The sequence below is a fragment of the Pholcus phalangioides genome, unplaced genomic scaffold, assembly GCF_987345545.1.
Source record: "Pholcus phalangioides strain wild (caught in Gottingen) unplaced genomic scaffold, Ppha-v1.0 ptg000015l_1, whole genome shotgun sequence".
Taxonomy (NCBI): Eukaryota; Metazoa; Arthropoda; class Arachnida; order Araneae; family Pholcidae; genus Pholcus; species Pholcus phalangioides.
In genome coordinates this window covers 10,980,547-11,268,904 of record NW_028301608.1, presented here as the reverse complement: position 1 = coordinate 11,268,904, position 288,358 = coordinate 10,980,547, and the positions used below count along the sequence as shown (strand labels likewise).

Genomic DNA, 288,358 nt, shown 5'->3' with positions numbered 1-288,358 from the left:
AGAGGAAAAGAATCTGAATCTATTCCAACAGAAAAAAACGTGCAAGTTCTGATCTTACATATTCTTTTATAAAGAGCTGATACTGACCTTGGAACTAAAATAATAATAAAATCTTAATGCAACTTCCTGCTGAGACAAGAAACGGAGTTCTGTTTCTTCTACTTTTCTTATTTTTCTTCTTCCTTTCTTTTGAATGAACCGAACCAAAAGCTTTCGATTAAGCTTTGGTTGCAGTAACAGAAAAACAAAATCAACGTTAAAAAAACGAAAAAATGATCACATTGTTACAATTTAACATCCGTTTACAATCGAACTCAAGTATTCATGGCATTGAACTTTTACTGGTATTTTTACTAGTTTTTTGACTTGCCCGAGGTCAGATTTTTTTTAGAAATAGAAATTTGATTCAATTTCGAGCTGCAAAATGAAAAGACGTGCGAGTTTTTCATTTCGAAATTTTTTGGAAAGTTCACCTGATAACCGTGTTAACAGAATCAAGTAGGATCATGCTTTGAACAAAACAAGAAGATATACAATACAATATTATTGTTTTACATAAGAAAGTTTATTCTAAAAATGGTGTTTTGAGACATCATAGCATTGTGCAGTGAGCCACAAATCCGTAAATAGTTTGAAAATCTGTAAAATTAAAAGATTCTGTATATTCGAACGCGGATTGGGAAAAAGTTCACATTTTTGTCGATAGAAAGCGCTACTTGAAAGCAAATCACTGGAATATTGCAAATCAGACTCCTATTAAAATGCAGGGCGTACGATTATAACAGCTCATTTCTGAATTTTTCTGTTACTGGTACTAACATAAGGTTTCCATTGTGATTTTGACATTGGTGGATGCACTATTGATGAAATGCTTTATCTAAGAATTACCAGCTAAAGCTTTACGAAAGTTTCGGACGCTAAGTTACCAATTATGGTGAAAAAAAAAATAGTCACAGAAAAGTAAAGTTAATATAGACAAAAAAATTGTCAAATTCAAATAAAGTTGCTAATTATAGCCAAAATAACTGTCAAGGGAAAATAAAATTGCTAATTATAGCCAAAATAACTGTCAAGGGAAAATAAAATTGCTAATTATAGCCAAAATAACTGTCAAGGGAAAATAAAATTGCTAATTATAGTCAAAGAACAGTAAAGTTGCCAACTATCGTTAAAATTGCTGAAAAATCACCAACGATGATCTACTGAAATTCACTTGAGAAATATAAATTCACCAAAAATCACAAAAACCACATAAATCTTTGACAAACATGTGAAACATATATATACATCTGACTAATCATTTATGATAATTAGAGTGATAATTATCATTATATAATTTATAATCTCGATGCTTGATTTCATTAAAAAACATATATTCAAGTAAGATTCGTTGAAAAAAAAATAAGGAAAAATGGGACATATTTTATAGAAAAGTCGGGACGGCCGAAATAACGGAAATGTCCCGTAAAATACGGGTCACATGATCTTTTTTATATTCCAGTTTCTGTCCCGCGAGCGGCAAAAATGCCACGGATTGAAAAAGTTGTGCCCTCCTGCTCTAGTGTATGATGAAAGGCATGGAAATCAGGGCTTCCCGGTGTAGCTGTAAGAATCCACAAAATAAAGGAACACGTGTTCTCGGGCCTTTCAAGTATCAAATTCCAGTTACCACTCACTCGACAGTTATCAATTTCACACAGAGAAACAATACCCATTAACGTCCATGCGAATTCCACAGCTTATATTATGTTATGTATTTTTCCTCTCTCGTTCGTCAAGCCCTCGACGGACGGTCGGATGGCAAAAAACCTCTCCTCGCAGTGAAATACGAGTGTGCGAAAGAAAAAACCTCCATGGTTAAGTTCTTTCCTTCCACGTCATACATCTTCCAGGCACATAACGAACATCCCCGTCAGAATGAAATCTCGCAATTTAGCGCTACACTGAGCGCGTCGTAAAGCTTACTTCCCATTCAAAAAAGAAGCCAGAGGCGGGAAATAACACACACAAAAAGATGTATAAATAAATGTGTGCATATAAAATAAAGATTCTCTCTCTCTCTCTTCATTTACCACATCCTCCCGAGTCCAATGATTATAACGGAACGGTTTCCTCAAGAGCCAAAGCAGCAGCGGCCGTTGAGGTATTTTTAAAAGCCGCATAAACAAGACAGAAGGCAAAAAATAGAATAAGCTTTGCCAACAGGAAACTATTACATCTCTTGGGTTTTGGAGTCGACCAACTTGTAGTTTGAGACACGTGAAATGATAAGAAATTCCGTGGATTCACTTAGGACAAAACAATACCTTGAAATCATGGGATTAGCCTACTCCCTTTCCTGTTTCGAGAATAATCCTGAGATGATCTCGCATAAAAACGAAGCTTATCTTTTGCCGGTTCTCAAAGTGTGCATCGTGGAACTTTGCCAAGGGCTTCAGGCTGAGCTGAGGATATTGATATGCACCTACTCACTGATTAGAAATAATTGGACTTATCGATTATTTACACGGTTACTGTCATGAGAGTGCCACGGATATATAACTGCTGTAAGGGTGACGTGAGTAAATGATCACTCCGGTGAGGCACTCATGGATAAATAATCGCTAAATCAAGGGAGCCGTGGATGTCAAAAGAGTTACCGTATTAGGCGTATGGTGATTCCAGTAATCAAATGCTGTAGAGTTGATAAAAAATAATTAACAATCCTAGTGCAGCCTTCAAAACTGCACGTTGATAATGTAGTTTTTTCACATGAGATAGTAGTCGGTCAGGATGGGCTGCTGAAAACTGACGAGTCATTCGGGGAGTTTTGAATCCAGCAATCTTCTCCCCCTTCCATCAAAGTTGTCCAAACACTCTGGGCCTTATTTGAGAGAAAAACTTTTGGGCTGCGGGAAGAAAACATTTTGTTTTAAACCGTAGGGAGGAAAACTGTTTTGGGTCCATACTCTCTTGCTAAGATAGTACTGAAAATTTATTTATTTTAAAATTTCTTACAGGACCTTATTAAGAACTGTTTTGGACAGCATATTTTATCCTGCACATCCAGTCTCCTCATCGTTTAAAAGTATTCTTTTTCAGCATGTGATCAAAAAATGCGGGATCATTCTGGACTGCATCAAGAACCCCCTAAAGCAGCGGTTCTCAACCGGTGCTCCGAGGAGCCCTTGGGGCTCCTTGTGCACTCTCCAGGGGCTCCGCGGCCGCTCGAGGAAATTAAAAAAAAAAAAACCAGTAAAATTTAAAAAATAGTTATAAATATTTTTAAATAGTAAAAATAAATCAGTAACTTTAATGAATAATTAAAAAATGCGCCTACGGGGCTCCGCCATAGAATTTTTTTTACTAAAAAGGGCTCCGCGAGTCAAAAAAGGTTAAGAACCGCTGCCCTAAAGCAAAGTTTAAAAAAATCGGGAAAATCACTGTAGGTGCCAAGCCAAACTTTTTAGGAGCCAAGCATATTTTTCGTTCTCCAGGAAAATGGCAAGAAACCATTTTTTTTTTAATTTTTTGGAGCTTATCTATAATCACACACACACACAAAGAAAGTTTTAGGTACCAGTTCCAATCTTAAATGTAGACATGGTGTGACCACAGGCATTTTAAGTCCTCCACTAAAATAAGGTATCAATGATTCAATTAACGGTGTTTCGGGTTATCCGATGTACCTTTCATAAATTCATTTTAAAAATCAGGTGCATTAAAATGCGTGCAAGACGCCTTGCGTCGTGACAAACAGGTTCACAGAATGCCGCAGCGTGTAACGAGAGGGGCTGCGATGCAAGGGGATTGGTAGAAGTGCCAGAGACACCGACATGAACATTGGGGGTGGAGCTGAAAGTTGCTGGCCGTCCCGTATATACGGGACTACAGCACATACGCAGCAGAGGGAAGGTGTAATGCATTGCATATTCATTAATTATTGGGGGGGGGGGCTCAAATGGTCTCAGCTCCCAGGTTCCTGCACCTATGGAAGCTGCAGATAGATAATGGGATTTTATGGGTTGACTTAGCTAAGGAAGAGATATAAATTTATTTTTTCTAAGGTCAATGAGAAAAATGAGAGTTTAAAATACTTTTGACTTGGCAAACACTTTGAACTGTTGCTCATGAGCACCATGCTGCTCCCCGAAGCATTTAAGAGTGTTCAATGACAGAAACATTGAAAGAGTATTTTTAAAAGCACTGTGTATATATGTGATATCTTCTGAATATTGCAAACTGTAAATAAATTACAGTATTTCATGTAACTTTATACTCTAGTCTAGTGATTCCCAACGTGGGCGATGTAATGTTCCAGGGGGGCGGTTAAAGCTACGGGTATAACATAGGATCCTATGGGTTAAATTGCGTTGGGGGAGGTGGGAGAAAAAAATTTCTGAAGAAGGGGGCGATGGGACAAAAAAGGTTGGGAAACTATGCTCTAGTCACTTGATCTTTTCATTACATTGTACAGAAATTAAAAAGAACTTTAGTGTTAATGAAGTTTCCACCATTTATGACTTTATTTCAGTAGCCTGTAAGACCCGTATTACCAGAGGTAAGTAGTCTACATATCCTCAGATAATCAGGGTCTCACTGTAGATTTCTTTAATGGGGTGTACATGCGGTCCGTGTGTTGGGCATCCCCTACCTCACATCACCTCTCATGAAGACCATAATGTTAAGCAATGAAAAATATGAGGTAGCAGGTATATCCTGAACATTACCACTTCATTACAGAAAAATCACTCATTATCGTTTCTCGGCATCGCAAAAAAATCTAGAATCTCCTCTCTGATCCCACTTTAACACACTCAGTATAATGTTTTGAATTTCTGTAAAAGATGAAAGATGTCAGCAGCAAGCCCAAAGGAATGTGTGTTGACACATTCCCTCGAAGTTTTGAAGAGAGGATAGGATTTTTCTCTTCAATTTTCAATACAATCCACAGGAGAAAAAAAAAAGAGAAACACCTCTTCAAGAAAACATCAGCCGTCAGTTGTGATAAATGAAGGCGTGTACATGTTACTTTGTGTTCCGTGAGTAAGTAGAACTCGCCAAAAAAATGGTTGAATAACGTGTTACCAAGTAATGTGTGTATTCTGAATTAAGAGTGGGGGGGGGGGGCAATAAGAAAAACATAAGCCAAATCTCAGTAGGCAACTGTATATCCCTAAGGGAAAGAGAAACACGGATAAAAACGCACAGAAGTGAATGAGTCATGTAACTGAAAAAAGACTCCATTTGAGATGACGACAACCTTAGGGAATGACTCCTCTTTTCCCACTGAACGGTAACATTTTTCTAATGAATCACGAAAATGAGCGGATTTCGGGCCATTGATTTGGATGAAGTTCTTGCTCGAGTCGCGCTCACGACGAAATTGAAAAAGACGCAAAATTCCTCAATGAATGAAAATTGATTTTAAAAATTGTTAATTCTTTATCTGTTCTTGTTCATTTCAGTGTCCTTGGGTGTTCAGTCGATCTTGAATTGTGATATTGGATATTGAGCAGAGTCAACTTAGTAAGTAGGACTAGATAAATTTTAAAATGTCCTCCAAACCCAATTTATGTTCCAAAATATTGTATTTGCGTATAGTTAACAGGCGGACATGGAAAGACGAATCCGTTTAATACGAATCAAATATATATATTTTTTAAATTGACAATTTCATTATGGTAATTTAAAAAAAAATCGCATTCAGTTAGCACGAAATTTCTTCGGAATTTATCGACCTCAATGAGGCCCAAATGCTCAGATTGGACAATACTCTGTCCGAATGTTCAAAAGAAATTAAACTGCTCAAAAGGTCAGATGGAATAAAAAATACCCGAATGCTCTCAGATTGAATGGGCCTAAATCTTCAGGTGGAACCCGTTCTTTCAAGAAATAAAACCGAATGCTTAGAAAGAATGATAGGGCGCCAGAATGCTCAGATTACGGTACTTCGACTGGGCAGAATCATCGTCCTCCATCTTATAGCGGCAAAACCAGTATTTTTGTATAAAGTGCGTATATATAATCCATGTGAAGGGGAACAGCGACTGGCTGTTGTGATAATACAGACGTCACACTTCATACAAACATGGCGAATAAATCAGTCTGGGTTTCCAGATTGGGTAGCTGGCGCAGAATTTATACCATGCCCGATTGCTCAGATTGGACAAAACCGTGCCCGAATGTTCAAACTAGATAAAACATCAAAATGTTCACCATGAGAGTGTAAAGTTTTTAGAGCCCCATATCTCGAACATTTCCCAATTAAATAGGCCATACAGATTACATAAACTAAGTTTTTACTGAGTTGAATACAAATTAATACAGTGAGTTATTCCCTATTCAGAGATCCTACCCGTCGATAAAAACTCTGAACATTCATTAAAATCATCACGTACTCGCAGACTCTCACGAGAAGTTTTTCTTCCCAACTCAACTTCCGTACAAATTTGGTGTGTGTGTCGCTCTCACCAATTGTCCTAAATCCATTAAGAGATTCATTAGCACAGACATCTTTATAGTCAAATCATTCACCTCGTTTACAGACAAACCCCAAAGGAGTTTTATTATTAGACATACCGAGATGGTCAACGCTGTATAAGAAACATTATAATTGAAACACTAGAGAGTTTTAGGACTGGGACACTTCCGCTGTGGAAATATGTCTTTCGTCGAAGGAATTTCGGCGAATATAAGAAAAATATAGTTTCAGGAGACACGAAGACCGAGTTGTAGACATTTATCGGAAACGGACATTTCCGTCCGTTACTCGTATGAATGTAAAATAATAGAAAAAGACAAAAAAAAATTATTCGTTTAAAATTACTCAAATTACTCGTCACCGAAAAGACACATTTCATGGGTTTTTTTAAAGAAATTCTTATAAATTTCAAGTACAAGGATTAGTAAAGAAAGTATCAACGCGCCAATCTCCTCTTACAAGTGTATTGCTCCCTTATCCGGCAGACTTTACCGGAAGTATATTAGAAAACACGTTGGTCATTTCCGTCTACAAGAACGGAAAATAATATTCAAAACTTTTATGGAAATGTATTATGTAGTTTAGTTCTAAACCTCATCATATCGAAATAATAACTCGTTTTCTACCGAGCTTTCAACCATCATTCGTATATTGTGGTACCGCAGACGAGACCATAGCAGCTCATACCCCCCCCCCCCCCATCATCATCGCTCTGCCAATTAAATGCAGCAGTGCATCGAAACCATAGTTGGTATAAGAGAACAGAGATGATGACAATTTAAGAGTAATCTCGTAATATCTCTAAGATTCCAAACATTTTTGAAAAGAAATGTGGCTGGAGAAGTACATCTTCACCCCGGGAGTAACCGACTACCACCACAGGTACTAATGGATAACGTATTTGATGTGGCTGGTGATATTTTTAAATTCATTCCACGAATAAGGACATTATTCTCAAAGAACACATAACTTTGTTTTCAATAACCTTATCACTCACAATAGCATGAAAGTAGTTAATTCTTACATAATAGGTTAAAATGGTACTCTGGCTATGTCTAAAAAAACAATTTGGTAAGTCTAATCGTGAAATGGATTAGAATCTGCTAAACTACTAATCAATATGGTTGCCGAAACGTGTAAACGAATCCAAAATCCGTGTATTGTTCATACTTTTCATATAAAAAATTGAACAAGTTACAATTTCATAGCACAAAATATGTCATTCATGCAATGATAGTAAATAAAAATTATCCCGGGGACCCCTTTATAAAGTACTCACGGACCCGCAGGTGTCCGCAGACCATAGGTTGAAGAACACTGGTCTACATAAAACATTATTGCTGTCACTTGACGGAAAGAAACGTGCGTCATCAGAATGAGTTCGACAGAAGCTGCCATCCAAAATTGCTGCAACAGCAAAACTTTTCAGTGACTTATACGTACAGCAGAAAGAAATGTAAAATAAGAGTTTGTAGCCTACAATAATTAAACTTTTAAAGTAAGAAAATAAAGCCAACATGGCTGAATAGAACTTTCAAAGAAATATGGAGTAATATACATGTTACGATAAACGCGATAAATTACGGTTATTATGCATACTTACAAATCGTCTTTGTGGATTTGGTAAATTTATCACTTTTACCGGTGAATATGTATAATACCCAAGCGTCGTTGATAAACTTGATAAATACTGAAAATATTATCACTTTTACCGACGATTATGCACAAGAGAACCATGCGTCGTTGGAAAATTCTAGTTTATCTCCTTTATCTGTGCTTATGCATAAAACCCTAGTATAATTGGTGAATTTGGTATTTGTACTTATTAATTTACAAACGACACTTGGGTAAACTATGCATAATCGACGGTAAAAGTGATTAATTTAGGGAAATTTATCAAACTTACCAAAGTTCTCGGTGATTATGCATAATAACCGGATTTATCACAAATACCGTAACAAACGTACTATAGAACTTATGTTAGAGTGTTCAGTGAAGAAAATGGGTTCTGTATCTCCCTTCAAGAATAAAGCTGGTAAGACCTTTTATCTCTTCGTTGAGACAGAGCGGTAGGCCATAATGAAATTAAATATTGAAAAATGATCTTTAACCACTTCACATACAAAGTTTTAGCGAAAATTGGATTATATCTACTTAACAAATCAGCGATAAATCTGGTAATCTTGTGCTAAACTAACCGCCAGAAAAAGCAACGAAAAAGAACTAACCGAACCTTAGATAAAGGAAGAAGGGGAGAAAGGAAATAATATATAAAAGGAAAAAGTATAATAGATTGAGGTAGAGTTTTTTTTAATACTCTCTTCACCCTCACCCTACATGTTCTCCTTCGCTCTTACATGTAGTAGAAAAATACATCATATAAAAGAGGGGGAAGAAGAGGCAACTTTCGTAGATAATAGGGTTGCTATAAAGCTTCGCGATGGTGAAAAGAGAGAGGGGAACCAAAGAACTTGTTTGAATTTATTTACTGGTGGTTGGACGCAAGATTACTCCCGGTTACAGGATTTCAAAAATCAGCACAAAACAAAACCTTCGATGAATCAATCGAGACCTCTCGGAAAACAAAATACTCAAACAGAATATTCTCTAAATAAAAATTGTTGATATAAGACAAGTGTTTCTCGACCTATGGTCCGCAAACCATCTCTGGTCCGTGACGAAGGCGGGTCATTTGTCGCCCCCCCCCTTTTGTAGGTCCATAGGCAGACTTAATAACTTAATTACAATTAATTATAGGCAGTCTGCAGGCAGACTTGATAAAATTATTCACTCGCTGTAATTGATATCAGTAATAAGGTGTAATTTTATTTGAACCCATATGGGTATATTTTGGGTTCAAATAAAATTACTAATTATGGCATAACTTATGCTATAATTATCGTAATATGATTTATATTATGAAAATGCAGTGTTTGTGTGTGCGCTTGAGTAAACTTTACAAATTCAAATAAGTATCGTTGAAAAAACAGGACAAATGTATAAAAAAAATCTAAACAACGAAAATTATAGGAATGTCCCGCAAAGTGATCCGTCAAATTATTTCAGACATTTTACTGGTCCTTGTCTTCAGAAATGTCAAGAAACACTGATATAAGATGATTATGGTAAAAATATATATATATATTTCGTTTCAATGTCTCAGGTAATGAAAAATGAATTGTACTTCATAATACAAACAAAAAATTGGTAATTTTTTCCCTATTATTTTATTCTAAAAATATTCCTGATTATTATTCTCAGAATTAATTCTCCTCGCATCTTTTATCTCTCCTAAGAAAATGTTTCAAAGAACGTTGTTGTACCAAGTGAATTTTTCAAAAAAAAAAAGGGATTACTAATTTAAAATCACTACTTATTGGATTTTCGAATGAATTTCCTCCGAAAAAAACAACTGTTTTCTCCTATACAAATTGTACTTTCTATCCAACCGGTAGAAAGTTATCCAAGGAAAATGTGTCAACTCGTTTTTCCTCTCTTGCTCTAGATCCCTTTAGTCACTAGACCTGTTTATTTTCAATCCAACATGGAAAAAAAGTTATATCCTCGTATATATGTAAATGCTATTATAATTACCATATTGAATACATAATTATTTTATGATAATAATTTTAACCCTGGACAAGGTCGTAATCATAATAATACATTATTACTATTCCAATTATCTAGCTCATTGATATAATATCCATTAGAAACAATCCCTACATTGAACGGCATTTTCTCGTAGGAAAATAAGTTGGTATATATGTATAAAAATCACGTTGCAACAAGATCACATCCGTGATATATCAATGGTTAGAAACTAATCCTGGTATGAAGAGAGAGAAATTGAGGAATGTGTGGGTCAAGAAAATTAGCCTAGAATGTGAGAAGGTTAGGCACAACCACAAATCCGACTCTGTTTAGAGAGTAAGGGATAGGGTGATCGATCGAAAGAGTGACCCAGAGAGTGTGTAAGCATGTAAGCAACCGAAATAGTAACCTTGAGAATCAGGAACTAGATCAAAGTGTGAGCAAAATAGTGACCAAAAAAAGTGTACAAGTGTGTGTAAATGTGACCAAGACAGCTAGAGGCTAGGTCAGTGAGTGGCTAAGAAAGTAACCTAAAGAATGTAACCGTGGCAGTAACCAAAAGAGTGACTTAGAGACAAAGGCATGTTTACGGGGAGGGATACTGCCCAGGACGGAAAATTTTACGAATGAGTGGTCAAGAAAACGAGATTGAAATGTAGAAAGGCGACGAAATCACAAATAAGATTCCACCTAGACAGCGAGGGTATATGTGAGCGTCCAAAAGAGTGGCCCAGAAAGTGTACAAGTATACATACAACCAAAAGATTGACCTTGAGAAAGAGGGACTAGGTCAGTGTGTTATCAAAAGAGTGACGTAAAGAGTGTGCAAGAATGTGAATGACCAAAATTAGGGTGTGAATATATAGGATAGGAAAAAAACAAATATTCAAGATAGAATCAATTACACAAGTTCACTGACTGAAGGATGTACCCAGGGCCACAACTACATGCTTTGTCAGTCGGGGCAAGCACACATTTTGGCACCCCTATATAGTGTTGAAGGAGAGGATAAAGATGAAATTTGCGCCCCCCTCCGGTTCACTGCCCGGCGCACTAGACCAACACCTTCTAGAGCAAGAAGGTTCTGCTTTAGAAGGTATTGACTAGACCCGCCTGCTCCTCCCCCTTAGTTGTGACCCTAGATGTTCCTAGACAAGATATGTACTAAAGAAGCATCTAAAGAAGTAAAATAACTATTACATTTTATGATGCATTGCTAGTTGAGAGTGATATTTTCTTTATTAGATGTGTAATGAGTGTTGAAAAAATATATATCTTCTATAAATACATATTAAAATACAATGTATCATCGTTTAATTTGATCGTCAGTATCATGGCAGTAAAAATCTTTTAATGAACAGTTTTTTTAAATATTTATTCAAATACTGTATTGCACAATTAAAATTCAATATCAATGATCTAAAATTACCAATAATTTTATTTTCAATTAAGAGCGCAACACCAATTTTATTTATAATTGTGATGGGTTTTAAGAAAATTGATATTCGGCCAAATCACCATTCGTCCATAGCCCACTAAACAATTATAAGTCTAGTCGGCCGTGATTCGTCCCACCCCTACTTAGAGACAGAAGAACATGGCAAATTTGAGATAATTTAGATACAAGGGACGGGAGGTTCCAAGAAATTAGACTAGACAGACTTCGGTAAAGGGCGGCAAAACCACAAATCCGCCTCTAGAGATAATCTCAATCATGATATGGCTTGACCTCCATAGATGCTATTAATGGCAATCCGATAAAAAAAAATGGCGACCGTTATTAAAAGACAGGAATGTAAGAGCAAAATCTTCACATGTATCGAAATTTGGACTCTCTTCGAAGGTCAAGAAGACGTTATAACCGGCACATCTAGGCCTATCCGAAAAAGGTCAAGACGGGGCTGAACTCTGATACGGAGGCGAGAGAGCCCTCTTCATGATGACGTCAAAGGACATTAATTCCAACATAAACACGTGTGTGTGTGTCTGCTTCTACCCTCAACCCCAGACTTACTCTCTCTTAAGCATCAATATTACATAAGAGGGAATTACCAAAAAAAGAAATAATAAACTAGGCCAGCAGAATTTTTATCTTATTAAAAAAAAATTCTGTTTAGGTCTCGTATCGGGATTTCACTCGGCACTTCCACCATGGCGAGGGGACCCCGTAAACCCAGAGGCTATAAAGAGGATCCGATTACGGGCGAGTCCTCTTTTTTGGTTTTTTCTCTCTCTCTCGTCATCCATCTTTTTTTTCTGGAACATGCCATTGCATTACATTATAGAAGAAATGTTGGGGGGGGGGGGGTCATGGTTCCTCTGTAACGGCAATTTCTGTATAACGAATGATTAATAATTGCATATCGATAAAATGATTTCACAACAGTCCTCTTCTGGGTAGGATGGGAAAAGGATCGAAACGAAGTAGCGACTTTTCAGTCAAATTGGTTTCAGGAGCACCGACAGATAAGAATTTTTTTTTTACCTTATAAATACAAAATGTTGCAATTGAAACCAATTTCTCAACGGATGGTTAGATGTGGTTGGCGCGAGTTCCCGTCGTTTTGCCATCCTATAAATAGGATTTTAACATGGGGGTTTAGGTCATTGGGTAAGATCACAATTACGTCATTAAAATGCGAGTTGAAAAGACGGGATTTTAAAAATGTGTTTGCATGATTACAGTTATACCCCCAACCATGATGTCACCCCGCTGCTTCCAATAGGTGGCAGCTCATTCGATTAAAGCAGGAGAAAAATAGTACTGATTATTGTTATCTGTTGGTTGATTTTGTCACCTACTATATCTAAATGAACATTCTCGCCAAGTATTCTACTATCAAATGTTGTTTGACAGAGCAAAAAGTATAACAATTATATCAAAAATCAAATACGTCCAAGACTTATGCCGATATACGTCTGTCACGTACGCATATATATTTTTCATAATTTCTCTATTCTCTGACAGGTTTGCTTGAACATGGGAGGGTTTAATTACTAGCGTGTAGGTTCGAACCCAGATTTTTGCGTTTGTATCACCCTTTTTTTTCGATTGTATTGAATTTGCAACGTCTCACTTTGAGATTGCTATCTATCTTTCGCAAAAGAAAACTGAACAAAAAGACCGCTCCCGCAGTCAGAAGCATTTTTCTAACTATTCCTTTAGCCAAATGGTAAAAGGAAAAAAAAAAGATCTATAAGTTGTGAGTAATGCCAGAGTGAAAAATAAAAATTACAAACAAGAATATAATGACCTTTTTTTCTAAATTTAAATGCCACTGATTCCACTAGGGGCCGTTCAAGTATTACGTCGTCATCGAGGGGGGGGGGTACGATTTGCTGACTTTTGATGACAAGGGGGGGCGGGGGTTTGGATAATGCTTACGTCATCAACCACCCTTTATGAAAATATGAGTTGGATTCAGAGGGGCAGAGCTGATGACGAAATTTTGCTGACAAGGGGGGGGGAGGGGGGGGAGGGGGGGTCAACATTTTGCTGATTTTTGCTGACAACGGGGGAGGGGGGTCAAAAATGGCTAAAAATTTGCTTACGTAATACTTGAACGGCCCCCTATCAGTGAATACAATCGTCTATGAAGAGTAGCTCTGTATATGAACACCTTTCAAAAACTCAGTCTCTTCAGCCGCTCCTATCAGTGACGTAATTGCAATCTTAGCCTATGAGCGTAACCCCATATCAAAATCCACTGTATAGGATGGCAAAACGCTTTCGGGAACAAGCCTCACATACTTGTTTCATCTCAAACTAATTCGACGTATAATTCAGACATTTTCAATCTGTTGCCCGCGAGCATCTCCGCGCTTACTCTGATTGAACACCACGTCCACCTTAACCTTCCTAATGTTTATAGATTGAATAGTTCTTGAATGTGTTTTCCCTGAAATTTTCCCTGATTTTCAAATACAGTCGGATCCGCTTATAACGAGCCCGGTCTTAGCGTGAGTCTGGATTTAAAGAGCAAATTAAATCATTTGGTTTGGTACAATGCTAATTGTATGCATAGAAATTCTGTTGCTTTTAGAGAGCGGGTTTTTTTACGGTAGCTTGGATTTAACGAGGTATTTAAAGAAAAACCTGGAAGAAATGAAAACAAAAATGTAAGAAAATGAATAGTAAATGCAAGAAGAACCAAAAGTAATGTTTGACTTTATTTCACCACTCTCATAATTTGTAATTTAGGTCTGTTGCCAAAATGTTGCAGCATGAACAGCAACACTCCGTATGCCATCGTATAGAAGCAAAACTAACGATTCTTAATGTAACTTTGTCTAGAAGGGAGGAAAATGAAGATCAGAAACTGACCAGGCAGAATTTTAAGAAATGGTCAATTCAGTCCTTGCTTAGCTACTATTACACACTCCATGTATTCAGCTGATGTTCCCCCATTAGCCGAATTTTTTGATCCCCGAAGTTTTCACCGAATAGAAATCATTAAGTTACAACAAAAAAAAGTGGGGGATATTTTGCCTAAGACCAGGATTACACTGTAAAAGTTTGATAAAAGTTCTTTTATAAAACTTCAAAATGCAACCAATAAGCGCATCGGTTACATCCGAGTGAATGTTGCCAATAAGATTATTCATTCCTTTTTTTTCAAGTTTTGTAAAAGAGCTTTTATTACCATAGTGTAATCCCGGCCTAACATCGATATAATCTCATTTTTAATGTCTCACATTTAAATATCGATATAATCTCATAGGCTCACCATAAGCACTTTAATTTCCGAAATTTCATTTTTTTTAAACTGGAAAACAGATTTAACGAATGACCGGATTTAACGAGCATTTTGTCTTAAAACGAGATCCTCGTTGTAAGGCCCGACTGTGTTTGCATATTTCCCTGCCTTTTGTCAAATATTTTAAATTTCCCTGACTTTACAGGTAGAATGGAAACCGTGGCTGGACAATCGAAAAAAAATTTACATGCCCAGTCGGTCATGCAACTAAATATAATAAATACATTGCCAAAATCAATATTCTATGTGCCAGCGATGTGCATGTTGCCACGAAAACTGCATGTTCGGTCGAAATTTTTACATTCTCCGGGCATGTGGGAGAGGGGAGGGGGGGGGGCAATAAATTTTTTTTGCCCAGCGCTGTTTGGGAACCCTGTGACCAGGAAATCAATGAAATTAAGCCTTGGGTGGAACCAGCAAAGAGAATCGTAGCCCAAGTCGGAACAATGCCAACAACAGATTGAAATACGTAATTTTTAGTGATTAATATTATTTTGTATGAGGTGACTGCGTCAATACACAAACTTATATATTTCAACATATTCTTACGAAACAAGGGCATGATATTTACGTAAGTACACTTTTTTTTTTTTTAAAGGGGAACTTGTAACTCGAGTTTGTCTGGATTTGTTTTTGGTCCGTTTCCTGACATTAATAATGAGGAAAAGAAAGAATAAAAAAAACTTGTCCCATGTTGAGAAGAGAAACTTCACCTGTCTTTATATAAGAAGCTAAAAGCGCAGTTGATATAAGAGTGAAAAAAAATTATTATGGAGGCTCGACGAGCTGAATAGTAAGTAGGGTTCAGCTCGTGTTTTGCAATTAAGGAAGCCGGTAGCTATAAACGTACGATTTATTGAACAGGACTTACTGATAAGAAAAAAAAAGAACACCAGTTTTTTTATATTTATTTTTTCTTGTTGGAATTATACATTGGTTTCCTGCCTCAGATTTTGAAGCTCTGTCCTTGCCAAAGAAAGCTCTGAGCTAATTTGGTTTAAGAAGAGAAAAAAAACCTCGCGATGTTGACACTGTATGTTAATTTCGGACCAAAATAGTGTTCGATGTGGGGAAAGGGAAAATTGCGCTTAAAATGCATTTTCGAGTAAAATTTCAACGACGTAGATGCTTAAAACATTGGAAATTGTTATGGTTTTTTTTTTCTTCTTATCAGTGATGAGAAGTAAAACTTCGCTGCAACGATACTCGATATAACGATAAATTCCTCTACATCGATATGTTTTCAAGTCTTGTTTTTAAATGTCTATGCTTTAATGCAGTGATTCCCAACATGGGCGTTAACGCCCCTTGGGGACGATGGAATGTTCCAGGGATCGGTAGAAGCTACGGGTATGACATAGGATCCTATGGGATAGATTGCGTTGGGGGGCGATGGGAGAAAGAAATTTCTGAAGAAGAGGGCGATGGGACAAAAAAAGTTGGGCACCTATGATTTAATGTTACTCTTCTGCCTCTCGATAAAACTGATACTTTTTCTACAACGATATTTTTACGTGGCCCGCTGTCTATTGTTATATCGAGATTTCGCTGTAGATATTTTGAGTCCTTTTCTCTTGCTAAGCTTGAGAAATTCCAAGCACCAAATCACAATAGCGATTAAAAAAAATTGTTAGGTGGCAATGTTGATAAATGATAAATTATCAAAAATATGGCTAATAATTTCTGTATTGATGATAATAACTAAAATTATTTTAAACTAATAATGATTATAACTGAATTTCTGAGACAAGCGCAAAATTATCGAAAATTATGTCAGCTACCATGTGGATATGGTTCCTTATTACCGAACAAATTAAACATCACCATGGATCCTGCTAAAAACGTTCCCATTCAGCACAACTTACCTATATTCATGGTCCCACACAACTTTTACTTTCTTTCTTTCAAACCGAGATCAACTCCGTTCTATCGCCGTGGTCAATTTACTACCGAATGGGTTGTACCGAATGATTAACCTACCTAGCATTCTGAATGGGTATCCAGTGTTCTGTATGTGTTTTTCAGTACTGCCATCTATTTTCAGACTATGAATGAAGTGAAGAGATTGAATATTTGCACAGTTGTAGTTCAAATTCTGACTGATACCTGACACCACCCGTTTAAAGTGTTTTCCCGCTTACAGCGGTTTTTTTTTTTTAATGTTACAGGCGGGATCTGCCGTACATTATTCTGGACCGATTTTATTGAATTGGGGAGAATGCTTTCCACCAGTGAAATTTGGCTGGCTCAATTTTTTTTTTTCGATTTGTCAATCCCTTTTCTCATGGGCGGGGATACGCAGTGTTGAAGTCTCGAGTTTTAAGTTACGGGCACGTTTTAAGAAAGACAGACGAATGTTGGAAATGAGATTGACTCTACACATGATATCCAACGCAACTAATGAAGCATAAGTACTTTGTCCACCTGAAGCTGCAACAACTTCTACATCACCTCGGAATCAATTCATTATTGGAGAAGTTCTCCATATTTTTTTCGAAGACGCGTCACGGGATGGGCTTATCGATAGATACGATCATTTCAACAGATGGCTACTTCCAGTGAACCAAGAGACTACTGTTGCTGTCATGCAACTTTTAGATAGAGAAATGCTGGAACTTGAACTTTGCAAGACCAGCTATTCAAAGTCTTCATAGTCCCTAAATATCGTGGATGTTGAGAGATACGGGATTTTAGTACCTATACAGTCTTTTTTTTTCTTTTGCGAATATATGCGAAATTTCCGATTCTGGAAATCTTTTATTTGCGAAATTTACATATCTGTGCAGATAATTTAGTCAAGGACCACAGGTTCAATTTGAACATGAACGCGTTTCAATTTAAATAAATTATACAAATTGATATAAAACAGTCAAAAGTTTCCGAAAAAATTACTTCAATTATCAAGAATTGATCACCGATAAGACGATAGAACGTGTTCTTATTCATTCCGTGAGATAAGCTACATTTCCCAGAAGGATATTCTAGACTTCAAGAAACTTGAATTTTTAAATTATGATAAAAACAATCCCATCCAGCAAAGTGAGTTTTTAATCTATATAGTAATAATTTTTACATTAATAATAAGAGGAGGTTGTTGCGTTCGTATTGGAGTTAACCTAATGTCAAGAATCATTTCAATCATCACCGCATGGGCAAGTAAGCATTCATCCATAATTTCGAAGGAGCTCCCAATAATTTAAACATATATTCACTAACAAACCTAACATCCTTGATCCTTGTCGCGGATTCTACACAAATGCTTATTTTCCCAAGGATTCCTCAAGTCCACTTTGAGCCCTCGATTATCAGATTATACTTCAGAGATTATCGTGAGTGGATGATAGCGATATATATCCTGAGATTACAATCCTTGTACACCGCAGAAAACTTGGATTTCTTCAATAATCTGATTTCAAAAGAGTGTAATTAAGCATTAAAATCATAAAAATATCCTGAATTTACAATCCTCGGATACCTTTTGGAACAGATAGTTTACAACTTCTTCAGTCTACGGATATGAAAGATGACCATTGCCTTCTATAGGCCTACTCATCATGTTGCGTACATCGATAAGCTTTCAGGAAAGCATTTCGAAGGCCCGGAAAAACCGTGGCCCGTATAAGCCAAAGCCAGTTTACTTTCTTAGAGCTTACCCGATTCGATAATCTTTCAAAAAATGTTATTAGAAGTGATAGCAATCCCCTGGAATTACGATCGTCCGCTATCTTTGAACTTGAATTCATTCGATAATCGGATTTAAAGGAATATTATAAGTAAATACATAGTGCGCTAGCTGAGATTATAATCTTCGTTTTATATTAGAACTTGCATTCATTTAATAACAGTCCTTTGATATCATAGAGTTTTGATAATGATGTTCAAAAGAAAATTATTAGCAATTGATAGCGCAGTCATAGGATTGTAATACTGTAAACCTCGGATATTTAGAATTTTGATTCATTTCTTAATGAGATTTAAAATAATATTGTTGCGAGTATAAATAGTACTATCTGCGATCAAAGATAGAGAGAACTTGTACGTTTAATACAGTAAAACCTCTTTTTTGCGGACACCGGTGGGACGAAAAATATAATCCGTAAAAGGGGAAGTGACCGTTAATCAGGGGTTTGAAATGCACACTTTTATAAAACAAAGAGAAATTATTATTTCGCCGTAAAAGAAGAGTTTTACTGTAATTAAAACTTCGGATAATCAGGAAAAAAACTGATATTTTCTCAAAATACCTCGGATATTCAAAATTAAATGAATTCAGAACTTTTTTAGATTAATTTAATAGTATTGTAGCTATCTTCAGATAACTTAAATAATAGATTTTTATTTAACTATCCTAAGATTTTCAACAGAATTTGTATTCACTTGATAATCGGGCGCCAAATCCTGGGATTATTAATTACAATAATCGGATTTCAGTATAAGACGCAAATTCTGTAAACCTCGTTTTGCTTCAGATTTCTCGTTTCTTCGAAGAAATAGCTAAAAAAAAAAAAGGTGCCATCCACGGATAGGCGAAATAATTATCTGATGCGTACGCGATTGGGAAAAAAAAAAAAGTCAAAAACTCACCATTTTCTCTTAAAAGGTCGATCCCTCGGATCATGATGCGAAGGGAGAAGTCCATAATAAAACAAGATTTCATCTCTCGTGTAAATAATCTCTCGCATGGGGATGAAAGATCTCTTAAAATAATGTAATAAAATAAAATAACAAAAAAAAAAATTGGTAGGGGGAAAAAAAAAAAATCTTCACGTGATAACAACAACGTGCCAACACCATTACCAAAATGTTCGCAGGACAAGAAGAAGCGCTACTTTTGAGATCCACTTCCCAAATGCGAATCGCTTTACGCGCGTGATTCTGACGGGACGTCATGGTTAATCCGTGACGTCACGACTAACAAGAGCCAATCATAAGTCATTAGGCGTATATCGCACTTACTTTTTTTTCGGACTCGTCTCTGCCAACTTTGGCCGTTTATTGCTTTTAAGGCAATGAATTGCATTTGTCTTTATTTTTCGTGGTTTGACGTCAATAGCAATCAGCTGATAGAGATGCAAAAAAAAAAAAAAAAAAAATGGTGGTAGAGAAAGAAGGAAGGAAAACGTCAAAAGAGAGAGCGAGTGAATCTCCGTGGGCCCCCCCCCCCAACTTCGGCCAAAAAAAAATTTTGTACTGGTCATACATTGAATTTTTACTAAAAATTTAAACACAGTGTTTTTTTCAACCAATAAAAAGCTCTGTCCGACCGGGCGATAGTGAATTGAATTGGCCAAAGATTCAATACGTTTCACTGAGGCTTTGAATTGAAATTAACATAAAATGGTTTTTTATAAGTGATTGAATTGGCAAGGCCACATTTAGATATGTGCAAAATTTTATGAATTGGATATCCATTCCCATAGAATTGAACGAGCCTAAATGCAGGGGCAGAACTAAGGAGAGGGCAACTGCCCCGGGCGGTGGTAAAATAATGTGTCCTGGGTGGCAAAAATATCCTAGTTACGGTCTTGCCTAAAGGTACGGGAAAAAACAAAAATAGTCGAAAAATTTAAATCCTAATGAATTTAACAAGACCCGTCGCTGGTATACAGGTATGAGCTAGAGCCCCTTGAAACCCCCAGGCTGACTCATCTCCCTTTGAGCGGAAGTATGACATCAGTATCATCACTATAGACCGTAGTTTCCCAACTGTTTTTGTCCCATCGCCCCTTCTTCAGAAATTTTTTTCTCCCATCGCCCCCCAACGCAATCTAACCCGTAGGATCCTATGTTATACCCGTAACTTCTACCGCCCCACTGAAACATTCCATCACCCCTCAGCCGCCCCCGTTGGGAATCACTGCTATATACAATCGCTGTTCCCTATCCTCGATTTTTCCAACAATTTGACATCAATTGAAGCGGCAAACAAGTACAAATCAATATTGCTAGCTCCTCGGAGCCAGGACATACACTTTGAGGAGCACTGCTATAAATTTATAAAACTAATCACTATAATTTCCGGCGTATAATCCGCATATGCTAATTTCCATCACCAATAATGAAAATAATAAGGAATGGAATTGGTCGTGTTTTCTCAGAAAAATTTTCGATTTTTCATCGATACGACCCCCCCCCCCCCCCCATCTTTAAAAAATATATACTTTTTACATATTGATCTTCTCAAAACTATGTTTATTTCTAGTAAACTAGATATTAGTTCTAATAAAAGAAAAGTAGTTGGAAATAATACGTAACGGTGTATAATCCACGCTAAAAATGTTTTTTTAACGTATAAAAGAACAGATTATACAGGGAATCACGGTAATCATTTATTTAGCTTTATAACATGAGGAATTAATTTCAAGTTCGATCCTTGCATATTGTACAACGAATGCAATTTTATAGTAAACCAATGCAAATTTTTTTCCCTATCTTTTCCAGTCGATGAAAAAATATAATTAACTTCTTCATCCTCATCACTTAAAACTGACACGAACAAATCACTTGCATGCTTTAGCAGCACTTTTGCTAAGCCATAGGTCAATCGCCTGATTTACAGTTCATTTTCAGAAGATAAAAAATTAATACAGCGATCTTGATGTAAGAAACTGCTGAATATTGCAAGATGGAAGTTGTTATACGTGATGTGTGTGTGAGGGATCACCATAAAATAGCCAAAACAGCTCAACTGCAAATTATAACAGATATAGAGGTACAAATAATAATAAAATAATAAAATGGGTTGGGCTATAGAAAAAGAAAGATTAAAGTAAAAAAATATATATCTTGACAGCAAAAAAAGCATCTAAGGATTCAAGAGACAAAAAAACCATCTAATAAGTTGCTTGAAATTGTTGAGAGCTTTGAAGAGAAACAGCTGTCCGAATAGAATGTCTTTTCTTTTCGCCTTTGTAGAGGAATCACTGTTTGTAAAAGGACGTCATTTCCCGTCCCCGTGAGGGCAAATGTGTTGTTGACTAAGAAATAAAGCTTTATATATGTAGTTTAAATCTTTACAATTTTTCAGTGCTCCAACAATTCAAATATCTGCCATCATGGCCCGATTTTCACATGGGCCCAGACATAGGCGGAGATGGACTTGGAAGTCTGGGAAGCACGATGATGATGATGATGTCAATTCATAGATACATATATACATTAGATCAGTCGACACCACCTCCCCCACCCGTATCTCCGCCCATGGGCCCGGAGAACTCATATTTTAAGGGGTTCCCCCCAAATTCATAAAATATATATTTTGGTGAATTTTTTATAAACTTTATTTGGTAAAATTTTGGAAAATAAAGAATTTTCCCTAAATCATGTCATACTATTTCCAAAGTGCTCATCATTAGCAAACTATTAAATATCTATTTTAATATAATATCAATCAGTAATAAACTTTGCACAGCATGTATAATGCACCTATTCTAATATTAATTCCACGACAAAAATATGTTTCACTGTGTCACATTCTTTTGTTCGATTCCTCAATTTCACATCTTTTTGACCGTAAAATGTTTTATGAAATGGTTACAAGAAAGTTTGTGCGTTTGATCAATATGAAATCCTCAAATCTTCATGAAGATTCTATATATTTAAAATGCGAAACTTTATGCATATGATCTTGCAAACACTTTTGCAGACAAACTGCGACAATTTTCATCCTTGGTTCAGATTGATGACATAATGCCACAAATGTTGAATAACGCTAGTGGGGTTTAGAAGAGACGTTTCCAAATGTTGAGGCATCATTGCAACTTCACCAATATCAAACTGTTCCAGAGAAAGATCATTTTTTTATTAAAAAGGATGAAATTGTCACAGTTCGTTCAAGTCTTTTACAGGAAAAAACTGCCATTCTTAGCTTTATTGTATATTGAAGCTGAGATGTGAGTCAAAAATTAGATTTTCATGGTATTATCAATGCTTTTGCTCATATGAGAGTGCATAAAAAGCTTTTATTGTAAGGTATTTCGTAGAAAATTTTACATTACATTTCCTCATTTAAAATAGTGCATATCCCCTAGTGCTATAGTATATATAGTGTTTACAAACAACATAAACTTGCTAACGTACCAAACCTCTTCTACCACAGTCGGGGAGGGGGGGGGGGGGGTGCAATAATTCTTTTGCCCAGCGCCCCATCAAGTCTAAATCGGGCCCTGACTGCTATATTATTCTTATTAAAGACCTATATAATGTAATTTTAGTAATTAAATAGGGCGCATAGAAACGCCTTTTAACTAAAATGACTTGCGGTTGGAGAGAGCCATAGCTATGCAAGTTAGATAATGATCTAATTTTGCACCTCTAAAGACTACGCTTTTATGAGATGCAAAAAAAAATGTCACTTTAAATAATATTTGGGGGATATAAAAATTAAAATTTATGTACGGTCTGGAATTTATAATTCTCACAATATTTTACATTCCCGAAAAATATTATATATATATATATATCACTGGATTTACTTACTTTAAAAATATTTAAAAACAAATTGATTTTATTTGCATAAAAATTATCGAAAGTGATATATTTTTTTTAATGGAAATTTTGAAAGAAATACGAAAATTCAAAAGGAAAGTGGTCACCAATTAAGAAAATTGGTCAATCCGGCAGTCATAATTTTCCGCACTGTCGGCGTCGGAAAAGGAGTCGCCAGCAAGTTAAAATTGCCCTCGCTTATAGAATCATCGTCGATTTACGGTAAGGGACCGGACGGCCGGTGCGAGCCTGGGAGAGAGTGACCAGATCGTGCGGCTGAGAAACCGAGAAAAATCTCTATAAAAACCAGGGAATATCGAAAAATAAAATGCAAAAAGCATTCTTGTGTTGAATTTGTAAGGCAATGGCTAAATTCACCTATTGGCACTAAAGGGGAGAGAGAGACTGGGCCTCTCTCTTGTCCCATTTATATACTTTATTTATATATACATAGTTCAACGTTTTTCAACCTTTTTTCTTATTGTAGACCACTGAAATTAAGTGCAAATTTTCGTGAAACCGACATAAATGAGGGAAATAATTTGCAAACCGGTAAGGAAAAAATTTTGGAAGTAAATTTTCTAACCTTTTCTCACTTTGCTATCATAAATATGAGAAACCGCTTCAAGCTGGGGCCCCTGCTGTCACCTATTAAGTAAAATCAAAAGCTATCTGTTATAATTTTCAAAATGGTTGTTGGTTATGAACCGATGTGTAGATTGAAAATGATCAACATGTGGTTGAGACTATAATTTTTTGTTTTTATTCTGCTACCGTGTAAATTTTATTCGCCAAAATACTGTTTACTTGATACTTGCAAAGAGCAATGGAGTGTAAAGCAAAAACATAATAACCGGTATTTTGGCGCATAAAATTTATACTGTATTCAGGATAAAAACAAATAATATATAGTACTAGCTATAATATCTGGATCTGCCCGGGCTTTCTTCAATTGTTGAGACGATTGGAAAAGTTACAAACCATTACAAAGGCATAAACTATTATACATATAGTTCATACAGGATTAAAGAAGTGACAAACCATTGTAAAGTTATATGCACGTCCGAAATGCATTGCTGGAGAACCACGGTAACCAAAGTAAACATTCTGAAAGTGATTGTTGAGGCCTAGGAATCATTTTTGCTAGAGTTTTTTTTTTGCCCATTTCGGGCATTTGCCCAACTCCGACAAACTTTTAAAGTAGCCTATCGTTTAAGTCGGGTCCCATTTGGTATACATGCAAAATTTGGCAACGATTGGGCTAAAATTGTAGATTTGTATTGAGAATACAGAGAAAATTAATTTTATATACACTCATTGCCATAAAAATTTGCGCACCCAGAAGAAGTCGCCAAAATGAAAGGAAATTTTACACATGTAAGTACTACGTTGGTATAAGTAAGTGATTAGAAAATCCAAGGAAATGGATAATTTATTGCAGAAAAAAGTGCAGATGAACAGAAGTTTTAGTACTCTGTTGGACCCCCTCTAGCGCGAATGCACGATGCGATACGAGCGGGCATTGAGGCTTACAAGTTCCGTATGATGTCCTGAGACATCTCGTTCCACAGTTGCTGTAAATGCGCCTCTAGTTCGACCAACCTCGTAGGGTGTCCAACTTGCCGTCCCAAATGATCCCAGATATGCTCGAGTGGAGACAAATCTGGGGATAGAGCAGGCCAGGGAAGGGTGGTAATGTGGCGGAGGCAGTCTTGTGACATCCTTGCTGTGTGTGGCCTAGCATTGTCTTGTTGAAAAATGGCTCCTGGGAGCCCTGCCATGAGTGGCAACACATGTGGCTGAAGGATGTTATGGACGTACCGCTGGGCTGTCATTGTGCCATGGATCAATATTAGGGGTGACCGTGTATCGTAAGCAATAGCACCCCCATACCATGACACCAGCTGTGGGAGCGGTGTGTCGCTGTAAAGCGAAGGCAGGATTGAAGCGTTCACCACGGGGCCTCCACACACGAACACGATTGTCATCACTGCTCAAGTTGAATCTCTATTCGTCGCTGAAGACGACCTGGTTCCATTCCGTTGCAGTCCAATCCCGTCGTGCTCGACACCACTCCAAACGGAGGCGTTGGTGGGTGGGTGTCATTGGCAGCACACGTAATGGGCGCCGCGATACCAGATGTCCTTCAGCCAGGCGCCTTGCGATGGTTCGGGAAGACACGGGGGCCCGTAGTGAAGCTGCTGCCTGTGTCTGGATAGCGGCCAATGAGGCAGTTGGCTCTACGCGTGCGTTTCGGATGATGTGACGGTCTTCTCGACGACTGGTCTGTCGAGGGCGTCCAGAACCTGATCGCCGTGTAAATGACGTCTCTTCTGTCCACTGGTCCCAACACCTCCTCACAGTAAAATCAGAACGGCATAGTTGACGAGCTACTCGCCGAGCTGACCACCCAGCTTCCATCATCCCGATGATTCTTCCCCTATCGAACTCTGACAACTGCTCATATGGTCTTCGACGGCGGCATAACGGCATGTCAACCTCAGCATTTCCTTTGCAAACGATTAAATACACTCCAGCAAGCTCTGCTTACCTGTTTTATACTCCAAGGAGAACGAAGTTCAACGCCCTCTAGTGGCATTACGCAATGCGCAATCACGCTGCATTTCTAATCATTTGCATATCTGCCCGACATGTACCTTCAGGCCAATTTTCGTTTCGATCCCACAATTATTTCTTGGTGCGCAAATTTTTATGGCAATGAGTGTATATACTGGGGGGGGGGGGGGGTTCGGCAGCCAACACCCCCCCCCCCCCGCTCACTTCTCTTCACAACATATCTTGTATATTTCGTCCCACTTCATCAGCGTGCTATGGAAAGGGACGTGTGAAAGCACCAGCATACTGAAGAAGCGAATTTTGCAATAATAAAGCGACAAAAACAAATGTAATTCATCAAGTATCCCCAGAAAACTTGTCCATGGGGTCACCAGACTCCAATTCGCTGAATTTTAGTGGGGGCCCCGATTAGTGGGGGACAGGATTTATCTCAGGCTACCGATGTGTTGCAAATTTTACAATGTTAAACAACAAAAATCAATGAGATTCATCAAGGGACACCCAAAATGAAACCTGTCAACATTTCCATGGGGCCCCGGCCTGGAGGCTTGTCGGACATCTCCCCGGTGAGGGGCAACGAAAATTTAAATTTTTATCAATTTTACAACGAATGAAATGCAGGGCCCCCATCTAGTAGCGGCGACCCAATACTCAGATTTTTAGTGGGGAATCCACACTGGATTTATCTCGGTATTCCGCTGTTGCAAATTCTACAACAGAAAAGAATGAGATTCATCCAGGGCCCCCAAAATGAAAGCTGTAAACATGGGGCCCCCGACTTGGAAGCTTGTCGGTCATCGCCCGCTGCGAGTGCCATGAAAAATTTTCACTTGTATTCGTTTTACCAACGAATAAAATCCAGGGCCCCCAACCAATTACCCGGGACACCAATTCGCATAATTTTAGTGGGGACCTAGACTGGCTTTCTATCGGGCTTCCGCTGTTGCAAATTCTACAACAGAAAAGAATGAGATTCATCCAGGGACCCCAAAATGAAACCTGTAAACATGGGGCCCCGACACGGAAGCTTGTCGGTCACCCCCCCCCCTTCCCCGCTGCGAGTGCCATGAAAATTTTTTATTTTTATTCGTTTTACCAACGAATAAAATCCAGGCCCACCCATGCAACTACCCATGACCAAATTCGCAAATTTTATGGGGGCCCCCAGACTGGATATATCTTGGGCTTCCACTATCGCAAATTTTTCAACGTTAAAGCAGCAAGAAAAGAATGAGATTCATACCAAGGGCACTTGGAAATGAAAACTTTTAACTTCCCCATGAAGGTATACGTGCAATCCCCCCCGGGTACCCAGACTCTGTGTGTTGGGAGCACTAGTGTTATATGTATATTACACATATACATACCTCTCGGCATGACCCCCCACAAGGGCAAGGCTGACAGGGGCCACAACAATTCTTATCACTTTTTGATTTTTCACACTATAAATTAACCACAGAGGGGGCCCCTGAAAAGCTGGTTTGGGGGCTTGCCATCTAAATTCCAGCCTAAGGGCCCTGCTGTAGGATGTGGGAGCCTCTCGGTACATGCACATAACATGGTCCCGATATATGCTAGAGTTAAATGAATACTTGACCCAAAATCGTAACCGACTTCCGTAACAGATTTCCGTCACTCAAAAACGTAACAGATTTCCGTCACCCATTTCCGTAACATAAAATCGTCACTAATTTCGGTCGCTTAGAAACAGACCCTTTTCGAGTTTGTGATTTTATATTATAGAGTAGATAGATTATGACACATTTCGTTCGTTTTAATGCTCCATACCAGTTTAAAACTAAGAACTAACTTTACTTAAACAATTATAGCAGATAGTTTCGTTTTTACTCGATAGGTGGCAGCAGAAGCTCCATGTTTTTGCGATGGATATATTTATTTATTTTTTTTCGATACTTTTATATATAAAACAGGAATGCGGACATATAAATCTTTTTCTACAATTTTTAGAATCAATCGCAGAATTTTTATTCCTTTCGGACATTTTATATACTGAATAATAGGGCCCGGGAGGATTTTAATATTTTTTTTGTTTTTTTCACGCTATTAATTCATCATAAAGGGGGCCCCGTGAAAGTCTGGTCAGGGGGCCCGTAAAAGATCCCAGCCTAGGGGCCCTGCTTCAGGATGTGTGGGGCCATGACTGTATTACATGCAAGAACTAAGAAATCTTTTCTTTCATCTTTTCCATGAATATCATTATAATGTACAATACTATTTTGCTGGAAGTGAGGTTTCCAGAACAGCCCAGTTCGTCAGCGGGCAACGAGCCCATAACCACTGATATATTAAGCTCGTGAAAATATATCAAAACAGGTTGACTACGTGGCTGCCAGAGAAACACTAGAGATCCCAACTGGGGGGAAGTCTGGTGTTCCGTACGCTGGACGAAAGGGGGCACCGATTTCACCCTGCACTATTTACATTACTCGAGGACGCCAAAATGAGTTCCTACCCGGCTGTCAAAATATCTAGTTGCGGTCCTGAGAGTAGTAACACTAGCAACATCCTCGATAAAAAAAAATTATACGCGAAAAAATGTTCAAAATTGCTGTTTTGAAGTTTTTGCCAAAGTCGCCAAAAAAATACATGTCCGATTAAAATTTTTGCATACCTCAGGCAATAGATTTGTACAGGGCTAGCATGGGCGTAGATACGGGGGGGGGGGAGGCATGGGCCCCACCCCCAGAGTCAAATGTGATGACTGATATAATGTATATGTGTGTATATGAATTGGCATCATCGTGCACCCCCAGACTTTCAATTCTATCTCCGCCCATGAGCGTAAGAAGTGGGAAAAAATTAAGAATTTGTACAACTGACATCTCTCGGCGAATTTTCATTCAAAATATTATACCGGGAAAGTTTCTTTCGATATTGCTTAATAAAGGGAGGCGGGGAATTTGATATTTGGAAATTCATTTTTTTAAATGGGAGCCGTGTAAAGTTTTAATTTTTATATTTTCCTCTAGTTATAAGTTTAAACGTAGCTATTTGTTGTATCTGATCGAGTGTAGTCGCTTTATTATACCGTTATCTGATTACCACGTATCCCTCTCTCTCCGTTCACAAATTGTTCCGTGTGTGAACTTTCCAAAACAACCTGCATATATGTATAAGTTTCACGATTTCTAAAACTAAAATCCATGGCACATACTTCTTTTACAGCTATTAATTTGACAGCGACTGCTGGTCATCTTTTGTTTCTGTGTATACAAACTCCCTCCCTCCGTCCAATTTCTCGATTAACCCTGTTATATAGATTTTCTATGGTCATTTCAACTTTGATACTTCTGGTATATCCTAGGCAAACCATCCTAAATCTCCAGAAGACTCGACCGTTCCCTTAAAATAAAACCAATTTCGCTTCTGACTTTTGCTTTATATAAATACAGCTCCTTTCCTCATACTATTGGTGAATGGAACAAACTCCCCCCACTATCACTAGTTTTTTTCCAATATCAAACAATATTTTTGTCACTTTCAATCGCATCCTCTTGTATAGGCCCCTGGGCAACCAATATTGTATAAATAAGTAAATAAAAAAAATAAACTTAAGGTATACAGGGCACATCCATAATTAAAATACCCTATTTTAAAGTAGCCTACAGGCGAAACCAGTCAAATTTTGTGGAGGACCTCATGAAGTGATGGGAATTTGTCTCGGGGGGAAAAATTAGTTGCAAGTGTCGCCATCAGAAAGCGTTTGATTAAGAAATGACACATTTAGGCGAATGTTTACAATTTTAACAATCGTTAAATACTGTTACTGCAACAAAACATGTTCCACATGATGGCCATCATTTTCAGATACCATGTGAAATCGCAAGATGGCATATTCCACAACTGACTGAAGTGTGTGCGGGGAAATGTTCAGCACGTGGCGTGAAATGCTGCCTTTAAGGTCAGGTAAAGTTCTTGGATTGTCACGACTTACCAGAGGTAGGTTTCAAATGCCCCCAAAGCCAAAAATCGCATGGATTAAGGTCCGAGGAGGCCATAGATTAGGGAAGTGCCACCCGATGACACTTTCTTCTGTAAAATGTGTTTTAAGAACATTCTTAACACACACTGCAATGGGTGAAGGAGCTCCGTCTTGCATAAAGATTGTGTCTGCAAGGTAGTGACGTGCTTGCAGAGCTGGACGAAGGAAGCGTGATCTCGCAAACTTATCGCCATTGTGAGCAGCAAACAAATTGAGAAACAAGATCTCACAAATGTGTCTAGATTTTATAACAGCTGCTGCGTGACATGACATAAATTTACATTTTTACTATAAAGTGTTCAAAGTGAAACGCCCTCTGGTGGTGACATGTGCAATTAATCTCCCCCCCCCCCAAAACAAATTCCCATCACTTCATGAAGAATCCACAAAAATTTGCATCTGCTTAATGGGATAAAGATTAGGGTTCCAAAGCGAGCTGCAAAAATTGTTTCCCACTGAAAATTTCGTATTTCTTTATAACTGGATTTTTGTGGTACAATTGATTAGTTTCTACCCTGGGAAAAAACAATCGTGAAAATTCTGGAACAAGTAGAAATGTGGCCGTCAAGAATGTCAATGTACTTGTAGCCAATCATAACGTGTGCATCCGAGTGGCAAGGTGCTTGTCTTCCACTATGAAGGTTACCGTCAATGCCCACGGGTTCGAATCTGGGCAGAAAACATCAGAAACAAGTTCTTTACCTACCGAGCCTGAGGCAACCATCAAAGATGTCGAATTCATTCCCACTGGTTAAAAATGGTCGCATGGCGATTTATGACTGGAGTTGGTGTGTGTAAAGTAGTCATGATAACGTAACATTGAGGCACAAATGCACAGAGAGAAAGAGAAGATGATCCCCAAAGTCTCTCTCCAGAGAACAGGCAAATCTTCAACACAATTTTACCTGCATGAAAATTCAATTTAACATCTTCACTCCAAAATATATGGAAGATGGCAGCACCACTAAAACACAAACATTCATAACCCAGAGAACATAAATGTGTTAGGGCCACACAATCCAGCATTTACCAATTTGTTAGAAGTCTTACAGAGGAATGTATGTGCAGTTAAGTAATAGTCACTGTAGCATGAGCAAACACTAGTGGTACGAGACTGCACTACCACTTAGATTAATGCAGTTGACAGGATACTTATTAGAATCGGGATAATGTTTTATTTATTCAGATATTACTTTTGCAAAAAATGGAATGAATCAAAATTACTACGTAGGGAAAAAAAATTACTTGACATTATCAGTGACTTAATCTCAATTTTTTTGTGTCTAGTTTTTTTGCATATCCAGAGAAGCTAAGGTTTAACTTTTCTTTCCCTCTAAGTTATCATTATCAGGCTGCAAGACTGATGATGACTATATGAGAGAGAAGAGGCTAGATGGTGTTTTCTCCCTCTTCCCCTTGACAAGCATTTCCATACTTTGTGATTGGTCTGCAGTATTCGTTGTGATCTATATGTGGAGCTGCTCTTTTGCAGTGGCCTTCGTATAGTGAAGGCAAATTTGTACGATATCAAAAAAAATCCCTTGCTTTCACTTTTGATCAGCTTTTTTCAGTTCACCAGATTTTTTTCCCTCCCGAAAGACTTTTTCATGGGATCTATGAAATGCATTTTAAAAAATATAATTTATGACATACATTAGACACAGTTCCATTCTAATACCTCACAATATGGCTGAACAATAAAAATGCAGGATTTTTGCTCAGAGAAAAGTCCTGTTATAGAATAGAATAATAAAAAAACTGATTTGAACATTTTGCAACAAATGTAAAAATAAGAGCTGTCCCGTTTCACCAATATACATTTTCCATACGTCTCATTCGGCCAAACAGGACTTTTTTTGGATATAGTTCATTAGATTATTTTGATATATAAACACCCCCCCCCCCAAGTCCCAATGTGGTTGTATTATGCGACACGGACTGTACTAACTGCAACCAATAGATGTATATAGACCGGATAATTATTTGTAGGTTGTATGTATATATAAGCATATTTATCCTAAAGTGTAACACTTTGAAACTTCAGTAGGTCATGTTTTACAATCTCATAGGACATGAAAATATAACATTTTTATTCATAACTACACCTATTATATACTCAAGCATGAATGTCAATTCTGTTGATGCGAGCCAGAATGAAAATACAGTGGTACGGAAACTTCAGCTTATTTATTCATCTTTATGTTACACTTTCTCGATGAATATACAAAATTTGCTATTCATAAATTTATTCATCTGGCTGCATAAGTTTAATAATCATTTATTTCATTATATTTTCTGCGTCGGCAGCCAGATGACTAAACAAAATTTATATTTCCTCAGTGCAACACCTCAAATAAAATGACATGCACACTGACATACGGAAACTTTACTCAAAATATTACATTTATATATATATTATATATATAATTATATATATTTCTATTTTTTTTTTATGCCAACCGTGCTGACTGAGCACTTCATTCAACACTGTATAAACTCAGATAGGAAACAAAACAAGGAATTTTCAATCTTACGAAGTCCATTATTGCAGATTGTTAAAAAATACTAATACGGGTACAAAAAAAAAAAGCAGCCAAAGAACTTGGCTTAAGATCCAATAAAGAAAAAAAAAACATATATAAACATTCATGCAAAACTTAATGGATAAGATATCACTTTTAACAAATATACGGGAGGTGTGGCACGAAGGACCAAAAATAAAAAGGGGTATAGAGAAGAAAAGGGGAAAAAAACGCAAAGACCCCCCACCCGATTCCAAGAAAACAAAAATGTGACATTTCTTGCAGAAAAATATATGTATATATATTTCACTCGAATCTTGAATCATTTAGCGGCGAGAAGGACCCCAAGCAACCGGTTTGCTTGGCATCTCTCCTGATGCACCGAAGGACGGGAATTCTTCTGTATTGGTGGTATCTGGAGCAGATTTTTTCTTGTCCCATGGGGCTCCCATGACGACAAACTCTTTCGGGTGCCAGTTATCATTTTCATTAGAGTTGTTGTAACGGCTTGGAGGATGAGTATATGTCTTCATATACTCCTGTTCGCTTATGTCCTGAATCTAAGGAAAATATCAAAAAATTATATATAAATTAGTAACATCATAACGGTGAGCATTAAAAACATACAATTGCAGATAAATCATTATTTGAAACACAAATCTGTCAGTACACAAGGCAATTTTCCACTGCAGTTAATGCTTATAAATGGCTGGGTTTCCAGAAGTTGTGTTGGTGTAATTTTATTCATCCAGTAAAGCATCTACACTACAGGTTCTCAAAAAGGGGTTAGCATCAGAATAACAATCAAGCCAGTGATACAAGATGTCCTCTGGTAAATGCTAACTGAAAAATACAGATCTGCAAAGTCAAATGTAAATGAATGATTTGTTGTTAATTGGCTTTTCTAAATAAAAGAAATATTGAGATGGAAATTAATGGCTGAGCAGCAAATTATTAAACATTTAACTAGTCAAAAGAAGTTACAGGGATTTCATATTTTTCACTTAAAAAAATAAGATGGACTGACTACGAGTTTCTTTGCTTAAATACCATGAAGGGAACATTTTTTGGACAAATTCCCGAAAAACAATTATTAAAATAATTTTTTTCAAGCCTCTACTAAAATATATACAGGGTGATTATAAAACAACTATCCCGACATATGGGCTCCTAACTATCATACCATTCACAGAAACTGAATGAAATTTTGGCATAAGGTATTTTGATGTATGCGCTCAAGAATGATATGGAAAACAAGTGTCACTAACAGTTACGGTTACAGTGAGAAAATTTCGAAAATATCAAATGGCAACACTAAGTTTTTTGTATTGCAATGTGATCTCCATTGTGAAAAACCCTAAATAGCGTTCGAACGGGAACTGCAGCATGAAAATCACCGGCGGTAGATAGGCTAAAAGTGAGGACAACCAATAAGGACAGAAACTTAACCATAAGGACAGACTTAAATAAAGCATTTTATTGTGTTTCACAAATTTTCCACATGACCTTGTGGAGGACTAATCAGGCTGGGATCTCAGCCGAAGAAACAGTGTGATGAATGAAACGAACATTAATGCTCTGGTGCACGGTAAAGTCCTTTTTAATTTTTCCTTGCTAAGCTCCGGGGATTTTCGTGCTACAGGTGCCATTCCAACGCTATTTAGTGTTTTTCAGTATGGAGATCGCATTCCAATACAAAAAACTTGGTGTTGCCATTTGATATTTTCGAAATTTTCTCACTGTAACCGTAACTGTTAGAGTGACACTTGTTTTCCATATCATTCTTGAGCGCATACCTCAAAATATCTTATGCCAAAATTTCATTCAGTTTCTGTGAATGGTATGATAGTTAGGGGCCCATATGTCGGGATAGTTTTTTTATAATCACCCCATATATATATATATATATGTGGTATTTAAAAAAAAAATGCGTAGTGTATTTATATTAAGATATAGACACGTAGACACTCAGCAGAGCAATTCCATAACATCAAGAATAATGAGAATTTATTTAAAGTGGTGAGAGCAGATGAGAGCTGCTGCCACCCTTTGCAAAAGACAAACCTCAACTGATGCGAGTACATGGGCTTCTTCTATACACTCCCACGCAGACAGCGTGACCCCCAGACAGCATGACCTATATTTACATTACCATTCTCAAGCACATTCCAAGAATCCGAAAACATGGGGGGTACACCAGCACCTAGTACATGAGGGAACGTTTCTTTCTACGTAGAAATACAACATATACTCCCCCAATAACAAGAGTGAAACTCTGCACTTAAAGGGAGGGTGGCTGGGAATACATAATAATAATATAAAAATATATAAGAGCCACATATGAGAATGGCATTGCAAAACTAAGAAAAATATCACAAAAATACAAACTCATAATTTCTAGAGTAAAATAAAAACAATACACGATTGAATGTGCTTTTGGTTATGTACAAGTCTTCTGACATGACTGGCTTGAGAGTTTATCAGCATATTCAGTAACATTGACGAAACATGATTTCACATCAATATTAATAATTGAAGATATTTTCTCGATGATTGTAACATTCTCTATATGACACAAAACCATAAATTTTACATACAGCATTACGCACACATATGAAATAGGAAGAAATAACAATAGCAATAATAAGAAATGAAATGGAATTTTCCGAATACAAAATATTAATAATTTTATGCAAGCGTTACCAATATCTGAAAATGAACATTCTGAATTACTAACAGCATAGACATGTTGATTTTCAACTGATTTGTGCTCAATCGATGAACTGCTCAAAGAATTTGACGGTATAAATTCTGGAGCGAATGGAGATAAATCAGATTGAATTTGTTCTAATTTAAGAGTTCGCTCATTATCAAAAAATGGTAATTCACTAAAATAACATGATTTTTCAACAATGCTATCATCGTTTTCATTTTGAACATCACAATAATATGGTTTTAACTTATTCACGTGTATAACTTCACTATTCCTTCGTGTGGGTTGGTTCGGTCTGTCTATTTCAACATTTTGTGGACTTAATATTGATATTATAGTGTAAGGTCCAGTGTAAGCTGGACACAACTTTCCGTTATCTGGATGAGGAAACACCTTAACCATGACCTTATCACCTGGTTGAAAATTATGTGGTGGATGTTTCTTATCGTGGAGAGCAGCGCTCTTTTCATGTTGTTTTTGAGATCTAGAATACGCTAAACGTCTAGCTTCTTCCAGAGGTGGATATGGGTTTACATGCTCTGTCAAATCGGAAGAAAGATCTCCAAATATGAGATACTGAGGTGGGAATCCTGTAATTGTATGAGGAGTTGAATTGTATTGCTCCAAGACCGTTTTTATATGCTTTATCCAAGAGTTTTTTTGATTCTCAAAATACAATATTCTCAACCTTTCAGTTAAAGTTCTATTTAACTTTTCATTTAAACCATTTGTAGATGGGTTGGCGCTTGATGTCAAAATATGTTTTATCCCTTGTTTACTTAAATACTTCCGAAATCTGGGACTCGTAAATGAAGGTGCTCTGTCTGTTAATAATAATTTTGGTTTTCCAGTTTCAAAAACCTTATTAAGGCATTGGATATACGCATTGATGGAAGTAGATTTGGAAGGAAAACCCCATGCAAATCTAGAATGATGATCCACAACCACGTGAAGATAAGATTTCGTACTTCCGTACTTGGTCAAACCTCCAATTGTATCCATAGCAAGTAAATCAAAGGGTACTTTGGCTTCCGGTAAATTTCCTAAAACCCCTAATGTTGGTCCTACAGGTTTTTTTACAGTCTGACAAGTTGTACAAGACTTAATGAAATTTTTTATGTCTCTAATTATGTAGGGCCAATAATATTGAGGAGAAAGCAATTTAATAGTTTGAGTAATACCAGTATGGCCATGTTTTGTATGCGCTCTGAGAATGAGTTCTTTTCTTAAGGATTCCGGTACGAAAACCTTTCGAATGCCTTTTCTCTGAATATAAATGACATCATCTTTATCTTTGAAATATCTTTTGTCAGACAGAATTGTATCATCTTGTGAATTAATAATTTCTGTAGGTGACAAAAATTGAACCATGGGAAGACGTGATAACATGTCTGCTTCAACATTGGAATTTCCCTTGATATGCTTTACAGTGAAGTCGTATTGTGAAAGACGCAATGACCATCGGAATAACCTACCCGTGGGATTTTTTATGTTTTGAAGATATTGAAGAGCTGAGTGATCAGTATAGACAGTAAAATGACGTCCGTGAAGATACACATGAAATTTTTGGATTGCATCTAAAATTGCAATGCATTCTTTTTCACTAATAGTCCAATTGAGCTCATATTTTCTAAGTGCACGACTGAAATATCCAACCGGATGCATTTCACCATTTGGATATTGCTGTTTGAGAACCGCAGCAATTCCTGTGGAACTCGCATCACAATACAGATAACAAGGTAATTGAGGGTTATACATCCTCAAAATGGGTTTTGACATTATCGCATTTTTTAACTGTTCAAATGCCTGTTGACAATCATCATTCCATATAAAGGGAACCCCTTTCTTCAAAAGTTGATTTAACGGATGTCTAATATTCGCGAAATTCGGTATAAACCTTTGATATACAGTTACACTTCCTAAAAATGATTGTAAATGCTTAACATTTTTTGGGACTGACAACGATTTAATCACTTCGATGTTTGATATAGATGGAGAATAATGCCCTGGGGTTATATCAAATCCCAAATAATTAATTTTCTCCTTGAGAAATTGACATTTTGAGTATTTAATTTTGAGTCCCTCTTTTTGACAAATTTCAAAAAACTTTCGGATATGTGATATATGGTCATCAACATTGTTTGAAAAAATAATTATGTCATCAAAGTAGTGGACCAAGAAAGGAAGTTCATATTTCTGCAAGATTGTATTTAATACTCTCTCAAATATTGAGGGGGAATTTGCTAAACCAAAGGGCAACCTTTTCCATTTGTACTGCCCTTCTTGGGTGACAATAGATACTATTTCTTGATCTTTAGGATGGAGAGGGATATGCCAAAAAGCCGAAGCGATATCAATTGATGAAAATATTTTTGCGCATACCAATTTATCTAATACATCGTCTATTCTAGGGATTGGATGATGTTCAGATCTCATGACGATATTAAGTTTTCTAAAATCACATACTAATCTTGTTTTAGACGTAGTTTCATCATCTTTTTTCTTTACCAGAGAAACTGGAAAAGCCCACGGTGATGCACAAGGCTCAATGATTTGATTTTTCACCAAGTCCGAAATTTGTTTCCTAATTTCTGATGAATCAGAAAAGGTCGGTCTATAAGGGTGAAGGTGAATCGGTGTTTTGTCTTTCAAAATTAATCTAGGGGGATCAATATTTAAAGGTGGAACATCATATTTTGATTTTGCAAAGATATTATGATATTGTTTAACCAATGACTCAATGTGTTGTTCCTTTGCTTCTAATTTAGAGCAGTCCTTCTTTTCAACTCTAGTAGAAATAGGAATCATAGGAGAAATATAGAAACTTCTATCGATACCGATATTATGATTACTATTTGAAATAGAAATAACCTTATCAAACTGCAAAACACAGAAATTTACAAAATCAATTTTTAAGACAAATTTCCGAAATTCTTTTAAAGATAATAACGCAAAATTTTGAGGAACGTCTAAGACAAAAAATTTCAGATACCTTGAAATAGTTCCAATTCTGATCAGCAAATTGACGGAACCGATACTATTAATGTCGCCACCGAATGTAGAAACAGTTACATTGTCCTTGCCGTTGATATCGGGACGGTTGTGAAAGTTCGCTAGTAAGTGCAGAGGAATGACATTTATGCTGGCACCTGTGTCTGGAAAAATTGGTATAGTCTCTTGATCCCTTGATATACCTTCGATCAATAGCTGTCAGAATCCTTGCTTTGGTTTCGTGCTCTCTCCACTGTCGCAGTTGCACTTATTCGGTTGGCTTGGCTGACATCCATGGGTAGCTTGTGATGAGCACGCCATATTATTGTTATGTGGATTATTCTTGCGATACTGGTCCCTTGGAAGATGGCAATCGGACAGCCAATGATAATGACGCTGATTTTTCTGCTGGAGATGTCTTGGACAAGGTTCTTTAGGCATTTTTGATGAAATTAACATTTGCCGCTCAGGAGAAGGTACATGAAAAGGCATCTTGACTCTCGTTTGAATTCCGGGTTTTGGATCTGATGTGTGTGATGGAGACGAGTGCATCTTTTCCGCAACGTTTATCAATTTGTAAACAATTTGATACCACTCTTCGGTTGTATTTGGCTCATTAACTATAATTAGTCGTTGAATATTAGGAGGTAATCCATGGGTGAGTCCTTCTATGATTTGCTTATCTTCTAGTTTCGCGAGTTTCCCGTATTTGCACTTGGTAGCATAGTAGTTGTCAAGTCCATCAGGAAGGTCGAACACCTTGGTCTCATTGAAGAGTGTGAAATACTTCAACGGTTTTGTGGGGATGATGCTCTTCAAAATTTCAGATGCTGTGGACCATGACATATGAACGTCATATTGAGTCAAGAAAGAATCCAGCACGCGACCTCCAAGAAACTGAGGAAGAAGAATTACCAGTGCCGCATCTTCAAGTCCGATAATCTTACCCATTGATGAGTAGAGTTTCAAATAATCCTCCACTGCCATGGTCGAGTTTTCATCGAATATAGGTGGTTTGAATTTCAGCGATGGTGGTAGATTTGATACAGGAACGGATGGCATAGGGAATAAAAATGATGATGACGATGGAAGAGGTTGAGATCTTCTTCTTCTTGGCATCTTTTTCCTTGATATCTTGCCTTGACAATTCCACTGAGTTAATATCCTACCGACTTATTTGTGGTATTTAAAAAAAAAATGCGTAGTGTATTTATATTAAGATATAGACACGTAGACACTCAGCAGAGCAATTCCATAACATCAAGAATAATGAGAATTTATTTAAAGTGGTGAGAGCAGATGAGAGCTGCTGCCACCCTTTGCAAAAGACAAACCTCAACTGATGCGAGTACATGGGCTTCTTCTATACACTCCCACGCAGACAGCGTGACCCCCAGACAGCATGACCTATATTTACATTACCATTCTCAAGCACATTCCAAGAATCCGAAAACATGGGGGGTACACCAGCACCTAGTACATGAGGGAACGTTTCTTTCTACGTAGAAATACAACATATATATATATATATATTGAACAAGTACTGAAGTACTGTGTCTATGTCACCAAACTAGAACTACTTGACAATCCAAGCTGACTTATCAACCACCTTTCAGCAAAGTGTGACATCAGTATTATTACTATAGTCACTGTTCCATATCCCCCTTTTTTTTAATGATGAGACATCACTTTGAACTGAGATTTTGTCACTCCAACATGAAGGAGGATAAGTCGGCCTGGTTATATAGGTGCCTCAAAACCAAACCCTAAGAAATTTTTTCAAACCCTCACTTCCATTGGGATATATATTGTTCCGGATAATTTTCCACAAGACTTCGAGATTACAAAACAAGAAATGGTTCAACCGACAGACAGATTTATTTACAGAACAGTAATTTACATGTATTTACATCCTAATCAGAGAGCTAACAACCTTCTCGCAAAGTTAAATCACAACTAACTTTTCATCCAGTCTTTATTTCGAGGCTGGCATTCTCATTTTACCTACTATTTATAGGTCTGATCAAAGCTTCGAGAAAAAGAATATTCCACAAATTTCTATTTCATAGTACCAGGTGCGGAGCCAGTAGAGAAACAGGCTTTATAAGCGCGCGTAAGTTAAGACGCATTTAGTTTGCTAGCACACCTCAGCGAATTTCTTGGTGTTATTTTGCAGCAATTGGTTAATTTCAAATTGTAACAGTAAAAATGAGTAACCACCAACGTTTAGATGATGGAATGAGGTGGCGAATTGTGGGGAGGCTAGAAGCAGGCCAATCTCAAGCCCAGACTTGTAGAGAGTTCAATTTAACGCCCAGCGTCGTGTGTAACTTATGGAAACAGTTCCAGGATACCGGATCCATCGAGAGAAAGCCTGGGCAAGGTCGTCCAAGAGCCACGACGGCCAGAGAAGATCACCATTTGTCGATTATAGCGAGGCATAACAGGAGTGCTACAGCTTCTCAGCTCTCTCGTGACTTGTATGCAGCCACAGGAACCCGTGTATCAAGGGTGACTGTTTCCAAACGACTTCATGAGAGCGGGTTGTTTGCAAAAAGACCTGCTGTTTGCGTCCCGCTCACTTCTACGGCAGGGGAATCCGTTTATCATGGTGCAGAGAGCATAGAGATTGTAGTATGGATCAATGGGCGACCGTTCTCTTCACTGATGAGTCCCGGTTCAGTCTAAGCACCGATTCTCGACGTACGTTCATATGGAGAGAACCAGGGACCCGCTACCTACCCTCCAATGCCGCGAAATCGACCTCTCCATGTCTTTGAAAGAGGCACTGTGACTGGTGTGAGATATAGGGATGAAGTCTTGGATCCTTATGTTCACCTTTTCAGGGGTGCAGTTGGCCCCGAGTTCATTTTAATGGACGATAACGCGAGACCGCATAGAGCTCTTCTGCTCGACGATTTTCTAGTGAGTGAGGATATCCGCCGGATGGATTGGCCAGACAGATCTCCAGACCTTAACCCTATAGAGCATGTCTGGGATGCTCTGGGTAAGGCAACCCCACTCCGGGAACCATCCAGGGAATGAAAACAGCGTTGCTGAACGAGTGGGACCAATTGCCACAGGAAATGATAAACTGCCTTATTTCAAGTATGAAATCACGCTGCAAAACCTGTATATCTGTAAGAGGGGACCATACCATCTATTAACCCATCTTTTTGTTTATTCTGCAGCCACTGTTTCATACCTTCCAACTCCAACGAGTGTTACGCACGATCATGCATGTGTATTACAATTATTAAATGGTTATTTGTTTTGTATTGTATCAATGTATGTACATATCAAATTTCATTAAAATCGGTACAGTAGTTCTAAAGATAATAGACCAAATCTGCAAATGCCCTTAATTTCTTACACCAGTGTACATTAATTAGAAATAGTATTTCCCTGAAATCATACTATACAAAACTATCAAATAAAACATATCAATGGTTCTTAACCAGAAAAAAGGGCATCTTCAAGGAGATACGAGAATCAAGGGATGCGAGCTGGGAAATATAAAAAGATTTAAGGTGGAGATGAAAATGCAAATTGAAGATCATGGAGTGGGGGATGAAACTCCAGCAAAAAGGTTAAGAAGCACTGCCATAAAGCCTGAATAAAAACAAACTTCTTGTATCTATCGATATGTATTTGTATTAATTCATACTTACACATTCTTCTTCCAAGTTCAGGAGGTGATCTTTAGCATCGAGAACATCGTCCTCGTTCCCACTGATGACGACCAAATCTTTCTCTGTATCATTTGCTCTTGGAAATCTTATTTCAACATGGTAATCTGACATTATTTTAGAAATGTTGCGACCCTTTGCGCCAATAATTCTTGGGTGAGCTCTTGGATCGATTCTCACTTCTTCCCTAAACATCTCTTCCTGCATTATACAATGAAACATAAAATATTAAGGAGAAATGATGGAATACTACCGTTTTGAGAATAAAATAAGACACCTGATTTTACTGAAATAGAATTTTAATTTTTCATAGATTCTAAATTGCCTTCAAGAAAAAAAAAACGGAGTTTATTGCAGTAAACTCAGTAATATGGTTGCATAAGGGAAAGTGGTGTAAAACCGTGTAAAAAATATTAGTCCACATTATTCTGAAACTTGAAAAGAAAATTACACAAAAACTTTGTCATATAGCTCCAATGAATACAGCTCTTCAACTACCTAATTTTTTTCTTTTAATTTTCTTTTTTCTGAAAAAGGGAAAAATACCTGGTTTTGTCCCCATGGGTGGGGCAAAATTGGGTACTCATTGAAGTAAAAAAATGTAATCATCAAAAAGTTCATTTTAAAAAAGTGAAAAATTTACATTTGTCTTTCAAGTTGTATATTTCACTTCAAAAAATAAGACCCTCCTCCTTTTATAACCAATTAAAAAAAATTTTTTTTTTAATTTTAAACTTACAATTATTGAAAAACAAGTTATTTTTCTCATCTTAATTGCAAAAATCACATAAAATTGTACCTCTGTATTCAAGCGTATTTCGCAAGCCTAGTCTATACAAAAATGCAGCACTGGAACCATTCTTGTCTTCATTTGAACTGTGCATCGTATTGAGATATAGTAACATTGTATAACGGCCTAATAACTTTCTTACTGCTGTTTCTGAAGCAAGGAACTGTTTGAACTTTCTTAAATTTTGTCCCCCAAAGCTGATTGTTAGAATATTGAGATTTAAACTACAACCAGGTAATACCCGGTTTTGTCCCACACTGGCATTCATGGGAAAAAATGCCACGATTTTGTACTGTGATGTTTTCAATTTTCTTTCGATGTGTTTAAATTTTACTTGAAAAATAATGAATACACACACCCAAGAACTTACAATTATAATTCTTTAATAATTTAGCTGAGTATGGCAGCTAATAGAAATATTTCAATTTTTTTGCTTTATATCTAAAAACTTAAAATTTTTTTAAAAATCGCACAGTAACCATCCACTTCCTAATCTTAGTTCAAATTTCTTCAAGGGCTACAGTTACCCAAGGGAGCAATAATTTACGTTTTCAGGTGGATCACAGCCCTAGATTTCACTTACGCCCCACTCTCCACCAACCAGTTGAGTCCTACTATCTGCCAGTTCATTATTTAGGGGGGACATTCAAATATTACGTCAGCAGATTTTTAGCCATTTATGACCCCCGTCAGCAAAATTTCATCAGCAGCTTAGAATATTTCATATCTTCAAAAAGGGTGGTTGTTGACGCAAACAACCTTCATACTCCCTCCCCTTACCAAAAGTCAGCAATTCCAAAACCCCTCCCCCTCGATGCTGACATAATACTTAAATGACCTTTTTATAACATGAAAGATAACACAACTCGCTTATAATATAGAATATGGCTGCCCCACTAGAACAAAAAAATTTACAGCTTAGAATGACATGAATATGTTAGGGCTACACATATGCACGTGGTATTTAATACGCAATATTTTAATTAAGATAATGATACATAGACTCAGCAACATTCTTCTAAACACTCCCACGCATAGACAGCACGATCTATATTTACACTTCATTCCCAATCACATTCCAAGAATAGGAAAACCATAGGGGTGCATCAGAGAATGCTTTATATGTACAATATACAACATACATTACAAAAAACATTTCAGCATGCACCAATTCATTAGAAGTTTCACAAAATAATGTTTATTACGTGAATGTATGGTTAAGTGTTGTTTCCCCCCTGTTCAGTATATTGGTTTTTCCTGGAGGGCTCTCTTTGAGCATGAAACAAGAAAACATGTCACTACATGTCTATGCATAGATTATGCTATTTAAATGGGATTTTTTCACTATCTTCTAGTAATATGGAACAACCCTGGTCCCATGTGTGAATCACTGAAAGTCTACTATACTTTCTAAATGATTATACGCATAAGCGGTTCCAAAAGCTGTGCATTAGCAATGTCATGATCGTACTCCCCCTATGATGAAACAACACTTCATACATTAATACATCAGGAGAAAAGGCGTCTAGGTCTTTCTTTTCCTGCATTAGGAATTCTTATGATGCACCCTTTTTTAAATATATATATGTGCAATTTTTACAACGCACCTGGGTTTCTGTTATCACCTGAGAGAAAGTTTTATTTTTTTTTTTTTAATATAATCAAATAACGTATAAAACTTATGTTGCCTGAACTGAACTCTGGCATCACTGTCAAGGGATAACAACCAACAGGTTTTGTCTTGAATGAAAAATCCTATAAAGACACTTGCCTGTTCTTGTACAATCTTTAGAATATCAGCTTTAGCAGCTTGAACAGACTGCTGATAACCAATCACTGTTATGTTGCTACGATTCCCATCTGTATCACGATCAGGAAAATTTATCACTACTTTATGTTCATTTTTGATTTTCATGATAACAGCACCTCCACGACCAATGATCTTCGGATGGTATTGCGGATCAACATCAAATGTCTCTTGGTAGCTGCGAAGCAACTATGAGGGGAAAATATATCAATTATCATAAACTATATTTTTCCCACTTAAGTCAGTCATGTAAAACCGAAAATAATCATAACTCACTCTATCTTGCTTTTCTGACTCCAGTTCTTCAATTCTCTCCTTAAGAGCTTCAATTGCTGACTGAACACTGGATGGTGTTCCAGTGATCTTGATGATGTCAGATTTTTCACTCTGGGGAGGAATGGATATGTTCACGTCATGTCTCTCCATCATTTGGCGAACATCCTTGCCTTTCTGGCCAATGATGAAACGATGGAAATCGAATGGAACCACAAACTCTTCCGTGACTGGAACCAGATTCTAATGAGGTGTGAAAAACATGAAGACAAAATTAAGTGTTTGTTTCTAATCCAACTTTTTTTTAAAGGAGCAAACAGATTTTTTACTAATCATGAAGCAATATGTTTCAATATATACCATTTACATATGCTACTTAATTTTTCAGTACAAGACAGGGTTGGTAAAAAAAACCTTTTTTTTGTTTTAAATATTAACATTAAAAACAATAAAAAATTCTGAAAAATCATTCAAACTTCTAATTAAAATAAAATGTTTATTAATGTAATTAACACTATTTCCATATTAATTAATATTTCTTATATTAATTAATAAATATTTCTTACATTTTAACAAAAGCCTACTTTTGCAATTTAATTATTTTTTGCTTAACTCAATGGATTACTTCGTGTTTGAAAATTCTTTTAATGTTATTATTAATCATATAATATAAAGACGTTTTCTTTAGTTACTTTCAGCATGCTTAATTAGAAAGCTATTTTGCAAAAATTATAATAAAAATTAGGTGAATATAATGTATTTAATGAAGCACAAATAATGCAGATTAATTAGCAATGATTTACGATATAAGTGATACAGTGATTATAACTAAGGTTCTGATTTCAAGACACTAAAAAAAGAACGATTATCAGAATAACGAAAATTGACATGAATATTTCTAAAGAAATGGAATTTTAAGTAAAGGGGGAAAAATAATTAAAAACGTAAAATTAAACATTCAACATGTGGGAAATTTGCTCACAGAATGGAAACAATAGCCAGTCATGGCAAAATGATAACTTAATTATAGCATTACACGATTTCATAATTCATGGAAACATCACAAAAAAGTGAAATAATTGAACAAATAACTATTACTTACTCAAGAAATGTTAAATATGTTGTCCACCGTGTTCAGGCTATGAGGTGAAAGCATAAAAATTCTTGTTCAACAACAGATCAGAGTATGTCATGGTCATGATGTGGATGCGCTTGCAATTCACCTTTATTGAACCAAATGCGCCCCCCACCATTAATACTCCTCAGGAACTTCTAACATGCGCTGAAACTTGCAATTCACCAAAGTTTGTAATCCAACCACTGTTCATAACATTTTAAGGTAACCCCCACAGCCAGAAGTTGCAAGGGTTAAGGCCAAGTGAACTGACAGCAAGTTTCATGTCATCCTGTTATTGTAAAAATGGGTCTTCAGCAGCTGCTTTGCTGGTATTACAGCGTACATCTTGATAGAAGTTGTTCTATCCTCACACTGCTGCTGTGGAAGTGCCAAAATGATGTGGTTGCTCACAGTAGATTATACTGCTGGCCAAGTAAGCATCATCTACTTGCACTTTTTTCTTTTGCGAAAGAAATTTCCATTGCTTCAGGAGTATCCATGCAAATTTTTCAAGTCATTCTGACCAGTACTTATTATATAGTTTTGAAATCAAAACTTTAATTATAATCACCCTGTACATAGCTGATCATTTTTCATAAATCTGTTACTACTACTATACAGTAGAACCCTGATTAACTGGGCCTAACAGTGGAAGTATAAAAAAAACTATTGCATATTAAGACTGGGAAATATAGTGAGAGATGTGCTACTTATGAGGAAAGGAAATGAAAATGTCTGAGGTAATGTAACTACTATTACACTAGTCTTTGTCCTTTAAGGACAGCTGGTGTCTTTATTGGATTATAGGACCACCTGCCCCTAGCATGATATCACTACTGTTGCTGCTTCTTTGTGACAGGAAAAAGAAACCCTGTGATATAATACACCACTACATTTAGATGTGTGATGCAACCCTTATTCATGAATTTGCTTAAGATAGAGCATCAGAATGTAGCCAAAGGCTAGAAAATGTGGTACGAATGAGAAATTTTGGCTTCTGTATATAACTAAATAACTAAGATACTTGATACTTCATATGAAAAAATATATATTCAGGCCACTTTTATGAGACTTTTTGAAAAAAAACCACTTATGCCATTTAAAAATATACCATCAGAATGTACCGCAAGAATATAAAACGTGGTAAAAATGAAAAATTTTGGCTAATAATGAACCAATATGATATTTTTCGAGCAAAAAATAATATTTAGGCCACTTTTATTAGATTTTTTGAAAGAAACAGTAAACTTTCCCCCATCTTCTTATCGGTCATAGGTCCTCGGCCGTACTTCTACGATTTGGGGATGAAATAACTGGGTTCAAGACATCCAAAAGAAAAAACTTTAATTCATTTGTTATCCAACATCCCCCAATGAAACCATCATGTCTCTTCGGTACAAACTTTCACACCTTACCCTCACTTTTCCGAATGTCTCATTTCGTTCCCTTTCCTTTCTCTCGAGACTCCTGTCTCTCCCAGGCCTTCTTCTCACTCTCTTCTCCTGAACCTTACAGAAACCAAACTGGTTTTTTTTTAAAAAAAAACCCACTTGGTTAAAACCAAGGTTTAAACCAAACAACCCTGGTACAAGACCTATTGGTAATCTAAGCTATTGTTGCTTGATTTATAAAAAAAATGTTAACTACCATTCAAAAAACAATGTAATTTAAAAATATCTTAAAATCAAGGTTGATAGCAAGGTGATATTGGATAAAATAAATTTTACTGCTGTAACTAGGGCCACAACCAGGGGAGGGTATGGTTGTCTGGTGCCCTGAGTGCCGGATCAGGAAGTGCACTAAGTTTACTGTTTTTCCATTCAAAATTATGGGGAGAAAGGCATCAAAAAATAGACGGGGCCCTAGGTGACAGTAAATTTTCATTTCTAGTTGCAACCCTGACTCAAACTTACTGAAACAAGGAAGATAAAAATCTATAAGAATGAAACAAAGAAAGCACCTCACTTTTGATAACAACTTGGAATAGTGGAAATTTCTTCATGACCATTATTTTCATTAACAGGAGAATTTTTTTATTCAACTACAATTTCCTTATCATGAAGGAAAAAAGAATTCCCGAATTCCCAAGTAAACATATTGATTAACAGCATTTGAAATAACAGTACCTAATTGTCTGGGGAAAATATGTAATAATTTTGTATGTTTTTTTTTTCTTTTTTGACAAAATCAAGTGTTCCAGACTCTGCCACGAAGCTAAGCTGGAAGAGATCTTGGCAACGAGATAAGTCAAGTGGCAAAGTCCTGCCATTCATTCATTCAAGCACTTGAAATAAATAAGGGTTTCACAAAATTTGAGAAGTTGTAAAATTTATAGATTAGGACTGACTAACAAATTAAGGAGGAAATTGAATTCTGATTTGTACTGCATAGTTAAGAAAGAGAATATTACCAGTAAGGCATCTTTAGCTGCATTGCAATTCTCTTCTCTACCAGTTATCAGAATGATGTCACATTTCTTTGCTTTGGTATAATCACCATCTTCATGACAATCTCCATTCATTGAATATTCTTCAGCATCAGCTTCTATTAAAATTAAAATATATCAAAATTAATTTCACTTGAAATTTATACAAAAATTCAGTGATGTTTTAATAATTGATATCATTGAATCAGAATATCATTAATTATGATCCTCTAAATTAGTGATTTCACAATAATTGGCATAAAATCAAATTTCTGAAAACTACAAAAGAAAGTTTAAATTATAAATTCTTGAAAAACCAAAGGCGAGATTCAAAGAAATAAAATATTAGGAAAACACATTTTCTGGATATTATGCCGAGGTAAACTATGAAAGAAAAATCAACCTTGGCATGATATCAAGGAAACATTTTCTAGATATCTTGGACAGAGAAAAAAAATATATCTCAAATTAAAACATTGTTCCAAATAATAAAGTGAGTGAAAAATATTTACTGTAGGAAATAAAACATGCATATTCTCAATGAAAATATCTAAAATGCTAAAAGAAGGTACATTTGTTAAAATGTTTGCAACAAGAAAATTTAATACCTTCAGCAGTCTCTTTGTCTGGAAATTTAATATTGACATTGTACTTCTGTTCCAGTTCTTGTACTTTTGATCCTCTGGCACCCATCATGGTTCTGTGGTGTTTGCGTGCAATGGGCAGTTCTGTTTCAATCCTTTGCTCCTAATAGAAAAACAAAAATATTTGTATCTAAATTTTCTGATCTCCAACATGAAAGCAATCTGTGAATGGTGAGTATCCCTTACTTCAGAGTGTAGAAAAAACATAACACAACATGTTTTCTAATCAATATGTAATAACATGGAACAGGTGGTGTGGACTTAGAGGAAGGATACAAATGCTAGATAAACTCACTACTTATAACTAGAGTAAATATACCCAATTACGTGAATGTTACTTACTAGATCTTCAACAATTTCCAAAATACGTTTCTTAGCTCCTTCTACTTGATGTTCATCATGACCTTTCAAGCTTACTTCATGGCTGTTGGAGTTGATTTTAGGGAAACTGATTGTAAGACCTCCAAATTCATCAGCGATACGTTTGACGACTTCTCCACTGCTCTTTACAAAATGACGATGGTGTCTTGGATCAACAGATACTTTTCTTTCCACTGTGTTGTCCTGCATAAACAGATTAATTAGATTAATTATTCAGAATACGGGATCAAACGCATGAATTCTGAAACAATTTATAAAAATAAATGGATATAAACTGATTTTACCAATTCTTTGATTGTACTCAACAACTCTTCTTTAGCAGCTAGAACATCTTCCTTTCTTCCAATAATTGTGATTGTGTCCTTATCTACATCATTTGGATTTGGGAATATGATTCGTGCCCCAGTTCTCTCTCGTACCTAAAATAAAAATAAATGTTTTATAAATTTAAAATTAACAAGAAAGTCCTACCAAGTTCATTCAAGTACAAAGTGATTCCACAACAGGTAAATTTTCCAATGGGCAATAGTCCAGGGCAGCAGATACTGGTGGTCAAGAACATTAAATTAGTTCAAGCGGGTGCCCACAAACTTTGAATAGTCTGTAGGTGAGGTTAAGTCATGAATCTGATGGGTTCAATCTGAGACCTTTATTCTTGTTAAAATTACTTATATACAGTAAAACCTTGATAAGTCGTCACCTCAAGTTATCGAAAAATTATGACGGCTTAACCGGAGTGACGACTTAAGCAGAATTCCATCAGTTTTAATGTGCGATGTTATGAAAATTGTATAAATTGAAAGTAATATGATATTTATTAAAGTATAAATCAAAATAACATTAATAAAATTTATAGATTGCAATAAAAAAAAAAAAAAAAAAAAAAAAAAGTAAAAAGTGCTATTATTTTTTCTATCTCTTATTTACTTATTGTGGTAAAATGTGCTGGTACACTTTGATTTATACTAGTAATTTTTAATTTAGACTAACAGAGCAACTGTTAGAATAGGTAGCTTTTCTTCATAACAGAACTCTATATTGCACATTAATGCTACATGTACATCAAATTTAAAATTTTAGTGTTTTAATTCTTCATCAGTAGTTCATAATACAACTACAGGGTAATCTCTAACACTTTTGACGTGAGGGGGACACTTTGCAGGGAAAAGTAAAAAGAAGACCTGTGAAAGAATGATTTTTTTCAACAAAGATATTGTTGAAATTTGAAGGCCTAAATTATTAGAGCCCATGCTTTCTATGATTATTTATTATCCGTGCCTGTGTGTGTTACACCCTGACTTTAACTTGATTAACTTGATTCTTCAATTTACATAATTTTTTATTTTCTTGCACTATATGTAATCTTTGACATATCAATAAATTTTGGTTTTGCTGGAGATGCGGGGGGGGGGGGGGGGGGGAAGACTTATGTTGCTTCTTGCAACAGAGCTTGGGTGTCTCGCAGTTTGTCTAGTTACTCCAATGATCCAATGAAACCCATGCAGTAATGAGATCTAGCTTGAACAGTTCCCAACGTTCCAAAAACTTTAGTCGGCAAATGAACTTCCCCAGCGCAACTTTCATTACGTAAACTGTTCCGTTTGGGTATATATTATTTTATGGTGACTCAAGCATATGGCAATGCTGTTAACAAGCTTTTTTTTAAATGGGAGCCATAAAAATAGTTTGTTCCTCTTTCTCAAACTTTTTCATAGTGACGACTTAACCGAAATTAGCAACGAGTAAACGAGGGTTTAATAACATTGTGGTCTATGAGAGCTGGAAGGGTCTGAAGAAAAATAACGACTTATCAGGGTGACGACTTAACGAGGTTTTACTGTATATTATATTTCTGAGAGAACAACATCTTCAGATGTTCATAATATATATAATACTAGCTATAATACCCGGCGCTGCCCGGGTTTTCTTCAATGAGGCTTTTTTGGATCACGTGATATCTCTCTCTCTTTTTCTTGAGGGACATACAAACCGTGTCCAAGTTAACCAATATGGCGACCTGCGCGATTCATGAAATAAACAAATCTAGATTTACACAGAAACGTAGAAATGAATATATTTTTTTCTTTTTTTAAGGGGCGCTAGGTATTTCGATCCCCCCCCCCCCCCTGAACTTCAAGTTATCCATCTGTCTGTTCCAGCTTCCAAAAATCCTTAGTTAAAGCTGTGGAATTTTTTCGATGCACTTTTCACGGGCTCATAACTAATTTTAAAATATCCAAACCCACATGAATTTATGCAAATAAATATCAAAACAGACAATATGGAGACATTAATTTTCATACTTGAGAAGATATAAATGAAATCAATGATATTGCTCGAATATCCAACTCAAAAGTATAGGTTTGGCTAATTACTTCATATTTAATCTCCTGGGCTCCGTATATCTCTAAGCGAACTGAATATTTCAAAAATCGAGAATTCAATACAATTTTTTAAATTATTGATGGGGCGGAAAATCCCATTAATTTCCGCATTTCTACAGTAAAATCAACAATTTTAACATTGATTTCTATGAGGATCACCCTTTTCCTGACTCTCAAAGCGATGCTGATGATGATTATGACGTCTATTCAAAAAGCCTCATTACTGAGAGTATATTGAAAATGTGGCAAACCATTATAAAGGCATAAACTATCATACATATACTAACAGGATTAAAGAAGTGACAAACCGTTGTAAAGGCATATACACGTCTGAAACGCATTGCTAGGGAACCACGGTAACCAAAGTAAACGTTCGGAAAGTGATTGTTGAGGCCCAAAAACCATTGTTGCCGGACAGTTTTTTGCCCATTTGGGGCATTTGCCCTGATCTGACGAAATTTTAAAGTATCCTATCGTTCAAGTCGGGTCCCATTTGGTATATATGCAAAATTTGGCGACGATCGATCTAAAATTGTAGATTTGTATAGAGAACATACACACACACACACACACACACACACACACACAGAAAATCAATTTTATATATATAGATTGAAATCAGCCAAAAATTTACTATACATGCATATTTAACAATACCTTCTTGATGTTAACTCCATTCTTGCCAATCAAGAATTTGTGCTGATCAGCTTTTGCTTTGATTTCTTCAATATAGCCAGTCAATTGCTAAAACAGTAAAAATTATACAGATATTGATCTCTATGTAATTACATTGGAAACAAATTAAAATTCAATTTTTAGTTAATCAGACTATGAAAACCATACAGAGATATTCATTAAAATATAAAAGATGTACCTTAAGTGTTTTGTTTAATTTTTCTGTGAATGACAAGTATTGAAGAATTCCTTTACTTCATACTAATGATCCAGTTCAAAGGGCAACTCAAAATTCTATGCTGGATATATCAGCATTTTACAGATTCCCTTTGTATGGAACTGAATAGGAAATAACTGATTTAATTACAGTAAGGAGCATATAGGCAGAGTTAGAAGTTGTTGCTATTTTGTAACAGATATTTTCTATGGTACTCATGTGGTGTACGTAACTCACCACAGTACTGCAATGGTGGGTTGGTAAGATATGGAGTCAGAGATTAGAAGAGTTCAGGGTACATGGGTTCAAACCCACCCACCTCCAAATAATTACTTGCCGCTGTGGTGGTCGAGTGGTTATAGTGACGGACTCGCGATGCGAGGATCCGGGTTCGAACCCCACAGTGGTGGTCGGCTGAAGTTGGTTTTCTGTGGTTCCCAACTTCAAGGCGCAAATGCGAGCCGATCTCCCCGTTAAAAAGTCTCGCCACAGAGAGCAACAGTCCTACAACGATAAATCATTCATTCAATCATAACACTTCACTCATAGTTAGAAAATCTGGTGGCAGATGGCAGCACTACACACAACAAGCATTACAGAGAAACAAAAAACTTCACGTCAGGTTTCACTACACGTACACGCACATTCCCGCATGTACCAATTCGTTGGGGGTTCATGTGTGGTGTAGCAGTAGTAGGTAGGGCCTCCAAAAAATGGCTCGGGGATCCATGATGTTCTTAAGTCAGCCACCTCATTGGGCAATTTGCCTGTTTGGCGTTGTATTTGTATATCATTCTTGCAGATAATTATTATTCTTCAAAAACACAATTTTCCGAGTTGCTTTTGTGAACTGGGCCATCAATATATTTAAAAAGAAATGTAGACAAATAAAACACTGAAAAATGAATCAATCAAATATAAATCTCTAAATATTTGTTTCATATGCAAACAGGGAAACATTCGCATGCGACTTTTAGTCTTAAATGTTAAATCAAATGAATATTAGTCTTTCTCACAGACATGCAAACATGCTAACACATTCATTTGTATACGAAAACAATGTTAAACTTTTTATGGAAAATATTTTACAAATAATTTCATAAACAAAACTGCTATCAAACTATCAACTGAAATTATAGCAAAGAAATAAAACACTAATCATCATATCGTATTCCCCTGCATTAGCTGGCCTGCCAGGAATACCCATATTTTCCGGCATGCTGGCAAATTAGAGTCACAGATACCCGAAACTTGTCAAATATCTAGACTCATGGAACCGATTGAATTGACTGATTTGATCTTGTTTGTTCTCAGCATTTTAAGATCCTGTTCTACGAACCACTTTAGAAAAAGCAAAATCACACCTAAAATTCGAACTAACACAGATCTTGGTTTATTGCACATGTTGGATATTAAGTACATTCATTCTCATAGATTAGATGAGTTAAATGGAAAAAGTAGAAGACTGAAAAGTATTTCTGTTTATTTTGATCATGTTTACGAGATTTAACTTAGATCAAAAAACTAGAGAATCGCACTGCAAAAATGATAAAGTATGTTTCTGTGAAAAACACAGTACCTGTAATTCATATCAGGCTAGTGATAATTAGATTGGAACAATAAGTAAATGCTTAATTTTCATTAACGTTACCAAATTTTTGGACAAAAAGTGTTTGCTCCAAGTGAAAACACTTTTTCCTGACTTGCGTATTTATTCCGTATTTAGTAGATTGATGTCAATCTTTTCAATGTATATCATGTGATTCCCATTGAACCTTCCTTTTCCTGGCATGCCAGGAATGGACAAGACTCCAAAATTCAAAAAACTGGTGTGCCTAGACTTTTACAGCATGTCAGCTAACGCAAGGGAATACTGTAGTATAATCAATATATGAAAATATTGAATGAAAGATTTACAACAAAATTATTCTAATCATAGAAAATTTGTCACCTTTTCATTGGACAACTCAAGCAACATCTTCTTGGCTTTTTGAACATCTTCCTTATCACCACGAATGGTAACTTTATCACTGCCTGTGTTCTCTGTTGGAAACCTTATTTGGACACCTCCACAATCATCTGCAATAGAACGCACCAAACGACCTTTTGAGCCAATAATAGCATTGTGCAGCTTTGCTGGAATCATGATCTCCGTTTCTACAACATTGTCCTATAAAAAACCAAGAATACAGCTTTTTTTTATTGTAGTTCTTACACGTGAAAAATTGATAATCTTTCAAATAAAAATACTTACCAGCCCTTGTTGAATGGCCAAAATCAAATCCCGAGCTTTCATGGCATCTTCTTTTCTTCCAGTAATGTTAATTATGTCTGTGCTACTGCTACCATTTTCAACAATATCAATTTTCGTTTCAGTATCATTTTTTATCTACAAAGTGCAAAAAACAAGCATATGATTATAATACTGATTAATACAAAAAAAAAAACCAAGTAGTCTTCGCTGTATATGGTGATACAGCTACATCAATAAGCATAAAAAAATTACCAATACTAATAAATTTTTATTGTGCAATAGAAAGGGAAAAAAATGACTTTTTCAAATATAATTCTACAAATGGAAGAGGGACTACATCAGCATTGATGGGGGGGGGGGGGGGGTTGGATGATGCTTATGTCGACCACCCTTTATGAAATATTCTTAATGGCATCTTATATGGTGTGCCAAAAATTAAAAAAATTTTTGATAGTTATTGGGCACCTGAACTAACATTCTCTACTATTGATAAGTCCCCTACAGAGCCCCCACTTTAGTGATCTCTAAATGTTTCACGGATTCTTCGAGTGTTCTGGAAATATGTCCTGGCCATTTAAGTGCTCTGGAACTGTCACGCATCACTTAAGTAATCTGGGAATATTCCACGGGTAACTTGAGTGATGTAGAACAGCACTGGGGGGGCCACTTAAATGATCTAAAATTGTGCCACATGTCACTCAAGGGATCTCTAAACGGGCCACAGATCATTTAAGTATTCTGAACTTTGTCACGGGCAGGGCCATCTTAAGAGCATCACGGGCCCCCGGGCCAAGTAGTTTTTCTGAGGCCCTACCAGGTAAATTCTAGAAAATTTCAACCAAATCTCATTTTTGTGAGGCCCCTTTTCTCTTTAGGTGCCCGGGTGGGCCCATGTGTTAAGATGGCACTGGTCACGGGTTACTTAAATGATCTTTGAATGTGAAAGTGATCTTTGAGGACTACTTCAGTGATCTGAAAATGTGCCATGGGCCACTTAAATCATTTTTACAAAATTATGTTTGGGGGGGGGGGGGGGACAAGCCACATCAGATAACCTTCAGGGCCACATTTGGTCTGCAGGTCAAGGGTTTACCATATATGGCATACAGGGTGGGTCGCAATGAATTTCTTAAAGAGAAATAGAGTTCTTACCCTTCAAATAACATTGAAATTAACAGAAATTTATTATAACATGTGAAGGTATTTTTTTTCAAAATTTAAAAAAACAAAATTTGGCATTTAAAAAAAAATAATTTCCTGTCGAGGGGGGGGGGGGGACACACAAGCCCCTACGCCCCCTCCAGCATAGGTTTCGTATCCCACCAATATACATTTGGAGGTGGGGCAGTGCTGACGAAATTTTGCTAACAAGGGGGGGGTGGGGTCAAAAATAGATAAAAATTTGCTAACGTAACACTTGAATGGCCCCATAACCCACAAAAATAATAGAAATATAAGTAGCTTATGTTGTTATCTTTAATACTGTTTGATACTTTTAAAACTTTATGCTTGATACTTTTAGAAATTTATGATTTAACAAACATCCACCCTGTTAATTAACAAAATTGATAATAATAAGTTCATAAACTACTAAGGTAGCTAGATCAGCTACCTGCAAAATGGCGACAAACTCTAGAATCAGTCATTAAAAACCGGGTCATAACACAGAATCCTGTTATAAAACTCCAGAACAAAACCTGGACATTTGGTCGGAATTTCAGTGTAAAATTGCCACCTTACAATGTGATACAAAAATATTATCAAGCTAATTCTGCACAGTGGTGACAAAACAAGCAAAACATCAGGATTGGACGATGATTGCCAGATGTCCCACATATACGGGATCAAAGAATCTATGCCATGGGGGGAGGACTCAAGTATTCCGGAGTCCTATGGCCATTGCGTTCATACTCCTTTTCCTAAAATAATTTCCCTGACTTTTCCAGTCACATTTTTAAAAAACTGGTGGCAGATGGCAGCACTACACATAACAAGCATTACACAGAAACAAACTTTAAGTCAGGTTTCACTACACGTACACACACATTCCCGCATGTACCAATTCGTTAGAGGTTCCGTAGAGGAATATGAACGAGGTACATGTGTGGTTTAATAGTAATAGTCACATTTTCAAAAAATTCCAGGTTTTTTTAAATCAAAAATATTATAAAACTAGTTATAATACCCGGCTCTGCCCGGGTTTTCTTCTTTGAACCTTTTTTGGATCACGTGATATCTCCCTCTCTTTTTCTTGAGGGGCATGCAAACCGTGTGCAAGTTAACCAATATAGCAACTTCGCGATTCATGAAATAATTAAATCTAGATTTACAGAAATGTAGAAACGAATATATATTTTTCCTTTTTTGAAGGGGCGCTAGGTATTTCGATAAACCTCCACCCCCCTGAACTTCAAGTTACCCATCTGCCTATTTGAGCTTTCAAAAAATGCTTAATTAAAGCTGTGGAGTTTTTTCGATCCACTTTTTACAGGCTCATAATTAATTTTAAAATATCCTAACCTACATGAATTCATGAAAATAAATATCAAAAGACAATACGGAGACATTAATTTTCATGCTTGAGAAGATATAAATAAAAAGTTTAAATCAATGTTATTGCATGGATATCCAAATCAAAAGTAGGTTTCACTTCATATTTAATCTCCTGGGCTTCGTATATCTCTAAGCGAACTCAATATTTCAAAAAATCGAGGATTAAATACAACTTTTAAAATTATTGATGGGGCAGAAAACCCCACCAAATTTCCGCATTTCTACAGCAAAATCGGCAATTTTAACACTGATTTCTATGGGAATCATCCTTTGCCTGACCCTCAAACTGATGCTGATGTCTATTCAAAAAGCCTCATTACTGGGAGGATTGAGAAAGTGGCAAACCATTATAAAGGCATAAACTATCATACATATACTAACAGGATTAAAGAAGTGACAAACCATTGTAAAGGCATATACACGTCTTATACGCATTGCTAGGGAACCACGGTAACCAAAGTAAACATTCGGAAAGTGATTGTTGAGGCCCAAAAACCATTGTTGCCCGACAGTTTTTTGCCCATTTGGGGCACTTGCCCTGCTCTGACGAAATTTTAAAGTAGCCTATCGTTCAAGTCGGGTCCCGTTTGGTATATATGCAAAATTTGGCGACGATCGATCTAAAATTGTAGATTTGTATAGAGAACATATATACACAGACAGAAAATCAATTTTATATATATAGATTAACAATGTCAATTAAAATTTCATAACGACATTTCATAATTGTAGATTATTTTCTTTTACACACATTTATGTTTTTTAAATATGCCTGATGAAAAAATGAAACAGAATTAAGGAATGAACGATTTCCTTTTTCTGCAATGCCCACAAGATTAAAGCCTTTACTGTTTCTTTTGCGACATAATTAGTCAAAGATATAGTTTGTTTCACTGCATCAGTATTCTTTACAGTTGGCTTGTACTCATGTAAGCACTAGAACCAAGAAGTTTAGCAATCAGAGGTTGTTCATTGAACTCCGATTGTATATGCTTGGCATTGTTCTGAATAACTTACCTGCCCATGTTGAGCAAGTTGAGAGTTTTGCTGCAAAGCTGACACCATGCTTTATATGGGTCATTTTTGACTGCTTTGATCCAATCAGCCTACTGAAGATTCAGGTTTTTATCCGCCCACACAAAATTGAAAATAATTTTCTTACAAATCATTTGTTTTCAAATAAAAATACCACGTGGAAATCAATATACACATATGTCATCCACCATTGCTAACTGAAGTTAACTTACAAAATTATTGGAATTCCACCAGGGAAATTCTTCTCTTTATTTTTTTTATCAATCGTGTTTTTTGATCAGACGACAATCGTGACGATTTTCCAGGTCGTCTGAAATTTCCAGGTTATAGAACAAAAATGGGCTACTTTCCCAGACTTCTCTTAGTAAAAATCTTTTTCCTGGACCAACATCTGTACTTCCACTTATTTAATTACAGTGAAACCTTGCTAAAATGACACTTTTATATCATTAGTTATAATTTAATTCAGCATCATATTCATTCACTTTTAGTATCACATTCTAGTTCTTTTACACTGCTGTCACTTTTACATTTATGCTTCTGAAACCAGTTTTTTCTTAACAATGGAAATATGATTTTCTATTATGAGTTCATAAATGTGGTTTTGAAAATTATACAAATAGTTTTTATTTAACATTTGTTGTCATTTTTTTGCCTTTAAATAGTCGTTTTATCTTAGGTAAAAATGAAAATGCATTTCTTTGTGATATTACCAAATTGGCAACAAACCTAGCAAAGTTTGGCAACATCATGGCACCAAGCAATAAGGCTGGATAGTCCAAGATTCTGATTTATAATTTTGGATAAAGAAACTTATAACTGAAATTCTGGCCAAAATATGTAAGTTAAAAGTTTGACTGGAAATAGCATGAAAAAATTCATTCCAAAATTCATGTAAAATTATATTTGTATAGTACATGGAACTTATACCCATTATCTAGCGAGTTGTAACATCAAAAGTTGATGGAGACTTGAGTTATCGTCAAAATTGTTTCTTTTTTGTAACACTATATACCTTGAGACAGCACAGGTTCTACCCACAAGACGTTCCCAATTAAAAAGCGTGCACATAGTTTTAGATTGAAGAATTATATAGTTCTGTATAAAAAAAAGATATTGAAAATAATTCTATTCCGTTGATTTTCGATTGTGCAAGGAAAAACCAGGACAAACAGGTATTCCAATATTCCTTTTTTGGGGCAATGAATTGGGTAGTGGAAAAATGGAACATCTGGCCACCCTATGTACAAGCAACATAACTTTGATATGTTATTTCTTTCATATTTTATCGAGTGCCAAAGTTTTAAAAATTTTATACACCATGTGTAATTGAAATGTGATTAAAGTACAATTCAGAAACTACTCCATAACATCAATACTATATTAAAAAAATGTATATCACCTTCTTTATATTGGCACCACCTTTGCCAATTATAAACCTGAGATGCTTCTTTGGAATAGGAACTTCAACAATATAATTAACAATTTTCAGTTTGTTATAGAACTCCATCAGGTACTTTCCACAGGCACTCACATCCTGCTTTGGACCTCTTAATACCACTTTGTCACTACGAAGACCAGCTTCTGGAAATGCTATGTTCACCTGGATAAGAAAAAGTCATGTTTTTTTTGAGAGACCAAAGATGACTAGAAAAAAAAATTAAGATTGATCAGACCCTCTAATAATGAAGCAAAGCAATTTGAAAAAATTTTTCTCTGACAATTTATAAAACAAATATTTAAAGGCTGCTTTTTATTAACTTTTTTTGTGTATGTTACAATAAATATGATAAACTGGTTATTATGCATCCTTACCAATCGCCTTGGTAAACTTGACAAATTTATCACTTACTGATATTGAAGAATTGTATAGTTCTGTCTACATAATACCAAAGCATTGTTGGTACGATTGATAAATACTTGAAATTTGTCATCTTTATCTGATTATGCATAATACCCTAGTGTAATTGGTGAATCTGATAAATAAGAAAAAAATATTCTGAATGAGTCCAGCATGCCCAAAAGCAGAATGTTTTGCATTGTTCTACAACAACTTGACTGGAGATGTTCTGAGAAAATTCCTATAATGTGTTTTCCACATTTTTCTTGAAATTTTTCCGCATTGTCCTGAAGTAGACACTGATTGCTGCTGCGTAAATCACAGATTTCAGCATACTCTGCTTTAGGGCTAGCATGTGCTGAACCCCAATATAATGCAACACATGTATGAATTTACCATGTATATTATATATTACTATTTATTATGTTTACTAATGATACAATATTTAGGTATTATGCATAATTGCTGGTAAAAATGATAGATTTAGGAAAATTTATCAAACTTAAACCAAAATACTTAAGTAATTTATTATTAAGCAATGGCAATTATGCATATTAACCAGTTATGTAAAATAACCAGATTGATCACATTTACTATAACATACTACTACTAAACCACACATGCACTTTATCCATATTCCTCTGCAAAACTTCTAATGAATTGGTACATGTTGGAATGTGCGTGTTGTGAACCTATCGTGAAGCTTGTGTGTAATGCTTGTTATGTTTAGTGCTGCCATCAATTTCTCTAACTACGCGTGGAGTGTAATGATTGAATACTTGTATCCTTATAGGTCTGTTGCTCTCTGTGGTGACACTTTAACAGGGAGAGCGGCTCGCATTGCACCTTGAAGTTGGGAACCACAGAAAACCAACTTCAGCCAATCACCATGGCGACGGTGGGGGGTTCAAACCTGGGTCTTCATAAATGAGAGTGTCACTATGACTACTTGACCACCATAGCTAATATATATATATTACAAATTCGATCTGCACATACCCACAGCGAGTTGCATTTTTAAGTTTACTCTTAAAATATCTTGTAGGATTGATCTCAAAGATACCATAACTTGTCATGGCACCACCTGTCTCAGTTGGTGCCATGACCACAGATAAAACAATCATTCGTAATTTGAAATCATTAACATACTACTGATTTAAATAATCACTATCCCAGACTCTCTTTGCAAGTTTATATTTTCATCTCCTAGATTGACGTCTACATTAAATTCTCCAACTACTGTGAAATTTACTGATCATACAGCCATTTCTTGCTATCTTCTAACCATAGTTTTAATTCATGTTCAAATGACCCGGGTAAGGCATTTGATGATTTTATTCTACCCCTGGAAACATTTGTTAATAATCATTCCCGTTGTCACTTGGTCAATTCGCATAGGATTCTTAATAAATGGTTTACAAAAAATCTTCACGTACTGATTAAAATCAAGCAAAAGCTGTGTTAAATAAACAAAAATATCCATTTGATAATTTGATCTCATTTGCATACAAAAGTACAGTTTCTCATGTTAAATTAAAAAATTGCCAAACAAAATTATTATTCTCAGCAATTTAACAGATGCAATAAACCCAGATAAGAAAAGGAAATTTATCAATAAATTATCGGGTACTAAAGATAAACATGGAAATTGCTTTCTGAAAAATAAACCTCTCTACTAGCTAATAATTTTAATTCACATTTCATAAATACATCTCATTCTAATTGTGTTATCCCTTTTGATTTCAAGTTCTTTCCCGTAATCCAAATTCCATTTTTTCCCTTCCTACTTAACCCTCACGAAATCCTTCAAATTATTTGAAAATTACCTACTTCTGTTTCCTCTGGTATTCTAAACTCTATTTTAAAAATTCTCCCTTTTTGCACAGTCTTCACAATGTCTACTCTTATCAATTCTTGTATTTCAGGTGGTGTTTTCCTGGATAGTTTGAAAATTGCATCAGTTATTCCAATTTATAAATCCGGTGATTAACGACCTCAATAACTACAGACCTATTTCAATCATTAATTCTGTTTTCAAGCTGTTTGAAAACCATAATAAAATCTCGACTTTTCTCTTTTCCACTTAATCTTTTTCTTTCCCAAACATGGATTTCTAGCTAACAAAAACATAGAATCTACTCTTCTAGATTTTACTTCAACTGTCTAATTGATAGTTGATCCTATGTTGATAAATCTTACAAAACAGTTGCTATTTTCCTAGATATTAGAAAGCTTTTGATAGCGTCTCCGATGAAATCTTGATTGAAAAACTTAGTTTCTGTGGTATAAGGTGTGTTCCTTTTAAACTTTTACGATCTTACCTTCGTAGTAGATACCAATTTGTTAAATTTGGTGATAAATACAGCAATATTATGAAAACTATCAATGCCGCCCCCTCATGGCCCTTTATTATTCCTCATTTTCATTAATGACTTTAGTAACATTAACATTGTTGGTAACATAACATTTGCTGATACAATCATTATATATAGTGCTAAAGACAACCAAACTTTGACTAACACAATTAATCAAGACTTAATTAAAGTGTGCAACTGGTTTTTAGCTAATAAATTAACTATTAATGTATCAAACTAAATTTATCTATTTTTTCATTAACCCGCTACATAATGTTTTCCCTGACTAACTGCTCTCTTAACGATTGTCATTGTAATCCTCTTGAACAAGTACGTTCTATCAAATATCTTGGTGTTTATGTTGACTCTAAACCTCAAGTGGAATATTTTGGTATCACAAAACTTCACAGCAAACTTCATTTGTTGAACAAATTTTGTTACCTCAAATTTCGTCAATTCCTCTTACTTTTGTATATACTACTAATTTTTTCACACTCACAACTACTCTATGGTTTATCCACCTGAGACAGTGACTATGTTACTAACTTATATCCTTTGATCACTTTACACTAAATAATTAGACTGATAACTAATGATTATTTTGTACTCCCCCACTACAACTTTTCCATTGTTTAAATATATTACCACTTTGACATCTCTATTTCTTCAAATCAATAGTTATTTTATTTAAAAAAACATTCTTTACCTCAAAACACCTTTTGTTCTTCTGCAAGAATTAACTCCACCTACTTACTCCCTAGAATCTAAAATGATTGGTAAGAAACATTTTTCATACCTTGTCTCTAAATTCTATAACTCTCTGCCTAATCAACTCCTTAACAATACTTTATTATTAGCCTTAAAAAAATTAAAATGCTACCTGCTTTCAATAATATTGAAGAGTTTTTTTAGGATAAATTTCCCACCTATAACTTCCTTCTTTTACCTTGTTACATTTGGACCTACTTTACATTTTATAAATTAACTTTCTTTTTTTTCCTACAATCGAAATATTACCACATGCCTCCAGTCACCATGAATAAACTTTCCCCCGACTTCTTATCGGTCGTAGGTCCTCTGCTGTACCTCTACTACGATTTCAGGACGAAATAACTGGGTTCTAGACTCCCAAAAGAAGAAAAACACTTTATTTCATTTATTATCCAACACCTCCAATGAAACCATCCTGTCTCTTTGGTACAAACTTTTACACTCCCCTCTCTTTTTCGAATGTCTTCAATTGTTTTCTTTCTCTCGCGACTCCTGTTTTCTCCCAGGCCTTCTTTCCACTCTTTTCTCCTGAACCTTACACCATGACCTATCAAGTTATATTGTATTTAGTTTTTTTTTACTTTCTGTTCTCACACACATTGTGTTAATTTATCTATTTATTTATATGCTTACATGATTCATACCACATTGTAATTTGTGATTGACAGTAAGGGCCATTTGGCTCCTTGATAATATTTTTTCCCTCCCCTTTCTCTGTATTCCACATTTCTCACTAATAGAGTATTGCAATATATTGTAAACTTTGGAAATTGTTTCATGCTTTCTCCACGATAAAAATCCATAATAACTGTCGTTATTTTTTATTTCAGTTCACTACAAACAGAGGAATCTGCCATTTTGGACTTCCTGAATCCCATTAGAAGGATAAAAATAATTTCTTGTGACCACAATAGGATAATAAAAACTATTTTGCACAAGAATGGTGTTACAATGAATAGCTGATTTTAAGCACTCTGAGACTTAATTTAAAATTTTAAGTATAAAAAGAAAAAACAACAAAGACCTATGGTATCCTAGTTGGTGAGAAAAAGTAATTTAAATTTATAGTATTAAAGTTAAAAAACATTACAGTAAAAAAAAATTGGGCCACTACAATATCTGTTCTGGGCTGCATGAGCTAAAAAGAAGAGCGAGAAAACCACTCTTTAAACTTTGTATTTCACTTAACTCTAAGGACCAAGCTTAATTGATTATGCGATTGAAATGCTTACCATTTATTTTTCAAAAATTTCTTGGTCTAGGGTTATGGGGAAAGTTATAGAATAACTTCAATGAATATGGCAGGGGGTTGTTTGTTGATCAAAAAAATATCACTCCTTATATCTATCATAAATTTAAATTTCAGAAATGTAGTTTGCATCTCTGTGTACAGAATCATCTGATGTGTCTGCTTCCAACACCCCACGAAAGAATTTTTGTTCCTTCCCCTACAGTCTTATAATATCCATGAGAATATTTTCAACATCTAACAAGAATATTCCAGAACCATTTTAATTTGTTTTTCCAAGTAAATCTTGGCATAGGAAATAAGGAAATATAAGCAGCTCTGGGAATTGTAATTTCTTTTATCTATGAAACATATTTAGAGATTACAGATCTAATTTTTACAAAGGAATCAAATTTTTGCAACTGAACATACCTGATTGAAACGTTCTCTTATCTTACTAATATTGTCTCCCTTGGCACCAATAATATTACGATGGAAGCGCTGTTCGATAGTTAATTCTTTGCTGACTTCATTTTCCTGAGATAAAAATATTTCTTTATTTTAAAAAAAAACAGATACATGTAAAAAGGCAATCAGAACAAAAATCTCTCAACTGCTAAAATTAAAAATGATCAAATTTTATAAAGCCCTATAAATTTTGTAAACGTAAAACTAATATTTTTAATATAATTATCGGTTTATATAGGTTTCATTGTATAACTTAGTTTTTCCTGAAGGAACAAATTATTGTTGCATAGATATATTTTGGCAGAAAATGTTATTGCAATATATGTACATAAAAAAGCCTAATTCTGTAAGAAATTATTTTCATTTCTTATACAAAGGTGAAAAAAGTTTCAAATACTTACAATTTTTTCAGCTATTTCAAGAAGTTCTTTTTTTGCTTTTGCAACACCCTCGTGGCTTCCCTCAATACGAATACAAGCATTCTCATTATCAGTTGGAATCTGGATTTGAACATCTGTTTCTTGTTTTATCCTCTTGACTGGAAATTAAACAAATTAGAAATTAATTGAATGGGGAAAATCAATTGCTTGTCAAACATTAAATCAAATTAAACATCCATTCTCAGTTTAAGATTCACCCATCCAGAGAGCTCATCCATTACAATTTTCCAAAGTTTGCTTAAGAATTGAAATAATTCTCAGTGTTACTCGTTGACTTTTAATCAAACCTTTTTGGAACAGAATCCTGGTTTTAAATTGATAAAGGTAATTTTTTCTCGTTATACTTTTTACCTCAATGAGGGAGATTAAACAGTAGGCTTTATAGTTTATAGCAGATTCTGGACATTTTTTCTTCCATGTCTTGTTAGGAAATTTGCGGGATAACAGCATATTCTGTGGGGGACTACTTGCAATAATTATATGCTCTTTTGTTGGTCATCTTGATGCAATATCTTTCTGAAGTGAAAATAGTACCTCTATGTCACAAAATATTGACAAGAAATTATATACATGGTAGATCCTCTATCTAAAACTCCATATTTAAAATAGTGAATCAATATATTTTAACCTGTCTCAAAGCCTTTTCTTTGAAAAACTATCCCAAATGTCTAATCGACAATTGATAATCAAATAAAGCAATGGAGTCATGACAGGTCCAAAATTTAACATATTTCACATGAATATTTCTAGTTGTAAATTCTATCATGAAAAGTTCTTAATTTCTTGCAGTATCCTTTGAACAATAACACTACTAAGAAAAATAATAATGTTCTTAAATTTTTTAATGGTTTTAGGGTATATTGTTACTGCTGATTCCGAATCTGGCATTGGTTTTGTCAGATTGGCTCTAGTTTGAGATAATGTGAAAATTAAATTTCATTAGCAGCATACACAAATCACATTGAGAGTATGCATTTTCAAAAACTAGAGCCAATCTGACAAAACCAATGCCAGATTCAAAATCAGCGCCCAAAAATCATCCTAAAATCACTGAAATATCTTAGAACAAAATCAGTCTTATGCAGTATAAGAGAAAAAATATGTTAATAGAACTATGATTTTAACACATTGTACGCAAGTTTTTAAGGAAAGCTCACTCATCACACCCATCTTATACAAGTATAAAAACAAGTCATGACCAGTGAGCAATGTGTTAAAAAAAAAACAAAGGAGAAAGAAATTATCTTTTTTGTTGATACAATATGGAAATCTGGCTGTGTGAAGATATACTGATGTTTGTGGAAAAGAAAATTCATCTCTGCTCTCACTGGGACAAACCCCAGTCTCGTATATTACCTGATGAGTGCTCTACCATTAAGGTGAAAGAAGATTCCCCACCAGAGTGGAATGGCTCAGTGCAATGGATGGTGGTAACGTTCCACTAATAGCTCACAAATGGTATCAAGGTCAGCAGATGGCAACACATTTGTAGAGAAAGACATACTCTGTCACTTAATACTATAAGAGAGACCCAAAAACCAGACGTGCCTCCACATTAATATTCCTAGGGAACTTCTAACATATAGGAGTCGTGCATTATATGAGACACCGGGTATCAAGTTCCCGTGAGGACAGATTTCCTTCCCTAAAAATCAGTATCATACAGCCAGTTTTCCTCATGTATTGTAAAAGCAGAAAATTTAATCTTCTAGGAGGAAATGAATCTTAAAATGTATGTGGTGAAACATGGTACTTCAGCATTCTCAATCAAAATTCATTCGTAAGTACTGTAGATATAAACAGATCATAATTTTTCTTTTCCCCCCTTAAAACTCTAAATCTTAGAAGAAAAACATTGCTCCCGGAGAAATATCAATAAAAACAATTCCACCCTGTTTGTACCACAATTAAAATTGCATCATGAAGCATAATTCATTGAACAATACATATAAGAGAACTAGACAATAAAGTATGCATCTTGAAAAATAAATATTTCTATATGAAATATGTTTCATAGAAATATTCACTTACTTTGTTTTATTCAATGTAAATGATATTCATAAAAAAAATTATAGTGCAACTTACTGTTAGCTCCACTTTTTCCAATTATGTGAGGATGGCAACTTGGATTAACTTGAATTTCCTCAAAGGTCAAACGATCCAGCAAATCCTGAATGGTCTGCTTCAGAGTCTTCGAAACCTTCATTGCCTCTGCAGGAGGTCCTTCCACTTTTATTTTATCTTGACCATCAGCAAATTCAACATGCACCTGGAAATACCAAATAACTTATAAAGCACTTGGTTTTTTTTTTAAATTATACATAATTTTTTTAAATCATTAATGGGGGAAATTGTCATTGAAAGCAAAAAGTATCTTCAACATCTTGTTGAAGATGCATTGCAAATCCCTCATAAAAAGATACCCATTACACAATACTTTCACTATAAATGAAATAATCTTTTTTTGAGAAACACAAAAACCTCAGCAGCAAAACTTTATTTCTTGTATAAACTGAAAATGTATGTTACGGTCCATGTCTGAAGGCAAGCGCTTTCACAAAATGAGGTGTCCCAGATGTGAACAATTTACCAAGTGGCTGGTCACTTTATGAAGGTATTAAACTTCAGACTAAATTGTAACATACAGGGGTCAGTGAGTAAAGTTCCCCCTTTAGAGTGCTGTGAAATACATTCTACTCCAAACGAGATAAAATTTTAACTACAAATATTTCAAATTATACACATGCCCATAGAATTCTATGTTATAACTGTAGCTTCTATTCCCCCCAGGACCATTCCATCGCCAACTTTGGGAAACACTGAAGTAGACCATACATCATTTTCACAGGACATGAGCATTCTCTGTTCTTGTAAAATATTGTTTAGCTGTCCTGATGATGGTAAAAAGAAAACACAGAAATTTCTTTTCTGTTGTGCAAATCTTTCCTTTTTTTATGGAGATAGAAGAGACTGATAACAAAGGATTTGTGATAGTATTAAAACCCATTATAACTATGAATCTTGTCAATCAGGCGGAAACTATGATTGAGGAGGGTTGGGCAGTTCACACACTTAATCTCAGCCACCTCGTTGGGCGTTTTGCCTGTTGTGGCATTGTATTTGTTTTTAACAAATGAAAAAACAAATCTATAAATAGGTTGGTTCTGGAGGTATACATATAAATATTGAATGTGCTTACACGTATAAATGTTTAATATGTAGTACTAAAACTGCTCAATACATCCATCTCCCCTTCGTTTTGAAAAATGAGCTCTTATCATACAGGATAGTTTTATGTTCTCGATATTTTGACAGACTCACTATGTTGAGCTGCGGAAAATACGGTTTTGTGATTAGAAAATATTGTTCAAACTGAGAGGAACATATTGAGCAGTTTTAGTGCTGTATATTAAACATTTATATGTGTACGCATATTCAATATTTATGATTCCTCAGTGCCACCTATTGACAGATTTTTGTATTATTTTCTTATTTAATAAATAGCAAAAGAATCATTTGAACTATCTATAGTTTAAACTTTGTCTCATTTGGAACAGTAGAATACATGCTAGAGCTCTCTGAAGTGGGGTAACATTTTTTGCTAACCCTGAACATAAATACACTCAACTTTCTTTACAACAATTAAAATCTGGAACAAAAAATAGAAAATATAATTTGTGACAGGTTAAAAAAAAAGAAAAGAATTTTATTAACTGATGAATATTAGAAACAAAATCTTGAAATATATATGAAGTACAATAGCTATAGAAAAATCTTGTCAAATCCAAATTATCTTTTGATGAACTGAAATTTTAAACTTTACTGAACAAAAATGCTCACCTCTTTGTAATTCTGCATGATTTGCTGGATATTGGCACCTTTTTTCCCTATGATATATTTATGAAGCCAGCTTGGAGCATCGACGTGATCAGTTTTCACACTACTAGCCTATTTATGATAATGTTTTTCATGAATAAAAAGACCAGACAAATACAAGATTTACAACAGAATTCGTAACATTTGAAAATATTTCCAGAGCAAATATTTAATGTTAAAAACTTTGTTTCACTACTTCTTTCAAGCATAAAAAAATAAAGAACTTCTGATGCAAGTTCAGCGAATTATGCACTAAAACTTCATTAAGTTGTCACTCGCATTACCAAGAAATTATGACGACTTGAGCAAAGTACCACTATTTTCAATGTGTAATATTGTGAAAATTGTATATATATAATATTATAAAGTAATATACAATTTATTAAAAATATAAATTAAATTTATATTAAAAAAAATTATAGATTACAAAAGAAAAACTAAATTTTTACTTTTTTTAAGCTTTTACTTTTTTTAAGCGTTTACTATTTTACGTAATACTGGTACACTTATCAGTAACTTGTGATACAAACACAAGGTCAAATTTCGACTTGAGGTGGTCGTGGGCAGGGTAAAGCAAACATTAGAAGGCCTCAACTAGGGAAAAAGTGTTTTGTTTTTCACAAAGATATTTTATTCAAATTTGAAGTCCTAAATTGGTGAGGGCTCACAAAAAAAAAATTACATTCAGTTCAAACAGACCCTAAAAATTTTAGAATTTTGGTTGTTTTAAATCAACAAATGGCACTTCCTCTGTGTAGCTTTCGTTACTTCAGCCAAGCAAATTTTTGCAAATGCTCCCAGTATCGTCTGATGACTTAAAATATTTCTATGTCAATAAGACTAAAAAATAGAATTTTTTTTGTTAAAGAGGTTGAAAGGTTTTTTTTTTACAGTGGTGGATTCTATTTTTATGAATGCCAACAATGTGTATATTTTCATGTTTTTTCTTTAATTAATGCACAATTTTTTTCAAACATACCTTTTCATAAACAAGCGTTAGGGCAGGACCCAGTTTATCCTGTTCACCTCGAAGTGTAATGGTGTCAGAATCTTTATCAAGTGGTGGCACCTCTACAGAAACACCAGTTTCTTCAAGAATTTCTTGGATAGTCTGACCGCGAGTTCCAATGATGAATTTATGCTGGTATTTAGGCACTTCTACAGAAACTACTTGGGTGTTCTTAAGCTGAAAATGTTTAAAGCATTGAATTACAAAAAAAATAATTGAAATCTGATTTCCTTACTGACTGAGCAAATTGATAAAAAAAAGTTTTTATAAATTGTGAATAGATTCCAGTGAAAATTACAGTAACCTATCATTTGGCTATATTGTAGATATTGCGAGCCAAAGAGAAAAAGCATGATACAACAGATGACTATCTTGGTTCTAATGTTGGATAAAATTGACAAAAAAGATTGTAACAAAAGTCATGAAGCATATAAACTGCAGGGGGGGGGGGGGATTCCAACTGATCATGACATTAAGATAACTTCTGCACTAATGTTATTTTTAGATATAAAAATATGAAAAATCACTCATCCATCAAAGTGATTGCAAACAATAATGAAATTCAGAAACTGTCCGTGCAAAAATATGAATCACATTCAACCATATGTGTGACAATCACCCAAATTTAAAAAAAAACCTTATGGGGAGTACAATAAACTGATATTAACAATAATAATATGGCTATAATTTGAGGATGAATGACTTCCCAATTTTAATTTTTGTTGAAAATGTTTTTGGCTACACTCAAAATGCAAATGATGTCCAATAATAGAGATTTGGTTTTTTAAACTGTTATCAATCTATTTTTTAATGTTCCAAGTAAAAAACAATGATCGAAGCTGTCATTCTTTACTGTTTTTAGAGGCAAAAATACTTAAAATCTAGTTGAAACCGTATTATAATTTTTATGTAAGTTTGAAAAGCCACATGCTGGGCTGCATTAATATAAAGTCTGGTCCACATTCAGCTCTTTGGTCAGATACTACTCCACTGGACACAACAGTGTTACAATCAGTGAATATAGAAGGTAGGATATTCCATGTTATATATGTGGATATTCCACAGCTTGCTTATACCGAAATCAATTTATTGTGAGGAAAGGGGCATCTACGATACCTTTATTGAAAAACTGCATTGATGGGAATAAAATATCTTGTGGCCTGCGTAGGAAAATATTTCAAAAATCTTACAGCTCTCAGAAAACAATTTCAAGGAATTTATGCCCATGTTACTTTTCTCACAGAAATAAAAAATAACTAGGTTTGGAGCATTATGTATATTCAAAAGGATAAGTTCAAGAATGTAACCTTCATTTCATTTCTATATTGTTTTTGTCAAATAAGCAAGATGTTTTATAAAGTTATGTATATATTTTCAGCTTACCTTATCTTCATAAATTTGAAGAACTCTTTGTTTGGCGAGGGCAACAGCTTCTTTTTCACCGGCTATTGTAAGTTCAGGTTTATCCACAGAAGGAGGGGGAACATTGATTCTCGCACCAGTTTCCGCAATTATTTGATTCAAAACTTCAGAAAAAGGTCCGACAATAAATGGATGAAAATGTTTCGGAATATTCAAGCGTTCAAAAGCTAGTTTAGCCTAAAAAAAAAAAAAGTTCGAAATGACTATGGTTACTGATCAATTTAATAACATTTCAATTACAGTGGTTCTTAACATTCAACAAACATTTTCCAACAAATGGCTCTACCTCGGGCTGAGATAGTAGCAGTAGTAATAAGTAGTTAATTGATATTGGTAATAATTTTGCAACTGCTATACCTTCTACTAAGTATAGAGAAATTATTACAATAGAATATTATCATACTCTAAATGAAAAAATTAATTTCTCACTTGTTCATCGGAAATAAGTTGAATTTCATGTTTAGCTTTGTCGATGCCCTCTTTTGTGCCAGCAATTTTAATCATGTCCGAATTTTCTTCTGGGCGCGGTACAGTGATCTTGGTGGCAGTGCTAAGTTCTAGTTCTTGTAATTTCTTTCCAGCTTTACCAAAAATATAACGATGGTGTTCTTTTGGTATAGGAATCGTGATAGTAGCCTGGACAAGTATATTTACGTACACATTTAATTTGATGTAAATCAATGGTAAAATCAAAATATAAATTCTGTTAACCACGTAATGCTATAGGCTTAATAGACACAAGTTCATGAATAATATACATCACAGCTGTAAAATAAGAGACATACCTGTGTCTGCAATTCCTTTACAATCAAGCGACGAGCTCTAAGCACTGCCTCCTCCTTTCCAGTGACCAAAATCGTGAGGCTCTGATCCTTAGATGAACTGATTTCTATATGAGCACCTGTTTTACTCATGATATCTGCACATATTTTAGCCTGTTCACCTTGCTCACCAAAACGTTGACTGTTCATGTCACGAAATTTACGTTCTTCAACCGGAACATGGAAAACCTGTTCAATAAACAAATTTCGGTATTCACATTTTAAACTCTTGAAGAATTCAACAGAATATTTTATTGATAACTCCACGATAAGAAATAATCCTTTATAACAAAAGTAAAGTGCTAGGGTTATGCAATTTATTACCTGTATACTAATGACCCTGTCTGCTTGTGAGCAAGAAGCCAAACAAAACAAACCCTTACAATGACTATCATCAACAAGGTTGCTTCACTTCAAATTCAGTTAGATATCAAATTTTTTTTTGGAGATTTCTTTTTTGCGCAACATCATTTATGCTCTCAACAAGGTAATAGAATTCAGAGAAATCTCCAATCAAAAGCAAAAAATTTTGAAAAAAAAAACACTTCCATATTCACCATAATTCTGTATTTTATGGTAGAAAATCTTAGTAGTAGGCAAGTATGTAATTAAAAATAAATCCATTTTTTCTTCCAACGTAACCAAGAAAAAAGAAAACATATCAAATCTTCCTACAAATTACTGAAGCGATAAAACCAACCTGGTGATAAAACCAGTTGTACCTGGGTTATAACTGATGTTTTCAATTTCATTTTCTGGTTCCATTGTCCCATGTCCGGAGCAGGTGCCTCCAACCTCAATTCATTTTCAGGCAAAGAAGGGAACAGCTCATCATAGCTGTAAGCAGCCTCATAAGATATGTTGTTCTCTTCCAGCATGGTTTCTGTGTGGACAGGCATCATGCTTTGGTCCACAGTGAAGGAATTACTCATCTGAATCGCGTCCAGATTCATTATCGATTACCCGAGCCAAGTCGTACAGTACACTGAAAATGAACAGGACAAATTGCAAAATACACCAGCAATACACATGAATCATTCTATAACTTTCATTAGCACTGCCATAAAAAATTTAGCATTAGAACTAGATGAAGACTGTCACACTTTTAACATAAAACCGGTTTTTTTTTTTTTTGGCTCCTGATAATATGCACGATATAATGAGAGGCTACTGCAATTGATACTATAGGATTGGGCTTGACAAGTGCCAGGTCACCATAGTCAGGGCTGCAACTAGATATTTTTTCACCTGGGACAAGCCGGCATTTTGACGGCCCTTGTAAAAGAAGCAGTTAAAGGGTGAATTCGGCAACCCCTTCTGGTTCAGCGCCCAGGGCACCAGACCCACCTGCTCCCCCCCTAGTAGCAGCCCTTGCCATGGTGACTATAAGATCAGATCACCACCTAAAAAATTTCCATATGTAATGGTTGAATGAGTCTTCCAACATGAAAAACAGGTAGTTTCTGAAAAGTAAAAATACATCATTTAGGACTGCTTTGTCTGGTGCCTACAGTTTTTTTGTTCGATTGGTCAAACCAAGTTATCCCTATTGATCCCAAATTTTGAAAAGATAATTTTTTTGCTGTATTTTTTGAACTGCACAATTAATACACGTGTATTAATTATGAAAATCATTTCATAAAATTTCTACTAAAAAAAATGAAAAATTCAAAACTTGAAAAATATTTGACCAGTTTTCTTCTATATAAATTGGAGTAATAACAATAAAATTGTTTTAATTCCCGGAAACTAAAAAATTTCGTAATCGGCAATAAACTTCATTCCATAAATTCAAGAGACATTTTAAGAGCGAGGGCTGCACTGCTTTTAAAAAAATATTAAGGCCAATTTAAATAACTCATGAATGCTCCATAACTTTAATGAACTCTTAAAATTTATTTTTAATTCCATACTACTGTTTACAGATAATGAATAATTGCATCAATCGAGAGGGCAGCTCAAATTTGTTGATCAAAAAAGAAAACTGAACACCCGAAAAATCAACCCATTGCCAAATAATAACCACGGAAGCATATTTTGAGCACAAAAATATATTATTTTGATAGACTTCATAAAGCTTGCAACAACTTTCTCATTGCAAGTCAGAAATAAAAGATAAGACAAATAACATTCTATAAATGGATAACCCTAAAATAGAATGTTCTGTGACGTACATAACAATTTTTGGTACAATCAATGCTGTTATGGCAAAGCAATCTCGGAAAGAAAAGAAGAAAACTCTTGCATGTAGAAAACATTATCATGGGAATTTTTGCAGCAGAACATTTTCTGTCAACTGAGGACTTGTTGCAGAATAAAGCTAAAGATTCTACTTTGGGATGGATATGAATTTTTCTACTGGTTTTCTCCTCTACTTGCTTACACAAAAGATGTAGAATGCTTTATTTGTATGTGTGGATTTAAAATATAATGCAAAATAAACAAATTTGATGAAGCAATTTCACTGTATTTTGCATGATTTAAGTTGATAAAAAAAACCACTTGAACAAATTTTTTTGGCCACGTAACAACTCGATTCCTTACTCATTCCATACAAAAATTATCACAAATGATTAGTTTGTTGATTTGAATGACAATGAAGATTTAACAAGAATGAGATTAGAAATATAAAGCACACTCGTTTAGGCACAAGGAATCTCGCAGCCCTGTTTATATCTGCAATATTGTGGTAGCATTGGGAGTTCTTTCCCCCCATAGAGGAAGGGGAAATATTTACTCTTATGAGAAATTTTGAGCAGTGCACATAACCCTTTTTCATTGTTTTTTCCTCACTGTGAAGTAAAGGAAACCAGATTTTGCATTTCTCATGTAAATGGGGGTTAGTGTAAGCTAAATTAACTAACATTCACTAAAAAAAATATATTACTCTTGAACAGACAAACTTACATCTGTTATACCAGCAATTTCATTTTTGTAATACAATACAAATTTTACTGTATGAATTTGCAATAAAAACTTATTTCAATAAATTTATTTGATTACAACAAACCAAGTAGGTAATATACTGTTCCCGATATAGAAACTGTGGTCAGAGAGCTACAGCATTTCAATAATAATACAGTAAAACTTCAGATTACAAGTAACTTGGTTTACGAGCGTTTTGCAATACGAGCAGAAGTTCAGAAAGGTTTTACAGATTTTTACTTAATAAACTAGAAATTTCTCACAATATGAGTATTTGAATTCAATTTCAGCAGTAGATATAATTAAGCCTTCCTTATAGATGAGGACTAGTCTTCCTTTTAGATGAGAAGCTTTGCATATTAACACTGTCTGTCCAGTGTTACATGATCACAACTGTCTTAACAAGTTCAAGGGCTAGGCCAAAGCATTCTCTAAGACTGCTTTCATTATTTAATGAAATACCAAATTAACAAATATTGTAATTATATGCATATTAATGTGAAATTTTAGTTTTGTTTCTTGACCAACAGATCACTGCTACGGCAGTGAAAAATGCGGAAGATCAGGAATATGTCATGTGGGCAAAGCGTGTAGTGTGTTGGGAGAGATGGTTTTATTCTGTCATGTTTTTGTTTCTGCATGTTTAGTCATATTTTGCCTTTTGTGCGCAAAATGAAAAATGTGGAAGTACACATGTATTTTCTGTGGAATCAGCTTTTGTTAAAAATCTGATAACAGAAGAGGCAAGAAAGGATGTGCTTGCCTTTCCCTTTGAGATAGTTATACGATTAAGTGTACAGCATAAAGAACAGAAAAAATGATTGTTCTTCCCCTCTTTCTTGTTTTTATTATTTTGAGTTTGGGAGGAGCATTTATCAGAACTCACCCATTCCAGAAAAAAATTCTTGAAAATAGGTGGCAATTTCTAGGTTCTGTGATTTTTGCAATGGCAGTAATAATGCGGATCAGGAAAATTAAAAAAAATTGTTTAAAGGGTTAAGATGTCACTAAGGACAGGAATTGAATTTTTTAAATAAATTTATGAAAAAGTACCTTGGGGATAACCTGAAACTCAGTTAATCAAGGCTTGAATAATTGAGGTGCTACTGTATCTAGCTTTTCCTCGTAGATAGTTTTTTTAATAATTTATAAATAAATCAATAGAGCATAAAACTTCCTATTAAGAAATTACCAACGAATAAGGCAAATACACAAAAAAAATATGTTTGCCTTATTCGTTGGCAACTTCTTAATATTCTTGGACAAAACTGATCTACTCTTCCATAAAACTTCCCGCTTCAGAGCCATATTTCATCCAGAATCACTCTTGCAGGATGAATGAGAATTGAATTACGTTGAGGACCAAATATGATGAAAAATATGGCAAAATTATGATCATGCTCATTGCGATTGTTATTTTCTTCATAATTGAAGTGTCTGGAAGAAAGGCACGTGTTACAATTTTTAAATATTACAGAACATTTTGAGGTTGCAATTACTGTGGAAATCACGTATGCTTTTTCTTATACTTTCCATTTTCCAAAAGTGCAGGTAGTCTCGTGGTAGTTTTGGACACTAAAACCATTGCAGAGGAGTTTGTATTGCCAAATTTTAATCCAACATATGCTAATGAAAAAGCAAAATTTTTGGTTTAAATATGTACATAAGTTTGTTTCCCAGATCCCACTCTTAATAGACTGACTTCAGGATGTTGCAGCCCTAGGCACTATTAATTTTGCCATCCCTTTGCTCTTATATGTATTTTGTTTAATTTTTTTTAAATCATGCTTATCCCCCTACCTCCAGCTCCCAATTTTCAAAATGAAAGCCATGTGTTTATTGTCTCATACAAACATTCATAACGTAAATGAGATGGCGTAAAAATTTAAAACTGTCAGACTTAGGGATGCGAGGTGAGAATATTCTCCTGGATGTAAAAATTAGAGAATTAAGAATATTCATTTTTCTTTTAAATAATTTCAATTTTTTTACTAATTTTGTTTATATTGTGAAATATAAATCAGTTTTCATTGCCTGAAACATTTTCAACAAAATTTTTTTTTTTGGTATAATCGCCCCCAATGACAACTTTTAGTTCTAGAATATTCTCTAGGGCATGAGAGGTTTTAAAAGTTTGGTTATAAAGATTTTAGAAACCTTTTAGAAACCTCCTCAAAAAATTATTTTAAAATTAGATAAATTTTCAGAAATAGGTTCATAATAAAAGAAATTAAACCAAAGTTGGTTGATAAAGGAAGCTATTCTTATATAATAACCTTCATTCTAAGATACAGAACTTGGTTTTCTTCACAATGCACATACACTAAAATTCTTTATCACTTGCATTTCAAACTTTAATATACATACAAACTTTAATTTTCCCATCTTCTTGACGGGAAAAGTGACAAGGACAGAAATATTCTTGAGAATATTCTCTCAAAGGACTACTATTAAAAATTACTAGAAAATAAATGTATTCTTATCAAAAATAATTATTATTCTCAAGTTATTTATAGAGATTATTTATTGTGTAATTACATATATTCTTGATAATACTCTATAGAAAGATTTTGCGGTAACTGAAGAATATTCTCTGGAAGGACTATTAATAACTTCAGAATAATTCTTATTTTCTATAAGAATAATATTCCCCAGTGATTTATGAAAGCAATCTTTCCAGATAATATTCTCAAGGATATTATATGTAACTATTATAAACAGGAGAATATTCTCAAGTTATTTATAATAGTAGTCCTTGATGAAAATATTCTCCGAAAGATTATTCTCAAGAATTTTACATCTCTAGTTAGACTTCGTGACAATTTGTAACTAGGATCGATTTCATCTATTATGCTTGTTGTGTTACTCAGTTAATTGTGTTGCAGAATTACAATCAAAAGCTATGATGCAACATGTAAATCTCATCTCAATTGTTGGAGATACTTTATTTAAGTGGGTGCCATGACCAATAAAGTTTATTTTTCAACGATTTAAAAAAAAAAATTTCATTCAATAAAAAAATCAAATGCAAAAAATTTTGTGTCAATCAAATTAATTTTGTTTTCTTTTCAAAATAAAATTAAAAATTAATGAATTATATTTTAAATGCAAACACGAAAAAAAAAACTTTGAACACGATTTTCATAAACTGCAATGTTTGAGTTTAAGATATGAAAAAAACCTACAACACCAAAAATTCTGAAATTTTATAGAAATATTTATATGACATGTTTTAATAAGATGAACCTCGAACTTCAATATCTGATCATCCATTAGAATTTTATAAAATTTTGAAAGAATTTTAAAGTTTGAAAAAAATGTATAAATTTCAAAAATCTGAGAACTCAACATTGGTTTTAAAAAAATACTTGTAATAACTTCTAAATCTGAGGTTCATTTTACTAACGCATGGCGAGTAACACATTTGAGAGAAATTTCTCATGGATGAACTCAAAAACTGCAATCTTAGAAAATCATAACAATTAACAATGGCATAAAAATTTGAAAAGTACACACCCACACACACATACAACAAAAGAAAGGAAAAAAAACTGGTCTTAGGGTTATCTCTCTCATTGTTCTGTTTAAAAAATTCCAAGTTGAACGTTTGGTGTACGTTCAGTGAATTTGGCAGGATTTTGAAGTAAGGTTATCAATTTTTAAAGCATTATAACTCCTTAATTATGGGTCAAATCAAAAAACTGAAAACACTTTTTCATCAGTTTTTCACAAGGAATCACATGTGTAATTATTGGGCGGTTGATAGTTACCACCCTGTATACTGGTCAGTTTTTGAAGGAAAAAATTCAGCCCAAGTTATATCAATCAACCTCAACCCCTCATAGCAAAGTGGACTAATTCTGGCCTACAAGTGGACCCCTGAAGTCCAGACAACACCCGGGCTCTGTCCCTTGAGGGATATAAGGTGGACCCCTGCAACTCAGCCTACAAAACAAAGCCATAACCATGAAATACATCGAAATCCCCTACAAAATGGACACAATTTATGGTAATTGCAAAATCATTTAAGACCCCCCTCCTCCCATGTACCAAGAGGCAGTGCCCAGATGAACCCCTGAATTAGGACGGTCATACGTCTCAAGGGAGTTTACAAAAAGTATCAATCGAAACAGCATGATAATTATAACTGTTTGTGGCCTGCAAAAAGGTTGCCATCTTTCATATCCAGCCAGCAGACTGAACATTTTGTACAACCATGCTTTCGCCAATGCTGTATCCAATGATACAATAGAAAAATGTTTTAATGCTGTCTCGTAAAGTGAAAAGTGAGTAAAGGGGAAAATATTTGGAAGATTTTAATCATTTTTCATAGTATAACTTCATCTTCGAAGAAAAATACATTTTTCCTTAAAAATCAGTCAAATTATTCAAGATTGGCTTGTACACAGATTTCTAATTTTATATTGTTTTGGTGATCAAGTTGGAAAAAGGGCTCGGCTTATACATAAATGAGCTTATGCACGAGTATATACTGGTACTACTACACCACACATGCACCTCATACACATTCCTCTGTGGAATTTCTAACAAACTGGTTCATTACAATTAAATTTAAGAGTGAGTTTTTTGGCCGACACTAAATAGTTTTTGTCTTCTGACATTTTGTTTGCACGAGTGGCAAACATTTTCAAGAATTTGCCACTCGTGCGAACAAAACGTCGGAAGACAAAAACTATATTTGACGTAGGACAAAAAACTCAAAACTCTTCAATTTAATTCTAATTTACACGATGGCCATGAAAGTCTTTGTTTCTTTAAACTGGTTCACGTTTGAATGTGTATGTATGTGTTGTGAACTTAATGTGAAGTTTGTTACTGTGTAACGCTTGTTATATGTAATGCTGCCATCAATTTTCCCAACTATCAGTGAATAATTGTACTGTTGTAGACCTGTTACTCTGTGACGAGCCATTTTAAAGGGGAGATCATTTGTGCCACGAAGATGAGTATATACTTTCAATACAAGTTAAAACAAATCTGACTGAAAATGCAGACTCAAAGCTAAATGCTTTCGAATCTAAACTCAGATTCTCTGTTGAAGTTTTAGAACAAATTTAGCTGATTTTTTCACAATAGATCAATTAACATAAGAGAACATGTTTGATGATATGGTACCTGCATGTTATTGAGAAATCACAGATAATGCTATCTGGGCATTGCTATCACTTTTGCATAATATGGAATGGACCACCTATATAACATGGGAAAAATTTTGTTACTGGTTATCAGGATTTTGGTTTATCAATTTTTTCTTCAGCCAAAAAAGCTGAAGTTATACCAGACTTTTTCTCTGTTGATTAAAATTTTCCATACTCCTCCGTGACCCATGTATGTCTGGCGCAACATGTACAGTATTATGGCATCATGAGTTTTATTTTAAAAAGACTAAAATAAGGAGTTTCACAGCTTATTAGATTTAGTCCAATAGTTGCAAACGAATGATGCTAATCCTTTCAGCCTCACTGGATGTTAAGCATTACAATATAGCTTAGGAATATGCTGTTATTTTGAGACCAGACTCGTCCTTAACAGATCATTATAAAAAACAGTTTATGGCCATTGCCATTAAAGACACACGAGTTGGAAGATATGGCTAATACTGCTTTTTCTATTTCACTATTTGAAAAATTTACAGCGCAATTAACTTTACATTATACCAGAGCACTTTTATCTATATAACACTATAACAGGTATCTTCAACAATAAAAAAAAATCATGAACACTGATCTCATGCTCCTGAATTCTTAATCTTCCCATTTAAGTATTCAAATTACACTTGTTATCATTTTAGCATACGTCAGAATTCCAACATCCTATAGGTGCTCTTTCTGTGATGCTGGGCATAAACGACGCTCATGATTCAAATCAAAATCTATGAAGATTTTTGTGTCAAAGATTTGCCTAACAGTATAAGAGGTCAACTCTTTCCAAGTTTGGCGCACATTTAAAAATGCACATTCATTGATGTGTTCCAAAATCTGCGTCTTCAAATTTTGCTATAATTGCCAAGGAAATTTCAACTACATCAAACATTATAATCTAGCCCGTCTAGTAATTTGGAGTTTCTAGGCAAGCTTCTTGCAACCACGGAAGAGGAAAACATCTCTGAATATAAATAAGAAATATTTAAACAATATATTTTTGATTAACTCATTACCCCTAATATAGTCCAGCACTTACCAATCTGGTACAACCTTGATTGGTAAGTGCTGGAATATAACGTGAATATAACCTTTCTCTTTTATAGAATGTGATTATATTACATTCTAAGTTAACAAAGAACTATGCATTGATGGAGATAGAACCCTATAATGAACTAGTGATACCTCAGCTAATGAAGATAATTTGTAATAAGTAATAGAATCACATTTGTAAGCCATATCTTTCATCAGCTGAAACGAGACCTTCAATAGGTTTCTATGGGAAAGCATTAAATTCATTCAAGAAACAGCCAAGAACCGTTAAACTGACCCCTAAACATGAACAGTTTTAAAATTTAAAAAAAAACGAGAATTTATAGGATAATTAGATACTGAAAATCTTTTTATTTTACATTTTGTACACAACAAAAACAAGCTTTAGCCTATTAAAGACCCAGTCTACTTGGCATAATCCAATTTAGACTAGGTTTCTCCATCCATTTGCGATTTGACCAGATCATTTCTGTATCTGCTATATGCAATTGGAAAAGATAAGCTTTTAGAATGTCCATACTGGTTCAGCTTGATGCTAAGAATCTTGCACTGAAAGAACGCCCCCATTCTAAAAAACAAGCTCTTCCCCCCCCCCCCAATTTATTTTCTATTAGCTGAACCTTCCATTTTACATGATATGGTTTAAAACTTTCAGAAAGAGAAGTGGATGTACACCTGGGAAAATGATTCGGAGGTGAATACAAGTTGACTGGGCTCGAGTGATTGTAATTCTTATGATAATTGAAGCTGAAATTCAGCTCGCGATGCTAGCTCATGCATTCATATCAATGATGCATGATTCATCAGTTAAGGTATCACAATACTTGGATAATGTACTCACTTTCAGCCAAGTCAATCGATTTCCTACCAATTCTATAATATAAAAAACTGAATTCTTAAACATCCAAGACACTTACTTCGTTCATATTCATATACAATGGTTTTTCGCCAACTACTACCGACTTGAATTTCAACTCTATAAAATGATTTTCAAACAGACCCCAAAAACATTATTTTGAGGATTTTTCATAAATCTCCTGAATTAAAGAATACAGTGTACTCTCTCTAATCCGGCACATGTCAGACCAGGGTGTGTTAGATTATCCAAATCACCGGGCTATTAGAAGTCAATTGAAAAAGCTTTTCATTTAAATATTATAAACTTCTGTGCGCAGACATACAGTGTCACGTTTTTCTCTTCTATACTCGAAGAAAACTGCCTAAAAAATACTCAATTATTGAGATCTACTGTAATATCATTGTACGGAAGTTCTACTGTATAATAGAATAAATGTCTCTTGTATTGAAAGACAAGACAGACAAATCAATCACAAGTAAATATGATAAATCAATGAAATTCACTCAAATTTATCGAAACTACACATAAATCTAAAATAAATTTGACACGAGGAAAAAGAACAACATTAAAAGACTGATCCTAATACAAAGGCTGCAACAGACAAATTGCCTGAGGTAGCTCGAACCCATAAAAATATGGATGCCAAATATAAAAAAAAAAATTATATGGAATATCGTTCTAGCAATGTTTCACTGTACATACAAGATTTTCATAACATGGTGGTTTTCCCACATAACAGAAGAACACAATGATCAGTGTTTAACACTTGCTTGAAAATATGAAACTTGCGAGATAAAAAAAAAATTAATAATAGAAAAAAGGGTTGACTGTTATAAGCAACGTCCATTATAATGAGGTTTGACTGTATTCAGGCAACAAATTACCTAAAAACAATGTTATAAACATAGACGTTAACTATGTATCTTAAGTAGGGTTCTGTCTAGACACTTTGTGTAGGGTCCTATTTATGTGAAAAGGGTCATTAATTTCCTGAACTTAAGTAGTTTTATGGGAAGCGGAATAATCTAGGAAATTGACACAAAAGAAATAAAATGTCAAATTTATAGTTTTTCCTTTTAATTTTGTGAAGGGTGTTTATTGGACACACAATTTCGTGAAGGGTCCAGAAAACTGACCCAAATTTTGACTGGTCAGACAGGGCCATCTTAAGAGCATCATGCGTCCCCGGACCAATTGATTTTTCTGAGGCCCTACCACACAAATTCTTGAAAATTCAACCAGATCTTTTTGCGAGGCCTTTTTCGCTTGAGGCCCTGCCCAGGTAGGCCCATCCTTAAGACCGCCCTGTGGTCAGTCTGTTAAGGTCAGGCTATTTCACACAAACAATATCTTCCAAGTATAAAAACATCTCAGCATTCACAACATGAAAGATTCAATTTCCATAGATTAAAGCAATGTCCTTCATTACATTAAAAACAATGAGATATGGGTAGAAGTTTCAAGTTGGCCCTATATCAATCCCTGTAAGGTCATTTTCAAAAAGCAATGTGCCTTTGATCATTTCTCCCTCCCCCATATGGGCACATCACATTATTTGATCACTTCAACAGGACAAATTAATATGGTAGTATGTGCCTACACAGAATCTTTTGTATTGTTTCGCAACAAGATTGCAAATGCAACAAGCCCTCAGATATCACTTTTTTTTTCACCTTTACAGCACGTCAACTCTGGCTACGTATCACCACATGGAATGGTGACACAACTCCAACTAATGGAGTTGGGTAGTAAATGAAAATACCATCTATCGGTGGCCACCCCATGCTCAGTAGGTAAAGAACTTGTTTATAATGTTCTTGCTCAGATTCAAACCCATGAACCTTGACAGGAACTTCTACAGACTAGCACCTTACCACTAGGCCACTCAGGTGCAAGCCTTTGGCTAACGTTCTGCAGTAAAAATTCTCGTAACTGTTTTTTACACTTTTCTTCCGTAATGATCTGTAACAGAACCGATTGTTCCGTAACGTACATCACAGATTTTAACATAGTCTGCTTTGGGGATGGTGTGGGAAGAAACCATTACTTGCATCGAACAGGAAGCCCATACATCCACAATTTAATAAAAAAAAAATAGCAGTACCAACAACTTTTGGTAACAGATTGACCAGACAAAATATCAATGCTATTAGATGCCTTCGAAAGAACAAAAACTGGTGACAAATTTAAAAATATATAGGAGATTTCTAATATTACAATTCTTAACCGTGTTCATTATAAACTACGTCCATTATAATGACGCTCTACCTTATTTCGCGAGAACAACAATTTACATAAAAAACAACATTACACAGCAATAGTCACAGATGCTTTTTAATTGTCTTTCCCCCGAACCAGTCCAAGCAAAAAAAAGTTATTGTTAACCAAGTCTATTTTAAGATCGGGCAATTTCAGACAAACAAGATCTTCCAAATATAATCGAGATCATAACATAGATCAAATTTTGAAGGGGAAAAAAAAATATTCTCACACATATTAAACAATACTAGTGAGATATGGGGGGGGGCAACTTTTCTCAACCATATCCTCAATCAAGCCCCACGAGGAGGAGGTCCATTTAAAGATCCAACATATATATAAATACATCCATCTCCCCCTTCCCCATATGGGCTCATCACATCATTTAATCCCTTCTACATCATGACATAGTCACATGAATTAACATGGTCGTAGATGTGTGTGTGGGGGGGGGGGGTCATCCATCACATGCGAACAGGAAGCCCATAATTATACAATCCACATTAAAAAAAAAAAAAGAACCAGCAACAACTAGGAAAGGAGGAGAAGAAAAAAACCGTCGACGTGTCACGATAGCACTGCGGGGTCAGAGATTCGAGCAACTTACCGTACTGCGTCCGGGAGAGCCGTCCTAATAGCGAGGAAGTGCGCTCTTGTTTCTAGCCAGTTTCCTGGACAGTTATCTACGGGAAAAAAGAAAAAAAATAGAGAGAGACGGGATAACAATCATTTGCGAGGATAACGCGGTGGACAACTCGCTACGCCATTGTTTCAAATAACGCTTCAAAAGAAATTTAGATCAAGCGTCGACGTCGGAATTAAAAGCACAAGCCACTCACCTGCACGACAGATAACTTAAAAGTGGGATAAACGCCGTGTCGACGTTTCACCATATAACAAAATAGCAACACACTCCATCGAGGAGGAGGGGGAGGGGGGGAAACAGCCGTGGAGAAGAAGAGGAGATGGGGTGTGGGGGGAGGTGATGGAAACGAGCCGTCCTATTGGATGAGAAGTAAACCACATGACTGTTTCCGTCGAATCGACGACTTGTGTGGATGGCGACAATCCAAAACAATCCGAACACACGGACAATTGAATGAATATGTTGTTAATTCCTAAATACGTCATTCACTGAGATTCTCGAATCACAGTCACGCTTTTAAAAAATTACTCTTTATTTGTCGAACTCAAGTCTATTTTGATTGGCTCATATTCCTGAGGCTGTGTGGAAGGGTTCTCCTGACTTTTTTTCCCAAATACCAGGGCATGACACCCCCCTCCACATCGTAGATCCAGGGCCCCCCCAGGCTGAAATCTTTGATCGCCCATTACCCCTCTTTATAGTCCCCCCGTCGTGTACTTGTAGTGTAAAAAAATAAATAATCCGATTTTTCCTGGGTTCCAGTGCTGAGGTGCCCTGTCAGGCGTAAGCTTGTATTCGGCCCATGAGTCCGAACCCCAGTGCATCTAAACGCATGAGTTCACCCGGCCACGACCCGGACCCTCAAGTACAGAGGTTGCCTCCTGAAAATGAGATCTGTTTAAAATTTTCGAGTGTAAGCATGTAAGTTGGAAGGCACAAGTTTATAACCACGTAGAGAGATCAGAAAAGTAACCTCCTGGAAAGACCGTAGCCGGGGGGGGGGGGGGGTCTGGTCCCCAATAAACCAAGAAATGTGAGAAAATGACAGAAAAAGGTAAAAAGATGACCAAATCTATTATTCTATCACTTTGCCCCAGGAGCTAGGGCCAAAGATCTTCGGTTAGTAAGTGAAAATATGTTATTTAAACTTTGGGCCCCTCAAATTATGAGGCAATAGGCGGCCTCATAATTTGAGATAATGCTTATGCGGGAATAGACCCTGATCAAATCATAAAGCCATTCGTGTCCCAAATTCATAAGCACTCGGAACGGATACAGAGCCGAATCTGGGTAATATCTTTAGATTGTATAAGCTGGCAGTTATACACGGTGTATCCCAAACCTTTTGTTTTTTTGATGTCGCGGACCCCTTGTAGTGAAAGTTAATGCACCGTGGATCCTTTGTAGGTCAAGGCTCCACGGACCCCCCCCCCCCCGCTTCCCCTATAGCGTCAGTAGGTCAATTTCAATGCCAGGGCGGAAACTAAGGGGAGCAGGTGGACGCTGAACAAAGGAGGGTGCCAATTTAACCCTTTAACCTCTCTTTCAGAATTACGAGGGGGGCGCCTAAGTGTGTACTTGCCCCGGCTGACCAAGTATCTAGTTGCGGCCCTGTTCAATGCTACCCTCCCATGAAATCAAAAATGTATTGCTTTTTTTTAAAATTTTAATTCGCATACTAAATTATATTTGAATGCAAAATTCGAATTAATTACAATTTCGCAGCACAGAATGTGTCATTTATGTAATGGAAGAAAATGAAAATGATCCCGCGGACCGCTTACACAGTACTGGTTCCTAACCAGCTACTGGAGCAGTGACTGACGAAATTTCGATAGCTATGCAATGACATCGGAGGCCCCCATGCATGAAGAAGCCCGTGCCTGGATAAAACTATATATAAAGATGGCCCACCACCATGGCCCCCACATCCTAGACCAGGGCCCCTAGGATGGGATCTTTTCTGTCCCCCCCCCCACGACCACACTTTCACGGGCCCCCTGCCCCTTATGATGAATGTATAGCGTGAAAAAGCAAAAAAATGGTGAAAATCGTCCTGGGCCCCAGGGCTGGAGCCTTGTTAGCCCACCCCTTGTGGGGGCCATGCCCATCACTAATGGCTATGTGTATATCTATGACACACAGAAGGTGGTAACAGTTGCGCAAATGGGTCGGTTGAACTCTACTACCACGAGTTGGTTGAACTCTACTATTACTACTACTAGTTGATTTCTACTGACCACGAAATAGACGATAGCACATAGGGCAGAGATACCTGGTTGGGGGGGGGGGGGGGGTCATAAGGGGTAACAACTCTCTCCAGGTCTACCAGGTATATATATCCAACTCAATCCAACTCAAAAGTAGGTCCGTCTAATCACTTCGTATTTAATTTTCTGGGCTTCGTATCTCTAAGCGAACTCAATTTTTCAAAAATTGAGAATTCAATACACTTTTTAAAATTATTGATGTAGTGGAAAACCCGACTAAATTTCCGCATTTCTACAGTAAAATCGGCAATTTTAACACTGATTTCTATGAGGATCACCCTTTTCCTGACCCTCAAAGCGATGCTGATAATGATTATCGACTATCGTTATCAAGGCCTTATGAATGATCATCCCTTCTTTCGTGACATGTTCAGCACTCAGACGATAAAAGCCATTATTGCTTCTCTTCCTGGTCGATCATCTCCGGGTCCTGACGGAATACCCAGTTGTTTCTACAAACGTCTTTCAGACCCGATATCTTCTCTGCTTAGCTCCATCTTCACATCCTTCTATGACTACGGGTCTATCCCATGCTCTTGGAAATCTGCAGTTATTAGTCCAATTTATAAGAATAAAGGCTCCAGGGCAGATCAGAATAATTATCGCCCGAGATCGTTAACCGATATATCCTGCAAAATTTGCGAGAGATGCATCGTCAATCAGTTACTTCCATTTGCCGACGAGATGGGCTTAATCCTTAGTCCCCTCAGTTCAGTTTGGCTTCATTCCTGGCCGCTCCTTACCAGTGCAGCAGTTGATTTGTCATGATATATGGGAAAGTGCTATAGACTCTGGACAAGAGATTGATGTAATTTACGTCGATTTCCAAAAGGCATTTGATAAAGTAGACAGATTGCTACTACTGAGGAAGCTAGCTTGCATGGGGGTTCCGGATAAAGTTGTGAGGATAATTCAAGAACTGCTGTCAGACAGAGTTCATCAGGTTCGCGTAGCCAGCGTGATGTCTAGAGAATGTCAGGTGCCAAGCGGAGTTGTCCAGGGATCGGTGTTAGGCCCGATCTTATTTACTTTGTACACTTACGATATTACTCAGGCTGTGTCACCCATCTCTCTATTGCAATTCGCTGATGACGTGAAGGTATTCTCTCCAGTGGAAAATACTAGGGGCTTAAGAATTGCATGCCAACAACTTTTCCAGTGGAGTTGTCAGTATAAGCTACCTATTTCATCATCAAAAAGTGGATCAATGCATTTAGGTAGACGCACCGATCCTGAATATTACCAACTAGGTAATGAAACGTTACAGCAATTGGATACATGCGTGGATTTAGGTATTGCAATGAGCCGCATTCTGGATTTCACTGATCATTATCATGGCATAGTCTGCAAAGCCAATAGAATTTCATATATGTTACGTACGGCATACCGTAAGTGTGATGCGCATACGTTGTCATATGCTTTCTGTGTGTACGTTCGCCCGACCCTGGAGTTCTGTTCGCAAGTATGGAGCCCTTACAAAATCAAGGACATACAGCTCCTCGAAAAGCCACAGAGGTCGTTTACTAAACGAATACCTGGCATGAGCGGTCTATCTTATTGCCAGAGACTTCAATTTCTGGGTTTACACTAGCTGGAATGGCGTAGAATCGCTGCAGATCTGAAGATGTGCTACAAACTAGTCCACCAAATTGTTTATCTACCATCGAGAGAGCCTTTCTTTGAGATCATAGACAGGCGAGTTAACCTACGTAGGCATCGCTTCCAAATAAGAATACCAATGGCTAGAAGGGATTGCTTTTTCCACGGATATAGATGCCGTGTGGCAAGAATATGGAACAGTCTTACATCAGAACTTGTATGCGCCTCCTACGCAAGATTTGCTTCCACTATTGGGGATTTTGACCTGGCTCCGTATGCGAAGTGCTTCCCGTGCTAACTATTATTATTATTTTTTTTTTTTTTTTTTCTTCCAGTATAAGTGCATTTCATGCCTTCTGGGGTTATTGTAAATAAATAAATAAATATTTGAATTATGACGTCATTCAAAAAACCTTATTACTGGGAGAATTGAAAATGTGGCAAACCATTATAAAGGCATAAATATTATACATATATTGACAGCGTTGAAGAAGTGGCAAGCCATTGTAAAGGCATAAACACGTCTGAAACGCATTGCTAGGGAACCACGGTAACCAATGTAAACGTTCGGAAAGTGATTGTTGAGGCCGAAAAACCATTGTTGCCCGACAGTTTTTTGCCCATTTGGGGCACTTGCCTTGCTCTGATGAAATTTTAAAGTAGCCTATCGTTCCAGCCGGGTCCCATTTGGTATATATGCAAAATTTGGTGACGATCGATCTAAAATTGTAGATTTGTATAGAGAACATACACACACACAGAGACAGAAAATCAATTTTATATATATAGATGTTTCTTCAGCCTATAATCTCACGATAGAGAGGCCCATAAAAAAAATATCTGTACTGGGACCCATCAAAGATCGCAACCGGGAGGGGGGGGGGGAAGCTTACTGAAAGAGATTTGAGGGACCATTTCTAAAATTTATATGTACGCAGGGCACTACAATGGAAGGGCTGTCAGGACTAGACGACTGATCATCTTCCCAGAGCAACAATGAGTTACTCTTTCGGCCGCGACAAGTATGCACATTTCACCCCTCCTCCTATTCCCCTGTGTAGTTTTAAATACGTCGTTGAAGGGAAAATGTTATTACATTGCTCACCTTCACTTTGAGAAACTACTCTATACCTTGCGGATACCTCTCAAACTTGGATAGATTTTAGGTGTCTTAACTTAGATAGGTTTTACCGTATGATGTTCCATGTGATATGCCTGTTGTGTTGGTGTCGATGACTCTGGGTTTCGCGAACCACTCAGGAAAGTTTTACGCACTGTCGACGTTCACTCGACCTCGGCTTATAAAGTGCTTACGACTTGTCCGGGTGTGACCATAGAGTGACGAATTAATGCCCTACCGATTTCCGTGAAACTACGCCGAGTAAGTGAGTCTGCAACTTGACCCGTTCGTCCACTACTCCCCGTAAACATCCCGTACAGAAAATAGTACAGGACAGAGATGGCTACCGGGCGGTACCGCCGAAGCGATAATCGAACCCATAATGGTGAATACTACGAGTTTTGAGGACTACTCCGAGAAGATTTACGTAATGAATGACGTTCACTCGACCCCGGCTTATAAGGCTTAATAAGACGTTTAATGTGTCCAGGTGTAGGTACCGATGCATAAATAGTGGAATTTCTCACTACGCCAAGTGAGTCTGCCACTTGTCCCATTTTTTCGTTCGCTACTTCCCTGTGCAGGACTATCCTGGAATTCCTGAGAGTGGTTATCCGTGTGTCTCAAGTAATTGTGTAACGCTTACTGTCAGTGCAGAGAATGCCGAAAAGGAAAAAAGCACCATAACCTCCTCACGCCGTTATCGTGAGGAGGTTATGGTGCTTTTTTCCTTTTCGACATTCTCTGCACTGACAGTAAGCGTTACACAATTACACTGCTGGCCACCCAAATTGCAACACCAAGAAAGACAAGAGATATCGCAACAATATTTATTTTGTAGATAACATGTTGACCAAGTATCAAATGATTAAATTTATAGACTTCTGTGAAGTGTGGTTCCTGCCAAAATCAGTAGCCAGAGCAGCCGCCATTGTTGGAGATCACCGCTGCCACACGCCTCGGCATTGATTCAAAGAGACTTTGGATGTGTTCTTGGGGTACAGCAGACCAAGCAGCTTCCACGCGTTGCCAAAGTTGATCTGGTGTGGCAGCTGGGGATGTAATCTGGGTCAATCGCTGAGCAACCATGGACCACATGTTTTCTATCGGTGAAAGATCCGGAGAGCGAGCTGGCCAGGGAAGCAATTCAATCTGGCGATTGACGAAGAACCTTTGGACAATGCGTGCCACGTGTGGTCGCGCATTATCCTGTTGAAATATGGCTGTGGGCAAGCCCTGAAGGTAAGGAAGGACAACTGGCTCCAACACCTCGGAGATGTAGCGCTGGCTTTTTAAAGTACCGGCAATGCGTACTAGAGGAGTGCGAGAGTGATATCCAATACCGCCCCATACCATAATACCCGGTGCAGGACCAGTGTGGTGGTGCATAACGCAGCTGTTCAGCATCCTCTCTCCACGGTGTCTCCAGACTCGAATCCGACCATCGTGGTGTTGCAGACAGAAGCGTGACTCGTCAGTAAAGACAATTTCATTCCATTGTGCCGTCCACATCCTTCTTTCATCGCACCATTGGCGGCGGAGACGTCTGTGGTTCTGCGTCAAGGGTAGACGAAGCAATGGACGTCTTGCGGACAGACCACTCTGCTGTAAACGGCGTTGAATGGTACGCGCAGACACTGGATGATGCGGTACAGACTGAATGTGCTGTGCTATGGTTCGTGATGTGGCTGAGCGATCCGTCACTGCCATACGCACAATACGCCTGTCATCACGTGAAGTGGTGCACTGAGGTGGATGCGATCCAACACGTCGGTCCGTCGTACCCTCCTGCATCCAACGATCACATATCCGCATTACAGTTGTTTGGTTTCGTCCAACACGACTACCGATTTCCCTGAAAGATAATCCACAATCTCGGTAGGCCACTATCCTTCCTCTGTCGAACTCGGATACTTGATCAAAAGATGATCGCTGTTTTCTACGAGGCATAATTGATCGTTTTTTTGAAAAAACCACAAGAAAAACACAATTGCCGTACTTCAAATCGTCGAAATCTCCAAGGCTTAAATAGCGCTTTGAAGTGGCGCCACAGGCGCGCGTGATGTGCGTCTGCGCTGAAATTCTAATCATTTGCATATCTCACCTCCGCTAATGCATGTTGTAAATTTCATATTATTTGCATGCTTCCTTCAGGGTGTTGCATTTACGGTGGCCAGCAGTGTACTTGAGACACACGGATAGTTTTAACGGAAAGTTTCGATTCTCACGATAACGGGTCCGTTATCGTGAGAATCGAAACTTTCCGTTAACAGGTCGTATCTGCTGCTAAGGAGTGAAATATGTTAAAAGCTATATGACACGATATTCGGAAAAAATGTTTGTCCATGAACGTGTGACGGTAACCGCTAATGGAAGTATCTGTTATTGGAAGTATCCACTGCATCGTTTTTTCCAGATACTTAACATTTATTTAATATTTTCACGATGTTGATTATAACTCCCCCAACAGCGGATATTTCTCGAACAGGGAATTTCTCGGTTGCTTGGCGACCCGTTATCACGAGGTTCTACCCCATTATACTGTCAGACCTGTCTATATAACGTCAACCATGGAACTTCCTAGGACTTTATAAGCGGAGTTACTTAAAAACTATCATTCTGCAGGGACCTTCAAAAAGCTGACAGTATACGCAGGGTGGCGTTAAAAATGATATAGGTCACAAAAATGATATCGAGGTCTTACTGTAAATATATTATGAGTTTGTTTAGAACTAATTTTTCTAACCTCCTTCTTTGGCTATAATTCTCATAATCGGGGATGGAGGGGTGGGGGGGGGGGGGGTCAACGCCCAGGTGGCAATTTCTTCCTTCCTTCTTCATAAATTTAGCCTGAAAATCGACTACGATTATGGGGACCCTATTAGTATGTAGGGCAGGGGCGGATCTAGAGTTCGCTGTTGAGAGGGGTGATTTTACAAATTACTAAAAAATTCGTCTCAGCCGCGGGTGACTATATGACTCGCGACAGTTCCCCCCCCCCCCCCCCACCCAGTGATTCCTTCAGCGCTTCTGGTTGATAGGGCTCTATTCTGGAAGCCCGGGGATCGATGTCCTTTCACAGGATCCCCACGATTTTTATCCGACTATATTCATGAATATAGTTTTAAGTTCTTAAATCTATCCAAGGGTCACACAAAATTCTTGTCCTTTATGAGCCCGTTGAAAACCCTTCCCTAACAAACCCCCAAAAATTACCAGCCTTTACGGGGTTCGTAAAAAATCCTTTCTTAAGAAGGCCCCCGAAAAATTTCTGGTTTTTATGAGCCCGTGGAAAATACGTACCTAAGAGAGGCCGGTGAAAAATTGTTAGCCTCTATGGGCTCGTAAAAAATCATTTCCTAAGTGGGCTCAGCTCCTACCCTTTAGAAGCCGTGAAAAATCCTGTTCTGAAGGTGCCCCGCTTCAGGATGTGGAGACTCCGGACTGAAGTATAGTCTCAAAAACATAACCCGCTTCTAATAATTAAATAGCCTCTTCGATCATTACGTGAGGATTTCAAGTTGACCAGATAAACATCGATCATTACGGGAGGATTTCAAGTTGACCAGATAATTGACTGATTGATTTTTAATAATATTGCTCGATCATTCATTTAGATTTCACTCTAATTATATTGTGAGAACTCTTAGTGATATTCGGCTTCGTGGATACTGAAATATGGGATATACTGAAATTATGGGACTATGCTTACGGTCGTTATTTGACGAATTAAAATAATTTATAATTTAGCATTGATGAATTCATAATTATTTTTGAAATAATTATTGAAGAAAACGAGATGAAGTTTAGGTTGGTGACACTGTTAAAATTAATTTAAATAAGGTTACAGACAGGGCCGTAGCTTGCTCTCTTGCCCCCCCCCCCCCCCGAAAGAGTTATACTAAAAAAAGAAGGGGGTTTGGTGCACTGGCTCGGGGGCAAGGGTCATTGTGTGCCCCAGTTGATCCAGCCTAGTTACGGGCCTGGTTACAGAATAATTAATTGAAAGTGAATATAGAAATGAAAAACAGACCCTTTTCTCCGGATCGGGGATCGTCTTCGATCGCCGATGGGCGTCCAGTAGACAGTGCATATTCCCATAATTTCAGTGGAAGACTGAAGAAAGACATTGTCGAATTCATATTATAAGGCGATTTCAATAATGATTTCGAATTATGAATCTCCGCAAGAATGGGAGTGAGCATTTCTTGAGTATTCGTGAATGAAATATAATCGAACGCACCAACAGTCGAAAAAGTTTTAACATACAGTTATATGTAGAGTAGGATTAATTAGCATTCATATATTCAATGATTTTGACATTGCAGCTGAAACTCGTTAAGTGTTCTTAACCTTATCAGGCACTTTAAGCATGGCCCGCGGGCCACATTTGACTCTTGGAGCTTTTTGTCATGGATAGCTCGCCCATCATTTTCAGAAAATGGTTGAAAACATTGAGAAAAGATAAATAATAGAGATAGAATAAATGAAAGAAATAATTTTTGAATTTTTTAAACAAAATAATTTCAGAGAATTAGTGAAAAAAATATCTTATGAATCAATGAGGAAATAATTTCGCAATTTCTGATAGAAATCATTTCACAATCAATAAAAGAATAATTGCATAATTATTAAGAGGAAAGGATTATAATATATAATTATTTATTATAATCATATAAGACAGGGGTTCTCAACCGGTGCTCCGCGGCCGCTCCAGTAAAATAAATAAACAAACAGTAAATTTGAAAAAAATATATAAATATTTTAAATAATAAAAATAAATAAGTAACTGATGAATAAATAAAAAAATATTCCTATGGGGCTCCGCCATTGAAATTATACATCAGAAAGGGCTCCGCGAGTCAAAAAAGGTTGAGAACCACTGCTATAAGATATTTCATACAATTATAAATATATTGAGAAAGAAAATAATTTTTTTTAGAATTACCGAAATAAATAATTAAAGAATCATTTAAAGTAATTTCAGATTAAAATTAATCTGGTTTTACCAGAATTGAGAATTAATTAATTTAACCGGCAATTAATACAAATTTTTTTTTTCTTAATTAGTGGAAAAGAACTGTTTAAAAAGATAAACAAAGTTGATAATTAATAAAAGAAATAATTTCAGAATAAATAAAAGTCTTCAATTATTTTTGACTCTGTTTAACCCGGGGCCCTATTAGACTCTTGTATTAAGATGTCACTGAATTTGTATGAGTTGGTGACTCGCAGGCTTCGTTAGAAATTTAAATTTGGCCCGCCGTGTCTCTGAAAGGTTGAATACCTCTGCACATTCCTCTGAGGAATTCCTCACAAATTAAATCCATGCAGAAACTTGTTGTGTGCATATGCATGGGGCCCTAATGTATTACATTTGTCAGCTGTGTTCTTGCATCAGCTAACACGAAACAAGCGCAACTCTGACAACACAGTACTCGGACTAACATATACAAATACAAATACAACGCCACAACAGGCAAAATGCCCAACGAGGTGGCTGAGAAAAAGATGCCCGTAACAAATATGGATGTCATATATTTCTAAAATACAGCAACCCAATTAAAAACACAATCAAAAAATTATAAACAATATAAACCCATTAAAAATACTATACAATGCCCATAATGTATTTATGGTTGTCTTATTTGCGTTAGGGCCGCACGTATACACACAACAGGTAACTGCATGGATCCAATTCGTTAGGAATTCCGCAGAGGAATGTGTACGAGGTCTGGCCGCAGAGAGCAACAGGCCTACAATGATACAAATATTCAATCGTTACACTTCACTCTCACAGTTAAAAAAATTTATAACAGATAGTAGCTCTACATAATACAAGCAGTACGCAGAAACAAACTTCACGTTAGGTTCACTACACATACCGAGACATTCCAACACGTTCCAATTCATTAGAAATTCTGCAGAGAAATATGGACTGGTTGCGTGTGTGGTTTATTAGTCGTAATAGGTGACGGGAACTTTCGTCGGACACTGTTGATCTGACAGGTATGGCGTGGCTATTTTTACAAATCACCCCACCGCATTAGAATTTGTTCGACTAGATTCATGGCAAATACTGTTTATGGTTTTTTTCCTATATTGCCACTCCTAATAATGATGTTCGTGACGTGGCAGTTGTAGCCCGAACTCAGTGATCAACATTGCGCCAAACGGAACTTCAAGTTACCTTTAGCTCCAAAGATGACCTTAACTGCGATAGGGATGGAACTTGATTCCAACTTTAGGGAATTATTTTTCGTGTCTGTGGCAAATAATAAGTGAAAAAGAAAAGAAGGTAAACATTTAAAATATAAGACCATAGTGAAAGAGAAAAAAAAAATAATACAGCTGTTTTCTTTTTCACATCAATGTCTCTTCCGACAGCCCTTATTGTTGATTCGGAAAAGTTCAACGTGCTTCTTGGTATTTATTTATGTTGTTCCTTTATTTATTCATTCCGCTTTCATTAGCAACAATCGTTATTAGAAATATTACAACATAATACACGAGTTCTTCGAACGTGTATCTTGAATAATATAGCTTGAATATTCGATTTATGACATTTCACGAATGTTACGTAAGTATGTTGTAAGTTGCAATGCACAAAAGAAGTACACTATGTATTAAAAAAGTGGAATTTTTATAGGAGAAAAGAAGAAAAAAAATATATATATATATATAAATGGAGTTCTCGCTCTTTTTCTGAAAATCACAAAAAAGGAGAGCAGAAACATAAACATGTCTTCGTTTCATAGCTGGACGTCTGGATTTTATTTGAAAATACAAGATGGGATGTATGTCTCATCTGTATTAGAGATAGTATCTCTAGTGTGATACTAGAATAGCTGCAATAAACTTTCGTACTTTTCCATATATAATAGAGCTGCTTATAATCTGGGCCCGATTTCAGCACGGGTTATTGCTTAGTCTGTGCTTAGTCTTGTTCAAAAGCTGTGTTATAGCCATGGGCATAGTCCCTATTTTCTACTTAAAACAATGCGCCCTCTCCCGTCTCTTCCTGAAAGACTCCCAACCAGAAGCAATAGTGAAACCTCCTAGAGTGAAAAATCCCAAGCCGGGACAATTGGTGTGCCTTCAAACTAAGAATTTTAACGGGCTGGATCTGCTCAGTTCGTTAGTATTCCAGCAACGAGTTAGAATACTCAACTGCTCTCCATGTCAATTTTCCAATATATTTACAATATAAAAGATAATCCAATAATGTCGATTCCGAGCCCCCAGGATAAAAACTGTTAGCCTATCATTTGTCTAACAAGAGTCTCTCTGGAGAGAGCAGACAAACCGCCAACTTGATACTTACACAAGAAGAAATATTCACGTATCCGCCATTTTCACTTCAAAATATGGAAAACAAGACAGATGGTACAAGCAGTATTATACGGAGGGCGGATGACTCTGAGAACACAAACACGTTTAGGGGCAGTTGTTCTCAAACTTGCCACCCCGGCTTCCTTGCCATTACAACGTTAATCAATAGCTTCTCAAAATAGTCTAAAAAAACCGCTTCATAGCACTGAATGGGCAATCATTCGACGTAAATAGCTCACCGGCGCATGTACGGTTAAGTAGCAGTAGTAGCCTTTCCAATGTAGTAATGAATCGGGCAAGGATTGGTATTTTCCTGATAAAATGTAAGGAAGGTGTATCAGAGAATTTCCTCTTCTATGACAAACAAGTACCGTATATTCGAGCTACTTTGTCCCCGGAATGTCACTTTATCCCGAAGGTTCGCATAGTAGCTGGCGATTCTGCCAGGCCATAGCACTAGTTAGGCAAGCCCACCTTCAAAGGAGTTCTACTATTCACCGCTATCTTGCAGCAGTGCTGTATTCCTGTATTCATTACACTGTTAAATACATGTTTTGTTGTTATCAAACTTTCGTTTGTGCAAGAAATCCAATACATGTTTTAGTTTAGGTCGGTACCAAAATTTAAAGCCAATATCATCCTTATTAAGAATACCGTATACAAAATACTTTTGTTGAACTATCAAGGTCTTTTGGTAAAATGCATAGATCAAAAAATATAGTACCAGTACCTCCCTATAACGGATTACTTTGTCCCCAAATACAAAGTGGGCAAAAGTTAAGGAAAATGTTTGAGCCAACTCCATGAACCGGTAGTAGTAAAACTAGCAAGTCTGTTGAAGAAAATGTGCCATTGGAATCAACTCCTCAAACTGCGGAAACCCAATCTCTAAAGAACACTTTGGAAATTGTAAATATTGCAGTACAATACAGTTATAGTGGCTTGGAAAAAGGAAAACATATATTATTTCTCAGGACTGGTTTATGAGTGTATCAAAAACTGGAACGGACAGAGCCTACAAAAAAAGCTTTGAAGAGGCCAACAGAAAAAGACACCCTTTTCTACAAATGATCTAATATAACGTTAACACAAGTGATCAAGTGCCTCCAAAATTATTGAAAAAAAACACCTTTTTCTTTGAATATTGTATAGCCAAGAATTGAAAGTGGTTTTTGAATCACTTTCCCAAACTTATGGGCCACTTTGACCCAAAATAAAGATAAATAAATTTTATAAAAGCGTTATAGAAAGTGAACTTGTTATCAGAAATCTTGTTGTCACAGTAATTTAAAGAAAGGTTGAACTATTTAAAAATTACTTAAAACTTCAGATTATAAATAACTTTTTTTTTCATAAAAGTAGGTCAAAGTAAAACCCGTGTTTACGGTACGTAATCTCCAACGTTTGTTTACCGATCATTACTTTCAAATCAAAGATATTTTTAATTAAAAACATTGATCTCTTCATTCATTATGATTCATGTGCAACTTTGAGTTTTCATCATAATGATTGATCATTAAAAGAGTTCTCAGTGAAACATTTTCATTTCAGACCAATGCAAATAGTTTATTATTGAATATCTTAATACTCCTCATATAATGAAAGATATTTTAAGGGAAAAAAATGGAATTTATATAATGAGATCGACTGAATTCGTAAATATGTCAGCAACTAGTTGGAAGATTGCATTTGCTAATTATATCCGCACGGACATGATAATTGACCTCGTTAATGATGATGCTCTTTTTCGAATTGACGATTATTTTCCACGAAAAAAACGTTCTTCCTCAGTTCACTTAATACATTGTCAACGAATGTCGCAAAGGAATAACAGAAATTGAAGCTTATTCGAATAACAGAGCATACCTTTTAGAGAACGTTTGCATATGTACTCGGTAAACTTTTTATCGGGTCGCGTCAGGAGCGGAGGATTAATAGTAAGCCCTGAATTAATGCCAACCGCAAACAACTCAATAGCACCGCCTCCATTTAAACAACATCAGGATCCAATTTTAGGGTATCGGATGTAAAAAAAAATAAGTAAATTATATGATGGATAGTAAGTATTGGCTGCCGGAATCCAATTCATAATTACCGGACTGTTTGAGTTTATCTTTTATTTCAGTTGAAGTTGGTAGAATCTAGATAGATAGAGTAGAATCGTTAGTGGAACCTAGGTAGGACTATGACATTACATGTTGGGGGAGGGGGAACATATATTTCTACACTTTTTAACGGACAGAAGTCTTTTATGCGAACCATTCTGAGTAAAAATATGCTCACACACGTTTCCACTTTTCATTAAATTAAAGATACAACATACGTGCTCAACCCAAGGCCCGTTAGCCAAATTAGGCCCTCGGAGTAATCTGACGTGGCCCGCGATCACAACCCTAATTTTGTAAAAATGAACTAAACGAGCATATTCATAGATCACTTGAGTAACTCACGGCGCATTTCCAGATTACTTAAGTGACTCACGGCCCATTTCCAGATTACTTAAGTGACTCGCGACACATTTAGAGATCTATAAATGCGGCACATCTAGAGATCTATAAACGCGGCATGTTCCCAGGTCACTTAAGTGACTGACTCGGCTCAGTTCCAGAGCACTTGAGCGGCCCACGACACATTCCCACATGACTTAAGTGACCTGCGGCATATTACCTTAAGTGGTAATATGCCGCACTTAAGTGGTCCGTGACACGTCTTCAAGCAAATGAAGTGGCCCTCTCTCTCTCCTAAATGTTGAGAGCTCCCTTGCTCTACAACCCTGTTTCCCAACGTGGGGCCCATGCGTCACAAGGGAGCAATTTGATTTTTAGGGCGGGGGGAGGGGGCAATTTGAATTTTTCAATGAGGACTTGGAACCTTCTGAACTCCCTTAATTTTTTTATCAGTTCAAATTTTTCAACAATTTCTTGATGACTTCTCTTTTATATTTTTCTCTTTCAGTGGAAGGGGTTTAATTAGGAATTCTTAATGCTTTTTGTGTCCCACGAAAAATTTGAGCCAATAAAGGTCCACGGATCCCCTGTCACAGGGCCGCAACTAGGGGGGGGGGGAGCAGACGGGTCTCGTGCCCTTGGCGCTGTACCCGAGGGGGCACAAATCATTTTATTCTGAAACCTCTCCTTCAACGTTACAAGGGGACGCCAAAATGCACGCTTGCTCCGGGTGACCAAGCATCTAGTTGCGTCCCTGCCCCTATGCGAGGAACCCTGATTAAAAGAGAGAGAGAGCGAGTGAACCACTACTTTTGACTAAGTAAAAGTAGACAGAAATGGTTAGGGGGGCCAACACCCCTAGTTTCAAAATATAAGGAAGCAAAGCAAAAAACTAATTGTCCTACATTAAAAAAAAATTGTGAAACAATTAAGTTTCAACGGTGAAGGGGGGACCCCTAGAAAAATTACGGGGTGGAACATCTGGATTTCTGATATGTTTTGGTGGGGCATGGTCTAAAAAGGTTGGGAAACGCTGCTCTACAGCATTTGCATGCTTATGAATGTTTAAAACTACAGGGTGTTTCAAAAAGAATCACCCGATTTGAAATGCGTATATTACGAAAAATATTGAACACACATAGACACTTAAGATTACTTTTATATTACATGGCTAATCATAAAGTTTTTTACAAACCAAATTAAAGGTGCTCAATATGCCCACCTTGGGATGCACGGCATATGTTTATACGGTAGTCAAATTCCTCCCAAACTTTTGCGAACATGTTTGCATCCATTGCTACTACGGCTGCTGTTATGCGTATCTTCAGTTCGGCAAATGTAGCTGGAAGGGGAGACACATACATATATAAACGTAGTATTTATAAACCCCTACAAGAAGAAATCGCACACTGTGATGTCCGGCGATCTTGGAGGCCAGTGATGTTTAACTGAATCGTACGGCCGATCCATCGTTTAGGAATGCGATTGCTCAAAAATTCTCGAACGCTCAAGCTCCTGTTTGATATTGTAATATAAACTTCTTTCACCTTGCATACGTCGTCAAATGCTAATTTTTATTTAAATAAATTAACTCCATTCTCCTGTGTTGTCATTATATTTGCCATCATTTATATTTCAAATATATATATATATTTGTGAAATATGAATGATGACAAATATATATATATATATATTAAAATTAAATTATATTAAAATCAAAATTTAATAATTATATTACAATTATAATTTAGTAATTATAATTTTAGTTATTCAATCAAAACACAGACAAAAAGCATTTTGGGACTAAGCTAGCATGTAAATACCGAAAAATGATAATTGTAAAATGTAAGTCGGTACAAAAAAATAATGAGTGGAAAAAAAGAAAAGAAACCCACATAGCATGTAAATATCGATTTTTACATGCCATCGATTAATTTTAATATAATTATTAAATTATATTAAAATAAATAAAATCTATCTTTCTAAAAAAACCGAAGCACCTTCAAATATTATGTAACATTATCATTTTTTGACACTATTGAACGCTTTTGAAAATGTCTTAGATGTTTACGGCAGGGGGTTGCTAACGTAAAACTTCTCACGGTGCCTATGATTGTTATAAGGCTGGTCTGCGGAACGCTCCATGATAGTGAGGCATATTTTGTCTATATTTTGTAAACTTATTTTCCAATCAATCTGGGAAAAATGGTGCCTTTCTTAGTGACTTTTGTCAATAACCAATACACGGCTAAAAGTAAAATTTTACCAGCAAAAATGTTCCTTCTAATTTTTTCTCGAAACTCGATTTATGAACAAACAAATTTGTGAATTTTTATTCATAAATCGAGAATTTATCATACTCAACGGTGATCATGTATAATCCTAAGCTCGCATTGGTAAATATGATAATCTGTCAATTAATTATTTGATTAATTGAACTTATCTATGGTCCAGGATGCTGATTCCGAATGGTAATGTTGATTTTGTTTGCCTATGTATATACGTGTGAAGAAAGCCAACATAACTGATAATCAAGGCAACACTTATTTTCCGGATATTATGCTGAGGTGAACTCGAAAAGAAAAGTCATCACGTGTCCGCCGGGACTCGAACCCAGGCCACATTCTGAAATTATTTCTTTCATAAATTCTGAAATTATTTCTTTCATAAATTCTGAAATTATTTGTTTCATAAATTTTGAAATTATTTGTTTCATAAATTTTGAAATTATTTCTTTCATAAATTCTGAAATTATTTCTTTCATAAATTCTGAAATTATTTCTTTCATAAATTCTGAAATTATTTGTTTCATAAATTTTGAAATTATTTGTTTCATAAATTTTGAAATTATTTCTTTCATAAATTCTGAAATTATTTCTTTCATAAATTCTGAAATTATTTGTTTCATAAATTTTGAAATTATTTGTTTCATAAATTCTGAAATTATTTCTTTCATAAATTCTGAAATTATTTCTTTCATAAATTCTGAAATTATTTCTTTCATAAATTCTGAAATTATTTCTTTCATAAATTCTGAAATTATTTCTTTCATAAATTCTGAATCTAATCATTTTTGGAATTCTGAATCTAATCATTTTTGGAATTCTGAATTTTCATCAATGCCAAAATTCTGATTATCATCAATTATGGAATTATTTCTTTCATTTATCCTGAATGTTTATGATTTTCATTTTCTGAATTTTCGATTTCTCTCTCCGAGAATATATGAAATCGGGACTACGGAGCACCGAAATTATTGAGACGTCTGGGGCGCCTCCTCTATTATTGTGACGCCTGGGGCGCCTCCTCTATTATTTTTTCACCGGGCCCGCATCTGGTAAAATCGGTGCTGAATGTAATATCATTGTCTAGGGAACTTCGTCTCTCTCTCTCTCTCTCTCTCACTGCCATTCATTACTATCTACAGCTGAACCCTTGGCTATGTCTTAGCGAACCCCGGTCGAAAAACGCTGTTATTAAGAATCCAATAAAAAATTAATTTTTATTTGAGGATGAATTTCATATTCAAAAATGATAATGCAGTTGTTAGAAAATGTTATTTTAAAAAAGCATATTTCTCTCCTGATTCCCTCAATTCGATATCTGAATAAATTCATCAAGGATTTTTTTTTCTATTTAATCAATTTTTTTGAAAACTTCAGTTTTATTTCCCATAAACTATGAAGAACATCAATAGAGAAGGGAAAGGCTTAGTTTGAAGACGCGCTTTATCTGTCTCACACTATCTGCAAGGGTAAATTGTGATATCACCGCAGCAGATTGCTTTTCTCATCAACGAAAACCTTCCTATAAAAGATCTTTCTCTAGATTTAAAAGAAGAAGAAGAAAAAAATAACATCATGATATCTGCTGTTTTGAAACCAATCGTGTCCATACAAGTAGTTTCTTGCATAATTTGCAAAGATTTCTTTTTATCTTAACTAATGCAATTAGTAAGCAAAAATATTGTTTTATGCTAATGTCTTATTTTTTTGCTCCACACAAGCTGATTGAATCCTTCAGTTGATCAAAATCACTTTTTGTGCCTCCGACAAAGTAAACGTAGTATGTATTCAAGTAAATTTGGGATAATTATTTGAGCTATTGGTTCTCATACAGCAGATTATTTATATTCATTATTTCTTGTGACAAAAATAGTTTACGATTGCTCCGGGTAATGTCTCACAATCACTCGGGATGGTAAAGCACGAAGCAATTTCAAGGACAACGCATATTTATTTTACAGAGCAGCTATTTACACGTATTCACAAGTAGCAATTTGACAACACGCTAAACAGAGAGAATATCTGTGTGAATTTATTGGACTTGGAAACGTGGAATTTCTCTTCTTGGCATCAGGAGAGACAGAACAACTGCTTTCTAATTGGAAGTTAGAGCAAGGGGGACCGTTTAAAATTTAGATTTTTTATTATGTTACACACTGTGTATTTTCACTCTCGAAACTGGTACCGGATAATTGTGTAAATAATTTTCGCCTGTTGAGCAATTTTCTAAATTGGAATCAGGCCTCTACGACGGACAGTTGATGAGATAAAGGCCGTGCTGGCACTTACAGGACACCCCTGTATAAATATTACGGTTTTCTGGATACTCGTTTTGTGCCTGATAATTTTGTTATTTTATCCAGCTATTGCTCCGTACTCTGTAAACGCATAGGTAAATTGCATGACATAGAGATCTATGAGAAAGTTTATTGCAACTTAACCCTTTATATACCCGATTATGAAAAGTGAAATAACGAAAATGGTGATGAATATAAATGAAAATATATATGTATTGATTATAATAAGCAGTTATCATATAAATTATTTGGTTGGCCATTTTAGTTCTAATTAAAGATTAAAAAAATAAAATAAATACTGGTTTTTTTTTTTCATATACAATTAGTAAGAACATAACAAATTACAGCATGTACTTACGTACCTTTAAAGTACAGTCAGTAAATAAACGGTGAAATGGGGCAAATAAATTATATTATTCACGGCCACAGCCCGAAATCGGCCAGTTGACCCGGCCGAATTACGTGGAGTTGCCCGAAATTTTGTGGAATTTCGATCATTGCCCGGAAGTGCGTATGTGGCTGGAGATCCCTATTATACTGATATCGTGACCGTATGTGTCCAATTGACTGTATGAGTGATTGACCATATGAGTAACCGAGTAATTGTGCGAATCACCATATTAATGATTCTATGAATGACCAGGTGAGTGTCGGTATGAGTATCCAAGTGAGTGACTGAGTGATAAGCGTATGAGTGACCAAGGGGATGACTAAGTAATTGACCGTATGAGTGACCGTAATAATGACCAAGTCAGTGACCACGTGAGTGACTAAGTGAATGATCGTATGAGTGACCAAGCGAGTGACCATAATAATGACCAAGTGAGTGACCATAATAATGACCAAGTGAGTGACCATAATAATGACCAAGTGAGTGACCGAATGATTGACCTGAGACTCACTCATTAACACTCACTCATTGTTAATGAGTGAGTGTCTGCAAAGATGATAACTTTCTTCATTCCCCTCCCCCCTTATAGGTGGTTATGTAGTACTTTAACGGGCCCTAAGAATTTGGAATTTACACGCTCACACACACACACACACACACACACACACACACACACACACACACAGTGAAGCATAAAATAATTTTTTCCAAATTTACGTTGCAGCGAAATTTTTCAAGCTGGAGTATAACACTCCTGAAGAAAAACATTAAAATCCCCCAAACTACCCCCCCCCCCCCCACAACACTTCCTACTTACGTAGTCTCTCACTTGGTCGCTTATATGGTCAGGGTAGGCAAAATTTCAGGGGCGAAATATCCAGAGCGAAATGTCAGGGGTGAAATTTCCGGGGGCCAAATGTACCGGGGAAGAAACATGCTAGGGCGAGATGTCGGGCGCAAAGATTCCTTGAAATATATATATATATAATATTTGGCGCTTAAAAAAAGTTATTCAATGTAACATGCCAATATTCAAAAACAAAAAAAAGGCAAATAAACCAAAAAAATTACAAATTATACACAAACACGAAACACGTATAATACAAAATGTAGTCTGATTTTGAATATCAAGGTAAAGTGAATCAAGAATAAAAACAAAAACAGAAAAAAAGAGGAAAAAAAAAGGATTAATTCAAATTTCGTAAGGCCGGGATTACACTATAAAAGTTTTGTAAAAGCTCTTTGATAAAACACGAGAAATTCGACCAATAAGATCACCGGTTGAATTTTCTCGAATGTAACCGATGCGTTTATTGGTTGAATTTTTTCAGTTTTATAAAAGATCTTTTATCAAAATTTTATAGTGTAATCCCGGCCTAATACATGTTGGTGGCGAACAGAAGTGTCAGATCGTGGTGTAACTAAATATTTTCAGTCATCCAGGCGCTTATTTTAAGAGAAATAAAAAAAAAACAACATAGAAAAGGTAGCGAATTAATTCCCTGGTTTTCGTAGCAATTTTCCATATCAAATATTGAGAGTACAAACTTTTTCAAAGATTTTTTAAAAGTACACCCATTTTGAATGCTTTGCAGATTTACTGGTAAACTATTGTATTGTTTAGGGGCTAGGTAAATGAAACTTTTGCATCAAATGTTTTTATGAAGTTTGGGATTCACTAATATCTGGTTTAGTCCCCTTTTATCAACCACTGTACGTTTTTCATACAAGTTAAAATTTCGATAAACAGTCAGACATACTTTATAGACATATAAGTGTCTGATTGGTAAAATGTTTAAATTGTTATAATGAGTCAAGTTAACGCTTTCAGTCTGATTTGAAATTTTTTTTATAAATTTGTTTTGGGTCCGGGTTATTTCACTCTAATGTAAGTTAAATAATCTCCTCCATATGCTGCTACAAGGCCGTAATTTATGTGCGATTGGATCCATGCGTAATAGAGTGTCAATAGAAATCTGTGATTTACTTTATATTTTAGGTGATAAAATTTGCTATGGTGATTGAAATTTTAAATTTTAATTATGGTGATTGAAACTTTTTTTTAATTAAAATTAGTTAATTTTATTTTCAGCTTTAATTTTGCACTATAATGTCTGAAAAATTCGATAGATATGGACATTAATTTTGACATAAGTTTTGAGGCACGTAGAAAAAGGAATTCGTCGAGGTAGATGGTAAATGAGTAGCACTGACGAAGCATTTCGCTGTTCTACATCTACAGTCATAAATTCGATGTTGAAGCCGCTGTATTCGACAGCTGAGAAAACTTTGGCTAACTACTATTTTTTTCTGGCTTTTCCATTTGTCTCTCTTACTTTCTACATATCTTACCTCGCAGAAATGCGAGCATGAATAAAACTTGGACATTAATAATAATAATTTGCATATTTTTTGAATAAATCCGTTCTAAATCTCTTTCTTTAACTACTTTCTTACGAAATATATGTATGAATTTTTTTTTCCTTCCAAAAATTATTCAGTCTTTTTTAATGATAATATTTCAAAAAGGCATGATACGAACAGTCTGATTTCAGAACACTCCGTCTGCCATACTGTTATAAAATTGGCAAAATTAAAAAAAGAAAATGAAAATTTTTTTATCAATTAGAAATGAGGGAAAAAAATAAACCTCAATTATATATAATTAAAATTAAGAATTTTTTTGTTAAAACACCTTTGATTCTAGTGTCGATACTATCTTTGACCACAATCACAAAAAGCCAAGGAGGGCTGACCAGGGCTGCAACTAGATGCTTGGTTGTCTGGGGCTAGTGCGCATTTTGGCGCCCCCTGTAATGTTGAAGGAGAGTTTGAGAATAAAATTTGCGCTCCCCCCTCTGGTGCAGCGCCCGGGGCACGAGACCCGCCTGCTCCCCTCCCCCCAGTTGCGGCCCTGGGGCTGACTTCTAGGGGGTTTTACTTATGTTATTTTACAATATACATTATTATTATACATTATACACATTACACATATATAATATGTGTAATGTGTTAATTTAATTCTAACGTATATAATATACACATTATACATTATTTTACAACAAGATGGTAACAAAAAACAAGCAACAATTGTTGAATTTTCGTGGCAAACTTGATAATTTATTTTATTTTATTGCTTAGAACACATCTTTTAATATCTTACGATATTGTTTTTTTTCATGCGGCACATTAATTGAAAACCGGGCACCAATTGCAATCGAAAAATTTTAACAGTTGTGTTTGTTATTTGATAGGTGACGGCAGGAGTTCCAACTAAATTATGTGTTTCCTACATGCAATATAATACTGTACTGTATTGTAATTTTCTCTCAATTGTTTCTAGAAGGCACATTTCCTCAGATAAATTTTTATTTTTACCCGTTTAGTGAAAATCCTTAATGAACAAAATAATAAGGGAAGGTACAAAATGTGGACGTTTAGAGTCTGAGTACGACTGAGAATGCTTCCGTACACATAGAGTTTTTGCTACGCAGAAAAAAATTCCCAATATAGTATAAGGTAGTGTGCTATTTTTTCATTCCGCACAGATATCTAAATTTTGTGCGCAGTGATAACAGGTCTGTGCAGGTGAAACAAAGGAGAATGCGCCCCCTATCTGGGGAAAAAAACAATCATTGGTACCACCGGAAGAAAAAAATTTATTCAGCTCATCGGGGTTATCTAAGCAGGAATGGTTTGTGGAATTATATTTTTCAATTATTTTTAATTGATCAATTCTAAAATTTTCATTAGTTTCGCGAATCGTTTCTCTCACTAGTTTAAAATTATCTTCAGTACTGAAATTTTCATCAATTTCTGTGATAATTTACATTTAATTATGTGTTAAAATTTTTTTTGTATGGTTATTTCTCAACATTCCTCTATATTCTAAAATAATAGATGTCGATTCCGCCTCCCCCCCACAAAATATATAAAATCGGGGCAAAGGAGTCCTAAACATTTTTGGTGGCTGGTCCCCCAATAAAACTGAAGCTGGCTTCTAGTCCGCAAGTTATCAAACCCATTGGCTCACCAATAAGGTGTTAAGCGAGATGACTCGCTCCGATGGATATTTTATATTTCGCAATAAGATTCTCATTTCGTGTAAGACAACAGATGAGATGGTATTGGGGTCCCCTCCAATTGCTTTTAAAATATACCTCCATCCTAACATGCGTACATTCATCCGTCGCAGGGGCGTAGCCAGAAATTTCGTTCGGGGGGGGACCAAAGTGACAGAACAATGGATTTGGCCATCTTTTTCCCTTTTTTCGGTCATTTTCTCACATTTCGGGGGGGGGGGGACCAGACCCCCAAGCCCCCCCCCCCCCCCGGCTACGCCCTTGATCCGTCGTAACGAAACCCAGAAACTTTCCTTCAACTCTCGACCCCCATCTCGTCTGTAATCACCACAAAAGTTGTTAATCGCGACAGTACCAAATTGTCCGGGGACAATATGCTGTGAAAATTTTGTATGTTATGTGGTTTTTCTTTTCTTATTTTTTTTCACACAAAATAAAGTGTTCCGGACTCTGCCACGAAGCTGGGCTGGAAGAGATCTCAGCAACGGGATGTAAGTCCAGTGGCAAAGCTCAGGCGTTCATTCATTCATTCATTGGTGCTTGGTCCCACTATTATTTTCGCACCAGGATCCGCGTCTGGTAAGGGGCGGCCTTGCTTGTACTATAAATCTAACTGTATCATACAAATTTACTTCTGAAATTAGGTTAATTTAAATCTTTGTTTTATCATCAAGTTGAACAACCTTGGTATACACATTAGCATACAGTGGTGTCGATAATAAGACTCCAGAGACGTACATATCGATTTGATCTTCTGTGAACTAACGTGTCTCCCCCCCCCCCCCTAATTGTCTCTTCGAAGCAATAACGTTATCTTGGTGTTAAAAGTCTGAGATTAGCGCTTTTAAAAGACGGATAAAGTTCTCGTAATCTTGTGTAATGAGTGGAGGCGCGTAAGTCAGACAGACTTGAGAGAAGGAAAAAAAAAGCAAAAAAACCCATATTGAGATCAAATTCCATCATCTTTTTCCCCTTCAAGTGGCTGCAAAAATACAGTCGAACCTCGTTTATACGTCGCTCATTTATACGACTTTCTTACTTATACGACGTTAGCTTAAATGGTTGCCATTAGTTCCTAGAGGTGCATTTTAATGTTAAAATAACTCGTTCATTTATTCGACGGTTTCACTTTGGCTCGAGAACTACAAATCTATTTCGAAAAGCATCATTCGTATCCACCAAATGCAATTTCTGTGGACCAAGGGTTTTCAACCTTTATGAGAGTACGGGCCACCTCATTGACTTGAAATGTGTCGCGGGTCACTCAATTAAGTGATCTGGACCAGCGCCGCGGATCACTTAAGTGATTTGTAAATGTGCCTCCAGTCATTCAAGGTTCAAAGCTCAGGACTGATTAACTAGAAACTTTGAACTAGCCCGGGCTGATTTGTAAATATGCTGCCGGTCACTAAATTACCTTTAAATGTATCACGGTTTGCTTAAGTGCTCTAAAACTGTCCAAATAGCTCGCGGGTCACTCCAGTGATCGGGAAATGTGGCGCGAGATCACTTAAGTAATCTTTAAATGTGTCACGCTTAGCTTTACTGCTCTGGAAGTGTGCCGCGGTGATCTGTACATGGGTCACTTCAGTGATCTGGAACTGTGACGCGAGTCGCTTAAGTACCCTGGAACTGCCGCAGTTCACTCAAGTGATCTGTTAATATGCCGTGAGTCACCTAAGTGATTTTGAAATGTGCAGCGGGACACTGTGATGTGAAACTGCTCTGCTGGTCACTTACGTGATCTGGAAATGTGTTACCTAGTTTATTGGTACAAAATTGAGTTTGAGATTACGGGCCACATTAGATGACTCCGAGAGCCAGTCCATCCCATTCCATGCACCTGCCAGGTTCTATCGACAATTGCCAGTTTTAGCCATTGCCCCCGATGGGGGACTGGTCAGTGTCAGGTGCTTTATTATGCATGTATAAATGTATTACATAATGCACAGGAATAAAATAAAGTTAAAAAAAGTTACAAATTTTTAAATTTGTAACATTTACACTTCAATGAAGTGGTCCGCAGCACATTTCCAGATCACTTAAGGGACCCACGATGCATTTACAAATCACTTAAGTAGCCCGCGACACATTTTCAAGCTGATGAAGTGGCCTGAGCTCTCCAAAAGGTTGAACACCCATGCTGGTGTAGACCACGGTTTCCCAACCTTTTTTGTCCCATCGCCCCTTCTTCTAACCCGTAGAATCCTAGTAGCGTCCCCGTAGCGTCTACCGCACCCCCCCCCCCACTCCTGGAACATTCCATCGTCCCCCAGGGGGCGTTAACGCCCACGTTGGGAATCACTGCTGTAGACCATATCTTCCCAAACATTTTTGTTCCATCGCCCACTTCTTCAGAAATTTTTCTCTCATCGCCCCCCCCCCCCAACTCAAGAGAACCATAGGATCCTATGTTATACCCGTAGCTTCTATCGCCCGCCAAGGGGCGATATTGCCCACTTTACGAGACACTGCTGTAGACAGTGAAAACACAACAGATGCAATTAAACAATTTATTTTAATATTTTAAAGATAAATTCAATGGTTGTTTTGCATGTCTGTTGGGCAGGGGGGGGGGGAGGGGGGAGACATTCAAGTATTACGCCAGCAACGATGGAGTCGAGAGCCTCTTAAGTGCTCTGAAACTGTGACACTTGTCAATCAAGTGCTCCGTTATTATGCCGTGGATCACTTAGGTTATCTGGGAATGTGCCGATGATAATTGCGTGATGTGGAACTGCACTGGGGGCCCCACTTAAGTACTCTAAAACTGCGCCACAAGTCACTCAAGGGATCTCTAAATGTGCCACGGACAGCTTAAGTGTTCTGGAACTGTGTCGCGTGTCACTTGAGTGATCTGAAAATGGCCTACTTGAGTGAATGTGCCACGAGCGTATTTGAGTGAATGTGCCATGGGCTTACTTGAGTGATCGGGAAAATGTGCCGCGGGCCGCTTGAATGCTCTGGAATTATGCCACGGGTCACTTAAGCTATCTGTAAATCTGCAGTTTAGTTCTTTTTTACAAAATCATTTTTGAGGTGGCGGGCCACATCAGACAACCCCGAGGGCCACATTTGTTCCGCTGCCCATAAGCATAAATATATATCCTCCCCTTGCGTACGTCTCTGATTCTAATATGCGTTAGGAGACAGAGCTAACGATATTTTGCTGACAAGGGGAGGGGGGGGGGGCGAAAATTGATAAAAATCTGCTGGCGTAATACTTGAACGGCCCCTTGGGAATGGAAGAGCCTTTTTTTTTTGGAAGGAGTCTCAGTTATGCGTGCGACGTACGCATTTTTATACGAAAGGTTCGACGGCTTTTCGAACGTCGTATAAACGAGGTTCCCACTGTAATAAAAGAAGCAAGATTTCACTCAGACCAAAAATGTTCTTCTTAATTTCATTTTCATTTTCCTCGTCGTGTCTTCGAAATGTCGCGACGAGAAAGATTAATAGTCTCTCTTTTTTCAGTTCTCGTTTTCCCATGTGTTGAGAAAGTGAAGAAAAAAAGGGAATATTTGTGCCCACAACCACCACAGAAATAGGGCAGACGTGGTCAGGCAAGGGAAAAAGAAATAAATGAAAAAGTTAAAAACAATAAACAGCAGCATCTTCTTCGCTTCAGCGGACCAACGAGTCGCCGCAACGAGCAGAAACCAAGTGGCTATTGAAGATTTGCACCAAGATTTTACTTTGTGCTAAGGACAATCACCGCTGAATTCAGGGGGGGGAAAGGAAAATCTTATTCAGTCATTTCCGGTCAGTCAGATATGGAACTTCCCTAATTTGTGAGCCGTAATTCCGAATTTGCTGGTTTCGACCCGGCTTTAATGATTTATTTTCTGGTTGTGCTGCAGGGGCGTAGCCAGAAATTTCGTTCGTCGGGGGGGGGGGGGGACTAAAGTGATGGAACAGTAGATTTAGCCATCTTTTTCCCTTTTTTCGGTCATTTTCTCACATTTCGGGGGTGGGGGCAAGACCCCCAAAACGCCCTTGTTGTGCTGTAATACTCTGGCTGTAAATTTCCCCTCCAGCACGTTTCTTACCTGGCGCATTTCGCTTGCCTTGACCGTATGAGTGATAAAACGAGAGGATGAGTTACTATATGAGTGACCAAGTGAATGCGTGAGTCACCCTATGAGTGAACAAGTGAGTGGGTGAGCGACTGTACGAGAGTAAATGATCATATGAGTTACCAAATGTGTGACCGTATTAGTGATCAAGTTAATGACCGTATGTGTGACCGTATACGTGATCAAGTTAGTGACCGTATTAGTGATCAAGTTAGTGACCGTATTAGTGATCAAGTTAATGACCGTATGTGTGACCGTATGTGTGATCAAGTTAGTGACCGTATGAGCGACCAAGTTAGTGACCGTATGAGCGACCAAGTTAGTGACCGTATAAGCGACCAAGTTAGTGACCGTATGAGCGACCAAGTGATTGTATGAGTGACTGAGTGAGTGCGACATTTCGCTTCTTGTATAAATATAATGAGTAGGTTGCAAAAATCTGAATAATACAGTCAGCGCTCGTTATAACGATCCCCCATCGTTCTGTCGAAAACGGACGTTATATTGGGTGGTTGTTATACCGAAAGGAAAACTCGTTGGAAAAATCGTTATATGAAAGAATTTAGGACTTACCTCATCGGTCGTTGTAATAGAATTGTTTCTATAACGTGAAGTCGTTATAACGAGCATCGACTGTACGTGGATTTTTTAAATACAGTGAAATCACGATATAATGACATTTTATCGATTATAAAATATAACGATATAACACGATATAACGATATCATACTGTCACTCACTTGGCCACTAACACGACAATCACCCACTCACTTGGCTACTCATAGTCACTCACCCACTCACTTGGTGCTGTTTTGACTAAGGAACCCACCTGTTAAGACGTCACGCCCTCTAGACTAGAGAAGGAGCCCATCCTGCTCCTTCCTCTTCCAGAGCAATCCATAGATATTGTAGAGCAGTGGTTCTCTTGTGGTACTGGGATACTTTAAGGGGGCCACGGAAGAAAATGGAGAAAGGGGCCATGACAGGTGGTTAGGAAAGCTGAGAAGAAAAATTAAGGTGTGAAGAAATAAAGATTTTATATGTGACTAACACTTACAGTGAGAGAGAGAATCCAACAAAACCACCCATAAAACCAGGGCCTTCTTTAGGGCATGGACCCACACAGGCCTCACCGCCTACATTTTGTAACAAGTTTCCTAGGATGGGGTTTTTCTCAAGTCCCCGGTTAAATTTTTCAGACCCCCTTCTCTATATGAAATTTATTGTATGAAAAACAAAAAAAATGATGAAAACCATATTAGGCCACGGGCTGTAGCTCTGTCAGTCCCAGTCTTGTGAGGGGTCATGCCCATAAGTGACTCCACCTTATGATATTTTGTATAGTACAATATTAATTTTGAAAATACGTAGGAAATATGTAGGCTGTTTATTTCCAGCTAAAGTATGGGACTACCATAGCATCACTTTGCCTAAGGAGGGGGCTCCCATGATATTGAGACGGTCCTGATAGAACTCGGACTAGCGGGGAGATCAATAAATTCTAGGCTAGTGGTCTGGAGGCCAATTTTCTTTGCAAAATTTTCGTTCAGTACAAATTCACTGAAAAAAATCATTTCAATAAGTATAAAGTGTCTTGCTTCTAGATGAGAGTTGAAAACTCTGGGTAGGACAGGGGAGCCACGAGAAAAAAATATGGTTCAAAGGGGGCCACGGGCAAATAAAGGTTAAGAAACACTGTTGTAGAGTCTACAACGTAAACTGTAGAAGAGGGTCGCGAAATCTCTAAGCCCGACAGATTTTTGTGTTGTCCCGAAAAAACGTGATAATTTAATTTGGTGAGAATCGACTTAATTCGGGGGGGGGGGGGCAACACTTTGGCTGTGCGAACATACGGTCACAAGTGGCACCGCTGAAGGAATAGCATAAAATCAGGGGTAAGAGGAAGCAATAACTGCAGAAAAATTTTATGACATTGGTTTTTTGGATGGACTAATTTGCAAACAAACTAATTTTCACACGTACGCATGACGCATACAAATTTTCCAGTTTTCTGGGCCATTTTACTGGTGTGGCTTATATGACCATAAGAGTGCGGAAAAGATGTCACGCACACGGCTGAGAGAATTTTGTCTCCAGCCTTCCTCGGCTGAATATCTCTCACAACCTTTTCATTGAAATCTGCTCACATTAGCTATAATTAACCCCCATAATCTTATCAACGATAAACAACAAAATCATCAACATTCCCCTGGTGTTTATTTTTCAGAATAAATGTTCAACCGGTGCAAATTTTTTCACGTTTTTTTGCCACAAAAAACAAGAGAAAAGATCTAGAAAAATGTCTGGCCGACAGACAACAGACAGCAATATACTTGCATACCTCACACAATGCCACCAGCTAGTTTGTTCAGGTGCCCTAGAAAATGGGATACCAAGGGGAAAAAAAGAGAAGAAACCACTCACGATTTCGTACGTGACGGAGATTTTTGACGTAATACAGCAGCATGATTTGTCTTCTAACAGTAGAGAAACGAAGATCCGTTAATAGGTTTCAGGCCTTAGCAACAAGCTGCGTATGTTGCGTATGAAGCCCGCTGCTATACGAGGAAGCAAATACAGTATCAAGACTCGATGGAATATCATTAAACTCGTTAAAAAACATTCTTTTTTTTTTACATACCAAAGTATCGTTCGTTGTATGTAAACTTTTTCCGCCTCAAACACCAAGTTACAGCCAAATTCTTGAATGTGATTTATATAATGCACGGCTTTATTCTCTTATAAACTACGGTATAATTATCTAGGGAAGAATTTATAATCTATAGCAGTGTATAATCTATAGCAACTTCTTTCTGTTCGCGGGCCAACATGAGGGTCAGCTATAGCGTCGCGGGCCGCATCAGTGGTGCAACTTCGGTGTATAAGCCCCTCCATTATTAATTGAATTAATTTCGTCACTAGAAATAAGAAGTTTGTAAGCAGTTTGTTAATCAAGAAATATCTGCTGTTGGAACCGATAGTTCAAATAATGATCACGTATTTAATTTTTTCGAGTACCTTTTACCTTGTCGTGGCCGCATGCGGCCCGCGGGCCAGCTGTTGGCCACTCCTGATCTATAGTGTCCATTCAAAATAGATATTTTAGAACCGTGAATAATGTTAGTCTTCCTCATATTCCAATAAAACAGAACATTATACCTTTTCGATATAATGTTTCAGTATATACCGAATTCTTCTCATTGTTAACCTGAATAAATCAATATGTGCTGTAAATGATAGTACAGTAAATTTTCTCGGGTAAGTCGTTACCATAATAAGTAGTCACTCCAATTAAGGGGCCGTTCAAGTATTACATCAAATTTTTTGCCATTTTTAATCCCCTTGTCAGCAAAAGTCAGCGAAACTCGGACCCTCCCCCCATTGTCAGCAAAATTTCGTCAGCTCTGCCCGCTACATCCCAACGCATATTGGTGGGATCAGAGACGTACGTGTGTCGCCCCCCCCCCCCACACAAACGATCAAAAATTTATTTTTTAATGCAAAAATTATTTTTAAAAAAATGAAATTTCGAAAGAAGATAGTTTTATATATTACTATGTTACTATGTATGCCTCTAGGGGCGGGACAGCAATATATATGATTGATATTACTATGTATAATCAATTTCTGTTAATTTCAATGGTATTTGAAGGCTAAGAACTAAGAATTTATTTTTAAGAAATTCAATGCGACCAACAATCTAAGCCATGTATGGTAAACCCTTGGCCCACGGGACAAATGTGACCCTGGGGGTTATGATGTGTCTTGTACCCCCCTCAAACCTAATTTTGTAAATTTCGGTTAACTCGTTACTGAAAAAGTTTGTGAGAGAGGAACAGATGATCGCTCACTTTAAAAAAAGAGCTTGATAACAGCATTTCCATATGTCCAAAAGTGATCATAAAAGCCTTATGTACCAAAACCGAACAGCTGAAGTGACGAAAGTTACACGGAGGAAGCTCATTTGACTAACAAAACAGAAGTTCTTAAAGCTATAAAGCCGGGATTTCCTAGGAGTAGAAATTCTGCGTTGTGTGCAGCGTGAAAATTCTGATTGGTTAAAAACCCGAAATTCAGGTTTTTCGACCAATCAGCGTTTTCACGCTGCAGTTCGAGCTGGACGTAATTTCTGCGTGGGCCCCTCACTAATTTAGGGCTTCAAATTCAAACGAAATATCTTTGTTGAAAAACTAGGCATTTTTTTCCTAAGTTGAAGGCTAGTGCCCAGGATCGCCTCCAGTCAAAATTAGCCCTCCCCCCCCCCCCGCATGCTGGAGTTTACCTTGTATTAAAAACTGATAAAAAGTAAAATTTTCGTTGTTTTTTTTCAGTTGTAATCTATAAATTTTGTGTTTGTATTGTAATTTTAATTCAAAAATTTTAATAAGTTTTATATTGCTTAAAAAAAATTGTCCGATTTTCGCAATATTGCACATTGAAACTGGAGGCACTTCACTTAAGTCGTCACTCCGATTAAACCATCATATTTTCCCAATAACGTGAGTGACGACTTAACGAGGTTTTACGTGACGACCAACAGAAATTTTTATTATACCGCTCTGCGAAAAGAAATTTTTCAGAAACATTTGTAGTACACACAGTACTTAGCTTACAACACATACCTTTTAATTGCCTTCAGAAATACAAAATGTACCTACCTTCACAACATTCACGAACGCCATCTTCAAATTAATTTTATCAATAGACGATATTGACTTGCATCATATCCAATTGCGAAATTGTTTATTATTTTTGCGCTTGCATTTGCCATAAGTTAATCTAATTCGGTGTATCACATAATGAAATTCATATGAATGCGTATACAACAGATGTGTATTTGTAACTGTATGTAATAATACACATATTTTATGTGCGCATATCCACACATAATTTTTATTGATTTGATGTTCAGTCGGCCCCCTGTATTCGCGGTTTCCATATTCGTGGTTATTTTTTTTCCTTTTTTTATTGGATTTATTTTTTTTTTGCATCACTCAGAAATATCGTCATTTATGTGTTTTGTTCATAAAATTTGAGTTGTGCATGTTTAGGATATGGCTCGCTAATGATATTAGTGTCATCACTATAGCCGTGGCAGCTCCCAAGAGATAAACAGTCACCTCGGGTTGAATTAGGCCACAGACTTTTGGCCACAATGTGCTCAAATCAGTGTTTCTTAACCTTCTTTTGCCCGTGGCCCCCTTTGAACCATTTTTTTTCCTTATGGCTGCCCTGTCTTACTCTGAGTCTTCAACTCTCATCTAGAAGCAAGATCCTTTATACTTATTGAAATGGTTTTTTCTAATTTTCTCAGTGAATTTATACTGAACGAAAATTTGCAAAGAAAATTGGCCTCCAGACCACTGGCCTAGAATTTATTGATCTCCCCGCTAGTCCGAGTTCTATCAGGACCGTCTCAATGTCATGCCCCCATAGGCAAAGTGATGCTATGGTAGTCCTATACTTAGTTGGAAATAAACAGCCTATAAATATTTCCTACTTATTTTCAAAAAAAAAATTTTATTGTACTATACAAATATAATAAGGTCCTCACCTTATGGACATAAGGCCCCCGGGCATGATCCCTCACAAGAGTGGGGCTGTCAGAGCTGCAGCCTGGGGCCTGATATGGTTTCCATCATTTTTTGTTTTTCACACTATAATTTAATATAGAGAAGCGGTCTATGAAAAATCTAGCTGGGGACCTGCGAGAAACCCCCACCCTAGGGAACTTGTTGCAAAATGTAGGCGGTGAGGCCCGGGTGGGTTCATGCTCTAAGACGGCCCTGGTTTTATGGGTGGTTTTGTTGGATTCTGTAAGTGTGTAGTCACTCTAATATAAAAGCTTTATTTCTTCACACCTTAATTTTTCTTCTCAGCTCTCTGCAACCCTCCAAACCACCTGTAATGGCCCCTTTTTCCATTTTCTTCCGTGGCCCCCCTTGAGGTATCCCAGTACCACTGCTCTAAAGGAAACAACCATTTCTACAGAGACTATAAAAGACATTGTCACGCGTTAGCAAAACACTAAGATGGGAGATGGGTTCAATGATATGGATATAGAAGTCTAGCAGCTAATTAATAGCAATTCAGAGGTATTGGCCGAGGAGGAATTAATGCAGGTTGACTGCTCCTGAAACTGAAGCGCTACCAGATGAAGAAGATCAAGGTAAAGAAGTAGAAGACAAATTTTTTCACCATGAGTAACATAGCCGAAGGGCTTCGCACGTTCAAATCAGCAATAGATTATTTTCATGACATAGATCACTCTATAGTACGCTCTTCACACGTGGAAAAATTAGTAGAGAAAGCCTTGTCATCACATATTCCAACATACTTGATGATATGAAGAAGAAACGGCAAACAGAAATCACGATGTTCTTTCAGAAAACATCGACAACAATCGCTGCACCCTCGTTTACATTCCCTTATACCTCTGCGTTACCCCGCTCTTCTCATGCTGTTCAATAAACGCGATATGCAAGAAAAAAAACGTTGGTTTCGGTTATTCACGGTCACCCCCAGAACGTAACCATCGCGAATACGGGGGGGGGGGGGCGACTGTATATTATACAGGGTGATTCAAAAGTCAAACTAAAAACTTTTAGGGGAGGTAGAAAACATAATGATGAGATTGTTTGCTGATGATGTGATCATCATGACAAACCACGTAAAAGGTGCCAAATGCCTCAAAAATCTTCAAGAATAAGTTGAAGATGTTGAGGGATGGTGTGAGGAAAATGACATCAAACTGAATGATCAAAAATGTAAATACATTTTGTTCACTAGAAGATATAAATTTCCAAGAAATTCAATATACATTGCAAACTCTGTGTTAAGGAGAAGCGACACTGTTAAATGCCTTGGGTGCATATTAGATAAGTCTCTCTCTCTTTCGCTCCACAATTAACCTATGTAAGAAATAAGGCATCACAAACTGTAGGAATGCTTTCACGAATCACGTTTCCTCAAGCAAGACTTTCACTGCAGAACAAGGCCATCTTGTTTAAGACCATTTTGACATATACTGCCCCGGCATGGGCATATACCAGTAGCAGAAACATTGGGAATCTGCAAAGGCAAGAAAATATTATAGTACGACAATTAGCCAAAGCGCTATGGTACGTGAGAGGAAAGAATACCAGAAAAGATCTGGATGTATCATTAATCTTGGACTTCATCAAAGAACTCGCAACTGCGCATTTCGTAAGGCTTCGATCATCGGAGCATCCTCACTTACGTGAGATCGTCGAATATGACCATCGAGTTCCCACAACGCATCCCAGACCTATGGATGTGTTAGATGTCACCTGGACAATGAACTAGCTTTGAAGTTAAAAGAAAAAATCTGCGTTATATTTTTACCATCTCAGTACTCTGTTGAAATATAACTCGCATTTATTCTCATGTATACTCATGTTACCCGCATATATATTCCATACATTCTCATTTATTCCTTTTCGCAAACTTATAAGATACAACACTTATTTTTATTTTGTGGATTGTGATCAAAGTTGTGTATTACAATTGTTATAATTTTTTTATTTTTTGGAAATTACAGTTGGTTTTTGATACTCATTATGTTAACGGCATTAGTCTTGCTTGTATAGTTATGAATGTATACGTAAAGTATTACAAGGTCTGCAACCCATAAGAGGGTTGACTACTGAGAGGTGTTCACAGATAGAGATGAAAAGTGTATAATTATTTTTTGTACTATTTAATGAATGAACGATATTTTGAAAAAAATTGTTCATGTTCTGTAAAAATAAATCTCTGATTAGCATCTCTCAATTATGTCACATAATCCGTGAGGGTTTTTGGGTAACACAACATCAACTACTTGTTCCTTCAGAATTTAGTAAATATTTCCCGTGATGAGTGCTCTGAATTCAGAGATCTATAAATTATACCCACTTGGATTGACATTAAAATTTTTATTTCTCTAAACATACACTCACTACACTACTGACACGCAAGCACAACAACAAAGGTCGGAAGACAGCCTGCAAAGGCTCAGAATAGACGAAAACGTTCAATTCTGGTTTAATACAACAAACAGTTGCGCTTCCTGCAACTTATTACGTGGACCTCTTACAACCCCTTGCGGATCTGCGGACTATCTTTTGAAAATCACTGTCTTACGCGACAGAAGCTGATCCTTAGCTAAGGCTCTCTCCAGACAATCCCCGATTTAAACCAAGGCCACATTGCTCACCAAAATAGGGTTAGGGCGAGACGACTCGACCTGGCAGTTATATATATGTATATAAATGTGTGTATTTCTCTTTCCTCCATTCAAGTTGTTCATGCATTTCATGTCCACAACACACGTGCGTACTCATATTATGTACGTCGCCGTATGTCTTCTTTTTTTTGACACAAAATAAAGTGTTCCAGACTCTGCCACGAAGCTGGGCTGGAAGAGATCTCGGCAACGGGATAATGTATGTCGGATTCATGTTGCTCACCGAATAAGGTGCTAAGCGAGATGGCACGGGTGATCCCTAATTGTATATATTCCCCCACACAATACTTCTATTTTGTATATTTTCATTAAATCCGCCGGAACGAGTGAACTCAATACAATAAAACTGATGCTGGCTTCTAGTCGTAACTTATCAAACCCAAAAAAAAACGACACTTGGTTATTATGCATATTTTCGCCGGTAAAAAGAGTTTTCATCAAATTTGCCAAGACGATTGATAAGTATGCATAATAACCTGGTATTATGTATAATCACGTTTACCGTAACATATGCATAGTAACTCTTGTGAGCAACAGAGATTTTGAAAACATTCGTTAAGAATCATTTTTGCTCCCTTAGAAAAACCTGAAGAGTCGTGTGTGCGTATATGCATATATAACCTGCCCCAATATACATCCATGCATACGTATAGCCTGTATAATATGAAGACGCGTATGATTCCGCGGTTATCCACCTTTTGTCGAAGAGGTCATCATCATCATCGCCTCTTTTCTCAAAAGAAAAACCTGCCCCCGGTCTCAAGTTTTGACGAAAAAAAAAGGCCGTATTCTTGAAGGCCGTTCGTTGCACTGCTTCCAACAACTAGTTTCGACCATCTTCGTAGCCATAACGTATTAAAAAAAAGAAGAAGAGGGAAGAGATCAGCCAAACATCATTTCAACTCAGCGATTAAAATAAAAATAATTAGCAACAACGATGCAGATGAAATTCGTGTGTTTGCGCGATTCTAAAAGAATTAGTATGACTTATTCTGGATTTACTACGTCTACCTTCCACATCCCTGAGCCAGGACCTTTTAGACGTCTCTGTATTGCTTTTCTAGTAAACATGCACCTCGTCCACATTTCTCTGAGGAACTTCTCACAGTAAATTTACACTGAGAGGGAAAAATTGTTCCGAAAAAAGTCGATTCTTGAGGGCCCCGGTCCAGCAGAACCGTTATCGAGTTCGAATTCCACCGTCGTTACGTGGTGGTTGGCTGAAGTTGGTTTTTTTGTTGTTTCCAAGTTCGAGGGGCAAATACAAGCCGATCTTCCCATTAAAAATAGAGCAACTAGCCTACAACGGTACAACTTTTCAATCATTACATTTCACTGATAGATAAGAAAAACTGTTGAGGCTGAACTACACATAACCGGCATAGAAACAAACTTCACGTTACATTCACAACACGTATATGCCAGAGGCGTAGCCAGAAATTTCGTTCGGGGGGGGGGGGTGGAAGGGGAGAACCAAAGTGATAGAACAATAGATTTGGCCATCTTTATCCCTTTTTTCGCTCATTTTCTCACATTTCCTGGGGAAGGGGGGCAGATCCCCAAGTCCCCCTCGCTACGCCCTTGGTACATGCACACATGCTGGCATTAGAAATTCCATAGAGGAATGTTCACGAGACGCATATACGGTTTAGTAGTGGTAGCACTGTTATTGTGGTTCCAGACTTTGAGGCACGAATGCAAGTCGATCTTCATTTTAGAAAGTATCGCCACAGAGAGCAAAAGGCCCAGAACGATGCAAAATATTCAATCACTTCACTCATATTTCGAAAAATAGATGACAGTACAAAAACGAGCATTACACAGAAAAGACTGTTTGGTTCACTACTCATACACGCACATTCCAACATGTGCTCATTCGTTAGGAATTCTGTAGAGGAATATGGACAAGGTACATGTGTGGTTTAGTAGTACCGTTACCGCTGGTCATAAATTAGGCCTTTATTTTTTGAAAATTTTGCATACTCATACTCAAAAATCTTAATTTGCCAAATTTCATTGGCACTTGAGGCCCACGGGCCATGCATACGATCATATTCTATGAATAGAATGTGCTGATGTATGTTTTCCCTGGTATAAGGCCTTCTTAGGCCACCAGGACCGTCTTAACAGAATAACAGGTCCTCAGACAAAGTGATTTTTCTGCCCCCCCCCCGGCTATAAATACCCGCTACCCAATTTACATATACTCGCTGTCGAAAATCTGACCAGACATAATTTCATAAGGTCATTTTTGCACTTGAGGCCCCCGAGTGGGCCTTTATGTGTTATGACGGCACTATTACTTGTGCTACTAAACCACACATACGCCCTGTTCACATTCCTCTGCAGCGTTGAGACGGCACTGGGTCAATTAACGCTCAGGTGATTTGAAATCGTAACATCACGTAAAAAAAAAGGGGGAACTTACAAAAAGCAAAATGTGATATCAGGAGTTTAAAACACAAGGGGTATAAAATACATATCTATAGGAAACATTGTACTTATACCCCCCCCCCTTTTGTGCGTTAGACCCTATATACATACAGGGTGGGTTAAAAGTATGTTGTGGTTTTGTTGTTCTAGAGCTGTTTTTCAGACTGTCTTTTCCATTTTACACACAAACTTCTCCAAATTCCTCACAAATTTAGTTTTAATTGAAAAATTTAGCAAAAAAGAAAAAACTACTAAGAACACAACTTTTCAATACAAACATTTCATTTTGTCCGTTTCAATCTACATAATACATACATTTTTGTAAAATGTACAGATATATTTACAGAATTTTTTCTTTTACACTACAGTGCATAGAGCACCCAATTAAATCATTAAAAAAAAATTAAATACAGTCACTCATCCTTACAAACTGTTTGAAAAAAAGAATCTCCCTCAAAGTATGAATCTTTTCTTCTGTGGGAGGAACAGAAATAGAGGAAGGAAAACACAAGAAAGTTGTTTCAAGCAAATAAATAACATGAAGAACACAAAAAATATAATATAATTAACAATTAAACACGATACCCATTCAGGAGTCTTTGAATAGAGCATGTGGAAATATTGAGAAAAAAATGTGGATTTCAAAAATTAACCTGTTTAATATGTGCATCGGATACAGCTAAAACAATAAATGTCTACATGGTGGAAGACTTAAGAACTTTCAATGAAATAGAATAGAAAAATCACAACCTTCTCTGCAAATTTAGTCACTTAATATTTCAATACGTTAACACAAGTATTACAGACAAACTAATCACATGCAAATCAAATTATGAACTCATATGATATGCTAACTGATAAGGTTCATATTACAATATAGAAATTTTAACTAAGCTCGCTAAATAGCTTAGATCAAGGTCAATCAATACAACATTAGGCCCACATGCCTAATTTAGCACACCAAAGGGGGGTCTCATCTAACCTGTGCAAGGCATTCCTAAAAAAGTATCAATACACACAAGTTTTTGGACCTCAAGTGGTAATCCTATTGCAAATCTGATCTGTGGATTAATACTACTAAACCAGACTGCAAAGATGCACCCCTGGCTAGCCTCTCAATATTCATGGTGAAAGTTTAAAGGATGTGCAGTAAAATTTTGATTATCCAGGCTAATGGTGTGGAAGAGGGAACACGGATAACCAAAATACCACGGTTAAACCGCTGTGAAAAATTATTTTAAAATAACATTGTAAAAAAAGAAGGTATTTATTTTCAGTGGTTAAAATGACTGTCCAGTGTATATATCATATTATCCATGCGGAAAAATCTATTAAATAAAATTTCACTTATTCCCATGGTCGCCACAATACTGTTATATTGGGCTTCCTGATGGCAGAATTCTTGTGCTTTGTCTTTGCAGTTGTTAAAAAAACAATGCATTTCGAACACCTCCTCCTATACATGAGAATTTTCCAGGCATAGACTGTAATTCGCTGATCATTTTAAGTGGATCGCCCCAGGGCAATGTTTGGTTCCTGTATGTGCATATGGGAGTTACCGTTTCAACACATTGGAGGTCTGTAAAAGAATGAAGAAATCCAGTTCTACGAAATGGAAATGTTTGTTTTCATTACTAAAACATTTACAAAATCTTACTTTATGAATGAAAAAATAAAACACAGCAACAACACGGATAGGGAGAAGAGCTTAACATGAAATTAAAATTCCCATACACAGTTAATTTGCACCCGGATAATCGAGGTTCTACTGTAGATAGTGAATATTATAGCATCAGAAAAAGTAATTAACCATAAGTACATTAGGAGTTATTTACCAAGGGCCACAAAAAATTCATTATAACAAAATTGTCCCTTGATAATGAGCAGCTGAAATTGAAAAATCAATTAAAAAATGTATGGTTTTTAAATATATTTTCATCTATCACATTGCAAACATTTAAATGACAAAACATTCATTCAAGGGAAAAGCTATTCTATTACCTAAAGGTATCATTTCAATGGAATATTAAAAATAAATGCATACATTTTGCGCAGGAATCATGTACGCCAGTGTTTTTCCAAGTTGGCAAGACCTTTGGTATATAGAAAAGCTATGGATACAATATATAGTAATACAATACGAATATTGAGAGTTCTCAAGAACAGGGGCCCTGAGAAGTTTTTAGTGAAAAAAGAAAGAGGGTTGACAAATAGGTTTGGGAAGCTCAGATGTACGCTTATCAATCAAAAGAAACATGATTGCATGATAATAATAAAAAACACAACATGACTAGGGTGCAACTATATCAATCAAATAAAAAACAGACGATAACGCAACAAAACCAAGTCATTTACTGATGCCAAAATACACACACATACTTCATATGATCCCTCACTAATTATTGAATCATGCATACAATAGTGTTGTAGTACTCATATATATCTTTCATGATGGTATTTTTTTTTCATTTACCATATATTCCAATGGCATGTAAGAATGTTGATACAAAAATGTACTGCTCATAGACAACCACATATGCTACAACGTTCAAAAAATTTAATAATACAGATAGAACCGTATACAGAGGTGCAAGTGCCCCTCATCCATTTCGGAGCAGCAAATTTCATTTTTGGAGCAGAAATTTTGAAAATGGAGCAGAACTAAACACGAACTATATCTGCAATACAAGGAGTAATTTTTCTGTGAAATGTGAAAAGTTTTGCCACAAATGGTTGAAACAAATAATTCTAAATAAATTCCATTCACAAATTAAAAGCCATTTAAATTTTTTCTGAATTATCTTATCTGTCATTAATAAAACGTGTATTACTGAAATGACGAATACAAATTATTACTCTTTTCAACATGCATACTGAAAACCTAGGCAGCAAGAATTTCTGCTGCTTGAACACCAAAATCTTATTCCTCCTGATATAGCAAAAAAAGTGCGTGCAGAATATAATAAGAGTTTCCGTGAAAAAAAAAAATTGGCTTCTCACAGAATTTAAAGGAATTATTAAATTTAAAAGCAAAATGCAGAAAACGAGAAAAATATAAATACCTTATTTACTTAAACAATTTCTCAACCTAATAGCATGTTAATAGATTACAAATCACGATTCGCTTTCAGAAGTACAGCATCTCAATGAATATTTTTTTCCAATTTTTTATGCCCTTGAACATAAGATTTTGTATGTCTTATTCCATTAAACATTAAAGCATTGCATGGACAGATTTTTCAATGTCCGAACAGACTTTTATTTATTTGTTAACAATGAACTCTTTTTCACTGTCTGTGTTACCATGTGCTGAAGATAAAGTCTTCACCAAAACTGGCAAAATTTTGAACTTTGGGCAGCTTTCAAAGTTACAAAGTTTGAATATGTCTGCCCAATATCTATCTATTCTCTGAACTGATTTCACTTCTTGTAATTGTTTGGATTGTAGTGCAACCCATTCATCACACATAATCAATACTTCTGTTGGTGATACAATGTTAAACAACATCCCAGCAATACGTGAGGGAGTAATGTACCATCCCAGCAATGCACGAGAGGGAGTGCGAAAAACAAGAAAGGGTGCAAATATTTCATTCTCTCCAACAACATGTTTTGGAAAAGTAGGACATTAATATATATTAGGTATCTCACAGAAGTTATGTAAAATGAGCATGCTCCTAATACAAACTCCTTCCTCTGACTATTGTTAAGAGCATGCCCCTCCCCCACCAATGCAGTGGCGGACCGTGCGGCCATATTGGGCGCCGCTCAAGAAGGGGTGCCAAATGGAGTTGAAAGGGTGAAAAAGGTTTGTCGACCAACAAAAACGTGGTCAGTAGCGCCAAAAAAAAGGTTCTGCATGGGTAGAGATTTTTTTCCCTCGAGCCGGCCCCGTTCGCCAAATCCGGATTTTCGCGATGTGAAATTGTTACGATCGGCAACCGCCGACGATAACCACATGACCGCACACTGGCTAGATGACAAAACTATGAATATTTTAGATGGAGTTTTTACAGATTCTATTTTTTCCCAACGATCTCCGAAAAATTTCGGTAATTTAAACGAGTAAACCAATCCTCTTTTCGATGCATGCCGTCTTAGAACGCAGGTTGGCAGCCGCGAAATTACCGTTATTTTCAGTATATAACCTATAACCAGCAGGAGAAAAAACGGTCTCCGAAATCGGAAAATTCGGCATATTTATTCAGGGACTTTGATAGCTCGCCAGTTATACCAATAACAGTACAGGACTTTATACTTCAAGGTAGTATAACTACTTTCCAAGGTCACGAGATAACGCGATTGTGGTAGATGGTGGGAAGTGAAAATTCCCCCCCCCCCGTATCTTTTTCCGTGTCTCGGAAAGAACGCGTCCCGTGAACAACATTTTCATGCGAATTTTTGCTTAATTAAGGGTATTTGACGTACTACAGTGCATTAGCGGTACCTCCGCGAACCACAAACAAGAATTGGCGCAAATGCGCAGGGATTCGGCGCCTTGGCGCACCATGTAGCAAGAGAACCGTTTCGGCGCAGTTTAGCGCAATTGGCGCAGCTCTTGCACCCCTGCGTATATTAGGTGTTGCCTTCGCTACTTTATGCAATTACGCATTTCTGCTATTTTTACACAAAAATTTTACAAAAAAACACAAAATAAACAGGTTTTACCTGCACTCATTCTTCCATAATAAAATATGTTCTGGAACTTTTTAACCTAGAAGTGTAACTAAAACAAATACGTTTTAAAATGCTGATTACCCACTTCATGACTCTTAATTGATGGCTTTTAATGCACGAAAAAAGAATTTGTGACCTTTGCACTACGCAACTAATTACTGATGAAAAGATGTACATGATAATACAATGAATAAAACACAATATATTGCATTCGACACTTCATACCGCAGCAGCTTAAGAGACCCAAGTTATAATTAATGCTCACTTAAAAATGCAAGCATATAAAGCAGAAAAAAAGAAAGAGAAGCCTATTAGGACTCAAAATGACAACAATATTTTCTTTAATTTCGATCTAAAAATATCCAAGTTTAAGAAAAAGTTCAACCCTGCACAATGAAGGATATGTCACTCCCCACTACTCATACAAGGGTTTAGACAATTCAATTTTGTATATAAGCCAGTGTTCAACCCTAATGTAGATTTTAACTTGAAACTTTTTTCATTGGTATTTTCTTCCCTATACCCAACACTAAACACTCGTAAACATGTGTCTGCAAATGTACACTATTGATTAACTGTAATAACACAACTCTTTGCAACTGATGTTTAATTCAACTGATTATTAAGCGCATTTACCTTTCAAATAATAATACAAAAACTCTTAACATACAGTAAGGCACTGTTTATACATCTTTGAAGAAACTGATTAAGAAAATTGAGGAAAGCCAGACAGAAATGACTGTAATAACTAAAAAATAAGACAGCTCAAATATTTTAAAATAAAAGTTTGGGTTCTCATGGCTTAAATTAAGGTGGTGCAATAACTTTTCGTCAATGGCTGCTCCAGGAAAAAGTTTTATTTTTACCTACATAATTTTAATTGATGCAACGAATCACATGTCAGAAGAATGGCTACAATAAATTTAATTATATTTATAGCCTTGTAAATAAGTGTACAAGGATTGTCCAATGTTTTTCATTTTGGAAATTTATGATAAATGAACAAGTACCATACCCTTGGATTACATTCATAATCAGTATTAAATAAACTGGAGAAGAGGAACTCGTCTGTGTTCTTCTGAAACTATGTGACAAAATATTCAAGCATGAGATCAATTGTAATTTGGCCGAACAACATTTACTACTACTACTTAAATGCACATGTACCTCAAACATTCTTCTGGGAAATTTATGATCAATTGGTAGCCAGAGTAAGTGTTTTGAGCCTATGCTGCCGGAGTTATGCTTGTTTCATGTTGTACCTTCTTTCATACCAAGCACAACACTGGTCTATCCCCATGGACAATTCACTACTGATTGAGTTGTGCTGGAAATGAGAGTGTATATAGTGTTGTGTGTAAATTTTTAGTGTTGAGGATTTGTTCTTGAAAATTTCTTTGTACTTATCCATATTTATTTCCATCAAGGATAATCAAGGATGTTTTATAAACTGTTGAATGATTAAAAAATTTAGGAAAGTCTAGTAATACATGTTATTAGTAGGTTTTACTATTTTTAAGTTCATTCATTACTGTCACATTGGTCACATCAATGTCATTTTCTACACACTGAGGCGCTGACTCAGATCTACAGTTCATTATTTATTCCAAATATCAAATCAAATGCATTTTCTCCACATGTTTAGCCAAGAGGTTGGTGTACCAACTCATCAGTAAAGGGAGACCACAATGACAACTTTTTTGGGTAGCAATGTACTTTGCAGTCATCTTGCCAAAGTTTCATTAATTTCACAATACCAAAACAAAAGTTTTATTTCATCCACTGATTTCTCTGAGCAAAACTTATTTTTTGGAAATTAAGAGTCCTTAAAAAGAAAGCAATAAACTAATGCCAATCAAAGGATTTCAATCTAGTTTAAATTTTTTTGTTTTCAAATTGCTTTTGGAATGAAAATAAAAATTCATGTGCATCTTTTCAACAAGGGTTGAACATTCTTTCAAAGTTGCTCTGAATGATTCTAAGTTGAAGTAATACTAAACTGTATGCATTTGTCAAAGAGTGTGAAGATTTAGCTAATTTTTGTCCCCCTTTGGTGTTAAAAATGGCAGAACGGAGGAACATATTAAATCAATTAGAAATAAGAAATGTAAATAATCTGTTGAAGTTTGCGATTAGAACCAATAACTGAAATAATGATAAAAAATTCAATTTAATGCACAGTATTTTTTACCTAGTCTGGGAGGGGTGTGTGCACAAAATAGTGACCTTAAAAACCAGCTGTTGGCTACCCGACATGTAGCATAAAGTCAAGTCTAATCCTTCAATACATGAATTTTTATTTCATATTTAAAATGTACCATGGTCATTTATTCTATCCATTTTCTACACAGTGATCCAAAAGTTATACACAACCTGTTACAAAATAATTAATTTCTCAAATTCTACTAATTGCAAATGCAAAAGTTTTTCACAGACAGCAAAAAACTATCCAGTTCAATGGAAAGCCTTTTTTTTTTTAAATTTCCCATGCTCCGATACCCTCAGTGGCTCTTTATTTGCTGTATGATCAAGATGGGTTTTAGCTAGAAGCAAAGAATTTTTATGATCAAACAACATTTTCCAACTAATTTGTTCTAAGCCATTATTCTGGCAGTCAAAAATGAATTCCCAAATGATTTTGTGCCAACAAAATCTTCTGATTGGTGTCCCGTTTTCAAGAAACTGGAAATGTTGAAGACCAGAGGCAAAGTGGGCCTCTACTGATCCAGCATGGAATGTGTGAACTAAAGGGCAAAACTCACCCTCAAACACACACAGTGTAAGAAAGATCAGATCCTTCATTGAAGAAAATCGTGTGTATAATCTTGGTTCTGTGTTCTTTACAGATGAAGCCTGGTTCCATCTAACAAGTTATGTTAGCAGCTAAAACAGAACTTTCTGCCCAGAGAATCTGCACGTCTATCATGAAAGGCTTCTGCATTTCATCGAAATCAGTGAAAATCAATTTCATGCCGTGAGTCCATTTTTTTAAAGAAGCAAAAAAACAGTGGATGGCAAATTGTACAGGGATATTATCTTCAAATTCATCACAATGTCGGATAAAAATGAACCTTTTTGCTTTCTTGCAACGGAAAGGAGCAACCTGCCATATGTCAAATGAGACAGTGACATTTCTTCATGAATTTTTCGAAGACAGCCCTATTTGAAAAGGGTTGTGGGGGCCCAAGATCACTGGATCTGTCACCCCTGATTTTTTCCCTGCAGGGACACCTGAAGGCAAATTTGTACAAAAATTGATGAACTAAAAAAAACCATACAGAGATTGAAAAAGTGCACTCACCCTGAGAGAAGTGACCAGAAGTTTGTCAAGACATGGCAAAAGTAATACCAGCTTGCCTTCATGCAAAAAGCCCATATTTTGAACACATTATGTGACCTGTTGAAACAAACTTTGTTTTTGTATCCATAAATGTTGTTTCATTAGAACAAATAGTTTTTTGATTTATTTCTTGATACCATTTTCAAAATAAAATATTTTAGAATAGGTTGCATGACTTTTGGATCAACCTGTAATATTTTTATAACATAAAGTTTACCCTTAGTTTCTGAAGGCTAGAAAAAAAAAAATTGACAAATTAAATAGAGCAATTGAATGTACTTTTCAGCTACATTTTGTAATGAAGGGTTCAAATTGCATAGAACCAAACTAAGAAATGTGACATGCTAATAAGAAAGAAAAAAAAAATACATGCCAAAGTATAAAATAACAAATCAAGCATAGAAAATGTGTGTACCACAGAATCATTTCAAAAAATCAAACTCAGATGTAAGAAAATCAGCGCAAATGAAAAATCACATGATAAAAAAATGGAGCTTTTTAAAAAAGTCTCAATTACAACATCCACCTCATCAAAAAACCCCACTTATACTTGTAACAAAGTAAGCAATCAACTCATGTAAATTAAGAACAGCACTATCATAAAATCAAGCACTACACAAAAAAGAAGATAAAAAGAATAAGCTAAAAGGTAAGCCATCATCAAAGCCATACAACACAAATCAGAAAAAGGAAAGTATAAGACAAATCACAACCAACATTTTGATAAGGAAAGTGAAACATTTTTAGGCATAAAAAAATTCTTTTATAATAGTTAAATGAGAAAATAAAGAAATAATCACAGCAAGAACTTGATGTATATCATAGTGGTTATGTTACACATGCATAAATAACAATATCATAAAAAGTTTCACAAGTTATTTTATTATTAAAGCTACCTTTTATCACTTTGGGCATTCATTACAAACACTTGGTCTCACAAGCATTAAACAAGACTTCATATTAAATTTTGGTGTAAGTTAAAAAAAACCATAAAGCATGAATTGAAATAAAATGTAAGAATGGAAATTTAAACCATAATTGAAATTACAGACACAGACATCAAGAAATATTAATTTAAAATGTAAACAGAACAGATAATTAAGGGTTTATAATACACAGGTTCATAATAAATTATAAAAACTGCAAGGAACCAAATGAAAATGACATAATTGGTGACAAGATAAAAAAAAGAGATATCAGTTCTACTTCATCTGAATGATATATATTGAATCTCTCAGCTGGAGAAAGTGGCAATTATCCTTTTCTCACATTTTGGAACATGAGGAAAAGCATACTCATTTGAAATTAATCTGGTATACTGCAACCATCCGCCCTTCATATTTTAAGTGAAAGAGGCAGATGCCTAAATTTTTGTGTTATGTAAGTACCATGTGGAAAGTATGCCTGTTTTGAGGGAGAAATGTTGCAATAGGACATTATTCGGCCATTTAGTTGATATAGAAATTTTGTAGCATCCTGGAAATGATGTACATGTAGCATGGGCAAAATATTTCAAAGCAGCTGTGCACAAAGTAAAAAAAAAACCTAGAAGCTATTTAAAAAAAATTGACTTTCATAGTAGGTGGATTGATATAAACACAATCATACAAATGATCACATTACACAAAAACAGTAAAAGTTTACACACATTTCACCGGGACTGAAGAGAAAATTTAATAAATAGCAAAATATTGTGCTCATATGTTTCTTGAAATATAATTAATACTTTCTTCAAGCTAATCATGGCAGAAAATGATTGACTTCAGTAAAAAAAAGAGGGAATATATCATACATTTATATAATATGCAAGAGGAATACACATAATTTTAAAAATTTTGATTGATAACGTAGTTCTTTTAAAGCAAGAGAAAATTTTACCACACTGTCCTAATGCAATAAGTAGCTTTACAGAACCTTCCGTTTCAAGTTGGTGTGATTTTTATTTATTTGCAACGAGAAAAACGCAGTATTTGAAGAAAAAAAGTAAGCTCTTAATGCTGACTGTCAGCACAATGAGAGATAATGTCAAAGAACAATGAATTATGTGTGAGCCACATAATTTAACCTTGGAGGAGTTATAACTGCAGAAGCATATGGGGAAGAGGGAGGGCACAGAGTTCATGTACCACAAGCTGACCAAAAATTATAAAAAAATTTAATGTTTATGAAAAATTAAAATATAAATATGCCTTTCATTTTGTACTTCAACCAATTTATGTTAGTTTTAAATGCTTTGTGAAGGGTGGTGTAATATATATAATATAACTACAAATTTCTCAAAAAATTTTTTTTTGCCCCCTCCAAAGGTTGATCCTTCCTAACTGAAGTTGAACATAAAATATTTTATTTACCAGTTGCAGTATTATTACGAGTTATTTTTTCTTTGTGTTTACGCATAAATTCAGAAACAGACAAAAAAAAAAAATTCAGTTGGCAATTCTTTCCACAGAATTTAGAGAAGATAGTAAAATGTGCAGCAAATAATTTTAAAAAGAAATGCTCACAAACACATGTTTTTATGCTATAGGTTTCAAAGAGAAGGAAACTGGCAACTCTCCCTAACAACCCATACATTTCCTTTTAAAAGTATACAATCATGATTGATGTTCCCTTAAAGCATCTGCACACACAAAATTTTCCCATACATCATCAGCATATATGGTATATCATCAACATTGTTATATCTCATAAGAGGTAGAAAAAAGTGTCATTATAGTTTTGTCAAAATTATTATATATATAGTAATGACAATTTTTTTTCTATTTCTGTGTACCAATGTCAAATATTTTTGGAATAAACATGTGGATTTTGTTTTCCTTCTTCGAACATTACAGGATATAAACTTACACAATGTACAGTGAAACCCGTGTAAGACAGACACAGCACGAGATGGAAACTTGTCAAGATCGGAATTGAAAGGCATTCCCATCAATGTGTGTTTTACGCTAGAATACTAACTCTAAGTCTCAGAGACGTAGAGGTATAAGCAGTTAAACATGCAGTTTTTACCAGTTCTTGTTTAGTTAGATTCTAGTGTTAATGCCTTGATGTGCACCTACTAAATGCTACCTATAAAACTATTACTAAACCACACATGTACCTTGTTCATACTTCTTTGCGGAGCCTCTTATGAATCGATACATGTTGGAATGTGTGAGTGTACGTGTTGTGTTTAAACCTAAACATGAAGTTTGTTTCCGTGCAATGCTTGTTATAATGATGCAATCTGCCATCTATTTTTCAAATTATGAGTAAGATGTAATGATTGAATATTTGTATTCTGGCGAGACTTTTAAAACACCATTATAAATGGAATAATATTTCAATCTCTTGATGTTCTGTTTCATACAGGTTCCACCCTATAATTATTTAAAAATAATTTATATTTTGAATTAGCATGGTCCAACTTAGCCGTATTTCATTTTTTATCTCACCTACTCCTTTTATCAAGTTTAAATTATATATAAAGTTTTATTTGGTTATATGTGATGCCATAATCTTTGATGAAAAATTAATTAATGCTCTTACTAAATGAGCAATAGAGGCCATTCTAGTAAAATGAAACAAGAAAGATAGAAGATAACACATATGCTGAGTAATGAGAAAAATACATTATAAAAATAAAAAGGAATGCACTAATTTTGTGAATGACTAGTTTACTACCTTTGTAATTAAAATATTGTCAGCAATTTCACAGGCACATGGCCCATACATTTCATAAATTTTTTAATTAATTTGAATTATTCAGTTATGAAAGACAAAAAAAAAAAACGTAGTTTTTGACTTTCTGATAGCAAAACCAAATTTTTTTTGCACCAAAAACTAACTAAAATGACCAACTATCACAATAATATGTTTGAAGCAAATACAAAACATTATCATTTCACTAGAAATCATGAAAACAACATACCAAATAAGAAAGTACTTTGGTGATTTATTTTTTGAATATCTTTAATTTCAATTCAGAAATAAATTGAAAAATTTTATACATTTTTTTTAAATAGCAAATTGACACTTATTTAGAACTATGCCACTTTTAATAAGTTAAAAAACATTAAAAATGAATTATAATTTATGATGCACAATACTGCGCCAAGATATAATGGGCTTACAGGTGAAAGAAAAAAACAAAAAACACACAAAAGAAATTTTCAACGGAAGTCAAACATTTCCAAATCAAAATTTATGACTACAAAACAACCCTATAATCTTTGGAAACCAAAAAAAAAAATTTGATTTTTTAAAAAGAAAATTAATGGTCATACTAATAAAAAAAATCACTGAGAAACAAAAGATACAAACTGCAAATTCTACAATATCTGCATTGCATAATTTATTCATGTTACAATGAGAAAAAAAATTCACGTCAGTTAAAAACTGATGTTTTAATCTTGAGTGTTTGTTTTGTACAATTCCAATAAGCTCAAAAAAAGTCAAACATCAACATATTACAAAACTGATGAATTTCAACATTATGTTTAACCAATTAAAAACCCTTTAAAATTAACATTCTGAAAATTTACAATGCTCTTTTTTTCTCTAATGCGCGCAGAGTTTGTACACAAAGAACACACACGAATATGAAGATCTGATGACTATTTTACAAGATTGTATTGATAAAACACAGCACGAATGCTAGTGATGTTGCAATCCCTCACACAAAGGGAGGGAATCAAACAACTCAACAATTATTTACATTTTTTTTTTCACAACACTCAAAGAAAGGTGTTTGATATCCTTTAAAATGGCATTGGATATCTCAGGAGAAAACTTTACATTGAAGACATTAACGACAAAGACCATTGCATAACTCTAATGTATGCAAAGAATTTATCATCTCCAGATTTCTTCATGTGCGAGCATTACGCAGGTAGCACAAAAAGGGGATAATTTTTAAAATTATTTCTGATCATAGTCCCCCTTCTTTTTTCTGTCAAAACGGCAGTAGATTTAAAATGTGAAGTTGTTTTCTTCAACCTGTAGAAAGAAAATATACATCTTTTTACTTTTTGAAACACAATCAAATTAACTGCTTTTTTTTCCCAATGGAACTTGAAAGTAAAAAGTGGGAAAGAATCATTTTTAAATAGAGGATTAACAGCAATTGAGTTAAAAAAATTTCTAGGCTTTAAATTTTTTTTTAACTTTTGGCCTAAAAGAAAAATACAATTAATATAACAATTCAGTTTCTGGGTAATTTTCAAAATTAGATCAGCTCTTACTGTAAATCTACACATAACAAATCTCGATAAACAAAGTCTATATCTTTCTATCTGGCATACGAAAAGAAGTTATAAATTTGACAGTAATGCTAAAAGGGTACATACACCCTCACATAAAAAATATATATCGGAAATGAGAATACACAGTGAATTCCAGACTTGTGGTCTAAATTACTAAATATAAGTAACCTTATATTAGTAACTTATACTCTTAATTTTAGACCTATTGCAATCACTTCCTCTTGCTGCAAGCTGTTTGAGCACATTTAACTGCCAAAGAGATCCGTACTCACAGACTCTATTTTTTCTTTCCTTACCAACACGGATTTAGATCATTGTTATCTGTATCTATCTATAAGGGTTGTTTGGTTTAAACCATGGTTTTACCCAAGTGTTTTTTTTTTCAAAAAAATTCATGGAAGTGGCCCGAATATAAATTTTCTTTCATTTTAACTATCACAGTTGCTGAAAATTATATACAGTATCAAAATTTCTCATTCTTACTGCATTTTCTAACTTCGCACTACAGTCTGATGGTCTATCTTAAGCAAATTCACGAATGGGAATTGCATCGCATATATGTGGTGTATTATCTCACAAGCTTCCCCCCCCCCTTTCACAAAGAAGCAGCAACAGTAGTGACTTCACTTTCATGCTAAGGGCAGCTTATAATCCAAAAAGAGACCAGCTGCTCGAAGACCAGTGTACTATTAGTACAGTCAAACCTCATTAGTGCGTCACCCGGTTAACACGTCACTCCTCTTATCAGATCACTTTTTGGAAGACCCTATTATCTTCAGGCAGGAAATGGCACAGCTATGGCTTACTCCGTTTAATGAGCCACTCCGCATATCAAGTCATATTTTTGCTCTCCCAAGAGTGGCTCATTAACAAGGTTTGACTGTAGTTATATTGCCTTACAGACATTCATTTTCTTTTCATAGGAAGCAACACATCACATATCGCTACCAGGCTTAATATTGAATTATTTTTTTACATACTTTCAACATTACTCCCAGTTAATCAAGGTTCTACTGTACAATAGTAAAGGCCAGAAATTGGCCAGTTTGTGAAGTGGTCGGTGATCCCTATCCAAATAATTTAGAAATTCCTTGGATTATGGACTGTGTCACTGTTTGGTTAGGATGCACAGCAGTAAGTGATTTATGAAAAATAATCGGCTGTATACAGGGTGATTACAATTAAGAAGTTCTATATATGACTATGGTCAATATATGACCATAGTTGGAAATTTTTAACCATGAAGTTGGGTGGAAATGAAGGTGCCATCTATTGGTGGTCACCCCAGGTCAGGATGGTAAAGAACTTGCTTCTGATGTTCTTGTTGGTTGGATTCAAACCCGTGGACTTTGACAGCAACCTTAATAGTGGAAGGCGAGCATCGTACCACTGCGCCACTCGGGTGCTGAATAACAGGACTGGACAAATTCCAGATGCCGGGGGGGGGGGGGGGTGTACTAGAAAATCGGTTTTGGCACCTGAAATTTTTTATATGCATCATTGCTGCACGAGACAATTTTTCTTTGATTTCATAATAATGTGTTTTCCAACATGAGAATGGGTCATAAAATCTTGGAAAAGTAAAAAAACACATTACTCAGGACTGTTTTTTTGGGGAGAAATATGCTTCGCTCTTGTCAAATTTGGCTGGCACCTAATTTTTTTTTCGATTTGTCCAGCCCTGGTGGATAGCACAACTTTTATCAAAATACACAATGCAACAACAGTGAAGCAGCTTCTGAAGAACCATTTTGACAATAACATCATGATACAACACTTGGCAGCCATGTGCACCTGACAAGTAAATGCTACTATAACCTTTGCAACTTTTGACTTTGGGGATACCCCAGAATATTATGTGCAGTGGTCAGATTGCAAACTTTGCTGAATTGAAAGCACATTCGCATCATTACCATGACATACTCTGATCTGTTGTTGAACAAGTACTTTTGTTCTTCCATCTCACAGCCAGAACACGGTGGACAACATATTTAACATTTCTTGTGTAAGTTGTAGTTGTTTAAATGTCTTCATTTTTGTGGTTTCCATAAATTATGAAATTGTGAGATGCTAATCTTTGGGTAAGAGCAAAAATGTCGACGTTGTTTACCTTGATTTCCAGAAGGCATTCGATCGGGTCCAACATGGCAAACTCTTGAAGCGTTTACACGAGATTGGAATAGGGGGCAACTTGCTGAATTGGATAGAATCGTGGTTAAGAGATAGGTCGCAACGAGTTATGGTGAACGGGGAATTCTCTGGTTGGACAGACGTCACAAGTGGAGTTCCTCAGGGAAGTGTCCTTGGCCCCATACTTTTTTCACTTTTTATCGACAAACTCGATCAGGGTATCGATGGAATTACTAGCAAATTCGCAGATGATGTGAAGCTAATGGGGGTAATCGGAAATGAAAGCGATAGGGAGTTGCTCCAGACCAACTTAAACAAGATTGCAGCATGGGCAAATGAATGGAGCATGACGTTTAGCGTAGATAAGTGCATTATCGCTCATTTTGGTTCGAACAACCCACGGTTCTCTTACGAGTTGAATGGTGTCACTATCCCGGATGCAACTAGAGTCACCGATTTGGGAATTCTCATTGACGAGCGACTTAAGTTTTCTGAACATTGTTCAGCGGTTGTCAAAAAATCGAATAGAATGCTTGGTCTCATTTTCAAAAAGGTCTCTTCGCGTTCTCCTAAAATCATTCTTCCGCTTTTTCGAGGCTTAGTTCGTCCTGGACTGGAGTATGCTGTAAGGTTTTGGAGACCATACCTACAGAGGGACATAGACTTGGTTGAAGGGGTGCAGAGAAGAGCTACGCGTGTCCTTATTGGCACACAGGGCTTGAGTTATGAAGAAAGACTTCATTTTTTGAATATGTTTACATTGGATGAACGCAGGTGTCGAGGAGATATGATCGAAGTGTTCAAAATTTTCAATGGGATGGATAGGATGGACCATGAACTTTTAGTACACCGCCAATCGACTGCTTTTACAAGGGGACACCAGTATCGATTGGTGAGGGACAATGCAAGGTTATGGTGTCGCAGGGAATTTTTCTCTAATGGGGTTGTTAATAAATGGAATAGCTTACCCCCGGAGGTAGTAAATTGTAACACAATTGACACGTTTAAAAAGAAATACGATAAACATGTTGGGGTAAATCGAGAAGCTATCCATTCTTAGAATAAGACAACCATAAGTATTCTTTATGGGCATTGTATAATATTTTATCATGTGTATATATTGTTTATAATTTGTGTTAATTGCATTTTTAATGGGGTTGCTGTATTTTTGAAACATATGACATCCATATTTTTATGGGCATCTTTTTATCAGCCACCTCGTTGGGCATTTTGCCTGTTGTGGCGTTGTATTTGTATATTTGTATAATCAAGTCATCATTTTGCCCCGACTGGCTATCGTTTCCATTCTGTGAGTGAATTTTCCCATGCACAGGACGAAGAGTATTTTACATTTTAAAGTATTTTTTCCCTTTTCACAATACAAAATTGCATTGATTCAGGGATATTCATGCAAATTTTCAAGTCATTCTAATCAGTGGTATTTTACTACAGTGTTTTGAAATAAGAACTTCAGTTATAATTACCTTGTGTATCGTAAACCATTGCTAATTAATGTGCATTAATTATACTTCATTAAACACATTGTATTTATATAGTTTTTATCAGTTTTTGCAAAATAGCATCCTAATTAAGCGTATTAAAAGTAACTGGAGAAAACATCTTTATTATAGGGTTAATAATAACATTAAGAATTCTCAAACAAAATATTTCCTTGAGTTGGTTCTTATTAAAATGTAAGAAATATTTATACATTAATTAACATGGGAATTGTGTTAATTACACTAATAACCATTTTATTTTAATCAATTATTAGAAGTTTAAATGATTTTTCAGAAATTTTATTGTTTTTAATTTAATGTAAATGATATTAAAACTGGTTTAAAGCAAAAAGCCCATTTTTTATTTTTTTCAAAAACAAAACAAAAAAAAACTTTTTTTTAGCAACCCTGGGGATGTACCACCTTCTGATTCTTAATAAGAATCCGCTTCTTAACTATGGATTTGCTCTTTAGTTAAGAATCAAGAGAGAACTTTGCTACCACATTCTTAACTAAGAATCGTTTTTGTTCCATAGTTAAGAATCGAGTTAAGAACCAAGGCTTCCACTTAGCTTGATTCTTAGTAAACAATTTTTTTCTTCTATGCGAGATAACTTAAATTCTTTCTTTAATAGAAATTTTTTTATGATTCATATTTTAAAAAATGGGGAAAAAAATTAACAATGCATTTTTATTTCCAAATAAGGAAGTCGCCAGACTTTTTAAGTTATCGAAAAGTTATCTGAAGGTTGTGTGGGAGAGTTGAAAACAGTGTTAGAGTCTATATACAGCATATATATGTTGATAATAGTGATAAAATATCGGATAATTTCAATAAAGTTTGATAAACTTTGCTACATTTATCACATTTACCAGTGATTATGCATAATTCTCAAATTTTCAATCCATAAATATCATGATTGATGAGTCGTAAATACAATTTTTTTCATATTATGGGAACTTGTAGATTTGAAATCTTTTATTAGTTTAAAACTTCAGAGAAAATCGAATTTTGCCCACAAAATATGCGAGATAAAGCTCTAATCGGCCGAAATATAATATGTAATTTTAATTGTACTACATAAATTAAAAATCATTAACCTGCTGCTGCGTTTGTTTTTTTCACATGCTTTGGTGTACGTGAAAAAGCCAACATTACAGAAGCGATGACTATTTTTAATACTGATGTATTATCTGATCACTATTATTGTTATTTGACCATGAAGCAGCTATGCAATACATGTGCATCACCACGTTCAATTCACCATGACAATTAATTTAAAGAAACACGAAGCATATAATAATAATTATTGTTAGTCTTGTAATGTAAGCTTCACTTACATACATAATGTAAACACAACGATGACATTTATCGCATTACCATGGTTTGTCAATTATGCATAAGACCTACAAATGTGATAGATTCACGGTATATGAGCAAAATTTATCACACTTACCGAAATGGCCGGTGATTATTTATATAATAACAGCTCTTTATCACTTTCACCATAACATATATAGCATAGCCCCTCTTCATGGAGGGTGGCAGGGATCCATCCCAGTGAATGTGGGATGAATTTTTGATTCGAATCACATCGGATGATTAAGTATGGATATGTTTGTTTTTTAGTGCAACATGTCAAAAAAATATTATGTATTTATCATTTCTCTCAACCGTATTCACATTAGCTGAAATAATCTCCACCATTTTTTCAGGCTAGCGTCGCTCTAAAATTTCTTTTCCTCTCCATCTTGTCAACAACAAGTTGTTAATTTTTAGCTGGGCGCTGATTGGCCAATGGCGAAATTCCCCAAAAGGGAAATTTATCGGCCTGTCCATCGTCACGTGACCTTAAGAATAACTTTTAACAATCACACAGTGGTTGCATTCGGAGCTCGATTCTTAATGTGAATCTTACATATGGATGATTGGTTATTAAGAATCAGAAAGTGGTACACCCCCTGGTATCAACCCAGTTAACACTTGTCATACATGACTTAACAGACACAATTGACAAAACCTTCAATCCGATATTATTTTCCTAGACTTTTTCTAAAGCATTTAAAACGGGTGCCCCATAATGAACTTCTACTAAAGCTTTCAAACCTTGGTCTAAATGTTCAACTGCTTAAATGGGTAGAGGCCTTCCTCATTAACTGCAGCCAGTTTCCTATTTCAGGCCAGAACTCCCTATTTCTTCATGTCAAGTCTAGCACACTCTAGGGTTCAGTCTTCTCGCCATTACTATTTCTAATTTATATAAATGATCTACCCAACTCCATAGACTGCTGTATCAGACTCTTTGCAGATGATTGTGACATTTACAAAACAGTGAAACCAAGAATCTCAAACACAACCTTAACATTATTTCCGAATGGTCTCAACCTGGGAATTGCCCCTCAACAAGAGTTTTTATGAAAGTTACCCATAAAATAATTCCCCATGATTTCCCTTACTCCATAAACAATTCTTTGATCTCTGAGGTTTCCTGTTATAAACACCGGCATTATAATCTCTTCCGATCTCTGCTGGAATCTTCACGTTCATTATATTTCTAATAAATGTTTCCAAAAACTCTTTCCTTCTCCATAACCTTAAAAAAACTACCCATCGTGTCTGTCACCTGTGCTACCAGACATATATCCTCTCTGCTCTCTATGCCTGTGAAGCCTGGGACCCCAATACCCAAACCAACATAGACAAATTAGAATCTATCCAAAATAAGTTCACTCGCTTCATTTTTAACTGTTTGCTTTGATCTGCCTCCATTTTGGAGCTCAAGTGCCAACTCAATATCCAACCACTTTCCTCTCTTGGACTTTTCTTTAACTTTTTCTTTTCAAAACCCTCCATGGGTATTTTAATATCAACACTTCCAACATTATAATTAAACCCTCACATTTCTCCGTTAGACTCAACCATTCCCAAAAATTATAGCCCATCTTCACTTCTTCACCAATTTAGCTTCTTCTTAAGAACTATTATTGACTGGAACAATCTCCCACCAAATATTGTAGATTGTACTGCGATTTCCGAATTTTACTGTATCATCAATAGTCATACATAACTTCAGCATCCTCTTGTATGGCCTCTTCCGCAATACTGAATAAATAAATAAGAGGTACATACTCTGGGTATCTCACCGTCCTGTATATTCACTAGAATCCAACATACACTCCCCAAAATCAAAACTGTTCGTCAGGATCTGTGATAACTTCGCATTGAAGAAAAACAAGGTACTTCTTCAGCTCAAGAACAAGGGAGTGCATTATATTTCTAAACGGAATTTTGAATTCATGTGACAATCATTGCAATGATTCCACAAGAAAAATATTAAAATGTGATTTTCAACAACAGCAGAGCTAAGAATTGCTTTCGTGATTTCACAACTTTGAGGCATAAATATGATCTGGCTTTGCATTAACCTGTTATAACAGGTTTCTTGAATGAAACAAAGACACACCCTATTAATATGCTAAAATACTTGAGCAGTTGTGATATTAAAGACTTTTTATTTTACAAAAAAAAAAAAATAATAATAATAAAAATAAATATTGAGGTCTTAATTTTTTCACAGTATAAGGTAGTTATTTTACTGCAAGATATGAAATGATACAGTATTTGTTTATTGATTCAAATTTCCTTAGCAAACAACTTAATTTTACTAATATCATCTCATGTTCTCTCATATGGGTTAATCTGACTTAAGAATCTTAAGATACAGTTGACTGCAAATGGCTATAAATACAGGAGAGAAAAGTGTTAAAATAAAAATACCTTGCTATTTCTACATGCCATGTAAATGTAAGTTACGACTAAGAACTGATCTTGCATCACTTGTAAACCTCAGTGCATCCAACATTGGAAGTAAGTTCAACAGAGCAGTGTCACTTGCATCTGAAAACCAGGATTTGATTGGGATCGCATTATCTGAAATATAAGATTTTAAACTTGAAACAAAAAAAAATGATAACATTGCACATGTTTACAAATGAAAAATTGGCAAATCTGAGCATTAAAGCATAACAATTTGGGTAAACTACAAATTAAAGTGTAATGCAGTAAACCTTTTTGCAGGAGTGCAGGTAGGTGGCGGCAAAACATCTAACTGAATTCTATCAATCAACTACTGAATTATAGTTTTTAACAGCAAATAAATACTAATGAGCGAATTTTCTAGTAGTATACAATACATGTATACAAATACAACGCCAGTATCAACGACATTGATTCAGAGGTCAACAATAGCATGAATTAAATGGCATGTAATGATAATGCTGCCTCTCATTAATACTGCAGTATAATCCCTAACCCCAAAATGATATTTTTTCCTTAGTCCATAAAGTAACATTATACAGTGATACTACATTTAACAGAGCGGATTCGTTTCGGAATCAACGTTTGACAGCCAAAATCTTCATTAGCCGAAACATGATTTCGCTGGAAAATCTTTGATTTGTTCCAGGTTCTGCCCAAAATTTGAAGATAAGTTTTATAAAACGACAAGGAATGCTATAAGAAAGACAAAAACCGATTGAAGGATAAAATGAACAGCTTCAAAATAGGATAAATGAGAATCTACAAGAAAATAAGAAGTATAAAAATATAAAAGATTTTTTACATTAACCCACACACACTCTCACTCTCTGTATCCAGTTAAGTTTGTAGATGTTTCCATTCATTTGTGATTAATTCAGCCCATTTCCGTGTCTAATACATGCAGATAGAATAGATAAGCTCCTAGAATATCCAGACTTTCTAGTTTGATGCTCAGAGTCTTGCACTGAACGAAAGCGCTTTCTGAAAACATTTTTCCTCAATGCATTTTATATCAGCTGAATGTTTCATTTTACATGAAATGATTAAAAAAATTTTTGAAAGAGATATAAACTGAAGAGCCAAAAAAACTGGTACAGGCATGCGCATGCAAATAAAGAGATATGGAACCAATCAGAGTACGGCGCTGCGGTTGGCAATGCCTATATAACACAACAAGTGTCTGGCATAGTTGTTAGATCGGTTACGGCTGCTACAATGGCAGGTTATCAAGATTTAAGTGAGTTTGAAAGTGGTGTTATAGTTGGCGCACGAGAGATGGGACATAGCATCTCTGAGGTAGTCATGAAATTTGGATTTTCACGTACGACCATTTCACGAGTGTACTGTGAATAGGCCTATCGGGAATCCGGTAAAAAATTAAATCTACGACATTGCTGTGGCCGGAAAAAAGATCATGCAAGAACGGGACCAACGACCGCTGACGAGAATCATTAAACGTGACAGATGTGCAACCCTTCTGCAAATTGCTGCAGATTTCAATTCTGGGCCATCAACAAGTGTCAGCTTGCGAACCATTCAACGAAACATCATCAATATGGGCTTTTGGAGCCGAAGGCCCACTCGTGTACCCTTGATGACTGCACGACACAAAGCTTTACGCCTCGCCTGGGCCCAACAACACAGACATTGGACTGTTGAGGACTGGAAACACGTTGCTTGGTCTGATTCACACGAGTCTCGGTTCCAATTGCTTCGAGCTGATGGACGTGTACGGGTATGGAGACAACCTCATGAATCCAACAGGGGACTGTTCAAGCTGGTGGAGGCTCTGTGATGGTATGGGGCATGTGCAGTTGGCGTTATATGGGACCCCTGATACGCCTAGATACGACTCTGACAGGTACGTAAGCATCCTGTCTGATCACCTGCACCCATTCATGTCCATTGTGCATTCCGACGGACTCGGACAATTTCAGCAGGACAATGCGACACCCCCACACATCCAGCATTGCTACAAAGTGGCTCCAGGAACACTCTTCTGACTTTAGACACTTCCACTGGCCACCAAAATCCCCAGACATGAACATTATTGAACATATCTGGGATGTTTTGCAACGTGCTGTTCAGAAGAGATCTCCACCTCCTCTTACTCCTATGGATTTATGGACAGCCCGGCAGGGTTCATGGTGTCAATTACCTCCAGCACTACTTCACACATTAGTCGAGTCCATGCCACGTCGTGTTGCGGCACTTCTGCGTGCTCGCGGGGACCCTACACGATATTAGGCAGTTATTTGGCTCTTCAGTGTATGTACACATGCAAAAAGATTCTGAGGAGAACAAGAAATAATCGGGCTCGAGTGACAGTAATTTTGATATAATAGCTGCTGTGGGGGTCGGCTGAAGTTGGTTTTCTGTGGTTTCAAACTTCAAGGCGTGAATGTGAATCGATCTTCTTGTTAAAAAGTCTCATCACAGAGAGCAACAGGCCTACAAATGGTACAATATTCAATCATTACACTTCAGTCCTTTCACTACTGAAATACAGATGGCAGCACTGAAAAATCAGACAACACTAGATACACACTCAGACTGTTAGGTATACACACTTACACTTCTGGCACAACTCACTAGGTCAGGGGTTCTCAAACTGTATGCCTCCAACCTTTGCCAGGGGCAGAGTGGAGCAGTGACCCCGACAAAGGGTTTTCAAAATATTCTTCGTTAAACAGCTTTAGGGAGCCAGCATATGAATAGGGGAATGGATGCACACTGAATAGGGGAAAAAGAGATCCTTGGGTGGAAAAGGTTTGAGAACTCCTGTACTAGGTAGTAAATTACCTGTGGTAATAGACCTGAGTTGCGCTCCGTTTGAAAGAAAATAAGTAATTCCGATAACAATTGGCACTAAAATTCAGCTCGTGACATGACTGTTTTATATTAGTGTGTCCATATGTTTTAACGAAAATGCCCATTAGCCAAATCAGTTGTAAATCAGTCAGGATTTACTGTATTTAAAAATTGGAAAAAAGTATGAAAAATATTTTATTTGAAAAATATTACACAAATCATAAAACAATGTTTACAGTAGAAAAAAATTTAGTGGTATTTTTCACACAAATGGAAGTCAGAATTTCCATATCATCATAGTGTAAATAATACCAAGTTGAACGAGCAAATAACTTACCCGGGTATGCTCGATACGCTCCTGGAGAGTTGTCTAAAATGAATATACTGGATAGATCTTGCGTGATGGCAGAAAGGTCTTTGTTGAAGCTTCCATAACGCAAACAACAATGCTACATAAAAAGCAGAAGCAAATGATTAAAAATAAATAACTTTAATAATATTATCATAATAATATAATAAATAATATTATCAGCACTTACTATTATTAATAAGTTTTTTAGCAGAGTTCAAAATTGGAATAAATTATTCGTATTGACAACATTTATAAGAACATGATAACATGTTATTTTTATCAATATTTCATGAACCATCATTCTACACTATGGAAGTAATGAAATAGGATTACTCACACACACACACACAGAGACATGTTTAGAAGAAGCATTTGGGGGGGGGGGGGTATAATATTGGCGGTAGCTCGTTTGAATATCAATATTTCAATTATAGCTACCTATTTACGTTATTACTGTAATGATTTTGTAACTGACCCTAGCAAATGAAGGGTACAGACATGTTCATGTTAAAATTAACTTTAATAGAATAACATTGTTTGTGCTCAAGACTTTCCAAAAATTAACCAAATAAAGTTACATATATAGTCAGACCTGTTTATACTGAGTCTGGACTTACAAGCAAATTATTGCATTTTGTTTGGTACAATATTAATTATATAATTCTGTCTGTTTTTTTTGGTAGCTCAGATTTAACAAGATTTCAAAAGGGGTAATCTTGAAAAAATGGAACAAAAACAAAAATGAGAGAAAATGAAAGTAAATGCAAAAAGAACCACAAAAATGTTTTAGTTTATTTAACCGCTCTGAAAATAAGGAGATAATAGAGATGTATTTTTAGGAGAAGTGATTGTCAATCAAATGGTTTAACAAAATGCTTATCACTCCTTTAGGTTAATTTTCAATGGCACGGAACTAACTGCACTTTTGTTTGGACGTATAATCTATGCTATGAAATGGAAATACATTCCATTAAGTATTCGCTTTATAGAGGAGTGCAAAATCCAACAGAGTTTTTGTATGATTAATTATCATCATTTCTAATCATTAATTATAATGTAATAAAACCTTCATTTATGAATTATAAAATAATAGAAACCTATTAATGAATTATGATTATTAATTAACAAGTATCAGGTTCATGTTGGCTACTCCATTAATTAAACAAACAATATTTTACTGTTTGGAGCAAATCAATTTATTTGTTTGTGGTTAATCACACACACACAATTCATTGGTTAATTATCAAATTATAGTAATCAAGTAATTATAACTAGCAGGAAACTAGAGGGATGGAATTAACTGCACTTTAGTATTGATGCTATCCACTATAAAACAGATATTTTAACTTTAAATATAAGTGCAAAGTATTTAAATTAGTGTTCACTTGGTACATAAAACACAATCTGAATTCAAGAGCACTAAATATTAACACGTTTTCAATATGCAAGAACAGCAACACTTCCTCTAGAAGAGGAACGAGCATAGAAAATGAAGATAAAAAACTGACCAATCAGAGTTTTTAAGAAAATGTCTGAACCAGCCTTTGCTCAACTTCCAATACCTACCCCATGTGTTTGAGTGTTTTTTTTTTTTACTTGAAAGATTTAGCAACTGATCAGATTTAACTAGCATTTCTGTGGAAAACTAGATCCTTGCTGAGCAGGTCTGACAGTATATTATTCTATCAACCCTAATGGTGGTAATATAGAATGCAGACGTGCCAACTTTTTAAATCCAGAAATTCTCCTGAGGGGGGACACCCCCCCCCCCCCGACACTCATAGACTCGATCAAAAAAAAAGTTCATAAAAAAAAATTGAATTTTTTTTTTCTAGTAAATTAAGAAAAAGTTAAATTCTCTCCCCCCCCCCCCAAGGCAGGTTCTGCATTGCCACTGAAAAGAATTTAATTGCAAGTCAGTCTTTCCATGCAGAATAGAGAAATCACATCTACTTAATGTTCATAAAGTATAAGTGTTTCCTTTCGTGGATGCTATCAGTGATTGATAATCTTGGGTATATGAATTCTTAAAAGCTTTATATATTTAGCTGTATATAGCTTTTATTTTTTCTTCCCGAAGATGTTTAATCAGAAGAAACGATTAAAAAAAAATTCAAATTACACAGCTGCGGACGAAAAAACGTGTTTACCGCACGGCTGTTAATGGAATAGAATAACGATTATACAGGAATTTTCTCAACCAAGGTCATGCCCCTGATAAATGATTGCCGATAAACGCTACGAAAACGAAGTCACGTCTTTGCCAGTTGCCTAAATGCGGTCACAAAGACTTTTTTACGGCTGATCGATGGAAATGACTACGGCTGTCCTCTATGGATGTATTCCCTAACGACGACGGTAATCATTGACACCACGACAACGTGAAAGCTAGCGTAAAATCTAATTTTCTGTCAAAATCCGGAGAAATTTTAACAAATCCGGAGAGTGGGAGGAAGGATGAAAAATCCGAGTCTCTCGCCTAAATCGGGAGAGTTGGCAGGTCTGAGAATGGGAATAAATGTTGATAATACTGTGTTTTCTTCAGACTACAATCCAACAGTTACAAAAGAATTTTCAGTGCTTATTATATTTCTTCACACAGGGACCAAAAACCTGGAAATTTCTTAGTCTCATTCCAAGTTGTTTTTGCTAAAAAATTTAAATATTTTCTGCAATCAGTAATTGAGTTTCCTGAATCAGATCGGAGTTCTTTAATATCATTAAAACTGAAAGATGCTCATAATTTACATTACCTGTCGAAAATACCTCTTCCTCAGGATTCCTCTGTTGTTATCCAGCTTATCAGCAACAGCAGCACCATATATTTCCATGCTTGCAGTAAATATAACCAACTCATACCATTGGCTGACCTGCATAAATTGTATGATTAGTATGACATTTTAGTTGAGTACCAAATAGAAATATCAGGCTACATATCATAAGAAAAATCATTTCTGAACAAACATTTTAATAAACTTTAACAATAACAGGAAGATTATTTTTATTTTTTTATTAATTTAACAATACACAAATATACATATGAAATTGAGCACTGAGGGCGCGCACACACAAACAATAAAGACATCTGTGTCGCCCCAAGGGACAATTGTCCTTCCAGGAAGCCTATAAGAATAATGTCTTATCCGTTTACACAAGCAAAATAAGAGATGAAAAAAAAATTAAATTAAATAAGAAATAAAAAGACAAAATAATTATAAAAGTAATACAATGAGTAATACATTATATATATATATATATATATATATATATATATATTTTTTTTTTTTTTCTCTCTCTTCCTTTGAATATTTCTATTTGTTTAGCTGCCAATTTGAACCAAAGTACATTACAATGCAATTAGGTTTTCTATTTGCATGAAGACATAAAGCAATGGGATAAAATTTATCAGAGAAAAAAATGTAAAATAGACGATTGCAACTTCACAATTGTGAAGGTTTTGCAAAAAATTCGAGAATTATATATATTGTAGGTGATTCAGTGTACATAATTTATGTAATAGTGTCTAGATATGCTATTGGCAGGACATGTGAAAATGAAATAGAGCAATCAAAACATTTCATAATGCTAGGAAAATATCATTTTCATTATTTCAGACGTTTTTACATATTGATATATTTCATACTTTTTGTTAGTGTTGTTAGTTGTTTGGTGCTCCGATTGGAAAAAATTCATTATTTCAGGTGCATTGAAAGAGAAACTTTTCTAGAAGAGATGTTTTTTAGTTTATTATTGTTTCCACGATATGTGTCCATTATCATACTTCTTATTTTATTATACATATTGCTTAGTTTTTCAATGTTGGTTTGGTATGCACCTCCCCAAGCACATAAGCCATAAGTTATTATCGAGAAAACCCAAGCATGGAAAATATCTTTTAGAAAGTCTGCATCTATTAGGTACTTCAATCTATATATCAGGACTGTGTGTAATCTAAGTTTTTTGACAAGTTTGTTGCAATGAGCACTCCATTTTAGGTCATCTTGAATGATTATTCCTAGATATTCATACTCGTAAACTCTTTCTATGAGTTCACAATTACAGTTATGTTGTTCCTGTGGGTGACAGCTATGGATTTTAACGTGAATTTCAGTGTCATGATGAATACTTCGTGGTTTTATGCATTGATATTTTATACAAATACAAATACAAATACAACGCCACAACAGGCAAAATGCCCAACGAGGTGGCTGATAAAAAGATGCCCATAAAAATATGGATGTCATATGTTTCAAAAATACAGCAACCCCATTAAAAATGCAATTAACACAAATTATAAACAATATATACACATGATAAAATATTATACAATGCCCATAAAGAATACTTATGGTTGTCTTATTCTAAGAATGGATAGCTTCTCGATTTACCCCAACATGTTTATCGTATTTCTTTTTAAACGTGTCAATTGTGTTACAATTTACTACCTCCGAGGGTAAGCTATTCCATTTATTAACAACCCTATTAGAGAAAAATTCCCTGCGACACCATAACCTTGCATTGTCCCTCACCAATCGATACTGGTGTCCCCTTGTAAAAGCAGTTGATTGGCGGTGTACTAAAAGTTCATGGTCCATCCTATCCATCCCATTGAAAATTTTGAACACTTCGATCATATCTCCTCGACACCTGCGTTCATCCAATGTAAACATATTCAAAAAATGAAGTCTCTCTTCATAACTCAAGCCCTGTGTGCCAATAAGGACACGCGTAGCTCTTCTCTGCACCCCCTCAATCAAGTCTATGTCCCTCTGTAGGTATGGTCTCCAAAACCTTACAGCATACTCCAGTCCAGGACGAACTAAGCCTCGAAAAAGCGGAAGAATGACTTTAGGAGAACGCGAAGAGACTTTTTTGAAAATGAGACCAAGCATTCTATTCGCTTTTTTGACAACCGCTGAACAATGTTCAGAAAACTTAAGTCGCTCGTCAATGAGAATTCCCAAATCGGTGACTCTAGTTGCATCCGGGATAGTGACACCATTCAACTCGTAAGATAACCATGGGTTGTTCGAACCAAAATGAGCGACCATGCACTTATCTACGCTAAACGTCATGCCCCATTCATTTGCCCATGCTGCAATCTTGTTTAAGTTGGTCTGGAGCAACTCCCTATCGCTTTCATTCCCGATTACCCCCATTAGCTTCACATCATCTGCGAATTTGCTAGTAATTCCATCGATACCCTGATCGAGTTTGTCGATAAAAAGTGAAAACAGTATGGGGCCAAGGACACTTCCCTGAGGAACTCCACTTGTGACGTCTGTCCAACCAGAGAATTCCCCGTTCACCATAACTCGTTGCGACCTATCTCTTAACCACGATTCTATCCAATTCAGCAAGTTGCCCCCTATTCCAATCTCGTGTAAACGCTTCAAGAGTTTGCCATGTTGGACCCGATCGAATGCCTTCTTGAAATCAAGGTAAACAACGTCGACATTTTTGCTCTTACCCAAAGCCTTAGTCACGTAATCATAGAAGCAAAGGAGGTTAGTTACACATGACTTCCCCTTCCTGAACCCATGCTGATTATCCGACAATACATTATTCTCGTCTATCCACTTCACAAACTGCCTTTTGATGATAATTTCCAAAATTTTCGAGAGGGAGCTCGTCAAACTCACTGGACGATAATTAGACACCACTTCTCTACTACCCTTCTTAAATATCGGAACAACGTTAGCCAGTTTCCAATCTCTCGGGACGATACCCTCAGCAACACTACTCCTGAATATCTGTGCGACTGGCCCCAACAATTCATTAGCACCTTCCCTGAGAACCCTGGGATAGATATCATCTGGTCCAGGTGCTTTGCTTGCACATACATTTCTTAGAAGATTTAGGACCTCCACGTCTTCTACTTGAATATCGTTGAGGGTTTTATTACCCCATGCAACACCCGTACATCGAATATCATTATCTCCATTAAAAACAGACGCGAAAAAGTCATTGAAAGCACTACACATGCCTACATTGCTCTCTACCTTAGAGCCTCCTATCGAGAGGGGGCCAACTGTCCCCTTACATCCATTATTGACGTATCGAAAAAATGATTTTGGGTCAGAGCCAATGTTATCTGCCAACCTAGATTCAACTTCCTTTTTACTATCCCTTATCGCTTTCTTCAACAGTCTTCTTTTATCAGTAAACAATGATAGGTCACCACGTCCACTTTTATACTCTCTGAATGCTCTTTTCTTTTCAAGATAAAGGTTCCGCACGCTATCCGTGAACCATAGAGGGTGTGATGTACAAACACGCTTTTTTCGAACAAAGGGTATGACGTCGTGCAAAACAGAGGACAGCTTCGTACTAAATTCTTCCCATTGACTTACCACCCCTACTGATTCCAACCAGTCTTTGAAAACTTCCGCTAACCTTCTTCTCAAAACATCAAAGTTAGTTCTCCGAAAACAAGGAACCAGTCTTTTGTTATCAACCTTACCCGAGGAAAAGTTACAGTGAAATCTGACGATACGATGATCACTGGAAGAAAACTCTTCCCCCACCGAAACATGTTCAACTAGATCCTCAGAACTAGTAAGAACTAAATCCAAAATAGCAGTACCCCTAGTGGCTTCTGATACATGCTGATACAAAAAATTTTCGAGCACCAACTTAAGAAAGTCTCTTTCATACTGATTTCCAGATGAAAGGTTCTCCCAATCAATACCCGGGTAATTGAAATCCCCTAGTATGAGAACCCTCTTTCGCTTACACATGTAGGAAATTTCATCATGCATTTTGGCAATGTAGTTTTGATCCCTATTCGGTGGAATGTAACAAACCCCAACAATAAGCTTATGACGTCTTTTGCTCTCAAGTTCAACCCATATGGTTTCAATATCACTTCTCTGCACGTTACACTCTCTAGCCTTCAAACAGGATTTCACGTATATCAACACTCCACCCCCTTTCCTATCAGATCTATTTCTCAAAAAAGTATCGTATCCTGAGATGTGTAAGAAAGATTCATCCCCATCCTTTGCCCAAGATTCTGTAATGGCTATAAGATCCAAGCCCTCCACAACTATCATAGTTTCTAAAAAATCTTTCTTATTACCCAAGCTCCTGGCATTTATTAACACACATTTTAATTTGCCGGGTGGTTTGTTGTCAATCGAGAAGCCATCCAAGTCAGAGGTGGGTAATTTCAAGTCAGTACTGTTGTGATTATCATTAACTAACCCGCATTCCCGACTACGTGGTCTGGGAGTAAAAAACCTGACCTAAGACTATCGTAAACCTCCCAGACCCCTCTCTTATTTAGATGGATCCCATCCGAACGAAGCCACCTATCGGTAAATGCGGGAAGCTCCAAGAACGTGACCCCAAGTGAGGAGCAAATGTCCTTCAGGCCTATATTGAATTGGTGGATCCTACTCCTATATCCCCTACTACCCCTTGGCAGCACTGGAATCACTGCCACATCTGAACCCCCCTCCCTAGCGGATAATAGTAAATCCCGGTATTCTGACAGAGACTCACTAATATTCGCTCCTACCTGATTTGTTCCCACCCACAGAATCACCCGCAAGGGCAACTTTCGGCGATGAAAAACGTTTCGAATGTTGTCAATCTTCCCCCCAGGAAGACAACAGCGCTCGAAACCCCGAAAATCCCTACACACTCGGTTCCCAAGTTCCCTAACCATAGAATCGCCGATGATTAAACCCCTATCACTATCCCCCCCTACCTCATCCACGACCACCCATTCGCCCTCTAAAATGTCGTTGTTCGTGGAGATTGCTTCTTCATCAACAGGTGGCTCGACGACCAGAGGCTCCGTTATAACCGGGCCCTCTAGCACCCTAACTTTTTCCCGTAAAGCTTCGACCTCGAGTTCCAGCCTTTTCCTAACCAAGCACCCTTTACAATTGAAACTATCAGCTACTATACCCCTAGACCAGGGAAACCTCCCGTCGCAAGCTCTACACAACACTAGTCGAGGTCGAGGCATACTAACACTATTGCTAAAGCTAGATAATAATAATAATACTTAAAAATAGGAAAATGAGAAACGTTAACTGGAATTTAAAATAATGTAAAATACATTACTATGCAAAATATACGCAAGAGATTATACGAAAAAATTACGTAAAGTAGAATGCTCAGCACTAAATCAAGAAGAATAAAATAAATATGTATATAAAGAATACAACACCCTCTAAAAAAAGTATTAAGCTACGAAGTACAATTTATACTTATTAGAATTAGCTAACTATCTCATCACACTTACACTACAACAATACGCCCAAAAAAAAGGAAAACAAAGTTATTGAGAGTACCCGGGAAAAAGTATACACTGTTTGCTAACACTAACGTCCAAAAACCTACGAACTTATATCAAAGAAGCGAGCGAACCTGGCGAAAAAACAACGAAAATGAAATGCGAACGAGAAAAATAAATTAAAGTCGATCGAAAATACACAACGAAAATTTAAAAAAAATGAGAGCAATATAATAAAAAAAAAACACTTATCTCACAATCCAACGTGCGCTGAAAAAAAGAAAATCACCGCAGAATATGACCCAAAAATAAACAACACGCTAAGTAAAACTCACGAGAACGAAGAAAAACACAAAGAAAGACACAAAATGGCGCACTGGCGTGACGGTAATCCTTCGATAATCCCCCGGCAACGGTTTCGGATAAAACTTCTTCTATTGATCGATGAGCGGAGCGCGATAATAGCACGTCCGTTCCCAACGACGGCGAAGACGAGAAAAAAAAAAAAAATTGTTTTACTAATGTTTAGTTTAAGTTTATTTTTTGTCATCCACTGATTGATATTTCTAAGGTCATTTTCAGTTTTTATTAAAAGATTTGTTATATCGTCATCTTCCATATATAATGCTGTATCGTCTGAAAATGAGATTAGCTGTCTGTTCAGGTGCATTTTGCAAAAGTCATTTATATAAATTAAGAATAATGTGGGACCCAACACTGATCCCTGGGGAAAACCTTTTTTGGTTTTGTGGTAATCACTAATTTCCTTATTCATAGTAACAGCTTGGTGTCTATGTAAATAATAAGTTTTGAACCATTCAAGTACATGTCCCCTGACTCCAGCCTTATGTAATTTTATTGTTAATATATTTAAGTCTACATTATCAAATGCTTGCTTTAAATCCAGATAGACTATTATGCAATATTTGTTATTATTGTAACCATTATTCAGATAATTACAGACTTTTAGTATAGCCATTTCAGTATTTTTGTTTTGCTGGAATCCATACGGATTACATGCAATAAAGTTGTTATGGTTTAAGAAGCTAATTAGTTGTCCATTCATATGTTTTTCAATAACTTTTGAAAATATTGGAAGAACTGAGATTGGTCTGTAGTTAGCCATATTGTTAGGATCTCCTTTTTTGTAGATTGGATGTACAAGGGAGAACTTAAGTTCATCGTAAAAATTACTTTTACTTACTGAAAAATCAATTAGGTGTTTTAAGATATCAATGTGGTATAGTGCAATAATTTTCAACATTTTTGGTGTTAGCCCATCATACCCATTTGATTTATGTTCATTTAAATCATTAATTAATTTTTTTAAAGTGGGTATTTCTATTTCCATGCTGACCATTGAATTTGAAACACAGTCATTGCCATCTTCATACATGTGTTCATTATCTTCTCTATCCAGGTTTCTTGTAATAAAGTCTATGTTAAGTTGATTTGCCAATGTTATTGAGTCTTGGTGATTTGGAAGAATTTTATTTGAATTATTTTTGTTGAGTACAAAGTTGTTTATATATTTCCATTGTTTTCTTTTGTCTTTATGACATTCAAAAAATTTGTTTTTTTGATATTCACATTTGGCTTGCTAAATTTGGTTTTTCAGTGTCTTATCATAGTTTTTGTATTCCATTTCACATGTAATTATACCTGGACACTTTTTGTATTTTTTATATAATTTTTCTTTGATGTTTATTTTTTTTATGAGCTCTTTTGTAATCCATTTATTTTTACCTGTTGATCTTTTTGCCTTTTTTTTTAGTCCACAGGTTTGAGTTAAGTGTTATAATATCTAGGAAGCGTTTATATTTTTGATGAACCAACTTCTCATCACAGACGTTTTTAAAAGAGATATTTGATATAAAGTTTTCAAATTTACTATAATCAATTATGGTTTTGGTACATTCAATATTATTTGTTACTTTTCCTATATCTTGAAAATCAATGTATCCTAATGTTGGATAATGGTCTGTTAGTTGAGTTTTGAACACATTAAATTTTTGTGTAGTATTTTTCTTCATTCTATAAAAAACATGATCAATACATGTGCCTCCTACTTAAGTTTCTCTAGTAATAGATTCCTGTAAGGACACAAAGCCGCCAACAGCCATTATATCTAAGTAATTAGAGATTTCGTTATTGTTATCAAGTATATTTATATCACCAACAATTAGCATATTTTGTCTTGTGCTTTGAATAAGTATCTTAAGCTCATCATTAAATTGGGATATGGTGAAAGAATGTGATCTATAGAGTAATAACACTTCAACATCATGATCTGGGAAGTTTATCCATACGCTTTCTGCAGTTTTGAATTTGCTAGATTTTTTAGTACTTCTAAGGGCTTTATTTACATACATAATGACTCCGCCTGATTTGTTGTATGTTCTACAGTCAGAATATGAATAGTAGTCAGTAATGCATTCATAATTAATAATGTTATAGTTGAACAGTTCATCCTCCTTCACCCATATTTCTGAAAGACATATTATATCTATTTGAACTTGTAGAGATCTCAAGAATACAAGGAAAGTATCAAAGTTAGATTTTAAACTTTGTATATTTACAATTAGGAAATTTATATGCTGGTTAGAATTTTGAGAGTAATTAAAAAACTTATCTACATCAGTGAATTCCTCCAGAAAACCTTCGTTCTGCTCCAGTTCAATATAATTTATATATTCATTGTTCGTCATTTCTGTTCAACTTCCTGAGGTCTTCCTCATCTCTAATTCTCCATACATGGCTGTTTTCAGTTTTCCCCTCTTTTGTCCAAGCATAATTATAATCATAGGTCTTTTTAAACTCTAAAGGTAAATAGATGCTTGCTCTCTTGGGAAAGATGCTCATTTACATATACCCTGTGAGGTTTGAAGTTGGGATCAATTTTGTCAGCTTTAACTTAATTCTATTTTGCCTTCTGTATCCACAGTCTTTTGGAATCTCACAAATATGGGCTTGCTTTTGGCTGAATTTCTGGTAGGCACTCTGTGTAAGTTTTTTATTGGCGTGTCTTCCTGTATGCCAATCTCCTGTTTTAGAGCATTGACAATTTCTATAACACTTTCTTGGGCTGTTTCAGGAACACTGTTGATCTCAATATTATTTTTCCTGCTCCTATTTTCCAAGTCGTTTACTCTTACTTCCAGCTCCTTCATTTCATCCTTCAAGTTTTTATTTTCTAGTTTTATCTCCTTATTTTCTTTGTCAATTCGCTCTATATATATTTTCATGTCATTAATTTTTTTTCCAAGTTCTTCCTTGCATTCTGAGTTGTAGGTTATGGCTTTTACTAGTCCACTGGTTTCTTTGCTTGTCTCATATTTTCCCTTTAGATCTTTGATGGATTTATTAAATGAAGCTTTCATTTCTTGTCGAAGATCTTGAATAATTTTTTGTATTTTATCCAAAGAGGGGCTGGAATCAGCACTATCCGGGTTGGTCTCCTTCACACACTCAAAACACAGAAACGCCTCCTTTTTTGTCCTCGATATTTTTCTAAAGGCTCCCCCTCAGTTGTTCCCACACAGACAGCATGTATATATCGCGAACATTTTTTACGTTTGAAAAATTCTGATTCATCCACAATGAAATCCCTGCATTTCATACACTCCATGTTTACTATGGTTTTCACTTTCAGATTTCTGCACTAGATGTCGACACTATCGTTCTTTGTTATTATCGCATGTGATTATACTTTATGTCACATATATTAATTGTAACACATGTTTTTCTAATAATTAACGCTTATTTAGGTACTTGTTTGGTTCATTCGTCCAAAAATTCTCACCTTTCATACATTTTCTGGTAAATATAAATCCAAAATAAAATTAATTACAGAGAACACTTTTTAGCGTGTTTGTTTACATTGGCGGCGTTGCCAACTTTTCTAATTTAATATATTTCTTATATTCATTTGCATGAACATGTATATTTTTGTAAAAAAAAATAATGGTCTCTTATGTTGAACATTGCTGAACATTGTTCAGCGGTTGTCAAAAAATCGAATAGAATGCTTGGTCTCATTTTCAAAAAGGTCTCTTCGCGTTCTCCTAAAGTCATTCTTCCGCTTTTTCGAGGCTTAGTTCGTCCTGGACTGGAGTATGCTGTAAGGTTTTGGAGACCATACCTACAGAGGGACATAGACTTGGTTGAAGGGGTGCAGAGAAGAGCTACGCGTGTCCTTATTGGCACACGGGGCTTGAGGTATGAAGAGAGACTTCATTTTTTGAATATGTTTACATTGGATGAACGCAGGTGTCGAGGAGATATGATCGAAGTGTTCAAAATTTTCAATGGGATGGATAGGATGGACCATGAACTTTTAGTACACCGCCAATCAACTGCTTTTACAAGGGGACACCAGTATCGATTGGTGAGGGACAATGCAAGGTTATGGTGTCGCAGGGAATTTTTCTCCAATAGGGTTGTTAATAAATGGAATAGCTTACCCCCGGAGGTAGTAAATTGTAACACAATTGACACGTTTAAAAAGAAATACGATAAACATGTTGGGGTAAATCGAGAAGCTATCCATTCTTAGAATAAGACAACCATAAGTATTCTTTATGGGCATTGTATAATATTTTATCATGTGTATATATTGTTTGTAATTTGTGTTAATTGCATTTTTAATTGGGTTGCTGTATTTTTGAAACACATGACAACCATATTTTTATGGGCATCTTTTTATCAGCCACCTCGTTGGGCATTTTGCCTGTTGTGGCGTTGTATTTGTATTTGTATTTATTTATGCTACTGCAAAACCCCCTAAGAATGTTTTTTCATTAATGTGGTGTAAATAATAAGATTTATGCAAAACAAATTTCCTGCATTGGCAAGAATATGTTACATTATAAATGCAATAGCATGGTACAAATAAAAGTACAATTATCATACTTACAACATCTAAAAAGAAATCCACATGTGGCCGTTTATGAACAAAGAAGCGAACAGGATGTCGATCAATAGTAACCTAATGGAAGAAATCAGATCAACAGACACATGAATAACCAGAACTACAATGACATGTGAAATTGCAGCATTTATTGAACCCGACATATATTATATCTCATCGAGAAAATATTTTCTCACAGACAGCAATGCCAAACACACTAAGATAATAAATACCAAGTTATTTCAACACTTAATAAGCTATAAAAATACTTGTGTTTTTCACGCAAACCTCTTCCATGAACACCCAAAAATATTTAAACACTTGATGCATTAAAATAATCAGATCAATAAGAATCACTCACTTTAAGGACAAAATCGGGAGGAGTACCTGGCTTCACCATTTGTCGTATCACCCCATCATGATGGGAGTGTATAAGGGTTTCATCCAAATCCAAGACTAGGATTTTTCTCTTCACTATACCTAAAATAAAATTTCCAAGTTCAAAATGGTGAGAAATTCTATTTATAGTTTAACAATTCATAAAACAGTGACAGGAAAACTTGAAAGAACTATCAAGCATCAACTGGTAGGGCAAACTCCAGGTTGTGGTGCTGCAGGGAATTTTTTTTCCTAATATGGTTGCGAATATATGTAATAATTATATCAGTAATGAATTCTAACACAATTGACAAATTTAAAAAGAAACACGATAAACATATTGGAATAAATCAAGAAGCTATCCATACTTGATAAGGCAACCATAAATATTTTTATGGGCAGTGTCATGTTTTATCATGTATATACAGTTTTTATAATTGCACTTTCAATTGGATTGCTGTATTTTAGAAATACATGACATTTATTATGGCCATCTTTTTTTTTCCACCCACCTCATTGGGCATTTTGTCTGTTGTGGCCTTGTATTTGTTAGTTATACCTAACTACATGCCTCACATTTGGTCTTGAAATGCCAATCTTTTTCTTGCGCCAATCATAATCATGGTGGAGCCCAGATACCCACGATTGTAATTTTAGCCAGTAAAAAAAAAACAATTTTGTACAAACCACTGGTCAAAAATGGTTTTAACTGACCAAAAGTGGCAAAAACTGATGCAGTGGTAATTTCAACAGTTTTTTTTCGCATTAAATTTTAAATTAAAACCAGTCTTTACTATTAAAACCAGTCTTTAACCTAAAACTGATATTTGAAAACTGAAACGAGTAGCCTGTTTTGACTGTCCTGATCGATACCAGTTGATCATTTCCAGTAGTTTACCATATATGTCTTCAAAATGGTCAAAACAAACAGCAACCAATTTTTCTATTATTTAACTTTTTTTAATCTCATCCCCAAAGCAGAATATGCCGAAATGTGCGACGTACGTCGAACCAGTGCTGTTGCAGAACAATCTAGAAGAATTTTAAGAAAAGTGTAGAAAAACGCTATTATGTATATGTGAATTTTTACTGCAGAACATCGCAAAACATTCTGCTTTGGGGAATCTCATAGTATTTCTCCCCAAAGCAGAATGTTTTGCATTGTTTTGCAATGAGCCCTCAACTGACTGGAAATGTTCTGCAGTTCCCATAATAGTGTTTTCTACATTTTTCTTAAAATTCTTCCGATTGTTCTGCGACGTACGTTGCAAACTTCGGCATATTCTGATTTGGGGGAATTTTTTTATCTGTTTATATTCTAATTTCATGCCACATTTTCAGGTATGGTTACGAGATGGAAGTTTTGGACAAGAGGGCTTGACAAATCGAAAAATATCTGCATACTAAATTACTTGAATTCAAGTTTATCTTCAGTTTTTGCTCAAGAAAAACAGGCCTAGATAATGTTTTTCAACTCTTCCAGGATTTGATTACACCTTTCAACATGAAAAGGAGTTACACAATGAATTCAGCAAATTTTGTGTCATCTTTAGACTCAAATCTAGCAATCGCATATAGAACATTTTAGGCACCACAGGGCCGTCATTTCAACTTTTTCCGGGGGGGGGGGGAAGCACATGTACTCAATGTATGCATATATATATTTATATATATGTATATACCTATATGTTATATAAATATATATATGTATATGCCTATATACCCATGTATATTATTATTATATATATATATACCTCTAAATGATGGGCCTGAGGCAACAACAAAAATTTTCTAGTCACCATGGCGAGCTGGCACCTAGGATTTATCAAGCCCTATTGTACAGCATGGTTAAAAACATAGTAAATATATATACTCTGGATTTTACTGTTATGTCTAAAACCTTGCCAACCCTGATTTGTATTGATTACTGTTTGATGTTTTGTTTTGTGGTTTGATTTGCCGCTGTGGTGGTAGAGTGGTTATAGTGATGGACTCGCGATGTGAGGATCCGGTGCGAGGATTCGAACCCCACAGTGGTGGTCGGCTGAAGTTGGTTTTCTGTGGTTCCCAACTTCAAGGCGTAAATGCGAGCCAATCTCCCTGTTAAAAAGTCTCGCCACAGAGAGCAACAGTCCTACAGCGATGAATCATTCAATCATAACACTTCACTCATAGTTAGAAAAAATGGTGGCAGATGGCAGCATTACACATAACAAGCATTACAGAGGGAAAAAAAAAAAACACAACTTCACGTGCCAGGTTTCACTACACGTACAATCCCGCATGTACCGATTCGTTGGGGGTTCCGCGTGGGTGGGTGGGGGGGGGGGGGGTGCATGTGTGGTATAGCAGTAGGAGGTAGGGCCTCCAAAAATAACTCGGGGATCCATGACGTTCTTAAGTCAGCCACATCGTTGGGCAATTTGCCTGTTGTGGCGTTGTATTTGTATTTTGATTTCAATTTTATACAGTACATATTCTCAATGGAAAAAATTGCAGGAAAAATATAGGGAGCTAAACTTAGATATAACTGCACTAAGTAGGTATTTGTAACACACTATTACTATGTAGTACTAGGCTTTCCCTAATAAAAAAACCGAAAAATTAGTTTTTGTATAAAGCCTTGAATTCCATGCCATAATTTGCTGATTTAAAATAATAAAAAATGATGTTGTACCAAGGTAAATACTGTGGGACTTGAAATTTTAATACAAAAAGTAAAAATGTCTCTCTCTCTCTCAGGAGTTATTTTTTTTTACAAAAACTCATGAAATTTGCAAAAGAATACAAATGCATAAATTATTGAGCAACATCATATGCAAGTCATCATAATGAATCCACCAACTGCACAAGAAACAATTTTGTCAATAGAATATGTTTGTCATTTAGTTGATGTTGAAAGACCCTTTGGCCATACATCAAGTGAATCGAGAAACCTGCACCATATGTGATACTGAGTCGCCACTAGGCATTTACTTTGAAGGGTAAGGGAGCTATCATAAATAAAAGCACTCTACAAGGAAAATGTTTATTCATGAAGTTAATCCAGACTTTTCATGTTGATTTTTTTTATACAATTTTTTTTTCATTCTATATCAACATCAAGTGATAGCACATGGAGATGTGCTTCAAACTATAAAAAGTTTTCATCAATCATTAAAATTTAAAATGAAAAAAAAATTAAGCTAATTTGTCCACTGTGTTATGTCTTCTAAAAACTCATGCAATGCTAACAGAATGGAAGCTATGATTTAAAGTAAATGTTTCTTAGTTAAAAGGTTTTGAAGGTTTAAATTGAATTTAATAAGTTCTCTATTCAATTTAAACCCTTTACTACGTTCTCTATCATGATATTTTTTCAGTAAAATACGAAAGTAATACAGATCGTTCAAATCACTGCCAGGCACAGATCCAGAGAGATGTGTCATAAGGGTCATTTTAGTGAGTGAAGGTCCTTATATGACAATACATTCTGTATTTTATGGGACAGAACCCTCCCTATATATTTGTTTCCAGGCCCAATTCGTCCCCCTCCCAAGTCCACTCTGGATCACTAATGTGAGAGGCATAAACATGAGATTTATACCAACATCAAATTACTATTCAATTTCAACAAAAGAACTTTGAAATAAAGGAAAAATCATTCTGATAATATAATATTTCGTTATTTTTCAGTAAAATACAAAAGTAATACAGATCGTTCAAATCACTGCCAGGCACAGATCCAGAGAGATGTGTCATAAGGGTAATTTTAGAGAGTGAAGGTCCTTATATACAATCTGATAATATGATATAAAGCTGAGTAGTCCAGTGTGACTAAATTCTAACAATTTTACCAGACCCAAATTCAAATTACGAGGGATGGGGGTGCATGTTTTTTAGAATTTGGTCATGGAGTAGACATTTTTCAAAGGCTATAAGAGGAGTTTCTGGGTCACCTATCACATTTCGTATGTAATTTTTGGAGAAAAAGTGTTTGTATAGCCTATTTAGAATATTTGAAATATCTTTCTCTCAGTTAAACATTTCTGTGCTTTCTGTTACAATGATGTCCACTCTGTTACAGGAAGCATTTTTGCAGTTTACAGGCAAAAAAATTTTAAGAACACTTCAAACTAAGATGTTAAATTATAAATTAACAACCAATTATCTGCCAAAAATAAAAAGTTTGGATTTTAAGTAGCCGAATATTTGTAAAACATTTAACTTTTCCATGTGCTAGCTTGAAAAATCACGAAAAACTCAAAACAGAAAAAAAAATTTAAAAATTTTAAACTGTCTTTTTTTAGTATATGCGTAAGAAATAAGATGATTTCATTATTTTAAGAGATAAAAACAGCAGAAATAATTCTTTCAGAGCATTATTTGTTTTTGTAACAGAGTGGACAAAATCCATGATTTTCAGTCATAAAACCCAAAAAATAAAATATTACGAAATAGAAGTGAAAAATATTTATGAAATATTAAACTTCAAGTCATTGGCTATAATTTGAGATTTTGAGATCAATAATGTGAAATGTACACTTTTTTGGGAATGATCCACACAATTACACACATTTCAATCATATGAAGATGGATCAGCATACCCAAATAACCATGGCAACAAAAGAAATTACAATTAGTGATAAAAATTTCCCTATGTACGGTAACTGAATTTGAGCCTGAACAAAATTGTGTGAATGGGAAATTTGAAAAGACATTGTTCATTATATATCTATACCTTCATTATCGCTGAGTTTGAAATGTTCACTATAGTGTGCCAACTGTATAATTAACCCTTAACTGGGGCATTATGAAAATTCTGTGCATAACTGGCGGCGTGGTGCCATTTTTGACTCCAGAAAATATTAATGCGATTACAAAATAAACAAAAGAAATTTTCATAAAAGCAATGAGTTTTTTACATGACTTCATCAACCAATTCATTAAATAATTTTTCAAATTTTTCAAATTATTTTTTCAAAAATGGTCAAAAATTTATCAAGACAAGCATTTGAAAAAAAATAGAGGGATGCACAACAATAATTAATATTACAAATTAAAATAATATTTACTATATTCTCACAAGCACCAAAATTAGTCTTATTCTAAATCGGTAACACAGCACTTGCAAACATCATCATGACATGTTGATCACACAGATCTTACGTAAAATCCACTAACACTATCCTCATGCTCAACCTCGGATAGCCAATATTTCATGATTAATCTGAAACCATTATCGAGAAAACTGTCGCTCTTTCAAGACTCCATTTCGATCAGAACACTGCAGCCATCAGACATAAAAGCCTTACGCAAGTGGTGTGATGGGGTCATTTTGGCCACACAGAACTATGATCAATGATATAGAGGGAGGAAAAAGTAGAAAAACGTCATAAATTTGTCAAACATGTGTAAACATCTAGCCTGAAAGGTACTGAAAATAAGATGGTCCACATGAATTTCTTTCTCAAGGGTTGGCAAGATTAACAATGCGTGGGGTCAAGATGACCCCACCATGCCAGTTAAGGGTTAGTTAAGCAGCTGGGTTTGAGAATTATTTTTAAATTTAGCACAATGCACATAATTTTAAACACATTAAACTAATACAATACCGAGAATAAACAAATTTTAAAATCACTCACTCAGACGATGTTTTGATAATGGCGATAGCGGGCAGATATCATATTTAATTGTCTGGTGCTGTACGACCTAGAAATGATGGAATAGTCAAAGTCAGCAGTAAACAAAATATTACATTAATTGTTATTGGAGCACAACAAATATGATCTAACATCACATAATTAAGGAATACAATATGTGGTTTTTTAGAATTCAGGTCATTCTGGTTGAAAGTCTTTTATTTTTGGCAATTTTGGCACTCTAGGTCAACGCATATACACTATATACAGTAAAACCGTAAAAATAATTATAAATTAAAAAATGAAATACACAATTTAATTAATTAATTTATTTATTAAATGTAAGCTCATTTACATTTTTTTTGCATGCAATAAATTTCTTTCCTTGAATAATATTCCGAACTTTCCGCATCAACCAGGGTTTAAGCTAGATAAAAATTCCTTTAGCAAAATGTAAATGGGGGGGGGGGGGGGAAGAAAGCTTTAGGAAAATGCTATAATACTAATGATTGATGGTTAGATGTCTACTTATTTCGTACCTCTGTACGCATTTTTGCAAAAGTGGCTACCATTATTTTTCGCAAAATTCGACCATAGCCTAAACCCTAGCATCAATGTTGTCATGAGCGCAATTCTTACCTTAAAATATTCAAATTAAAAGTTAAATACTTGAGAATAGTATAGTCATTTAAAATATATTAATCAGAGAAAAATTAGAATATTCCTAAATTCTTTCCCACAAATCTCAACTGCGAGGCAATCATTTTTGCTTGTAGATAATATAAATTGTCATGGCACAAGAACGGAATTAGCATTTGTATCCACAACATTTTCACATATTTTTTGCTTTTAATTTTGGGACCTATCACAGGACTGGACAAACTCAGGCGTCAGGTCACCATGGCAACTAAAAAACTGTTATTGGCCCCTACAATTTTCTGCTTGTGGTTACTAAATTGCAGGCTGAGAGTAGCACACAAAATGTTTGGAATTTGCAGCAGCATATCTGCGAGCATGAGTGGGGGGCACTGTCCCGAAAAAGTCAAAAGCGGAATTATTTTAAACCATTTTCTTCTGGTAAAAATTTTGTTGTCACTGAAAATGTTTTCCTGATTTGTCCAGCTCCGACCAATCATATTGGATTCTAGTCATGTGCCGCCATTACTCAGAATATATGTGGGGGGGGGGGGGAAACAAAAAAACCTGAAGATGTGATAAACAGAGAGACCCCAAAGCAGAATGTTTAGCACTGTTCTGCGACTAGCCATCCTGACTGGAAATGTTCTGCGGTAAAAATTTCCATACATGTAATAGTGTTTTATTGCACTTTTTCTTAAATTCTTCCAAATTGTTCTGCGACGTACGTCACAGATTTTGGCACATTCTGCTTTGGGGCAGAGAGATTCACATACACCTTTTCAGGGTTTCAAGAAAGAATGTAGTTTTTTGTGAGCAGAAAGGCGCTAAAGTGAAGTTAGCCCTTTCGGATAACAGATGTAGAAATGGCAATAGTGGGAAGTCCAAGTCCTGTTTAATTGCTTTTATGCTTTATTATTCAATTCATTCAATGGGGGTGAGCGAGTTTTGCTTTATTATGTGATGAATATTTGCTAAATTTTCTTTAAAAAATATGCTTTGACTTAATTATGATGAGAATATTGAATTTTAACATTTTTATTTCGATTTGATGTCTAATTGAGTTGAAAATGACTGGTAATATATTTTTTCGGCCACAATCTCTGAAATATGTTGTGACTCGATATTATTCTTTGGATTGACGCCAATATGCACAGATGTCACAAAATAGTTCATTGCAAACCAAGCAACGAGCACTAGTTGAATTTTTCACTTTGATGGATCAAATCGTAGTTGGCACAACAAACGAGACTTGTGCGTCTCTAGGAATTATTATTGTGAAAGGCTGATACGTATGGCGCTGCAGTCACAACTGGAACTTGGTGTCTGAGGAAAAAATAAAAGCAAAAGTTTGGTGCAGTTATTTATTCGCCGTGCATATGTATACAGAGCAGGACATTTATTTGGTGGGCAGAACAAAAAGTGACATTTCTGTGTGTCGATTATAAAAGCAAATGCACATTAGTGACAAGTAGATGTTCAAGAATTGATAAATAAGCCTTTAACATATTAATTGCTGGGGTTTTTGGCCCACCAGTCTTTCCATTTGGCTCACCAGCGAAGAAAAAAATTTTCATTCCAGGGCAACACCCTATTTTTTGTCAATAAATATGCTGCTCCAGCCACAATTTTGAATGCCCTTTCTTCAAAGTGGCTCATCAGTTTAAATTTCGGAACAGCTGTCGTATGGTCCGCCACTTGGTGATTATTTGGTGCCACACATGTCTGATGGCCCGACGAAGATTCGCCAAAGCCGTCAGACACTACGGACGTCGAAAAAAAACATCAGCGTGCGAAACACAATAGAAACCACCAAGCATAAAAATCGAAAAAAATATCAGTTAAAAAAAATTACACCTGGCCCATATTTTTAATAATAAAAAGATCGGGGCATAAGGAATTCCGGGCATAAATATTCTATGTATTAAAACTAAAACCCGGACCCTTTTTTTTAAATAAACGGATCCGGGCATGAAAAATTCTGTAGGTTCATTTTAAATAATAAACCGATAAAACGGAAGGCATGACAATGGATGAATAAAATCCTTTTTATTATTAAAAATATGAGCCAGGTGTAATTTTTTTTAATTGATATTTTTTTCGATTTTTATGCTTGGTGGTTTCTATTATGTTTTGCACGCTGATGTTTTTTTTCAGCGTCCGTAGTGTCTGACAGCTTTGGCGACTCTTCGTTGGGCCATCAGACATGTGTGGCACCAAATAATCGCCAAGTGGCGGACCATATGACAGCTGTTCCAAATAGGAACATCAACAATTTTAAAAATTGTATTGAATTCTAAATTTTTGAAATATTGAGTTCGATTCGAGATATATACGAAGCCCAGAAAATTAAATATGAAGTAATTAGCTGGACCTACTTTTGAGTTTGATATCCATACAATAACATTGATGTCAGACTTTTTATTTACATCTTCTCAAGTATGAAAATTAATGTCTTCGTATTGTCTTTTAATATCAACTGCATAAATTTATATAGTTTAGGATGTTTTAAAATTAATTACGGGCCCGTAAAAAGTACATCATATCGAAAAAATTCCACAGCTTTAATTAAGTTCAAAGGGGGGGGGGGGGAAATCGAAATACATAGCACCCCTTAAAAAAGGGAAAAAATATTCATTTCTACGTTTCTTTAAATCTAGATGTTTCTTTCACAAGTCGCGCTGGAAGTCCTCATATTGGTTACCTTCGACACGGTTTGTATGTCGCTCAAAGAAAGAGGGAGATATCACGTGATTGAAAAAGACTCATTGAAGAAAACCCGGACAGTGCTGGATATTTTAGCTACAGTCAAATCTCATTTTAACGAATACCGTTATAGCAAAAATCTCATTTTAACTAAAATTTTTTTTAATCCTCCAGATAAGTTTACATAGGAACAATGCAAAGACTTGGAATTATTTTATAACAGAATTTTTTTTGTTTTAACAAAGTGATTTCTCCGGTCTCTTGGAGTTTATTATAACTGGATTTGACTGGTTACTTATATTCAGAGGTGAAGGGTTATAATGTACTTGCTGCGTGGGGTGGTGATCAGTGAGTGAAGCATGCCCACTGGCCGACAAAACAAAAGCGAAATCGCAATCATGCTAATTGTAATAGATGTGATAATTATTTTTCTTTTATTATTTTCAAAAGATACGGGAAACTGGTGAGGTGACTCAATCAGATTTATTGTAAATCAATAAATAAATGTCTGGTATCATGTGTCTCTAAAAAATTTGGCAAGCAGCATGGCATCACTGGGGTGTACTGCTGTACACCACATAAATATCCAGTTCCGTATGTGTATCCTCCACTTTACTTATCTCAGTCAAAGTCAGCATGAGCAAGTAGATGCACTCTTATATAATGATGCTCAAGAGAACAGAATAAAGTGTATTTGTGGAATATATTGAACAGGTAAATTCTCCTAGTAGGCTATACAGTGTACCATTGTTTAGCTGTTAGTTTATTTCATCACCAGAAATGATTTAGTGCTATTTGCTGGGGTTACATGCGGGATGATAGAAACCACACAAAACAATGTTTTTGTGTCAGTGAGAAATATGGTGAAATATCAGTTTTGAAGCAATCAAATACTTGGGAATGTATACCTTATATAGGGAATTATTAAATGGGAATAATGCCAGGACCATCCAGTACTATCATGCAGGATTATCGCTGTATAATTTTGGTTATAGATATTTGTAATCGAAATTGTTACCAATAGTTCTCGATTGATTGCCCCAAAAATTCGTGCGCTCAAATGCCCCATCTCAAACAGAAAGAATGAGCTAATGACTAGAACATGATCCCCCACACATGTAATTATACGAATTCTCACTCTTATACAACGAAACTCAGACTTGTTAATTAACAGAAATTAAAATATCAGTGGAAGAAATCTCACCCTTGCAACTAGCACTAAAACCAATGTGTATTATTTTATATATTAGTGACTGCATATAAATAGGTACATATAATTAGCATTGCTCTTTAAGGGGGAGGGGACAATTAGTTTAATATTTAGGGGCTGATTGTTGTGTTTGTGTGTGTAAATGTAATAAGGCTTACCGTTCTAACCTGTTTACGAATAACGTAACATATAAAACTCCATATCTTTGATGCCACCAAAAGAAAAGCACGAATGCCCATTTGTAACTGTTTCCACATTTGTAACGAAGAACAAGGATGTGTGAATAAATTAAAAAATATATAATATATATAACAATGATAATTATGAAATGTGGAAACACCGTTCCCCGTTAAATATATATTTACAAACAAACTACAGCACTAGCTGACATGGAGAGAGAGAGAGCGCCGGAGAGTCGCCGCCATTGCTGAAGCCTCATCAAATGGTGCCACTCGTGCACTTTGCTATATTTATCTTCTCGGGATATTTTTAACTTTGACCAATCTCCTTCCAAGCTGCGACCTACCTGACGAGAGATCGGAAAAATTGACGAATCAAAAAAACGGTTTTAAATATTTGTCTATCGCCTGGTGATAAAATTTTGTTGATTTGAGAATACGTTGAAGAGAGCTCTGCGCGTTGTAGTACTTACTTGACCATATTTTCTCGACAAAAACATGGTTTACGAACGTCTTGGTTTGCGAACAATGGGAAAGATTCGGTTTACGAACACATCTCAAGAGAAAGAAGTCTTTGCTCACGTAGTTATTTTTTTTTATTATTTGGGAGACGAGTTAGTTGATTTTATCTGAGTAACGTTCACGTCCACAAATACGACTACTACTATCCATTCCGAGGTAATGAGCAGGTCATTTTAAACCTCAACAAGCATCAGAGAAATTCTTCAAACATAATTTACAATAGTTTTTGGCATAAAACTATCACTCTCTCAATGACTTCTCGGAACATTGTTTTAATATTCTATATTGCAAATTGCGTATTGAATTTACCAGAGGCGCATTTATGATTTTTCCACCTGTGGCCTACACAAATTTTTTCGCTCTTCTGCTATACCAGTCTAATTTTCCCCTCAAATTCCTCAAATTTACCGCCCTAGGCTATAACCTACTCAGTTCCCATCGCTACCCCTATAAATATGCCTGTCTCTAAGTCCCTCTTTTTGTTACTCACATGCTTGCACACTTTCTTGATCAATCTTTTAAGCCAGGGGCGGCGCTAGCGAGGGTGCAAGGGGTGCGGCAGCTTAAGCTTTAGTTAGACACAAACATTTCTGAAAATTTCTACACCAGAATCAAGAATGTACTCTGGAGCGTCAGAAACGAATTTCAAATTAATTTCTTAATCAAAGTTGCCTCGTTATGCTTCTTCTTTAGGGTATGCGTGTAAGTAATGATCAGGGCCGCAACTACGGTAGGGCAGAAGGATCTGGTGCCCCGGACGGCGGACGCTGAACCACGAAGGGTGAAAGTTTATTTTTTCCCGTTAAAAATTACGAGGAAAAGGCGGTCAAAATTGATACTGACCCAGGGTGACAGAGTCGATTTTTCTTGCTGGTTGCGGCCCTGACAATGATCATGACTAGAGCCCGGATTATATGCACTGAAAAAGTGGCAAAATATGCTCTAAATATATGGAAATGCTTGCACAGTTTTTGTTGATCGCATGCTTATACTCTGTTTTAGTTGATCACATGCTCGCTCTAGGCGATTCTTACGATCACTCACGGGCCTGATCCCACACTATTTTTATCCGATAATCCGCTCTTCCGATATTCCGGTCACTCTTTTACGCACTCACATGCCTGCACACTATTTTCGTCATAAAATCCCGAGGTCACGCATTTGCCTGCTCAGTGACATGGTCCCTGGTTCTCTAGGTCGCTCTTTTGGTCACTTACATGCTTGAAAATTTCCTAGGTAACTCGTTTGGTCACCCGCTGACCTAATCCCTCGTTCCTTAGCCGGGGCAGATTTACTCATGGTTTTATCTAACTTTGAACAACAGCTGAATCCACCCACTGGCAGTTGATTGACAGGATTGGGGGGGGGGGCATGTTATTATCAGGCAAAGCTCTCTACAGAGCTAGCTGGGCGCTAGGGATTGGAAATGAGTTTTAAGAAGACAAGATATCTCTCTCCCTCTCTATCTCTCCCTCGGGATTGTCGCTGTGAGGATTAAACTTTTCCTGAAGTGAAAAAAGGTTATAAATGCCCAGGGCGGCCATAAATCTTGCTTTTCTGGGACAGTTCCGGGTTCTTTCTGTTTTTCTGGCCGTTTCGACTTTTTTGCAAAAATGTTCCGGTTTTTCCCATTTTTTAGTCGGAGTTTTCTTGAATTTGTTATTTTTAATCAAAAACGGTGATATGGGAAATTTTCATAACTCAATAATTATGAGTTGACGTGCTGACATTATTTTTCAAGCTGTACGTGTATAAGCCATAAGCAATCAACTGTAAATGCATATTTCAACAAAAGTAGTTCGAAATAAAAGGAGAGAAAAAGGTAAATTTTTATATAATCCCCCCCCCCCATTTATCTATTCTATAGTCCAAACAATTATATTTTTATAATTAACTATTATACGTTTATAAAAACAAGAATGCCCGACCGATGATTTTCCCTCTGACTGTGAATTGTAGTTGCAACGGACTTTTTTTTTCACTGTATGTTTGCATCAGTCAGTATTTCATTCTTTTATAAAAGTGACACTTTGGTGCAGGGTTACTCCACGCCCATAACGCGCCCGCGATACTGGTGTTATACAAATTTAAACTTTTTTTTTTTTTTGAGAGGAGTGATTTTACTCCTTTCAAAATTTTTAAGGGGTATTTTTCTGAAAAGAGTAGTACATTTTTTATCAGTGAGAAATAATTATTAAAGAACAAATTACCTAAGATTTGAAGAATTACCTGAAATATTTTCACTCCTCAACAAAATTTGGAGGCGTAAAATTGAATTTTGATGCTTGAATCACACATCTTGATGAGTATTCATGAACACTGGGTTGAAGACCGCTGGTCTACAGACTTGGAATGTTTTCGGTAGGAACTAAATAAATGACTCATAAGGGTGACGATGATCACATTTCCTCGAGAAAAATACGGGCCATCGTCAGTTGTCGCCAACTGACGATGTCCCGTCACCCAGTGACGGCGCCCTGTCAAGTCGCCCAGTGACGGCGATATTTCCATTTATTACGCAAAACTAACCAAAATTTTCTAAAATACCACGAAAATATCTGTTTTCAATCCTCAGGATTTAAAAAAATTTTCAGAGTAAATTAGTTTGTGGTGATTCGAAAATTCCGAGTATTTTGTTTCTCATTAATCGGTTTAAATTTATTTTTTCATCCCCTACCCAACCTTTTTCTTGAAGTGAAGGAAAAAGACTGCTACCAGAACATTTTCTCATGCTTGTTTAGTTTCACTTTGTGCTCTCTCCAGCAAAATGTGTTTGTTCTGCAAAATATACAATAAAAAAAACCGTATACACTCTTATCGCATAACATGTCAAATAAAATATATTGAATGAATTAGAACTTGTTCACAGCTACCTGTTTAATGCGAAAAGCAACAAGAGCTTTTCACAAAAAAATAACCCAATTCTTTTGCATACTCTGTATGGTTTATGTAATGCTGAGAAATACTGCCTCACTTTATACTTTAAAACATTTCAAAATCCTTCAACTAACTTCAGATAACTCAAGTGTTGCAAATATGTGCAATGTTTTGGAGAAAATACCACTGGAAATAAATGTCAATTCCTTAAATCATAGTTATATTGAGTTATGAAAATTACCTGCGCCAACGATTTTGATGAAAATAAAATTTTTCAAGTATTAAAGTAAACTTTGTTTGTAAGATGGTAAAAATCGGGACATTTTTGTAAAAATTTGCGAAAAAACTGGGATTGCAAACCCTGAGAAAAAAAGGGATGTATGGTTACTATATCGATGACCGATTAAATGCTGTGATTTGTTTTTGTAACTATTGTGACAATGGCTCATCAATGCTTTAAAGTACAATTTTTGATTAAAGAAAGCAAAAACGGGATTTATCTTTTACATTAGCGTGTTAACGTTTGATGAATTCTCAGAAATACGTACTGCCCTCTATTGACATGTAAGAAAAGTTGTAGTGTCTTGATCCGTCGTTGGATGGCAGCACAAGTTACAATGTGTTTTTATTAGAAATTACCTTGTTTCATAGGTTTTGTGAAGACAAATATGGGAAACAGGGTTTCGAAATATGGGAAAATACGGGACAATGCCAATTATTGCCAAAAATGGTGCCGAAAGTAAGCAAAGTTGCCAACTTGTGGGTAAATCCATGGAGGAAAGAATAATAATAATCTCCTTGGGGTAAATCGCAGAAAAGTCACCAATTGCGGGAAATGAAGCGCCACTTCAAATTGCAATCAATTAAAAAAAAACATGACAAATATGCGAGATGAATATTCGTATTTGTAGTCGTAATTATCGAAATGTAATGTCTGAGTTGGGAAGATAATTTTAATCGCTGATTTGAAGAATAAAAAGTCAAGTTGTCTTCGCTGGAAATACCTGAAAAACGAGGACATTTTTGTGTAAAAGTCGGGATAACTAAAACAACAAAAAAACCGGAACTGTCCCGGGAAATACCGGGTGTATGGCCGCCCTATTGTTTCATAAAATATTCATACTCATTTTGTGAACTTAATGAAGGGGAAAACTTTCCACTTTTTACGTTATTTTTAAATAAATTTTCAAATCTTCTCTTCATAAACAGGGAATTGATAGTGTGGAATCAGAGTAATTTTGAAAATTTATTTATTTATTTATTGTGGCCATATTTTATTTCCTAACTAAAATACTCTGTATAATAAAGTAGGCCAAGCGAAGAGTCAAGCTGTAGAAAATTTTTAACATCTTCCTCTCTCATCAGGACAGATTTGAATAAATTTCAATTCGTTATTTGTTTCATAAATCGATTTGATTCCTTTGCTGCACTCAGTCCGATGCAGTGGTGGCTAAGCTGCTTTTTGTTAAAAGACAAAATCTTAAATAAATTGGTTTGTAAAATTATCATAGGTATAATGTTTAACCTTTTTAAGATAACGGGTGTAATATTACGTCCAAAGTAGAATAAATCCAAACAAGTTCTCTGTGTTTTCTTTCCTCTCTCATCACCATCGTGAATCATTATATACATAGCAACCCTTGTTTTTTCTTTTCCTTATTTCTCTGACTTCTTTATTTCTACTGCATTTTCTACATATATAATATATCGTTCTATACACGAAAGAGTGAAAAAACACACGTAGGGCTATTGTGTAAAGGGGAATCTAAACGAAAAATATCCTCTTATCTACCTTATCTATTATAATTTTTCCTTTTATATATTTGTTCCCTCTCCTTATTCGTTTTTCTAACGTATGGTTAGGTTAGAACAAGGTTATCAGATTTATCACCGATTCGTCAAATAGAGATAATCTAAATTTCTTGCCAAAACATTGTACGTGAAGTGGTTAAATATCAAAGAATAAAATTTAATTTCCCCTCTTCCGAAGCGGTTTATAGAAGGAATTTAGCAAGCTAATACCACTGATTTATTATTATATATTTATTATTATCTATTGCCTACTATCTGAAGATTTCACCTTCTTCACTTGAAAATATGGAAGCAGATGGCATTACCGGCAAAGATATGAAACAAGCACAACTTGGACAACATGAATATGTTAGGGGGACCATACGGGGGTTATCAGATTTTGGAACTAAAAAAAAAGGGGGGGGGGACACATGTGCGCACCCTCTTAACAACGTCATATAACCACCTATGTTCGCAACAGATGAAGCCACTATACCAACAAAGAACACCAATTGCTTTTTACAAATAAAATGAGAAACTCTTTTAATGTGAACACTATATTGTTTTAGGTGACGCTTTTCAACAGACGGTATTTATTAAGAAATCAAACACTGAGCGTGTTTCATCCATTTTATTCATTTTTGAATGGAAGAAGTAAGAGATCCATTTAACCCAGGTCATTTTTCAACATATGCGCCCACACTAGAACTGCCTTGGTTCTTCATGTACCTGATATTGAAATCTAGTGCTATGATTTCGGAAAGTATTTATATTAATGGGTTGGTATTTTCTGCGCAGCCAATTAGATGGGGGCCAAAGGAATATAATTCCGTCTGGAGGCAAATGAAAATCCATCTCCCAAATCTGCGTAATCTCTTCCCTCCCACTGATTATTGATCATTTTTGTCACACCACTGACATTTCCTGCACCTAAGGGCTAATTTGACCGGGACCTACAATTTTTTGCCCATTCCGACGGCAATCTTTTATTTCTCGCCGAGAGGTTAGTGCTCTAACCCCTCTGTGTTGGATTCCCTGAGGTCGCAATCTTTTTCTTTGGTCTGTTGTACCCTAACGACCGAAAACTTTCTGACAAGTTCGAATCGGGTATAGAACTCGCGACACCTCTAAACATCCTTTGGTACTTCAGGCGAATATCTCATCCACCTGGGCTACCACGCCCTCTTCCCGTCCAACGCTTGACGTTAGCCGGCATCGGTTTTTCACGCTAAAAATTTACTGTACTGGGGCCCGCGAAAAGTCTGGCACGGGGCCCCTGCCAGAGGTCCCATTCTAGGGGACCTGTTGCAGGATGTAGGGCCATGCTGATAACCCTAGAACACATGCACTCAGAACACACATTTCGTCACTTACCGATTCGTTAGAAATTCTGTAAAGGAATGTGTACGAGGTGTGCATGTTCGGTTAAGTAGTAATGTTGAGCAAGCATTTTGCAATTAGCAAATATAAGTATTTTATTAAAAAAATTGTTTAGCATTCGAAACGAAGGAATTTTCCTGAACATTCAGTACTCAAGTAGATTTGCACGCCAGAAAGAAAATTTTCAACGAAATTATATTGAACGAAATGTTTTTATTTATTTATTTCACAACTCAACGCACGTAGCAACGATTTTCATTTCAGTTATCATAAATGCAGCGATCTGTGAGGCGATCTCATAAACTTCGATTTACAGTTCAAATGCTTCAATCCCCAGTCATCATTTCCATAAATTCTGTTAAAATGGGACAAAAAAAAAATGATTATTTTTATGAATTTTTCGAAATTATTTTGAAAGCATCATCATTATAAAAAGGAATAATAAATCCACGTTGTGAGAAATAATATGTAGATAGTCATTTTAATTAAAAATTTGATTAAAACATGTTCAACTACATAACAGAGTAATGCGAGTTTCATTACATCATTTAAATGTAATGTTAACAGATTTTCATCGGGGAACGAAGATTCTCGTCTTGCGAAAGACGTGCGCTTTCCTGATAAATTCGTAGATAATGGATTATATACGTATGTATTTACAGTGGTATATATTTTGTTAGTGCATATATTTACTTACATTATATTTCATTTGAAATTTCGCACCATAAAATATATTAATTGCAAAAATAATTATGACAATTTTAATACACATTTATGTTGAAATATCTTTATATTACTAAAATATCCCGATTTATATGGACGTTTTCGGAAAAAAAGCCCGATGCGAGTATGTTAAGTACAGAAAACAGAAAAATAATGATAGGTTATATAGTCAGGTGTATATAGTCTTCAGTTTTTATGATTGCAGTTTTAATTGGGTTGCTATATTTTTTTAAATATATGACACCAATATTTGTTATGGGCATCTTTTTCTCAGCCACCTCGTTGCGCATTTTGCCTGTTGTGGTCTTGTATTTGTATGAGAGCCCGGAAGTTGAGACAAACTGCCTTTTTTTACCTATTTTAATACTATTTTTTTGTTATAAAAATACTTTTTTTTGAATTTTTCCTGCTGTAAATTCGTATTTCGACGTTGTTTTATGTTTACGCGTGAATTTTAGAGCTCATATTCGGTGGAATTCAGATGTTTTTAGCATTGAGAATTTCAAAAAGAATTATTATTGTCTTTTAATTTTCAATCCTTAGATTCAAGGTATATTGGCCGAATACACAGAACGTGCGAATAGGGGTTGAACGTGCCACGTATTAAGTTTATTGCCTCCAGTCTGCTTTACCGCACACAGGCCATATATTCCCATACGGCAATTTTCAACCAAAGGAGTTGAGTGGGAAATGAAGGGTCCATCCATCGGTGGTCGCCCCAGGTCCGGTAGGTCAACTCGCTTCTAACGTTCCATGCCCGGATTCAAACCCATGGACCTTGATGGTAACCTTCATAGTGGAAGACGAGCACCTTACCACGGCGCTACTCGGGAAGTACTTGCCTTCAGTCTGGTTTTCTTCATTGCAGGTGATGGTGAAATGGTGGGGGATTTGAAACTCAAATATGTTAGTTTAGTAACCAGAATCATATGTACCTTGGTTAAGAGATCGAAAAGGAACAATGAAAAATTTATTGATTCAACTGCACTGCCAGAAATAAAAAGTTTTATTAGCGTCCTATACTGTTGCATTAAAGCATTAATTTTTGAATTAATGCGTATTATATGAATATATTTATCACTTTTTTTTTAGAAAAAATCGTATTCAAATTATAATATTGATAAAATTATGGCAGTTAAATTTAAATATAGAAAAATTCGATGTAATCAAGTATCAGTTGATATAATCTTAGGACATCTACCATTGGATATGAATACAATCTAATTCTTCAGCTTTCAACTCCTGTCATCTCATAACTTTCTTCGGGCCGAGCAGCACAGGGTCAGCTTCACAGAGTCAGTGAATTTGTCATGACTGCCTTTAACTACAAAGACTGTATGTGCACTATGCCTGGACATTTGCAAAGCTTTCGACAAAATGAATCATACCACGCTCATTGCTAAATTAATTGATGTAAACCTACCCGATCATTTTTCTCAACAGTTACCTCTCAAAAAGAAAGTTCCAAGTAAAGAACGGCAGCTGCCTCTCTTCAGTCAGACTGATAAGAGTGTCGGTTCCACGGGATCTGTCCTGGGGCCGCTGCTATTCACTCTATACATTAATGATTTTCCAGCCCCCTTCCCAGCGTGGTATGCTGGAATTGTTTACTGATGACGCGATCACCATGACAAACCACGTAAAAGGAGCCAAATTCCCCAAAACTCTTCAAGAATAAATTTAAGTTGTCGAGGAATGGTGTGAGAAAAATGACATCAAGCTAAATCATCAAAAATGTAAATACATTTTGTTCACTAGAAGATATAAATTTCCAAAGAACTCAATATCCATTGGAAACTCTGTGTTGAGGAGAAGCGACACTGTTAAATACCTTGCGTGCATATTAGATAACTCTCTCCTTTGCTCCACAACTAACCTATGTAAGAAATAAGGCATCACAAACTGCAGGAATGCTTTCACGAATCACGTTTCCTAAAGCAAGACTTTCACTACAGAACGAGGTCATCTTGTTTATGACCCCATCATCAGACCCATTTTGACATATGCTGCCCCAGTGTGGGCATATGAAGAAAGTAGGGCCCAGTAGAAGAAACATGAAGAGTCTACAAAGGCAACAACGAAATATTATACTACGACGATTCGCCAAAGCGCCATGGTACGTGAGAGGAAAGATTATCAGAAAAGATCTGGATGTATCATTATATCATCAAAGAACTCGTAACTGCGCATTTCGAATGGCTTAGATCATCGGAACATCGTCGAATATGACCATAGATCTCCCACAACGCATCCCAGACCTGAACAATGAACTAGCTTTGAATACTAAGAAAAAAAAAATCGATGTATATATTTTTTAATCATTTCAGTAATCTGTTGAAATATGGTAACCCGCATTTATTTGAATATGTACTCGCATTTATTCCCATGTATATTCATGTTAACCGCATATATTCGCATACATTCTCATTTATTCCTTTTCGCAAACTTATAAGCTACACCACTTATTTTTATTTAGTGTACATTTGTGGATTGTGATCAAAGTTGTGTATTGCAATTATTAAAATTTTCTTATTTTTGGAAATTGCGGTGTTGGTTTTTGATATTCATTATGTTAACAGCATTAGTCTCACTTGTATAGTTATGCATGTAAAGTGTTGCAAGGTTTGCAATTTAGTAACAACCCATAATAGGGGCTACTACTGAGGGGTGTTCACAGATAGCGCAACCATGAAAAGTGTATAATTATTTACTATTTAATGAATGAACGATATTAAAAAAAATTACTTATGCTCTGTAAACATAAACCTCTGATTAGCATCTCTCAATTCATAAATTTTCTATATATATAGTCTATACTTTTCTTTCTTTCAAACCGAGCGCAATTCCGGTCTATCGTCATGGGCAATTTACTACTGCGTGGGTCCTGCGGGAAGTGTTAATGTGTGTGCCTAACAATTTGAGTGCGTATATAGTGTTGTGTATGGTTTTTTAGCGCTGCAATCTATATTTCAGAAGTGAGTGAAGTGTAATGATTGAATAAGTATACTGTTCTGGCGAGACTTTATAACGGGGAGATTTTTTCGCATTCCCGCCTCAAAGTTGGAACCAGAGAAAACCAACGTCATCTGACCACCACGGTGGTGACGCGAGTTAGCACCTCTTGGAGTTAGAAGGCCTCTGCATCGGTTGCTAAGTTCATCTGTAACGTCATTAAACCCAACTAGCAAGTTTGCCACATTTTGAACCACATCATCCTATTTCGTTTCTTTCTATGCTGGAGCAGAATCTTCCTGGTTTGTTCACAAATACCGCATGGTGATTGGATGTGGGGCATAGAAATCGCCAATTCTGAGCCCGATCGTTTCTTTTCCGCACAATGATGATACTAGCACGTGCAGCGGAATTTTTGTCTCTGAATATTTGAGTGAGGATGGAATACTTGCTGTCGTCATGAGCAGCGCACGGAGGCCTATCTATAGGAGATGCTGCGCGAGTACACCACTATGACCACTCGACCACCCTAGTGGCACATAGCCTATGTGCATTTCTCAATATTTAATGCTGGTATTTTCGGAATGACGAGAACTGATTTCCTCCAACCACCTTTTTTTGGCATCATTGGATCCCGTTTATAACGTTCCCACTGGCACGTTTTCCTACTTAGTAAGACTTATTTTCAATTTTTCACCCTTGCATTTTCAAGGGAAATGCCATGCATTTGTGCTGTGCAATATATTGCTGTGCATTTTTCAATGATAGAAAAGCAAGTTAGCAAACAATAACTGACATTTTTACACTATTCAAATATCTGTGAATCATATTAATAGTGTATTCCCCCTGAAGGAAAACCATCCCATATTTTTTTAAATATCCACAATAAATTTTTTTTTGTCATGAAATGAAATTCACGGTACCTCATTTTTTTTTTCAAACTAGTACAACCCAGGGCTACCGTCATGAGCAAATTTACTACCTAGTGAATTGTGCTGCAAGTGTAAGACTGAGTGCGTATCTAGTGTTTTGTGTCGCCATCTATATTTCAGAAGTGAAGTGTAATGATTGAATATTTGTACCGTTTGTAGGCATGTTGCTCTCTGTGGCGAGACGGGGAGATCAGCCCGCATTCACGCCTCAAAAGCCACTGAAAATCGTGGCAGAGAACCCCTCATTTGCTTAAGATAACCCCTCAAAAGTTTTCTCCTCTGGGTATTGCAATGCTTGTCAATTAAAGAGTTAAAATGTTTTTCCGCGCTTATAACGCTTTTAATGATTTTTTTTAAACATTAGAAGACTGTATCACTTGCTGGAGATTATCTTCTGGCTCATGATTTTGATCCAATTCCGAATTGTAAATTTCGTGCACCATTTTAATCGGCTAATTGAGTATAGTTGACTCCACCTACTTCCCATTTTTTTATGGTCTGCCTACGCACATGCTGCCTACGCTTTCCCCAACGGTTGGACTGACAGGGCTTCAATCTTGGTTCCGAGACAATTGTATCATAATTTGTTGTTTTATGATATAAATTCATTATAGAAACACCTGTCAAAAGTCTGGGTTGGAGGGGAAGGGGGAGACCCGCCAAAAACTCCAGTCCAGGGCTCTATTCCAGGATGTGGGGGCCATGCCCAGGCTTGTGCTATACCTGGCTTCAGATAAAAGGGGAGAGAGCGCTGACAGGGCTCTAGCCCGAGTTCCATGATAAATTGAATTTCTTTTGTTCTTTACACTATAAATTTACCGTAGGGGGAAAAATGCTAATGAAAAATCCTAATATGGAGATATAACGAAGATATAAAATGATATGAATCTGAAATTCTTCGGGCAAACTACAAGCAGTTTTCATCACTTTGAACGAATTTTTCCTTTCATTTGGGTACAAATATTCTGCGTCTGATTGGCCAAAATGCTGTAATTAACAGAAAGTCAGTGTGAATCAGACGTTTCATATTTATCTTCAGATGCGACACGATAGTAAAAAAAAACAAAAAAAAAAACAGGTGGACAAATATTTATCTTACCATCGAAGTCGACCGTTCCACTTCCATCAGTGTCGATTTCAGCGATCATTTCATCGAGTTCATCTTCAGTGAGCTTGTCATCGAGAGCCCTTAGAATCTCCCTCAGGTCAGACACGTTGATGTATCCGTTGCCCTCTCGATCGTACATCCGAAAAGCCTCTCGTAGTTCTTCCTGAATCGCTTCCGAATCTTCATCGACCAAGTATCGCGCTGTCAGGGCTAAGAATTCATCAAATTCCAACTCACCACTACCTACGATACGAATAAATCAATGTTTCTTAATAGCGTCACATGATTATGCACAAAACTATGAATTGCTACTAGGGTGTGTGTGAAATATGAAAAAAAGGTGCGTGTGTGTGTTTTTTCAACTTCGAAACATACTACTCTAATTAGTGCAGTAGTTCTTAACCGAGGTACAACTACACTCGTCATTCTCCAGTCAATTCCAAACAAGACGTGAAAAAAATCTTTGCAGTGGTATCGTTTCCGTACTCCCTCGCCGTAGCCGGCACGTCATAAAAACCGGAAGACACCAGTTCTTTGAATTTTGGACTCTGGCTCATTCCCGGCATGCCGGGAAAAGCAAGGATCAATAAGGATTACAGATTGCAGTCAACGCAGACCGATATCAATCACCGAATAAGCCAATAAGCTTAGAGGAATAAGAATAAGGAGAAGAATAAGATAATCGAAATAAGTTAATGGTATTTCACTATAGCAAACTTGTTTTATACAGAAATTTGATAATGATAATAAAAATTAAGCATTTGCTTATTGATCTGATCTAATTACTGTCAGCTCAATACGAAATACACATGCTGTATTTTGCACGTTTTTTAAATTTTAATTTTGTATGTGCAGAGATGGAAGAAATATGCTGTCGCTTTAGTACACTGGTGAAATAAATTAAGAGAATTTGCATATTTTATCGAATTTCATGAAAAGAACTGAACTGAATGTAAAACCACTGCTTCTAGACAAAAATGCAAACCTTGTACGTCAAATACGTAAGCGTGCACGTGTGTGTAGGCGGAGCCAGTAGAGAAACAGGCTTTATAAGCGCGCGTAAGTTAAGACGCATTTCGTTCGCTAGCACACCTCGGCGAATTTCTTGGTGTTATTTTGCAGCAATCGGTTAATTTCAAATTGTAACAGTAAAAATGAGTAACCACCAACCGTTTAGATGATGGAATGAGGTGGCGAATTGTGGGGAGGCTAGAAGCAGGCCAATCTCAAGTCCAGATTTGTAGAGAGTTCAATTTAACGCCCAACGCCGTGTGTAACTTATGGAAACAGTTCCAGGATATCGGATCCATCGAGAGAAAGCCTGGGCAAGGTCGTCCAAGAACCACGACTGCCAGAGAAGATCGCCATTTGTCGATTATAGCGAGGCATAACAGGATTGCTACAGCTTCTCAGCTCTCTCGTGATTTGTATGCAGCCACAGGAACCCGTGTATCAAGGGTGACTGTTTCCAAAATACTTCATGAAAGAGAGTTGTTTGCAAGAAGACCTGCTGTTTGCGTCCCGCTCACTTCTATGGACAGGAGAATCCGTTTATTATGGTGCAGAGAGCATAGAGATTGGAGTATGGATCAATGGGCAACCGTTCTCTTCACTGATGAGTCCCGGTTCAGCCAAAGCACCGATTCTCGCCGTACGTTCATATGAAGAGAACCAGGGACCCGCTACCTACCCTCCAGTGTCCGCGAATTCGACTATTATGACGGAGGAGGTTTAATGGTGTTTGCAGGCATTATGTTGGATGGCCGCACACCTCTCCATGTCTTTGAAAGAGGTACTGTGACTGGTGTGAGGTCTTGGAGCCCTATGTTCGCCTTTTCAGGAGTGCAGTTGGCCCTGAGTTCATTTTAATGGACGATAACGCGAGGCCACATAGAGCTCTTCTGCTCGACGATTTTCTAGAGAGTGAGGATATTCGCCGGATGGATTGGCCAGCCAGATCTCCAGACCTTAACCCTATAGAGCATGTCTGGGACGCTCTGGGGAGGGCAATTGTAACTCGCAACCCCCCTCCGGGAACCATCCAGGGAATGAAAACAGCGTTGCTGAACGAGTGGGACCAATTGCCACAGGAAATGATAAACTGCCTTATTTCAAGTATGAAATCACGCTGCGAGACCTGTATATGTGTAAGAGGGGACCATACTCCCCTATTAACCTATCTATTAACCCATTTTTTTGTTTATTCTGCAACCGCTGTTTCATACCTTCCGACTCCAACGAGTGTTACGCACGATCATGCGTGTGTATTACAATTATTGAATGGTTATTTGTTTTGTATTGTATCAATGTATGTACATATCAAATTTCATTAAAATCGGTACAGTAGTTCTAGAGATAATCGACCAAATCTGCAAATTCTCTTAATTTCTTACACCAGTGTATTATAATGTTTTGTTATGCAAATTGTTCACATTTTCACTATGCTGATTCAAATTTTAAACGCATGATCAAAGATTTATTGTCGAGTACACCTTATAACATACCCTGGATATAGCAAATGGTTTTGTAATTCCTGATTTTCGGCAAATTTACTTCCATATATTCTTATCTGTGCAATTCCGTACCCCTGAGGATATACACTGAGGATATAACATACCAAAAGCACTCTATTAACTAGAGAATAATTCGGATATAACATACTGCAACCTTTAAAAAATAAAGATCGAAAACTGACTTATTTGGACAACATGTAACGTAAGCAAAATATACCTTAGTGTCTTTTTTTCACCGATAACCTTGAAATTTCACAATAACGAAAAATTCATAGTTAAAATGATTACATTAATGATGGACCGATAGCACTGTAATGCATAGTTTCCTAAACTTTTGTTCCATCGCCCCGTTCTACCACATTTTCTGTTCTTACCACGCTCCCCCCCCCAACTCAAGAGTCAAACCATAGTGTCCTGCACTAAACACATACCTTCTACCGTCCTCTTCGACCATTCTATCGCCCCCAGGGGGCGATATTACCCACTTCGGGAAACACTGTTGTAATGACTGATAGATAAAAAAGCACCATCTGTTAGTTACAGTAAAATTTTGTGTTACTTATCAGATTCTGTTTTTCTATGAAAACTATAGAATTATATATACAGTATATATATGCTCTTCAATATTAAGTAATTAAAACTTGTTTACTTTTTTTTCTATCACTTTTGGATCGCTTGGTAGATGGCAGTGATGAACGATTGTTGTGATCGATAAAAGTAAAAATCCGCATTGTGTTTTGAAACCATCAAATCTCTACTCTCTATTCTATATATTTTGTAACTATATATTTGATGCTTTGTAACGTGGGGACCTTTGCATAGTCTTTGAATAGCTATTGAAAGGCTATGCGAAGGCACGTTGATTGATCACAAGTACACAAGTAAAATTCATGTATACATAGTTCATTATTTTTTAATAAGTGAACTCACTGTACTTTACAATATACTAATTTTTCCATTTAGCTCATGTCATCTACGAGAAAAGATATGCTTAGTATCCGAATCCCTGTCTCTCGTTTGACGGACGAGTGCTCTATCCGTAAGCTATGGAAACAAACAACATATTTCTTCCTTGGAGCGTATATGGGTCATTCTCACGAAATTGGATCAAAAATGAAAAAAAAAGTTACAAAAAAAATGTCAGCCAAAAAATTCAAAAAAAAAAAAAAATTTCTTAGGGATCTTCTTTTCCTGCTAATAGAAGAAATATACTTAGCAATGAAGTTTGTTAAAAAAACGGTGAAAAAAATTAATTTAAATTTAACCATGTTAAGAGATAGGCAAATCAGAGGAGGAATTTTTCCTGTTTCAGCACGTGATATTTATGATTGACAATCGCAACATGTTCCGTTTATATTTTGGTAGCTCATTTTCAACTTCGACAAGCATGATACTCTGAACAATTTTTTTTCACAATTGAATTTTGATTTCTTTTTTTATTTGTGTTTCTCGATCGTTTATTTTCGTCAACTTTATGGGGGCCACCGATTTAAAACTTGTCTGTTTTTCTATCAGTTATCATTTAAAAATTTGAAAAATGCACTGGGGACAGCCAAGAGAAGGACATTTCTTTGACAAATAAAAATTTGTTCAAGCTAATTTTAAAAACCTTTTGATGAAAAAATTAAAAACACAGAGTAGCGACTTTTTCATGAAACTGCAACATAAATGGAGTTTTGAGTCAAATGCAAATTGCTGGGGACACAATTTATGCCAATTTTGTGAGAATGACCCATATGCATATTGAATGGCTCCGTATACAGTTTAGGGGGTAGAGCCCTCGTCCGGCAAACAAGAAACCAGAGTTTGATTCCCCGTGGAGACAGGTGATTTAATCTTGCATTAACAAGTGGAGTGGACATCTTTATCTACACATAATGGTAATTATACATGAACGATTTTTAAGAAGTTAGCGATGGTGTCCATATGCAGAATATCTCAATATTCATGGGACGGACATGTTCTTTTTTTGACACGAAACATTCTATTCAATATTTCATGTCCTAAACGACAGAAAAAAATATTTTTTTCAGACGAATTTCGTGAACATAATTATGTGAACTCTTTAACCTTATTTTCGAAATCATTTAGTACACCTGTAATTGACATCTTCCGGCATTTCTCAGAATATTTAAGGACCAATTTTTGTTTTTTTGGGGGGAGTGGTACGTATCTTTATTGTTTTACCACTTGGAAACGTGTTCAGTATCCAACGCACAATGGAATGATTGTTAGAATATTCCAGAAAGCTTGATGAGTTTTTCTCTTCCCTTTCACTCATCTTTATAGTTATTCCACACCAAGATAAAAAAGTCACGTAATTTCCAGATTATTAAATTTTGATTACCAGCCGCTCATTGTCGAATGCTTTGGAGGCCATTCCTTTTAATCTCGTTCGTACGCTACTTCCGTATTTTTTCGGGCTTGGTATCACGGCTCAGACAAGTTTAGTCTTTGGGACGAGAATATTTGATACGTCACGTATCTTGCTTCACCCATTCACTCGGGTATTTAATTATTTAAGGTACTCTCTCTCAGACTTGTTGGTAGAAAAATAGAAGGCCGAAAATATATATATTGGAGGGACAGAAAAAGTTGGTTTTCCGATAGTTTGGTTGCTTGTTAGCTCTTTTACGGGACACCGAACACCTACAAGGCTATGCTGCTATAAAAAGGTATTTCTACTACAATGTACAAGTGCACGGACCATGTTTTTTGTTGCTTGTTACGCTAAATTATACCCTTGAGAATATAATTTCCTAAACCAATTTTTATCGAATCAACATAAATCTTTACGTCATGGGCAGGAAAAATGAAAAAAAATATATTTATTTCAACAGATTTTCTTAATTAACGGTGATTTTTCACTGATGGCTTAGACACAGGGATATTTATTTTATAAATAAATTAATGAATAAATTATCACTCAATCAAAATTGAATTATAATAAATCACCATTTAATTATCAATGCTCGAAGGAAATATCATTAGCAAAGTATAGCACGGGTGCACAACTTTTTCAGGCCGTGGGCCAGATATGTGGTATATCTGCCACTTGTGGGCCAAAAACTAGCATATAAAATGTGACCGAGTTTTGTCTTAAATTGAGCTCTATTTTTTACATAAAGGAAAAATTAAATTCCAATGTAATAGATAAGCAGCATACAAATCACGTTGTTAAGAGTACGCATTATCACAAAAACTAGAGCTAATCTGACAACACCAATGCCAGATTCGGAATCAGCAGTCTCAATATATATATACACACCTAAAATCACTGAAATGACTTTCAGAACAAAATCAGAGGTGATCAGTGTTATCATTCCGTACCAAATGATGAACAAAATATCAATGTTATTATCATGAATTTCATTGACAAAAAAAATGAGGTAGTAATGTTTTCTAAACAAGGATTAATGATTGTGGAAAAGAAGCAATTTTGTATCGTAATAACAGAACATAATTTGCAAACATAATCCAGTGACATAAGTACCAAAATGTAGTAACACGACCATAATTACTAATGCATGTTTTTCCATCATGGCCAGTATAATAATATTTTACTTAATAACCAGTATAATATCTCGGGAAAAATAAACGTATAAAAGAAATCACGTGATTAACAATAGTTACGAACAATGCATGTTAATATCAAATTTTAACTAGCATTGACATCAGGTGATACATAATTTCTCTTGAATAATGAAATAAAATTTTGTTTTCTTATGCTCACCATCTTGATCAATTTCTTCGATTAGTTCTTTGAGGTCCCTTTCTTCGAAACTTTGGCCAAGTGTTCTTAAGATAGTAGCCACCATGTTGGTGTGGATGCATCCTTTCTTATCCCGATCGAACATATCAAACGCTTTACGCAACACTAAAGAAACAAATTAGGAGAACATAAAAGTTGAACATCAATAAAAATGCTTGAGATAATCAATGCTCTTAAAAAGGAGCATCTCAAGCATTAAAAAAAAACATTAAAAAAAATTGTTTATTGATATATTGAAGTTAGAAATTCAAACACTACATACAAAGTTGGAATCATCAAATACCAATTACTGTATACGAGTCAAGCTGACATTTATGCATTTTAAGGTATAGATTATATAAGGATCGACCAAACCAAACTTGTTTTTCGACGAAAAGGCAAATTTTGATAAAAAGACATATGATGTAGTAGAATTAAGCGGAAATATCTATTGTAAGGAAGTCAGATGGCACCTGTTTTCACCACAGGCATTCAGACAAGCATTCAACTTCTGGAGAGATGGTAGACAGCGTGTAAAGCAGTGATTCTTAACCATGGCAAGGATGGACAAATTAGAAAAAAAACTTAAAATGATGGATGCCCGAATCAGTATCTTATACGACAGCAAATATATATGTATATTATATATCATATCATTACTGATTTACTTAAAGAAATTTAAAAACAAATTGATTTATTTTCATAAACTAAAGAGGTGTTAAAACCGAAATTTCGAAAGCAATACGAAAAATCAAAAAGGAATGTAGTCACTAATTACAAAACTAAGTCAGATTGCTAATTATAATTTTCCGCGCTGTTGGCGTTGGAACAAAAGTCACCAAGTTACAATTCAACTCGCTTATAGAATCAGAAACCATTTAGGGTAAGGGAACGGACTTGGGCAGATGCGGGCTAAGGATAGGGTGGCCAGATCATGCGACTGAAAAACTGAAACGAATCCTGATGAAATCCAAAATGGTTATAACGCAAATTCACTGATGAAAACCGGTATATCTGGAAAAAAAATCGGATTTTGTGTCGAATTGTAAGGCCATGGATAGAATTACCTATTCGCATGAAAGGCTGGGCCTTCTATGGTTTACTTCAGTGTTTTCGAACTCAATTTCTCATTGCAGACCGCTGAAAGTAAGTGAACATTTTCACAAACCGGCGAAATAAAAAATATTAGTAGGAAAAAAATATTTCCTGACCCCCTCTGACTATATACTACTTTTTTTCTTTTTTAAACCGAAGCACAACTCACGTCTATCACCATTTACGGGCGATTTACTACCTAGGGAGTTGTGCCGGAGGTGTAACTGTGTGTGTACCTAACAGTCTGAGTGCACATGTAGTGTTGTGTATTTCAGAAGTGAAGTGAGTGATGTGTTATGATTGATTTTGTGTTGTTTGTAGGTCTGTTGCTCTCTGTGGCGAGACTATTTGACGGGGAGATCGGCTCGCATTCGCGCCTTGAAGTTGGGAACCAGACTATATACTACTTTACCACATACCAACTCTGGTCATATCGCCATACAGCAATTTACTATCAAACGTGTTGGATTGCAAATGAAGGCACCATCTATCGGTGGTCATCTCAGGCTCGTTTGGGAAAAGAATTAGATATTTGTGTTTTTCCCGTGGATCAATGACCTCCTGACTGATTTTCATTCCATATTTATATTTTGCTATTATGAGTACGAGAAACTGGGTTAACCCTTTATATCTGACACTGTGAATAGTAGAATAAGAAGAAAATTGCAATGAATTTAAATAAAAGTATAAATGTAATGATAATAATATAAATAGTTATCATGCAAATTATTTGGTAGATCATGTTAGCTCTAATTAAAGACAAAAAACGAAACAAAAACCAATGTTTTTTCTAACAATTAGTTAGTTTAAAAGAAATTATCTAACCTAGTACTTTAAAGTACCGTCAGGATATGAAGGGTTAAATTAAGACTCCTACTGTCACCTATTAGATAAAACAAGACAATCTGTTACCATTCTTAAAGTAAATAGCTTGTTGGATGAGAAATATGTGCAGCATGAACATAAACAACATATGGATCATCTAAGCCTCGTCCTGGCCCATATGGATGAAACATCCCAAGTAGCACAAAGATATAGATCTATATCGTAAAATTTCAGTTTCCAATATAGATCTATATCATGCCACGATATCGTTCTGGCTAAAAAAGGCATGGTCAAAGATAAATAGATCTATATCGTGAATGTGATATATTCAAATATTTCAAATGTTGGACGATAGATGGCGCCTTTTCAGAAGAAATACAAAAAAAGTGTATTTGTCTGGAGGTGGGTGGGTTTGAACTTCATGTACCCTGAACTCTTCTCATCTCTAACTCCACCACTACAGCACTGGTTATTGGTTGCTATTATAACATTAATTTACAAGTAATGGTTTTTTTACTTGTATTTTCAATCAAATTTATTCATTTTCATGTATGCACAAAAATTACTAAATAGAAATTGTGAGACATATTTATCATTTTGAGGCAGATAATTGAAAAATTGTATTATAATTAAGGAAAATATATATAATACGAAAAACACAAGAAATAAATTAATGTATTGTGTAGTATATTAATTATTTATTTAAAATTATTAATTTATGCGAATAAAACAAAAAATACAGAATAAAAAATATGCAACACAAAAAAGTTAAAATTCTCAAAGTATAGTAGAAAATGAAAACATCAAAGGAAAAAAATAAATAATAAATAATTTTAAGAAAAAACACACATATACAACAAAAAAAAGAGCAAATTTTTCTAAATTAAAAAAATATGTGCAATTATAAAGTGTCAATTAAAGTTACGGTGGATAAGTTCTTGCTCCTCCTAAAATACCAACATCTACGATGTAAACCATACACAGTAAGGATTCAATTATAACTGATGAAATGATTTTGATATATCAACATATTATTAAAATCAAAATTTCATATGAAAAATTATTCATTCAAACGTTTTTAATTCCCATTCAAACAATAAATTGTACCGACTTTAAATTTTCTCCAAATTTTTATTTGAAGGCAATATTTTTATTTAAATGCACACGATATGTAGATATATCAGCATATTGTGTATCTGATATATATCTTTGTCAGGTTCACGATATAGATGTATGTCATGTTCAGGATATAGAGCTACGTCTTCTTTGATAGATCTATATCAGGTCTATATCGAGAATCTGATATAGATCTTTGTCAGGTTCACGATATAGGTCTATGTTTTTCAAACTATTTTAAAATAATTTATTGTCCCAAGTTGTTGTCCTTTAAAGTAGAGATTATTCACATGGAATCAAATACATATTCGACTGAAAAACTAAAGACTTGATCAATTAATATCATAAATAATTTGCACCATATAGGACAAGATCGTTTTATATCATAGTTATGACATCTGATATTCCTCTGACATTTCGATATATAACAATATGGTCCAGATATTATTTTTATGTTGCACATACCGGTATAAATTATATTTTATATCTCTTCGTTGAGGCAGACCGGTGGGATATGTTTTGGTTAGGAGCAGGAGGAGGTGCAAATTCTTTACGTCATATAATATCAATCACTAAAATTTTAAGTTTGTCTCAAAATAAATTCCCACTGCAAACAACAATACATAAAAACCGATATTTTCATGTACCGAGCACGTTTGCACCAGCATAAAAAGAGTTTCATAGCACATATTGTTTATTTCCACGCTGCATATCGGTTTAAAACGAACAACCATTATAATTTGAGAATTATAACGGATAGTTTTATTTTTATCCAATAGGTAGCTGCCAGGGTCCCATTGGTGGTCGGCTGAAGTTGGCTTTCTGTGGTTCCAAACTTCGAGGAGTAAATGCGAGCCGATCGCTCCGTTAAAATGTTTCGCCACAGAGAGCAACAGGCCTAGAAAGCTACAATTATTTAATCACTACACTTCACTCATATTTAGAAAAATTGATGGCAGATGGCAGCCCGTACAGGAATGTGTACAACGTGCATGTACGGATAAGTAGTAGTAGTAGCCAGGGTCCCAGCGCACAAGCAATATACATCTGCCTTTCACTTCCAAGAAAAAATTATAGTGGTAAAGGAAAGCGATCCGACCCCCACCTCCAATATTCTCCACAATTTACTAAAGATTTAAAATTAAACGAGAAATATTATGGAAAGTTCCGTAACAAATCCTCTTACGGGGGACCCTCTACAGATTCTAGGCTATGAGCCCAGTTGCGGTATAAGAGGTAATATGACCACACTGGACAGCTAAATATCAGGACAATAAAAATAGACCATAAAAACATGACTATTTGTGTCGAAGGTGACAAAGAAAGCATTTCTGTAAAGATTCACGCATAGCAACACTTGCATCATCATCATCGATGAAACCCCCCCCCCCCCCCCCCCACCAAAAAAAAAAGGGGTTTAAATTTTAAATTATCTTTGTTCCGTTTTCTTTTCGCCAGAGTTGCAAAAAATAAAAAATAAATAAATACATGTTATCTTAAAAAATCCATTCCCGCTTGAATTTTTTTTAAATTCGGGAATAGATGTTGTGTACAGCCCTGAACCAGGTGTCCTTGAAGACAGAGGTGGATTTACGGTTTTGCCGCCGGTAGTCTACACGAATTTTACCATCTTTTTCCCATGAGCATGCGTACTCTTTTGGTCGTTCACATGCGTGCGTACTCTTTTGGTCGTTCACATGCGTGCGTACTCTTTTGGTCGTTCACATGCGTGCGTACTCTTTTGGTCGTTCACATGCGTGCGTACTCTTTTGGTCACTCATAAGCTTGCGTACACTTTTTGTTATTCACATGTTCACACATTCTTTAGATCACTCTTTTGATCACTCCACATGCTTGCACACGCTATAGATCACTCTTTTGGTTGGTCTTATGCCCAAAAAGGTCACTGTTTTGGTCACTCACATTCTACCACACACCCTAGGTCACCCTTTCTGCCACTCACTGACCTGGTTTATAGCTTCCCAGGCCACTCCTTTGGCATGCTTGCACAAATTCTAGGTCATTTTTTTTGGTCCATCAGTAAACTGGTCCCTAGCTCTCGTGGCCAGTCTTCTGTTCAGTTACATGCTTGAAAACTTTCAAAATCACTTATTTAGTCACTCATTGACCTAGTCTTTAGTTCTCTGGGCCAAGGTGAGTTTATAGTGGGCTACACTAACTTTTCCATTCATATCCTATTCTACTAATTTCCTTTTGGTCACTTCTTCCTCAAATTTCCCGACTTGGGCTATAGCCGACTAGCCCCCACAGCAAATACGCCACTGCATAAACAATGAATACGGTTCCAAATTCGCGACGAAACACATACACGGTCGATCGAATTTTTCAGGCCATCTACGTTCCCGGTTTATCGTGATTTTCCACCAGGAGGTGAGGTTGGGGGGGGGGGGTGAGGAAAGATTGCGTCCAAATGCTTTCGTTGAAAAAACACAACAAAGCGTTATTTGTTGTTCAGTGCTGTCCAACAGTTGAACCGGCGGCCATTGTCGACGGCAACAATGATAAGTCGTAACCTCGAAGTTGAATTACTATATAAAGGTGTGAGGAAAAGTTCGTAGCAGCGGGAAGTTATAGACCTTACAGACGCGTCAAAAAAAAAACGATGGAGCGGCTCAAAAACGAGGTTTATGTGGGGTCGGCGTTATAACGAACCAGCCATAGATGGAGAACGCTTCAATGGCGCTCAATGGCGCGACAGTAAGTCAACGCTTACGCTCAGAAGTGCCTATCACTTGCGCATGCCATATAGCAGCGTCGAGTTAGTAAGGTCGAGGCTGAAGAGTAAACGATCCGTGAACCCCCGAACGTCGAGAAGCCAGGAAAACGTTGTTTTGACAAGTCAGACGGTTGATAATTAGCTTCCTGCCGCGCTTAGTCTCGTACTGCATCGATATCTTAATGATCGATATCTTAAGTGTGGTCGATCTAGATGGGGATGGGCGCGTAGTAAAGCAAAGTGTAAGCCAAAGTGTAACATTGCTCGTGAACAACCAATACAGTACTTGCTTTTAAAGTTTGAATTTCCTTGGTCGGGCAAGGATCTTCTTCAACCTGTTAGACATTGAAGGCAAAATTGAAATTTTCCACGAAACCCACTGGTCACAAAGTCATACTGTGGTATTTGGAATTGAAACACGGTATTCAGATACACTAGGGATGGATGTAATGTAAAGTGGCATGCCCAAACGGATGGGACAACGTGACCCAAACTACAGAATAATTTTTCCATTCTGAAAATATTTCTTTTATTAATTACGAACTTTCAATATTAATTACGAACTTTCAATATTAATTACGAACTTTCAATATTAATTACGAACTTTCAATATTAATTACGAACTTTCAATATTAATTACGAACTTTCAATATTAATTACGAACTTTCAATAAATCTGAAATTACTTATCTCACCAATACAGTCAAGTGTCCGTACTTCGGACAGCGGCCTTACTTGGGTGGGACTTCTTGTTTTAATAAATTGGTATCCCAGACGGTTGTTGCAGGTTACGTTTAAAGCAGGTCAACACGTTTGTTTGTTGTGTCTAGTTTTTTTTATTGAACTACAAAGTTAGAGTAAGAACAGATAACAAAAATTATTATTTTCTTACTAGCATGCCCATTAAATTACCTATACAGTATACGCTCATGTCATCATATTATAAATTCTCTCGGTATAAAGATTATATTATCATATGCTGCTATTGATAGAAGTAAAAACTGCGTCGGAAGTGAAATGAAGTGATGTATAATAATCGGATCGGGTGAAAAGGCAATGGAGCCGAGGAGATAGAAGGTTGTTGACTGTTGGACATGAGAGATGTCGGACGCTCTGGTTTAGGCGTCTGTGTAAATAAATATGATTATAAGTTATTCTCGTTGGCTCAAGTATACTTAAATCGTGATATGTCTAGGAGGCCAAGCGAAGCATGGTGGCAGTGGTGGGATTCAGAAAGATCCACCGATCCACTTTTCGAACGTCGTTGAGTAAGTCTTAGCTTGATTACTAACGTTCGAATAACTAAGCCTAAATCGTCGCTTTACATAAGTCTATGGTTAGGGCTAAGAACATGTCGTCGACGTTTCAAGTGCCGTGTCCCGAACCGTTTTCATTTACAACGCCATCCGCATGGCCAAAATGGAAGAAACGCTTCGAAAGATTTCGCGACGCGTCAGGGCTAGCGAAGAAGGGCGAGAAAGACCAGGTCAACACGCTTCTCTACCTGTTGGGTGATCAAGCGGAGGACATTTTCACCTCGTTTCACCTGCCAACAGCGGACCAGGAGAAGTACGATTTGGTTACAGCGGCATTCGACGGACATTTCTTGCCCAGGAAAAATATCATATACGAGCGGGCCAAGTTCAACAACCGTGTTCAACACTCCGGAGAACCAGTGGAGGAGTTCATCTCTGCTCTCCGTGTGCTAGCGGAGTCATGCGAGTCTCTCCGAGAAGAGATGATTCGCGACCGCATCGTCTTGGGTGTCAGCGACCGAAGATTGTCCGAGAAGCTTCAGCTGGAGCAAGGTCTGACGCTGGAGAAAGCTACGACCATGGCAAGACAATACGAATCGGTCAAGAAGCAGCAAGAGGAGTTACATAACCCTGCTTTAAACCAGCTCAGAGCTAGCCAGGAACCCTGCCAGGGTCACAGGAATCCACGGGGAAGCCATGGCTCAGAGTTCAAGAAACAAGAGCAATCAACGAAGAAAAAGCAGGGCCAGGCTCGCAGTAAGAATGAAGCTTCATCTTGTTTTTGGTGCGGACGAGCAAAGTTTCATGACAAGAATTCCTGCCCGGCCAAGGACGCCACGTGCCGTAAGTGCGGTAAGAAAAACCACTTCGCTAGGGTTTGCAAGTAAAGGGTAGCTGCGAACATTTCGTCAGTGCGTAAAGTCGGGGTGAAGACGTCGAGGACATTCCTTGGCTACTTAGTATCATCCGCGTCATCGCACAAAGAGACTTGGGAAGAAGACGTCTTAGTCGGAGATGTCCGAGTCAACTTTCTGCTGGATTCAGGAGCAGATGTGACAGTCATTCCAGACAGTCTCTACAAACGGAATAAAAGCAGATTTCCGAAACTCAAACCTCCTGACCGGAATCTTTCGAGTCCCGGTGCAGTGAACTTGAACGTCAAGGGAATGTTCGAGTGCCAGCTAACTTGCAAGTCAGTCTCTACGTCAGCAAAAGTCTACGTGATCAAGGGACCCGATCGTCCACTATTGTCAAGAGAACATGGCGTCCAACTAAAGTTGATTCAACGACTCAATGAAGTGACGGCTCACAGCCTAACTCAAGTCGACCCGGAAAAAGAATTTCCACGAATTTTCGATGGCCTTGGAGAACTGAAGGAAGAATACGAAATCAAGCTGAAGCCCGGTGCCGTGCCCTTTGCAGTTCACGTTCCAAGGCGAGTTCCTATCCCATTAATGGATAAAGTAAAACAGCATCTCGATGCGATGTTGAAGGACGGAATAATCGAATCAGTGACAGAACCACGTGAATGGTGTGCTCCGCTTGTATTAGCAGCAAAACCGAATGGAGACATTAGGCTCGGCGTCGATCTGACCAAGTTGAACAGCAGCGTTCAACGTGAGAACTTTCCGTTACCTTCCGTTGATCATCTGTTGGACCAGATACCACCAAAGGCCAGGATCTTTTCCAAGCTGGACGCCACAACAGGGTTTTGGCAGAAGAAACTGGCAGAGAAGTCCCGAAGGCTGACGACTTTCATCACGCCTTTCGGAAGGTTCCGTTTCTTGAGACTTCCGTTCGGAATTTCTTCAGCTCCAGAAGTTTTTCAACGAGACATCGCAGACCTTCTACAGGGTATTCCAGCCGTGACGAACCTGACAGACGACACTTTAGTGTGTCGTCTGTCAGGTCACTCAAGAAGAACACGACAGACGTCTCAGAGAAGTTCTTCGACGATTCCATGATGCGAACGTCACCCTCAACAAGGACAAGTGTGTCTTCGGCGTCAACTAAGGTTCTTAGGTCATCTGATAGACCACAAAGGAATCCGGCCTGACCCGATGAAAGTAGAAGCCATAGAAAATCTTCAACCACCAAAAGATCTACGTGAAGCGCAACGTTTTATTGGAATGGTGAAATATTTGGTCAAGTTCATACCGAATTTGAGCGAAATTTTGGCTCCAGTTCAAGCGCTACTGAAAACAGCCAATGACTTTGTGTGGGACTCCGAGCAAGCTCGATGCTTCAAGGAAATCAAACGCTTGCTTACGTCGGCACCAGTCCTAGCACGATTTGATCCTAAGCTACCGGCCATCGTCTCTGCGGATGCATCGTCTTACGGCTTGGGAAGTGTGTTGCTTCAAGAACACAAGGACGGTACGGTACACCCTGTGGCCTATGCGTCAAGAACTATGTCCATTACAGAAAGAAGATACGCTCAAATCGAAAAAGAAGCGCTAGCACTCACTAGGGGTTGTGAGAAATTTGAAGACTTCATTATGGGACTGGAAGTGCGTCTTGAGACCGATCACAAACCTCTCGTGCCCATATTTTCAACGAAGCAACTGGATGAATTAACACCTCGTTTACAACGCTTCAGGCTACGGATGATGAGATATTCATTCACAATCTCATACACTCCAGGTAAACAGCTCTTAGCAGCAGACGCCCTCTCAAGAGCCCCTCTTGAAAGTGACAACTCCGGTGAATTGGAGGAATAGATTAAGGCCTACGTGAGACTTGTCATCTGTACACTTCCTGCTTCGGAGGTTAGGCTATTAGAGATCAAAGATGGACAGAAAAAAGATGTCACGATCTCGAAGATAATTTCTTTCATCTCTGGCACGCACCTGGCCAGATAAGACATTGAGCCAAGCAGAATTACCATACTTCTACGTCAAGGACGAGCTGTTCATCGAGGATGACTTACTGCTACGAAACAGTCGCCTTGTGATACCACCAGTCTTACAGCAAGACATTCTAGAACGACTTCATTGTGGTCACTTGGGAGTGAACAAGTGTCGTGCCCTTGCGAGAGAGAGTGTTTGGCGGCCCGGTCTGCCAACGCAAATTGAAGACAGGATCAAGAAGTGGGCTGTGTGTTGTCAGAATAGGAGCAACAGGCATGATGCACTAATTCCGACAGACTTCCCTTCTAGACCATGGGAAATGGTGGCCATTGATTTGTTCAAGTTAAACGGGAAATGGTATTTGCTACTCGCTGATTACTACTCTCGGTACCCAGAGTACGCGTTATTGAACTCGCTCACTTCAGCGAATGTTATTGAGCACTGCAAATCGATCTTTGCCCGCCATGGCATTCCGAAGAAGGTACGCAGTGACAACGGGGGCCAATTCGAGAAAGTGAGAAACTCCCAATTCCAAGAATTTGCACGGAAGTATGGATTTGAGCACGTGACGTCAAGTCCAAGATTTCCTCAAGCAAACGGATTCATCGAATCCATGGTCAAGGTGGCCAAAGGGCTGATGAAGAAAAATTCAGATCCATACCTAGCACTGCTCCAGTACAGAAACACGCCATTGGAGAATGGGTATAGATCTGTGAGAAGAAATCAGTTCCACCTGAACAGGACTGAACGCCCTGAGCCTGGTTCAGAATCGGATCCAGGAATTGTAGAGCTTCCAACCGTTTGTGCGACAGTTCGGGATGACGACACCACGCCGAGAAGGCCAACTGGAGAGTCGTCAGGAGAACAAACATCCGTCCCCATCAGAGCAACACGATACGGTCGTGTGGTGCGGAAGCCCCAGCACTATCCGCTGACTGACACTATAAACTAGAGTCATTTTTATGAAAAAAAATAAACGTAAAAGGGGGATGTGTCGGAAGTGAAATGAAGTGATGTATAATAATCGGATCGGGTGAAAAGGCCATGGAGCCGAGGAGATAGAAGGTTGTTGACTGTTGGACATGAGAGATGTCGGACGCTCTGGTTTAGGCGTCTGTGTAAATAAATATGATTATAAGTTATTCTCATTGGCTCTGGTGTATATTTAAATCGTGATATGTCTAGGAGGCCAAGCGAAGCAAAAACCAGTACAGACTATAAATTCTGGTCAAATATCTGTTTACAGCCTTTTAAAAAAGGAATCTCATGAGTTCTGAAAATGGTAATAACAAGAGATTGGGAAAGAACTGCAATGCTCATAATTTTTTCTTAAATAATTAATAATTGGGGAAAAAATCAAGCATCAACTGTATTGATCAATAGTTTCTATATATTAAAGCCTCTCTCTCTGTGTCTGCTTACCAAAAGATGTATAGTATGTATAATGAAAAAATACAAGTTTTTATTTAAAATGAATTGATATATACAAAAAGATGTAGAAAATTAAAAATAGGTTTTGTGACATTGCTAAAGTTCAAGGATCGGAACATCCTTTAGCACTTTAGGCAAGAATCTTACATGCCTAGGCTACCATGTTCAAATTGCGTTTGGCTCTTAAAATATTTGTTTGGCATATAGATTTTTTTTTGATCTGTCAAGCACTGCCCCTTATTGGTAAACAAAGTCTGGTAGTATCTTTTACTAAATTTTTGCCACCAATCAAAAGTTTTCTGTGAAAAACCAACTACGAATATAATGAAAGGAATCGTACTACATGATTTTGTACAAACAGGTTAGCGCAAAAAAAGAAACTTGGGAAGCACTAATCGCATTCTAATTGAAAATTTCTGACAAAAAATGATAATTCTAGCAGTTTTATCCATATTTTCTTCTACTGATATATGGAAATGGGGTAGAAATATTAAAAAAATGAAGTTCTGAGCATTACATTTTATTTGTTCACTTTATCTTCTCTGGTAGCTAACTACAGAGATCCAACTCTATACATGTTATAGAATGTCTAATGGCAGAGGTGAGTTAATTGTTTTTCTACCCTTCTGCCATTCTAGTTGAAGTTTCTTTACCAATCATTCCTCAAATTTAATTCTCTGGGCTCAATCCGCTTAGCCCCAGCACCTGTGAATACGTCTCTGTCTTCCTTTTAGCCACTCACATGCTTGCACCCTTTCTTTGTCACTCATTTTAGTCGTTCACTGACCTGATTATCCCGCTCTCTAAGTCACTCTTTTGGTTTTTCACATGCCTATACGCTTAATAGTCACTCTTATGCTCATTCACTTTCTAGGTAAACAACTCACACAGTCCCTTACTGTCTTGGTCACTATTTTAATTACTCACATGCTTGTACAATGTTTCGATCCCAGACTTTCATTCACACTTTTTTGATCAATCACATGCTTGCACATTGTTCTAGTCACTTGTTTGGTATTTGTAACTCGCTATCTAGGAAGTGGAACATTTGTGGTTATTAATTATTATTATTTTTTTTTGTTGTAAAAATACTTTTTGAATTTTTCATGGCATAAATTTATATTTCGGTATTGCTTGATGATTATTTGTGAATTTTAGAGGCAATATTCTTTAGAACTTGGTTGTTTTTAGCATTGAGAACTTCAAAAGTTTTTTTTTAATTTTCAACCCTTCGTAATAAGGGGCTGGGTTGATTACCCCCATTACCCTTCTAGACGTAAAAATTTGAATTTTAAACGTGTTCCCGCAAGTCGATTGCTCCCAGTCTGATATTCTTCATTGTCGAAGATGGGATTGGGAGGAGATCTTGAAATTTTTCAAACATGTTATTTAAGTAACCACTAACCATATGTAAAAATCATGTGCAATTTGGTTAAGAAATCAAAAGAGCGATCGAAAAATTGTTGATTCGCCTCGATAGAAAAATAATTTATATCATTTTGATAAAATTTATTACAATTAAATTCAATTATAGAAAAATTTGATGGTGTCAAATATCGGTTAACATAATTCGTTTTTTATTTTGCCCATTGGACAAGTTTTGTTCCATTTCAAATCAAATTAAATTTAAATTTTATACGCACCTAAAAAATTAGTTTCGTTTTGTAGCTTTGTCTATCTTTGAATTTAAATATTACTTTCTAATTTTACACATATAAATTTTGGCAATATTTTTTCGCATTTTACAGTTTTTTTATCAGAAAAATCAGTTTCTCAACAATTTACTAAATAGTTGATCATTGCGATAAGTTATGCCCACTCAGAAAATAATCGGATACAGTGAATTATCGATGTTCCTTCTGCTTTCATGAGCCTGAACTAATAAAATATCGTTATAAAGTTTGATGCTCGCTGTAAAATGTATTTCAGGTGTTTATTATATTCTGAAATGGCAATTTTATGCATCACACAACATTACTGATGTATTAATGATATACGATACGTAAAAATTTTGATTAGATTGGAACGATTCCTAGCGGTAGCTCGTGGTAGCTGTTTGAGACGAACTGAAAAAATAAATGACTTTTTCGGTATTTATTCAGTTGCACGAATACCGCGATACCTCGACTAACGACAATCTCAACTTATGAATTTTTCGGCTAACTAAGATCTTTTCGTGATTATTCTAACTCGGTAACCGGATACGGATTTGGCTAACGAAAATTTTCGTTGACATTGATGCACGCGCTAAAATAAAATAGCAGTGCCGGGACATGATTTTGACCGTCATCAGATAATTACTGTCACTAGAGCCGGATTAACTCATGTCCACCTCGGAATCTTTTCCAGATGTGCCTCCGCTTGTCGTTCTGAAGGTTTTTAAATTTCCTGTAAAAAATGAAAGATGCAGCTAATAGAAAATGCATTAAAAAAAAAGAAGAGAGTCTGTTTTCAGAACTCGTGTGCTTTCAGCATCAAACTGAATAGTCTTAGCATTAAAAGAGCTTATCTTTTCTACCTGTATGTATCATACACGGGAATGAGCTGGACTGGATTGTGTCAACAGCAGCAAGACTTAAGCTGATACAGCCTTCGACCAATTTTTCTCTTTTTTTTGTTAGCCAAGGTATGACTGTACTATAGATGAATTATTAAACAAGTCTCTTTCTATTATTGGTTTGCCGAGAAAGAACCTCTTACGAGTTGCTAATTTAGGAATACTGCGTGAAGCTGCGCAACGGAATGCGGAATAAGGCGGCACCCACTAAACATGGGAAAAATTATTGACCGCATAGAGCTCTTTACCAAAGCTTAGAGGAAACGCTAAGAAATTAAGGTGCGTAGATTTCCCCTCTGCTTTTCCCGGTGTATACCAGTCCTAAAAGTTCCCTGACCTTTGAAATGCTCGCGTGCGACCACGAATAATTGACAACGTGGTAAGTTCTCTTCAACGAGTTTTTCCTGAGAAAAGTCCTAGAAACCAGGAAGTCGGGATTAATCGGTTTTAAGGAGAAAACTTTTCCCTTATTTCCGTCAAGTCACGTACAACAATAAAGTTCAATTATTAAGAAAACGTTTGTTTCGGAGACACAACACACATGGCAAGATTTAAATTTAAGCTTCCGTATATGTTGCAATCACCGTCTGGAGTTGGGTCTGTCGCGTGTTTAATATAGCATTTTCCCGAGTATACATAATTTTCAGAAAAAAAATCAAAACTAGTAATTTTCTGTTGAGGACCCCCGAAGCCGATTTTTCAAAAATGACTTGCAAATCAAATGCAATAAATTTCATGTGAATCGGTAAGTCTGTTCTTTTAGAATAAAAGAAGTAAGTAATGAATTATACATAGTGTAAATGTACACAAGAAAAAAAAATTTTAACGGGATTTTTTCAGATATCAGTTTTTCAGCTCATCCGTAATGTATAAAAACCCTATTACACCAAAAATCTTGAAATTTTGCAGAAATGTTTATCCGACGTGTAATACTAAAATGGACCTCATATTTAGAAATTGATCGATGGGAAGTGCTTTTTGAAAGAAGAATTCATTTATTTTTCAGATTTTTGAAATTTACGCGTACTTCTTTTTTCGATATTTAAAAATACATAAAATTCTAACGAATGGTCAGATATTCATTTTTGAGATTTATTCTATACTGGAGCATGTCGAAAACATTGTTCTGCAAAATTTCAGAATTTTTGGCGCAGTAGTTTGTTTTAATTTTGTATATGAGCTCAAAAACTGTAATTTGAGAAAAGCCCGTTTAAATAAGTAAATAATCACGAAAGTAAATAATAATAATATTTAAATACCAATTCAAAAGTAATAATCACGTTCAAGTGTTTTCTTGTATACATTCACACGATAATTGATTATTTCTCTCTTTTATTCTAAAAGAACAAATTAACCAATCGGCATGAAATTTGTTGTTGCATTTGATTTGCAATTAAATGAAATACCATTTTAAGTCATTTGGAAAAAAAAACCGACTTCAGGGGCCCTGAAACCTCTATGTATAGAAATATATTAAGAGGCTTTCATATTATGTGCTTGATGGTGAAAAATAATCATTTTCAATATAAGGAAATTTTGAAATGGTGATTTTTTAAAATTTTATCTTGATAATTAAATGACTTAATAAAATAAAACTGGATTTATGCTGTTGCTAATACGAACAAAGAATAGCTGTGACATCAGAGAAAGGCGTGCCATCAATAAAAGAAGTCAACAGTGATTTTGGAAAGAAAATTAAATTCCTAACCAGTCCTTATAATTGCGTAGGATAAAATTTTTTTGACAATATTCGGAAAAAAGTGTTGAGTTTCAAACGTTTTAATAATAACATATTTTTTTCTACCTGCCAGAAGCATAGAATAGAAAAACATAGTTTTTTCATTCATACTATTTATCTATTTATTGTTGAGTAAAATGCTTCATAGTAATTACCGTTATTAAAAGATATGACTCCTATAATTTTTCACACACAACCAATTCCAAAAGTTTTTTTAATTAAAATTTAATTTGAAATAAGATTGAGTTAATGAAATCTCAACCTTTTGCTTCATTTCATGAATTGAACAGCTTCTTTTATTTTCAATCAATTTTTATTCAATTACATTGATGCCATGGTATTTTATCATGCGTACAAATTGTTTTTAATGCATTTTTTTGAAAATTTACAAAAAAATTAAGTATCTAAGATATGTAAAACTTTATACCAGCATAGGATAGCACATACAATCAAGAGCATGCGTAAAAATTTGGAATAAATCGATGGTTAAATAGTATTTTTAATGATACTTATATTAGAGTATAGTTTTTCAACATGTTAAAAGGTATGACAGCTCTTAAAAGAATTCTTTTCCTAAAATATTAATCGTAGTATTCCCCCCCCCCCCCAGATAATATCCGTACAAACGCCAAAGTTAAGTGTAAAGATTCAAACTCACTTTGCACTTGTTCCGAAGTCAGTTCCTCCACCTGAAAGAAATAAGTAACATTGAAGATTATATATATTATATCGTAAAAGTACGAGATTGCATTGTTAAATAGAATTTTTTTCTAATGATAATATAAACACAATGATTTTGAAACAGGGATAGTAGACAAGTAATAACTGCAAAAATATGATTCTAAATTTTGAAAAATAACTGTGGAATGATTTATTCTCAGTACATCAATAAATTGCACGTCATCTATGATTTTCCTCAAAATATCCCAAACGCCTTGACCAATTTTATAAATGAAAATCCAAACATAATTACTATGAGACTCAAGGCCCTTTTTTAAGGGACTCCGTTTGCGAGCCCATAAATTTAGGACCGGTATTTTGACCAGTTGCAATCACGAATCTATCAAATTCAACAAGGTACGTTTTATCAAAATTTCATAGACATAAATGCTTGAAGTGTTTTAATATCAGTTTTGAACTTGGACTCCAATAAACAACATATTTATCAGTATAATTAGTTGTGTTAACTAATTATACTGAACTTAAGTAATTAGGTATTAACTAATTATCATGCTTGAGTGAATTGTGAGTTTTGTCATAGGATAAGAAAATTTATTCCTTTGTCATACTAATTAGCTTAAATTTTTATAATTGATTTCTCGTCGTTTCGAATGATGTGCGATTCTAAGTAGTTAAGTTTTTAACCTTTAAAGAAGTCAAGCTTCATGTCTCATTAAAATTTAATAGATCGGCTCGCTACATAATGATGGGAAAAATATAATTTGACAAAGAGATTAATGGAAGTGTGCACATGAATTTGACTGCGTTGACTCTACTTTTTTTTTGTCCTGGCAAAAGCTTCTGAGAGAGAGTTATTTCAAGGAGAATGACGACCTGGAAAAACAATGCATCACTTGTTTCTAGTTTATAATAAGACACACACATGCACTTTCATCAGAGCCAGCACAGTTTTGACAAGTTCCGCTTGTGTGTGTGTTTGCGATTCTTTTTTCGTTGAAGTTGCTTTAGAATCATGTTTGCAACTTGTACTGATTTCATTTTCGAGCTATTATTAGTCACGACACCTCATAAAAATCGACTTTGCTCTTGATCTTGCAAAAAACAGTGAAACGTATGGCATTTAGCCCTTAAGAGATATTATCCGCTATTTTCATAAACTCTGAGGTGAAGAGCAAATAATACGAATCTACTGATCATAATAACATCTTGAATAAGCTGATAAATTGCCTTGTTTATTTTGTGCAATGCCATTAAAAATAACAGTATTATAGCAAGTCGCCACTGTGGTGGTCGGCTGAAGTTGGTTTTCTGTGGTTCCCGAATTGCGAGCAAATGCGAGCCGATCTCCCCTTTAAAAGGTCTCGCCGTACAGAGCAACAGTCCTCTACAACGGTACAATTATTCACTCATAGTTAGAAAAATTTATGGCAGATGGCAGCACTACACATAACAAGCATTATACGGAAACAATGTTCACGTTAGGTTCACAACACGTGCACGCACATTCCAGTATATACGAGTTTGTTAGAAATTCCGCAGAGGAATGTGTGTACGAGTATCATGTACGGTTAGTAGTTTTATAGCAATACCAAAACCTTTTATTTCATTACTAAAAAATATCAATAAAATTGACTGTCTGTTCTGAATTCTACGACCAATAATTGCTCAAGGTACTGAAAGGTACAACTGATAGGCTAATTCAAAATATTTTCAAAATTCGCCAAATCTCAATAGCATCTAAAAAACTGTTTGGCAAAACTGGTCTGAGCTGAAAAACAACTGCTTACTTTGGTTGCCATATTTTCCAAACAATGTGTTCTTTAATAATCCAGAGACACACCCGTAAGTAGTATAGGCTGGTTCGACTCTGGACCACAATCATAATTACTACTCCCATATCTTTACAATGAGTTTCTTTTAAATTTCTTCATTTACATTTCTATGATATTTTTATCAAAGTGAAGACGATACTTGGGGAATTCCGATATAAATAGCAAAATAAAATTGAGTTTTTACAAAATTATCTTAAATTTAATCCATATCGAGATAAAAATGAAATATTTAATGGGGAAATTCAAATACCGAATTTTTGATGAAGAAAAATTGAAATGTCAAAAATTTTAAAATTTCTAACACCACAGAAGCCATAGAATTTGACTCGTTTCAAATTCTAAATCAAAACCAATTAACGCTGACATGATTTCTGCAAAACAATTGATACCGTATATAAAAATACAAAAGAAACCATTCGAAGAATTACCATGGTTATCAGAGGTTTATCCGAGGTCGAATCAGTTCAGAATCCTGAGTTTTGGAACAGGATTACGCTGGAGGACGCTTCTGCAAAGCGTTCCAAGGTATTCCGACAGGACTCTCGGAGAGACTTTTTTTGCACAGTTTACACGCACATACACCACGTAAGAATTGCAACAACAGCAGCAGTCAGTATACGTGAAGCAAGAGAGAGAAGGAGTTTATTGGTATTAAAAAAAAAAAAAATATGAAGCGAGGGAGGTTTTTTCTTATTCTTTCTGAGCTCGGACTAGCTGATTTAGTAGGGTGAGGCTATCCTCCGAGGAGCCATGTGGCTTCGACTAGAGCACTCGATCACTATGACGTCACTGGCAGTTTTAAGTGGCCTCGGATGCCACAGGAAAAAAAGCCCTTTTTAGAGCTACCATCTTAGGTTACGAGGAACACGCCACGCACATACATTCATGCATGTATACACTCACATGCAAACATACGCGTATACACGTTCTGAGGCAGATGTGTTGAATTGGACGTCTAAAAATATGGAACCCTAACGTTATGAAAACAAACTCGCATTTTCAGCTCTTTTACGCGCAAAAAACGTTCTTATTTTTCTTTCTTTTTGGGAGGAAGAAGAAGTAATAGAGAGAGAAAAAAAACAACAAATAGCAATGAATTAAATAGAAAAAAAAGAAGTGCTTACGCTAATAACATTCGTTGAGAAATTTTACGCAAGACAGCTCTTTTTGAGCGGAGAAGTGGCGACACATAAATAGATGGATTAGCAAAAGCATGAGAATGAATTGATGGACATGTAGAAGAAGATGAGATTATATGTAAAGAAGAGAAATTAACTAATCTATATTGTTTGTAACGGGATTAGATACCGGACTCGAGAGCTGTTGAACCGTTAGTACCGATATTCATTGAACTGGAATATTAGGTGATTATGGTGCTACGCTAAATTTAGCAAGAAAAGCACTAACTTTGTTATCCGATGAAATTTATCATTTTGAATAAATTTTACTGGGTCTTTAATAGGGGTGCCACAGAGACTTCAAAGAGTCCATTTTTCAAGAAAGAAACCAAACAAAAAAGAGAAAAACTACAAGAATTAATAATAAGAAAGAATCGGAAAACAACAAGAATTGACAATTATTTCACTTGATTGTAAAACAAATGCAGAAAATTTCATGCCAACCGGTTAATTAAATTTCTCAAAATAGAACGCAAAAGAAATTAATGGTAGTTTTAGTGTCTCCAAGAAACAGACATTGAACGGGCTTTTGTTTTGATCGGGTTTTTTTTCTGTTCCTCCGTAAGATCAAGGAAAAAAAGACACGCTGCAACAAAAATACTAAAATTCTGTAGGAACGTTCATTTGATATGTGCTTGTAAAATGAAAACTCCTACAAAATGTCAGTATATTTTAAAAAATGTTGAATTTAAAGTTTTAAAATTTGTCGCTTTCTCGACTTTTAAAATTCACAAAATTTCAACAACAGAATGATATCCACTCATTTCACTAATATGTAGGATGCAAATATTCTAACAAAATTTTAGCTATTTTGGTGCAGTTGCTTTCATTTTTTTACGGATCAAAAGCAAATAGTCGATTTAGGAAAAACAAGTTAAACTACACATTTGACGTAATAAATTAGAGAAAAAGGATAAATCCATGATTTATACTTTAAAAAAAATCTGAATTTTTGTAAACCCTTGTGCAATTTTTTCAATACCCCCCCTCCCACCCCCATTTTTTTATCTGCAATAAAAGTAAATATTTCTAAAAATAATTTGTGAAACGATTTTTTTAAAGACGTTAGATGACGGGTTGAAAAAAATCGACATTTTTTTCCAAAAAAATGTCACCAACAACCGCTTCCATTTCTCGATATTTCATTCTCGGGGAATTAACCTTCTATAGTTTATTCACCTAATATAATATATAATTTTTAATGACCTTGCACTATATGCGATCTTTGCCGAAGTGCTTATGTTGGGTGTCTCGCGGTTTCTCCAGTTTCTATAGTTCACCCACCATGAAAATGTATTGAACTTTTTTAGAAAATACGGATGAGAATTGGTGCTTTTACCATATTTTTAATTGAAATAACACATCAACCTAACAATTTAAATAATTAGAGTGGGTTTATAATTAACTCAAATGGTTAATATATAAGAGTAAAATATAGTTTGCCTCGATTTCAGTTTTATTTATGTGCAGAAAATATCTGGCTTTGCAAAGTTGAATAGTTTTTACCTTGAATTTTATTTTCAATCTCGTCAATTTTGTACAGTTTCATATATATCTCCGAACAAGTAAGATTTCAGCAGCTCTCAAAAAATGACACCAACTTTTTGACACCAAAATTAACTCTTTCTACATAACAATTATTGTATTGACATAACTATTTTTTTACTGAAATGACCACTAAAAGATGTACTTTCTAAAATGCCAAACAAATTGAGAAAGGGAATAGGTATTATTGGTTTTCTGACCATGCGTTTGGCATGTATATTCAAATATGCATGGGACCCTAAGGCAGTGGTTCCCAGATTGTGGGGCGTGCTCCCCTCGGGGTGGATCACGTTAATGAGCTAGGGGGTCACGAGAGATTCTACAAAATGAAATGTCCGAATGAAAATTTTATTTTCACTTCTCGCAACGTAAGTAAAAATATGTCAAAACGAAAAATGCCTGAACTCAGTTGAACAGTTGCTTACCGTACCATGTAATGTAATTTTATACGATAATCAATAGATCACGTTATTATTTGTATAGGGAGGTTTTAGAAAGAATCAACCGATTTTAAAATATGTTTATGTACTTTTAAATGTAAAAACACAGAACGATGAGTAGTATGTGAATCTATAGGGGGTAATGTCTACATTTTAGATTACCAACAATTAATAATGCTAGTGTATCTTTTATGAAGAAATTTTGATGAAGTCATTGAAGACATTAGGAGGGTTTTAAAATATCGGAGAGAAGAAGGCGGAGTTGAAAATATTGTTGGGGATTACAGCCGGGCATTCACTATGATAGAAAATATTTTTGTGATATAGCAAGAGTGGCCACAACCATGATAATGTTATAAATTTTCAAAAATCATATAACAAATAAACTAAAATTATTCTTTCTGCAAAAGAAATCCGAAAATATTTTTGTACTGGGCCTTGCGTTTGGTAACGGTGACCTTGAGTTTGGTTACCAAGGTATCCACTCTCCACCATTTCATTACGATGGCCAAGATGGACATTCCGTTCGAACTTGTGGCTCTGTTAATGACACCGTCCGCACGATTCAAAGCTAAAAAAGCATGCGTGTAGTTTGAAACCTCATTATAAAACAGTTCTATCAAATATATATTAAAAAATATTTTGATTTCATTCATCATGGACTAGTGAAGTTAAAACTCACATTCATTGACGAAATATCAAGCATGTTCCGGAAAACGGGACACATGGTAGTCACAAGCAATGACGACATTGCTTGTGAATTGACACAACATTGCTTTGATTGCTCAAAAAGTTTGGGAAATTTTGCCCTAGAGGTTAAATTTGCGTTTGCAGATTATACGCCGCTGTTGATTACACAATGACATTTTTTTTTCGAAGTAGCAAAATTTGCTTGTGCGTATTATACTCAGAAAATTACGGTCATGCAAGTCTCCATAGTTCTTGAAAAATTATATGTTAGTAATTACAAATTACATAATAATTAGCAACGGAAAAATTTGTGAGACAGCTCTAGAAGTGAACACATCTATGAGTATGCACCTCAAAATGAATTTCTTTAAAAATGCTCATATTTTTTTTACCAAGTGTGACTGGTTGTTAAGATTCAAAATTTTAAAACCCATTGCGATCAGATGTAATGGATTTTTGAAAGAACTTTTCTTAATCCCCCCCTTTTTTAATTAAATTTGTTTCATCTTTTTTTTGAATGAATATACTTTTGAGAGATTGAAAATTGTTGTAAATGATGGAAACATTTGCTGCATTTATATTATGTTCAACATCCACCAATGCATTTTTTTTTATTTTTCGTAAAATTTGACATTGTGTCCTTTTTGTTGGTTTTGGCCTTCTATTTTGTTTCTGGTCTTTTCCCATATCTCTCTGTCTCTCTCTCTCTCTCTCTCTCTCTCTCTCATTCAAGAGATCAATAACCAATTTATCAAGTTGGCCTTTGGTATACAAAGACGCTTGTTTGATTTTGGAGACTTTTTTATGGTTAATAAAATGCATTTTCTCTTACGGTATCTGTGCTAATATTGATTATTTTTTCTTTTGGGAATGGGAACTTGTCACCCGATCTCAAGCTTTTCATTTTAATGTAATAAGATTCATATAAATATAGTGGAATATAGAGTGGTTTGTTTGCCTTGTACAATTCAATTCATTTTTGACCGTCAAAAATATTGCATACGTATGTTCATTGAAAAGTATATCTATATGGATTTTGGAAACTTTTCGTGATTTTTTCTTATGGAACAATACTGCTATACTACCATGATAATTTTGACAACATGGTCAAAGTTTCATTCGAAAATGAAAATGTTTATCAAACCTACACGTAATGTGGGTGTCCAATTTTTTTTCTAAAAAAATTACCTTTTTACTCGTATCTCACTTGCACCTTATCATGAGAAAAGGGAAATTGGTGCCTTTCTTTCATATAAACCCTACTTCTAACGCGCACCTTTTTAAACAGGTTTAATTTTATAAGAAAAAGGTGTGCTTTAGATTCGAGTAAATACGATCGTTATTTTTACTTGGTCTATGAGTGAGCAATTTTTTCTCAACATCAATTTTAAGTGTTTACACGAATACAAAAGCCATAACAGGCGAACTGCCCAACGAGGTGGCTGAGTAAACCAAAAACTAACTATTAAAATACGGCTGCCAGGTAAAACTTAGTAATCAGCAACCTAAACAAATGACGTTTCAATCAATTGCTTCATTGATACACTTGATTTGCATTAAATTTACACTACTGGTTATTCAAAGAAGAAAAGCACAAACTCCTTGAATAATTTTCCCGTATGCATACAATTCAGAATAAGAAAAATTTAACGACTTATGTCATTTTTTTGGCAATATGTTCTTAAACTTGGCGAATTTCATAACTGTGTTATCAGATTTGATACTATTTCAAATCTGTTCCTTTTTAAGAAAACTTTTTTTTTCGCCCAATTGTTTTTTAAACTCACGAATGGGCTGTAAATAGATGAATGAACACAAAAATAATGTTCTCATTTTCAAACACTGATCACAAGACAAAAAAAGAGATCAATCTGGGGTAAAAAGAGCATTTATCATAACAGGAATGGGAAGACAATTATATTCAAAATATAAGAGACAAGTTTGAATTTTGTGATTTGTAACAGAAGAAAAAAACAAGACGCATGTAAGAAAAGCCACGTGACCCACAACCGCACACATAAACATTATGTCTTCCTCCTGGGAACTAAAACGACTTAAAAATAACATTTTTCTGGCACATGGAAGAACAGGGTGGGCATTCGGAGAAAGGCACTCGCACCGACTTCATCATCATCATCGTCGTCTTTTGCCACCCACCCCCACATAAGTGTGCTTTATGAATGTCTTTGTGAGTTTGGCACACTCATGTGCACCCTAAGCAGTGTATTCCTGGATTTAAAAACAAACTTTACGTTGTGATGGCGTCTGGTGCCGTGTAAAAACACGGGGAGCATAATTTGTTCGCGTGGTTTTGTCTACGAGGATAACGTGATATAAGTTTTGGTGCATGGAACATTATTTAGTGTATTTCTGAGTTTCTAGCCGTATACAACAAAAATGGTGAGTTTCAGACTTATTTTTTCTAAAAGAAAACCATAAATTCTTATGACTAAAATAGAAAAGTTTTACAAAATATTGTAAGAATGGTTCTTATTAAAAGGAAACATTATCTGTTTACCAGGACCTATGCTACTGAAATTCTTCATCAGATTTGAAATAATATACATTTATCACAATTAATTAATACAATCAACTTACTTTGGTATTGATATACTATACAGCGTGTCCAGGAAATCCATACCTAGGTATTTTTCTTCCTAACCATTGGTCGTAGAATGTTTCTTCAAATTGCATCTTCCAATTCAAAAAATGTTTTAAATGAAGTTAATATTCATATTTTGGCACTATTACGTAAACAAACCAATTTTTTGAAAAAAAAATGAATGGAAGCTAATTTTTTTTATATTCCTCCCAAGTCCCTATAGTTATGTTAAAAAAAAGTTTGTAATTTTTTGTAGTTTTAGGAATATGTAAAACATAAACAAGTTTGATTGCCGTACGACAAATACTCTGATCGAGATATTAAATTTTGAAGTTTGAGGGAACATTTAGAGGATGTTCACAAATTAAACAACAAAATAGTTAAATTTGTACTTGACCAAATATTGAAATATCGGTTTCTCAAACAGTTCGTTGCCATAAATACATTAAATTATGATTGATATTCCACTATTTCAAATAAATAAATAAATAAATAGAATTCTGTCTATTACTTGTTTGCAAACACATAATTAATTAATTTTATTCCTTAATTTTCGGATACGAAATATGTAAAGAATTTATTATAGAGTTTTAGTAACTAGCAAATCCCAAACGAGTAACACCGAGTGACATTAAAGGGGAAAAACTTTAATTTAAATTAATTAACCCGTAAATTATTCCGAGTTCTATTTTATCACCAAACACTTAATAACAGTCAAGAAGATGCCCCCCCCCCCACAAGCACCGAAAAAAAAAAAAAAACCTCGAAAAAAGTCACAAACTTGGAATTTGATTATCTAGGTCAATTTTATGGTGATGAATCTTGTTTAGTGCATCATATCATGGCAAGGACGAACGTATCTCCAGGGCCTTGAGGAACATATTAAAAGTGAAATTTCCTAATTAAACAAGAATTAATTTGTTGATGTGGAGGTGCCATGAAAATTAAAAAAAAAAAAAATTGAAATAAGAGCTTTTTGCCAACAACTCTCCGGTTGGGGGGGAGAAAAGTTTGGGTAAGGATTTTATGGACACACTGTATATTTTACTACTTTCTAAAAGAAAATCTCAAATTATTGTTCATTCAAAACAATATGGAAAAATCAGTGTTGGTTCTACCATTCTCTTCATTTCAAATAAAATAGTAAACTAATGGCCTTGAATGAAAATTCCTATACAGGGTGTCCTGTGAGTGCCAATGGTGGCCGTTATCGCTAATCATAAGCCGTCCGTCGTAGAGATATAATTTCTGCTTGAGAAATGCTCAAAAAGCGTTCAAAAATTATCTTATACCAGTTTCGAGAGAGAAAATACAGTGTGTCACAAAATAAAAAAAACTAAATTTTTTTACGGTCCCCTTGTCATCTAACTTCTAGTTAGAAAATGCCCTGTATCTCCTAAAACCAACAAAAAATTCTAAGTTAAAGTTTCTAAGTGCAATATTCACTGAGATATTTGAATTAAAAAAATCGGAGAAAAGTTATAAAAGAACAGCAAGAGCTAACGGACAGCTTCTTTCCACTGTCCTTTCCCAACTTTCCTCCAATTTTTCGATTCAAAAATATCTTAGCTAATATTACACTTGAAAACATGGAATTTTTTTTGTTGGCCAGGATATACGGGACAACAACTTTCTAATTGTAAGTTAGATGACAGGGTGACCTCATAAAAGTTTTAGATTCTTTTATTTTGTGTGACAAAGTGTATTTTCATTGTCAATACTGGTACAAGGTAATTTTTGAACGCCTTTTGAACATTTTTTAAAATTAGAACCATACTTCTACGACGGACGGTTGATGAGATAAAGGCCGCATTAGCACTTACAGGACACCCTGTATAAAGCAACATAAATTGATGTTGATTTGTGGATTGATTGGTGCATCAAATTATCTTATTATAATTTTAATAGATTAGAGTTTAATACTGTACCAAAATTTTTCCTTGCAGACTGAGTACGGACTAACAGAAGAACAAGTTGCTGGTAAGACCTAGAATACTTCGAATAGAGTAGTTCCGCTGTATCCGCTCGGTAATTGTTAATTAATAACTGAAACCGTGGATAGTGAGAACAGCCTATTGTGACCTGAACTGTTGGATATACAGGGTGGTATGTTTATGGACCGATAAACTCAGAGGGTTGTTAGTAGGCATCAAGAGGAACAAAAACTGCAGTGGAACATGGTGTGGCAAACCATGCTGAAAGGGTGAAAATCGTGAAAAACGCATGCAAGCTCTGAGTCCAGAGGAGACGAAAGATGGATGTCAGTTGATCGCTGAATGCGTTCGTGGGTTTGCTCACCATATATGACGTTAGCAGCGTCGCGAAACGCATGCGCTGGGGTAGGATCAGGCGCTGCGGACGACGTAAATTAGCGCTATTGCGGTAGTAAGCACGTGTAGCAGTTATAGTTGTCTGGTGTCTTCGAGCGTGGTATACCTGGTATCTTCGAGCGCGGTATACCTGGTATCTTCGAGCGCATCCGGGGAACGTTTTTACGGCGTTGTAGACTATGCAATGACGTCAGTGGCCTCCACTTCCAACAACTCTTGTAATTATCAAACAAATCGTTTTGTAGTTATTATTGTACTTTTGTTGCTCCAGCGTGACGTCGAAACCTGCATGCGTTTTTCGCGATTTTCACTTCTTCAACGTGGTTTGCGACACCAAGTTCCATTGCAATTTTTGTTCCTCTTGATGTCTACTAACAACCCTCTGAGTTTGCCGGCCCATTAACAGAACACTCTGTATGCTATGTTAATGATGATAATCATCCCGGTTACCCGCAATAATCATTGACTAGTTTGCTAAGAATGAGATATTATCACTTTCACTGACGATTAGGCATAACATCCAAGCTTAGGACGTAAATTTGATGAATGCTAAAAAAATATCACTTTTACCGTGATTATGCATAATACCCAATCATCGTGTGTAAACATGATGAATCGTACTTAATTTTTTACATTTACCGGTTATTATGCATGATCACCATTTCGTACAGCTAAATATGATAATTGATCCCCATTGCAGTGATAAGATTTATTACTTATTTATTACTTAGATGACCACACTTGTGAGCCGGAGTGTAAACCGGATATAATGAGCTCTGATTTAATGAATATTTCAGAGAAACCCCCCGAAATAACTCAAAAAAGCAACTCCTATTTGATGAATTCCGATAAATTCCTTTGAAGGTTGGGCCACGAATGGCCAAATGTCGTGAGGCAGCTTTTTGTATCATATGTAAAGTATACATTACACATAATCGTTTTCGTGGCCTGGGGAGGGGGGGGGGCGGGAATTTGGGGGACATTCATACCTCCAGAACAACTCCATCGGTAGTAAATTGAGTAAATTGTCTATGGCGATAGACCGGAGTTGTGCTCGGTTTGAATGAAATGAATGACGAATTCCTCCTCCAAACCACATTTAACGAATTCCTATTTAACAAATTTTATTATTGCACCCCCGATATAATGAACTCCTATCAAGAATTTTTACGATAGTATCCGGATATAACGAACTTTCATTTAACAAATTCTCTGATTAAGGGAATTTTACAGTTTTTATTCGCATACAAACAACATAAGCTAACAAACTTCCATTTAACGAATTGTACAATCGGACCCCACGAATAATTGACTCCTATTAAACCAACTTCAACATTGTATACCGTAATGAACTCTCATTTAACAACCTTAATTTAAACCAATCTTAACTATAACCAAAACGATACTTTGTTTATTATCTATAATCGCCGTGAAGTGATAATTTCTTTAGCGTTTATCAAATTCACCAACGATGATGGGGTATTGCGCATAATTACAGGTAAATGTGATGACTTTATCAAACTTACCTAGACGATTGACGATTATGCATGAAAACCGGTTGTTATGCACGATGACCGAATTATCATTTACCGTAATTTACCATATACAGAACATGGGTGCACAGAATTTGGCCAAAAGGGCAAATCGGTCCCATTCCAGTACTACTCATTCATGTAAAAGTTATATTTACACTCATGTCCATAAATTAAGGATAATTCAGAATCACTCGGAAATCGAAATCTAAAGTAAAAATTTCACCTGTAGAATTATCACACACATCTGCAAGAATGATATGCAAATTTCAGAAAGCCACCAGATGATGCCAATAGTACGTCACAATGACGAGAGTGTAAGAGGGGGGTATATAAGGAATGGTGGCAAAGAAGTGAAATTGTTCACGAGAGTTCTGTAAGGCGCTCAGTGCCATAAGCGAATAGTTATGACACAGAGGACGCATGTGGATGATTTTTTACGTGGTAGAATTATCGGCCGCCTGGAATGTGGGCGTACTCAGATGGAAGTATCCGAGGAATTTGGAATTGCCCAAAGTGTCATCTCTAGGATTTGGCAACGATTCCAAGATAACGGAAATGTCAGTAGACGTTACAGTACAGGTCGCCCCCGAGTTGTAACGCCGAATGAAGACCGGTATTTGGCAGTAACTGCCAAAAGAAGCAGACGGAGCACAGCATCCGACACGTCTCGTCAGCTATCTGCAGCCACGGGTACCACAGTTTCAAGGCAAAACGTGTACAGACGTTTGGGAGATATTGGTCTATATGCTCGCAGGCCTGTCAGATGTGTTCCGCTCACGGCAACTCACTGTCGGCAGCGATTAGCCTCGAGTAGAGAACATGCAATGTGGACATCGTCACAGTGGGCTTGTGTGATGTTTTCCGACGAGTCCAGGTTTAGCTTGCAGTCTGATTCACGTCGGACTTTCATATGGAGAACGCCAGGTACCCGTTACCACCAAGACAACATCATTGAACGACACTGTTACGGTGGTGCAGCATTGCTCGTTTGGGGTGGAATTATACTGGGTTCCAGAAGAGATCTGCATGTTCAAACCGGAACCATGAAAGCCCAAATTTATCGGCACATCATTCTGGGACAATATGTACGCTTGTTTAGGGGTGCCATGGGCGCAGAATTTGTGTTTATGAATGACAACGCCCGTCCTCACCGAGCAAACATCGTAAACGAATGCTTTGAATCTGAGGATATACCCGTATGGAATGGCCAGCATTCTCACCTGACTTGAATCCGATAGAGCATGTGTGGGATATGCTTGGCCGACGAGTTGCAGCCCGTCAACCACCTCCTACATGTGTACCGGAACTTCGGAGAGCATTGCTTGCTGAGTGGAGTGATCTTCCCCAAGATCAGATCGATAATTTGATACTCAGCATGCCTAGGCGTTGTACGGACTGTATTTCATCGCATGGGAGACATACAATGTATTAACCATCATACCAACCATGTAATAGAAAGTTTTTGTAAAGGAGATTTTTTTACAATTGCTCCAGGGAGCAAAAATCGTAGTTTTTATGAATGGTATCATACATACACCATCGTTTTTGTTCTTTATCTTTTGTTTAATAAATGGGCTTTATGAATAAGTAACGTTTGTTTTGTTTTTGAACCTTTATTTGCCGGAGCTGGCATTATCCTCAATTTATGGACATGAGTGTAGTTCCTGGAAGGCCTACAGAAGTGATCCGTGTCCGGAAAATTCACCGACATCAATTAATTGCCATGCCACCGCTAGGAAAATTCACCGGTACGAGAATTCACCTGTAAGTAAATGAACGAGTGGATGAATGATCGAGCGAACAAATGAACGAGTGAGTGAAATAATCCAAGAGTGAATTTGAAGGATTGAGAGAGAAGTGAGTGAATTAACGAGTGAATAAATGATTAAGTAAGAAAGTAAATGAATGAATGAGTGAAACCGGCCAGTCATTAAAGCTAGCGCTCTCCCGCTTACTCACCCTGTCACTCAAAGCGGTATTCACCGACATGGTTTAAACTATAGTCACAGTTTTTGGATGAGAGATCGACACGGAGATTGGTTGAATTCAGGTTTTTAACCAATCTATGTTGATCTCTTATCCAAAAATTGTGACTACAGTTTAAACCATGTTGGTGAATACGGCCCTCAGGCAATCATTAGGTATAGCTCATTCTATCACTCACTGGGTCGCTCCGTCTGTCATTCATTCACTGGGGTCACTCATTATATCATTCACTCATTAGACCGGTCATTATATCACTCAGCCACTCATTAGGTCACTCACTCAAAATGTCACTCGATCCCTCTTTCGTAGGCTGGTCGCTCAGTTGATCTTGGGGACGCGCGTTTAATCCCTAGGTCTAGATCACTCTGTATATAACTCACTTACTCAGTAGGTCACTCACTGACTTCCTAGGTCACTCACGAACTCACTGGGTCGCTCATTCTATCATCAACTCACTAGGTTGCTCATTCTATCATCAACTCACTAGGTTGCTCATTCTATCATCAACTCACTAGGTTACTTATTCTGCTATACACACAATCACCTGGTCGCTCACTAGTTTGCTCACTTACCAGCACTAACTACTGACTCACTCACTCGGTCATTCCTCGCTCACATACTGGCTCACTGACTCGTGTCGAACTGTGTGTGTGTTGTCTGTGAATTTTCAATTGAATTTTTTCAGCTGTGAATTTTTCGTCGATGAGTTTTCCGTAAACAGAAGTGATCGCGTGCAAAATACGTTTCACCACTCGGAAGTTTGTGGTTCCATTGAAATTATGATGGAGGGAAAAATTAAAAGGCAAATGTTTCTTTTCATGCAAAAAAGTGATGTTAAAAAAATGGTTAATTCATTTGTGAATTCCGATTTAATTATACAGAAGGTGATATTAATTTCCGTAAGTCTACAGTTTTGTGGGACGTGGCAAGATTCTATATATGCCTACACCAAAATTTACTTAATCTGAACGATCTTATGGAACTGGTGATTAAACCATGCGCATGCGCGTAGTTTTCTGAATGGCAAATGATTGAAACCGTGGATACGGCGGTCTTACTCTCTTGAATTCAGATATTTATCGAAGTTGTCATATCAGAAACTAATGCTTAACAGCGAATATACATTTTAAATAAATTTAAATTTCAAATTTTATATTTGAAGGAAAAATGATATAAGAATTTACAAGAATTATGTGTGAAGAGCAAATGAGATGGATTTTTTTTCATAAAGAAACATCATGGCATTAATCTTTAGTGATGTAGGGCACGTTAACATATGCAATAACGGAAAGCTGGCTTTAGAAATATAAATTTGAATCCTATTTAAACAAATACAATATATTTATTTTTTTTGAAAATCGTTGTGTTTTTTTATTTGGATTTTTTTACGAATAGTTTGTAAGAATTCAACTTTTTTGAAATGTAAACTGACATGCTCAGTAACTGGTGTAGTGAATATAATTTACGATACATGCAATTCGTGTCCGAAGCCAGCCCAGAAAAGTAAACATCGACTAGGATATTCCTCTTTTCTGATACGTCAGTGTTATTCAGCTCCCTCATTAGTAATTTCCAATAAACATCGCTGTCATTTTATAAAACATTCAATAAGTTATTTACTATATTTATTGAAAATTCGTTGTAATACTTAAGAAAGTTCAAATATATCGTATAAGTATTAATTTTTAAAAATTAATAGCGTAGTAAGTGACGGAAAACAATTTTGCTTCAATCATCACAAATTTTCATCATTAATATATGATGTTTCCATTTATTAAAAAATTTAAAAAAATAGTAATCGAAGGGGAGGAATATTTTCTTCTTTTTTAAAGTGATTTTTAAATAAAAAAAATTAATTCTTCACTTCAAAGGAAAATTCATAATAAATTTTTCCTTTCTATTCAAAGATTGAATAAACAAAAAATGATCGAGAGTAATTTATACAGTATTAGGCTCGGTTAAATGAAATTCATTCTATTGAATACATTAAGATGAACGAAAAGGTTACATCTGATGATGTGGCAGAATTAAATGGAACAGACCTATATTGAAAATAGAACGTATCTAAAACTCGCTATAGACACACATTACAGACAGTGTCAAACATCTTCAAGAGAACGCATATGTTGTCCTCGAATAAGAACTATGAGTTCACTGAAAATTCTGGCAAGCTGCATAAAGGCATAAAGTCACCATGACTATTCAAAAGGTTCTCGGGGAAATGATTTTATTGCATGACAATGTTTGTTCTTTCATTCGGGACTTTTTCAAAAATCTTTTTCGAAGGTCTGAACATTGGGTGACCAGATGAGGTACCTGAGAAACCGGGACAAATCCAAGAATTCCTAATTAAAAACCGGAATCTATAAATAAAAACTGGGAGAAAACCAAAACATTTTAGAAACTCTCTTTTGACGGATATCACAGTATAAAATTGCAAACTTAAATGTATTACAAAAATATTTTCACACCGCTTCTACAAAAATGTGCCAAACTGAGTAAAAGCATCTTGGTAGGGCTATGAATGTCGGACGTCCAATATATATGGGATCGAAAGGGTGCACATGAGCAGGGAAGGTTACTTTTTTCATATTGCATCGAACTTTTTACCAAAATTTAAACCTTTTAATTGACTCCACAAACAGAAATCCTTTCTTTTCGCGATAATTTTTCTAATTTCAATATATTTCTTGAAAATATGACATTTGTGCAGACATTTTGAGATTTTTACTTTTATTGAAAATAAAAATCTGCTATTAATAGTAAAGAGAATTCTTAGACACTTCAAACCACCCTAAAATCTGAGTTTGTTTACAATTCTTAACTGGCAATATATATGTCGTAGTTTTCAAAATGTTTTATTTAATAAAAATATTACGTACATAGTGGTTAACGTACATTTACAGTTGTCGTGTGAAACCTAATACTCGATTCAACGGGGAAAAAGTTGATTTCCAATTATGCGGGGAACCTTAGCATTGTCTTTATGGGAGAAATTTTTGTTGCACAAAAGATTTTATCCGTTTTCCAATTAAGCAGGACGGACTGTATTTGCATGATTCCATTTTATTCGATCTTTGATTGCGCAAAGAAAAACCGGGACAAATAGGCTTCCCGAAAGAATTTTTCCTGACAATGAATTTAATAGTAAAAATCTCGGACATCTCTACCTCCAATTTGAATAAATGAAATGGTGACTGAATAAATAGTCATATTGTGTTCAGTGTGGTTATACAGTCTCAGGTTGAATGGTGTAGAACACCATACTATGTTCCTTCTAAAGCATCTCGCACACTACGTTCGCAACATGAAAACAATCACTGAGATGAGAACGGGCATCTTCGTATTACACATTGCTTTACGCAGCTTGCCAAAGCCCTTATGTCACAGATGTTATTCACCTTCTTCTCACGAAATTGGATGCTTTTTTTTAACATTTATGGTGATTGCTTCAAACACAAGCGTGTTCTGGCCTCGTTATAGATCGTGTTGTTAATCTCTGCCACACCATCGGATGTACCATTTTGTCCGACTTGATAAAGATCCAATCGAACAGATTTTATTTAATCAACCCGTATATAATATTGCCAATGAGATAATTTATTTATATCTTTAATATGCGAAGAGTTCAAAGAAGCCTTTCTGCTGTTCGATAAGGATTCCGATGGGATGATAACGGCGGCTGAATTAGGAGTCGTTATGCGATCGCTTGGTCAAAGACCCACCGAAGTCGAGCTGAGGAATATGGTTCATATGGTCGATCAAGATGGTAAGTAAAATTATACAACTAATTCAAGAAAAAAGTCTATGCAGAGTGGAAGAAAGTGGAAAAAAGACATATAAATTGAATGCGAAATATTGATTTATATGAATGAATTAATATGAAAACTAATTGATTTAAGTGCGGGCATGACCGCTGACCGCCCAGAGAGACCATCTTGAGATGGTTGACGCTATTTCCCAAAGGAATGGACGGCCTTGGAGATGATTTAAGTACAGGCGTCCCTCGCTTTACGCGATTAATTGGTTCTGCAAAGTGGTCCCGTAAGACGGAATCGCGTAAAATGAGATGGGAGAAAGATAGGATAAGGAAGGGGGAGCGGTGTTGGTTTTCTTCAGAAGAATGAAAAGAATTGAACCCAGCAGCAAATGAAATTTCTTTTATATATAATGAATTAATTATTAAAACTTACGGATGAATCCCGTGAATTTGGGCAATAAGAATGAATTAAATTAATACTTTTTCTGTCTTCACTACTTCAGATTGATTCTAATGAGTGTGGATGTTTTCTTTCCCGAAGAGCCTGGTATGATAGACTGATGAAGCAATCGAGATTCGGCTGACAAGCAGCATTTTTCGTCTCCTCACAAAAAAAACCTGAGTAAAAAAACTATAGAATTCTTTCTCACAAATACGAAAATTCTTGTTTCACTGGAATACATCTTCTTTCCATTAAATTTTCTCATGGCACTATCAGTGAGATCTGATGATTTATATCTGAGAATTTCTCTCATGTTTGTCTCCGCTACATCATAAATCCAACGTATTTCGACATCAAAGGATTTTACTCTGTTATATACAGTGTCTCCTGTAAGTGCTATTGCGACCTTTATCTCATCAACCGTCCGTCGTACGCTTCCAGTTTAAAAAAATGCTCAAAAGGTCGGTCGAAAATTACCTTGTTCCAGTTTTGAGCGTGAAAATACAGTGCGCCCCAAAATGTAAAATTTAATTTTTAAACGGTGTCACTGTACTCTAATTTCCGGTTGGAAAGTTGTTGCCTTGTATATCCGGAGGTCAACAGAAAAAAAATCCATGTTTCAAACTGCAGTATTCGCTAAGATATTTGAGTTCAAAAATCGGAGAAAAGTTATGAAAGAACAGCAAAAACTAACGGACAACGCTCCTTTCCTTCATCTATGCTGCCTTTTCCTAAATTTTCACAGATTTTCGAATTCGAATATCTCAGCGAATATTTCACTTAGAAACTTGGGTTTAATTTTTTTTGGCCTCAGAAGAGACAGGGCAGCAACTTAACAACTTTTTAATTGAAGGTTATAGGACAGGAGGACTATAAAAATTTAATTTTTTTATTTTGTTGCACACTGTATTTCCACTCCAAAAACTGGTACAGGGTAGTTTTGAACGCCTTTTGATCATTTTTTAAACTGGAATCATACCTTTACGACGGACGATTGATGAGATAAAGGCCGCACTAGCACTTACAGGGCACCTGTATCGGCCACCTATACGTCTTCCGTTTGTAAGTACATTTTCAGTATTAAAGTTAAACTCCGAGTCGAATTTTGCAGGGTGGAATTCCTAAAATAAGAGTTTTAGAAATCGCGTTATAGAGAAATCACGTAACACGAAAATGCGTAAAGCTAGGGATATCTGTATAAAAGTCTTTCAAATAATTTACGTACGGATTTTAATACAAAATGCTTCTTTTCGAGACAGATTTTGCGGAAATCTAAAGAGACTCTCATCAGGTATTTCAATATTATCAGTTATTGAAACGAATAGAAATTCTTATTTTATTTATTTATGCAATATTGCCTTGTATTGGCCCCTGTATTGGCCTTTCAAAGGCCTATACAGGGGGACGAGGTGGATTTACACATAGACATGTTGTAACATTTGACAAGAAATCGGAGATCGTGGAGGAGTAAACAATATTAGGGGGGAGCTTGTTCCATTCAACTATAGTATTAGGAAAGGGAACTGTATTTAAAATAGGTTTGTGAATTTTTTGGGGTGGTCAAGTCTATTGGAAACATAGGAAGGCTTAGTCAGAACACCGGACGTATAGAAATTTAGATGACCATGCGTAATCTTATAAAGCATGACTAAGCGGGAGATAAGTCGGTGAGTAGTGAGTGGGTGGAGATAGCGCGTTCAAATAGAAGTGAAAATTTTGTCAATTTTAAGTATTGATTAATTATGAACTAAATTGGTAACGAACTTCAAACATGTCTGAAGAAAAGAAAAAAAAAAGATAAGAATTGAAATTTCCTAAAAATACGTTTTATGGTTTCTTTCCTCCTGAAGCAAACAGTTTATTTGGATTTTTGAAGGATTTATTACTTTCTTTCCTCGAAAAACGGGGAAGATTTCTCTCCCTTTCTACTTTCATTTCCACTGAAGCTTTAAAGAGAAAAACAACGCAGCTTTCAAAACATTTATATATCGACGTGAATCTGGGAATCATTTGTTTAGAAATGTGAGTCCATCGTTGAAGAAAATAATTTTTTTTGCCATATGACTCATTTGTTTAACAAAAAAGTATCCAAATAAGTAAATAATAAATATACCAGACTTTTCTTGCAAATAAAAAAAAAATATACATACTTTTTTTATCGTTATGTATAAAAAATTTATTGGTGCGGTAACACAAGGAGAAATATGAATTTTTTATATTTATAACGCAACGGAAAGAAAGCAATCAGGGTTCCATTGGGAAGTTAAAGAAAATATTTCGCGAAACCATTTTATTCTCTTGAAGAAATATTTTCAGAATTTTACCGAAAAAAATTTAAGGGGTGAATTAGAATTCAAAAAATTGTATTCTTTCCTGAATGAGTTTTTTTACTTGAAAAACCAACCATTTATATATTTTGAAGAAAATATGCTATATAAAATCATAAATTCACATATACTATATAAATTTAAATAGATTATAAATTAAATTTTCTGTGAAGTTTAAAGAATGTAGGATATTATGTCCTCCTCTTTTTAACCAGATGGGATATTCTGCTCCCATACCATTTAATTAATGGAAATTTATTTCAAGCAATTATAATTCAGTATAAATGCAGTTTTTCTGGCCAGCAAATATGAATCAATAAAATCTTTTAAATGTTGATTAAAAAAACTTCTATATTATTTCTGGACGGTGTTTGGAGAACCATACGTAAAAACATCAAACGGGATTTAAAAAAAAAAAAAAAATTAAAATATATACTTGGTATCAAAGGGAAAACGATACTCTGATATTTTCTGATATAATATTTCCATTTTTTTCTTGTCGTTCTTTTACATCAAAAATGATTTATTAATCCTTCATTTTCATTTTAGTATATAATAATATTTTAACTACCTCGTGGTCATTTTGACCGCTTTTCAAATTTTGATCACCATCTGCAACTCTATTTTTCAAAATTTGAAAACTGCCCTCTTATTTTTCCTGACTCATCGGAAGGAATTTTTTGCAGCGGAAACATGAATTTTAAGTCATTTGTTGATTTGTAAAAACTTCTACCTAGAACCGCCTAGCGGTCATTTTAACAGCTGGGGGGAAATTTCGTTGCTTACATGTAACCAAATTTTAAATATACTATGAATGGATTTTGTAGGAGAAATAAAATTATTCAGTTTTTATTCGGAACCTTAGGTATAGAATCGTTCATGATTCGTTGCATTTTAGGCTTGATCAAACATACAGTGTGTTTCAAAAGAAGGTGGACCAAATTTTAAAATGTGTTGGAACGCATTGAAATAATATTTTTTGGCGCACAAATACTTCGTGGGTGGAAAATAGGGCACAAGGGCGCCAGAGTGCGCTTAATTAAAGGTAAATTCAAGGAACTGAATTTATTTTCTATCATACATTCTGCGGCCACAGGCCCAGATCGATGCGTCAAAGGGTCAGTACAGTGATCTTAATTTTGACATTTCAAAACAGACAACCCCAGTACTTATGACACTTGTTTTAATCCAAAATTAATCCACATTCACAGCGGTATCACGTATTTTTGCAATAGCCGTCACTAAGACCGCTCCTGTAGAACGTACAGGAAGTATGGAAATCCAGTATTAATTCGTTCATTCAGTATTTATTGATTTATTGTAATTTTTTTCCCCATTTCAGGAAATGGCACGATAGAATTTGACGAATTCCTTCAAATGATGTCCAAAAAGCTTCAAGATTCAGACAGCGACACGGAGTTAAGGGAAGCTTTCCGGGTCTTCGATAAAAACTCTGATGGATATATTAGTCCCGAAGAACTTCAACACGTTATGGCCAATCTTGGGGAAAAATTGACTGACGAAGAAGTTGCTGACATGATACGGGAAGCAGATATCGATGGGAATGGACTCGTCGACTATGATGGTAACGCATTAATTACTATATTTTGAAAAATTATATCAATTTTTTTAAAATTTTTCATTCTTCTTATAGAAGCTGAAAGTGAACATAAAATTCAATTTTTCTTGATTTAAGTGCGCTTTGGGATCGAATCTTGCTTAATCTGTGGATCATTCAATTGTTATCTTAAAGTTAATTAAGTAAAGTTAATTAATTGATTATTATATAATTTTACGATAGTGTTGTGAGCATTCTGCCACCACAAATGCTTCTCTTTTGAAATGAAAACATTTTCTATATTAAAAGAGGAACATACGATGATATTTCTCGGAGCAGAAATAAGAGACAAGAACTTGACCACGATAACTTGTAAGAGTTTTTTGATGGAGCACGAACTGGTTCATTATTTGACCATCAGCGTAATATCTGAGTGAAATATATGATGGAATTAATGGTCAGTAAATACATATTGGTCTCAGAACATTGTTCATTACCGAAAATAATCATCACAGTGTGCATTTTCATTCGGAGAGAGAGGGAGAAAGAAATGCCTGATGAAGAGTGCCAAGGATGGAATCAGTACGGCAAAGAAATGTTTCAAGAATCCGTATGATAATTATTCAGGGTGTCTGTCCTGTAAGTCCTAATTCGACCTATATCTCATCAACCGTTCCTTGTGGAGGTATGGGTATGGTTTAAAAAATCCTCAAAATGTGTTCAAGAATCATTTGTACCAACAGTGAGAATAGCACGAAATAGAGTGAAAAAAATCTAAATTTTTTATGGCCCCCTTCTAATTTCGAATTAGAAAAATGTTGCTGTCTCTTCTGAGATCAACGAAAAAAATCCCATGTTTTTAACTGAAATATTCACTGAGATGTTTGAAAACTCGGGGAAAAGTTAGGAAAGAACAATATAAATGAGGGAAAGAGAGGAACGTTGTCCGTTAGTTTATGCTGTTCTTTCCCTTTTCTCTCCAATTTTGAATTGAAAAATATCTTAGCGAATATTGCACTTAGAAACATGGAACTTTTTTTGTGGCCCTCAGAAGAGTCAGTGGCAATATGTTTCTAATTGGAAATTAAAGGACCGGAGGCGGGGAACCGTATAAAAATTTAGATTTTTCTTTTATTTCATGACACTATATTTTCAATCCCGAAACTGGCACAAAGAGCTTTTTGAACGCATTTTGAGAATTTTTAAATTAGAACCATCCCTCTACGAGGAACGGTTCATGCGATAAAGACCGAATTAGGACTTACAGGACACCCTGCATAGCAATACTGGAAACAATAATGGAAAAGTCGGGATATATTTTTAGTTTATGTAAGATTATCTGTTGCCTTGGGTACGTGTATAGCACACTTCCTTTTAAAAAAATACGAAGAGCCATTGCACAAGCTATTTTGTATTGAAATTCCTCAGCCGTGAAGATATTTTACTGCTTCTTTGGTTTCCGACTGAATTTTTTTGGAACGCATCAGGTAAACATTTGTTTATATCAAAGCTTGTGCGCAATATCTCCCAAAGCATGTTTTTCTTTTCAAGAGGTAAATTTTTGGGACTGCCTTGGCAGAAGTATTTATAGACAGATTAATGAATCAATATTCTTTCATGTGGGAACTTGAGGGGATATATCCAACTCGTTTTTGGATGTAAGGTCACTGTTAAAGCCCGGAGATTGGTAGATTTTTATGTTTTACGCATCGTGTGGTGGCAGAATTCCAAACAAGAAAACCCTTCTAAATGTCTTTATTTCCTGTTTTCTTTGGTCAATGGAATTTTTTATCATTCGCCAACACCAAATAAAGTCAGTTCGTGATAAGTCGAACTCCGATAACTCGAATCTTTGTTTACGTCGAAGTTTTCCCTCAGCCCTAGAATTTCGCATTTTAGTGTACAAATCTTTCCTTTACTCTCGAAGTGCTGATGCGGCCTTTATCTTGCCAACCATAAGTCGTAGAGGTATGACTCCAATTTAAAAAAAAATGCTCAAAATATTTTAGAAACCCTGTACCAGTTTTGAGCGTGAAAATACAGTGTGTGATGAAATAAAAAAAAAATCGAAATTTTTACACCGTCTCCTTGTCCTCTAACTTCCAATTAGAAAGTTGTTGCCATGTATCTCCTGAGACCAACAGAAACAATTTCAAGTTTCCAAGTGCAATACTCGCTAAGATATTTGAATTGAAAACTCAAAGAAAATTTATGAAAGAACAGCAAAAACTAACAGATACAACGCTCCTTTCCTTTATTTATGATGTCCTTTCTTAACTTTTCTCCGATTTTTGAATTCTAATATGTCTGCGAATATTGCACTTGGAAGCTTGGCTTTTTTTCGTTGGTGTCAGTAGAGACAGTGCAACAACTTTATGATTCTAAGTTAGAAGACAAGAGGGATCTTATAAAAAAATATAGATTTTTAATTTTGTGACACATTGTATTTCACTCTCAAAACTGGTTTAGGGTAATTTTAATCAACGCTTTTTTTAGAATTTTTTAAATCGAAGCCATACCTCTAACCTCTACGACGAACGGGTGGTAAGATAAAATCCCCATTAGCACTTAAGGGACACCCTGTATACAATACTCACCATTTACAATGCAAATTCAGTCACGAGTGCATTCAGGGGACTGACAAAAAATTAAGCAAGAAAAATGTTTGTGATCAACCCTGTATCAGGAAAAGCTGCAAAAATGACTTGTAATTTTGACTTGTAACATGACTCTTGTTCAATAGCAAAATATTTACTTTAGGAAATACCTCTGTACATTTTCGTGGGAATAGCATGTATATTCACGAAAATATAAATATTTTCTATAAAACTTCCAGTTTTCATCGCATGTTTTTTGCTTATAACATGCAGAGCATTCAACTAGTTTTTTACGAAGTTCACAGAAAAATGACTCTATAACAAAAAAAAAATATATAAAAAAAAATTAACAATAAAAAAATGACTCTAAACATAGTGTATATAAATTTAAAATTTCTTATGAATGAGGTATGCGTATTTTTTTAGTAAATGATAATTAATTGCTTATGTCAATTTTTTTCATAATTTGATTTTGAGATATATATGGTGCAACGTATATGAAAATTCCAGCTGAATACCATGAAAATTCAGGAAGATTTTGGTGGTACAGTGAGTAGTAATTTCGAAAACTTGCTGAAAGTTACTGAAAATGTAAGGGTTTTTTCCCACAAATTAGTATTTCAATTATTTTCAGGGAGTTTTTGGGAATTCCCTTATCATTCAGTTACTTTCAGTGAGTTTTCGAAATTACTGCTCGCAATTTCGCGTATATCTTTCTTAATTTTCACGACATTAAGGTGAAATTTTCATAGAAGTTGCACTATATATATATTTAACAAATTTAATTAAAAAAATTCATACATTTCTTGAATGTGCAATTAATCATCATTTACTAAAAATACTCATATCTCATTGAGTTACAATTTGTGAAGTTCTAAATATCTGCACAGGTTGTCACATGCACAGCGTAACGTAAATTGTGTAAAATTTGGTTGAAAACTCTGCATGTTATAAGCAAAATACTTTTTTGCATTTTAGCAATAGCACGTATATTCACGCTATTATATATAGAGGGTGGGCAAAACGTCCGTAGAAACTTAAAAAAACCGGAAAAATAAACGAAATAAAGAACGGTTTGTAGGGTTAGCATCGCTAGGTCACAGGAACTTTTTAAAGACAGAAAAAAAAACAACTCAAAAAACAGTCGATAGGTGTCGCTGGTACGAGTGACTTTGGTGGAAATATGCAAATGAAACGGTTATAATAACTTTCGCTCCTAATCCACAACAAGTTCACGGTTGTTAACCGTGTATGTGAACCTGCTGCACTGCCGTTGCTGGATTTGTGACTCGCCTGCAACGTGTTATCCCTGTGAAGCACATATACTGCTGTAATAAACGATTTAGAGACATTCTGTTCGTTATTTGCGTATCTTTTCTTTGACTTGTTGAGTTATTTTTCTTTCTGTCTTAAAAAAAAAAATTCCCCTGACCTAGCGATGCTAACCTTGCAAACCGTTTTTTATTACGTTTTTCCGGTTTTTATTCATTTTTAAAGTTTCTACGGACTTTTGCGCTATATATATGATATTGCGAATATACGTGCTATTACGAAGTACGAAAAGCCTTCTCTCTATACTTGCTATTGTCACGAAAATGCAAAAAAGTATCGCCCAAAATTAGTACAATACTTTGTTGAAGTTAAAAGTCATTTGTAGCTTTTTTTCTGATACTGGGTTGATCAAGTAGCATTCTTTACTTATTTTTTTTATTTCTCTAGGAATGCACACGTGACTGAATTTTCACGGGAAATGACGAGTATAAACATAGAGTATATATGACAGAAATTTCGGAGCGATTCAATCAGTATTTCCCTAAAAAATCGTTAAAATGTCTGAACTCTTGAGTAGACACATAATTTCGGCTATATAATGTAAATCTTTAGGTAGTTTTTTTTTTCATGTTTGCCTGTAAAATCTGGAAACACGAACATATCAATCATCGTTTCGGTAATGGAGAGATTCTTATTACCACTAAGATTATAGCTACCATAAAATAATAAAAGTAAGAAAGAACTCTAAATTTCACACTAGGAATTTAATGATCTTCTTGAGTGTTTAATCAACTTCTCAAATCAACTAGAGACCCAGACACAACCAACTCGTATTTTACTGTTGAAAACAAAAAACACAAAGAGGATTCTCTCTTTGTTTATCTTCTTTGCTTAGCTAATAAATCATCGTCTCTTCTAAAAATAGAGACACAATGTATGACTTACAAAAAAACTTTTCTTACGTAAGTATATGCTAACGATGGATAGCGTTGAGAACGGGTATGTAGCCTACTTTCTTTATCAACATGTGATTGCGGGACGGCTAACGAGGCACGTAAATTGTCTCGGTTGTGTTCATTTTATATTGTTTTTCTATTTTGTGTACTGAAAGTAGCAAGAAAGCAAGAATATAAGAATATTCGAAGAAATATATAAAATCACATTTTTGAGACAAGTATATACACACTTTTTTTCCTTTCACTGCTTTAAGCAAGAGCCTCCGCACACGGAGCGATTTCTTGGCGGGCGAGGCAAGAACGATCGCGGCAAAATTCCGACGATATGGGCGATTACACGATTTATACAACTGACATCCGCCAATGGTCCGATTTTTTCAGCAGCCGAACTTGCCGATTTTCGCCTTTGTATCTGTGCTCTTCCTATTTTCCCGCCACCACGTCCATCCGTTCCCTGCCTAATACGGTATTTTTCTTCGTTGTTATTCCGTGCGCTACATAAAATTATCATTTTTTCACATATTTAGAAGTGTTTCAAACCTGTGGGTACTCGATAAATATAACTTTACATATCAAATTTTAATTATTGAATAAATTCTGTGGGTGCTCGGGCCCTTGCCGCCACATAATACCGTGTTTGCTCGAGCACCCTCAGCTCTGACACCACTGCGTGTAAAAACAATGAAACGAAGAAATGTTGAAACATGGGAGAGCAATGTTTTCAAACGTTGTAGGCTTGGCCAATGCACAGGTAATTTGAAAAAGTCAATGGTGATGACAGCTGAAATTTTAGTTGACTTAAACAGGATTTAGACATTTTGTGTTGAGTATATACAGAGGTTCCCCCCCCCCCCTCCCAATTTTAGTATCATGCCAACTATGAGAATGCCATCACAAATGTCGAGTTATCAGGTAGTCAGCGATTTATCAGTCGCGAGGTTCTTCTGCATTTATTTTTAAACATATTAATATAATAAAAGAGCTAGGATTTCTAAAAATATTTTCAAAAAATGCAACGAATAAATTGAAACGAGATTACGGATCGCATCAGATGACTCCGTGGGCCACATTTGTTCCGCGGGCCATGCGTTCAGCATGTGAGTCTGTAATCAACGTTCTACCAGTAATTTGTTGCAGAGGAACTTCAACGTTCACCGTGTATAAGCAAATAATCAACATTTTTACCCGAGATATTTCACTATTATGGGTTTTTTACGCATAAAAATACACGCTGATGCCAATCTCTTTTAATTTAAACGACCTGCATAAATGAACATTAGCTACCATTAAATGAAATGCTCACGTAGGTCGAGTTCTATTTCTGAACACGCGTTTCTAATCTTTTTTTCTTTCGTTCGCGTTCGAAGTAAAAATTTGCCGTACCGGAAAAGAAAGTTTTTCAGATGGCAACTTTATGCAACCCGTTAATCTTCACGCCTCTTTTAAATGAAAATAAAAAAAATAAAATAGGGTAAAAAAAGCATTTTCTGTGGTTCGGAAGTCATCAAGTATCATCCTGAAGTTGTTTTCTTATATTTTATTTCGCTGTTCAAAACGTAAGATTTCTTAAGAGAACTATTTATAAGAGCCGAACCCTTTTCAAGTACATGGAATGGTTGCAGAAAAAACAGAAAAGAGAGAAACTTCCGTTCGAAAAATTTGCTGTAAATTTCTTTTCTCTTTTCCATATCTGTGCCAAGTGGCATTTTGCGTAATTTTCCGGTCCCATGAATGAAAAAACTATTACCACTTAAATGACGTATAAAAAGTTTCCAAATCTTATGCGAATTCACACATTTCGTGGAGTCAATGATCTCGTGTGTAGTAGAAGCCTTTCTTATACGATCAACGGATTACGAGCATCGAAAAATTTGTGACTCGGAGCATTGTGACGCCCAACAGAATTTATAATAAACTTTTAATGAAGATTTTTGTTCGGGGAATTCAGGGCGGATTAACGCAAAAAATAGAGAAACTGTAAACATCAAGATACCGTTAAAACTCGCGAATTTATTTTTTAAATCGTCTTCCTGTTTTCCGCGAAGTAGATCACTAAAAACGAAACAAAATGGTCATAATTTTAGGGCTTCGCAAAACTTGACGTCGACTCATTGGCCATTTTTGAGCGTGATGCCAGTATTTATTTGAGAGAACACATAGCTTTATTACCGGCCGAAGCCTTTCTAATACATGAAAACAGAAAAACAGTCAATAAAAATTGCAAAAATAGGTTTCATTATGCAAAAATTAGATGAGAGAAAAATGGAAAAAAAAAGTTTTTTGCGCGAAAGCATTCTCTCCAGGGTATTCAGGAAGTTCGTCACGAAAGCACAATCTGCATTCAGACTCTATTTTTTTCCCTGAACGAGGGAAATTCCAATTTTGATTTACAAAATCAAAATTTCTATCATTTCAGCACTTTTCTCACATAAATTTATTTTTTTAAATGACCTGTTTTTAGGTAAGAATAAAGTTCACTTTTTTTTGTTTTAAATTTTAATATTGTTTCTATGGACATGGTCAAGTCCACAAAACATAAAGGAAAACTTTTTTCCATGAATTTTATTTATTTATTTATTAAAAAATACAAACTACATGCTAGTGCCTAGTTACAGTTTGCAAAAAATGAACACAAGATAAGACAAAAATATGTGTATATATAAAATAAAAATAAGATAAATTTTTTTGTTAATACATCATCAATATTATTACATCCAAGAAATCGGTATAATGGAGAATTTTTTAATGTATTTGAACTATACGGGGGAACAGAAAAAAAAATTGCGGCTTCTAAGATTGACTTGAGGACAATGAAAGATCAATAATATCAGGTGCATCAATATCAAAGTGAAGGATTTTTACAAAAAATCAGGTAAGGGCCCTGAGTCGGTGAATTTCAAGTGAATCATAATTGAAAGATGAGAGAAGTATATCGTTTGATAGGTAATTATAGGTAATTATCGTTTGATAGGTATATATGACTGATATTTCTCAAAGTGCACATAAAAACTGTTTTGAACACGTTCAATTTTAAATATATCAATTAAGTAATATGGATTCCAAATGGTGCTACAGTATCCCAAAACAGATCGAACATACGAACTGTAAATCAACAAGAAAGTTTCAACATTGCAAAAGAAGTGTACCATTATGAATTACAAAACCAAGACTTCAAACACAATATAATTAATATGTTGATTAAACGAAAGAGAACTGTGAAATATTATAATAACTCCCCAGCGTCAAAGGTAAAGGCAACTGAACTAATGTATATACGTATATATGAATATATGAATTGACATCATCATAATGCCTCCAGACTATCGCAGACTGTTTGTGTGTGTGTGTGTATGTATATATATATATATATATATATATATATAATGGCTCTACTTAATTCTTATTTTTGTTCTGGTATAAAAATTTTATTTGCGTATATTATGAATACTGTAAATTATAGTTTATTGAATGCAAATTTTTAATTCATTCTTCTTTTTTCTTTCCAGAATTCGTTCTGATTCTGACATCTGCCAAATGACCGTTTTCTACATTAAAAATCAATGTAGATACAGTGATCTCAAGAAATGTTATATCGGGTCGAAACTGTGATCAGTGCCGAAACTTTTTCATATGAACTGTAAAAAAATTTCACATTTCTATCATGTTTTACTTAAATTTTCATTTTAAGATTATTCTCGGGATTACCCAGCATTTTTTGAATGATTGATAGTATAGACTACTGTTATATTTATTTATTTTTCGAAATAGGATTGAAATAAATTTTACAATTGTTTATTACTGGGATTTATAGAATGTTTGTGTGATGGATTTTAAGAGGTGATTAATTTCATTGATAATTTATTTAAGTCTTTTTAGACGATTTTCACTGCAGTATTAGTATGTCGTAGATAATAATTGTTATGATTTCATCCAATCCATTATACTGTAAATAAACTTATTTTATGAAATCTTATCCAATAGATAGGTTTTCTCATTTCACCATACTTAACATGCAGAAAGAAGTGTTCGAACATCTAGAACCTTTAATCGTATATAGGTGTGCTGTAGACGAGATAATTAACGATCTGCATATAGAAATGTCCTCCCCACTTGTCAATACAAGATTCATCGAAAGACTGGTTATTTGTTGAGATGAAAATTACAAGGAAGAAAATTCATCACTGCCCCCATGGGGACTCGAATCCCGGTCTGCCGCTTGCCGGACGAGTGCTCTACTATCTAAGCTATGGAAGCAGGTAAAATATTTCAACCTTGGAGCGTATATATATGTTGAAAGGCACCTTTCTATATGCATGTGGCGATCTGGTTGGTCTATGTCATTCACGAGCTATTAGTTGATTGTTGACGCCGTCCATGTACGGTGCCTTTCAACATATATATACGCTCCAAGGTTGAAATATTATATGTGCTTCCATAGTTTAGATGGTAGAGCACTCGTCCGGCAAGCGAGATACTTGGGATCGAGTCCCCGTGGGGGCTGTGATGAATTTTCTTCTTTGTAATCTTCGTCTCCACAAATCACAAGTCTTTCGATGAATCTTGAATTAACGATCTGTTTGTATAGTCGTCGTCCCCCGGATTCGCGGTTTACGTATTCGTTGTTTGTTTTTCCTTTATTGGAATATTTTTTGCAACATTCAGAAATAGTCATTCATGAGTTTTGTTCACAAAATTTGAGTTATGCATATTTAGGATGGCTCGCTAACGACATTAAGAAATGAAATTACTAAAAATACAGTAATTTATAAAAAAAAATTACTGTCATCACTAACTAGAGCCGTGGCAGCTCCTAAGAGAGAAATAGTCACATCGGGTTGGATTAACTTTTGGCCACAATGTGCCAAAAGCGCTCCAGGGCACAATCACTTCTACAGAGCCAACTGAAGAGATTATAAAAGATATTGTCACGTTAGCGAAACAGGGGGGGGGGGAGGGGAGAAGGGTTCAGTGATATGGATATAGAATTCGAACAGGTAATTCATTAATATCAATCCAGAGGCATTGACCGAGTAGGAGTTAATGCAGCTGACTGGTCCTGAAACTGAAGCGGTACCGGATGAAGAAGATCAAGATGAAGAGATGGAAGGCAAGTTCACCATGAGTAACATAGCGGAAGGGCTTTGCAAGTTAAAATCAGCAGTGGATTTTTTTTTCATGATATAGATCCTTCCATGTTACGTTCTTCACATGTAGAAAAACTTGTAGAGGAAGTCTTGTCAACATACTTCAACATACTTGATGATATGAAGAAGAAATTGCAAATAGAAATCACAATGCTCTTCCAGAAAACATCGCCAACACAAAAAATCACTGCACCCTCTTTTACATTCCCTTGTACCTCTGAGTCACCCTGCTCTTCTCATGATATTCAATAAACGAGATAAACAAAAAAAACCTTTGGTTATTCGTGGATTTCTCGTATTAGCGGTCACCCCCGGAACGTAACCCCCGCGAATGCGAGGGGGGGGGGGAGCCCGACTGCTATATTTGATTTATCAATTATTACTGTTGATGACAATGATGGTTGAGAAAGCATATAAAATAACCCTATTGGTGATTCGAGAAGTGTGTGCTATAACCGACGTGTACGTTATAAGCAAGGTCTTGAAATTAGCTTATATAGCAGCTGTATGTGTGAATAAGGTGCATTATCGAGATTGTCCCGAACAAAATTATTTATGAAGCACGCAATAAAATTTAATTTAGAATGAATATAGTTTTCGGTTGATACTGTATCTACTGGGGAATTTTGAAAATTTATCTCTCTCGGAGTGCAAGATATTCAGCGTGCGTAATAAGGTCCCTTTATCCTAGAACAACTTGTGAACCGCTGATTTTTTAGAAGCATACTTTCAATTGGAAAGGTATCAAAATAACGTGAAGAACTTATGTAGATGCGTCGTTAATATTTCGAAGGGGTTGAACAGTTATTGAAAAATAAAAATTATTTTTTTGTATGGACATTCTGTCCTAAGAAACCCAGTTAGAGAAATTTGTTGCCCCTGCCTCTTTTGAGCACAAGGAGAAAAATCCATATAAACGTTCCATATATTAATCCATTGAATATTCACTTAGATATTCGAATTTGAAAACTGCTACAAAAGAAAGAAAGAATCGCATCTGACGGACGAGCTCATTCTGCTCTTCATATGCTATTATAGCTTTGGGGCTGCTGAATAGCAATGATATATAATAGTACATTTAAAACTTACTGCCCCTCCCCATCAAAATACAGTGAACGAATACCGATGATCGTTTTTGCTTTACTCAACTTCGAAGTCTTTTAGCTATTTTAAGAACACTCGAAATTGTCATACACGTGCCCCGATAATGGAATCGAATATGGAAAAATCAAAGATGAAAATTTTCTTTGAATTATCAATTTTTTATTTTGGGAGTCGAATTCCATGAAAAACGAAATAATGAATATATGTTTAAAAAAAAGCAGTCATAATTTGGCATAACGTCACTCCCGGTGACCGAATAAAAGTGATTTCATAGGCGGATGACTTGATAATAAGCAAAACAAACATGCTATCTATGCTGGTAGGGACTTTCAAAAACTGACGTTATAAGTGAAGTGACGTTGTAAGTGGCAAATTTTATAACCAGGTCTTACTGGACAGTAAAAGTCCGTTAAAATGGCAGTTTACAATCAGAGGGAGATTGCCGTTATAACGGACTTTTCGTAATAAACGAATTTTAGTTTTTTGTACTGTAGGAACAAAAAGAAAATGGGGCAAAAACTACGAAAACGCCTGATTAAGGTATGTGTGTGGTCCACCGCAATACACGGATCAGAGACATGAACCACAACAAGAGAGATGCGAAACGATTGGAAGCGTTGGAAATGTGGTGCTGGAGGCGCATGGAGCGCATAAGCTGGTTACTGAAAAGGTCAAATTCACAAGTACTAACACAGGTTGGAGAGAGTAATCAAATCCTGAAAAGGATTAAATACAGACCCCTAGACTGGTTGGGAAATGTTTTCCGTCACGGCGGATTGCTACGAGATGTGATGGAAGGCAGGATAGAAGGGAAAAGGCCCAGGATCACCCGAATCTCAACGCTACTGAATGACACAGAATGCACCAGCTATAACCAACTAAAGAACAAAGCCCAAGACAGAGATGAATGGCGGCTGATCAACATGGGGGCGTACGAGTCTTAGGACTGATGTATGACTTAATGATGATGAGATAAATCTACTTTTTTTTTTGCATTAAACTCCATTTGCGGAAATATGCATCCAAAGTTAACTCCTAATGGAAAAAATATGCTGATTGTGTAACAAGAAAAACGATGTTGAGACGATGGAAGACCGAATTCTTTCGCGACTTCACTTTTTGTTTCATTATTTTTTCTCACATTTGCATAAAATCTGAAGTTTTGTTTCGATTGGCTCTATGAACACTTGCTTTTTCTTTCGCTACCAAAAAAAGGAAAAAGTCTAAACTATTTCAATTTTAGCCTGAAAAAAAAAAAAAAAAAAAAAAAAAAACACGCTGCAAGACCTGGCAGCGACAATCAACTTACAACGGAGGAAATGCTTAAGACCTGTTTGCACTGTGTCCAGATAACGCCCTGAATAATATTACAGCCAAGTCCTATGTCCACTTTTAGAAGATTCCAAGAAGGTGGGGGAGAGGAGGGAAAGTCTTTTCGAGAAATATAACGTGGATATATAATGTGGGTTTACAACGACGTCAAAACCAGATGTCCTGCATCACCTGCCCACCCAACAAACCTACGGACTTATAAAAAAAAAATTTCCACCTCCTATATAGATAACAATAATGTAGGATCAGGGCCGTAACTAGATGTTTGGTCAGCCAGGGCAAGTACGCATTTTGGCGCCCTCTCATAATGTTGAAAGAGAGGTTAAAGAGTGAAATTTGCTCCCCCCCCCCTCTAGTCCGGCACCCGGGGCACCAGACCCGCTAGCAACCCCCAGTTGCGGCCCTGGTTAGGATACAGCATGTATTCTTCTTTTCTGTTGGAAGGTACCGACATGCCTCATTTATAAATGTCTAGGAATAGGATGCAGAGATGAAAAAAAAGCTACTCTTTCGGGTTCATTATGTGTGTATAATACTTGAAGGAAGGAGAAAGGAAAACACGCTTTTCGAGAATTTCCGTTGTCGTTATAGCGAATGTGTTCCGATTTTCATTCATATAAATAACTTGCTATACGCGAATATTTTTTGTACTTTTCACATTATTTTTTGGCAATCAATTGCCAATTGCTCGTGATAGCGAGATTCTCGTTATAACGAACTTTCACTGTATTTCTATTAGATATTATGTACAGGTCAATCACGACCAGCAAAGAACGGTTATTGACCTTCTGTGATTCCGGTAGTCCTTGCAGAGAATTCGTCTTCCGTGAACCGATTTGAATTCTTTATTAGTTGAATGGTATGTATTGATTGTAAAATCATTGCGCGGAACGTGAACGACACCAACAAGGTTTTGATATAAATGAAAGTGATTGAAACTCGGGCTATTCCCGAATATTAAACAATTGATAGAAACCAATGCGTTGTTATCTTTATTTTTTTTTGAAATGGACACGGATGGAAATTGAGATATGCACGGAAGAATACTCTTTTTCATAAATAGAAGTCGTATTTGGCATGGTTATACTACCAGAGAAATCAAAAGTCATCCGAGTATAGCTTTGAATAGATAGCGATGATGAATTTCGGTATGCAGTCTATTCATTCGGATATAACTCTATAGACGGGGAAGCTTTAACCACGTAGTCTTTTACATTGAATGACATACAGAGTGAAAATTTAAGTGCGTTTCAACCTAAATAAATTATGAACCGTTGGTTGTAGAAACATACTTTCAATTAAAATTAAATTTTTGCCCGAAATGCATAAAATGTTGAAGATCCCTGATTTAAATTATACAAAGTGAGCTTCCAACACATTTTCTAAATACTGTATAGCTGAAATTACGGGAAAAAAATAGAGAGTACTTTCAAGTCAGAGAGAGAGAAAACACACAGAGGTAAAGTCGTAACCTTCTTTTATAAGTTTCAGAACTTGAAAATTTCCCAGACTTCTCGGAAACACCCCAAAATGAAGGAAAAAGCAATAAAAAGTTGTAATCAATCAATTTTATATGACAGAAAAAATCTCCATTTATAACACTTGAATGTCAGTTTACGGAATTCTGATGGCTCCAGGAGCAACTATTTCCGTTTTACACCTTATATAATACTGCGTGAGCACTCCACTTAGTCGTCATTACGGCATAACCAATGTCAAAGTAATAACAGGGTGATTTTGACATGTGACGGACATTAGGATAGTTAGAGATAAATATTCTTCCCTATCCAACACCTTTTTTCAATGCACGAATTATTTGCTGTAATAATCAAGGACGCGCGGATATATATCTCTTTCTCTCAGGGAGGTATTATTCAAAGTGCAGAATGACGTCATTGATATGATTATGCATAAACGACGTTAAAAAAAAATAACGGAAAACACTCTCTTCGCCCAAGTTACTATGTTTGAAGCTTAAAAATAGTTGTTCCGCAAGGGAGGAACAAACTACATAAAACTTTGCGGCCTTGGTAATTCATATTGGCGTTACTCCGCGCGTCAGCTATAAAGGTAATTAAAAATCCGCAAAAAGAATAAGTCTGGCCCTTTCCAATGTTCTGCTTCGAGCAGTTTGATGGCCCTCGCCAATGTCTGAGCACGTGTGTAAGTGTGTGTGTGTGTATGTGTACGTATGAGCGGCAATTTTCAATTCACGCCAGTACCATTACCCAAATTGCTCCCAGTGGATTCTCATTGAAGATATTATTAGCAGTGCATGGTTCGGCGATTCCAAAAGGCCACGGGGTAGCCGCGATCATTATTAAAAATAAAATAAAGTAACACACGTTATTCTCCGTTCACTCTTAAACTTGAGCGTCCTAGGGTTTAAAAAAAAATCCCCGGTGTTTTAATATACCTTGAATCACTTTGAACACCTATTTTGGTGAAAACTGATTACCGGATCCATAGCTTTCATCCGTGGTTTGATTATTCTTCAGTAACAATAACGGTTTTTGGACATTCTCCTCTTTTACCAGAATTCAAAAATAGTTTATGTCGGAAGTTAAAGTGATCATTAACGAGGGGACGTAATGCCAGAAACGTAACTGAGAGAATTGGTTCACTTAATCAGGTTATGATTATCACGCAAGAGAAATCCCCCCTTTTTTTTTTCCTGAATCCATTTTCTAACTTCTCGATTATTCCGAATGTAGTTTCCTTGAAATGACTATATTTAGTTGATGTTCATAATCTTGGCATTTGGAGAACTATTGTGAACTATGTGGTGATGTCATAGATCTATCAAGAAAAAACGTGAGAACGTGGAAAGTATTTTTTACATAAGTGATAGATCTCTGACGAATATAACTCATTAATAATCAGGTTACTTAATCGGTTTATTGATTGGAATATACGTTAATGGTATCAATAAGTTGAACCTTTGTCCTTAATCACACATTTATTCTTAACTTAATCATCTTTATGCCCTAAAAATGTTTTGACTCATAGTTTAAGTAAAATAAGCATTATATTTTTTTTTATGAATAAATATCCTATTTCTTTTTAAATTGACATTTGTATTTATACAAATACAAGGCCACAACAGGCACAATACCCAACGAAGTGGCCCAGAAAAAGATGCCCGTAACAAATGTGGATGTCATATATTTCTAAAATACAGCTACCCCAAATTAAAAAATGCAATTACAAAAACTAAAGACTAAAAACTAAAAACTATATATATTTCGATATATATTCGATATATTTCGAAATTTAGTGAATTAATACATATTTATAAAGTATTTTATGAATATTAACCATTTTATTGTAAGGCTATCTCTAGAGATATGGCAAAGTGTTGAATGTTTTTTAGAAAATAGTATTGAAATTCTTTTGTTACTGCTATTTTCGTTATTGAGCAGCTACAACAAACTGAAAATTAAAAAATGCCTAAATAAAAAATATGTAGAAGTTATTTGCACATATGTGGGGTATATATATATATATATATATTATATATGTATATATATGAGGGGATATTTTTCGTAGGGCAATACATATGCCCTAAGAAATAGAAAAGATGCATTTTAAAAACACATTTGCTTTTTTTTTTGCATGGTGATTTTTTAATGCATATGTTCTCATTTTTTATACAAATTCCGGTATTTTTGACTTTTTCAAGGTTTCTAATGCATATTCTGTGGGTTCAATGCGAATCTGAGAATTTTCAATGCATATTTTGTATTTTAAGTGCATATTTTGTATTTTAAGTGCATATTTTGTATTTTAAGTGCATATTTTGTATTTTAAGTGCATATTTTGTATTTTAAGTGCATATTTTGTATTTTAAGTGCATACTTTTTGCATTTATAAGTGCATATTTTTGCATTTATAAGTGTATATTTTTTCATTTATAAGTGTATATTTTTTCATTTATAAGTGTATATTTTTTCATTTTTAAGTGCATATTTGCATATTTTTAGAGTTTATTTTGCCACCTTTTTAGTGCATATAATCCGGGCTCTAGTAATAAGTGAATGCAATGTTAAGATCGTGCCACAACCCCCTCACAGTCCGGATCTTGCACTATGTGATTTTTGACTGTTTCAGATGTTGAAGGAGAAGCTCCCCGTGGGAGAAAGTGAAGAAATTTTAAGATATGACAAAAATGTTCAGCATTACTTTAAGTATGCAGCCTTAATTTCTCAATCAATTCTAATATTTGCTTACATCTAGCGAATAGGTGAGCGAAATGAATAAAATATATTTTTGTAGCATCAATTTTTTTAAAAAAAGTTGTCTAATAAGTTTGTTTTTAAAGTAATATCAATCGAAAATATTCGATTAAAATTCGATAATCAGTCGTTCAATCGATTGAAATTTTTTGATTAACCAGTTAAAAATTTTAATCTGTTCCCGGCCCTGATTATAACATAAATTTCTCGAATCACCAAGGGGGTATGTATAAGCGAATTACTGAGAATTACTGCATCAGTTATTTTAACAGTGTAGAATTAACTTAGATAGCTTCCAGAAAAATCCTTTTCTATTTGATTTTAAAAGTCGATTGAACGATAGGACGTTGCACATCATCTATGGGGAAGATATTTCGAAGAAAAATAAATAAATAATTTCTTGTTGTATTCATTGATTTTTTATGATTTTATTCTTGGTTTTTATGAAACGTACAACGAGAGAGTGAGCGATTGAGTGAGTGAGTATTTGAGTGAGTGAGTGATTGAGTGAGTGAATATTTGAGTGAGCGAGTGAGCTACTGAGTGAGTGACCGAGCTACTAAATCCGTGAGTGAGCTACTGAGTGGATGAGTGATCTAGTGAGTAAGTGAGTGAGTGAGCTACTCAGTGTATGAGTGATCTAGTGAGTAAGTGAGTGAGTGAGCTACTGAGTGGATGAGTGACTCAGTGTATGAGTGATCTAGTGAGTAAGTGAGTGAGTGAGCTACTGAGTGGATGAGTGACCCAGTGAGTAAGTGAGTGAGTGAGCTACTGAGTGGATGAGTGACCCAGTGAGTGAGTGAGTGAGCTACTGAGTGGATGAGTGACCCAGTGAGTAAGTGAGTGAGTGAGCTACTGAGTGGATGAGTGACCCAGTGAGTGAGTGAGTGAGCTACTGAGTGGATGAGTGACCCAGTGAGTAAGTGAGTGCGTGAGCTACTGAGTGGATGAGTGACCCAGTGAGTAAGTGAGTGAGTGAGCTACTGAGTGGATGAGTGACCCAGTGAGTAAGTGGATGAGTGAGCTACTGAGTGGATGAGTAACCCAGTGAGTGTGAGTAAGTGAGTTACCTAGTGAATAAGTGAGTGACCTAGTGAATAAGTGAGTGAGTGAGTAAGTGAGTGACCTAGTGAATAAGTGAGTGAGTGGGTTAGTGAGTGACCTAGTGAATAAGTGAGTGAGTGAGTAAGTGAGTGACCTAGTGAATAAGTGAGTGAGTGAGTGAGTGACCTAGTGAAAAGGAGTGAGTGAGTAAGTGAGTGACCTAGTGAATAAGTGAGTGAGTGAGTAAGTGAGTGACCTAGTGAAAAGGAGTGAGTGAGTAAGTGAGTGACCTAGTGAATAAGTGAGGGAGTGAGTAAGTGAGTGACCTAGTGAATAAGTGAGTGAGTGACCTAGTCAGTGATCCTAAAGATATGGCGGAAAGTTTTAATAATGACTTTATTAGAAGAAATTGAGGTGATACGGAAGAAATTACAAATTGCTGTTGCACAAGAGAGTATATTCAATAATTCCATTAACTCTATATTTTACTCAGAATCTTCTAACGAAACGTTAAAAGGAATAATAACAGAGAATTAAAAGATAATAAAGTTAGTGGATACGCGATGAATTGACTCTTTTAAAATGCTTAAAATCATCTGCTGTTATCACTTTGATATTATAAAAAACATTGTTGGTCATCAGTTAGCTAATTTTCCTAGCGGTGAATTTTCCGGGGGTGAATTGCTGGCAGTGAATTTTCCGGACACGGATCCGGAGTGATTCCCATCCAGTACAATGGCAATGAACCTTGCTCATAACGCCGATGAAAAGCAACCAACTTGCATATAACGTCCAAGGAATGTTCGTCTGTTCCATTTATACCAAGTGTTAAAAAAAATTTATTGCATGTTTGACATTCTGACTTTGTCATTCACGTGACCACTGTACGAAACATTTCCGTATTTTGCCCTTGCCGACTAAAATTTTTATAAAAATGTTTTCTTTCCTTTTCTCCAACAAACCTTGATTTTCCAATCATAATATACACGTTCATATCACGTATAATTGCGAAGTTCATTTTTTCCCGTTTAATACATTTTAGAGGACTTGCTATATCATTTTTTCTTCTCGCCAAGGGTTATTTATGTAACACAGTATTATCCATACAATCGGGGATGTCCTGACCAATTAAACCTATTTCCCGTATTTTTCCCGATGAAATCGATCACTTTAATTATAAAGAAATAAAAAAATCCGTGCAAAGTATTTCATACCCGCGGATTATATTTTTCGTTAAAAAAGTTCTTGAAAACGTCAACCATGTTTGTCACGGCACCTCGGTTACAACGAAAAAATTTCGTTTAATCTCCGATGTCGTTATGACCGAGTTTGACTATATTATTTTTAATTGGGTATCCTTCAATTCTGAGTGCTTTTCTCGTAAGTTTTTTAGTGACACTAAAACATGTGAGACTTTATCTCCAATGTTCGAAGTAAAATCCATACATTTTCTTTCAAATTTAAACCATTTCTCTGGCAGGTTCGAAATTTCAAACTCGTAGAATTTGTTTGGAGACAAATTTTTTTCTCTTAACAGTATATACTACTACTTAACCAGACATGCACCTTTCCTATACATTCCTCTGCGAAATTTCTAACAAATCGGTCCATGCCGGAATGTGTGTTCTGAGTGCGTGGGCCGTAGCATAGAGAGTGCGTTTTTTACACACATCGTTATATTATCTCCCTCTTTTCTATATGTTTGCACTGTTTGTGATTGTTTTTCAAGTTTAAAAAAATAAGAAAAAGAACAACATATCGTGCAAATATTCGGAATACGTCCATTATACGATGAACCTGACCGAACACCGAAATAAACATGAAAATTCTCCGTATTGCCATAAAATTTTTATTTTAATATTATTAAAAGACAAATTTTCTGTTGAATATACGCTAGCCGTAAAATCTCGGGAAAACTTAATATCAAATAGTATTGAGAGATTATGCCTCTGAATTGGATTTAAAGTTTTCCCCTCATAACAGGCAAGGAGAGTTTAATTAAGAACTAGATGTTTCAAGAAGTAGCCGGATCAAGACTCAATTCACACTCTAGGGACAGAATTATCGAAACTTGGGCTGTAGGTAATCCGGTTAATCGATGTTCTTACTAAAGGGGGCGCCACAAGCCATCGAAATTGATCGATTTTCATTTTACTTTCCCCCTCCTCACCGATTCTTCTTTCGTAATGTTGTGCTAAACATACCTAACAACCAGAGTGAATGACCAGTTGCTAAGCATTTTTAGCTCTTTATTTCGAAATAAGAAAGAACAAGAATAAAAAAAAACCCCGCTTTTTATTGTGGTGCACACTAGATACAAAAATAAGGCGGTAAAATGGGAAAGACTGGCAGGGCGTTGTATTCCCTGAAGAGAATATATTACTTGTCCTTGAACCGCATACCCTTTTATAAAACAAAAAAAAAAAGGAAGCTTCAGATATTTCACGTAACTTTTCCAACAATACACAAGCGTCTTTTGATAAAATATAGCATGCACATGGGGAAAGAACTAATAATAATGACAGTAAAAGTTAAAAAAAGTTTGGCGAAGAAGCCCCCTGAACAGGTGTTCTCGGAGCGGAACATCGATTACGTTTGAAAACCCGCGCATGCGTGCTGACCAGAGCCTTTCTGACTGGTCAGTGGACTGGCCACAAAGATGAACTTGGATTGTGACACTTACATGACTCTTTTTTTCCTTCTTTTTTTTAACATCGCTTCTCTTTTGTTTAAGAGTTTGTTGCGTTTCATGGGCACAACACACACACACGCGCAGTCAATCAGTGGCTTAGACTGATACAGCAACCTGACAGTATACGCGCTGTTTTAACAGCAACCTAACAGTATACCGTTGCTTGTCATTTCACGCACATTGGACTTTCATCAAATTTATTAAAGACTATTCAGGTTGGTTATTCACTTTTTCTTGATATAAATTATGAAATTCAAAAAGCGCTGTGCAAAAAATTTGATATATTAACTTAAATGACTTCAAATTATTTTAATTTCTGGAACGTCATAAAAATTTACTAGTTAATTTGTATAAGCTGTAAATTTTTTTACGTCATAATATTTTTCTACGAATGTGTTCAAGAATTTCGAACCTCTATGGTTCACTCCCATGAAAATGCACTAAAATTTTCTCCGATAAATACGGATTTTTTTCTTCAATAAATTGGGCTGTTAGCATACTTTTAATTGAATGAAAATCCAGTAATTTAATTAATTAGAGTGGATTTGTTAATTAGCTAAAATGGTTAACTAAGGTTAAAGTTACCATAGATGGATAAAAACTTGCTTAACAAAATTGGATAGTTTTTACCTTGAATCTGATTTTCAGTTCCCTCAATTTGGTGCGATTTTATAAATCTCTGAACACGTAAAATTTCATCATCTCTCAAAAAATGACGCCGACAAAGAATCAACTCTTTTTAGACAAAAAAGTCCTGTTCCTACATAGCCGTATTTTGTACTGAAATGACAGAAAGAAATGAAGCACCAAACAATTGGGAAAATAAATTTTTAAAATGAGTTTTTTTTTTACCATGCCATATATACAGTCGAATCCCGTTATAACGAACTCCAAGAGACTAGAGAAATCACTTCGTTATAACGAAATTTCGTTATAAAGGAATTCCAGTTTTTTGTATTGTTCCTATGTACGCTTATCTGAAAGATTAGAACAGTGTTCGTTAAAACGAGATTTTCATTATAATGGTATTCGTTAAAACGAAATTCCACTGTATATATATTCAAATATACAAGGACCTACAGGAAAAAAAACTTGAAATTTTTGAAATGTGCATAAAAAAACTCACTAGTTATCCTGTAAATGTTATAAAGTTTTTTGACATCGTAATTTTCTGCTTCAAATGTGTTTAAGAATTTTAAAACTGAATGAAAATTTACTTATTTTTTTACTTACTGAAATGACGTAATTTGATTTTGCTATTCTGCTACCATTTTCGGAAACTAAAAATTATTTTAATTTCTTGTATATTTGGATTCTGGTTATCCTTTTTACAAAAATTTACCAAATACAATTTTTGAATTTTCGAATTTTTAAGTATATTTTAAACTTTTCTGCGTCTATGTGCTTTCGAATTTTTTGATCTATCCAAATTTAAAGTATTTTAATATATGATGCATTGATGCGCTGTCTTTTCCTAAAAATGCTCTTATGAAACTAAGTTTTTTGCCTGATGGAGAATAATTTTTTGTATAAGTTATAATTTTTGTTGACGTAATTTCTTACTGCAAATGTGTTTAAGAATTTTAAAACCGAATGATTTACTTATTTTTCACTTTTGATAATTAGTGGAATTAAGCAATTTAACTTAATTTTTCGGAATTGTTTTCGGGAAATCAAAATCATTTAAATTTTTTTGTATTGCAATTATGTTTGTTGTTCTTACAAAAATTTACCAAACTAGTAATTTTCAAATATTCTTGAATTTTTGAATAAATTAAACGTCTATAATATATTTTAATACATGATGCATTGAATGTAATAAATTTTCCCCTCAAAATTGCTCTTTTCTGAAAACTAATGCTTTTTGTCAGGTGAAGAATATTTTTCAAACATGATCTGTTCAAATGTCTTGAAACTTTGTAGACTGTGGTATCACAAGATTTTTTTTACTGAATTGATTTCAAGTAATTTTTTATCGTAAATTTTGGTCATATTCGAGCAAATTTACTGCATTTCGTTAGAGGAAAAAAACCCAACAAATATAAAATTTTGGCTGCTCTCTTTAAATTATATAAAAGTAATCAGGAAATTTTTCGGAAAAAAAACTAGAGCGGCTCGATTGCGTAGAAAAATTTTCAATGTTTCTGTTTTAAAGATGGGTAATTTTGATATAAGAAAGCTTTTACACAAATCCTTTTGAAAATTTACGTTCGCGTATTTATACAGAAACGTAAAGTACAGTGTAAATAAAGATTTTGTTTGACAACCTTTTTCTGCATTCATTGCAATGAAACAATTTTTATACTGAGATCTTTCAACATTCGAATAAATTCATTGTTGAAATCAAAAGGCTGCTATTTTTTTTCAGAATTTCTAGAGTTTTGTCAGGCTCTTAAACATTTGTTTGAAAGTGTATTGCATATCATTTAAGTCGTATCATTTAAGTTTGGTAAAAATGGGAATAAGATTAATAAGTGAGTTTTCTCTGCTTATCTGGATCATTAATAACCATTGAAGGCTTACCGTATCATTGCAAAAATAAAAAGTATGTTTGAAAAAATGCATTAAAAACAAAAAAGCATGTTTAAAAAAAATGCATTGTTGAAAAAACGGGATTACGTATGTTTTACGAAAATTTTGATGGAAATAAAATTATTTAAAACTGAAATTAACGGAATACACAAATATTGTTGATTGCAGCATTGTCAGCAAAATCATTGTTGTTTATAGCATTGTCAGCAAAATCATTGTTGTTTATAGCATTGTCAGCAAAATCATTGTTGTTTATAGCATTGCATACTGTGGTTATTAACAAAAGCAATTTTTATAAACATTGTTGACTGGAGCATTGTTAACAAGATAATTTTTGACTAGAGCATTTTTTTCAATCCTTTTATATATAATATGATTCAAAAGTATTGTTGTATAAAGAATTGCTGCAGTCATTTGCTACCGTAAACGTTTTTTTCAAATTCCCGTTGACTTGAGCGTGATTTGCAAACGTTTTCATAACGAGCATCAATTAAGCATATTATAAATCAGAACATTTTTTTTAAAATCAGTTAGTGCATCAGTTAACTAGTGCATTGTTTGCAATTGTTGTTAGCAAGGGCATTATTATTGAAAAAAGTGTACTCAAATCGAGAGTTGAAATCATTTTTGCAATGGGCATTAATAATGAATATCTTTTATCCAGATTTCAGTTCTAAGGCCGGTATTACACTATAAAAGTTTGATAAAAGTCCTATTATAAAACTTGAAAAATGCAGCCAATAAGGTCAACGGTTGCATTTTCTAGAATGTAACCAATAACGTTATTTGTTAGATTTTTTAAGTTTTATAAAATGGATTTTATCAAACTTTTATAGTGCAATACCGACCTAAGGCAGATGTTTGGTTTTAGCCAGTGCATTATGAGAACCTTCACAAGAATCACGATCAATCATTGCTTGGATACTTTTTGTTGGTGGCTAATACGTTTCTGTCCGATCATTATTTAATTTTTCTGAAGTTGAAAAAAATGCAGCACATCCATCGGGTTTTGCAGTATGTATGAATTTTTTACGAGAGAAAGCAACATATATGCGAATAGTATACATGCCAATTTTCTCTTGCAATATACCAATATATTACCTAATAAATATTGTATATATTCAAGACTACCCAGAAGAAATTAAGGTTATTTCAAGGAAAAATCAGTTCTTTAATTTCAAGGGAAATAATTTTATTTCCATTTCATTTCATACCGTGCACCACCCAGGCTCTATCGACCATTGTCAATTTTAGCCATTGCCCCGGATGAGGGAAAATCAACATGCTTGATGCGTATGGGATGAGCATATGTATTATTTCGCATTTTGCATTTTAAACATATTGAAAATATGTTTCCCGGTGATGTCTTTTCGGTTAAAAGTCCCGTGGGATATGAATCGAGCCATCACATGGTTAGTTAGTGTATATGTCAATAATTTTAAAATCCAAAGAAACCCTGCTTTATTTTATTATTTAACAAAGAAAAGAAAAAATATCATTAACCTATATATAGCAGTTTCTTCAACCTTTGTACATTTCTGCGGATCGGTAAAGATACTTGAACAGTTTCGTGGACTGGCAGAAATAATGTGGGGACCATAAAAAAATCAAATAGGAGAAAAATAAATAGTAGAAGTAATTTGCGTACCAGCAAAAATAAATTAATAAATGGGAGAAAAAATAAATATACAGATGTATAATTTACAAACCAAAAGTTAATTAATAGGATAAAAAAAATAAAATAAAACTAGTTATTTGTGGACTGGCAAAAAAAATAAAATAAAATAAAATAAATGGGGGAAAAAAAATAGGAAATAACCAACAACGAATATAATAATAAATATAAATAATAACTAACTAATAACGAATAACTAACTAATAACGAATAACTAACTAATAACGAATAACTAACTAATAACGAATAACTAACTAATAACGAATAACTAACTAATAACGAATAACTAAATAACTAACTGACAGAAGTAGTTTGCCGAACGGCAAAAAAATAGCAAAAATAAATAGGAGAAGAAATAAATAGTATAGAAGACGTGATTCACGGACCAGAAATTAATAAATAAGAGAAAAAAACAAAGTAGAAGTGAAAGTGCGAACCGGCAAAAAATAAGTATATAGTATATAAGGTATAGTATATAAATGTCTCATTTTTTCTGCCAAATTTTGTAGAAAAAAAAATCTCCTCGTGACTGTGGTTTAACCGACTGACGGTCCTGCACGTATATGTACGTGTGAAGTTGATGCCTTCCAAACGGTCTAGGCCGTATTTTCACGTGTGAACTTTTCGACTTCCAAATGGTCCTGGCCGTAAATATACTGCCTTGCTTTCCCCCCATAAAGAATCACTAAGCTGGCTTAGCATACGCCCCTCTCCTTTCTCCACAAAATGACCATTGTACTCGCAACAGCGCTGGGCGTTGAAAACGACAAAATGGCTTCTGCCTCTTCGGCGGGAGGGGACAGTTTTCAATTAACTTAGCAGATAGACGTTTGACAAGCAGCTCTCGAATAGTCAGTTCAAAGAAGCCTTAATCCTTTTGTAAACGAAGAGGAATTTTCAGAAAGTATAAAAAATTCTGCTCTTCAGCAAGAAATGCCCCATCTAAAAGGCACGTCTTTATCTTATTATAGAAATTCTTATCGCTTGATTGTAGGATATGTACTGACTTTTATTTTTGCATGAAAAAAAATTCATCGTACTAAACTCATTGACGGCGAAACACTGAATGCAAAATACAGATAAACTGGATTTCCCCCCCCCCCCCCCGAATTGTGACATCCTGGCTTTCCAGTGATTTTAATTTTTTACAGTATAGGCGAAATTTTTTAATTTTATTTTTCATTTGTTTATCTTTACCTCTTTATCACTACTCAAGTACGATACGGCAGAACCTCAATTATCCGATGTGATTGGAAAGCCCTACATCAGAAAACCAAAAAAATACAGTATCATGTTTATTTACGCAAAACATAATTGATACCAGTGTTTCTTAACTCCTTGGCCCCCGCCTTTGCCTGGGCCCCTAACCTCACCCAGCAGACTAAACCATTTCTAAGTATACAAACTATTTTCTTTTTGAAAAATTATATAGTGAAAGCGAAAATTTTATAAACAAAGACTGTCATAGTCATGCCCCCCCCCCAAGGGGTGGGCTGACAAGGCTCCAGCCCTGGGGTCCGGTGTGAGTTTAATCTATTTTTTTGTTTTTTCACACTATAAATTCATCATAAAGGGACCCCGTGAAAGTCTGGTCGGGGGGCCCGTAAAAGATCCCAGCCTAGGGGCCCTGCTTCAGGATGTGGGGGCCATGGTCATAGTGTCTGTCAAGACTCCTGTCTCTAGAGTCCAGCGAGCTTCCCTCTTGTGAAGGTTATACGCTGGGCAGTGATGCAAAGATCACGCCAACCCACCCCCTCCCGCGTGCAAAGTGATATTCGGGAAGGGGGGTTCAGTATTTCGATGGAAGTAACAGCTTACATATTTACATACTTTCGAAAATTATTGTGTGCCAGAATTTTATCATGTAGGCCCCATGAAGACATTATACCCCCCGGACTATGCCTGAATCATCCCATACTTGTGAACCAGAGTTGGGCGAACGTACACAGAGAAAGCATATGGGAACGTATGCGCATCACATTTGTGGTAAGGCGTACATAACATGTATGAAATTCTATTAGCTTTGCAAACTATGCCTTGATAATGTTCAGTGAAATCGAGAATGCGGCTCATTTGCAATACCTAAATCCACGCATGTATTCAATCTCTGCAACATTTCATTGCTCAGTTGATAATTTTCAGCTAGTACCAGTCCTTATACAAATATATACATTTTTATATCATTGTTCATCGCTTCGCTGAGCAATGCTCTAGAAAATAAATAAGGCAAGGGCACTCGTGTGTGGCTTTTTTTTTTAATTTTATCGGTTATAGTAAGGATTTAAAAAAAAAACAGTTGGAAGTGGAAATAAATATAAGCATGTTATCACATTGTTGACCGGTCATGAGTAAATTCTAACTTTCAAGCAGGATAAACCTGTAACCCAGCGATTCTCAACCGGTGCTCCGTGTACACTTCCCAGGGGCTCCGCGGTGACAAAAGAAAATAAAACAAATCAGTAACTTTGATAGATAAATAAAAAATAAGAGGCCTACAAGATTCTACCATAAAAATTATATGCAAAAAGTGCTCTTCGAGTGAAACAGGGCTCCGCCACAGAAATTATATACTGAAAAGGGCTCCGCGAGTCCGAAACGGATGAGAACCGCTGCTGTAACCATTCATTAAGTTGAAAAACCACAGAAAACGAACTTCGGTAGACCACCACTCTGCCGCCAGTGAGGTACAAACCTGGATGCTCGTGATGAGATCCCAGAGTGATGTCCACGCGACGACACAGTAGCTCTAGAATATACACGGCCACGGGTGAAAATCCAGTAAAAAAGTATTGTGCTGTAAAAGCTGAGCCACGGCTTGATTAAGCATTCCATACAGAAAAAAGAAAAAAAAATGTTCAGCTCATCTATAAATTCCTCACACTTATGTGACAGGACATGAATAAGCTTGTACGTGCTCATCAAGCACAATGCCTCAACATTGAACGAAAAAAAAAGTACATTTAAATTTAAAAATAAAATAAAATTTTTTTATTGTATCTTTTGGTCATTTATCACACTTGTTATAAAATGTGTGCTGATTTTACAAACGAAACATCCAAATGGTTGACTGACTTCTTTTTTTTCCATCTAAGATAGTGATCTGGTGGCCCAGCCATTAGATACGTCGGAAGAGTTACGAAACCGTGGGTGCTTGACATGAGCTTTACATGGAAACTATTGATCCCTGAATGAATTTTGGGGGTGCTCAGATCAGTGGTACAGAATACTGTAGGTACTCGAGCACTCACTGCACCCTCTGGCTCCACCCCCACTGCCAGTCATCCCCCTAAATGCCAGAATTTTATTTACATATTGTGAAATCTTGACTAAGTACTGCACTGTCAGTTCCCTTCCCCCAACCCACAAGAAATTTCTGGCTACGGCTCTTCCAATAGCACCATTGTCCACATAATAGAAAGGTCTTACAGGTCTTGAGGTCAAACAACCTAACATAACATTTATTTGCGCAATAATGTTTTTAGGAAGAAATTTAATGATCAAAAACAGTTCAGCTCCTGGGTGTAAAACGGGCCACAGCAATTGAATTCAATTAGTGAGGAAAAACTAATTTCTTAGTAAAATAATTACCGTACTCCCCCACATTAGCTGGCATGCCGGGAAACAGTGAGGCAGACCAGCATGCTGAAAATATCCGTATTTTCCGGAATGCCGATAAATTCGATTCACGGATTCTGGAAAATTCTTGAATATCTTTATTTTTTATTAATTTCTTATCAGGAAAATAGATTATACATATCTACGGAGCCAACAATGATGGCTCTTACTGGATGTTAGTGAAAACAAACAGTTGAATATTTAATATTGGAATGAATAACTGAATGGAAATGAAGGAAGAAGGAAATGAAACATTTCAGAGAGAATCACAAATATTGTTCAATGTCGGTACTGTAATTGAAAAAAGGTAAAATTTGATTAGTCTTCTATACATGTGTATGAACAGGGCCGCAACTAGATGCTTGGTCACCCGGGAGAAGTGCGCATTTTTACGCCCCCTTGTAATGGTAAAGGAGAGGTTTCAGAATGAAATTTGCACCCCCTCGGGTTCAGCGCCCGGGGTACGAGACCCATCTGCTCTCTCTCAGTTGCGGCCCTGTGTATGAATGAAGGCTGACAGTTGAATTCATATCAGATGGCATAGAGCTATAAAATTCAGGAACTATGTAAGTAAAATACTTTCTTTTCAAAGTTTTATGAACACAAGATAATGCATAGATTCAATTTATTCCTGAGGAAGAACAAGACAAATTAATATCTAAAGAAAACTGATTTTTTTGAAAATGAGGAAGTGTGATTTAGAAAAATATATACATATATATCAACTTTATTCGGAAAATCCACTGATTCAGCTGAATGCATGCTGTGATCCTATTATAACCTCACTTTTTCCGGCATGCCGAAAGTGGTCAAGACCACAACATACAAAAAGCTGGTGCCCCTCGTGTTTTGCGACATGCCGGCCAATGCGTGGGAATACGGTAAGTTTATTGAAATTTTTGAGTGAAATAATTTGGTAACAGATCTTTACTTGAAAAGTAAAAAGTATGTTCGCAGAGGAATGGGAAAAAAGACGAGCCCACAAAAAGCCAAGTATTGTACTTAGTTTGAATCCTTTTACGAGAGAACACACCTTTTCTTTTCCTCTCCTACAAAGAAGCATTCAACAGTGGGCGGAACAAAAATTTTAAACCACACAACACTAAATCCGATGTCCCGCTGTTTGTACGGGGGGAAGGAAAAATTGTTGGATTTTTTTCGAAGCAGTTCTGTGACAATTACCTAAACCTTTTTCAAGTAGATTTTCTCAACACCCTCAAACCGTCAGTCGGTTAATGGGTTGCCATAACTAACGTGGACATAATTATCACGAAAAATGCACCAACTTGACATTATCCCGAATCTTGTCTTTTGTTATCGGACTTTGGCCAGGGATCACCAGTCACTTCGCGAACTGGCCGGGCAATATCTGAATTTCGAACATTGTAGCCAATTTCGGGCTTTTGTAGTAACATATGAGTAGTAACACCTCTCCAAAATAACCTCAACATTATATCGGAATGGTGATCTTCCTGGCAATTACCCCTACATCTTCAGAAACAGTTTTTGTGAAACTTACTTGCAAAATATTTCCCCTCGATTCTTCTTACTCTATCAATAATTCTCTAATCAACGAGGCTTCTTATTATAAATATCTGGGTGTAATTATTTCTGCGACCTCCGTTGGAGCCTCCATGTTGATTACGTCTTTCATAAGTGTTTCCAAAAAACTTTTTTCTTCGTCGAAACTTTTAAACTCCTCCCGTCACCTTAGACATATCTGCTTCCAAACCTATATCCTTCCTATGCTCATATGGTATCCTTCTACCATATCTCATATGGTATCCTTACTGTACTCTCATATCTCTTCCTATAATCTGGGACCCCCCCCATACTCTCTCCAATACGGACAAACTAGAATCTATTCAAAATAAATTCGCCCGCTTCATTTTAAACTGTTGGTCCTCCATCTCCGTTACTGAACTCAAGCACCAACTCAATATCCAACCCCTTTCCACCCGTCGACATATCCCTCGATTAACTTTTTTTTTTTTAAATCCTTCATGGCCATTTTCATATCGATATTTCCAATTTCCCAACTCCAGCTTCATACTTTTCAAATAGAATTAACCATTCCCAAAAACTGAAACCCATCTTCGTATCCACTGATTGTGGCAAATTTAGTTTCTTTCCTCGAAACAACAACCGATTGGAACAACCTCCCATAAAACATTATTGATTGTACAACAGTTTCCGATTTCTTTTGTAACATCAACCGTCTCTTCTGTCAAACTTCATCACCGCATTCCCTAGTATAGACCTCGGCCAAGCAATATTGAATAACTAAATAAATATGCCTATAAACAAAAAAATTCGAATATATTTTTAGTTTTTCCAATTTTTTTTATCAACGATGATGCAAGTGGTACCCACACACACAAGTGTTATCCCACAGAAGTGCTTTCTTTGGCAGCCATGATGCAAATATGTACAATGTGTCAATATATGTACAATATATGTACAATGTGTACATATGTGTCAATGTATTTTTATCTATTTCACTGTCCTAGTATTTAGCAGTCAGGTGCGATCATGGGTTCTCCTACTGGGCTCAAAATGGAATCATATACTACCACTGGACTGTGTTCTGAAAAACGGAAAACCTCACTTCCCCAGCTAATTAGTATATCCAAACGGTATTCACTGAAGAAGAGAAAATACTTCTCACTTTGTAATAAAAACGTGACTCATAGAAACGTGAAAACATATTTTTCCAAGAAGATCAGATACTGTATATATCCCTATTATACAGTATCCTAAGTGTCTGAATGGGATCAAAATTCTGCTATTGATTCTAAAATTGTTGGAAATATTCATGAAACATTTCTCTTCATGATTGTTTTGGATTGATTTTTTTGATGATGATTTTTTCTTCATTTCACAAAATTTTTGGAAAAATTACCCATCACAAAAATTTGCAGTGAATATCAATTAATTATTATAACAATAGATAATAATTAATAAAAATAATAAATATATTAATAATAATAATATGTATAATAATAATAATGATAATAAATATAATAATAATAAATATAATAATAATAAATATAATAATAATAAATATAATAATAATAAATATAATAATAATAAATATAATAATAATAAATATAATAAATATAATAATAATAAATATAATAAATATAATAATAATAAATATAATAATAATAATAAATATAGTAATAATAATAATAAATAAAATAATAATAATAAATAACATTCTGAGTACAAATAAATTTCTGCTGCCACCTATCAAAAAAAAAGACAAAGAAGACTAAAATATCTGTCATAATTTTTTAAATGAAGCTAGTGGACCGGTATGCAGCATGAAAACTAACAAAATGTCTTCTTTTGATATCATTTTATATTTTGATTTATATTATTTGTTTTTATGCACACCAGTGTAAATTTTAGGCGCCAAAATAACGGTTAATACTTTTTTTTATGTTTGTCACTAGATTGCTTGTTGTGAACATAAAAAAAACATAATAACCGGTATTTTGACGCACTAAATTTACACCTGAGTGCAGAATAGAAGTATGAAAAAAATAGTTTCATATCACGTTTTGTTTATTTTCATTTTGCACATCGATTTAAAACTAAAAACCATTTTGCTTTGAGAGTTATAACAGACAGTTTTGATTTTATTCGATAGGTCGTGGCAGAGGTCGTGCTTAAAGTGCTTTCTGGTATTTATAACGACAAAATATAAAAATTCACAAATAAATACAAATTCAAATACAAAAGCCACAGCAGACGAAAATGCACAACGTGGTGGCTGAAAAAAAGATGCCCATAAAACCCCCGGAAGTTATCTATTCTATTTATTCACAACCGCATGAGACAAAAACCTTCTTCGACACGACAACCTATAATAATCCTTTACCAATCGTTAATGGTGTCCCTTTGTCGAAGCATTTGATTGACGATGCATTGATATTTCATGGTCCATTTTATCGATCCCGTTGGAAATTGTAAACACTTTAGTCATTTCCCCCTTCCCACTGACATTTGCGCTCTTCCAATGTAAACATTTTCAAAATATCAAGTCTCTCTTCATAGCTTAATCACAGTGTGCCATCAAGAGCACACATGGCTCATCTCTGTACCTCCTCGACCAAGTCTATGTTCCTTTGTAGGCGGTAAAACCTGACGGCATACTCCAATCCAGGACGAACAAGGCACCAGAAAAGATGGAAGGATCACTCTGGGAGAACGCAAAGAGACCTTTTTGCGAATGAAATCGAGCATTCTAAGCCGCTCATCAATAAGAATACCCAGATTGGTGATCCTAGCGGCATCAGGAAAAATAACGCCGCTATTCAACTCGTAAGTGATATGGAATATAATAAGTCACAAGTTCAGGAAACTTTTCCTTCAATTTTTTTTTCTCACCGGTTCTTCAATTATTTTTCCCATTTATGCCGGTTCGTGAAAACTTTCACTCAATTACAGCGATCTATTTGAAGAAAAAGGTTGAAGATCACTGCAGTAAACCGTATAAGGTCCAGGCTTTTAGTGTCAATATGTAATTTTATACATTGCTTTGTGATTCGACATTATAATGCCCCTTCTGAAACATTTTTAAAAAATATTTCCCGGTTTTTATCAGTGAATTTGCGTCACGTGCCGGTTTTTATCAGGATTGGTCGTGGTGTCCCAGTCACGTAATCCGGTCACCTCATCCTAGGCCTGCACCTGCCGTCTGCTCCCGTAGGGTAAATGAATAAATAGCTCCCGGCTGTGAATCTATAAATGAGATGAATTTAACTTTTTGACTTCTTTTCCGACGCCAACAGCAAGGAATCAGTGGTTTGACTAATTTGAGGTTTTTAGTTGGTGACCACTACCCTTTAGAATTTTCTTATTTCTTTCAAAATTTCGATTAAAATAATTATATCCCTTTCGATGTTTTTTATGCAGATACATCAATTTGTTCTTGAAATTTCTTTTAAAGTAATTGAATCCAGTGGTAATATTTTTTCGGGCATGTAAAATATTGTGATTTGGACATTTATTATTTTAAGCTGCATGCCCAACCGGGCATGTAAATTTTTGGAAATTTGTCCAGCCCTATTCAGCAGTGTGTGTGCGTGTTTGTGTCTGACAAAACTTGGATAACTGCATAGATATCAGCTAGATGAACAAGTATTTACCGATAGAGCATTTATAATTTACTCTGAAAACTTGAAGATACATGCTGCAAACTCATGCAGAGGATTTGCATGCATCTGTGATATATATATTTTTCTATGTTGAAAGTGTTTGTCTTTTTTTGTGTCTTGTTCCACCTGGTACTTAGCAAAGGGGTGAATGGTTTATCTGCTAAATACTGTGGATTAATTTCATCCAGAAGGAATATATACCAAGCTTAATACTTTGGGATGTAGAATAATTTTTATCATTATATGTCCCTCGAAGCTCCAAGAAAAAATCAATGTTTCAGAGTTCATGAGAGTTTTGGGAGCAAAAATTAAAAATATTCTCGCCGAAAAAATATAAAAAAACTTAGAAAGTTCTTTAGCAGATTTATATTTGATGAAGAACAGATAGGTTTGAAAAAATGTTCATTACATGGTATGAAGTCACGGTGTGATCGTCGAAGACTAATGTTCAGGTACTAACTGCGAAAATAATAGCACAAAATTACTGCGCGAAATACTATATGATTACGCCACATGTCTGTGTAGTTTGTTTTCTCTCTCTCAGACTACTTCCCTATCTTTGAAAGGGTCATAAAAATAGTTCATTATATCGCTGGGCGTCACGTCATTGCAGTGTAGCGTTTATAGATATTTATGGTTGACGTGATGCCGAGCTGAACGGTGCTACGCGTGTCTTTGAAAATTATGTTGTTTTTTGAGCGCGTTTCCACTATATATACTTATACCGTATATATGTGTGTGTGTGTACTTCTGCTGCGACAGATACAATTCAATTTTTATATTTTTGTTTGTGTAAAGATTATCCACGAAACACTGTATGCACGCGATTCTATTTTCTTTGCCCTCTTCTCAAAATCCCTAATGCATCAGATATGATTGGTAATCACGAAACGCCCCACGTTGATAAAAGAAAAAAAAAATCAGCGTTCAATTTTTGACTCTTGACAAGCTCCGCACGTGTGTCCAAAATTGAAGTCCGAAATCTGTTTGACAATAAAGGAGTAAATCAACAGGAAAATGAATAAGTTACTTAGGAAAAGATACATAAATGCGTACCATTTTTTACGTACATGCTCCTTATGAAATAAAATACTCCTCCCCCCTCTTTATCGCTCATGTCGTTATAATTCTGTGCTCAGATTATCCACATAACATCATCACAAAAATGTTGCATTATTTTCCCCCAAATTACTTTTACTACTGCTCTAACAAACGATTTGGAGGTATTCTGTTCGTTATTTGCGTATCTTTTCTTAAACATGTGTGTACGTCAGTGCCACCTATCGGTTGTTTTCGATGTGTGTCTGCGCTACATGAAAATGTTGTTAATATTTTGAATAAGCTATCAAAGTAATTAAAATACTTTTCTCCACGAAGGAACCCCGAAAATATTTTCGTACTGGGCCTTGCATTTGGCTATGGTGACCCTGAGTTTGATTACTGTTATCCATTCTGCATATCCACGTACGAAATGGATTTCGTTCTAACTTTCGACACTGTCGATGGCACCGTCCATAGGATTGATTGACAGCTAACAAAATATGTGGGTAGTTTAAAACTTCATAACAAAACAGTTCTGCCCATTAAATATTGAAAATGGTTTGATCAATGATCACTCAGATTAGAACCGAGAGTAGTCGGCGGCCCAAAAAGTGTTTTCTGGACTTTCAGCACAGTACATTTATTAGCAAAACATCGGGAATGTCCTGTAAAAACGGAACATATGATCACGACATGAAAGGGGATCGTCCTTCAAAAGTTTGGGAACCACTGCCTTAGAGAAATGTGTTGTCTGTTTATTAGAAAATTAAGTTTCTGTAATTAATTTCATTTATTTTTCATTAATTAATCGTTATAAAACGAATAACTAATGAATCATCAGTGAACGATCGGTTAACATGTTAGCCTAGTTTTCTATCTCGCACTACTTAAGAACCACTGATGTAGTTTATATTGTAAGTTAATTTTCAACAGTGGTTCAGAAAAAAGGCACGAAATATTCGAATGCGTATTATAACGCGCGTATAACAATATGTAACTGGAAACAGGGCTCAATATGTCGTAAAAAAATTTATTTTAGATTGAACAAGACTAACTGAATTGAATAAAACGTTAATCCCATGAGGTAATATTGATGAGATATCTTGCGTCCTTTAAAGTCTCTTATTTTAGCATTGACAAACCCAGCTATTTTATAACACTGATTTTTTTATTAGAACATTTTTCCCCTTTATCCCTTAGTTTGCATTTGCTGAAAATCGAAAGGCCTCCTTCATTAAAAAAAGATATGACATTGTATAGGGGGAGCGTTAAGTGATTTCTATCGTGCCGCGGAAAGGGTAATATATGGGAAAATTTATGCACAATCTAAAGGCAATTAAAGGTAATTGATACTAGAGAAAGTAACACCTGACGCTTTCTTGTCACTTAAAAACGACACACATCAGGTGACCGAAACGCGATCACCTATAATAGGACGTTATTAAAGTATTGCTTTAATAATGTCTTATTCGTCTTTAATAACGTTGTGCATTAATTTTTCATTTCACAAGACTAGTAATATCTTATCTTTTGGTCAACAGCAATCCGGGTATATTGCTCTTTTAGACCAACTCTTTTAGCAATTTTGACATTGTATCGATGTACGAAAAGTGAACAGTTATCGAAAAAATAATGCAATGAATCCAGAGGGCGTATGCAGGATCCACCCAATGGGAAGCACACTTGTGGATTCGAGATAGAGAGGATACAGGTTATGCCTTTCAGAGAAATTTTAATATACAGGGTGTTTCAAAAGAATCATCCAATAAAAAAAAATCACAACTAATCAGCTTTTAATCCGTTTTGATCGAATAAAATATAGGTAGAAAGAGGGAAATCTCCGGTTTAACGCAGTTGCCGATAGGTAGCGCTAACGCTCTTCCTTCGCCCGCCACTTCATGGTTTGTCAGGATTGGCTTTCCCCACAGTTACAAACCGATTCGGATGGCTTCATTTTCCAGCAAGACGGGGAAGGATGCCAAGCTCCACCACACTGGAGCTTGGACGTTCGAGAATTTTTGAACAATCGCATTCCTAAACGATGTATCGGCCGTACGGGACCTGAGGATTCCGTTGAACCATCACTGGCCTCCAAGATCGCCGGACCTTATAGTGTGCGATTTCTTCTTGCGGGGGTTTATTAAAGACTACGTTTATGGCCTCTCTCCCTTCCAGCTACATCAGCCGAACTGAAGATACGCATGACCATAGGCGTACGCAGAATTTTACTAAAGGGTGGGGGGTGCTTCAATTCTTTTTTCTTCTGAAGGGGATTTTAAGTTTTTTCTGTAAAACAACACCATAATCTCGGTTTTGCGTACGCCAATGAGTATAACAGCAGTTGTGGAAGCAGTAGATGCGAACATGCTCGCAAAAGTTTGGGACGGATTTGACTACCGTATAGACATATGCCGTGCATCCCAAGGTGGACATATTAAGCACCTTTAATTTGGTTTGTAAAAAAACTATATGATTAGCCATGTAATATATAAAATTAATCTTAAGTGTCTATGTTCAATATTTTTCTTAGTATACGCATTTCAAATCGGGCGATTCTTTTTAAAACACCCTGTATATTTAAGTGAAAGAATTAAATGAATCAAATTTTGTGCTGAAGACGAAAACTTGATTATGGATATTTCATACTCGTAATTAATAATTACGTTTAGTAATTATTATTTACGACATTAAGTAATTTGAATTACGTTTAGTAATTCAAATTAATTCAAACGTATGCACACAGGTTACGTATTTCATTGGTTAATGGAATTATCAATGAAATACGCAATCTGTGTGCATCTAAAAACACATTTCTTTTAATATCATTTTTATCACAAAACTACTTGCACAACAGGGCTACACAAATTTATTGTCCGACATGCCCGGGGCATATAAAAGATTCGACTGGTCATGCATTTCTTTCCGCACACATGCCCGACGTGGGCGATTTTGTTTTAAATTTTTTTCGTTGAATATGATGCAAGCGTTCCTCACACATTCGTGAAATTATAACGAAATTCTTTCTTTGGCAGCCATGATGCAAATAGTCCACAAATATCGATACATATTCACGGTTTTAATAGTTAGCAGCCCGTTGCGGTCACGGGCCTTCATATATTACACAACTGGGCTCAAAATGAAAAACCATGAACCGAAACTGGGCTTTTCTGGAAAACGGAAAACTTGAATTCCAGCGAAATATTGTATCATAATGGTATTCACTGAAGAAGAGAAAATATTTCTTCGTTTATGCCTGAAAAAAAACACAAATATATTTTTTCACGAAAACTATATATTACTGTGTATGCCCCTATTATACAGTATATATAAAGTATCCGAAGAAAAAATAAAATTCTCTGAGATTGATTCTGAAAGTTGTAGAAAATATTTATGGTGCATTTGTCACAAATTAAAATATTACAAAAATATATGGTTCTTGTTGCCACCTATCAAATGGAAAGTGAACTATCTGGTGTATTTTTTAAAGTAAAGTTAGTCGTTTGCTTGAATCTGGTAGCGCATGAAAATCAGCAAAATATGATATAATACATTATTTGTTTTTTCGCTACATACCCATGTAAATTTTATACATCAAATTATCGGTTAATATGTTTGACGCTAAGCACCAGAAAAACATCGCAGCCGGTATTGTAGTGCACACAATTTTTAAACTGGTTTGCAGCATAAAAATAAGAAAATTATAGTTTTATGCAATATATACGTCGTTCATATTTATTCTGCGCATTGGTTTAAAACCGACAACCATTTTATTTTAAGAATTATAGCAGATAGAATTTTGTTTTTTATTCAGTAGGTGACAGCAGAGGTCCAGCTTAACTAATTTTATTTGTATTTATGCCATTAAGGTATGCATTTGAAATATGTACTCACGAGTAATTCCAGTGATTATATTTTTCGGGCATGGTGGAATATTTATTTGTGCATAGTTAGCATTTTAAGTTGCATGCCCGACTGGGCATATAAATATTTGGAGATTTGTCCAGTCCGGTTGCATAATAATAATAGTAATAATAATCATTAATAGGAGTAGTGGGATGTAAAACATGACAGATATGAGAAAAGTAGCGATAGAAATGTACCAAAATATTAGCCGCAAATGAATTTCAACCACATTTATAGTACAATTTTGCAATTTACACTAAAATAAAAATATTGTTGATAAGTTTTTGACCTATTTAAAGTCGTACAAGCTTCTCTTACCTGTTTATTCTGATTTGCAGGCTATACTTAGGAAGATGGTGGATGTTTTGATTAACATGGATCCCATCCCATCAAATCCTAAAGTACCCATAACATTCGTTGAAGTACATGAAAACGGAATTATATCTACGCAAGAGGAGAAAGATTCAGCGACGGAACCAGATGATTATTCAAACGAAGAAGAGGAGGAAGACGGACATTCAAAAAGTGACCATAGATGGCTGAGCCCACCTCCGAGAACAAAAACCCGACTTCTTTCCAGATCTCATTCAGTCAGTGAGCTCGGTTCAGAAGACGCACTCAAACCAGAAATTGAAGCATTCCGGAGGAATTCTAGTGGCGAGTACAATCAGCAGCAGCAGCAGCAGCAGATTGCCTTGGCACCACTCTCACCAATGAACGCACGAAAGATGTCATCTTCAGATCTTGCACAAACCATGACCGTCACTCCAAACAACAAGTTGCTGGATAACGTCGATGGGAAATCACCACCAGTTACCCCAAACACGCATCTTTCGCCGATCAACTTCCAACAGCATCAGGTCCACCAGCAGACCTGGAAACCCCCAAAAGTTTCGCCCACCCAAGAAAACGACACCTTCACTCTACTTCTGCAGACAACCGCCGAGAGGGTTCTGAACAAATTGAAATCCCGGCAACAGGATCTGGGTAAAAATCTACAGATGGGACGCAAAATACGCAAACAGCAGCACGGCGTGCATCAAACAGTGCCACGTAAGCTTCAGCCCATCCATAGGGATGGCACGAAAACACCTCTGACGAGGCCGGAATCGAATCTCAGCGATCAAAAGGGTGACAGCGACGCGGCATCCATATTTTCATCAGCATGAAATGGTTGTTGGAACTATTTGTAAATATTGAATGGCGCGCATCGGTGCCGATTCTTATAAGATTATTCTAATCGAAATGTAGTCGCAACTTTGTGATGGCTGTGGTTGTGAATAATTTAAATTTTACTGAAATTTTCCACAAATTTCTGAATCATTCACGGTGAATGTGGCTTTCATTTCAGAGAAATGTTTGAGTTTTTTTTCCTTTCATGTTTCATTTTATTCATTTATAATTTGTTTAATTTTGAAAATATATTCAATCTCCCTAATATATTACGTTTATAATCCACTTCATCCTCGGATTTAGCTGTGATTTTTGTACCTAAATTATTCCCTAATTAAATGTTCTTTTAATGAGTTTGTTCTGATGTTTCTGCCAAGCTGTATTGTGATGAATTCTTGTAAATAATCTTGACAAAAGTGGTAGAAATGACGTAAGGAAGGCAGTTGAAATCTCGCAAAAACTTTGAAGAGACAAATTATTCATATACCAAAACATGACAAAAAAGTTTACACACAAATGATAGACAGTAGTGGGGAGACCGGAGATGGGGTTGCGACAGTTTTTACATTTCAATTAATTTCGGGTATATAATTCAAACGAGTGCAAAAATGTCTGATGTATCTACATCAAGTTCGAACATTCGGCGTGTACTAGAGCTTTTTGCGGATACAAAATTAACCACTCTTTTCTATGAAATATAAATTTTTAAACATTTCTTGTCGAGTTTGACAACCAACCTCATGTACAATGAGTTGTCATAGAGCATGGGGTACGTTGTCACACAACATGAACTAGTTATTCACTCATTATAAAACATTGAAAATGGTAGAACTAAATAAGCTTTATTCAATTTATCATGAAAATTACCTTCTTCAACTCTATTTTCTTCTCAATCTGCCCATCAAAATGGGGAAAAAGTTGAAATAATTTATTAATTTATTAAGACCCGGGAGAACGTTTAAACTTTCGTAAATTCATCTTCGCTGCAGCCAGTTGTTAAAAACCTTCATATGATTAGCGGAAAGTGACATAATCCTAAGAAGAGTTGTCATTCTCTTAGAGTCAAACCTGAATCAATTCACTCGTTCTTGGGTTAAAACTGTTATTTCTGTGTTTGCTCTCGACATGAATAATCATGAAAATCCCTTATATTTTGTGGTGAGAAGACGGTATTTTAGAATTGCTCGTTGGGTGACTGAAATGAAAAAAAAAACGAACCGTAAAATAATTTAAAAAACTGTATATAACTTTTAAAATATAATTCAAGTATCTGGACGTTTAACGGAACATAAAAATTAGGGTTGAACTGAAATTTTAAATTTAAAAAAAAAACATTTTTTCCATCTCTCTCTTTATTCCCTTACACACTTCATCTTCACGTTTCCAGCTAGCAAAAATAATTGCAGTGATATTTTCAATGTGTCCTCCCTTATAAACATGCTCCAAGTAGAGAATTCTTTGGTGCAGGTGCTCTTATGGGTAAGCACTCATGCTTTTTTTGAATTTTTCGAGATGATAGTGGAGGATACGATGCGTCATTTTGGGAAAACAACAGAAATTAAATTTTTCTATATGTTTTTGTTTTTTTCCCAAGCTTAAGGTGGTTTTTGGTCCAGCGATTACCTAGGAAGCCGTTGAGCGAACAGAGATATTCCAAGCATCTTAATCGGGCTTTGAAATTTTTGGGAAGTTTCTTGTGTTCCACATTCTTTACTGCAATCACAGTGTTTCAGATTCTTTGTGAAAAATTGTCAAAAAATTCAAACAAAGCATGGGTGCTTACCTGAAAGAGCACCTTCACCAAAAATCTTAGATTCGGAGCATCTACATAAGAGAGAGCACATCGAAAATATCATGACAATTACTTTTGGAAGCTAAAACGTTAAGATGAAGTGTATAGGGGAATAAAGATCAAAAAAGTCCTAGCATTTTTTAATTTAAAAAAGTGCTATTTTAAATTTTATTTTCTGTAAAACATCGAAATTCCGAACTTATTATTTGAAATTCGTTCACAATTTTTAAAAATTATTATCAGTGTAAAAAGTGATTTTTTGCCATTTTCAATATTGCAGTCATCCAATGAGCTAATGATAAATGACCAATTCACAAATATCGATCTCCTCACCACCAAAAAAAAAAATTTAAAACATGAAATTGCTGTATCCAGCGTTTTTCAGTCATAAGCCATCGGGGAATGTGTTCTGCTAACCAAGAACAAAAAATCGTGTTAGATTGTGTTATAGATGGATTCAGGCTTGGCGCCAGATGAGCTGAAATTCGGAGTTATTCAGAACTTACAGGGAAATCTTTTAAAAGATAAAAGGGCACATGTGTGTAAACATCCAAATTTTGTGATGCAATGCATGGGTGCAACACAAGTGACGAACGGCTAGGTAATGCTATAGCATGAAGCGCTAGTTTTGCCACTTATCCTCGTTTCTAACGTAAATTGCAGAAGCGATGGCTGGTTCCAGAAATTGGTGAAAGACTGGTATAACAGATGCAAAAATATCATACTGCTCGGCTCCAAAATGTTCTAGTTCAGATAAAAAAATAGTACTCAAAATGTTTTGAAATTTCCGAAACCAATGAAAGATACCGGGACGTGGTGATTCGGTGAGATGACTTCTGAAAGTATATCGTGATGTTTTATTCTATTTCTTCTTTATTTAATTAAATATGTTGGAGGAAATAGACAAGGCTTCATCTTTTAAGTTTTCTATGTAGAGAACCGGTATTATATACCGTGAGTTATATTACGTCATGATAATAATCCATTGACGTTTTCAACTTGCGAAGCCCATCTACGTTGTTCATACTGAATTTGTTGCCCACTTCGTCTTCTTGATGGGAAAAATTGACTTCAGTTTCAGAAGCAGTCATTTCGAATAATTTTCATCTCCGTCAATGTATCTCCAATATTATTTAATCGATTCTTGGATTTCTCCTATGTTCATATCATGGGTTCATCTTCGATCAACGCAACGTACCCGCGAATACCGAGGGCCGAGTGTACTCTATGCTATACTATCACAATTATTTACATATCTCAGTACTTACTTTTTCGCAAGCTTTCAAACATTCAGAAAAATGCATTGCTGAATATTGCATCGATATCTTGTGCGAATGATGAAATAGCACGGCATAAATTTAATTAGATAAAAATTGATCTAGAATAAATAAAATTATTCAGTTTATCAAACGAGGCAAAATATTTAATAATGATATTAAATTAGGCATAATTTTAAAATCCATTCATAAAAACTTGATTTCTGATCTTTTTCATTTTTTTTTAAATTTGAATTTCAAATCTAATTTCTAATAAGATTCAGCCAATGAAATTTCAATAAACTGGATCTTCTAATGCACGGATATCTAGTTATAATATAACTTCATATCGACGCTCCCCATTGCAATTTAATGTGAGCCGACTCCCATTCATATATACTAAGTGAATCCTTAAAACCTCGATATCTCAAAACAAGGAATTTTTAGTTTTTGACGTCTTGAACCAGAAACACTCGTCTTGATATATTTCTTCGCATAACCATAAAAATCCAATCGCGTGATATTATCTCTTCCATTCGGATTAATTTAGAGAAGTGTACTTAAGAAATAATTCCAAAATTCTCCGCAGCATGCAATCAAAAGGGTATCAGATAAAAATATAATCATTACAGTGCGAAAATGAAACGACCAGCGACATTACTTTCATCGAAAACTCGTAGCACAAGAACAAAATTATACCTATAACATGAAAAGCTGTTATAACGCTCCCCATTTTCATTTTATTTTTTGTTCTTACTCGTTCCCTTGATACCAAGGTAACCAATGGGTAGATAGATAGGTGAGCCGAATGCATGTGTGGATGATATTATCCGGGGAAACACAGATAAGAGTCATGTACAAAAGTTTCATTATGGACAACTGAATTGGCGGCCCAGTTTATTATTGGAAATCGAACACTTCGCGAAATGTCATGAAGCATAGAGACATGCACACATATATATATATACCTCACAGATCGCCACAGAAACGCCCCAAGGACGTCGTTGGTTTACAGACAGACACAGAAGAAACGATTGGAGAAAAATGACCTACATATATTTTTAATACATACACAGTAAACATACGCCATACAATACAATATTTAGGGAGAAATATGGTATTTCTAATACTGTGTGGATTTTCTGTACCTGGACAGTTCGTTGCCGAGGATACAACGGAGATTATTGAAATCAGGAATATTGAAGATTTATCCGTATTTCTCTATCGGGGTAAATAAGTAATGGGGTCGTGAAGTTATTGAGGTCAAGAATTTATAAATTTGAGAAAAATGTGGGAGAAATTGGTTTTTTTTGTGGCATTGGAATTATATTCACACCACGTGACATGACTGATTGCATTATCTTAACTGAAAAAATTTGGGAAATTAAAATGAAGTGAATTACTTCTCAAAAAATAAAAAAAATAAAAAAATAAAGGTCTATTGAAATTCATGTTTTTTTAATGCTCTTTTTGAGAATGAAAAATGCAAAAACATTTGAAAATTCTAAAAATACCATGGATTCGATACCGGGGAAGGACATGGATATAACACGTTCTTTTCTACCGAGCCTGAGGTAACCATCGTTAGATAGCGCCTTTATGCCCGACGCAACTGAAACCGTAGTAAATGCTACAGGAAGATGAACTGATGAGGTTATAAAGAAAGTAGATACCAGGAGCAGAGGCTGTGGTCACGCGAGGTCATCTTAGGGGCCATTCAAGTATTACGTAAGCAGATTTTCAGCCACTTTTTGACCCCCCCCCCCCTTGTCAGCAAAACACTGACCCCCGTCAGCAGCTTAGAATATTTCATATCTTCAAAAAGGGGTGGTTGATGACGTAAGCAACCTTCAAACCCCCCCTCCCCCCTTGTCATCAAAAGTCAGCAAATCCGAACCCCCCTCCCCCCGATGCTGACGTAATACTTGAGTGACCCCCTTATTTTTCACCGGTCATGGGCCTTTCCCGGCAACGTTACATCGCTTTAAAGCGATTGCCAGCGATAAATGATCTAGTCTTGAGCCTGGCACGCCCCTGCACTACGCCACATGCTGTCCAGAAACGAGGCCCTTTCACTTCTGTTCGCCGGCTGCACATCTACACAGACCATGGATGCTTGGCATACTACGTTGAGAGGAATCAAAAGGAAAGAAAAATGGTGAAATTCCTTGAAGAACATCCCGAGAAGATAAGGGATCCAGCTCCTGTAACTCCGGTACCAGCGCCGTTAAGGAGATAGTCGCGTCTTCACCCTGACAGTGCGTTGTTTGCAAGCGAGGATCAGAATGAATCCCAAATCTAATGAAATCTAATGAAGTCCCGAAGAAATTTTAAAGATCTTCAATAGTGATCAAAAGTGAATTAGACTGGGTGAGAAAACTCACCGAGCGCAATAGGTGCTCTATCCTTCTATCATACAATCCTTGATTAATCAAACTTCTGATTGCGCCTTTTGCGATGTGATTTTATACAACTTTCTATGATTGTTTATTATCGGTGCTAGTTGCACTTTGACCTTTACTTGATTGATTTGAGATTCTTCGAATTATATAATTTTTAATTACCTTGAAGTATATGTGATCTTTGACGTATCAATAAATTGTGGGTTTGCCGGAGATACCGTGCCCCCCCCCCCCGCCCTCGCTTACGTTGCTTCTTGCTACAGAGCCTGGGTTTGTCACGGGTTTTTCAGTAGCAAATGCTGTATGACTTCGTGAATGACTTCCTCGGTGCTTCAGTGCATTTAAGTGCCTGATGTATGCTGATGACGTGAAAATTTATCGCGAGGTTGGGAGTCTACTACTTCACACCAATACAGTAATATGAATTATTTCTGATGACTATCGCAGCTACACAACCCACTTCTTTGGGGCATAGCACTTAGTAATTTGTAAGACGAAATATTTGGGCTATCTTGTTAAAAGCTATATTCTACGATATTGCACAAATCCTCTTTACACCACACATGTCTGTAGCCAAGGAAAAAGGACGTCTTTTATTTAAAGCGTGCACAACCGACGACATCATCGACTTCTAATATTAACCAAACTTTCAATAGCATTTCTAATAAAAGGAGCAAAATATCTGAATGGGCGTTTTAACGAGGAGTTAATCTACAATGTACAATCAATGACAACTACGAAAAACACTTACAACGTTTTCTTGAAACATTTTATTTTCCATCAAGGAATAAATAAGTCTACAGTTTTAAGCCCAAAATGCTAGAAACATGGGCATTAACTTCTAATGTCTAACATATCACTATTTTTGCTGTATTTCCTACTGTATACACTCATATACATGTTTTAAATATCTACTCACAGAGACAGAAATATCATTAGATCAATTTCAGAAAGGATTTAAATAGCTACAAAATAACATCTCAATTACACAGCTCACAAATTATCAACATATGAATCTTATGTAGACAGTTGTACAATAAATCTATGTATTCAAGACTATACGGATTAAGAAAGTAGCCAACTAGTTTCTAGAACTTCATAACAAACTGAATACACTATTATAGCTATTTATATATATTCTTTTTCTAATACATGTAGATATGTAACTTCTACTCAATTGCAATCAGTGTACAAGCACTACATAAATATATTCACATATTGCATATAATTTGTCACGTTAGCTCCCGAAAGTATTTTTGGTGTTAAGAACATGACACAATTTACAATCATCTGTATAATCAGTAGGACATAAAAAAATGACAATAATTAACAATGTAGAAATTTACGATTCATATTTTTGATGTTGCAGCTGCCATATAAGAAATTACTTCATTTAAAATATATTTTGACCTTTACAGTAGTATTTGGATGGCACTTTTTTTTTCTCGAGTATATAATTCGCAATGTCAAAATGAATCTGTTCGAAGCTCAATACATTTAATAATTCGTTTCACATTACGGCCTTGAATGTTTTAGACAGATAAGTTTTATTTGGTAATTTTAATTATACTTAAAGAAATGAGAGATTCATTTAATATTCAATCCTTTTTCAAAAGTACATTTCTGTAGACGTGTATAACACTTTGTGTCAAAGTCGTAGTTTCATCAGTTCGTAAAGTTCGCCAAATAGCGAGCGTCTATTGATAAACTTCACCGAATAGCGAGCGAGTTTGGCAAACGTTTTTCGATTTGGCTACAAATAATTTTTCTCTGATCAGCCAAATTGCTGAAATTATTGAAAAAAGGAAGTGGTCCAATTCATACTGTTATACAATTTAAATGCGAGAAAGCATTGTCCAAAGTATATATATCAGGGGGTCTTCAACCTTTCAGACATAGCGGGCCGAAAAAAAAAAAAATCCACCAAGAAGCCAAAGGACAACTTACCATACTACCATACCTATATATGCACAGTGGCGTCTTGAAAGAACGGCCCAACAGGGCCCAGGGCTCCAAGTCTAACAGAAGGGCTTCGATACTATTTGAAAATTTTACTAATTCTGAGATTAAATATGAATTTTCAATTTTTTTATGAAATTATTTTTTATCAGATATAATTTTCTTTTAATCTTGGAATTATTTTTTTTATCACATATGAATATTAATTTGGAATTAATTTCATGACTTATTCTGAAAATATTTTTCATTAATTCTGAGAATATTTTTTTTTCAAATACAGTATAATGAAATCATTCTCACATTTTTATCCTAAAATTATATTTTTATTTCCTCTAATATCATTTCTCATTAATTCTGAAATCTGTGAAATTATATATAAAGGCAATTTTTTGAAATAATTTTTTTCATCATTTCTGGAATACATTTTATCATTGAGGCTTTTTTGCGCCAGCATTTATATAAACTCTATAACTATGTAGGCCTTTTTGACGGCGGGTCACAGCAAAATATATCGAGGGCCGCATGCGACACCGTGGGTCATGCGTTGAAGACCCCCTCGAGTAAATCCTTGTAAACGGCATACATATACAAAGCTTTTCAAGAACTTCTCTCATTCGAATCCTCAATATTATTAGATCTAACACGGGGAATTCCCATCAAGAATACTTCTATATTAATTCGATAAAATTATTTGTAAATGGTAAAAAGTACTTTTCTTTGACTAGATAAATATTAGGAACCACGTGTGGTTTTTTAAAAGAGCGAAATACTGCAGATGTTAAACTCTCAAAGGAGTATAATGTATAAAAGTTTATAAAAAGACTTAAATAAAAAAATCATTTACAATTTCAATCTGATGGAGGAAAAATCACCTCATATCGATTCCTCCTTCCAATCAGAACAAAGCTCGCTGCATTAGGCACCACAGGGTAATTATGTGTATTAACGACCCTGAACGCGATCAACAAAGTGCAATGTCATCTTTACAAACGAGTGGTCTCTTGTCTGTGAGAATACATGATTATACGACAATAAAAGCTATAATATATATGCACATTAATCTAAATAAGGGATATGTAAGAAAATATCCTAATGCTCATCAGAAATATCACAATCTTCTCATACCGTAAATTAGGGAGGAAAAAAGAAACCATGAGAAAATGCCAACTTTATCTCGGATAGAAACGTCAAATCCTTTGATAATATATATTTTGCACCAAAACAGGTTAATGAGATTTTGTGGTAGAGGAAAAATCACAACACTTAACCCTTCAATTGTTAGGGAAAAAAACCCATTTTTTTCCCAACTGTTTCTACTTTCTTCCAGGGAAGATGGATGGCGTCTATGATGAAACAAAGAGTTTTCTGGCCCTTTCTAACCTGGTGATTCCAATTGAAATCACTAACGCATTTGGCTTCCAAAGCCATTCTGAAAATGACACCAATTAATATTGTATGTTGCAGTTTCATTCTTTGTTGTTAGATTGCTAGGGTTACCAGATTCGAAATTTCAAAATGAGGACGTGCTGGTACCACCTAAGTAACAACTCATTTATCACTGTTCACCACAGATGGCGCCACTAAACATAAAAACATGAATAGTTTCCAAGTCAAAACAGAACTGTTACTAATATATTTTTTTGGCTTTTGATCTAAGGATACCAGATTGCAAAACATATGAATGACAGCAGAAGCGCGCGCACTCTTGGCAACGTCACTTACACACTTTAACAAAAGATGGCTCGTCGGTACCAACAAAGGGCAATAATGCTTTTCTAACCAAAACAGAGACGCATATAGTAGTTTTTTTGTGGAAGTGGGGTGGGTACTTTTTGATGGAGGGCTAGTATAGCCCAGGGTTTCCTGAAAAACAGTAAATATTTGTGAAGAGAAAACCAAATAAACATACATTGGTGAAAAGATTTTCGTTTCACAGTTCAATTTTATTTTTCTGGAAAGAAAAGGAGGATAAAAAATACGGAACCCTGTGAAAATGTTGATAAAAAAAGAGAAATTTCAAAAACATAATGAGGACACTTAAAATGACAACAAAAATGAGAACATGTCCTCACAAATGAGAATGTGTGGTAGCCTCCAGATGTTTACAGTTATATCGCGATGAGTTGCGAGCTCAACTTCTTTCTCTTTGTTGATATGGCACGTGATGCCATTCTGACTTCCGACTGTCTGTGACACTTTCGAAAATTAGAGCAGGTAGTTATTGTGTATTTTTGGGATCATACCAACATTGTTGTTTATTTCTCTCATGATCAGAGAATGATACACATGAATTATATTTCTTAACTTCAATATTTGAAAGTTTAGAAGTTCAGTATTTGCCTAAAAAATGCCAACACTGCCATCAGAATCATTTCCGAATTTCAACGCTGGAATATATTTTTCTAAAATATGTTTGATATTCATTTTTTATTCTACCTAAAGACGCAATAAAATAATAGAAAAACTTTTCAATGTCCCCAAAAAATAAGAAAACAAATCACGTCAGAAAACGTTAATGAGGGTTTTATTTGCTGATATACCCGTTTTTTTTAACCTGTGAGCAAACTAGAGGCAATAAAAGAACAAAAATGACTAGAACTTTGAAGCACCGAAAATTATTTGAATCAACGATAGACGATTGAGAAGCCTGCCGCACTCGTCATCTGTAAGCGATGGTCGCAGTTTAAGGGTTGATTTGTACGTTTGTATGATATATTATCCAAGAATATTTCATTTCTAACATTGATCAGGAAGAATATGTTTGGCACTGCAAATCGAATTAGCAACGACTATGCTAGTAAATTATGTAATGAGTTCTTTTCTTCCTGGAAATATAAAGCTCCAGCAAACGTCAGGGGTTGTAACTAGGGCGATCTGCTGATGGCTACCAACCAGTTCTACGTGAGAATTTGGAAGTTGACACACACAGCATTATATCAAGTGAGTTCTCACGTTGACATCAAATCATTGATTCCTTTCTGTTCATAAATGTAATACTTCTCAACTACCATGTATAGTTCAAGTATGGCCCCGACGTCATGCACAGAATAATTTGATGAGTGAATGAGAAACCGAAATAGAACAGAATAAAACATAAGAATGATTGGAATGAATCCCTGCGGTCCATTCGGTCTAAATGTGCGTTGTTTTAAAATAGCACCAAACCATTCTTTCGATGGAACATTTCTATAGGAAGCTTTTTTTTCTATGAATAATACATAACGTGCACATCAATATCCACCAAAGCGATTGATTTCTGATATATGTAGAATAGAAAATCACGTAAAATATTTTTCGTAATATAATTCGTATAATGTTATAGCTCATGAGCAAGACTTTGGAACTAATAACATCAAATTTATACAATATACATATTTATATGCCATATATACACACGATAATATATATCCATATAATAATTAAGACGCATATTATTTCAATCATCAAGACAGTGGTTCTTAAACTGTGATTCAAAAACCCCCTTTCCACTTCCGGGGGAGGGTCTGTGGTACCATTTTAGAGAGACCACACGATGGCTTCCAAGGTAAAATTTTCTTTTATAGACACTGGATAAATCTAAATAAATTGAGAGTCGGTTTATCCGTTATATTTTAATATATGACACGATGTTACAAACAGCATGAAGATCTGTGGGTTTGAGGGGGGGGGGATCCTTAAAAGACTTGAGTAGAGAGTAGGAGATTAAGAACCACTGATGTTATTACATGCACTGACAGGTCTTATACAGGCATGCTCTATATTTTGCAATACTCTAGAGATCAGTGTTCTTCAACCGCTGGTAAAAACATTTCGTCCAATTCATGTAGCCACTGCATAATTTTGGATTTAATAAATAAAATATTTTCTATATATATTGGTTTTTATTTTTGTATTCATCAAATTATTTCTCTTCTCTTTAAATTTATTTTTTTTTGCTGGTCCGTAAATTACTTCTCTAATTTTTCTATTCATTTTGCCGGGCCTCAAACTATTTCTTTCATCTACGTAGTTTTTCCCGGACCGTAAATTGTGTCTTCTATTCATTTTTTCCCCGTTTTTCAAATTATTTTTTCTGTTTACTCATGTTTTGCTGGCCTTCAAACTATTTTTTTTTATCCATGTACTTTTTGACGATCCGCAAATCATTTCTGTAATCAATATTTTTTTTTTTTGGTTATACAAATACAAATACTACGCCACAACAGGCAAAATGCCCAACGAGGTGGCTGATAAAAAGGTTGCTTATTAATAATATCTTTTATTTATTTATTTTCGCCGGTCCTCGAACCGTTTCTCTTATCGATGTAATTTTTCCCGGTCCGCAAATTATGTCTCTTCATCTATTCCTTGCCGGTTCGTCAATTGTTACGCTTATTTATTTTTTTTTTGCGGTCCTCAAACTATTTCTCTTATCTATGTACGGGTTCGTATATATTGTCTCGTATTAATCTATTTCTTGCCGTTCCTCAAATTATTTCTTTTGTTTACTTATTTTTTGCTGGTCTTAATTCGCTCACTCATTTATTCAGTTTTTGTCGGTCTTCAAACTATTTCTCCTATTCGTGTATCTTTTGCTGTACTGAAAATTATTTCTCTGGTTCATTTATTTTTTGCCGTTCCTCAAATTATTCCTCCATTTTGGAATTTTTTGTTGGCTCACAAATTATTTCTCTTATTTATTTATTCATTTTTTTGCCGATTCGAAAATTATTTCTCTTACCTATTTATTCTTTGCCGGTCTCCTACAATTTTTTACTGTTATTAATTTATATTTTGCTGGTCTTCAAACTGTTCTATTAATCATGTATCTTTTGCCAGTTCACAAATTATTTCTCCTATTCATTGATTTTTTACCGTTCCTCAAATTACTTATACTGTTTGTATATTTTTTGCTGGTTCAAAAATTATTTCGCTTGCTTACTTATTTATATTTTGCCAGTCGTCTAACTATTTCTCTCATCTATGCACGTTTTTACCGTTCCTCAAATAATTTTTGTCTTTTTTTCTTTTTTCCGGCTGCAAATTATTTCTGTTATTTTTCAATATTTTGCCGGTCTTTAGCCAACTTCATTTATTCATGTATTTTTCCAAACCGCAAATCAAGTGATATTTTGTGACCCGTAAATTATTTCTCCTGTTTGCTTATTTTTTGTTGGTCTTCAAATTATTATTTGCCGGACCTCAAGTTATTTCTTTCATCTCTTTATTCTTTTTTCCGGTCTCCTACAAATTATTACTCTTATCAATATAATTTTTTTCCGGTCTTCAAACTATTCTATTAATCAGGTATACCTTTTGCAAGTTCGTAATCTTTTTCTCCCGTTCATTTATTTTTTTCCATTCCTCAAATTATCTCCACATTTTCAAATTTTTCTTTTGGTCCGTAAATTATTTCTCTTATTTATTTATTCATTTTTTGCCGATTCGCAAATTATTTCTCTTGCCTATCTATTCTTTTCCGTTCTCCTACAAATTATTACTGTCATTAATTTATTTTTTGTCGGTTTTCAGATTATTCTATTAATTATGTATCTTTTGCTAGTTCGCAAATTATTTCTCCTGTTCGTTGATTTTTTGCCGTTTCTCAAATTATTTCATCTTTTTGTATATTTTTTGCTGGTTCACGAATTGAATTATTTCGCTTGTTTACTTATTCATATTTTGCTAGTCGTCTAACTACCTCTCTCATCTATGCACTTTTTTACAGTTCTTCAAATAATTTTTCCTTTTGTATATTTTTTGTCATTCAGCAAATTATTATTTTTATTTATTCATTCATTTTTGTCGTTCTCAACCCGTTTCTTTTACCTATGCACTTTTTTTGCCGGTCTGCAAATTATTTTTGTTATTTATCAATATTTTGCCAGTCTTCAGCCTATTTGTTCAAACTATTCAATTAATAATGTATCTTTTGCTAGTTCGTAATTCATTTCTCCTATCCATTTACTTTTAGTCGTTCTTTAAATTATTTCCCCTGTTTATTTGCTTTTGCTGGTCCTCAAATTATTTCTCTTGCTTATTTATTCTTCACCGGTCTTCAATTCAAATTTTTTAAATTCAATTCAAGTTTTTCCTATTTCTGCCGGTTTGCAAGTGTAAAAAGTTTGAAGAACACTGCTCTAGATACGACTTCAACATACTTTGTTTCGCAGATCTCTCGAGATCAAGCACCATCTACAGAATTATAATTACAGTATTGTATATCATATCATATACAGTACGGGTGTTACTTTCATAGAGATACCGAAGCACCGTTTGGTACATTCTCGATAGCAACTGCTTCGATATCATTATTTGGAGCTTATATTGCTCCAATTGGAAGCTGAAAAAACTTCTTTGCATTTGGAAAATATAATTTAATGTGGAAATAATAAATGAGAATACACACAAAATATTTAATTTTAGAATTTTTTTAAAATAAAAATAAAAATTATAGATGCGTGTTAAAGACTCAATATTTTCAGGTAAACAAACAATATTTTTTAAAATTTTCCCCATAAATTAATTGAAAATGTTTTGGCAAGAAATAAAATACGCATTTTCCTCATTTAGTAATGAAATATTTTTAAAACATAGATTAAAAGAAGAGTTATCAAAATTCATAATCAGAAAGTCGAATAACGTGTACTAGTATAATTGTTGAACATAAGGTAATAAAATAAATGAACAAAAACACTATTAAAAAATCGAGCTAAAATAACTATGTATAAGTAATTAAAATATTACCGAAAATCGCAGTTAATAATGTCTTTGATCATTAGCAACTAGTAACTAATATGGATGATATTTTAACCAGCTAATGAGCGAAATTTTCCAAAAAAATGAAGGTTTTTAGTGTTCTTCTGGAATAAATATTTTTTGAATATTCAAGCATGTATCATATAGAGTCAACATTTTTTTGTGTCTAACATAATATGGCCCAGGCTCTAACGCAGATTGGCAATTTTAGAAATTACATAGAATATACGACCAGGTATTCGCTGCTATAATTCTATGACGAATATTTTTTTCGTGAGCCAGCATAAACAATTGGTACACAATTAAAAAGTTCAATGTCAACCAATGTCAATTCGCTGTTCATGCACTACCAACCAATAATAAACTCCAAGAGCCTACCAGTCTCACTGCACAGTGGCCAATTCCACGATACTGCCACTGGAGATGAGCCGATTCATAAATGCGAACTGAGATCACAAAGAAATAATTTTGTCACTGCTTGTAGACACTCAAATATCTTCTGATGAAGTGACTATCAGAGTTGGGGTGACGTCGAGCAATTATGTAGGCCTGTGTTTCTCATCCTTTTTCCGCCCATAGACCCTTTTGGAGAATGCGCATTATATTCTCGTGACTATTTTGGCTAGAACTTCGTGAGCTTCCATCTTGTCTAAGTTCTATGCAGGGCCGTCTTAACATCATGTACTCCTGGACAAAGGGATATACTGAGAGACCTTGTACTTAGCTGTACGTAACAGCTGGCATATACAAAGACTCTCGAAATCTTTATAAGCAGATATCTTCATGCAAGCCCTCCATGGACATTAGGTCCCATACGTTAATACATGTTAATGTATGTCCTTGGTTCTACGGTTCCTGTAGAAATATAGTCACGGTATTTTTCGACCATATATTTTCACTTAAAAGATGTATTTCTTCTCGTGTGAAGTTCTTTTCAAACCTGTCTGTGCACTTACCCTACCACACCACATTTCATGGCTCCTCTTCCACCTGATTTTCACCCGTGGCCTCTTGAGAATCTCCTCAGAGAGGAATTACAGGGGAGGATGTAACGCGGCTCCAGATTGTGCAATTTTGCGTCGTATTCATGCAGAGAAACAACAAAAGTGTTTTTTTCTCATCGGTATCTATTTTTTTGGTGGTTTATAAAGACTCACACGGCCACTCATAATATGAATTTAATTTTGTTTTATTGGAACGCCAAGAGAGTCCACCGGGGCTTCTCGGGAAAATTCGGGCATTATCTGGTTCAAATATCTTCCTGGCAAAAATAACGTCAAAGTTTTATATAGGCTAACAGAAGAATTGTAGGGATTTGGGAAGTCATAGTGCTGTAAGTCACTTTTCGGTCAGACGGTGACTTAAATTGCTTTCTTGATAGAAAGAGATTGTGGAGTAAGTAATGAACCATCTCCTTTGCTAAGAGACGAGATTTGCAGCTGAACCAAATCAGCTGCTGAATTTTGTGCTTCGTGAGTATATTAGAGTGCTGTTAAATGTATTATTTCTGAAAGTAGGAATTCATAGACTAACACCACTATGACTTACACACCTTCAATTAAACAAAAATAAAATAATTTTTTAACGAAGGATAGTCAATACTCGGTTTACGAACTTGATTCGAAATGACTTAACCCTCTCAAAGGCAATTACGAAATATCTCTCCTAACTTGATGCTTTCTATTTCAGTAATTCAGTGTATCTCGCGTCCTCAAAACCCTCTTATTTCGGTAATGACAAGCGCAGATAGCCAGGTATAAGTTTTATTCTCCTAAGAACATGTTTTCTTCTCCCCCGTCTCCCTAACTTGTAAGATCAACTGTCACTGGGCGGAATCAGCTTTCATTCAAATTTTGATAACAGAACTAGAGAGAGATTTTTTAAAATATATCCCTTTCATTCCCGTTTGAGGTAGTATAGGAATATGCTTACAGTAAATAATAGAAAAGTATCAAAGAGTATTTCTCTTCTTTAGTATATTATTCTCGGGGTTGAAGGGGATTGGGAAAGCACCTACACAAAGTCGGAAAAACTCTTCTTTTAAAAACTTTTATGGGGCATTTTACAGAGGGTTTGGTTATTTATACTGTGTGTCATTTATAACGTGAATCAGTGAAATTGATGTGCAATTTTGAAACAGCCCCTGTGCATAACGCGAAACTAACAAAAAAGTTATTAAATTGGCAAAGGAAAATAAGAAAAATATGAAAGAGGAAACGATGAGACAGGTATTCGTTGGTTTTGTTTCGTTAATATCATCTATCATCTCAATGCCAAAGACCTCAAAATCTCTGCTTGCAACACAATCTGGCCACAATATCCCCCAAGCCAGTTTCATCATGGTTCTGTAAGACACTCGCTGACGAACTTTGAAAATGAAAAGAATGAAATAATATTTCCAAAGTCATCTAGTCTTAGTTTTCAAACATTATTGCAAAACATCTTTGAAAGGTTCTTTGGAATAGAGCTTTTAACCATTTTAAATGCATAATTTATTTTACGAGCTGGTAATTTTTTCATAGTTAATGACACGTATAGGAAACCTGAAAAGTCACTAAAAAATCTATCTTGAATTGTACTGCTCACACTGGGTGTAAAAGAGAGCTTTAGAATCTAAAGAATAACGCAAATAAACTAAATGTATAGATGAAAAATTAGATTCCAAATATATAATTACCTTCTTTGTGATTCAAACTACAGTAAGAGAATTAATGTTGAAAACTTCAAGGTAAAGAAAAAAAAAGAAATGCGAACAAAACATTTTAACAAATTAGCGAAATAACATATGCCCTGCAACAAATAAAGCACCGTTTCCATTAATTAGGACATCTACCTGCAAACTTAAAATATAAAGTAGAAGAAAATGACCTCACATTATGTGCAAAGGTGTTTCTGAGTTTTTATCTTCATACTGACTGTAGTAATGAACGTTGAAAGAACAATTTGCAGTCATGCAAAGCTACGCATTCAAAAGGTTAAGGATTGAATTGAATTACTGATTCATAGGCTGGATGAGTCGTATTTAGGAGAGGAATTTTTACTCTGCTTAAATCAAATTATTCACGAAACTTCTCTGTCAAATGAAAAACAATAGCCATGCTACAGTCTTCTAAAATATGCTTCCCTTTAAAAGCAATTCCACGGAAACCTTGAAAGTTTTTCACCGACTTGCATATTCATGTATCCAGACTAGTTTTGTAAACCGAATCACTTTTTATCATTCCAAAACCAAGCCGTTCGTAAACCGAGGATTGTCTGTTATAGAATTTCACTCACGCATTCATTCGAACTTACTCACCCATTCACACACCTAATGCATTGAATAGATTCAACAAAACCTCGCTATTCCTTGATATGCAAGAGATAGAAATACTTATCATAAAACTCTGGCTAATTAACCATCCATTCACTGACTGCATTCATTCTAGTACCATACATTGGCATAATTTTTTTGGAAAAATACCAATTCAATCACAGTCTATGCTTTACATATGCGTCATTCAAATACGCGATTGTAGAACTCACTCACGTAGGTATCAATGAATGAAGATCATTTTTAGAGCTTTTTTGCCTTATTTCAGAAACAAGTCACGTGACTGTCTCTAAAAATAGAAAATTACGAAGAAATACGAATAGCGAGGTTTTGCTCGGAATCATTATAAAAAGAGAGAATTATCCATTACGTGATGAAGTGCATAGAATCTGGAACGTGATGGAACACCAGAGAAAAAGGTATCAAGTTCGCTCCCAACTTACTGACACAGTTCTGTCATTGGGAAGGAGAGCCGATACTTGAAAACGCGGACGATTTTTATATATTCTTACGTTGACATTCGATGGACTGGACATTAGACATAGGACTATTACGATGCATACATACATACATACATACGACTGGACAAATTGAACGTGGGCGGAAATCAGACATTTGCATAGTATCAGGTAGAACGACGAACATTCAGTTCAACCTCACTTGAATTAATCTCTTGAATTTAACTTTCAAGTGTTCAGTCAAAATCGAACGAACGTGAAACATTTTCGATGACGGTTGTCAATACTCATTACTAGTGGGTGTCCAACCTCGTGGGTTTCACTGAGCCGCATTGGAAAAAACAATGATTTTGAGCAATACTCAAAATAAAAAGGATACCCGATAAGAGCATTTTGAAGCTAAATTCACGATTCAAAGTCGGTTTGATGGAAAAATATCAAAATATCACGCGTACGGGCTAAAGGCATCCAAAACTAATGGTTTATTTCAAAACACTCCCAACCTTTCTGATGTCGCGCATCCCATGTAGTGACAGTCAATGCTTCGCAGACTATGGCGACCTATGGCGACCTATGTCAGACCCTATGGCGAATGTTAATTGCAATCCCCCCCCCCCCCACCGTCATAATATCTAAAATGTATATTTTTTTTACGATTTTCTGGTATATCATAAAATATTGAAGGCAAAATTATGATTTTACAGCTCTAAATGCGTCATTCCTAGAATGGTAGTAAATGAAAATGTTCCCGCGGACCCTTTAGAAATTACTCACACCACAGCTTGAAAAACACTGGCTCATACTGAGAGACCCTTACATACTTAGTTATGAAAGTGCTGCATCGTCGCGATAGGGTTTTTTTTTTCTGCTTCAAGTTTTTTAATCCAAGTATTCTACCAATGTTGCGCATGCGCACCGTCGACAGCATGTTTGAGATGCTTTTGAAGTTTGAGAAACTGACTGCCGGCATAGAGACGCTGTGATCAGCTGGAGTGGGCTTTATGTGGTTTTCAAACTTTAAAATGCAAATACGGTGCTTAAGAAAAAAAAAGTCTATCCACAGAGAGCAATCAGGTGAAAAACATTTAAAATTCACTCATAGTACGTGGTCCAGGCCAAAATAAAGTGCCGTGTTGTTTGTTCTTATATTCGAAAGAAATTGAAATTGGGAACTTGGAATTTCGTAAGAACTATTTACACGGCACATTCCGACATGCACAAATGTGTTAGAAGTTTTCTGAGAAAGGTTTATTGCTTAGGTTTATGGCAAAGTATTGGTAGTAGCAGTAGCATGTGGACGCCGCAATATAAAGCTTGGTGTGTCTTTTGGCTAGATGAATTTAAATCAATGGCGCTTATTAGATGGCATGTATAAACTGAGTCAAACGTGAAGCCTCTCTTATGATTTGAAACAGCGTCTGCAGCAGCTCATTTGATACCACCTCAAATGTTGCTAAACACTTAGCAAGCAATCGAGTACCACCGGGACGGTTTCAGAGCTAACCAAAAGGCGCTGAGGATGAACTTTAACCTGCAAATAAAGTAAGGAGTTGCTCTCTCTTCATAATTCATAAGTACTTTTGTGTGGTTGTCTCACTATTAGCAGTTAATTTTGGATACATTTAGCCGGACACAATGCATACTTTAAATTTACCCGGAACAATATTAATGTACCAGAACGGTATTTCTATTTATGCAATTTTAAAAGTGCGTGTGGGCCCAAACTGGACTTTCTGGGGTTGGACACCCATACTTTAGCAATGAACTTTTTGAAAGCTATCACTCATATTAATAATTTTTTCCGCTATGAATTTTATTACAGTGGTTTTTATATAATGGGTGTTTGCTAAAGTAAAAAAAAAAACAAAAACAAATTAACGTAATTACCGAAATCTGGTTGTTAATTTCTTTCGCGACAACTTATCAGCATATCGGTAAAAATAGACAAATGCCACAAGCATTGACGAGCACTCAGAGACAAGACACACATTACAACACATACGACACACATACACTTGTATGTTGTACTTCTTGTGTAATCATATATAGCGTTTGCATAATAGGATATGATGAAACTCAGTT

At 35.7% G+C, this 288,358-nt stretch overlaps 5 protein-coding genes across 9 annotated transcripts; 2 read left to right on the top strand and 3 right to left on the bottom strand.

The window, feature by feature from the left end:
* Positions 1-32,046: 32,046 nt before the first annotated feature.
* On the bottom strand, positions 32,047-85,773 carry Dp1 (satellite-binding protein 1 Dp1). Its single transcript, XM_089242795.1, has 23 exons — positions 85,675-85,773; positions 85,443-85,518; positions 73,300-73,562; positions 72,542-72,766; positions 72,186-72,392; positions 71,718-71,933; positions 70,305-70,511; positions 69,290-69,397; positions 67,535-67,718; positions 65,411-65,547; positions 64,974-65,078; positions 59,751-59,951; positions 54,761-54,895; positions 54,458-54,676; positions 52,272-52,358; positions 49,515-49,649; positions 49,192-49,413; positions 48,814-48,952; positions 48,191-48,324; positions 44,667-44,906; positions 44,351-44,579; positions 41,776-41,990; positions 32,047-32,960 (listed from the first exon to the last, which is right to left on the bottom strand). Exons 3-23 carry the CDS (start codon positions 73,528-73,530, stop codon positions 32,727-32,729), a joined length of 3,810 nt encoding a protein of 1,269 aa, XP_089098921.1. The 5' UTR covers positions 73,531-73,562; positions 85,443-85,518; positions 85,675-85,773; the 3' UTR covers positions 32,047-32,726.
* A 49,949-nt stretch (positions 85,774-135,722) lies between these two features.
* Dd (CTD nuclear envelope phosphatase 1-like protein dullard) lies at positions 135,723-172,091 on the bottom strand. 4 transcript variants are annotated; one of them, XM_089242790.1, is made up of 9 exons: positions 172,007-172,091; positions 171,800-171,886; positions 167,093-167,159; positions 161,452-161,570; positions 161,097-161,168; positions 150,687-150,803; positions 147,919-148,030; positions 144,729-144,881; positions 136,022-137,055 (listed from the first exon to the last, which is right to left on the bottom strand). In XM_089242790.1, exons 2-8 carry the CDS (start codon positions 171,878-171,880, stop codon positions 144,739-144,741), a joined length of 711 nt encoding a protein of 236 aa, XP_089098916.1. In that variant the 5' UTR covers positions 171,881-171,886; positions 172,007-172,091; the 3' UTR covers positions 136,022-137,055; positions 144,729-144,738. The 4 variants fall into 4 exon arrangements, with proteins under 4 accessions (XP_089098915.1, XP_089098916.1, XP_089098917.1 ...); XM_089242792.1 differs by having other exon boundaries at positions 136,786-137,055; positions 171,809-171,886; positions 172,007-172,081; XM_089242789.1 differs by having other exon boundaries at positions 135,723-137,055; positions 171,800-172,091.
* Positions 172,092-178,583: 6,492 nt separating this feature from the next.
* Positions 178,584-209,501, bottom strand: LOC149075442 (troponin C-like). The gene is made up of 5 exons (XM_089242788.1): positions 208,914-209,501; positions 206,631-206,661; positions 190,352-190,495; positions 184,097-184,348; positions 178,584-178,745 (listed from the first exon to the last, which is right to left on the bottom strand). The coding sequence occupies exons 1-5, from the start codon at positions 208,914-208,916 to the stop codon at positions 178,717-178,719; spliced, it is 459 nt and encodes a 152-aa protein (XP_089098914.1). The 5' UTR covers positions 208,917-209,501; the 3' UTR covers positions 178,584-178,716.
* Positions 209,502-214,414: 4,913 nt separating this feature from the next.
* On the top strand, positions 214,415-237,676 carry LOC149075441 (neo-calmodulin-like). Of its 2 annotated transcripts, XM_089242786.1 has the most exons (5): positions 214,415-214,738; positions 216,887-216,920; positions 224,417-224,560; positions 228,663-228,905; positions 237,210-237,676. In XM_089242786.1, exons 1-5 carry the CDS (start codon positions 214,736-214,738, stop codon positions 237,239-237,241), a joined length of 456 nt encoding a protein of 151 aa, XP_089098912.1. In that variant the 5' UTR covers positions 214,415-214,735; the 3' UTR covers positions 237,242-237,676. The 2 variants fall into 2 exon arrangements, with proteins under 2 accessions (XP_089098912.1, XP_089098913.1); XM_089242787.1 differs by lacking the exon at positions 216,887-216,920 and having other exon boundaries at positions 214,599-214,738.
* Positions 237,677-249,283: 11,607 nt separating this feature from the next.
* LOC149075440 (uncharacterized) lies at positions 249,284-268,614 on the top strand. Its single transcript, XM_089245402.1, has 2 exons — positions 249,284-249,469; positions 267,524-268,614. The coding sequence occupies exon 2, from the start codon at positions 267,539-267,541 to the stop codon at positions 268,352-268,354; it is 816 nt and encodes a 271-aa protein (XP_089101528.1). The 5' UTR covers positions 249,284-249,469; positions 267,524-267,538; the 3' UTR covers positions 268,355-268,614.
* The last annotated feature ends 19,744 nt before the right edge of the window (positions 268,615-288,358 follow it).

What these genes read in the sequence shown, in the direction of transcription:
- LOC149075440 (XM_089245402.1), top strand. Translation starts at nt 267,539, where the DNA reads ATGGTGGATGTTTTGATTAACATGGATCCCATCCCATCAAATCCTAAA.
- LOC149075441 (XM_089242786.1), top strand. An exon ending in AACAGAAGAACAAGTTGCTG is followed by an intron (nt 216,921 to 224,416) that starts GTAAGACCTAGA and finishes TAATATGCGAAG; the next exon opens with AGTTCAAAGAAGCCTTTCTG. An exon ending in TGGACTCGTCGACTATGATG is followed by an intron (nt 228,906 to 237,209) that starts GTAACGCATTAA and finishes TTTTCTTTCCAG; the next exon opens with AATTCGTTCTGATTCTGACA.
- Dd (XM_089242789.1), bottom strand. Translation starts at nt 171,898, where the DNA reads ATGTGGAAACAGTTACAAATGGGCATTCGTGCTTTTCTTTTGGTGGCA. An exon ending in ATTATCAAAACATCGTCTGA is followed by an intron (nt 161,571 to 167,092) that starts GTGAGTGATTTT and finishes ATTTTATTTTAG; the next exon opens with GTATAGTGAAGAGAAAAATC. An exon ending in AGCGTATCGAGCATACCCGG is followed by an intron (nt 144,882 to 147,918) that starts GTAAGTTATTTG and finishes CTTATATTTCAG; the next exon opens with ATAATGCGATCCCAATCAAA.
- Dp1 (XM_089242795.1), bottom strand. Translation starts at nt 73,530, where the DNA reads ATGAATCTGGACGCGATTCAGATGAGTAATTCCTTCACTGTGGACCAA. An exon ending in TAAAGGAATTGCAGACACAG is followed by an intron (nt 72,393 to 72,541) that starts GTATGTCTCTTA and finishes ATACTTGTCCAG; the next exon opens with GCTACTATCACGATTCCTAT. An exon ending in GATTGTACAAGAACAGGCAA is followed by an intron (nt 41,991 to 44,350) that starts GTGTCTTTATAG and finishes TAATGCAGGAAG; the next exon opens with AGATGTTTAGGGAAGAAGTG.
- LOC149075442 (XM_089242788.1), bottom strand. An exon ending in CGAAGAAATTGATCAAGATG is followed by an intron (nt 184,349 to 190,351) that starts GTGAGCATAAGA and finishes TTCGTATCGTAG; the next exon opens with GTAGTGGTGAGTTGGAATTT. An exon ending in TGGAACGGTCGACTTCGATG is followed by an intron (nt 178,746 to 184,096) that starts GTAAGATAAATA and finishes CCATTTTAACAG; the next exon opens with AATTTATGGAAATGATGACT.